General features: G+C 44.0%; 2 protein-coding genes, 1 long non-coding RNA gene and 2 pseudogenes across 5 annotated transcripts; 1 reads left to right on the top strand and 4 right to left on the bottom strand.

Annotated features, from left to right (window-relative positions):
- Window positions 1-82,612: 82,612 nt before the first annotated feature.
- On the bottom strand, window positions 82,613-121,295 carry TEX26 (testis expressed 26; the record flags this gene model as incomplete). Its single annotated transcript, XM_079774550.1, has 7 exons — window positions 82,613-82,715; window positions 83,581-83,742; window positions 85,780-85,956; window positions 91,886-92,039; window positions 93,299-93,464; window positions 117,163-117,244; window positions 121,235-121,295. The coding sequence occupies 7 exons, from the start codon at window positions 121,293-121,295 to the stop codon at window positions 82,636-82,638; spliced, it is 882 nt and encodes a 293-aa protein (XP_079630676.1). The 3' UTR covers window positions 82,613-82,635.
- On the bottom strand, window positions 109,475-117,022 carry LOC307101999 (neugrin-like; annotated as a pseudogene). Its single transcript has 3 exons — window positions 116,953-117,022; window positions 111,128-111,229; window positions 109,475-110,181 (listed from the first exon to the last, which is right to left on the bottom strand). The product of its transcript is annotated as a neugrin-like (transcript).
- A 9,960-nt stretch (window positions 121,296-131,255) lies between the features above and the next one.
- On the top strand, window positions 131,256-136,323 carry LOC307101132 (nuclear prelamin A recognition factor-like; annotated as a pseudogene). Its single transcript has 2 exons — window positions 131,256-132,601; window positions 136,319-136,323. The product of its transcript is annotated as a nuclear prelamin A recognition factor-like (transcript).
- A 688-nt stretch (window positions 136,324-137,011) lies between these two features.
- On the bottom strand, window positions 137,012-153,736 carry MEDAG (mesenteric estrogen dependent adipogenesis). Its single transcript, XM_079774404.1, has 5 exons — window positions 153,282-153,736; window positions 145,148-145,257; window positions 141,808-141,920; window positions 140,389-140,674; window positions 137,012-138,383 (listed from the first exon to the last, which is right to left on the bottom strand). The coding sequence occupies exons 1-5, from the start codon at window positions 153,557-153,559 to the stop codon at window positions 138,259-138,261; spliced, it is 912 nt and encodes a 303-aa protein (XP_079630530.1). The 5' UTR covers window positions 153,560-153,736; the 3' UTR covers window positions 137,012-138,258.
- Window positions 153,737-155,544: 1,808 nt separating this feature from the next.
- On the bottom strand, window positions 155,545-210,218 carry LOC307102258. The gene is made up of 3 exons (XR_013813725.1): window positions 210,127-210,218; window positions 208,579-208,751; window positions 155,545-155,624 (listed from the first exon to the last, which is right to left on the bottom strand). It is a non-coding gene; the product is annotated as an uncharacterized lncRNA (long non-coding RNA).
- Window positions 210,219-288,358: the final 78,140 nt, after the last annotated feature.

Genomic DNA, 288,358 nt, shown 5'->3' with positions numbered 1-288,358 from the left:
TCTTACTTTACAACTCAACAAATACTGATAGAGCTCCCAGTACATGCAAAGCACTCTCTGTGATGGGTGCCCTCCCTCACTCTGCCTCCTCAGCAACAGTGGAGGATGTCACATGTTGAGCAGCATGAGCAGTTGTCAGCAGAGTGTGCAATGCCTGTTGCAGTGCAGAAATCATAAAGATGGGAGACATCTGAGAATCTGACACACAAAAAGAACGTGGCAAATCTGAGAGGTGTGAAAGTGGTCCCTATTACTAGAGCAGTGGACCTCTAGTTGGAGCTTCAAATGTAGGCTTTGATGGAATCTTAGTAGTTCAGCTAGAAATTTAAAAAAGAGAGAGAGAGAAAATGCTAATTAATATGAAGTTCAGATACCAGGTCAAGTAAGACATTATAACAACACTAGAGGCCTGGTGCACAAAATTCGTGCACGGGGGGGGTGTGTGTGTCCCTCAGCCCAACCTGCACCCTCTCCAATCTGGGACCCCTCGGGGTATGTCCGACTGCCTGTTTAGGCCCAGGCCTAAACAGGCAGTCAGACATCCCTTTCACAATCCAGGACTGCTGGCTCCCAACTGCTCACCTGCCTGCCTGATTGCCCCTAACCACTTCTGCCTGCCAGCCTGATCACCTCCTAATCACTCCTCTGCCAGCCTGATTGACACCTAACTGTTCCCCTGCCAGCCCAATAGTCCCCAACTGCCCTCCCCTGACAGTCCAGTCACCCCCAAATGCCCTCCCCTGCATATTCCCTCTTTATTAGATAGGGTTTTTTCTTTAACATATTGGACAGTGTACCTGCCGTGGTCTTGACAAACCAGTAAAAATGTAAACCCAAACTAAAAGTGTCATAAAATAAACTCGTTAAACAGGAATTTCATGAGACCTTGGAAAGGTGATATCATGTGGTTGTTTCTTCCTTTTTTCCTTCTCTTTCTTTTTCTTGATGTTTCATCTTTTGTCCTTTCTTTCTTTTCTCCTTTTATTCCTTTTCTGTCTCTAAGCACTCTGCTGGGGGCAAGGGAAATTCCAAGGCTATAGGTGTGTGTGGGGGAATCGCTCCATGGGGGCGCAGGCTCTTTGGAGGCTGACACCCGAGGCTGCCTCAGTGAAGGGATAGCTCTTGGGGGCACAGCTGCCTCCCAGGCCTACACCCCCCGGCTGTGGATGGGAGCTGATCGCTGGGGCGGGGGGAGGGAGGGGATAGGCAGTTGTGGGGGCCTCCCAGGCCCACAGCCCAGGCCAAGGAGGCTAGGAGCAGATCGTGCACAGCGGTGAGGGGGTAGGGGGGTGGGAGGGATAGGGGGGAGGATGGCGCAGCCGCTGCCCAGGCCACGGCTAGGGTCGCCGCTGGGAGCGGATCATGAGGGGGTGTGCGCCACCTCCCAGGCCTACAGCCCAGATCGGGGCTGGGAGCGGATCTCACAGGGGGCAGGAGGGGAGGGGAGCGGCTGCCGCCTTCCAAGCCTATGGCCCAGGTTACAGCTGGGAGCTGATTGCGCCAGGGTTGCGAAGGTGCCTCCCAGGCCACTGCCCGGGTTGCGGCTGGGAGCTGATCGCGCCGGGAGTGCGAAGGCGCCTCCCAGGCCTATGGCCCAGGTCACGGCTGGGAGCTGATTGCGCCGGGGGTGCGAAGGCGCTTCCCAGGCCTACTGCCTTTTATTTCTTTATTTAAAGAAATAAAAGGAGAAAAGAAAGAAAGGAGGCTGGGAACTGATCGCTCCGGGAGTGTGCGCTGCCTCCCAGGCCAACAACCGGGGCCTCATGCTGCCTGCTCTCAGTGGCAGCCCTCCCTGGGCCTGAGAGGACTGGGCGCCGCCATCTTGTGTCTATGGGTGCCGTCATTTTGTCGCAGAGTGATGGTTAATTTGCATATTACTCTTTCATTAGATACGATATAGAGCATTTTTTCAACACACATTTCAAGAGGGAGAAAGAAACCACCTGCTCTGAAGATAGATATGTTTAAAGAAAAAAACAACATACTTGTGTGTAGGTGTCCTAGCAGGATTCCGAGTGTGTGTGTGTTCTCATCCCTTTATGCTTGTCCAAGGCCAACACCAGCACGTGTAATTCCTGGATATCCTGTCTGAGACTGTGCTGAAGTTTCTACTGCTTATTTTAGATATTTCGGAGAAAACTGAATTGCTGCCTGCATAGCTGCTGAGATTTCACAGAGAAAGCAGCTTTGCCTTCATTATAGATCACAGTTAAATTGGAAGCTCTGCTGACTGTCATTCTAGGAAGGGTAAGACTCTCATCTCACCTTTGAAAATCAAGAGCCGGACTTTCAAATAGGTGTGTCAGGACTGTGGAACCAGGGCTTTTGGGCAGGACCTGACTGAGGGCCACAACCAGTCTTGGGTACAGGGGCCTGAAGAGGGCCTCAGAGAAGGTGGGCTGTTTGGGACAGCTGAGTCTGGGGCTGGTCATTCAGTGGCACACAGTATCCACACTCTACAAAAAACTCGGCTTCTTTCTGCTGCATGGAAGAAGCCAGGCACAAAAGGCCACAGATTGTAGGATTCCAGTCACAGGAAATGGGCAGAAAAGGCAAGACTGTAGAGACACAAAGTAGATTAGTGGTTGCCTGGGACTGGAGGCTGGAGTGGGGATTAACTGTAGATAGTGACGAGGGATCTTATTGGGGTGACAGAAATCTTCTCACAATGGATTGTAGTTATAATATCAACTCAGGAAACTTATCAACAATAATTAACTGTACCCTTCAAATGGGTGAATTTTATGATATGTCAAGTGTACCTCAAAAAAAAAAAAGAACCCTGTTCCTGTCACCTTTGAAAACACATCATGTACATGGTGATTTTACATGAGCTACTGAAGTCCAGTTATTATTATTTTTTATATCTAGTTTTCTTAATTCACATTTCCTTCCCACTGCAGGATTGGTGTTTTATTTTCTACTCTTCGTATTTGACACTTTGTTGGTCTTAACCTTTTAGACAAACACGATTTTCTCTGTCCAATTTTTCTTCCCTTTTAATTTTTCTTTTCACTTAGCAAATAAGTTTGGTTGTCTTCCCAATAATATTTTTTACCTTTCTTTTCCTGCATAAGTGCTTTCTATTAAATATCTCCTTTATCTAGTTTAAGCCTGATGTGTTTAGAAAGAGATAAGAAATTCTGTCAAGATAAGAGATATCTATGCTTTTCAATGGAGGGTCCCCATCAATCCTGAAAGACCCCTGCTCTCCCTCCTGCTCCATGGGATGGCATGTACATTTTGCATTGGTACTGGGCTGTCTTAATATAAAGGACAATGTCTTGCTGTTTTATTCTCCCTGGACACACTAATTGAACTTCTCAGAGCCAGTATAAATCCCAGGGAAACAACTCTTATTTCCATAGTCACCTTAGTGGTCCTAGGACACTGGGTCATGGTCACATGAGCTGGCTCTCACTCCTACCAGAGGAAGGGAGACATGTATCCTATCTTCCGACTCAAAGGGTGGACATTCCCCAAACAAGCATGCCAGGAAATTCAAGTTGATTAATTCACTAGTTTCTAGAGAGTGCCATTCTGGGTATCTGATGTTATGTTTATTGCTATTTGTTTTCAGGTAGGTTAATAAAATTAGCTTATGACCAATGGTGACTCATTAATGAATATATACTGTTATTATCTGACTAGAAGCCTGGTGCATGAAATTCATACATGGGGGGGAGGGGTCCCCTCAGCCCAGCCTGCACCCTCTCCAATCCAGGACCCCTCCGGGGTTGGACATCCCTCTCACAATCCTGGGCTGCTGGCTCCTAATCACTCACCTGCCTGCCTGCCTGGTTGCCCCTAACTGCCCCCCCCCCACCAGCCTGGTCACCCCTTACTGCCCCCCTGGCAGCCTGGTTGCCCCCAACTGCCCCCCCACCAGCCTGGTCATCCCTAACTCCCCCCCTGCCAGTCTGGTCGTCCAGAACTGCCCCCCCCCACTGGCCTAGTTGTCCCTCATTGTCCCCCCCTGCCAGCCTAATCGCCCCCAACTGCCCTCCCTGTCAGCCTGGTCGCCTCCAACTGCACCCCCCCACTAGCCTGGTCACCCCTAATTACCCCCCTGCTGGCCTGGTCGCCTCTTACTGCCCCCCCTGCCAGCCTGGTCGCCCCACACAGCCTGCTGTTCAGTCATTTGGTCAGCCCTCACTAACTCCCCTGCCGGCCTGGTCATAGGCAGCCATCTTGTGAGGGTGTGACAGTCAATTTGCATATTACCTCTTTATTATATAGGATTGCTTGGGTGATGCCTTTGAGAGAGAGGGCAGGCTGACAAATTCCAATTTACTTTTACTTAAACATTTTTGTTGCTGTTGTTCCCTGAGTAACCCAGTCTCCATGCATTTTCCAGTGGACATAGTTTATAATTGGAGAGGTCACAGCATGGATTAAGGCTAATGTTTGGCAACTTCTCAACTTTGGGCAATTTCTTCCAAGTTCTAAGGAGAAAAACCCAAACATCTCAAAAAGTTCTAAGAAATGCCCCTCCCACATCCTGCTCATTGCAACTGGAGCCTTTTCTCAGACTATCCCCAGAGTCAGGAATTCCCTCCTTTCTCTCCTTTGCTCATCTAATGCTTCCCATTCTCAGAGGCCTCTTCAGTCTTCCAAGGGAGCCTGTCTGTTTGGACCAGACCATTGGATGGCCCCCTCTTTGTGCTCCAGGAAAGTCTAGCATGTGACTGATACCCTTGGTATGTGTGTTCTTATTTCTCATCCAGCAGTGTACAGCCCAGAGGCAAGGGTGCTTCCCACAGTGCCCCATAAGGCCATTCAACTGAGTTAAAAAAAAATGTTTTTAAATATATTTTATTGATTTTTTACAGAGAGGAAGAGAGAGGGATAGAGAGTTAGAAACATCGATCAGCTGCCTCTTGCACACCCCCTACTGGGGATGTGCCCGCAACCAAGGTACATGCCCTCGACTGGAATCGAGCCTGGGATCCTTGAGTCCGCAGGCCGACGCTCTATCCACTGAGCCAAACCGGTTTCGGCTGAGTTAAAAATTTTTATCACAATTTTAATTTCCAAGAACTATTTTATTCTCTAAATTTTCCTCTGTAATGGCATCTTCTTATTTAATAAGTATATGTTGTCCCTCCAAAAATAATAATAGCATTTTATTGTTATTTCCTGCTCAGGAGGGGAAAGTACTGCTGTCAGCAATATCAGAGATTAGGGCAGCAGGGTGGAAGTGGGGAGCAAGCTCTCAGCTTTTAAGATTCATTTTGGGGAGTTTCCTAAGTCACTTACCGTATGTTTATCTTCTTTTCAATGTCCCAATTTTGCTGCTGCTTTTTCCTCTCATTCGCCCCATCTTTGTGGGTTTGTGCCTTCCCAGAAAAAATTCCTTTCCTGTTGTTTAGGCAAGTTTGATTTAGGAGGGAGTAAAAGTGGATGTGTGTGTTCAACCTATTCTGTTTCCTGGAAGTGTGGGAAGCTTATTTGGAGTCATGTAAGGGGTTGCTTTCTCATATTTGGGAATAATCCACATTTTTAGAGGCAGCCTTGTGAGACAGGGACTCCCTTTTCCTGCAGGGTCAAGCCAGTCTGGAATTTCTGCTTCTCAGGATGTGGAGTAGAGGGTTTGCCTTATACTGGTCGTCATAGGTAAACAAGGTGTCACGCAATCTCTCAGACCTTTGATTACATTATACTGATTTCAGGCTTTGCGTATGTTCAAGTCCAATGTGCTTTTGTTTATTTTCCATACAGCCTACTGTATGGAAAATGAACTTTTGTGGAGGAATGGCCTTGGTGAAGAAGTGACACTTCAGAGGAGAGTTTGCTTCTGGTTTTGTCACTAAAAGGTCACAGGTGATGAGAGGTCAGTGTCTCGTCCTTGTCAGGGAATAGCCTTCTATGCCTCCTTGAAACAATAGGAAGTGGAGAAGAAATGCAGTTCCTAACAGAGTCAATGTGTTCCAGCCTTCCTCAAGATAAGAAGAGAAGACCATAAAATCCAAATAGGATGAGGACACCACAAAAGGAGATGACTATGTATTACCCAAAGGGTCCTCATTTTCTGAAAGGATTCTCCTCAGCATTTTGCCAAACAGTAATCAATCCTTTTCAGTTGAATGATGTGTCTAGCAGAGACATGGAGGGAAAGATGACTAATAAAGAACTCAGAGTTATACTTTGAGCTGTTGCTAATTAAACAGCATATCAAGAAAATAAAGCATGTGGCCCTGGCTGGTGTGGCTCAGTTGGTTGCTGATTCCATTCCCGGTCAGGGCGTATGCCTGGGTTGCAAGCTGGATCCCCAGTTGGGTCACATAAGGGAGGCAGCCATCCAATGATTCTCTCTCAAATCCATGTTTCTATCTCTCTCCCACTCCATTCCTCCCTCTCTAAAAATCGATAAAAAGATCTAAAAAATAAAATAAAGCATGTGTGAAATAATATTTGGTCAATGGGCAAATAGGATGTCATTTATCAAAATTCCTCTCCAACAGCACATTCAACTTTCCAACAGCACAGCCATCATGTGCAGTGGATGTGCACTTGTCTCACAGTAATGATTTGAGCACGTTCCCTCAGCCATCTCCTCAACAATGGAGACATCAATGTCTTATAGTTATTTTTTCAGCATTTTATAATGTTTAACTGTTATCAAAAGATAAAATCCCTTAAGTTCATGATTTGAAGAAAGATCCAGCATCTATACACCCAATATCTAGAGGAAATCAGAAATAAAAGCTCTATCCTATCCCCCAAGAGTTCCCAATTTAGTGAGAGAGACATATTGTGGGCAGAACATTCTGTCTCAGGTCTATAATCCCAGTCATTGAAGGATGCATGGACTTTCTTTCAAAGGGGAAAGAAAGGCTTTCCCAAGAAGATGCCTAGTGAAGGCCCCGGAGGGTGCTGTATTAGGCAGGGAAGCCACCTACACAGACCACAGGGCCCGAACAAAGGGGATGCTTGTTAGAAGCCCACCTGCTTCAGAACATGGGGAGCCTGAGGATGTGAAAGTGCCAGGAAGAGATGAATCTGGAAAAAGAAGCAGGGCCTCAATCCTGAAGTGTTTTGTGGGTCAAGCCAAAGAATTTAGATTTTATCTGAAAACTAAAGGGAGTCACTGAAGGGTTTTGAGCAGGGCAAGACATCAATATCTCTGGTCTGAGTCACCATCACCACTTGAGCAATCATTCAGTACAGAAGTCAGAGTGTCACCCACAACTTAGAACCCTGCAGTGGCTCCACCCACTACAAGGCCCCATGTAACCTGGCTCTTTGACCCCATGCCTTCCACAATCACCCTGCACCTCTTCTTCTGTGGCCATGTTGGCCTGCTCCCTATTCCATGAATGCACCAGATACATCCACCTTAGGGCACTTCTGTCTGTAAGAAATGCTTTTATCCCATGTGGCTTACTCCCTCACCTTAGAGCAATTGCCAACCTCTCAATGAGGCCTATCATGGCAACCCTATTTTATTTTATTTTATTTTTTATCTTAATATCCAATCTTTTTCCCACTTAAAAATTTTTTTTGAAATTTTAAATTATAGTTGACATACAACATTATATTATTTTCAGGTATATAGCATAGGAATTAGAAATTTATATAACTTATGAAGATGGTCACCCTATTTAAAACCATACACACACACACACACACACACACACACACACACACACACACTTGATACTCTTAATTCTCCATGCCCTGCTTTGTTTTTCCTCTTTTCCACGGCATTGATCACCTTCTAATATCTATATATATAAAAGGCTAATATGCTGTCTGTCTGACTGGTCGTTATGACGCACACTGACCACCAGGGGGCAGACGCTCAATGCAGGAGCTGCTGTGGCACATACTGGCCATTTATAGAGAAATGGCACCATGGACCTGGCACACACAAAGCAACACTCGGTTTCCCCCAAGTAGGACACAGGCCCACCACCACCCTGGAGCAATAGCCCACCAAATCACAGCCAATGCTGCTGAGACCCCATGGTGCAAAATGCAGATCACAGCCCAGCCCAGCCCAGAAACAGTGGCTGTGGGCTCTGGATAATGACGTCATGTAGCAATGCCCGGCTTCCTCTCCCTAGCCACTAGCCTCCTTGAGGCCCACAGCCCAGCCCAGGAACACGATTTGCTTTATAGCCAGGTGCAAACATTTTACACTTTAACCAAATGTCTGTGAAGCATTTTCTTGTGCCTCATCTCATTTGATCCTCACAGAAGTCCTGGAGTAGGTATATAGGAAACTTGGTGGAATCCTATTTTCTTTTCATAAGCTGGAAAACGGAGATTCAGAAAGCCTAGAAACTTGACCCGACTGAAAAGAAGTAAGAAATGGTGGACCTTGAAAATGACTTCAGGTTTTCTCACTGTGCAGAATATAGTCAAACACTGCTGCAGTTAAATATTTTACCCTTTGTTCTCCCTGCATGATCTACAATAATAATCTGCTTCATGTTGATATTTACTGCTGTGTTGCTGACAATTACCTGAAAGAGAAGTTGGGGTGCTTCACTGGGCTGAAAAAAGTTTAGGTAAATCAGAAAGCAGGTCTAATTAAGCAAGTTTATTCTCTCTCTCTCTCTCTCTCTCTATATATATATATATATATATATATACACACACACATATATATATATATAAGACTAAGCTGACTTGTGCATGCGTGATACATATAAAGCTCTTGCTGGCGCCAATAACATGTGTGTGTTTCAATCTGTCATTGTCAATCATGAATTTGATTGACACTTCTATTATAGAGAAAGGGCGAATAGCGATATTAAAATATTTCTCCTAATTAATTTCCTTTCAATGTGCACAAATCTGTGCACCGGGCCACTAGTATTATATAACTTGTTATGTTTCTTTCCTTTCTCCTCCCATTAATCTCTAATTTTACAAGGGTAGATGTCTTTGTTTTGTTCACTTATGTATCCCAGGCATCCAGGACAAAGACCAGCACATAGTAGATGCTCAATAAATGTCTGTTGAATGAGTGGGAAATTATATTTAACTTTTTACAAAAACTACCCAATGAAAATATGGAGACTGATGTGCAGAGATTTGATGTTGGGGTGGGAGGGCAGTTAGGAGTTTGTGCCATGATGATGGTACAAATTGAGTGCGGGAAGTGGCCATGTGGAGAGAACAGGGGGTGCATGTTAGCATGATTAAGGAGATCGGATGGTCAGGACATGGTGACCAATGATTTGGGTGTGGGAACTATGTGGCTGGGATGACTGACCTGACCTAAGTAACTAGGAAGAGAGGTGTCCTTCACAGAGTCAGGAGGGAAAGAAAAGATGCTAATTTGTGGTGTTGGCAAAGACATAATGAATTTAGATTCAGACATGCTACCCTTTAGTTTTCTGTGGGACAAGTGAGTGGATGTATACTTTATATATTATGGAGAACTTATTGATTTTATGATTTATTTCTTTCACTTCTATATGCAGCCCCTATGCAAACACATACACTTTACTTCAAATTTTTACCAAAATCAAAATAACTGATTATAACAATTTATTGTGTATCCTATAGTCATTGGCCTTTTTTTTTTTAAATTGAGGCTTTAAGAAAACCTCTGTATAAGAAACAAACAAATATCTTCCTCATTTCTCCATTGATATCCAGAGATGAGGTCTCTATTTCATTTCATCCTCAGATGCCTCCTAACTTTCCCTAAAATGATGTCTATAACTAGTTTACCTCAGACAGGAGCACACTCACTGTGACCCAATCCTTAGAGAAACCATTTTTTTTTTAATGGCTTGCAATACTCTGGCTTCTCTCCTATTCCTGCACACAGCCAATTCTTCTCATGACGAACTGCACCCACTGACAGAAAATCGACAACTTTCTCTTTCCTTTGTTCAGAGCTCCCAGATGGCCACCAGCTGGTCTGGGCTATTTCTTTCATTTTCATCCCTTTATCTGTCTTCTGGTTTTCTTTTTTACCTCCTTATTACTCTTCTCCTCCTTCTAACAGCCACCTTACTCTATTCCTCTATGGAAGCACCTATTTTCTAAGATAATTTTTAAAAAGATGTTTTATTGATTTTTTTAGAAAGGGAGAAAGGGAGAGGGAAAAACATTGTGTGAAAGAGAAACTTAGGCCTCCTGAGTGTCCCCTACTGGAGATCAAGCCTGCAATCTGGGCATGTGCCCAGAACAGGAACTGAACTGGCAACCTTTTTGTGCTTGGGACGGTGCCCAAACAACTAAGCAACACCGGCCAGTGCTCTAAGAGAATTTGAAGATTTTTTTTGAGCATTACCTCTCTCTATGTATATTTATATATTGCAAGAAAAACCAGCTGTAGGGATTGGAAGAGGAAAAGCTCTCTGAGAGGATGACTCTTCCTGTATGAATGGGGTCATAACAGATGGGGTCTCCTGACAAGGCCATTGGAAGACAAATGAGCCCATCATGCCCAGAAGCCACACCCAGTCTTTGAGCTACACTCAATATTCTCCAAGGGCAGGGTGAGAAGATGTTTATCCCCTTCCTGGCTTCCTGATGAGCCAGCCTATCCCCCCATGACCAGAGAGTGTTATACCGTTGTCCCAGTTGTTTTTATATTTTTATTTTTTAAATATGTTTTTTATTTATTTTAGAGGAGAGAGGGAAGGAGGGAGGGAGGGAGGGAGGGAGGGAGAGAGAGAGAGAGAGAGAGAGAGAGAGAGAGAGAGACATTGATTTGTTGCAACCCACAAACTGGGTATGTGCCCTGATTGGGAATCGAACCAGCGATCCTTTGGTGTACAAGACAACACTCAGCCAACTGAGCCATACCAGCCAGGGCCCAGTTGTTTTTATACAACAATAAAAGGACTTTGATTTTTAAGACTGTAGCTAGAAGATTGCCTAAAATGACAAATTGAAGCTAAGGTGGCTGTGTACGTCTGTGTACAGGTGTGCCTGGGGGATGTTTCTGTGAGGTCATGGTGGAGACCTTGGCAGGTGACGAATTCCTATGTGAGAGTGTCTGTGGATCGTATGGCCTGTGGGAAAGGCAGTCTTCATGCTAAGTAGGTAGTGTTGAAGACTGCCAACAATGAAGGCCTTTCAGCACCTCCAGGATGTGGCTGGCACCTGTGCCCAGGTTGACAAATGGGGGAAGTGAAGCTGCAGAGCTCCTTCATGGCCCCGGATCCCAGAGATGCCTGGTTAGCACAGGGACTCAGCAGGTCCCCCCTTCATAGGTTGAGTGACATTGCAGGCTGAACCCAGAGATCCCAGGCAAAACTAAAACCTGCCAGAAGGAAGGTGAACGGTTTGTTTACCTAGAGGTCCCTGGGCTTATCTTTAGTGGAGTTAAATGTCATTCTAAGTGGAACTTCGAGTTGCAGCAACAAAGAGTTAACAGGCTATTTCTTTTGTCAGAAAAAACCCCCATATTCTTTCACTGACTTCCAAGCCAGAAGCCAGGGATGTTCATTCCTGACTTACCTCTTCCTATTTACTTCAGAGAAAACATCTCCAGTCTCCAAGAAGCACCACAGGTGGCCACTCCTTCCTTCATCTTGTTGTCTATGATAGAATGGAGGGTTTTGTCTGGTCCCTGGCAGATGCTGGGACCCCACCTGAGTCCATCCCAGGACTACCTCTTGTGTTGCCTTACAGTCAGACGAGCCTGGTGACTTAATCTTCTGTCTTTATGCACACACCTGAACTCGCACCTCCAACCCACTCTGGGAAGAGAGGTGATGCAGGCATTATTGTCTTCCGGTTCTGAATGAGGACACTGAGGCAGAGGTAAGTGTCTGACTACAGTCAAGCCACCGGAAACACTTGGACCTGGACCTGAGATTCAGGTTGGCATGTCACTTTACCTCAATCTCTTTGACCAGTAATAGTGCATTGAGCACCTACTAAATGCCAGGTGCTATCCTCTCTAGTACGTCCAGTGCACTAAGACATGAGGCAGATCTAAGACACCTCACAATGAGGTGATGACTGGGAAAAGCCCGGGGTGAGGGGCATATAGTGAGCCTTACAGAAGGAGGGCTGCGTGCAGTGGTCAGGGAAACTCTATGGAAGAGAGGGGATTTGATTCAAGTGCTGAAGGTGGGAGAGGAATTTGGAAAGCCAGGATGGAGGGAAGGACACATTCCAAGCGTGAAGTTTATAATTTCATACCCAAAGTACAGAAGAAGGTGAACTCTGAAGATGGTCCACTTTTAGAGCCTGTGAAGAGATGGGTCCAGCAGGATGGACAGTGGTAAAGGCATGGGAAGAAGGGGCAAAAGGGTGAGGTGACAGGAGGAGAGAATTCCTTGGTGACAATGGGGATTTCATGTCACCAGCAGAAATATCATAGGAGACATAGGGTGTACTATTTCCTTGGTAGCTTACTTTTCAGGCCACATGGCAAAGACTGGCTGGTCATCACCAGACCTGTGTCCCTCTCTGTGCATTTTGTAATGCAGGTGGCTATGAGACTGACTTCTGGAAAGAGGGGAAAAGTGACTCACGGCACTTCCAGGTGTGACCCCATACAGTCCTCCTCCATGACCCCTCACTTGGCAGAAACAACAGCAGTCTTTTTCCATTTAAAGGGGAGTGGATAAGTCTCCAGGCTTCTCTGTTTCTCCCTAAACAGATGGGTTTGCATATTCAGCCAGGGAGTGGCCACAACCTTGAATGAGATATGAGTGTGGTGAAACTGCACTGTCCAAGCCCAGACGGAGGTTGTAGGGGAAGCTCCCCGGCATCCGCAACTGTGCTCTTGGAGGACCTGGGTCACTCAGGGACATTTCTCACAGTGACCTTCACTTGGAACAGCATTTGACATGGAGGAAAACCCTGGCATAGTCTCCTGTGAGATCAATGCTGCTGGTCTGTTTCGGGGACCTACGTGACTGAAGATGGTCTCCTTCAATAAGAGTCAGGCTGTGCCTTAGCTGCTTTGTGTGCACCATCTCACCAAAGCTGTGCATAATCCTTTGGGTGGGCAATTTTATTACTTCCATTTTACAGATGGAGAAACTGAGACTGAAAGAGGTTGAATGACATGCCCAAGGTAACAGAAGTCATAAGTGGTCTAAGCGCTGAACATGCTAAAGTTCCTGTGGTCTCTGAGCTCAGGTGGCTGAGCTCTGGAACGAGCTGTGATCTTAGCTGAGTTCAAGGGATGTGGCCTTCACTGGAGGTGATGTCATTTTCTTGTTCAGTCTGATTCAAAAGGAATCTCAGTTGTTCTATTTTTTTAACCTTAGTATGACATAAATGCAAACTTCTGTGTCATGTGTCTTATTAAGATATTTTTCAGTGTATAATCTATTAAGGAAAATTACATCAGTATATTGAGTTCTGTCACCTTCTCATGCAGTTTCATTTAGAAACCTGTGTTATTTCAAAACTTCATGGTGCATTGTTCCCCTCTCTCCATGTCTCTCCTCCTAGTGAATATGTCACTGTCCTACTCCATACTCCCTCCTACTGCCCTGCCATCAGGATTGTCTCTTTGGTCCCCACTGACATTTTTCTTACCACTAGTTCCATTTCTAATAAATTGAATGGGATTTTCTGTCACATATTTTCCTCCCGCTCCCCACACGTTTAGTGACTCATCCACTAGTTCCTCCTGGAGCTTGTCCCTTTGCCCTCGGCTTCTGCTGGCTCCCTGCCCCTCTCAGCTCCTTCCTTGTGCCTCTAAGGTTGGGGTTTCACCCTCTGCTGTCTTCCTTTGCTCTCAAATGCTCCTTGAGGATTACAGAGCTGAGTTGTCTTCCCCAAGCCAACATCATTACATCCACGCCTCTACCCTGAACCCCAAATGGGGACTTGCAGCTTCGCGCAGGACCTCTGCACTTGGAAAACTATTCTAAAGTCAACTCTAAACATCAATGACACTGAACTTATTAGCTCATTGGATAAGATGCAGCTTTCCTTCTGAGTGGCATCATTAGCATCCAGGGCCTGCTAAAGTCCTTGCCTGGAGCAAACTAAAATGGGAGTGGTTGAGCAGTCCTGGCATGAAAAGGGAGTCCACAAAACCAGCTTCTGGTCCTTCCTCTCCCTCCACCTAGTGTTTACTTGGCATCAGGTCTGTTTGTGGGGAAGGAAACACCAGCTTTATTCCATACCATCTTCCTGGGGCCTCCTCCAGCCATCCCCTCATCCATGGGGCCTGGAATAGTGGCCTGGCTTTGCATGCTGCCTCCCAGCTTCGAATTTCTCCAGTTAACTTCTTAACCCATGGCTCTCACTCTGCAACTTACCTGCCAAAGCAGTAACAATGGTTCCCTGTTACCAACTAGATTAGAGTAAAACCCTTTAGCTTGATTTTCAAGGTTCTCCATCAACATGACCCCTCATTCATTCAACATTTCCACCCCATGCCCGAAAAGAGGAGACCTTCCCTCTGGAACACCCAGGTGCCCCACTTCTTCTTCTGGTCCCTTTTCTATCTCTTGCTCACATGGTTCCCTTCATCAGATTCCCTTCCCCTACCCAGACTTCATATTCCCTTCAGAATCTGGCCAATCCATTCCAGAATTCCTCTAGTATTTATTGTCAAGATCATGCACCGTTTAACTACCATTAGTAAGGTTTGCTGAATTCTTACAGTGTACAAGGATTGAGTCAACCTCTCCTAAAAATGATTCCAAGAGATAAATATGCACCCAATTTTGTTGATGAAAAAAACAACAGTCAGAAGGTAAATTTGCCCAAAATTGCATCTGGGATTTGAACCCAGGAACTCTGAGTCCAAAGCCCACAGGCCTCATAGCTGTACTGTGCTAAATACCCCTGTGTTTGTTTTATTTTTGTCACCAAAAGGATTTAATAGTGAAGACCATTTATTATACTATTTTGTTTCTTTTCCAGTGGATCTAGTTTAGAGCTGAGCACAAGATATTTGATAAGCACTCACTTGTTTTGGCTTCTGGCTTCCAGACTGAATGATACTGAGACCCCAACTGAGTTAAGCAGTTGATGAAACCATTGATCACATCAGTTGCCTGATAAATAACAGATAATAACAGCACCCCCCGCCCTTTATCCATAAGAGATACACTCCAAGACCCCCAGTGGATGCCTGAAACCGCAGATAGTACCAAACCCTATATATATCTTACCTAATAATAGACAAACATGTAAATTGACCGTACCTCCATTACGCCCACAGCCAATCAGAGTGAGTATGCAAATTAGAAGGCCAAAGATGGAGGCTGCCCAGCTGCTCCAGGCATGAAGTGGCCAGGTAGGGCAGGACGCCTGCTATGAGAGGGAGGGCGGCGGGGGGGGCGGGCAGGCGAAGGGATCTATAGGAGTGGAGTGCTACAGCAAAGACAAGACTGCAGACTCCGGAGTCTGCAGCAAAGACGAAAATGGCAGACTCCGGCAGAGCGAAGGCCTGGGTCCCGGGTGCCGGAGGAAAACCCGTGCTAGAAGCCAAGGGAAGGAAGGCCTATTGCACGAATCTCTTCATGCAACAGTCCTCTCATACATATATAAAATGTTTTTTCCTATATGTACATATGATAAAGTTTAATTTATAAATTAGGCACATTAAGAGATTAATGATAATAACTAACAACAAAATAGAATAATTATATCAATCAACTGTTATAAAAGTTATGTGAATGTGACCTCTCAAAGAATCTCATTATACTGTACTCACTTTTTCATTTAAGGGAAGCACTTTCTGGCTTCTGAATTGTCAGCATCATTGCGCCTGCACTTTGGGGTTATTATTAAGTAAAATAAAGGTTACGTGAACACAAGCGCTGCAATCTGATAACTAAGATGGCTACTATGTGACCAAAGGGCAGTGAGTGTCTATAGTGTGGACATGCAGGACAGTTCGAGATTTCATCATGTTACTCAGAATGGCATGCAATTTAAAATTATGGATTGTTTATTTCTGGAATTTTCCACTTAATATTTTCAGACTACCATTGACTGCAGATAACTGAAACTATAGAAAGAGACACATCAGATAAGGGGGAACTACTGTAATTAGTACCAGGCCAAAGTGACATCCTGAATAAACTGTTTAACCTCAGTGATCTTTTTCCATTCCCTTCAAAAAAGAAAAAAAGAAAAAAAAGAAAACCAAGGTAAAAACCTGAGAGCTCATTACTAGTCTGACATCATTTTGCTTCCAACTCATTCAAATAATCTCAGGGGCTTTGTTGACATCTATATATATAAAACCCTAATATGCAATAGACTGAATAGCAGAACAACCAAACAACTGGTCACTATGATGTGCACTGCCCACCAGGGGGCACACGTGGAACATGGTGGGCGTCGATAGCAGGCAACAGAGCAAGGAACATGGCGGGCATCGGCCAAGGTGGGATGGTGGAGCAGGTGAGCGGGGGCGCCACACCAAGGTGGGGCACCAGTTGCTGTCATTGGGAAAAGCCTCTGGTGGTTACTGAAAATTCTTTGCTCCCACACGTCACAGTCCCGCCTGGTGCTAGCACCTGCTGCCAGTGCCGGCCCTGCTCGCACCCACTGCCAGTGCCCAGCACCGACCCTGATTGCCCCTCAGGGTTTCTCCACCTCCCCCTGCTCCTGAGGGGTGATAAGGGCCAGCAGCCACCTCTCGCACCTGCTACCAGCTACGGCCCCACTTGCACCTGCAGCCAGTACTGGAGCTGCCACTTGCACCCGCTGCTGGTGCCCGGCCCCAGTCCTGATCGCTCAGTGCCATCAGTGGGTGAAACCAGTGGCTGCCAGCCCCGATCACCCCTGAGGGCTTCTCCACCCACTGATGGTGCTGGCTCTGCTTGCGCCTGCTGCTGGTGCCAGCCTCAATAGCTCTGTGCTGTCAGTGGGTGCAAGTGGGGCCAGTGCTGTCAGCATGTGGGAGTGGCAGTGGCAGGAGCGGGTTGCCGGCAGACAGGGGACCGGGGGCGTGGTGGGAGGGGCTGGGCAGGGGCATGGAGGATAGGCCGAGACCCGCCCCTGTCCCCACTGCAGCCTTGCAGCCCACAGTTTCTTTCAAGGTGCACGAATTTGTGCACTGGGCCCCTAGTTATCTGATAATGATTGTACTCCATCTTTCCCAATGGAGAGAGGCACCAACCTGTCAAACAACATCCTTCTATCCACAGAAACTGTAGGTCTGAGGTCACCACCTGACTGCCACGGCCAGCACGTGTTCCCAGGCCAACAGCACACATAGGGCCTCTCAGTGCATTTCTAAAGGGTAATATTTACAGAGCTGGATAGCTGGGCACAGTGGTGCTTAATGGGATGCTTAATAAAGGCAGCTTTCATTAAGACAGGACACGCAAGGTGCCCTTGCTTTTGAGGGAAGGATGAACCAGCACAAGACAAATGCTCCCCTCTGCTTGGGAAGCAGGCGGGTCAAGTGCCTTGTCATACATTAACAGTATTTTTAAGTTCCCAAGCAGATTAAGAGGAGCAGCCTAGATAAATGAAGGAAGAGGGGTGGTGCAATTTGTCTTGGTAGCACAAATGCTGAGACACAGCAGCTGCATTTAAACAGGGCAATTTGCTAAAGAGTGGTTGGCCACTTTCCAGATGGCCAGTGCGACACAGGGCTTGGATGAGTCCTTTATTCAATCATGTTCTGTCTAGACGGAAACATAAAAGGCCAGGTTATAGCCCTGCAGCAGCAGCAGCAATAGCAGCAGCTTTGATACCCTGGCATAAAACAAGCTCAGTATCACCAGCAAGGCAGCCTGGCCACAGATCAGCTGGAGAGGCCCCAGCATGGCATGCATGAGGCTTTGGGGAAAGCCAGTTTCTCAGCTGAACAATGGCCAGCTGGGAACAGGGTCTCACTGCATCCACCAACCAGGTGCATGAAAGCAGGTGATCTTAATAGGAAGAGGCACCAATGTAAGATTAGAAAGCAGAAATATTGGTTGTGTTCTATGTACTTTCTTCATGTGCACCTCTAAATCATTTTACCTGTGTTTGGTCTTGATTTTTCTAGTTAGGTTGTAAAATTCCCAAAATAGATGAAAGAATATTCTTAGCTTTTCCCCATTATCCCACTCTGCCTTCTTTTTTCCCCTGACTTTAGTACTTAATGCAATCTGGTTCAAGTACCTCTTTAGAGTGATATTGAAAAGATACTGGCTGAGGCAGCCAGGGGTAGACCAGATGACCACTGGGTTCTTGGGCCTCTGAGTCTGTGACATATGTTCACTGAATGATTTAAACCAGGTCAGGTGAAAATGGAGACATTCAATGGGCATCTTGCCCAACTTTAATAAAATAGGCAGTCACAGGACTTCAGTGGGCTGGAGTGGGGACCCACAGGACAGCAGCTCTACTGACCTATTTCTCTCTGGTAAGTTATACCCCTCACCTATTTAATTTTTATTATTGCATTGAAAATTTCCATCAAGGAGAGTTCACTGTGTCCTTTAACAGCCATTCAAGTGTCACGGCTGGAACATTCTGACCACTTAGTAAACAAGCCTGACCCTCCCACCCACCCCAACCTCCAGAACCACACTTGACTGCAGCCTCTGCTTATTTCTGATTTGGGAGGAAAAGTTTAACCTGCTGAATCACCAGCAGCACTTCCTGTGACGTTCTGGGGAAAACTACAGTTGGCTTAGGAAGAATTTTGAAGCACTTCACTGACTGTGGTTTCTGAGGTACACAGGACGGAAAAATTTGAGTCCTGCTCTGTGTCATACACCAAAGCTTTTGCACCAACATTGTTCTCTCTTGGAGGTTTCCTGTCATAACACCGTGTTTATCCTATAGTCAGCCTGAAATAAATAAATTAAATAAACCGGGCTGTCCTAGATGGGAATATAGCATTACCCCTGCCAACTTCACCCAGATATCACTTCTTTTGTGACCATCTAACCTTGTTTCCTCATCTGAACCACAAATTATAGAAAATAATGAGGGACTATTACTTTTCAATTCTCTGCAAGAATGGTACATAATTAGCATCGTTCTAGAATCTAGGTGCACAGATCAGAAGCAAATCCATAACTCAGGAGATGCCTTCAGGCATGGTCAGTCTAGACTTCATCAATGAAGGTTTTTATGGCAAGAGCCCAGGCAATGAAAAGTGAATTATTCTAGTATCTAGAATATTCTACTAATTGATATGCTAAAAGGTCAGAGCAATAAAGTGACTGAACTCTGAGATAGCTACAATCTGTTCAAGTCCTTGAAATGAGTAATTAGCTCAGAAAGGGTATAAAAGTAGATTATTAACTTTCTTAAGAAACATGTTTCTTAGTACAGTAAACATAACATTGACAAATATCAAATGATCTTTAAGTGAATAATCCTGGGCCAAATTCAACTAAAGAAGTCCAAAGATAATGACTCATCAAGACAGCCTTTGTAGTGTGACAATGATGCACCAAGCCCCCCTCACCGGTGTCAGCATATCACAAATGTAGCTTCCCTTATGCTGAGTGTGACAGGGCACCTGACTACAAGGATATGTGACCATCAGGAAGAATGCAAATTGTGAAGCCCTTGAAAGCTGCCAAGGATGACTAGGTGACATCAGGTGATAAGACAGGCAGAGCCAGTGCTTCTGCCTTATAAATAAACTTGTTTCCCTCTCAGGTGCAACTCATGGCTTTTCTAGATAATAGCATGAGCTCTTTAATGCCTTTTTCCAACTTAAATATAATTTGATTTTTAAAATGAGCATCAAATGAGGGCTCACATACTGCTTGAAAATGTTGTGACTTTTTACAATTCACATACAGCTCCACAAAGAGTCACCCATGATTGATTTATTAACTGTCGCTCATTAAGAACCACAGCTACTAGAAAGATTAAAACAACAGATCACGCAAACTATTCCTGAAATAAAACGCAGGTCTGATTTGCTTACACAGTATCTTGGCTCTTTGCATCTGGTCCACTAGGGGGCAGTGGATGATCATTTTTCCAGGAGGCGGCTTTAATGCTGGTTGATGTGTATAGGTGTGTGTGTGTGTGTGTGTGTGTGTGTGTGTGTGTGTGTGTGTGTATATATATATATATATATATATATATATATATATATATATATATATTGTATATATCAGAAGGGTGGTTTTTGCACAAAGTGAGCAGAGACACCTCAACAGCGACAGGTAGGTGCAGGGAGCAGCCAGTTACTGGTACCAGCACAGTCCGTCAGAGGATGAAGTGAAATGAATCATTTGCATTTTTTTGCCAATGAACTTGCATGATAATGAACAAGGCAGTGTCACCCACATAGGCCCCGGCTTCACCTCCCTGGCTCCTGCTGGACTGCTGCCATAGTCACCAGGCTGAAGGCACCCAGGACTGCAACGAGATAGAGAGGGAAAGCCAGGGGCCTGATTTTCCAGCTGTCCCGGGCTGGTGACCTCAAGGGCAAGACTGACCGCAGGCAGGGCAGAGGGAGGAGGTTCCCTCTTCCATCCCATCCTTTTGCCAGTGTCCATTGATGGAATGGACTAGAAGCTGCATAACACAAACCCAGGGACACCAATCCTGTTTTCATTGTCATCGTCAGTGTGACTGGCACCCCCTAGAGTTGAGTAGTGCCCAGATCAGAGCCCACTGTCCCCAGGGTGCTGTGCTGTAGATCTCTATAACAGTGCCCATCCACTCTCTCCACTGCTCCTCTTTTTTAAAAATCTGCATTAAAAGGCTGTAATGAAAGTATAGAGAAAGGCAACCCCTGAACAAAATTAGGACTTGGGACCAATGGCATTTCAAGATCAGCAGTGTCCTTGATTCAAGAACCTGGTGCCTTTCTATGCTCTGTTCAAACCTGTTCTTCAAAAAGATTCTAGTCTCTCAAACCATTCAACTTCAGTTGTGTTTACCTCACTCTTTGGCTTCTCCCACGGGAATGCACATTTAAGCCTTATTTCTAATTGTGAAATGAAACACAGATTCCTCCCTCTTGGCTCTGATCAACGGGAGGCACTACCACTATGCCATTCACCCTGTGCTCCGACTCCAATGCTTTTTGAGTGATTCCATCGTTCCCAGCCCCCATTTCCTCAGGGATTTACCCAGAATAACCCTTTTGTTTTACTTGAAAGTCAATAAAGCATAGTGGTTCAATTCAGACTCAGATCAAACTGCCTGGGTTCACATCCAGCTCTGTCACCTCTTCGCAGCTTGTAAAGTTGGAGAAATTGTGTGACAGCTCGATGCCTCGGTTTACCCACCCTCATAAATGGCAATAATAACATCACCTCCTAATGATGTTGGAGGATTACTAACAAATGGAGAGCGCTGAGCACAGCCCCAGGCTCATGAGTGTAACTCCATATGTGTTGTCTCTTAGTATTTTATTGGACATAATGCTGTATTTCCTCTTCTGTTTCCCTCTTATTTCCTCTCAGCTTTGACACACAGATTTCCCTCCCTCGCCAAAACCTTGCTTCTATCTAAAAAGATGTCAGATGGTCTTCTTGTCCTTGAATCTGTGCCCATTTCTCTCCTTCTGTCCTCTACACCTACCTGATCATCTCCACGGAAATTCAGGCACTTGTCAGAATCCTCATAACTAAAGCAAAGAATGTAAAAAGAGGAGGAAGAGGAGGAGGAGGAGGAGGAGGAGGAGGAGGAGGAGGAGGAGGAGGAGGAGGAGAGGAGGAGGAGGAGCAGCAGCAGGAGGAGGGAGAAACTGTAGGCATCAAGAAAAATAAGCCCTGGGGTTGGAGGGGCGGGCTGGAGGGGTGTGTGGAATCCGACAATGCCCTTTATGTTCTATTTGTAGAACAGTTTTAGAAATGGGCACTTGTTTACTTTGCCCAGATCAGAAGTGATTTCAAATTCTCTTCATCTAAATGTCTATTTCCACTGTGCAGGTTCATAATGAAAATGAGAAACTTATTTATAAAGCCAGTGTGGTAGCGGAAAGAGAACTGTAAGAAGATCCACTGATCAACCCTTTGTGAAGTAGACTCTGAACCACGTGGCTAGCCTGGAAGGAGTGACAGGGACATCCCTGAGCTGGCCAAGGGTCTCTCCCATCATATAGGAGTTAGAGGAAGTGGGGAGGGGTTGTTGGCTTCCCAATTCGAGTGTATGACATGGAGAGGGAGGATACCCTTTTCAGAGCGAGGCCCCATTTTTTATGGGGAAATGCTTTGGGTAGATGGCTGGCTCCAAGGTCTGATGTGCTGGCTGGTTCTAGCAGCAGAGGGAAGGAAATGGCTGCCGATGGAAGAAGACTGGCACACGTGTGCATGGGCAGGAAAGGAGGAGGAGCAGCGAGAAGGGACCAAGAGGCTGGGAAGAATAGGACAGAATGGCATGTGGGCAATAATTGATAAGACCCTGAAGTTTAATCTTCCCCAGTGGCCCCTCAAATCTTCAGCGATGTCTACAAAAATCACAAAATGCTTGGTATAGCTGGATTTCTTGTAAAAACCAGTGGTGAAAGGGCTGAGGGAATGCAAGAGGTGGAGGCCCAGCCCATATACGGGAAATACCAACATTACTATTCTAAGGTGTGTTTGACATCAAGGGACTACATTAAATTGGGAAAATAATTCATCAATTTGTGTTAGATTTATTTATTGCTCTTTTATTTCCAAAGATAGAAGAGATGTACTAGAGACATTCTTTCTTGTGTCACTATCAGAAATCTGTAGGTCTTAGATGCCTTATTTATTATCTTATACACACTATGAAGCCACAAATAGATAGTATTTACTACTTTCTTCTGGCTTCTAGGAAGCTCAAAGAGAAATATGTTGTTCATTTCTACAAATTGTTTAGGGTAGTATCCTATATAATAAAAGGGTAATATGTAAATAGACTGAATGGCAGAACAACCGAACAACCAATCAAAGTGTAATATGCTAATGATATGCTGAGGCAACTCAACTGCTCACTATGATGTGCACTGACCACCAGGGGGCAGACAGTTGACTGGTCAACCAGTCGCTATGACGTACACCAGGGACAGATGCTCCGACTGGTAGGCTAGCTTGCTGCTGGGGTCTGGACAATCAGGATTGAGTGAGATGGGCTGGACACACCCTGGAGCTCTCCCACAGTCCCTCCCCAGCCTGATCATGCACTGGGTGGGGTCCCTCAGCCTAGCCTGTGCCCTTTCACAATCCGGGACCCCTCGGGGGATGTCAGAGAAGCTGGTTTCAGCCCAATCCCACAGGCCACTCCCTTTGGGAGGGCGCCAGACCTGGGGCTCATGGCTGGTGAGCGCTGCTGTGGCAGCTCGAGCCTCTCCCGATCTGATTGGGCACCAGCCCATGGGGCCAGAATGAGCGGGAGTGGCAGGTAGGAGCTGCAGGCAGTGTTGGACTGCAGATTTTGGCCTGATCCCTGCAGGCCACCCAGAGGGACCCCACCTGTGCATGAATTCGTGCACTGGGCCTCTAGTGGAATATATTTTTATTGACTTTATCTTCCCATATTTTGGGCCTTCAGTCTCATTCGTGTGTGTGTGTGTGTGTGTGTGTGTGTGTGTGTGTGTGTGTGACCTTTTATTCTAGTCTATGTTCATTGCTGTCAGTGTCCTCAAATCGTCTTTTAGATAATGTAGTTATTAATAAATAAAAACACAAGTAAGTAAGTACCTTCTTACCTATCCTGGAAGTTCTTACACTTTAATCTTTTATTGCACAGAAATAGTCTTCAATAAGACATACCAAACTCTGCAAAATCTATTTAGAGAAAGAAGTTCAAGTACTGGCAATGGTTGTCACAAATGAAATCTTATCATGAAATATGGATGGAAATTGTAGACAAAGTAGAACTTACCAATTGCTATTTGATTTTGCCTTTTCTGTTAAAGAGAATTATTTTTTTACATGGAAGGATAGAATAAATATTAACAAGGTCTAAAAAAAAGAAATATTCTTCAAGTTTTGCTGTCAAACCTGTTTGTGCACTTTTTCTTGACTTCTGCTTTTAAAGTTCCATTTTGCAGAAGACTTTTATCACCTCCATTATTATTAAGATTTCCTCTTATATTTTCTTCTAGTGTCTACTTTAAACCATTTAGATCTTTATCTGGAATTTATTTTTAAGTATGTTGTAATATGAGGACTTACTTTTTCCCTAAATAAGTAGGGGAATAAAGGTCTGAGGCTTTTTGCTAAGTTATTAAAAAGTCCTATTTGGACTAAAGAAGTTTCTCTATACATCATATTTCTATAAAAGATTTAAAGAGTAGAAATTAGCTCCTTGTACACTGTCATTCTCCCCAACACTTACCTTCTTATAATTCTAAGTGAATTAATATCAATGAAAAATACTAGTATTCTACTAGTTTCTCTTTTCCTTGACCTACCTTCCAATTTCACACTGAGACCATTTCACACTTCTTCCTCTAAATATAGCTAACACCTCTTCCCAGTTCCCATTCTCAGATGAAGATCTTGCTTCCTAAGTCACCAAAAAAACAAAACCCCTCAAAACAGACCCTCTACTAGATCCCACACATATTTATACTCACCTGCACCCAGGCCCATCACTTGGTCTGCTTATTAGATAATAGAGTCTAGTGGCTGCACTTGACACTGAGTGCCAGGGCTCAGTCCTTGATACCTCCAGGTGTGCCAACGGCAGTGCATCCATCAGCCTTATGACTAATTCCATCTCTTCACGCTGATGTCTCTGACTTCCCCCAACACACACACACTGAATACCTTGAATTTCCAGTGCCCTTGCCTACTCCTTCTTCTATTTTAGCACTTAGCACCTTCTAAAATCCTATGTAATCACATATTACATTGATTGTTGATTGTCTAGAAGCCAGGCTCTCCTAAGACAGGGGTTCTTGCCTATTTATTAACTAATGTATCCCCAGTGCCCAGAACAGTTCTGGGCCCATAGTAAGTGACATTGATCTTTGTTATTAATGCCTTCCCACACTTCTAGGCCTTGATCCCTGCAGAGCCTCTGGCATGGCCTGGAACATTTGTGGCTCACTGTGACTCTCCTCTAAGTCCCTTCTTCAGTACCTAGTGTGCTCACCCTGTCCTCCACCCTCATGCTTTCTTGTCTCTCCTGTGCTGTGTTTGTTCTCCTTAGCTCCTCCTGGCTTTGGATATTACTTGTCTCCTTCCACTAGAATGGAAGTTCCCTGGGAAAATCATTTACATGTTTCTTTCACTGCATGTCTCCAACACACTAAACCATGCCCAGTACATATTTGTGAAAAGGACTTACTTAGAAAGTCATTTTATTATGTTCTCTGTGATCAACTTAGAAGACAGTGCTACATCATTGTGACCAACCTCATCCAATATCCTGGAAGCCACGGGGACGCCTCTCAGTCCCAGTGCTCCCACTCCACACTCCTCATTGCTGTGGTCCCTTGATTCATGAGCCTCAATTGTCACCCAACCAAACTCAGGGCGGCCACCTTGCCCACTCTCAGTTCTGCCTTCTGGTGGAATTAATGCTGGTATCTAGCACAGTGCCTATAACAGTCTAGATGTTCCACAAACCCATTCATTCCTTTGTTCCTCATATATTTATTGAATATACCATGTACCTAGGCACTGTTGCTCTAGGCTGATGTGATATAATTATGCTTCCACTCTAATGGGGAGGTGGATAATAAATAAATAACCCAATAAATATATCATATGTTTATGGAGATAAATAAAGCAGATAAAGGCAATACAGAATTCTGGGTCTGGGGATGGGGTAATGTGGAGAGCATATTTTCTTTTCTTTTTTTTTTATTGAGGTATTATATGTGTACATATCTTACCATTAACCCCCACCCCACACCCATACATGGAGAGCATATTTTCATGTGGAGTGGTCAGAAAGGCCTCCCTGAGTAGGTGACACTGTGGTGAGCTACGTGGATTTCAGAAGGAAGAGACACTCCTGGAAGAGATAATGGTGAATGCAAAGGTGCACTTGGGGTCTTCAGAGAAGAGCAATGAGTCTAGTATCCTGGAGCTGAGTGAGTGAGAGGGCCTAGTAGGGAGAGAGTGGCGTGGAGGAAGCATAAAAGCAAGAGGATTCCCCAGAACTGGAACTGAAAGGCAACGTTCCGAGGCTGGGGAAAAGTGGGAAGAGGAGAAGAACCAGAGGAAGGAGGAAGAGAGGGATGAGGGTACCAGAAGTGAGTTTGCAGGGCAGCTTCCCAGAAGGGCTGCTAGGGGGCACTGGTTCCCCAGGAGACATGACAGAAGTGGCTGGGTGGAGCAGCAGGCAGATGGTGCCACTGGGCCTGAAGGGGCCTTGACACCGGCTTCCCACCAGTGGCCCCCAAACTGTGGCACGATGTCCTTGCGGGCACCTCTGAGGTGACTGACCTTATAGAGGGTGCTAGGAGCTCAAAATAGAACTGGACTTAAATTTTGGAAAATAAAGGAAGTTATATTTCTTGCAGTTCCAAAGTTATGGGCTGAGAGTCACACTTTCTGCTTATTCTATGTACATTAAAATAAGAGAAACATGCTGTGGTTCCATCTCTGTCTTGTCTTTGCCCCTGGATATTGGCATATTTTTCTTATAACAAAAATAAGAAAAGTTGTCTTACATGGGAGCTCTGCTCTGCTGTTGCTTACCCTGAAAGTGTCCTGAGAGCATGAAATCACTGACTTCTCCACAAGACATGGAGTCCAATGGAATTTCTGCCAAAAAACCCCCACAAAAATCCCAGAAACACATCCATCCCAAGTATCAGAGCACAGGAATTATTCATATCCCCTGCAGCTCTGGCAGGAGACCATATTCTTGGGATTCAGGGCATCTGAGATATTTTGTGGTGCTACAGTAACATTGGGTAATAGACATGAGCAAGAACAATAGAATTGTTCAATGAAAGTATCTTTCATTTCTTTTTAAGATGCAAAGAGGCCCAAGTTAAGACTGGTAATTTCCTTCCTCCTTCAGAAATTGCTGTAGCTAATCTGTGTGTTTTAATCTCAGTAAAGGAAGTACCGGTTCTCATCTCATTCGAGAGCTGGGGGTCACTAAGAGGAGTTTTGTCTAACGAGCTGTGGCTGGGGACTCAAGAGAGCATTTTGTCACATCCACTAACCTGGAGCATTCATACAGTGCCAGGATGGGGCCACAGATTCAAGGAAGGCTCAGCATTTGCCCCTGGAAAATACAGAGTAGCCAGGAAATTGGAAGTACCCAGCTGTATTTGGATTGCCTCCAGATTTTGTTTCTTTGAACTTTTCTAAATTGCAAAGCATTATGATAAGTGAGTCAATTGCTTAAAGTTTTAATATCCTAAATCCTAGTGATCTTACCATCTCCATTTTTTTTCTCTCTCAGGGATGCAGCAGAATCAAGCATAGAACAAATCTTATTTTCCCCTTCAAAATGGAGAGAATCAATGAGCCCCATTTGGGAGAGATGATGGGGAGACTGAGACCAATGACAACTGCCCATAAGGGGCCAATTAGTGCTTTCTCTTAGGTGGCAAAAGAAAGAGACCCAGGCAGCTAGTGGATCACATTGAATGTATCTCTAGTTATTGATGGTTAGATTCACCTCCTCTAGACACCAGCCTTCCAGAAGAGGCTCACCAATTCTCCCACTCATATCCAAGCTAAGGAAAGAATGCAGGCCACTTTCACTTGGTGCATGCTTGACCTGAACTAAACTGACAGTAGGCATTGGAAGGAAGCTGGGATCCCTTATGTGAGAAGGCTTGTCTGGGGCATCATAGGATTGCCATTATGGGATAAACAATGTCTTGAGAGAGCCAGACAATGTCCCAATGTTAATTTGGATGAAAAACAGACAATAATGGTGATGCTGATCACTTTTGTACATCAATGAATCTGGAAGAGAGTGCAGATCATGTGACAAGCATTAGTGTCCAAAAAGGTCTTGACCCACTGGGACAGGGACCAGATACCATTGAGATTTGTTTAAGATTGTGAACACAGTATAATCAATACTGACTGGAGTTTGTGGGCCAAGTTGTAAAGAGGAGAGACTGAGGCAGTGAGCCAACCAATTGGAACATGTAAGAAATTGTGGGGTCCCTCGCTGGGCAGTGATTAAAGACACAAGAGGAGACAAGGATTGGTCAGTGATTGGATGTACTAGTATAAGGTAAGGAAGAGAGGAAGCAAATACAGAGAATGTGGTTTTCAATTTAAAGGATGAAATGGAGGTTGTAATCAAGACAGAAAACACAAGAAACACTTCTGAATTTGGGGATAGTGCAGTTGTATTTTGATACTTCAAGCTTAAAAATGCTTGTAGAATATCTGCATGGAGATGAATCTAGTATTTAGAGGGGATCAAGAAGTAGATTTTAGATCATGGCTAAATTCTTAGAAAGGAAAGACAATACCTAAGGAGAGAATATGGTAAAGGAGAAGGCCAAGGGTAGAATGTGAGAGGGGAGAAGAGAAAGAGGGAGAAAGAGGAGCCATTAGAGTAGGAGAACCAGAGATACTATTGCAAAAGTCAAGAAAAGACAAATGATAAACGTCATAGATTTTGATACAATGAAGACTCAAAAGAGGGAAAGGACTTGATAGTGAAGTTGTGAAGCCTGGCAAGTGATGGTGTCAGGGCACATGGCAGAGGGCCAGGGACAGGCTGCAGAGTCCCTCTGCATATCCAGGGCAAGGGGTCATGTTCCGCCTTAGGCCTTGGCTCCAGCTGTGCTTCTGTCTGGGCTGCTCTCTCCCAGGTTTACCTGTGGCTTCCTTGGCTCACTCCCATGTTTCCTTCAGGTCTTCATTTTTAAAAATTGTATTTTTAAATTATAGTTTATATTCAATATTATTTTGTACTAGAGGCCCAGCACACAATTGAAATTGTGTGAGAAGGCGCCCCACCTCCTGCTGTGTGAGGAAGCACCCCGAGAGGGGCCGGGATCTGCACTTGACTTGTGCAGCACTGTCTGCAGGAGTTAGGCTGGACAGCGCTACGAGGGGCCAGGACCTGCGCCTGACTCACGCAGCACTGGCCGCTGTGGGAGTCAGGCCAGTTCCGCGCTGCTGGAGGCTGGACTGGCACCACGGGGGGCCAGGACCTGCGCCTGACTCAGAGCGTCCCCCAGCCCCTCTGCCTGTGTCTGCTCTGGGGCTGCCCGAGCCACCACTGCTGGCTTGGCCAGGCCCCCCTGCCTCTGTCTCGTCTCGCTCTGGGCCTCTCCTGTGCGCGCAACCTCCTCCTGTCTGGTCGTGACCCTTTATGGAGTCCCGGCCTAATTTGCATATTACATCTTTATAATATAGACTAGAGGCCCGGTGCACGAAATTCGTGCACGGCGGGGGTGGGGGGGGTCCCTCAGGCCAGCCTGCACCCTCTCCAATCCAGGACTGCTGGCTCCCAACTGCTCGCCTGCCTGCCTTCCTGATTGCCCCTAACTGCTTCTGCCTGCCAGCCTGATCACCCCCTAACCACTCCCCTGCCAGCCTGATTGATGCCTAACTGCTCCCCTGCCAGCGTGTTTGCCCCTAACTGCCCTCCCCTTCAGGCCTGGTCACCCCTAACTGCCCTCCCCTGCAGGCCTGGCCCCCCTCAACTGCTTTCTCCTGCAGGCCTGGTTCCCACCCAACTGCCCTTCCCTGCAGGCCCGGTCACCCCCAACTTCCCTCCTCTGCCAGCCTGGTCATCCCTAACTGCCCTCCCCTGCGGGCTTGATTGCCCCCAACTGCCCTCCCTTGCAGGCCTGGTCCCTCCCCTGCTGGCCTGATCAACCCACAACTGCCCTCCTTTGCAGCCCTGGTGCCTCCCAAATTCCCTCCCCTGCTGGCCATCTTGTGCCGGCCATCTTGTGTCCACATGGGGGCAAGATCTTTGACCACATGGGGGCAGCCATCTTGTGTGTTGGAGTGATGGTCAATCTGCATATTACTCTTTTATTATATAGGATAGAGGCCTGGTGCACGGGTGGGGGCCAGATGGTTTGCCCTGAAGGGTATCCCGGATCAGGGTGGAGGTTCCCTTGGGGCGTGGGGCAGCCTGGGCGAGGGGCCTGTGGTGGTTTGCAGGCCGGCCACACCCCCTGGTGACCCAAGCGGAGGCCCTGGTATCTGGGATTTATGTATCTTCTACAATTGAAACTTTGTAGCCTGGAGCAGAGCCAAGCCTCCTGCTTGCTCTGTGGTGGCAGCCATTTCTGTTGGAATTTATGTATATCTATAATTGAAACTTTGTAGCCTTGAGTGGAGGCTTAGGCCTGGCAAGGGCAGGCAGAAAGCTTGACGTCCTCTGTTGCCAGGGAAACCCAAGCCTCCCTCCTGCTCTCTGTAGCTGTAGCCATCTTGGTTGGGTTTATTTGTATATCTGCTCCTGATTGGCTGGTGGGCGTGGCTTGTGGGTGTAGCGGAGTTAGGGTCAATTTGCATATTACTCTTTTATTAGGTAGGATTAGTTTCAGGTGTACAGTATAGTGGTTAGACAATCATAGACAAAGTGTTCATCCTGATATTTCAAGTACCCACCTGGCACTATTCATAGTTATTACATTATTGTTGTCTGTATTTTTATGCTGTACTTTACATCCCTGTGACTGTTTTGTGACTACCAATCTGTAGTTCTTAATCCCTTCAACTTTTTCACCCAGCTCCCAACCCCACTCCCCTCTGGCAACCCTCAGTTTGTTCTCTATATTTATGAGTCTGTTTCTATTTTCTTCACTTATTTTGCTCTTTAGATTACACATATAAGTGAAATCACATGGTATTTGTCTTTCTCTGACTTATTTATTTCACTTTATACCCTAGATCTATCCATGTTGTCTCAAAAAGTAAGATGTCATTAATTTTATGGTGAAGTCATATTTCATTATATATATGTACCACAACTTTTTTATCCACTAGTCTATTGATGAACACATGGAATACCACCTCCATATCTTGGCTATTGTAAATAATGGTGCAATGAAAATAAGGCTGCATATATTCTTTTGAATTAGTGTTTGGCTTCCGTGTAGTTTGAATGTCACCTTCTCAGTGAGACCTACCCTAACATCCTTACTTAGTACTATAACCAATAGCCCTTCCCCCCATTCCCACCAACACAGACATACGTCCTTGTCATTAATTTCTCTTTTTGCCATAGCACTTATACCTTTTAACATATTATATAATTTGTACTAGTATGTTTATAATATTTATTATTTATTGGCAATCTCTCCTACTATGACAAATACGCCTTAAGGTTAGAAAATCTTATTTATTTTGTACATTGAATGATTCCCTGTACTCGGAACAATGCTTGGCTTATAGTGTGGTCCTTCTGGTATTTGTTGAGTGAATGAACATAGCTGACTATAGCACAGGACAGAGGGTACTAATGCCTAGAATAGAGAAATAAATAAAGCATTGTGGGAGCCCAGAAGAAAGAAAAATAACTGTGATTCTGAAGAATGGTAAAGGCACTGTGATATCTGAGTTGGTCTTGGGGACTGACAGGATTTTTGCATCAGAAGTGACTGCTGAGTGGGCATGGAGGTCCAGTGATGGGCTCCTGGGGGGAAACCTATTTCACACATTCAGGGAAAAGAAGGCCACCCATCCACTGGAACACAATGTCTGAGAAGAAGGCTGTAGGGGGACAGAGTGCAGGTTGTTGAGGGCCATCCAAAGTCCCATGCTCTGGTGTTTGCACATGTCTACTGGATTTCAAGGTGGAGACATGAGTAGGTAGTTGTATCTAGAATTTGAGAGAAATATCTGTCCTGGAGACATACTAGTAAATTTGGGAGTCATCAGCATATTGGTGGTATTTAAAGCCAAGAAACTGAAGCAGATTGCTAAAGAGAATGAATATAGATAGAGGACAGAGGATGGAAACTAGGGGTGCTCCAAGGGTAAAAGGTCAGGATGAATGGGGAGGGAGGATACCAGGAAAGGAGATTGAACAGGAGTACCAGTAAAACAGATGGAAAATCAAGTATGGTGTCCAGAAAGTCAAGTGGATCGGGTGGATTTTCCAGAGCAGGATGCAAGGGTGGTTTCTTTCCCGGGTTCTTGTTCAGATGGATTCAAAGAATGGAGTCATGGACAAAAGGTGGTAGATGAAAAGGGTGGAAATTTATTGGAAGCAAGTATAAACTCCCATGTAGGGAGGGGGTCCCAAGGGGGTGACCCACTAAACCCCTTTTTCTAAGGCTTACAAAGGCTACAGTTCTTTGACTCTTGATATTCCCTTCTGATTGGTCACTGTCTCAACTTCAAAGCTCAAACCCCACATGGTGCCTCCCTCTTTTTCTCCCCCTTCAGTGGTAGAATTCTCTATCTCCTGTGAAAATCTGTTTTCCTCTTTCTCCCATTTGTCAGCATTTCTCTATCCCCTGTGAAAGTCTGTTTCCTCTTTCTCCCCATACCCTATGGCTTTTTCCTATCTTCTGTGAATGGATGTCTTCCTATCTCCTTATCCTGTGGCACCCTTTTTTTCCCCCCTCTGTGAACGTATGCCTTTTGGCAGCTACAAGCCTTTACTTTTGCAGCCCTCCCCATGGACCCTCTTTATTTCTAAAACCCCCTAAACCTGCCTATTTTGTCCCTAAAATTCCTTTTAAAAGGTTGATGAACAGAAAAGGAAGAGTTGTCCCTGAGAAGGTGAAAAAGCACAGGATCTGGTACCTAAGTGGATATCTGTATACATGGAGCATGGAAAGTTCATCTGGGGTAGCAAGTGACCTTTGAGCTGGAGGACAAGTAGGTGTGGTAGGTCCAAGGCCAGAAAGGACATGCCAGTCTAGAGAGCCAGATGAGCAGAAGTTGGGGAAGGGAGGAATGGGAGATAAAACTGAATTCTTTGGAGAAACTGACATGCTTTGAAATGAAGGACATCTTTGCATGAAAGAGAAAAAGAGGTCCAGGAAAGAAAGACAGATTTGCTAGTGAGGGTCATCCGTGCCCTGCTGAGGACTGTATCTTCTATCTTAATTCTGTGTGGATTTTATTTTATTTATTTTTCAATATTTTTATTTATTTATTATTTTCAGAGAAGAAAAGAGAGGGAAAGAGAGAGAAACATCAATGTTGAGAGAGAATCAATGCTCGGCTGCCTCCTGCACGCCCCCTACTGGAGACCAAGCCCACAACTTGAGCATGTGCCCTGACCAGGAATACAAATGTGACCTCCTAGGTCAAAGCTCAACCACTGAACCACATAGGCGGGCTGGATTTTATTTTAATATTTTACTTTTATTTGGTCTTAGAAAAAGAAATGAAACTTTACTGTACATACATTAAATCTGTCATAATAACAAAGAACTAGGATAGAAGAGGGGATCTCAGAAGGGCCCCCTGCTTTACCTCTTAGCTTACTTGGGCATCTCCACAGCTCTTCTGCCTTTGCCTGTCAGAGTCTCCTCTACAAACATTCCTTCATACAGAAGGCCTCAGTTCCAATGAGCAAACATTTGGTCAGCTTGTTGTATATGCCAGGCCTTGCAGGAAAGGATGAGTAAGAAATGGATATTAAAGGGAGTAAAGTCTATGATGGCAACAGCCAAGAGTTTCAGGGTGTCCTCAGGTGGCAGAGTGTGGAGGACGGGTGTTAGACTAAAAGGAACTTGAGGCCTTGCCTCTTCCTTATTCCCTCATCAAAGCATGATAAATGTAACTGCAGTATCCCTACAGTTGGGTTGGTCCTCCTTCCACCTTTGTTATAGATGTAGCCACAACCTGGAGGTGTTATGCATGTGCCTGTGCTACACTGAAGTGGAAAATTATATCCACTCCTATAAGGTCCCAGACACCCCGCAGGTGATAGGGTAACTAGGGATGTCTCATGGATGACATTCCTTATTGACCCAAATTTATGAGCAACTGCTGATTGGAACTAGATGCATTAAACAGAAATCTTTCCCAGCACTGTAGTGAGGGATGGAGTTTCACCTGGATTGAGAAGCGAAGAAAGTTAAAGTGTGCCTGGCATGGAGAGGACAGTAAGGTGACAAGAGTAAATCACAAAGATGAAGGACTGTTGGCCTGACCATTCAAAATAGTCTGGGAAGTAGGACAGAACATAAAGTATGCAGGACAGGCTTTCCTGTCCGACCCTTTGTCTGCAGGGGTGGAACCTCTCCCTGGGTCCCTTTGCAGCCAGTACACTTATGTCTCATGTGATAAAGGTTGGTTGGCTCATCTACCTCCCCCACTAGGGTACAAACATTATGAGAAAGTATGTTTTCTAAATCTATATTTTAGATTTCATTTTGTGTATATATATACAAAATATATATAACAGAACAAAAAAGTCTCTAATTTAGGAAGTAAAGCCAGTCTCCATTTGGTCTCTTACTAATATATTGTTTTAACAGGCTCTCAAAATTTAAGTTTTCTTCCAAAAAAATCCTCGGGGGTAGGTTGAGATCATAGCCCTTTGTAAAAAATTTATTTTCTGTGTTATTAGTTTATTTTATGTTCAAAGAGGGATATCTCTTGCCCTAGGTTAGCGGACAAGCTAGCAGTAGATCAGGCTGGGATAAAAAAAATATTGATTTTTATGCATTTATTTATTTTTTTAGTAAAAACATAGCTATTAAATGTCTTTTAGGATCCAAGAGCTCTTCTAGGCAGATATATTCATCACTCATCAAAAATATTTCTCTTGCCTTCCTGTTTTATTTTTATGTCTAAAAATTTAAAGGCTGAGGCATACCTCAGAGTATATCTACAGTCACGTGAAAGTTGTATAGGAAATTGTATCTTAAAGGTAATGGCAGAGTGAGCTCTAAACATGGCAATTAGTTTACAATGTTCTCCCACAAAGGCACACAGACCCCATGAAGAGTGTTCCCTGGAGCATTCAGTCCCTTTAATAAGCCATCATTGTGCTTGCTAGAACCTCACCCTCCCAGGATATTAGGGTAAATACCATGTTGATGCTAATATTGCTCTAAGTGATTAGGTCTGGGTGTGAGGGTGTGGTGAGGTGAAATGGAGATAAAATGCAAAGTTTATGCTTAGTTAGAAACTAATAAGAAACCAAGCCAGCAATTCCTAATTAAGTTGTAGGGTGACATGGGAACATCCCATCCCATTCTTCCCCCCATGTACACACATGCCCAGTCTGTGGAGGTTCTAATAGGCTATATATAAACACTGTTTCAAATTAGTTTTCTGTTAGGTGTGTCTGGAAGATAAACAACAAAAAGTGAATGATTGAAAGGGAACAACAGTCTTCATGTCAGAAAAGTACTCCTAGTCTCTTGGGACAGTCCTCCAGCAGAGTATGCAAATTAACCCAACCAAGATAGCTGCAGCCACGGAAAGAGTGGGAGGGAGGCTTGGATTTCCCCGGCAATGGAGGAAGCCAAGCTTTTCGCACACCCTGGCTGGCCCAGGCCTCCGCTTAAGGCTACAAAGTTTCAATTATAGAAGATAAATAAATCCCAACAGAAATGGCTGCCGCCACAGAGTGAGCAGAAGGCTTGGCTCTGCTTCAGGCTACAAAGTTTCAATTGTAGGAGATAAATAAATCCCAGATACCAGGGCCTCCACTTGGGTCACCTGGGGGCGTGACTGGACTGCAAACCACCACAAGCCCCTCGCCCAGGCTGCCCCATGCCCCAAGGGAACCCCCACCCTGATCTGGGACACCCTTCTCTGGCCCCCACCTGTGCACCAGGCCTCAATCCTATCTAATAAAAGAGTAATATGCAGATTGACCATCACTCCAACACACAAGGTAGCTGCCCCCATGTGGTCAAAGATCCTGCCCCCATGTGGACACAAGATGGCCATCAAGGGAGGGCAGTTGGTGGCGATCAAGCCTGCAGGGTAGGGCAGTTAGGGATGACCAGGCCGGCAGAGGAGGGAAGTTGGGGGCAAACAGGCTGGCAGGGGAGCAGTTAGACATCAATCAGGCTGGCAGGGGAGTGGTTAGGGGGTGATCAGGCTGGCAGGCAGTAGCGGTTAGGGGCAATCAGGAAGGCAGGCAGGCGAGCAGTTGGGAGCCAGCAGTCCTGGATTGTGAGAGGGCTGTCTGACTGCCCTTTTAGGCCCAATCCCAGTGGGACATCCACTGGGGGGTGGATGTCCCCAGTGGGACGGGCAGTTGGACATCCCTCGGGGGGTCCAAGATTGGAGAGGGTGCAGGCTGGGCTGAGGGACAACCCCCCCTCCCCTGTGCACAAATTTCATGCACCGGGCCTCTAGTTTTTAATATATTTCTTTCTACTTCCTTTTCACCTGCCACACAGCTTGTCATATGTCTTGTCTCATATTCTGATTTGTCATTAGAGTGTCTCTATAAGTGACTGTTCAATCTCTGAACTTCTATGTGTGTAAAAGGCATGATAATTAATGAGCATAGTTTTTAAAATCAAATCATGTTGAATTTATAAATCCAAATTTCTTGCCTTTTTAATAGTTAATATTAATTACATAAATATACATATATATTAATAAATACATTTTAATTATTAAAATTTACATTAATGTGTCTAATAGCCTGGGTGACTGAAGTATGTTTAACTGGTTTTGTTAAAGTGGTTGAAGACTAGGGAACCAGGGGCTGCTATAGGAGACCAGTAGGAGAGAAGCAAACCCTTAGGTCCGAGCTGAGGAGAAGCCCCACAGAGGACATGAAAAGACACTTCTCCAAAGAAGACATACAGACATATGAAAGGATGCTCAACATCACTAATCATCAGGGAAATGCAAATCAGAGCCACAACAGATATTAACTCACACCTGTTAGAATGTTTATTACCAAAAAAATTAACAAACAATAACTGTTGGTCAGGATGTGGAGAAACGAGAACCCTTGTGCACTGTTGGTAGGAATTCAGATTGGTGCAACCACTATGGAAAACAGTATGAAGGTTCCTCCAAATTCTAAAAATAGAACTACCATGTGACCCAGCAATTTCACTTCTGGGTATTTATCCAAAGAAAATAAAACCACTAATTTGAACAGATATATGGATCCTATGTTCATTGCAGCATTATTTACAACTAGAGGCCTGGTTGCGGGGGCGGGGGGGGGGGTTGTCCCTTGGCCTGGCCTGAACCCTCTCACAATCCAGAACCCCTTGGGGGATGTCAGAGAGCTGGATTTGTGTACCGGGACGGTTTCAGCCCGATCCCCACAGACCAGGCTGAGGGACTCCACTGGTACATGAATCCGTGCACTGGGCCTCTAGTATGCATATAAGATCTTTGGTTAATCTCTTCCCATCCTCCCCCCTTCCCACTTCCCTCTGAGAGTCATCAGTCTATTCCATGTTTCCATGCCTATGGCTTCTGCTCCTGCGCTGAGTGTCTGCCCCCTGGTAGTCAGTGTGCTGTCATAGCTACCAGCCGGTCAGCTGATCAGCTGGTTGCTTAGGCTTTTATATATATATATATATATATATATATATATATATATATATATATATATATATATATATTTATATAGTCAAGATATGGAACAACCTAAGTGTTCATCAATAGATGGATGGAGAAAGAAGATGTGGTACATGTGAATATTACTCAGCCATAAAAAAGAATGAAATCTTGCCATTTGCAATAACATGGATGGATCTTAGAGGGTATTAAGCTAAATAAAATAAGGCAGGTAGAGAAAGATAAATACCATATGATTTTACTTATATGTGGAATCTAAAACAAAACAAACAAAACAAAAACAAAAGACTCATAGAAACAGAGACTAAAGGGTGGCTACCAAAAGGGAGGGGCTGGGGTATGGGTGAAAAAGGGGAGGAGAATATAGTCAATAATATTGTGATAAGTTTACTCGGTGACAGATTACTACTAGAATTAGTGGGTCATTACATTGTAAGGTATAAAAATGTTGAGCCGCTATATTGTACACTTGAAATTAATATCAATATGATTGTATAACAACTAATGTAAATAAAAATAAATTTTAAAAGGAAAGCCCCAATAAGCAGGGCTGTGGGAATCCCCTTCAAGCTCCACCCCTTCATCTGGCCACACCCACTGAGCCTAGTGCTGAACAGCCTAACTCTGCAGCTTGGACCCCTTAGATCACAGTTCAACCTGCCCCTACCCTCCCACCCCAGTGGTGCATTTGCTTTTGCTTCAGCTTTGATTTGAAAATTTCCAAATTTTCTTCCCACCAGGCCACAAACCTTTGCCCTGTCCATCACTGAAGTTAACAAGCAGTGCCAGTTTGCCATGTGTTCATTTTCATTCTGTTGCCCTTGATCAAAACCTTCAAGGTCTTCCTTCCTAGCCTGAGATCCATATTTCCAATGCTCTTCAATGGTGGGCATAATAATATTTACATTGTGGATTTTATTTTTTTAATCAGTCCAAAGCACTTTGGATTGAATATTGGTGGATAATAATATAGGAATATTACTTTGAACCTAAAATAAAGTATGCTAAAAGGTCACAAGACTAATTTTTTTTTTCTCATCTGGCCCATCCTTTACTCTGGAAGTACCTCAGAAGAGGACCTATGTCTGTGTTTGAAGCAGTGACAACATCACTGCAATAGGTCAAACAAAACAACAGCTTTACAGAGTAGCTCTTATTGATATATGAACTCTAGCATTTCTTCAAAGGGCTTCATGACTTTATTCTTATACTACAAATGTGTGTGTGTATGGGTGTGTGTGTAAACTTGCATATGGAAATCAATTTCACAACACAAAGTCTTCACTTCCAGGTTGCAGGCACTCACCTGGTCCCTATGACCAGTTTGTTGTACTGTGGCATGCCAATGACATCCATCACTTACCTGAGCTTCTGACTGATGGACCTGTCCTAAAGGGTTGAAAGATGGAAATGAATAAAAATGTGCCCTCTTTTTGTTGTGAATCCTCTCACCCGAGGATATTTTTCCATTTATTTTTAGAGAGAGTGGAAGGGAAGGGGAGAGGCACAGAGAGCGGAACATCAATATGAGAAAGACATCTATTGGTTACCTCCCGCACATGCCCAACCAGGGCCAGGGATGAAGTTTGCAACCCAGGTGTGTGCCCTTGATCAGAATCGAACCCGGGACCCAGCCAACATTCTATCCACTGAGCTAAACCTGCATGGGCCAAAAATGAGCCTTTTTAAGGATAAGACAATTGCAGTTGTTTCAAGCCATTCTTGTTTATTTAACCATGCTTATTTAATATTCCAGAGTTTTCTTTAGTTGACTTTTTTCCTTCAAGATTAAAGAACCAGCTTTATTCCCTCTCTCTAGGGAGGGCTTATTTTATAGCCTGGGGGATTTAGGATGGCTGCAACTTGTAGTGTAGATGGTAAGTTTCCTGAGATGAATTCTGTGTCTCCAGCACCCAGCAGAGAGCCAGGGCTATGTCAGGGGCTCAAGTATTTGTTGAATGAGATTAAAACAGACTGACTTTGAAGACAGAATTTATTCTGGACTGGGTCAGGCATTATTATTACCATGCTAAGTGTACTTCCAGAATGCTCTTTTGCCTTCTGAATTTCTGACCAGATTCAATTAGTTGTCTTGAGAGAAACCCAGTTTGGGTTGTATAATAATGAAGAGCTAAGAGCATAGCTACCAAAACTGCAATAACCATTAACAGGGGGAAAAATGGAAAATTATTTTCCATTTGTCATTCATTAAGACATATGATAAATTACATGGTGAGATCACATGTAATTCATCATCTGATTTTAGAAGCAGAATGAAAAATTATCTTGTTCTACATATAGAGATAATGTTTTATTTGCATTCCATAGACTAGCAAAGTCTAACATGAATATATTCAAGGACACAATTTCTGTAATCATGACACTTGAGGAGCAGTTTAAAATAGCAAATAAAATCCGGCATCCTTATTAAATAAAAATCACATACAAAAACCCTCTTTTTTCTTTTCAACTTCAGCTGCAGTGATCAAAAATAAATCCCTCCGACTTCTCTGATGGTGATTAAGGTATCAACAGGCATAGAGAGAATGCCCAGCATGGGACCCCCATATGACAATCCATGCAGCACAGCAGGCAGCTGGAAGGAAATGTCTTTTTGCTGGGCCAAAGTATCAGCTTGCTCTGAATAATCTAGCTGCAGATATGTGCAGAAGCCATTCTGGAGAATAGAGGGAAATTCATTAGATAGCTATTGTCTTTCTGGTTTCAAAAATTCTCTTTCCCATTGTGCACTGATAAGACCTTTCTTGTTCATGACATAATTATTAAATGAATCTGTTCATTAATATGAACTTGGCTGCCAAAAACCTGGGCCTAATAACTGGGTGTGCCAGTTCATATGGGGCTAGGCATCAACTACCCAGTAAATGGGCTTCTTCTCTTTCTAGTCTCTTTCCCTAAAAATAAAGATGATGATGGTGATGGTGGTAGTGATGATGATAATGGTGGTGACAGAGAATACATATGTTCCAAGGAATGTTAACCTTCATCTCAATTCTCACACTAATTCTATGAGATAGGCACTACTCTCCTCATTTTACAAATTGGGAAAGTCAAGCTTAGACAAGTTAAATAATTTGCCTAATATCAAACAACTAATGAGTGGCTGGCCAGAGATTTGAGTCCCATTGGTCTGACAGAACAGTCCCTACCCACCAGGATATATGCCTCATGTAGAATCTCAGCAGGATACCATAGGAAAAAGACTGTGGTCAGAGGGAAGGGGTAGGGGTGCTGTAGGGCCTGGGACCATCTCTGTTTTCTTCCAATTCATCCCAAAGCCCCAATTCACTAGCATGTTCCCTACTTTTCTCTGGAATCTTGACTGTTCCTTTTTAAGTCAGATGACACTAAAAACACTGGTATTTGATTTGGTTGGGGAACTGGCCCAGGGACTGAATAGAGGTGTCTGCTGCTCAACTTGTCATCTTAGAACATAGTCCATCCTGGAACCAGAGAAGGTCACTGGCAGACACAATAGCAGAGAATGTTAAAAGTGGGCGTGTTGGCTCTTCACTATTATACAACCCAAATTGGGTAATATTAATGATGACAATAATATTTGTTGAGAATTTAGTCTGTGACTATCCCTGTTCTAAACACTTACATATGTTAACTGATTTCTTGCTCACTGGTGTTTCATTATTTCTTTTGGGTAGATGTACCCTTCATCCTCTGGCTTTAAGATACACTTGTTGAAACTCGCCTTAGCTACTGAAACCCCTAGTTAAACTATTCCAAGTACCCTTGACATTACAAGAATTTGAAAACTGTGAACATGCATGTTCCCTTGATTCAACCTCAAGTTGGCAAAGATTCCAAGGGCAAGGCATACTCCAGAAAGAACCAAACATTTTATATGTTTTCCTTACTAATTTCAAATTTGATTCACAAAACAACCCAACTTACCCACTGAATTCTGCCCACAGCTTTATAGTCTATTTTTATGAAAAGTTGTTCTATTTGTTCAATACTCTAGAGATGAAAAAAATAAATTTGCCTATATACTTCACAGGATTCAACTATTCACAAGGTTGTTGTGGGAGGGGATACAAAAGGAAGGAAATCTTCATGTTTCCAATTTATGAATTTCCTATTAAAAATGCATAGTACTCAAAGATCTTTGGAATGTATGCTCCAAAACATTAGTAGGATAATTAATTGGAATTTAGCACTCTAGTACCAAAATTATTTCCCAGTGGAGACTGGGGTAACTAGAACTTCTATTTTTTGAAAGGAAGCCCTAATTAGCAGGAGGAGTTGCGTGTGTCTCCATGCTTGTGTTCGGGGAGGTCTGTTGCATCCCAGGCAGTTCTAGCCAAAAGACTGGACTGTGTTTAGGGGCCCCACTTTGAGATAAACAACAAAGCAAGTTCTGAGGAAAATGGTTGTGATGGTGAGTGTAGGGAGCGGTTATAGGGTTAAGCCTCAGACTGACTTGTTGGCAAAGCCACAAACAAGTCCCAGCTTAGAGGGCACAGCCCTCTGAGCATAATTAAGCTTGACCTTATGACACCCCCTAGACCCTATCTGGGTAGCTAATGGGCTATGAGAGGTGCAGCAAGTGCTGCCAAAACAAGTGAAACTCACAAGAACATTGTAACTATGGTAACCACTACCTTGTTTACCTCTGGCTGTAAAATAAAGGCTCAGCTTGCTGGCTGGATCCCTCTCTGTGGCCTCAGCCAGGCACAGGAGATCCACCTAGACCCAGCTTATTCTCTTTCTCTGTCTTTTCTAAATCCTTAGCGCCCCTCCTCAGGCTCAGCGAACCCTTGGCTGTGCTGGCCCAGCACAGGTGAGAATGCTTACTTGGGTGTAGCCCAAGACAAAAAGATGAGCAAGTCATGAACATTATTTTTAAGTATTAGAAGGATTATTTTGTGGGGGAGAGAGTGGAGTTCTTCTGTGTAGCAGGCAGACTGACTATAAGATGGACGCAGTGATCCCTGCCTCTTGGTATTCATAGCCTTGAGTAGGTTGCTTGTGATCAACATTAAGAGTATGTCACATCTATGATTATGTTATATGAGATCGTAGCTTCTGTTTTGCTAGCAGGCTATCTCCTTGGTTGGCTCTGATGAAGTCAGCTGCCATGTTGTGATCTTCCCTATAGAGAGGCCCACATGGCAGGGAATTGAGGGAAGCCTCTGGCCAACAGCCAGCAAGGAGCTGAGGCTTTAGTCCAACAACCTGCAAGGAATTGAATCCTGACAACAACCACATGCACTCAGAAGTGGGTCTTTCTCCAGTCAAACTTTCAAATGAGAACCCAGCCATACTTACCACTTTGATACAAACTCATGAAGCAGAGAGTCTAGCTAAGCTATCTCTGGATTCCTAACTTAAAAAAAACCAACAACTGTGAGATAATAAATGTATAATGTTTTAAGCTATGAAGTTTGTGGTAATTTGTTATGATGCAATAGGTCCCAAATACAGTGGCTCAAAAGAATAAAGTTCGGCTAATGAGTAGAATGTCAAGAAAGAATAATTTTAACTCATAAAGGGAAAAAATTCTGTAAGGTCAGAACTCTCCAACCTTGAAATAGGCTGCCTTATAAGATAATGAGTTTTTGTTAGCTGAATGTATTCAAGCATGCTGGCTCACAGCTTAGCAGAGAAGAAAATTTGAGCATTGAAGAAGTTATATACTGCCCTAACCAGTTTGGCTCAATGGATAGAGCGTTGGCCTGCGGACTGAAGGGTCCCAGGTTCGATTCTGGTCAAGGACATGTACCTTGGTTGTGGACACATCCCCAGTAGGAGGTGTGCGGGAGGCAGCTGATCAATGTTTCTCTCCCATCAATGTTTCTAACTCTCTATCCTTCTCCCTTCCCCTCTATAAAAAACCAATAAAATATATTTTTTTAAAAAGAAGTTATATACCAAGTGACCACTAAGGTCCTTTCATACTCCAAGATTCTATAGTTTCAGTAATGTATGTAGAAGGCATCTTCAAAAAAGACTGCCAGTTTATATGTCTATTTGGGGGAGTGACATGTTGGCTTTTCTCTTATAAGTTCCAGTGGTGTTGCCTTTGTGCAGTAATGACAGAAAAATGGAGAGAGTAAGATGATGCCGGTGTCCAAGACACCAGGACATTTCCTCTTGGCAAGTCAATATCCAGTGCCAGCATAGGGATCCTGAGGAAAAACCGTGGCTGTGGAACTAAGTGCAATCCCAGGTTCCTCAAGGTCATGTTCAAATGGAGACACCTCACATTCTTGGGTATGGCTAACAGTACAGACTTCATCATGGCAAATAGACAACACCATAATATGTAACAAATATTTTTGTAATGAATGTCTGAATGAACCTAAACCCACAGAGGAAAGGCCTCAAGAAGAGTCTAGGACCAGAGATGGAACAGAAAACAGACAATCTCAATATGAGAGCAATACTGCCTGAGTTCAGGCTACCCACCCAGACCAGCCCTGTCAGCATGAAGCAGAGCCTGGGAGAGCTGTGAGCACACCTGAGCACCTTGGAGGCCAGGCAAGGTGGCATCAAGCAAAGGACATATACTATTGTGAGTCATGGTGGACACAGACCCTTGGGCAGGGCCATCAGATGGGCTCTTGCTGGTCTTGCTGCACTGTGGTTCTGCCCGGAGAGGCTCAGCTTCCTTCCTCCATTCCAGAGCTGAGAGGGTGCACTGCCTTCTCAGTATAATTACATAGGGCACTGGGAGACATTGGAATACTTCTTTCATTTATTGAATCACTTGCTGAGGCAAAACAGATTGAGCACCAATGGTATGCCATGCCCTGTGCAGATGCTGAGGCTTCAGAAATGAAAGACACATTACTTGCCTTCATGGCATTCACTGTCTAGTGGGCTCACAGATAGCAACCAGCCACATAGAGCAAAGTGATAAATTCTGTGTTATGGGGAATTGCAGACCAACTCTCAGGGGAAAAGGAGGAGCATCTAATTATTTTTAGGAATGTTGGGACAGACTCCTTTGAGTCCATGATGGCTGTATTGCCTTAAAGTCATTCGTTCACTCAGCAGCATTTACTGGGCACTTGTATGTGCCCGGCAGGGTGCTAAATTCCGGGAATATACAGAAAATCAAGCTCAAGAGAGAGAGACGACTCCAGCAAAAACAAACAAAAATACAAAAAACAAAACAGGAGGAGAGTGTTCTAGGATAATAGGCCTCACCTCAGTTTCCCAAGGAAACCACAGGGCTTCGTGTGCTAAGGGACTGAGCCCCATTCCTCTCAGTGTCACCCATATCTGAAATACCCTATACATTGTGCTTTTCCTGCATGTCAGCACCTTCTCCCCTTTTGGGCATTGGATTTTAACTAGGGAAAAATTTCTTAGAAAGAGCAAGGGAAATACTTCCTGGTTATTAGCAGGTACTAGCATGTGAAACCATATGATAATGGAAAGGGCATGGGTGTTAGATGTCCCTCTTAACTGTTCTTCTTAACTGGATACATGCTGCCTCAGAATAAAGGCCACATTTACCTGTCTCCTTTGCAGCTAGGCACCTGATTAATTTCTGACTAAAAAGTTGAAAATGCCAATGGGCAGTTTCCAGGAGTTGTCCTTATGAGGAAGAAGTGAAACTTTTCTTGCTACTTCTCCCTTCCTGCTGCCTGGAATGAGGACATGTTGGCTGGAGTCTGAGCAGCTAAGTTGAGCCACAAGGACAAGTCCATATGTTAAAGGTGGGAGACCCACTAAGTAGAAGCTAACTTTGGTTCTTACGATTTCATGAAGCCCTTGACCCCCTGAATGTTTACATGAGGGATAAAAAACTTCTGTCTCAATTCAGCCTTGGTGGTTTAGAGTTTTCTGTCACTTTGCAGGTGAAATCAATTCTACCTGCTATATTGAGCATTAGTACCAGGCCAGAGTTTGAATCCAAATCTGTTCCTTAGTAGCCGAGGGGCTTGAAGTAAGTTATTCAGAGTCTTTAGCCCTCTGTCTTTGCAGCTATGAAATAGGACTCAGAATGCTTTCTGAAAAGGACTGTTCTGATATTCTGGAGACCGAAGAAATAAAATATATGAAGTTCCTAAGACAGTGTGGACACAGTCAAAAATCAGTAACTGTCTGATAAATAAGTGAAGAAAGAAATGGTTTCGTGCTTCCTCAGTGATGTACTAGATACAATTTATTTACTGCAAACTACCCCAAATAATCTCTCCTTCACTTGTTTCCTTGGGTGTGTTACAGGCATCATGCTGGCTCTTGCCTCTGTGCTTCTGCAAATGCTATTCCCTCTGGAAGGCCTCGCCTCTCTGTCCTTCCTTTATGGAGTGATTTTCTGGGTTCCTCAAATCTCAGCCCAAGGTTCATCTCCTCCAGGAGAGCTTCCTGACCCCTTGCTCTGGTGTACATCTCCCATAGCATCCAGGCTTCATTCTATGGTGTCACTGACCTCCCAAGGGAAGAGACCATGTCTTGACCAACTTTGTATGCCACTAAGAGCTAAAACAAAGTCTTAGTACCTATTAAATAAATATTGTCCCAGTAAAATATGTATTGAATAAATATGAGAGGATGAGAGAATGTATATGCAACTAGACATGCAGACATTCTAAAAATAAAGGTAATTAGCTTTAGTTAAGGAGGTCTAGGATACTGTAAAACATCTAATAATGTATCCATTTAAAACATGCTTCCTTCTTCCCAACATAAGTTCTTTGTTTAGTATGATACAGATGGAAGGGAGACTTTTTAATATTTTTTTTTATTATTGTCTATTATTTTATTAAAGTTTTACATATGTCTTCTTTTCCCCCAATTGACCCCCTCCCCAGCCATGCCCATCCTGGGCAAGCCCCCACCGCCCCAGTGTCTATGCCCATTGGCTATGCTAATATGCATGCATACAAGTCCTTTGGTTGCTCTCTAACTGCTCCCCCCCCCCCCCCCCCCAATTTGTCTCTGGATCAATTCTTGTTCATAAAATTATGGTGATCATTATATTCCATATATGAGTGAGATCATGTGATATTTATCTTTCTCCAACTGGCTTATTTTGCTTAGCATGATGCTCTCCAGTTCCATCCATGCTGTTGCAAATGGTAAAAGTTCCTTCTTTTTTATAGCAATGTAGTATTCCATTGTGTAGACGTACCACAGTTTTTTAATCCATTCATCTGCTGCTGGGCACTTAGGCTGTTTCCAAATCTTAGCTATTGTAAATTGTGCTGGTATGAACATAGGGGTGCATATATCCTTTCTGAGTGGTGTTTCTGGTTTCTTGGGATATAGTCCTAGAAGTGGGATTACTGGATTAAATGGGAGCTCCATTTTTAACTTTCTGAGGAAACTCCATACTGTCTTCCACAGTGGCTGCACCAGTCTGCATTCCCACCAGCAGTGCAGGAGGGTTCCTTTTTCTCCACATCCTCACCAGCACTTGTTTGTTGATGATAGCCATTCTGACAGGTGCAAGATGGTATCTCATTGATGTTTTGATTTGCATCTCTTGGATGATTAGTGACTTTGAGCATGTTTTCATATGTCTCTGGGCCTTCTGTATGTCCTCTTTAGAAAAGTGTCTATTTAGATCCTTTGCCCATTTTTTGATTGGATCGTTTATCTTCCTTTTGTTAAGTTGTATGAGTTCTCTGTAAATTTTGGAGATTAAACCCTTATCGGAAATATCATTGGCAAATATGTTCTCCCATGCAGTGGGATTTCTTTTTTTATTGATGGTTTCTTTTGCTGTGGAGAAGCTTTTTATTTTGATTAGTCCCATTTGTTTATTTTCTCCTTAGTCTCCATTACCATAGGAGCTGTGTCTGTAAAGATATTGCTATGACATATGTCTGCTATTTTGCTGCCTATGTAGTCTTGTAGGATTTTTATGGTTTCCCATCTTATATTTAAGTCCTTTAGCCATTTTGAGTTTGTTTTTGTGTATGGCATAAGTTGGTGAACTAGATTCATTTATTTTTGCATGTATCTAACCAAATTTCCCAGTACCATTTATTAAAGAGACTGTCTTGACTTCATTGTATGCTCTTGCCTCCTTTGTCAAATATTAATTGAGCATAATGGCTTGGGTCAATGTCTGTGTTCCCTATTCTTTTCCATTGGTCTATATGTCTGTTTTTGTGCCAGTACCAGGCAGTTTTGAGAACCATGAATTGGTAATATAGCTTGATATCTGGTATTGTGATTCCTCCAACTTTGTTCTTCTTTCTCAGGATTGCTGTGGCTGTTCAGGGTCTTTTTTTATTCCAGATGAATTTTTGGAGAGTTTGTTCTAGATCTTTGAAATATGCCGTTGGTATTTTAATGGGGATTGCATTGAATCTCTAGATTGCTTTGAGTAGTATGAACATTTTAATGATGTTGATTCTACCAATCCATGAACATGGTATGTCCTTCCTCTATCTCTTTTTTCAATGTCCTATAGTTTTCAGAGTATAGATCTTTTACATCCTGAGTTAAGTTTATACCTAGGTATCTTAATTTTTTTGGTGCAATGGTAATTGGGATTGGTTTTTTTGTTTTGTTTTGATTCTCTTTCTGTGAGTTCATTACTGGTGTATAAAAAGGCCATAGATTTCTGGGTGTTAATTTTGTATCCTGCTACATTGCCAAATGTATTTATTAGGTATAGTAGTTTTTTGATGGAATATTTGGGGTTTTCTATGTACAATATCATGTTATCTGTGAATAAGGACAGTTTTACTTCTTTTCTAATTTGGATGCCTTTTATTTCTTCTTCTTGTCTGATCACTATGACTAGCACTTCCAGTACTATATCGAACAGGAGTGGTGAAAGTTGGCATCCCTGTCTTGTTCCTGTTCTTAGGGGAAACGAGTTTAGTTTTTGCCCATTGAGTATGATATTGCTGCAGGTTTGTCATATAAGGCTTTTATTATGTTGAGGTATGATCCCTCTATTCCCACTTTGTTGAGTGTTTTTATCAAGAAATGGTATTGGGCCCTAGCTGGTTTGGCTCAGTGGATAGAACATCCACCTACGGACTGAAAGGTCTCAGGTTCGATTCTGGTCAAGCATGTACCTTGGTTGCAGGCCCATCCCCAGGAGAAGGAGTGCAGGAGGCAGCTGATCGATGCTTCTCTCTCATTGATTTTTCTAACTCTCTATCCCTTTCCTCTCCCTTCCTCTCTGTAAAAAAGCAATAAAAAAAAAAGAGTATTGGATTTTGTCAAATGCTTTTTCTGCATTGATTGATAAGATTATGTGATTTTTGTCTCTCAATTTGTTTATGTGATGTATCACATTTATTGATTTACAGATATTGTACTATCCTTGCATCCCCGGAATAAATCCCACTTGGTCATGGTGTATGATCTTTCTAATGTAATGCTGAATCTGATTTGCTAGAATTTTGTTGAGGATTTTAGCATCTATGTTCATCAAGGATATTGGCCTGTAGATCTCTTTTTTTGTGGTGCCTTTATCTGGTTTTGGGATTAGGGTAATTCTGGCTTCATAGAAAGAGCTTGGAAGTGTGCCTTCCTATTGAATTTTTTGGAATAGTCTGAGGAGGAAAGTTTTAGTTATTCTTTGAATGCTTGGTAGTAAAGCTATCTGGACCAGGGCTTTTGTTTGCCGGAAGATTTTTTATTGCTACTTCAATTTCTTTGGTAGTTATTGGCCTATTTAGGTTTTTTATTCTTCTGGATTGAGTTTTGGGAGCTTATATTTTTCTAGGAATATGTCCATTTCATCTAGGTTGTCCATTTTTTTTGGAATAGAGTTGTTCATAGTATATTTTCATAATCATTTGTATTTCTGTGGGATCGGTTGTTACTTCACCTCTTTCATTTCTGATTCTGTTTATTTGGGTCCTCTCTCTTTGCTTCTTGGTAAGCCTAGCTAGAGGCTCATAAATCCTGTTTATTCTTTCAAACAACCAGCTCTTGGTTTTGTTGATCTTTTTTTGTTTTGTTTTGTTTTGTTTTGTTTTGTTTTGTTTTGGTCTCTATGTCGTTTATCTCCACTCTGATCTTTATTATTTCCTTCCTTCTGCTTTACTGGGTTTTTCTTGTTGCTCTCTTGCTAACTCTTTGAGTGGTAGGGTTAGGTAATTTATTACTATTGTTTCTGTTTTTTTGAGATAGGCCTGCAGAGCTATGAACTTCCCTCTCAAGACTGCTTTCACTGTGTCCCATAGATTTTGGATTGTTGTGTTTTCATTGTCATTTGTTGCCATGATGCTTTTTATTTCTTCTTTGATGTCTTTGGTAACCCAATCATTGTTTAATAGCATGCTATTTAGCCTCCAGGTGTTTGATTTTTTATTGTTTTTATTGTAGTTGATTTCTAATTTTATGCCATTGTGATCAGAGAGATGCTTAATATGATTTCTATCTTCTTGAATTTGAAGAAACTTTGCCTGTGTCCCAATATGTTATCTATCTTTGAAAATGTCCCATGTGCACTTGAGAAGAATGTATATTCTTTTGCTTTGGGGTGAAGTGTTCTGAAGGTGTCAATTAATTCCATCTGATCTAGTGAGTAATTTAGGATTGATGTTTCTTTGCTGATTTTTAAAAAAATATATTTTATTGATTTTTTACATAGAGGAAGAGAGAGGGATAGAGAGTTAGAAACATCGATGAGAGAGAAACATCGATCAGCTGCCTCTTGCACACCCCCTACTGGGGATGTGCCCGCAACCAAGGTACATGTCCTTGACCGGAATCGAACCTGGGACCCTTAAGTCCTCAGGCCGACGCTCTATCCACTGAGCCAAACCAGTTTTGGCTGATTTTTTGTTTAGAGGATTTGTACAGTGGAGTTAGTGGGATATTAAAGTCTCCAATTATGACTGTATTGCTGTCAATCTCTTCGTTGATATCCTCCAGAAGTTTTTTTATGTATTTGGGTGCTCCTGTATTGGGTGCTTATATGTTTACTAGAGTTATATCTTCTTGTTGAATTGCTCCCTTTAGTATTATGAAGTGGCCTTCCTTATCTCTTGTTATGGCCTTCACTTTGTGGTCTAATTAGTCAGATATAAGTATTTCCACCCCTGCTTTTTTTCATTTCCATTCACCTGAAAAACCATTTTCTTTTTTTTAAAATAAATCTTTATTGTTCAGATTATTACAATTGTTCCTCTTTATTCCTCCCATAGCTCCTCTCCACCCGGTTCCCACCCCCCCTCTGCCCTTACCCCCCCTCCCACTGTCCTCATCCATAGGTGTACAATTTTTGTCCAGTCTCTTCCTGCACCTCCCACACCCCTTCCCCCCCGAGAATTGTCAGTCCACTCCCTTTCTATGGCCCTGATTCTATTATATTCACCAGTTTATTCTGTTCATCAGATTTTTTATTCACTTGATTTTTAGATTCACTTGCTGATAGATATGTATTTGTTGTTCATAATTTTTATCTTTACCTTTTTCTTCTTCTTCCTCTTCTTAAAGAATACCTTTCAGCATTTCATATAATACTGGTTTGGCGGTGATGAACTCCTTTAGCTTTTTCTTATCTGTGAAGCTCTTTATCTGACCTTCAATTCTGAATGATAGCTTTGCTGGGTAGAGTAATCTTGGTTATAGTTTCTTGCTATTCATCACTTTGAATATTTCTTGCCACTCCCGTCTGGCCTGCATGGTTTCTGTTGAGGAATCAGCTGACAATCGTGTGGGTGCTCCCTTGTAGGTAACTAACTGTTTTTCTCTTGCTGCTTTTAATATCCTCTCTTTGTCTTTTGCTCTTGGGATTTCATTTATGATGTGACTTGGTGTGGTCATCTTTGGATTCCTTTTGTTTGGGGTTCTGTGCGCTTCCTGGACTTGTAAGTCTATTTCTTTCACCAGGTGGGGGAAGTTTTCTGTCATTATTTCTTCAAACAGGTTTTCTATTCCTTGCTCAGTTTTCTCTCCTTCTGGCATGCTTATTATACAGATGTTGTTTTGTTTCATGTTGTCCCAATGTTCCCTCCTGTTTTTAAGGTTTTTTTTCTAGATGCTTGGGTATTTTTTCCTACCTTGTTTTCTAGCTCCCTGATGTGGTCCTCCACTTTTTCTAGTCTACTCTTGATGCTTTCTATTGAGTTCTTTGTTGTAGCGATGTCATTTTTCATTTCTTCTTGGTTCTTCTTCATTTCCTCTTGGTTCTTACACATATTGTTGAATTTGTCTTCCATCCTTTTCAGCGACCTTATGACCGTTGCTCTGAATTCTTTCTCTGTCATATTGCTTGCCTCCATTTCATTTACTTCCTTTTCTGGTGATTTCTCCTTTTCTTTCATATGCAGGCTGTTTCTTTGTCTCCCCACGACCACTCCTCTCTGGTTATGTAGCTCTCTCTCTCCTGCATTGACTTAAAGGCACAAAATACAACACAACAAGACAAAATGCACAGGGCACCAAACACAAATGTATTCACGATACTAATACTCCCAAATAAAGTTGACCACCAGAGAAAAGAGAATTAGGGAATAGAAGAGAGTGCAAAGATGATATTGAGAAAAGGAAAAAATGTAAGAGAGAAAAGAAAGAGAAGAAAAAAAGAGGGGGAAAATATATGTATATGGGGAGAAAACTCCAATAAAACTACAACTAATGAAAAAAAATGCAAACAACAAATACCCAGAGATGAATGCAAACTACAAACAACTAATCCAAAAAATGTAAACAACACACTTCCAAACAACAAACACCCAGATGAATCTGAGGAGGCAGAGCTTATTTCCAGAAGGTAAGGTCAAGGAATTGAATGAATGGGGAAATAGCCACAATTCAGTATAGAGGAGGTAGAAAGAGAATGAGTGTATAAGAATAAAAGTAAAAAACAAAATACAAAAAAACAAATATATATATATATATATATATATATATATATATATATATATATATCTCCTATATAATAAAAAGGTAATATTCAAATAGACTGAACGGCAGAACCACCAAACCACCAATCAAAGTGTAAGATGCTAATGATATGCTAAGACTGCTCAACCACTTGCTGCACTGACCATGAGGGGGCAGAAAGTCAACTGGTCGACCAGTCACTATGACGAGCACTGACCACCAGGGGGCAGATGCTCTAACTTGTAGGTTAGCTTGCTATGGGGTCAGGCCTATCGGGACTGAGCAAGATGGGCTGGACATGCCCTGGAGCCCTCCCTCCCCAGCCCGATTGTGCACCAGTGGGGTCCCTCAGCCTGGCCTGCACCCTCTCACAATCCAGGACCCCTTGGGGGATTTTGGAGAGCTGGTTTCAGCCCGATCCCGCAGGCCACTCCCCTTGGGAGGATGCCAGATGCAGGGTTAATGGCTGGCGAGCACTGCTGCGGGAGTGCAAGCTGCTCCTGATCAGGACTGATTGGGTGCAAGCGTGCGGCAGGCACAGTGGGGCCGGAATAAGCAGGAGCGGCAGGTAGTAACTGCAGGCAGTGTTGGACTGCAGGTTTTGGCTGATCCTTGCAGGCCACCCAGAGGGACCCCATCTATGCACAAATTTGTGCACTGGGCCTCTAATAAAAGAGAAACATGCAAATTGACCATCACTCCACTATGCTACCAGCCAATCAGGAGTGGGTATGCAAATTAACCCAACAAAGATGGCGACGCCCATAGTGGCCAGGCAATGCTGGGGCTGTTCGGGGCCAGATCAGAGACACAAAACCGCAGAGGGGCCTGGCATCCAGCAGCCCCAAGGCCTGCCATTGTGGAGCTAGAACTGCTGGGTGCTGGATTGGAGACACAAACCCGCAGGACCAGCACCCAGCAGCCCCAAGGCCCACCACTGCAGTGCTGGGGTTGCTGGGGGCCGGATCAGAGACACAAACCCACAGGCCTGGCACCCAGCAGCCCCAAGGCCCGCCACCATGATGCTGTGGCTGCTGGGGACTGGATCGGAGACACAAACACGCAGGGAGGCTGGCACCAAGCAGCCCCAAGCCCTGCCATGGCAGCCCTGGGGGTGCTGGGGGCCGGATTAGAGACACAAACCCACAGTTCCGGCTCCCAGCAGCCCAAGCCCTGCCACCGTGGCATTGGGGCTGCTGGGGGCCGGATTGGAGACACAAACCCACAGGCCTGGCACCCAGCAGCCCCAAGGCCCACCACCACAGCGCTGGGGCTGCTGGGGGCCGAATCAGAGACACAAACCCACAGTCCCGGCACCCAGCAGCCCCAAGCCTCAAGACTGAGGCGCTGGGGCTGCTGGTGGCAGGGGGGCAGCAGAGACACAAACCTGCAAGAAACCTGTGGAAAGGGAGATAAACTATCATAACTTTATCTCCCTTTTCACAAGATGAGAAAACTCACCCTGGTTTATTTAGTGATGTGGCCCACACCTTTCCACAAGCACAGGGTATGTTATGACCACTCCCAGGAAGGTCTGGTCAGAATACCGTCTCCAGGGAATAACACTACTGTGGCAAATCATCTAAGAGAGGAAACAAGCTTTTGTTGGGTTTATTCTGAAGGTCAGAGAACATGCCACCCCAACATATGCTGTGTTGTTATATTGATGATCTTGAGCTGCAGATGCTTGAAAAACTGCAAATGCATGCAGAGGCTTTCACTGAAGTCTCCTGATCTGCCTAAAATTGGACCCCCCAAAAAAAGAGCTTAAATGTCATAGGTCCCCTTGACGGGAGGAGTATCATCAGGCAGAGAAGACTGACTCCTGTCACAGAACAGGAGAGTAGAAGTTGACATCACACCCAAACTTTGTTACAAACTATTTCCCCCCACCCCCATTCATCTTTCCTAAAAATCATTTGCTCTCCTCTAAGAGGCCTACATCTCCCGTCCCCTTTCCATAGGAAGAAGGTATTTAAATCAGCATTCTAAGCCACCTTGGGGAGTTACTCCTTTTTCCCTGGGATCTCCCACATGTACACGAGATACACATGTTAATGAACTTTTGTTTTTTTCTTGGTGATCTGTCTTTCATTACAAGGGCCTCCACTAAGAACTCAGAAAGGTAGAGGAAAACTATTTTTCCTCCTCCATAATTCTATCTCAGGAAATCAAGTCCCAGCTGAACACTGAGATTGGCTCAAGTACCGAGCAGTCCTGGCTGACAGGAGGGAAGCTTCTAGAGAGAAATCAATGATATTGGCATTAAAGTGGGATGGAGGGCACATGCATGGTTGCTGGTGGGAGTTTAAAGTGGTTCAACATTTTTGGAGGATGATTTGGCAAATTCAATAGAAATGTTCATGGTACATCCAAGAGTCTTCTTTTAGGAATCACATCTGCTGAGATAAAGCACAAGCGCATAAGCCCTGGTCAGAACCCAGGATGCTACTGTGGGCTCCCCTTCCATGATAGGAAAACCTGGGAACAACCTGCATTTTTAGGACAAGGTGGCATCTATACTAATAAAATGGTAATATGCTAATTAGATTGAACATCTTCCAGACGACCTTCTGGAAGTCCTTCCGGACAAAGCCATGTTGGCGGTGCCAAGACAGAGGAGGTTACAGGCGATCAGGCAGGCAGGTGAGAGCAGTTAGGGGGATCAGGTCAACAGGGGAGAGCAGTTAGGGTGAATAGGCTGTCAGGGGAGAGCAGTTAGGGGGAGGGATCAGGCCAGCAGGGGAGAGCAGTTAGGGGGATCAGGCCAGCAGGCAGGTGAGCAGTTGGCCAGAGGTCCTGAGGGGTCCCAGATTGGAGAGAGTGGAAGCTGAGCTGAGGGGACCCCCTTCCCGTGCACGAATTTCATGCACCGGGCCTCTAGTGTGTGTGTGTATGTGTATATATATATTTAATTTTCTCCCTTCTTTAATCTATCTATGTATTCATTTACTATTGGAGAAGGAGAATAGAGAATAGATAGGCCTGAGTTGGTGTTGGAATTAGTTAAGCTATTAGTAGAAGAAGAGAACAAGTGAGGAGAGGAAAAACAGAAGAAAAAAAAAAAAAAACAAAACAAGAACAAAAAACTAACCAACAATCAAACAAACCACAAGATAGAAAGAGAGAAAAAGGCAATGAAAGCAAAAAAAAAAAAAAAAAAAAGAAAGAATTGGATAGTGAAGAAAGAGAAGAGAGAAGTGTGTATGGGCTTGGAACAGGGGAAAGGAAATTAGATATATGAGTAAGATCAATTTTTAACAGGGAGTAAAAAGAAAGGATAGAGAAAAACTAAAGCAGGAACAGAGTAAGAGATACAGGACAAAAAAGGGGAAAAGTGAGGTAGAAAGTGTTGACATAAAGGAAAAATTGAGATAGAGTAAAATAATGCTAAAGGGAAATAAAAATAGAATGTAGAACACTAATCCCAAAATAAAATAAAATAAAACTTAAAAAGGGGGTAAAATAATCTATAATAATAAAAGTATAATATGCTAATTAAACCAGACATCCTTCCAGTCGACCTTCTGGACAAAGCCAGGGCTGTGAGGGAAGCCCAGGTCCCAAGTGCCTGACGGCGGCCGGAGGAAAGGAAGGCCTACTCTTGCATGAATTTTGTGTATTGGGCCTCTAGTAGTAGTAACAATAATAGTTGAAAATAAAAATATAATAATAAGGTAAAATCAAGTGAGAGGAAAAAACATTTTGTTTCTTAAGTAAAAGATAAAAAATAAAAATGTGAAGTTGTGAAGGTCATTCACTTCCTCTACTGTTCTGCTTGACACATTTGTTTCCTTTCAGGCAGTCAGCACAGTATTGAAGTTCCCTGTGATCCACTGCTCCTCTGTATCATAAGCCACAACCCTGTTTTCAAGCAAGTGGTATCTCTCTGCTCTCTTTGGTTCTCAGCATGCCTTTAGTTGTATTTACACACAAGAGTCAATTTCTGATACAACCCCTGGGTGGCAGTGTTTCTGTCTTAATATCTGGGGCTGAAAGGCCTCTCTTCCCAGTATTCATTCACATTTTGGTTTTCATGCCACACTTAATACTGGATTGGAGGGAGGGACTGCCCCAGAGCTGGTTTTCTGTTCGTCTCTCTCCACTCTGATTCCCAGTTTCCACAAAAACAACTTTCCCCTGCAGTCTCGGTGAGTGTTTTTAATTGGAAGATCCTATGTACTGGACTTAGCAAGCAAAAGCAAGGATTTAAAAAGAGGGAAAAAGCCAGAGGAGGCAGGCAGACTCGCGTCTTTTTCCCCTGGCACTGCGCACGACTTTTTCCCTAGTTCTGTGCCTGCTCTGTGAGAGTCTTTTCCCCCTGGTTTTGCACAGCTGATACAGAATTTCAGGCTGCCTTTCTAGGCCCAGTCCAGCTGTGGGTTGATACCTAGGGTCCCCTTCTGCCTGCCGCCCTTTGGACCCCCTTCCACATTCATGGACTACACTGATCCCCAAAGACTGCTGTTTTTGTGGGCTCAGTCCACCTCTGAGACTCCAGTTCCCGCTGTGCACTGTGCGCATTTCTCCCTCCAGCCTGGATCCCGAATCTCACCTTTCTCTAGGCCCATGGTCGGCAAACTGCGGCTCGCAAGCCACATGCGGCTCTTTGGCCCCTTGAGTGTGGCTCTTCCACAAAATACCACGGCCTGGGCGAGTCTATTTTGAAGAAGTGGCGTTAGAAGAAGTTTAAGTTTAAAAAATTTGGCTCTCAAAAGAAATTTCAATCGTTGTACTGTTGATATTTGGCTCTGTTGACTAATGAGTTTGCCGACCACTGCTCTAGGAGATCGATCTCTGACCTTTCCGTCCATGGATTGCCTCATCAGTTGTGTTTAATTTGCCATTTCTGGGTGGGCGTTGTTGGATTCAGCTGTTCTTTCTATCCGCTCTGTGAGAAGGCGCAGGGCCCATCCATGTTTTTGTGCCTCTTTGTCTTCCCCTGAACAGACCTCCCAGGCGCCCACTGTTAGGGAGGCTGGAGTCTCGGTGTTCGTGGGTTCGCAGCAGAGGTAGCTGGTCCCTGGGCATTGTAGCTGTTAGGTCTCTGAGGTCTCCCTGATTGAAGGTAAGACTGGGGTTCTGATCACAGCCAGTCTCCTGATCACCCCAGGTCTTCCCTTCAAGATGGCATGGTCTCCGCAGCAGAGCTGGCCACTCTGGGAGAGATTTCAGCAACAGTAGAGGCTGCCCAGTCAGGGGGACCCGGTCTGCCAGTCCCCAAAAGTCCTTTGGAATATAGCTATCTCTCACTCACAAATACAGACACGCCCTGCACGTCCACATACTCTCCTTTCGTTCTCTCATTCACACACTATCTAGCAGTCTGCTGTCCCATCGGCAGCCATCTTGGGTCTAGGGAGACTTTTTAAAAATAGGTGCTATTTAATTATCACGTCCTCTACAGTAGATGAAACATTAATCATGCCTAAGCTTCCCCTGTAGCCATGGACACCCAGGGTTTTGTAACTTAGAAGGGGCTGTTGGGAGCCATCTCAAACTACAGTCTGATGATGGTGAGTTTTTGTTCCAACTCCAGAGATATAATCATAGACCTTTACCTTGAATATTTCTTTTTCTGTAATTGAAGATGTAATCTTGAAACTTTTATAAGTAGAGCCTAAACAGCCTCTCCTTTTATAATATGTATTTTATTTTATGAATACAATCATGTTCATTGCTATGGTCTGGATGTGTGTGTCCCTCCAAACTTCATATGTTGATATTCTAATCCCCAAAGATGATGGTACGAGGAAGTGGGGCCTTGGGAGGTGCTTAGTCATGAGGGTGGAGTCTTTAAGAATGGAATTTTTGCTGTTATAGAAGATGCCCCAGAGAGCTTCCTTGCCCCCTTCTACCATGTGAGGAAAAAGCGAGAAGTTTCAACTAAAAAAGTGCCCTCACACACCCACGCCGGCACCCTGTCCTCAGACTTCCAGCCTCTAGAACTGTGAGGAATAAATGCTTATTTTGTGCAAGGCCCAGTTTGTGGTATTCTGTAACAGCTTGGACAGAGTAGAAATTCATGGAGATTTCACATTCTGGGCCAATAACTGGGCTTGCCAAGACAACAGAGAGAATGTTTAAAATATTTAATTTACACAGCTTGGGGAAGGGGGTAGCACCCAAACCCTTTGAAAAAAACCCATATATTATTTCAATCAGTGATCTAACAAGAGCCTTTTCAAAAAAGTTTCTAAATACCTTGTTGATCTAGAGTGCTAAGAATGGACTGTTAAGTAAATCAGATGGTCTTAGTAGAAATCACAGTTTGGAGCTGAGAGTGATCTCCTAGATAAATCATCAAGCCTACCATATTGGTTCCTATGGTTAAAGTTGTAACTGTAGTTTCAATGATCCAACATTTATAAACCCACTTACTTTATTCTTACTTTATTCTGTGACTTTATTCTCTGCATCATTATGCATTTGAAAATTTCAGATCCAGGAGCTGTCTTCCCTTCTTCTTATGAAAATAATCATTAGCTATGGACATAGTTGCATTTTGTTTTATCTAGGAGCAAGAGCCCAAAGACTTGAGAGTCTAATTAGACTTATCTAAATGCTGTAAACTTCTAACATGTTATCCCTTTTGTTCATTTCTCAGATGCATTCACAATTTGTTCCTAATTTCATTAAGTAGTGACAATTAAAGAGAATATATTTTCCTTGCTATTTTATAGCAATTAAAAGGATTGTACTTTTCACTGAAGAATCAACCATCAAAAAGTAATCAAATAAATATTTGATAAATATTAGAAAGATAAATATTTAGAAAGTTCACCCGGTAAATTCTTACCTGAAAGAGGGCATTTAAATTATAAAGCTCAGCCCTAGCTGGTTTGGCTCAGTGGACAGAGCAGCAGCCTGCAGACTGAAGGGTCCCAGGTTCAATTCCAGTCAAGGGCACAAGTTTGCAGGCTTGATTACCACTAAGAAATGTGCAGGAGAGAGCCAATCAATGATTCTCTTTCATCATTCATGTTTCTCTCTCTCTCTCTCTCTCTCTCTCTCTCTCTCTCTTTCTTTGAAATCAATAAAAACTTTTTTTCTTTATTGATTAAGGTATTACATATGTGTCTTTATCACCCCATTGTCCCCCCAAGCTCCCACTCATGCCCTCACCCCCATGGTGTCTGTGTCCATTGGTTAGGCTTATATGCATGCATACAAGTTCTTTGGTTGATCTCTCCCCCTCTCTTCCACCCTCCCCTACCTTCCCTCTGAGGTTTGATGGTCTGATCGATGCTTCTCTGTCTCTGGATCTGCTTTTGTTCATCAGTTTATGTTGTTCATTATATTCCATAACTGAGTGAGATCATGTGATATTTACCTTTCTCTGACTGACTTATTTCGCTTAGCATAATGCTCTCCAGTTCCATCCATGCTGTTGCATATGGTAAGAATTCCTTCTTTTTACCACAGCATAGTATTCCATTGTATAGAAGTACTACAGTTTTTTAATCCACTCATCTGCTGATGGGCACTTAGGCTGTTTCCAGATCTTAGCTATGGTGAATTGTGCTGATATGAACATAGGGGTGCATATATCCTTTCTGATTGGTGTTTCTAGTTTCTTGAGATATATTCCTAGAAGTGGAATCACTGGGTCAATGGGAGTTCCATTTTTAGTTTTTTCAGGAAACTCCATACTGTTCTCCACAGTGGCTGCACCAGTCTGCATTCCCACCAGCAGTGTATGAGGGTTCCTTTGTCTCCGCATCCTTGCCAGCACTTGTCGTTTGTTGATTTGTTGATGATAGCCCTTCTGACAGGTGTGAGATGGTACCTCATTGTTGTTTTGATTTGCATCTCTTGGATGATTAGTGACTTTGAGCATGTTTTCATATGTCTCTTGGCCTTCCGTCTGTCTTCTTTCACAAAGTATCTATTTAAGTCCTTTGCCCATTTTTTCATTGGATTGTTTATCTTCCTTTTGTTAAGATGTATGAGTTCTCCATAAATTTTGGAGATTAGGCCCTTAGCAGATATAACATTGGCAAATATGTTCTCCCATGCAGTGGGCTTTCTTGTTGTTTTGTTGATGGTTTCTTTTGCTGTGCAGAAGCTTTTTATTTTGATGTAGTCCCATTTATTTATTTTTTCCTTAGTTTCCATTGCCCTAGGGGCTGTATCTATAAAGATATTGTTACGACATATGTCTGAAATTTTTGTACCTATGGATTCTTCTAAGATTTTTATGGTTTCCCATATTACATTTAAGCCCTTTATCTATTTTGACTGGTGGTCATTGCACATCATAGCTACCGGCCCGTCGGCTAGTCATTTAGGCTTTCATATATATATATATATATATATATATATATATATATATATATATAGAGAGAGAGAGAGAGAGAGAGAGAGAGAGAGAGAGAGACAGAGAGAGAGACAGAGAGAGAGAGAGAGACAGAGAGAGACAGAGAGAGAGGGAGAGATAGATATAGATAGATAGATATATGGATATAGATATAGATATAGATATAGATAGATAGATAGATAGATAGATATAGGTATATATAGATATAGATAGATAGATATAGATTATGCCATTATGATCTGAGAAGATGCTTGATATGATTTCTATCTTCTTGAATTTGAAGAGACTTTGCCTATGTCCCAATATGTGGTCTATCTTTGAGAATGTCCCATGTGCACTTGAGAAGAATGTATATTCTGTAGCTTTGGGGTGAAATGTTCTGAAGATATTGATTAAGGCCATCTGATAGTGAGTCATTTAGGATTGCTGTTTCTTTGCTTATTTTTTGTCTAGAGGATTTATCCATTGCTGTCAATGGGGTATTAAAATCCCCTACTATGATTGTATTGCTGTCTATCTCTCCCTTGATATCTTCCAGAAGTTTTTATGTATTTGGGTGCTCTTGCATTGGGTGCATATATGTTTACCAGAATTATATCCTCTTGTATTGCTCCATTTAGTATTATGAAGTGGCCTTCCCTATCTCTTGTTATGGCCTTCACTTTGAGGTCTATTTTGTCAGATATAAGTATTGCTACCCCAGCTTTTTCTTTTTTTCATTTCCATTTGTCTGAAAAATATTTTTCCATCCCTTCACTTTTAGTCTGTGTGAGTCCCTTGTTCTGAGATGACTCTCTTGTAGAGAGTATATATATGGGTCATGTTTTCTTATACGTTCAGCCACTCTATGTCTTTTGATTGGAATATTTAGTCCATTTATGTTTAAGGTTATTATTGATAGGTACTTGTTTGTTGCCATTTCTATTCTTCATGTCTGTGTTCCTTCTTCCCTTTGTATTTCTTCTTTTTACAAGTCTCTTTAGCATTTCTTGCATTGCTGGCTTGGTAGTGATAAACTCCCTTAGCCTTCTTTTGTCTCTGAAGCTCCTGATCACCCTTTCAATTTTGAATGATAGGCTTGCTGGATAGAATATTCTTGGATTCAGTCCCTTACTTTGCATCACTTTGTTTACTTCATTCCCTTCCCTTCTGGCCTGATGTGTTTCTGTTAAGAAATCATTTAATAATCTAATGGGAGATCCCTTGTAGGTAATTCTCTGTCTCTCTCTTGCACCCTATAAGATTCTCTCTTTGTCATTAATGTTTGAGATTGTAATTATGACACATCTGGGTGTGGTTCTTTTTGGGTTCATCTTGTTTGGGACTCTCTGTGCTTGTGTGATGTTTTCTTCTCTATATCAGGGAAGTTTTCTGTCATTTCTTCAAATAGGTTTTCTAATTCTTGTTCCTCTTCTTGTTCTTCTGGCACCCATATTATATGTATGTTACTTTATTTCATGTTGTCCCAAAGCTCCCTTAGGCTCTTTTCCTGCTTTCTAATTTTTTTCTTCAATTACTGTTCAGATTGGGTGTGTTTTTCTGCCCTATTTTCTAACTCACTAATTCAGTTTTCCACATCTTCTAGTCTTCTGTTGAAACCTTCCATTTTTTTTTATTGTAGCTATATCATTTTTTATTTCTCTTGATTCTTACATAAGTTGTTGACTTTCATCCATCTGGTTTATGAACTGTATGACCCTTACTCTGAATTATTTTTCTGACATATTGCATGCCTCCATTTCATATATTTTCTTCTCTGAAAATGCCTCCTTTTCTTTCCTTGGGTTTTTTTTTTTAATTCTGCATTTTTTGCTGTCTCTTTATGGCCCTGGGTACCCTGCTTGGGGTTTGAGAGGTTGAAGACCCTTTCAGGGCAATGGCCCGGAAATCATTAGCCCAGAAGTTGGGTCTGCCTTGAGTCTCACCCCTTTGTTATCTCTGCTATGAGTTGTATCCCCTTCTCTCACTGATTTGGCCCCTCAGTTGTCTGCTTCAGATGCTTGGGGTGGTAGCACATGTACAGTTCCTCTGGTGTGCAACTCCCTGTGAGGACCCAGAGCCCTCTGGCATGCAATTTGCTGTGCAGCCCCAGCACCTGTAGCAGGATGGCACCCCCGGCTGCACATACTGGCTTGCTCCAAGTCACCCTGGCAGCTCTCTTCTGTGGCCCAGATTGAGGTGTGTGCTGGGTTGCTCCGGGTAGCCCCTGCAGGACTATCCTAGGAGCTAGGGAGAAGTGGATGTGTGTTGCTCTGGGTCACACAGTCAGAGCTCCCTGTGGCCTGAGTGGGGCGCATGGTGGGTTAGTCTAGGTTGCCCCAGCAACATGTCCCTGGGCTCAGGGTGGAATGGGCATGGGTTGCACTGGGTTGCACAGTCCTTGCTTTCTTGTTGCCCAAAGTGAGATGTGTGCTGTGTTGCTCCAGTTTGCCCCTCTTCAATGTGGAGCCAGGGCAGGTTGCCCTGGGTCGCTGAGTTCACGCTTTCCTGTTGCCTGGAGTGAGGTGTGCATTGGGTTGCTCCAGATTGTCCCAGCACATTGCAGGTTGCTCTGGGTCACAGTCAGAGCTCCCCTGTGGCCCTGAGTGAGGCATGTGCTGGGTTGCTCTCGGTCACCCCTCCCAGGCCTGGGTGAAGCAGGCATGGGTTGCTCCAGGTCACCCCAGCAGGGTTGTCAAGGGGGCCGGAGTGGAGTGGGCACTAGTTGCTCTGGGGCACACAGGTTTCTCTGGGTCACATAGTCCGCACTCTCCTGTGGCCCAGAGTTGGGCGTGCTCTGGGTTGCTCTGGGTCACCCCAGCAGCAGGTCCTGGGGCTTGGGGTGGAGTGGACACCGGGTGACTCCAGGTGAGGCTAGCAGCATGGTTCTGGGATCCAGGGCGGGGGTGGGGCGCAGGGTTCGCCCTGGCTTCATCTCACTGTGAGGTCTTGGAGCTGGATCCTAGGACGCTGGGTCCCAGCGGGCTGGTGAGGAGGCCTGGTGCTGGAGCTCACTCTGGCAGCATGTGCTCCCTGCAGACGTCTGGGAGCCTGCCGGGAGGTACTGCACCACTCACTGCCCAGGCACGGTGGTGGTTCCACACGGGTTATGGCTGGTAAGCATCATTCTCTAGGTGTCCTCTGCTCTTCCTTATTGAAAATTGTCTCCTCAGCTGTGTCTAATTTGTTAATTCAGGGTGAATGTTCTCTGATTTAGTTGCTTTTCTGGCCTGGCCCTAGGAGGAGATGCATGCACTGCTGCCTATTTAGCTTCCATTTTCTATTCCCTAGCCAATTTCTTTTCAAAAGGCAGTCATATAAATTCATTTTGGAAAAGCATAGTTACAAAATAGAGCCATTATTTTGCTTTTCATTGAAAATACAGATCAGGCTTTCACACGATTGCATGTTTTTAAGAAAAATTTGGAACACAAAGCAGAGAAAACATATGTCCCTTCTTGGAACTCCTGTGTTTGGCAGGACTCGAAAATTTTCAACTGCCATTGACAGAAAGTCACATTGTATTACTAAAAGCTTGAATGACTTATTTTCCTACAAACAAAAACAGAAAGAGAAGTCTGACTGTTTTATTTCCAAACTGTCATAGCTATAGTGACAACCATAAATAATTCAGTCCATAATAGTAGAGTCAATTTCTAAAGATATTATCTACTGCTCAGCAATGCATTTGGTTTTATTCTAATGCAATTCCATAGAAACCTACCTGGATAATTCTCCAATATCCTATATGAGAGGGAATTCATGGAGATATGATTCTGTTAGTCCTTACATGGTAGTCTCTCCAAAGCATGTGGGTTTATGATTAGAGTAGGTTTCCCACAAGGGTTCATTTGCCCACTGGTTGCAATAAGCTCTCCTTTTGTTATAACTCAACATCTTTTTGCTTCTCTCTGTAAGAGTCTCTTCAGTCAGGATGGTGTAGGGGTAATTTCATGTCTACGACAAAGGAATTGACTAATTAATCAAATAAACTATCCCTTTGAAAATCTGTTCCATAAGTGGCTATCTCTATAGCTTCAGAAAATAGATATGATCCTGTGGTCTTAAGATCCTAAAAAAGGAAAAGGAGACTGCTATAGGGAGTTCTCCAGTAAATCTAGATTATGAAAATACTTGTGTAAGAAAAGATCATGGCATAACTAAGAAAAGAGAACGAAAAGAGGCCTTGGTGACTCTACCAGGAACTTTCAAACTAAGCGGAGGCATTAAGAAAGATTGTCTCCTTAGTCATGTTAGGAGAGAAAGATAAAAAATGTGGCCTCAACTTTAAAACAATGAATACAACCTTAGACATCACTGCCACCAGCATTCAACTTTTATTGTGCTTATGAGCCAGTCTCTGAGTACTTTATCTGCATGTTTCTAATAATCTTTCCAATAATTCTGTAAGGGAGATACTATTATGGTGCCCATTTTACAGATTAGGAAACTGAGGCATAGGGAGGCCAGTTAACTTGATCAGCTTCCCACAACTAAGTGCTAGAACCAGAATCCAAACACAAATTATCTGTGCTGCTCACCAGGTCACTCTACTTTCTGTCTGGGATCCCTGACCAGTGCCAGCTCCCAAGGTAACAAAGCAGAGACTGGAGGGGTGTGGGCTTCGACACTTCTAATGTCCATTATCACTCTTGTCTCTTCCCCTCTGAAAAGCATAAAAATCAGAGTAAAGTGTTTCAACCCAAGTTGCTTGTCCCCTTAAAAGTTAACCTTAAATTCCCTGTACTTGAAGGATTCTTACTTTGTTGATATTTTTTTTAATGGTTAAAAATAATGGTGATGCTTAATGAGTCAAATCCTCTCCCTTCCCTTAGAAAATATTAAAGATTTCTCACCATAGGGATCATTTACAGCTTATGTAAGCTTTTAAAAAGATCCATATTTGTTGCAAGGAGTAGCCCAAACATTTCCCTGCTTGCTTCTCTAAATTAATGTACAATGAAAACATTTATGCTTTTCCAGCTTCTTGGGTAAATTCTATGGCCTCCTGGTGGTTTTAAAAAGAGAAAAATGCTTTTTAAGCCTTACCAAATAAATATGGCAAAGCTGACCTTGCCTGTGTCACAGGTCAATGCAGTGGTTGAATACTGTGTTGAGAAGGATTCTGAGACAATATTCACTCTTGTGAGATGGACTTGTTGTCTGCCATAGCCTTGGAAGGAGAAGTGAGAACGTAGGCAGTATGTTGTGCCACAAGCAAGACAATGGGGAAAGGGACCAAAAAGCACTGAGCTGGAAAAGATCTTAGAACCCACATAGTCATCTCGTTTCCGTTACAGTGGGAAACTGAGGCCCAGAGAATACAAGTAACTTGCTTCAGGTCATATAACTAGTGAGTTTTGAGACTGGAAGCCTGGTTCTTTCTACATTAGAAATGGAACTAATTCTTCCTGTTCCTGAAACCAGTTGATTGAAACTTCATGGAGTTGGAAGAATAGGGGTGCCACCAGTTGTCATCAAGGACCTCCTGTGGTTTCCTCACACCTTCTCTCCTAACTGCCTGCTATCAGAGCCCTGCCTGACCACGAGATGCCAGGGCCCTACACCCATGTCCTATATCCCCTTTCTAGTCTATCTCCTGAGGGCACCTCCTTGCTTACCAACTATAACTTTTCCAGCTATTAGCCTGCAAAGGTACTGCAGCCTTTTTATATCATGACTCAATGAACAGAAAACAAGTTTCATTACACTTTACTCATGCTTATTCTGAAATATTAACTAATGTCTGTCCCCTCCCTATCTCCCTATTAGGAGTATGTGTCTTTTGGATACACCTCTTCCTCTCTTACCAAGCTTCTGTTTCCTAAAAATTAATCATGAATCTATCACCTGCATCGATTTTTGCCATTTCTATGCTCGTTACTTAATATTTTTCTTAAATAAACTTGCTTATTTTACATATTACCTTCTGTAGTCTATTCTAAACAATAGTAATCATGAAATCATGTATTTAATGTGCTTGTTAGATTTTTAGTGCACATTAAAATAAATATACTATTATTACCATTTTAAAAATCTCATCACGTGACACCTAAAACATTTCCTTTGAGAAAAATCTGTGCTAGCTGCTAGTAATAGTCTTGGGTTCTGTGAATGCTGAGGAGAGGAGGGGCTGGGCGGGGGAAAGACTACACTACTAAGAAGGGCTCCTGGTGGCTAACTAGGCTCAAATAAAAAAAGCAGAACCTAGCAGCCATTTCTTCACAGGGGCCTCTCATGCAAAATGCACTTCACAGAGAAGCCTCTGCACAAAACTGCTTGCCTCTGCATCCAGTGGCACTGAACTGCATGCCTGCACTGTGATTCTGCCATTTGAGCCAGCCCTTATAAAGGAGTTTCTGGAGTCCTATTTCAACCAATAGGACTGAGACTTTCAGCATCCAATCAGAGCTGAGCAGCTCCAACCAATCAGAGTGGCTCCATTTTGACTAATCAGGACAGTGCTTTTTGGATCAAACCACATGTGTTTGCATGAGGACAGACCAATCAGGAACAAGGGATGAGGACTTTTGTCTGTATAAGCCCCCGCCCCCCCCTCCCCCCCCCCCCCCCCCCCCCCGCCCACCTCTCAGATAGCAAACTTTCCCTCTCAGCCAAAAAATAGAAGACTGAGACTCCCTGGCTGAGCTGAAACACTGAAGATATCTCATCAGAGTGAGCAGCACCACTTGGCCCTCAGGGCAGCATCACTGCCCGTTTTCACAGCCCTGCTGCAGCACTACTGAGCTGTTCCATGGCTGTGCTCTTTTCGCAGCTATGCTGAATCACAGTTGAGCTGTTTGCACTAAATTAGGTTTCCTTCTACTCCACTCCTCAAATTGGGAATGCCTGTTAGTGTTGAATTGGCACCAATGACCATCAGTTGACAGTTCTAAACACTACTTTTTATCCATTTTAGCAGAATCAATACCCGCAACCCTGCAACTAGTCTGAGGAGGATGGTTTTCTCCTGAGTCAGACTGTGTGTTCTGGAAGCAGTGACCCTTCAGAATGGGGGTGTGCATAGTGGCCGAGCATTGCAAAGCTATTTCTTCATTCTCTTTCTTTGATCTGCATTTATTAAGAACATGTTTTATACCAGACATTGGGCTAGATGCTGGGACTATAAAAACAAAGCAGAGGACAGACACATGAGCCAATACTTTTAATACTGAAAAGTGCCACGTTGAAAGGTGTTCATTAGAGCCCGGTAACAACACAGAGAAGAAGCACTTAACTCTGGCTGGAGAGGATGGGAAGCAGTGGCATTTCCCAAGGGAGAAGCCATTGGAAGAATATTAGTTTTCTAGGCAGATAAGATGGGCAGTGCCTTCCAGGAAAAGGCAGAGCATGGAAAACAGTGGGGAGGCAGAAATGAGCTGGATGTTGGGAATCATTGTGGAGCTGCAAGCAGGTAAGCAGAAGGGGAATTTTGGTGCCAGCCTAGGAGGCATAAGGTCAGATCTTGAAGAAATGTGTGTGTCATACTTAGGAGGTTGGATTTTATCCTTAAGAAAATGAAGAGACTCCTCCACAAGACAGTATAAAAACAGGAAACTGTAGAGTAACACTACTCATGAAAGGATTTTGTAGAGAGTGTCTTGTTATCAGAAATATTGGTGTCACTGAAAACCACCTGCACAGGGAGTGATGGTCAAGCTTAGTAATTCAGAGGAGACTGTGCACACAGATTTATTTAAAAGGATCAGAACAGGGGGTAGGTTTGGGGAAACATAAAACCAGAGGATTTGAGAACCAGGGAGCCTAAAGCAAGAAGCAAACTCTGGTTCTCACCCTCACATGCAGTTTGGGAGGTGGAGATGGGGGGATCTCTCTGTTCCTAAAGATCCAGGGCAGCCTTCAGTGGCTGCAGGGTCTACCCTCATGGTTGTCTTGCTGGCTTCTGGACCCCAGCATGCCAAAAGCCCCTCCAGCCCCACTTCCACCAGCCTTAACCAATAGCCCAGTCTCAGAGCCCCAAGCCCTTTTTATTCTTTCTACTCCCCACTTTCCTGGAAATGGAACCACCATTTGACAAGATTCCCAAACTCAGAAACTTAGTTATTATTTTCCTCCTCCTCACCCCCCCAACTCCTTTATCTGCTCAGTCACCAACTCATCAATCTTCCTGTTATCTTCTGGTTTGTGACCCCAACCTCATGGTTTCTGGGTCTCCCTAATCTTCTTGACCCAAGACTTCCTTTTCTAAAGCCCTCTTTCTCATGCCACCCTCTGCTGAAGCCCAGGGACTCTCCATTGCCCCACTGTCGGTGCATACCTGCCACTCTCTGATTGTCTGACCTTGGGCTTATCATTTAACTTAAATTTCCTCTCTATAAAGTGAGGTTGTTAGGTGATCACTTAGGGCAGTGGTCGGCAAACTCATTAGTCAACAGAGCCAAATATCAACAGTACAACGATTGAAATTTATTTTGAGAGCCAATTTTTTTAAACTTAAACTTCTTCTAACGCCACTTCTTCAAAATAGACTCGCCCAGGCCGTGGTATTTTGTGGAAGAGCCACACTCAAGGGGCCAAAGAGCCACATGTGGCTCGCGAGCCGCAGTTTGCCGACCACGGACCTAGGGGCTTTGTATGGTTCCCCTGATGCACTTTAGTCTCCTCACCTCACATCTGTTAGGATGTCTATCATCAAAAAGAGAAGAGATAAATGTTGGTGAGCATGTGGAGAAAAGGGAACCCTGTTGGTAGGAATGCAGATTGGTATAGCCACTATGGAAGACAGTATGGAGGTTCCTCGAGAAATTAAAAAATCCAGCAATCCCATTTCTTGGTATATATGCAAGGGAACCAAAATTATTATCTTAAAGAGATCGCTGCATCACCCCTTTCCCATTAATAGCAGCATTCACAATAGTCAAGTAACCTGTATCTGCTGATGGATGAATGGATAAAGAAAATGTGGTATATGTAAAATAGAATATTATTCAGCCTTAGAAAGGAAGGAAATCCTGCCATTTGTAACAACATGAATGAACCTGGAGGGCATTACACTCAGGGAAATAAGTCAGACAGAGAAATAGTATATGGTGTCACATATATGTGGAATATAAAAATAAAAATAAATCAAACTCAGAAACAGAAAGTAGAGTGGTGGTTGCCAGGGGTGGGTGTGGAATAAGGAGGCGTGATAAAAGGGTACAAACTTTCCATTGTAAGGTGAATAAGGTCGGAGGATCTAAGGAATAACATGTGACTGTAGTTGATGACATTGTGCTATATAATTGAAATTTGTAAGAGAGTAGAACTTAAATGGTCTCACACACACAAAAAAAGAAAAACAAAAAAGACTTTCCTGACAGGTCCAACCCCAACTCACACAAACCCTCTTGATCCAGATCTCCTTCCCAACTAGGAACACACAGTCTGATCTCACCCGAGACCTTCTGCGCACAGTGCTCACACCCCAGGTAGTGCAGCAGGTGTGTAAATTGAGGGAGAAGCCTCAGTCACAAGTCCAGGCATGTGCCAGGTGTGGCATGTCACCTGGGTCTCTCTACCAGCTTGCCCTTTTCTGTGTCTGGTCGGGACTGGGACCAGCAAGGGCAGACAGGTTACATTATAGTGTCATCAAACATCGCCTCCTTCCTCACTAATGTTTTCGTGATTCTTCAGACTATCCTAGCTCTCTCACCAGGAACATTTCATAATTCATAGTTTGTGTCCCCACCCCCAATTTATATGTGGAAGCCCTAATCCCCAATGCGATGTTATTGGGAGATGGGACCTTTGGGAGGTGATTGAGTCATGAGGGTGGAACCTTTGTGAATGGGATTAGTGTCCTTATAAGAAGAGACAAGAGAGAAATTATCTCTCTTTCCATAACGTGAGGATACAAGGAAAAGTTGTCGCTGTTAATCAGGAAGGGAGCCCTCAGCAAGAACCCCTCATGCTGGCACCCTGATGCTTGGGCTTCCAGCCTCCAGAACTGTGAGAAATAATGTTTGTTGTTTAAGCCTTCAGTCCATAGCATTTTGTGATGGCAGCCAGAGCTGAGACAGGCTCCTTTCACAGTGAATTTAGGTTTGTATGGACATATTTGAATGGAATCACCATGGGCCCTTCCTGTGCTCCCCCCCCCCACCACCCCTCTTCCCCAGCCATTTTAGTGGAACCTGCCTGTCCTTACCCCAGTTCCAGTGTTTGTATTTGCTCAGACCACCTTCTCCTTCCCTTAACAACTTCCTGTTTCTTCCTCTTGTTTTCCCAGCAAACAACCATCAGCTCCCAATATCTTATCAAGCCCTCTTTGGGTGAAGACCCATTGAGCCCACTTTTCCTGTTTATCAACCAGCCGGATCCTCATCTCTGACCTGAGCACCACCCTTCTTTGCTGTGGCCACCAGCAGCTATGAGTGGAGTTTCTTGTCACCTGCTCTAGTCCACATAGCTCCTTTCCTTGCCTCCCCACTCCGGCCCCCAGCCTGCTTAGACATAAACACAAAAGGAATATCGTAGAAGTCTTGTGCAAATAGGGGTTTTAAAAAGCTGAACAGTGCATACCAAAACTAATCCAAACCATCACTGCAAGGGTACATTAGTGTGGCAGCCAGATCTCAGCCAACACTAGCATCCTCTGCTCCCTTAGAGTCTATCTGCAGAACTTGCTCACCAGGCTGGTTTCAGATCATGAGCTGCATGCCCTGGTTGCCCATGGCAACCCAACTGTGCTGGAGTGTTAGCATTTGCAAATGTGTGTGGGCTTAAAATTATATTATTGATTCTGTCTAGAAGATGATAGCCTGATTTGTTTATAGCTCTGAATAAATTACTCATTATCCTTTACAACCATTGGAGTATGAGTCTCTCTTTCTCCTCTCCCCCGCTCCCCACCCCAATTTTAGAGAGACAGCAAACTATCAGCAGATGGAAATGAAATGTTTCTCCTAACAACCGTACTAGAGAAATGCATATTCAGGGCACCAGCCTGGGAAGTGGTCTGGGCATAACTGAACAGGTAACAAATGAGATGGATCAGAGAATGATGGAACTTACAGTGGGGAGTCCCTTCTAAAGGGACCATCAAGTGTACTTTGAATAACAGTGAGAAGCAGACAGGAACCCTGGACTTGATCAGTTCAAGTTGAGGCTAAGCTTTCTCTTCTGTTTTCTTTGATGGGTAGTGTACACTCAAGCAGATTGAAGTATTGCCCCAATTATCACCCCTCCCTGAATCCATGCTCCTTGCCCTATAACTCCGTAGATCCTCCCATACAAGGCATGATGTGCTAACCTTGATGATGTGCTGCCCTTGACTTTGGGCTTGATATTGTGCTTTGACTAACTAGCCCAAGTGGCAGTGTGCCAGTTCTGAGCCTAGGCTTTAAGAGGCTTCACGTGTTCCACTGGCTCTCCGGTACTTTTATCATTACTGTGAGAAAAACTTCCCTTGGGTAGCTGCTGCCCTTCAGCTGGGACCCAGAATGTGGAGCAGAGTCACTCTCATCAAATCCAGTTGACCAAGAGCAACACCCAGCCTAGATGAGCCCCTTCAGCCAAGCTGCAGAGGCATGGATAAGAGGTGCTCATTGCCCCATGCCCACCAGGGTTTTATAGGTGCGTGGCATGCTGCAGTAACTGACTATTATCCCCCATCTTTCCAACATCACAGCCATCATTGTTGATGATGGAAAACAAAATACAGCATATCCCTCAGCTCTCACCAGGACTAGGGCAATAGTGTCCCAATTAGTCTTCCTGTTTTAATTTCTGCCCCCTACAATACATTCTATGTCAAGTGATTTTTTAAAAACAGAAGTTAGATAATGTCAATCCTCTACTCAAAATGCAGCCATGCTTCTCATCTTATTCAAAGTAAAACCATGGATTCAGAAGTTCCTGTGACCTGTCCTTCTACCTGCCCATCCTCACTTCCTACTCTGTTGCTCTCGCTTCTCTGGGAACATGGCGACTTTGTTCTGGAGCATACAGGCCTTTTGTCCTTGTCTACTCTATGTGGAAGGCTCTTCCTCCTGGTACCCACAAGATTCTCCCCTGCTCCCTCACTTCAGTCACGAATTAGCTCGATACTATCTTCCATCTCCTTGTACACCCTGCCTAAAAGAGTGACGCCTCACACTTCACTATCCTTAGTCCCTGCATTTCCCTTCATACTTCTTAATTCAATATTGGATTAGTATCTATAATTAGTATTTAAAGCCTAAGCGACCATTACGACTGAAAGACCAGATGACCGGAATGACCAGTCAACCAGTTGCTATGACACACACCGACCACCAGGGGGAAATGCCCAATGCAAGAGCTTCCCCCTGATGATCAGTGCGCTCCCACAGCCAACCTCCCCGGCCTCTCCCACCAGCAGGCCTACCTCCTAGGGCCCCTCCCCCTGGCCGGCCAGTCCCTGCCACTGCTCCATGAGGCTCCTCCATCCCACCACTGCTCCAAGAAACTTCCCCCATTGTGACTGCTCTGCAAGGCTCCCCCCACCCCGCCACTGCTGGGCAAGGCTCACCCCACCCCTCAACTGCTCTGTGAAATTTCTCCCACCCAGCAACTGCTCTACAAGTCTCCCCCAACCCCTTGACTGCTCCGCGAAGCTTGCTGCTGCCCCACAAAGCTTGCCACTGGATGCTCCGCGAAACTCCCTCCACCCCGCCACTGCTCTGTGAAACTTGCTGCCGCCCAGTGACTGCTCTGCGAAGCTCCCCCTGCCCTGCCACTGCTCCGCAGAACTTGCTGCCACCCCGTGAAGCAGCCTACCACTGCTGCCACCACTCAACAGTCCCAGTCCCACCTGCCACCACCCCCCCATTGGTGAGCGGCTAGGGGGGCTAGGGGGAGGAGGGGGACTGAGAGGTGCTCCATGCACTTCATGGTGACCAGTCGTTTGTTCGGTCATGATGGCACCTGGCTCTTTATATATTAGGATTAAATACATATTTGTAATGCATGTACATTTTTCTTTGTATTCTTATAGCTGTCATTATAGCATACATTTATTTATTAGTTATCAGTTTTCTACCTTTAGAACAGAAATTTCTCTTCTTTCCTGCTGAATTCCCATAGCCTAGAAATGAGGCTAGTGCCGGTGAACAAAGTCCTTCAACCAGTGAATAAACTGTGGTACATCCATGCTCAGCAATAAAAAGGAACAAATTACTATAGATTACACAACAACAAAAATCATCTAAAATTCATTTTGCTAAATGAGAGAAGCCAGACACATAAGGTTACATATTGTATGATTCCCTTTTTAGGACATTCTAGAAAAATCAAAACAAAAGGATGAAAACTAGGGGTGTTACTTTTCTGTATCATGATTATGCTGTTGGATATAGTACTTCAGGCATTTGTCAAAAGTTATAGCTCTGTACACTGAAAGAGTGAGTTTTATTGTATATAAATTAAACAAAAGCATTTCTGGATTTTCCTAAAATTCTACTTAACTTACAGTCTGATGGGGCAACTGTTGACTAGAGAGCGCTTCAGCAGCCCCTTTTAGATATGCCAGACACTCTCCAGTTCACCATAGGCCTCACCACACCCTATGGTCTCCCACCTGGCCCACTTCCCTCATTTAGGTTTTCTGCCAGGCCCCTTAGGCATTTGAATTTGAGACTCTTGCTTTTGAAAATAGCATAATTATAGTGCCATTACCCCTAGTAAAGATCAGGAGACTACACTGTTCCAGCAACATTGTCTGACCCTTCAGGCTGGGTTAGGCAAGCCACTCAGAAATTCCCTAGCACCCTACGCATGGCTCTATTATATTGCTCTTCAGAGTTGGTTGACATTATTTTCCTGTATTAGAATGCTATTGATTCCAAGTGGCTGAAGCTCAATCCAGTTTTAATCAAATGGAGAAATGAGTTGTTTCATGTGGCAGGGGTGGAGCTGGCCTCAGGGACACACTCCAGTCTCATCAGGATCCTCTCTTTCCTGGGTCCTCTCTCATGCCTCCATTCTCTTGCATTGGTCGTCCCCAGGAAGCTGGAAGAAAGACTATAGGCACCTCTGGATGTGTCTTCTTATCGCCTCATGGCCACAAAGGAAAGAGAGCTCTACCACATCTCCACTGGGGAAATTCTGGGATTGAACCCTGACTGTGGCCAGAGAAGAGATGTGGACAGGGCATAGAGAGGTTTCAGCTGACATGAGCACCATGTGCTTGGAGTTAGCAGGACAGACTGCTGCTGGTTTCCATCCCCAAAGTAAGGCATACTGCTCTGGGATGATAGAAGATCACACTTGCTACCTTGTCTTTATTTTCCATTAGTATCTCCAATCTTTAAGAATAGATCCCATGTCTTTGATTTCTCTATCTAATACAGCACAGTGTCTGATACAACAAGACCTTTAAAAAGTATTTTTAAATGAATGTTGAATCAAGAATAAAGTTTAATTTGTCATAATCCTACACCTTGGATTTTCTAGAACAATCCCAATTTCATAAAATATGATTATTTTTATTAAATAATTTATGAAATTTTAAATTCATAAATAATTTTATGTTTTTAAGGTGTTTTATAAAATCACATTTAGAAATTGTATTCATTACTTGGCACACACTCTATTGGTTTTGGTTCAGAAAGTCTGGCTCTTTTGTTGGTTGTATTTTTTTTACCTACAAATCCCTTTTAACACCTTCTCTAGACAGCTCTGTGCTGTTGGAGGCTGACCCTTGGGGCTGCATCTCCCGTGATACTTTCTGGTGGGCATCCATTGGGCTTGGTTAATGGGAGCCATTGCAGGTCATATTATATCAGAGGGAAGGAGAAAGTGAGAGTGGAGTATTTCTCCCCCCTCTCTCCCTATTTCATGTCTCTCTGGCTGTGCCTACTTCCTTCGTTACTACAGCTCTCAGGGGACAGCAGCTCCTCCACACTGAACTTAGTCACAGTGTCCATTCAGGCTTACAGACAGTGCCAGCTTTCTTCCACTGCTGCTTCTGCAAACCTCACCCTCAGACGTAGACCCTGTATTTAAGCCCCATCATGTGAAACAAGTGGGGTGGGTAAGCGCTGTTTCCCTCTTAGACCTGGATTGAACTACCAGCTTAACCCTAGCAGGTACAATTGCCGATTAGGTCATTTCTCTAGGTCAGTGGGTCTTTCTCTGCTGCACCCTGACATTACCTGGGGAACTTTAGGACAGACTGCGGCTGGTCTCCATCCCCAGAATTTCTCATGTCATCAGGATTTAAAGATCTCTCCAAGCCCTTCTCATGTGTAGCCAAGGCTGAGGAGCATTGCTCTGATTTATGCACCTCCTGTACAGAGAGGTTTTCAGCATACAGTCACAGTCAACATAATGGACTAATTAGGGTGAGGGCGTGTCTGTCAATGCTGAAAGTATGTTACATGGTAAAGTAGGTTTTCCAAATGCATATGTTAAAAAATTGACAAATTAGTTAGCTTACCTGCTTTTACTTATGTAGACACATTTGTGTAATTAAAATTAAGTATGGATGAAAAGTTTAATTTCACAAAGTTTTCTATGTGTATTACTGTAATTTTAAATTTATACTGAATAGATCTAGTAAATGTGTGCATTCTCCAATCACCATGAGTAAACTAAAGTACACAACTAAAGCTGGGACATGTCATCAGCTGGCATTCATTAAAACTGCTGCGGAAAGTCACACTATGCAACAACAGAACCAATTACCACAGGTGCTGTGGTGTGACCACGTGCTAATCATTTGCTGAACAGTGTTTACAAGTGGTGACTCTTGGATTTAAATATGTAGACTATAGTTGTAGATATGTAATAGTTACTTATGTCGGTGATATGACTACAGTGTTTTTTCCAACATATGGCCCATTTGCTAAAATTTGTTAAAAATAAGTGAATAACAAAAAAATAACCTGTTAATTTAATTATAAGCAAATGCTGGTTAAAAGCATTTTAAAATTAACAGGGTCTTAATTTTCACATATGACATACAGACCAGTAATTTTGTCTGTTAAATCTGAAGTCCAAAGCCTATTAAATCAAGGTCTGAAAAATCGAGGGTTTACTGTATAATGAACAGTCAACCACACAGTTGACTCTTAAGCAATGTGGGTTTGGACTTTGTACGTCAACTTATATGTGGATTTTTTCAATTGATCCTCACAGTTCAACCTATTCAAGGGTCAGCTGGTGGTTGAGAATCCACATATGCAGTGAAGTGCCTTAAGTTCTATGCAAATTTTCACCTGTGTGGGCAGTTGGTGACCCTAAACCCCCACATTGTTCAAGGGTCAATTATATATGATCCATTGTGGTGTATTTATTTATTACAAATTATTGTCGTCTTCAGTTAAAAGTAATGTTATTTTTCTACTCATTCATGAAAGCATTTTTAAACAAAATACAACAAGTTTAAAGACTTATTCTCCCACTAGGGGCCCAGTGCACGAATTCGTGCACCTTGAAAGGAACTGTGGGCCGCGAGGCTGCGGTGGGCCCAGGGGCAGGTCTCGGCCCATCCTCTGTGCCCCCGCCTGGCCCCTCCCCCCACCCCCCACCCCCACCTCGCCCAGTCCCCTGTCTAGCAGCAGCCCCATCCCACCAGTGCTGCTCCCACGTGCTGAGGCACTGGCCTCGCTCGCACCCACTGACGGCACAGAGCGATTGGGGCTGGCACCAGCAGTGGGTGCAAGTAGTGGCTGCTGGCCTCAATCGCCCCTCAGGAGCAGGGGGATGTGGAGAAGCCCTGAGGGGTGATTTGGGCCAGCAGCTGCCGCTTGCATCCACTGATGGCATCGAGCAGTCAGGGCCGGCGCCGGGCACCGGTAGAGGGCGCAAGTGGGGCCGGTGCTAGCAGCAGGTACGAGAACTGGGTGGGACTGCAGCACACAGGAGCAAAGAATTTTCAGTAACCGCCAGAGGCTCACCCTGACGACAGCGACTGGCACCCCGCCTTGGTCTGGCGCCCCTGCTCACCTGCTCCACCATCCCCTGCCATGTTCTGCTCTCTGCTGCTGACGCCTGCCATGTTCCGTGCACGCCCGCTGGTGGTCAGCACACATCATAGCGACCGGTTGTTCAGTTGTTCGGTTGTTTAGCCATGCGGTCTATTTGCATATTAGGGTTATATATATATAGATTGAAAGACTTGAAAGACATAGACTCTGATATTAGTTATAATATAAAACCCAGACATAAGTTATTTCTAGGAATACACAGAGACAGTTTCAAAGCAAGATTGGAAATTAAGGCAAAGCAAACATATACTAAGCAAATACAAAGGGAAAAATATAAAGTCAGCATTAATATCAACTAAAATGTAACTCAAGGCCAAAAGCATTAACAAGGTGAAAGAGGAAAAATGTAATGAGAAAAAGTTAATCAATGAACAAGTTGTATATAAGTCATAAACATTAATAGATAAACAATATAGCAAAATCCCAGAAATATAAGCAGATATTGATGAAAAGATTTTTACTGTGGAATATTTTTCAAAACATTCTTTCAAACTTGAAAGTTCAAGTATATCATTAAAGAACAGATATAAGGGGTTTGAAAAATACAACAAACTACACATTTTTTCTTTTCTTATATTTATATAATATACAAATTAACTATGTACTTGGCATAAGAGAAAACTTTGCTAAATTTCCCAAAGCAGGTTTTTTGTACTTTCAAATACAAAATCAATATTAAAAATATTTTTTAATCCTGTAATTATTAGAAAATTAAGAAACCTCTTCCACATAATTCCTGTTTCAAAGAGGAAGTCTAAATTAAAATCACAAATTAAGTACCCAATAGAGAATAGGAAAACACTTTATTTTATTTTGTTAAGCTTCAACCAGGGATATTTTTAGAGAGCACGGGAGGGAAGAGGAGAGACAGAGAACATCCATGTGAGAGACACACTCACATCGACTAGTTGCCTCGCACAGGGGCCCTGCGGAGGATCAAGCCTGCAACCTAGGGCCCTTGACTGGAATGGAACCTCAACCCTTCAGTCTGAGGGCGGGTGCTCTATTGACTGCCAAACTGGCTAAGTCTGAAAACACTTTACATTAAAACCTACCAGATACAGTTAAGAGCTTTGTTGGGGTATGGGGTAGGGATTTATAGCCTTGAAAGAAAACAAAATTACACAAAGTCATGAATATCATATTTGGAACGATTTGGACATTGTTTCTCCTTGATTTTTTATAAAATGGCCCCATGGGCCCTTTCATTGATTTTCAGATTTTCTTCACTTGGACTGTTTTCCTTTTTCATTCCATCCCTTTGTCAGTGTCATAGTAAGAGCGAATAAAGCGATCAAGAATTTTTCTGTCTGAAATTATGAAGAAAAATAGGATGAAAATTTCCATTTAACTATTTAAGTGCTAAATAGAGAAATTCTAGGAGAGAGGCAAATATCTTATAATAGTACTCTATTTTCAAATTTGATGAAACCAAAGTAATCAAAGAATATTATGTGTAATGGCTAAACAGGCACAGTTGTGTGATTACTGATTAAATAGAGCAAATAATATTCAAGGGATTAGCAAGTTTTTATGGAAAGAGCATGGGTTTGGGAATGAAACTGATGTTGGTTTCAGTTCTGCACTGGCAAGTATTAGCAAGTCATTTGACCTCCTTTTTTATTTTCTTATCTTTGAATACAGGTAATAGTAGTTACCTTGCACAGGTGTGGGAATGGTTAGGAATGCTGTGTGTGAGGCACCTAGACAGTGCCTGGTCCATAAAGATATTCAATAAATACTATAGCTTTACCCTTTTATCACTGGGTTCATAGTAGTACATAGTGATGATAAATAACAGAGACCATTATTCCAAAAGTTCCTTTGAAGCCAGGGCTGTTTTTCTTTCCACCAATGTTGGTAGGCTTTACTTTTTTTGACTATGGGAAGGCCCTTCAATTCCCCTGTCTGGAAAACAAAGAATCTTGCCTGGCCTGAATATCTGTGGTTCCCTAATCCTAATTACATATTTTTAAATAGTACAGAGTGGAGCTGTAAAACTTTGCTCAGGCCTAGCAATTGTCACCTGTGCAGCCCAAACCGAAAGAACCAAAAGAAAGGAATAATGCAAGTGATCCATGTTATCACGGTCAATGTTTCAAAGCCAGTGAGGTCTATAGATCAGATGTGTGTTTGTGTGTGCACATGTTCCAGTTTTCTCTCCAATTAGGCTTGCATTTAGTTGTTTTTGTGATCTCACATTTAATTTTGAACCACCACTACCCTATCCAGACCTTTGGACCCCAACATTTTTTTAAATTGAAATCTCACACTTTATGAAAATTTATACTTTATGAAAAGTGTAATGTACTAATATTCCAGTGCAATTCAATGGCTTGACACCTGCATATGTGTAACCCACACCCATATCATAGGGTAGATCATGTCCACTGCCCCCCAAAAAACCATCATGCTCCTTCCCAGTCAATACCTCCAACCCCAAGATAGTTAAGGTTCTAGAATCTCCTTCCTCATAGATAGGTTTGCCTGTTGTAGACGTTAGAATAAATTAAATCATATAAAATATATTATTTGGTGTCTGGCTTCTTTTGCTCAGCACACTGCTTTTGAGGTTCATACCTTCTGTTGAATATATCAATAATACATTCTTTATCAGCTAGTAGTACTTCATTATGCGAGTATATCACAGTTTGTTGATGGAGATTCAGTGTGTATCCAGTTTGGGACTATTAAGAATACAATGGTTCTAAACATGTTTGTACAAGTCTTTTTGTGGGCCTTGATTTTGTTTTTTGTGTTTTTTTTTTTGGGGGGGGGTAAGTATGTAGAAGTGGAATTTCTGGGTCATAGAGTAGGTATATGTTGAACTTTATGAGAAACTTCCAGATCTGTTTCCAGAGTAAATGCACTATTGTACAACTACTAGCAATGTATTGCTCCATGGTGCCAATATTGGCTACTGTCAGTCCTAATTTTCAGCCTAAAATGTCTCTATTTTTTAATCTTATATCAAAGAGTTGATTTTAAGAGAAACAAAAAATAATATCTTTGATACCAAAGATAAGCATATAAGATGAATCAAGTTTGGCATAAATTAATAAAAAGGATGAGATTGTGTCAAATTTAATGTCAATTTAAAACTGTTCAAAAAGGCTGCCAGTTGTAATCCAAATGCTATCCATATTTATTATGCATAGATGCCGATTTAGACCCCAAGATTCTGATTATGCTGTTCCATCTTCTTAGGAATGGCCCTGCTTCTCCTTGTCACCCAATTCATCCTTGTCACACAAAGGAGGCCTCCTCTGAGCAGCCTTCCCTAACCACTGTCAGCCCAATGGGTTGAGAGTACCCCTCACAGACTTCTACTGGACCTACAGAGTATTTGATTGACAAGCCATGATAACTATGCATTGTCTCCCCCTAAGAAGGAGGGTTTATTTTTTATGTATCTTTGTAACAAGTGAGCGTTATAGGTATTCAATTAATGATGCTGATTGAATGAGTAAATAAATGCATTTTTAACAATACTGAATACACCTTAGGAAGAAAAACCCTTTGAATAGCCATATTCATAGAAGTTTTAATTGGAGGAACAGATGGGGGTTGGGGGGAGAATCTTAGCTGGAAAATTCTGAAAAGCAGATTTCAGATAATTTTGTCTTTCAAGGGGGAGTAAGTTATATATTGTCTTTACCAATATGTAACAGAGGCCCAAAGGGTAAGCTGCTCACGATGTTTGAATCACTTGAAGATTAAACCCATTTTGAAAGCAGAATGGCCACTACAGACATCTAGTTCAATTTCCTCAAGTTGTAAAGACAGAAACTCAATACCAAAGAGCTACACACGGAATTAGCAGGAACAAAAAGTTCACCATCAGCTGCCCCTCCTTCCTTCTTCTCAGGCTTTATTTTGTGTCTTCCTGGAGTTTTCTCAGTCCCCCGTCACCCCGCCACCTCCCCAGCCCCTGACTTAGGCCATTATGCTGATCCTTCCCCCTCTCCTCTCTCCTTCAAACTACACCTGAATGGGCTCCTGTGCTAAGAGGTATAATCCCATAAAATAACTTAAGCTGTGGTGATAAATCAGCCTAAAAATACCTGCCCAGTTTGCATTCTCTTGCATACCTGGTCAGCTCTCACACAAATGAGCTCTGCTGAGATATTTGCCAGCTGAAAAGTATTAGTGTCATCCCAGACAGTGGACATGACAAGAGGTTTTTGCTTCAGAATTCAAAGGGAGCCTCCTACTTGCTTGTCAGCCTCTGGCACAGCTGGCATTGATGTGTAGGCCACTCCAGAGCAAAGCTAAGAAAGAAAAACTAGAACCCACTGGAAGCAAATCTTACATGACTCAAGTCAGTGCAAAATGGCAAGGCTGCAGGGCCTGAGCATTGGGGTGCCTGCCCTCTGTGCTGTCCCAAGGGAACCAGGGGAGCAGGCCAGCTAAGAAGAAACCAGTACCTAGACTGGCCCCAAAGCTACCTTGTCATGTCTCAACTGTCCAGGGAGAAAAGCTCAAGTGGGGACAGTGTTTCTGTGAAGGATCAGTTTACCCAAGGACGTGGAGCAGAGGCTGATCCAAGTGGAGCAGAGGCTGCCAGAGCACTCTAAGGAGTTTTTATTCACACTCAGGACACACGGCTGAGGCTCTGATTGCAAATGATACACAGACAAGAGCAGAGGGGACCTGCAGCCGGCATGGTTTCCATGTGGGCAGAGAAGGGACAGCTCCATCTGTGTCCCAAGTTCTGGGCAGATGGGAGCATCTGCTTCTGGAAGACAGAGATACTCTATCTACAGGGTCAAACAGATGGTGGCTTCTATAGGTTAGCGGGACCCTGATAAAATGCAGATGATGGTCTTATACATCTGAACCAAAACTGGCGAAAGGCTCAAAGAGCAGGCTTGGCCCACTGCACACATCTGCTCTGCCTCCTGGGAAGATGTGAGCAGTGGACTCTTTCTTTCAAGGAGCCCCTCGATGTCTTTCTGAGTGTCAGACTGGCCCAGAGGCCTCTGTTAACAGGAATGAAGTTCCCGATGGGAAATACAGACTTTTGCTTCTGCCTTAGAGCGAGGCAGGACATCTGCTGCTGGTACCTTTTTGAGACCCAACACTCAAACTCTTTTAGGGGCCTTTTGGGCATCAGCCCTTAGACTGTGAGGTGGGGGAGGTTCCCCTTGCCCCCAACACACACACACACACACACACACACACACACACACACACACACACACCAAAAAAACAACAACAACCATATAACCAAGCACACACACACAAGCACATTCACACACATCCCCTTTTTAGTCTTGCCTCCAGCAGGGTTTCAGTCTGGTGTGGGGCAGCAGATCCACGGATAAAAGAGTTTCATCAAGGATTTCAGAAGAAGCTCTTCTGATCATGGCTGCTGACAGAAATTGGGGACCCAAGAGAAGGTGGAAGGTTACTGAGCAGCTGGTAGAGGTTCTTCTGAGTTCAAGCCTGACCACAGGGCATGGAACAAGGCAGTGACCACCACATAGCCTAGAACACAGGTAGGGTGAACGAGATGGTCCATTGGGTGCAAGGAGAAATACTAGAACCTCTATTATATTTGCTCTTATTTTCTCCTTCCACATTTTTTTTTCTGATTTATAATATACATAATACATTAGTTTAGTGGTATATGTATACACTTTAAATAAATATACATGTCTGCATTGGTCATGTGCTTAAAGATGAGGAGTCATAGGGCATTAACACTAGCATTGGGTGCTGAGAGGCAGCTGTCAGATGAGTGTCATTTCCTCCCCTCCAATTCCTATTCTCTTGAGTTCACACTTTCCATGTTCGGACTGGCCAGTTGCCCTGAGATGTTTCCAAGTAGATTCCTGTCACTAGGCCCCAACCTGGGACAAGTCCCTGTTACGTGGAGTGGGTCAACAAGGTACTGGGAATGGCACTTGCTCTCTTTGAGGATATGACATGTGAAAATACTCATGTACTCTAAAATGCCTGTCACAGAAAAGTACTACCAAACAGGAAATAAAGATTACACAGAATAAAAGAAATCTATGAGACAGTACACACAACCACTGGAGAAAACCATTAACTATAAGCAAAAGTCACCCTGGAACAACTCAGCCACAGGCAAGTAAGGTCAGAAATGAATGAAAAGCTCTGTTTTCTTTTTAATAAGTGGGAATATAGTTACTGGGGCATCTTTTAAGGAAAATTTATTTTCAATGGGTTGAGGTTTGCACAAAAACTATGGATTTTTTGAGGCAATATTTTTTCCTTGTGACCATTTAACTACAGTGTCTGGAAGTTGGAATAATTTCTATTTGGTGTAAAACAATGATATGTGACCTGTAAATTCATGAACAAGTAACTCAAGACCTCATCTTACCTTTGCAGGAGACACTTTTCAGGTACTCAGTTATTTGAGAGGGAGTAAATGAGTTTAAGATCATTAAGAAATCCAGGTAGGCTTTCCCGTAGTCACTCTGGTAGATGGTCTGCTTCTTTGTGCGGTCCTGATTCTTCATGTGGCTGCATAGTACGGAAGGGACTAGGGAGACACCAGGGAAGGAAAGACAGAGGTTGTCACGAAGCAAGGCACTCCTCCCTTATTGGCTGAGCACACCCCGACAGCCCTGAGTCCAACCTGATGTCTACTTAATGGTACTGGAATGGGAGGCATTGTGTGAGTGACTCGGGCAGGCAGAGTGGCTGGGACTTAGCACTGTTGCTGTGGGAGTGGGAGGAGCTGGAGATGATGACCAGAAGGTTGAGTTTGACCACTAATTTCAGAAAAGAAGTTTTCCCTGGAATCAACTTTTCTGCAGGTCAGCATGTTAGGATGATAGCATTCACCTCCTGCTTTGTTTCCCTTTCATGCCATCTCCTGGGCAGACTGGTACTCACCCATAGAGAGGCCTCCGCCAGGTGCCATGGGAGGAGCAGTTTGGAACAAGGATGGCATCTACAGTCAGCACTCATTGCACATTCAGACTAATGAAGGTGTGAGGTGCAGGCCACTTACATTTGATTCTGAACATTGCTTATTGAATGTAAGTTCTAGTAGTCATGGAGTTACCAAAAATAAATAAATAAATGAAAGCAATTAAGATGATGTGAGAATCTGTCCACAATTTGTCCAATTTTTGTAAACCAGGAGAACACCTTAAGTACTGCTTCAGTTCCAAGTTGCCTCCTTGAAATGAACCATTGGCCAGATGGAGGGACTGGGTAGGTGAGGGGACTGGACACCACATCTGAGAAGTATTTTTAGGGTCTGAAAATGCTTTTAGTGCAAGAGACTTAGAAGCCATGTACTAAGGTTTTCATAGAACAATAGATTTATACTCTGTGGGAAGAAGAAAAATTTGCTAGAAGTTGAGCGAGGAAGATTCTAACTGTTCAGAACTTTCAAACAGTTAAAATATCTAAGAATGAAGGAACTCCTTGGGAATGAGTACTCCTCTGAAGAGTCTGAGCAGGGATGATATCACCCCTTGGCAAGTATGGTTTAGCAATGACTCACATAGGAAGTGAGAATCTAGAACAAGTCACTTCCCGGCTACCTTCTAACCCTAGATGCTGAGCGTCTGTTCTGTGATTTCTGTGTAAAGTACTCCTTGGTCCCAACTTTATGCCAGGAATCAATCACTATCTCAAAATGACACCCAATTCTCAACCAACAGCGTGGAGGTGGCTGGGTCACGGAACTTTTTCTATTAAAAGCAATAGAAATCTCAGTCACATACACACACACCTCTTAAATATGAAGATGCTTGAAGGGTGTGCCTTGTGGATAAACTTTCAGTGAATAATTGACCAAATAATTTGATTCCCACCTAATCTCCTTTCCTATAAATTTATAGAAATTGAATCCTTCCTTTCATATTATAATGGAGGAGGGTGTCCCCCAATCCCAACACCTGTCCCTCCCAGGCTGAGGATGCACTCATCTCTTGGAATAAGCAGTCATTTCTCTTTGAGACTTACTCATTTCCTGAATTTGAGGCGAGGTACTATGGAGGCATAGTTCTAATTCCATGCAGGGATTACTGGCATTCTCTGAGACTCTTATTAAGATTAAGAGGAATCTTTAAGCAAGAGGATAACATCTTTGAAGTTGCTTAATTTTTGTTTGTTTTTCTTTTTTGTTAGCAGAAGCAAAATTTAGTGATAGATGGACTCCCCCTAGCAGGGAGGGGACCCAAAGTGGGTTGCCCTAAAGTTGCTTGAAAACTACAGGTGAACCCTAGTTGGTTTGGCTCAGTGGATAGAGCATCGGCTCACAGACTGAAGGGTCATGGGTTTGATTATGGTCAAGGGTATGTACCTCGGTTGTAGGCTCGATCCCAGGCCGCAGAGTGCATGAGGGAGGCAATCAATCAATGTGTCTCTCTCACATCAATGTTTCTCTCTCTGTGTCTCTCCCCCTCCCTTCCACTCTCTCTCTAAAAATTAATGGAAAAATGTCCTTGGGTGAGTATTAACAACAACAACAACAAAAGTGAAAGCAGATGAGAAGAAAGTAAAAAAATTTTAAAAGCTACATGTGAAAAATAAAATAAATAAAAGCTACAGGTGCACTTACCTAGACCCTGAGAAGCAACTGGTAGGCTTGAGTAGCATCCATATTTGAAAGTAAAATCCTGAAACTCAGGAATTTTAGCTGGAACTTGGTAATTGCGTCGAAATTCAGTGTCTGTGGGATGGGAAAGTAACTTTTTCCATTCCAGAAACATCTGAGAACTTTGCTTAATCTTCTGAGCTGGGGTGGGGTTGGAAACGAAAGGCAATGATTACTCCTAGTTAGTTATTTCTAAATAGCGTCATATTTTCATTCCATTTAGCCTCTGGCAGTAGCTTCCACTTTATCACACTAAACCTCACTCTTTTTATATTTAGTGGTATGGACAATTTCAACCAAGAAATTATGTTCTGCTTTATCAGGCACAGGAAGTATATGCTCAAGTGATTAGAAGCAGTTTCTAATGAATACATGTTTTGTTGTTTAGGAGTGCTCTTTGTTCTCAAAAGGCATTCCTCACTCCAGCAGGCCTGCCTTGTCCTTGGGGCAGGGCTAGGGAGCAGGGAGAGGTGTTTTAGATAGGGCTAGGATTGCCATATAAAACATAGGATGCCAGTTAAATTTGAATTTCAAATAATGTATAATTTTTAGTGTAACATTAGATAAGTACTCAGTATTTATCTACTTTATATCATTCAAATTTAACTGGACATCTTGTATTTTCATTTGCTGCACCTGGCAGCCCTAGATGGAGCATTGCATATCGTCCCCATTACCTGGAAAGAACCACTCAAAGCTTATCCCTTACTGATGGAGGCTTAGGTAACATCATTGTTGTTAGTGGACAATACCACTATTATTTCTTTGAAATAACTCTGCTAACAAATATTTTATAATCATTATCTATAATCATTAAATATTTATTAAGCACTAATTGAATGCTAGGTTCCATAAGAACTCGACCAGATTCTAGAGGAGATGGTCATAACCATCTCACTTAGATGAGTTCACCTTTAATTCTTGCTACAAAATGTTAGTTCAGAAGTACACACCCCCAACTTTATTCAGGAAAAAGATGTTAAAACCATGGATGTCATAAGCATTGTCCAAAGAGTGCCAATTACTATTGAAACTAAAGTCAATTCTTGTTCCCAATTAGTTTTTCTTTCTTATGTCTCCTCCCCACCCCCACATTTGACACCCCCCCGCCACTCCCATCCCCCAGGCCAAGCCCCCACTGCCCCAGTGTCTGTGTCCATTGGTTATGCTAATATGCATGCATACAAGTCCTTTGGTTGATCTCTAACCCCTCCCCCCGTCTTCTCTCTGAGGTTTTTCAATAGGTCTTTTCAAAATACATTCACATGTTCATTGTACATCATACAATATGTGATGTCATCTACTGGCAACCAGGAGCATTTTGTTATTGATTTTTTAAAAATTATCTCTGTATAGATCAGCATGCTTTTAATTTATATGACTCAGGAAGAGAGGATGTGGGTACTCAATGACCCTCATAATGAACCTATAAGTTGCCTTAGGAGAATACAAGGTTATAGAGAGGAGGAAACTTTAGAGCTCAAAATCAGAGATCCTTAAAATATTTTAGAAAATCATCTGGCACTGTTCCTAGTAAACACCATCTATAACTTGGATTTTATAAATTACTAAGAGCTTCATAGGAGAAAAACAAATTCCTGTTGAAATACTTGATGTTCCTACTCAAAAGCAACTGTGTTTAGTTCCTATATGTGTTCTGTGCCAAGGTTAGAGATAATTAAGCCAATGTTCTACCTTAAAATAACCTCAAATAAGTATGATTAGAAAGATAGATACAGTACAAACATGTGTGGAATGTGATGTCTTGCAAGCATAACACTTAGAACAATAATTATCACATGGAGATCATGCATCAGAAATAATTGGGATGATTTTTCCAAATTGTATCTGCTGAACCTCATCCCAGACATCGAGAATCTCTAGCAGTGGGAACCAGGCACTTATAGTATATTGTGAAGAATCTTCTCATATGATTAAGAATCACTGATTCAGAGCATTGAATAGGTGCTACAGAAGCCCAGAGAGAGTGTAATGAGCTCTATTATGGAAAGGGAAGGAAGATGAGAATTAAAAGGCAGACATAATAAAAAGAGTACTTTGACAAAGGACCAACACTGAAGCAAAAAGTGCACAGTGTGTTCATAAAATGTAGTCTGTCGGCCGGGAGTGGAAGGTATGCAGGGCAGGGAAAAGTAGCTGAGGGGGAAGCAGGAGAGATAAGTTAGGAACCAGGTTCTGGAGGGCTTAGTCTATGTGGACCAGGATGGACCAACACAGAAGTAGAGCAATTGAAGATGAAGACCCAGAAAATACAATAATTGGGGCCGAGACTTACCCAGAGTTTCTTTGAAGAAAAAGATTAAGTTATGTTCTTTATTGATCCTTACTACTTTTCACAGTAATAGACCTCATTGGATATTTACTAAGTTAATGAGTGAACAAAAGAAAAATTAGAACATAATTGCTATCGATTAGCAATTAATCTGAAGCACACACTAGTGACTGCCTATGTAATAAATGCATAAAATAATTCTCAGTTATTAATTCTCAAAGAATGCTTTCATTGCCTTTATAAATGATTTTCTTCAGCATTAAGGAGAGAAGATCCTGATACAAAGGGGCCCAACCAACACCTGAATTCCCTATAGTGGTACTGAAGTATGGACAGACAAGACAACCTGGCCCAAAGCTAACCACCCCTCCAAGGCCAGGATCATCCCTCTCCTCAGGAGCTCAGGTCCCACTGGTTTCTTTTCCATTTGATAATGGTGACAAATACTACATCACTTAGAGCCCAAAGAGAGAAACTGGCTCCTTTAAGATTAGGTGTGGCATCTGTTGAAAGGCCCAATCCAAAAGTGAACCTACAGCAAGGACCACTTAAAACCACTAGGACCCTTAGCACATAATCTATAGCCAAGTGGGAACCAATTCTGTTGCTTTTATTTGCTATTCTAAGTCATCTAACCAGAGTTCTCCAAGCCTGAATTTTTTGAGGAAAAAAGTACTTTTTAGTGCTTCTCACTCGTTCACCATAATTCAATTATGAGTACATTCAGGTAATACGTGATCCCTGAGCTTCCAAAACTTAAATTATTGCATTAGAGAAACAGATACAAAAAAAAGAGATAATTACAATACTATGTGATAAATGCTGCAGAAGAGGAACTATAAAAACATATGGGAGGGCCATTGATCCAAACTTGGGGGATGAGAGAAGACTCCTGGGAGAAAAATCAGCTTGCATTTAGACCTAAATAATGAATGGACATGAGCTAAAAGAAGAAAGGGAGAGGCAGTTCACAGAGAAGCAGCAGTGTGTGTGAGGTGTGAGGCTACAGGGGGCTTGATGAGTCTGGAGGATGGAAAGCAGGCTCATAGTGTGGGGACTGGTGAGGGGAAATGCTGGAGCAGTGGGCAAGGAACAGATTGCACAGGACCCTGATGACAATGGGGAGCCATTGAAGGATGTTAAACTAGAAAGTGATATAATTTATACTCACTTTGGCTATAGGATGGACAATGAACTAGAGGAGACAAAACCAGAAAAGTGTGTTGGATTAGAGGTCATTCAAGGGAGAAATATTGGTAGCCTGAACTAAGGCAGTGGCTATGGGGAAAGAGAGAAGCAAATGGAATTAAGAGATTTAGGAGTGTGTCTTGACAGGTCTTTAGCATTTATTTACACAAGAACACATGGTAATTTGCGCATACTGAAAGGACAACTTTGATGGGAAGCTCAATGACTTTTTTTAAAAAGAATTCTGGCATTTCAGATGTTTTTCCATGACCCTTTATCTGCAATATGGAGATATTTTGATTTTATCTCCTTCTTAACCAGAGATTTATTTAGTGCAAACTTGAACCAAAGAAGTTCTGGTTTCTGGTATACCAATAACAGGAGAAGGGTGGAGGGAGATTCTGGACCAGAGAAAAAGGAGAGATTCAGGAAGAGTATGCACAGCAAGCAGGAAGCTCTCAGCCCCTCTCCCAGTACTGCTCTTAGAATACCAATAACCAATGTTTACCTTTCTGGAAAAACTGACTGATCTACAAATATTGGCATGTGGGGGTTTCCCAACAAAAAAGAGAGCTCACCACCTAAGTCAAGCACCAACCAACAAGCCTCATCTCTGTATGTAGTTTCCAATCATATTTGAGTACCTCCCTTGTAGATTTTGTGAACCCTGTAGCTTAATATTTTAAGTAAATACACTTTAAGGAAAAAAAAGTCCACAAAAGTGAGACTTAAGTTTTATTAGCTTCATAGTAAATCTACCTTCACTCCCTTGTAAATGTGAACAAAAAAGCCCCTAGATTTTCACTAGACCATTAAGACACAGAGAAAAATAGAGATTAAGCAAAGAATAGATAAAAGCACTAAAAAGTATATCATAACTATACTAAAATTTATGAGAATTGCTGCATCACAAAATAAGAACAGCATATTATTTTTAGAAAATAATCAGAGAGGAGAAGAAAGAGAGCTTGGAAATTTAAAACATAAAGAATTGGATTAAAAAGTAAAAAACATTTTAATTAAACATGATAAAAATACAAAGAGAAAGATACTAGGAGAGGAAATGTAAGAAAATTGAAGAATCAAACCAATTCATAGGAGTCCCAGAAGAGAACAGAGAAAAGAAATGGGAGAAAAATAGGGGAAAAGTATATGGGAACAATTTCTAAAATCAAAGGTCATAAGTCTCTAGATTAAAAAGTCTCTGATTGTCCAACATAATAAATGAGATTCTCACTAATGCATGAGAACATTAAATTTTATGATATCCGGAATAAAGAGAAGATCATAAAAACTTCCAGGAAAATATATGAAAGAATCAGGAATCAAAATGACATGTCTGTTACATAACAGTCCTGGGTGCTAGAAGTCATTTGAGGGGCTTGAGGGAAAGTGATTATCATCTTAGAATTCTATACTCAGACAAAGTATCAACATATATAATGAAAGAAAAAAAGACATTTTCATATTGTTCCTCCTACACCCCCTGTAATAGTAAGCTACTAGAAGATGTGTTTTAACAAAATGAGGGAGGGGGAATATGTGGACTCAGGAAATGAGATTCAGGGCAGGAAGAGACCAAAGAAATGCCAGAATAATGAAAAAGTACCAGGACACAGTTGGGCGGCAAATTTACAGAGCAATTCTTCTAGATTAGAGGACATGGAAGGTATCAGCTCTCCAGTAAAATATCAAACTGATACAATTTCTGGAACTATATTTGGGGAAAATCTTGGTAAGTGTGTGACAAAGTATTTGAAAAAAATTAGTGACAGGCGCATAGAAAACTAAACAAATGGAAAAAAAAGGTTATTAATTCTTGTAGAAAAAAAGTAAAAAGAAACATAATCATAAAATAACACCTGGCTCAGTAGTAAATATTTACATATTATAATATATCATATCATAATCATAATATAACACCTAACATTTTAATTAACCAAAATTTTATAATATAATTATTTTGAGAGGATGGATGGAGGAAGAGTGAGGAAGAGTTATAGGAGAGACAAATCCTCAACTGCCATACAGAAAAGTAAATAATAATGTTTAAAATTGATGGACCAAAAAATAGCAGTATGAGCACAGTATTTTAAAATACAGAGGATGACATAAGAAAAAACAGTTGAAATGACTGAAAATGATTATCAATGTGTAGTAGGACTGGGCATGGAGGGGTGGGTAAAGAAACTGCTGCTATTCATTATGAGCTTGTAGGGAACTATCTTTAAGTATATTCATGAACTGGTTTAATAAAAGTTCTAATTTTAAAGAATAGCAAATAAGCAGTTCAGAATTGGAAATAGGATGTTTAACTTAACACCTTCATCTTCACCTAGCTCACTTGTCTTTGGCCTTCATCCCAAGAAGCCTTTCCTGGACTCTCTCCCCAGGTCCAGCTAGATGTCCCATTGTTCACACCTACAGCATCCTGCACTTCTCACCACATGCTGCATTTTATACTTGACTGTTTCTGTTGCTAAATTGCAGTTTTCCCATGTCTATCCTGTGAGTTACTTGACTAAAGAGTCAACTGGGACTCCAGTCCCTAGTGCATTAGCAGTAAAGAAGAGAAATGGGTACACTTACCTTCAGCTCTGTCCACAAAGTCTCTCCTAGTATGGGAAATAAACTGATTAGATACAGCCTTCCTGACCTTGTCCATGGAAGCAGCGATTTTCCAAGGGAAGTAACTCTTCACTGATGTTGAGTGAAGTGGAGGTAGTGTCCAGTGAAAGAAGTCCTATCAATAAAAACACAATTTTGTCCACAAAGTCTCTACTAGTATGGGAAGTAAACTGATTTGATACAGCCTTCCTGACCTCATCCATCGAAGCAGCAACTTTCCAAGGGAGGTAGCTCTTCACTGGTGTTGAGTGACATGGAGGTAGTGTCCAGCGAAAGAAGTTCTATGAATAAAAACACAATTTTCAAGAAAATCCACATGGTTTCACCAAGTGGTTCGAGTGTGCAGGCATGAGTGTACATATTCTTTTAAGTCTTCCCAGGTTCAGCTAGATGTCCCATTGTGTGCACCATACAGGTGCTGTGCCTGTCCACAGGAAGCACCAGTTTACAAAGCTATCCATTTACACGGGTACTTTATCACTTCCTTAACTTTTACGCTAATGAAAAATATATCATTGCAAAATCCAAAGACCTGTGTCTCCAACTAGAAATATTCAGACAAGAGCAAAGGAAGAGAAGACCCATGAATTTTAGCTCTGGCCACAGGTAAGACAGCTGCTGTTTTGCCTTGGGAGCCCCAAGTCTTCTCTCCTATTTGTCTCCAAAGAGATTTATGATTATAAAACTTAGAACTTCCCCTACCTCTTTCTATCTTCCCTCTCTTCCCTCTTGCTTCCTATTTCCCTGAGAAAATTGAAGCCAACAAAGAGAATAACACAGCATACCATGTCACCTGCCAGCTACTACATCTGTGTTGACAGAGTTGCTGGGTCACCCAAGCAGGACCTGACCCCACCTGGTACCCTAAAGCCTGCATTTAGTCTACTCCAGCACATTACCCAACAATTCTCACCTCTCTCTTGCAACTTCCATTCCTCCCTCTCTTCTGGGAGGTTGTACCCAAGCCTGCCTTTATTTCTCCTATATTAAAAAGAAAACTCTCTTCATCCTATTTCTCCTCTAGTTACTAAAATATTTCTCAGTTTGCCTTTACACTGAAATCCCTCAAAATATAAGGGATACTCACTGTCCCCCTGTCAAATTTGTCTTTCAAGTCTCTTTTAATTTTCAAGTTGCCTCTCCATCCCCTTCTTTCCCTTATAATTTCTCTATGTAAATTTCATTTTAATTTTTTCATTTTAAAATGAGGGGATAGGGAAGAAGTAGTTAGAAATAAATGTAAAAAGGTGGATAAAATAGTCTAAGAAGGACCATAACTGTAGATGATGAAGGATCTTTGTGATATATTCAAATTCTCAGTATTGGATTATTGATACAGTATTAAATTAAATAGATATGTAGGTATTATCTTACTTGACTGGAGTGAGAATTGTGACTCCCAATCTCTCTTGGAGTCCTAGCTTTGATAAAATCTTCTGTAGAATGTAACTTCCAAATGTACTCATCATTGTATTGTGTCCGATTGTGAAGAGGATCGCTAAGTGAATATGTATATCCTAATCTTCGGATACTTTTTTGACTACAAGAAAAGATAGTGTAAATTAGAGTAAGGGATTAAATACAAAGTCTCACAATAGCACATGTCAAATGATTTTAGTTGTTACATATTTTTTTAAAGATTGGCTGGCTTAAGACTCAGTGCCAAAAGTAAAAAGTAATTATTGGACGTCAGAGAAATGGTGGTGTGAGAAAGCCCCTTGCCCTCTCCTCCTGAAATTTCAACAAGTTAACCAACTATAATTCAAAGCAATCCCTTCTCAACACAGACACACTACTGAGAGACCCATGCATTGAGACATCTAAAGGTGGGCAACTGGAAATAAATGGGGAGACGAGAAGGGAGGAAGGCACAGACAGCCCACAGATGCAACCCTGCAGCCCAATGGCTCAGCTGGCCAGGACAGGGGAGAAATCTGGCAGTAGCAGGAGCTTCCTTTGGCCAGGAGGAACAGAGAGCTGCAGAGGGACAGCCCAGCAGGGCAAGCATAGAAGGAGCAAACAATGACTGAATCAGCAGATGCCTGACAGAGAATGGGGTTCTGCTGTGCACCTCTCCACTATCAGGACAGAGGTGATCTTTCAGACAAAGAAATGGAACCACAGAGCCCTGCCACTGCTTGGACTCCCAAAACTTGACTCCGGTTGCCCTTGTAGTTGCGTACAGGAGCATGTTATCTGTAAACCAAGAGCTATTATAGTAGAATGGCTATTTCCCCCTGTGACTGATCCCCAGGAGGAGAACTTGGGGTAGGATCCCATGGAGGTCAGGGGTCGCCATTAGAGTGAGGGAAAAACAAACCCCATCCCCAAGCAGTACAGCTGTACTGTCTTATAGAAGCCACAGAGGTTCAGGACTGGGAGATCAGAGAGGTAAAAAAAAAAATATTGCAATTCAGTGCCATTTACTAGAAATAGTTAGTAGAAAGAACTCTTCAGAGATAAATGCATAGGCAAAGGAGGACAGCAAATACCATGGATAACCTCAGTAACTATGATGACCAGAAAGAAAATGAACGATCTCCAGAAAGCAAGCTGAAACACATGGAAATATGATATAAATGACAGAGATTTCAAGATTGCAGTTCTGAAAATACTTAACATTATGCAAGAAAATACAGACAGGCAATTCAATGCACTCAGAAAACAAATCAATGAACAAAATGAGAACTTTACCAAAAATATTAAAACTTTAAAAAAGAACCAATCAGAAATCCTGGAAATGAAGCATGAAATTAAGGATATTAAGAGTAAACCATTGAGCATAGAAAACAGAGCTAACCAGATGGAGGAAAGAATTAGTGATATTGAAGATAGTAATCTAGAAATGAGAACTATCTGACTCCATCCAAAAAAATCAATACTAGAATTATAGCCATTGCAGAGGAGGAGGAGAGAGAGCATGGAACAGAGAGTCTATTCAAACAAATAGTGAATGAGAACTTCCCAAACCTATGGAAAAAATTAGGTACTTGAATTTAAGAAGCAAACAGAACAGAGCCTTTTTGGGTTACTTCAACCCAAAAGGCCCTCTTCAAGACACTTCGTATTAAAGCTGTCAAAAATTAATGACAGAAAAAATTATCAAATCAGCTAAGGAAAAGAAGGAAAACTCATCAGAATTTCATCTGACATCTCAGCAGAAACTGCACAAGCCAGAAGAGAGTGGAACCAAATATTCAAACATCTGAAAGAGAGAAATTATTTGCCATGAATAACATATCCAGTAAAATTATCCTTTAAATATGAAGGAGAAATAAAAATGTTCCCAGACATATAGCAGCTGAGGGATTTAATAACCAGAAAACCTCCACTGCAAAAATACTCAAGGAAGTTATCCTCCTGAAATAAAGAACATAAGGTCACAACACTACAAGTAAGAGCACCAAGAAACTTACAGCATACGCAGGGATAATTTGTGACAACAAAAACATAAAAGGGGAGGAGGTAAAGATCTGAACTGGCAAAGGAAGATAAAGATCAGATGCACTCATAGGTAAAAAATCTATGGTATAGATGCAACTTTATTTCTTATAAACCTAATGACAACCATACAAAAAAATCCCCAAACCATGACACATAGCTTTTTAAAAAAAAGAGGAAATAAGTATGAAATACCACCAAACAAAAACAACAGACTGAAACACAAAGGAAAAGAATCAATGGAGGCACAGAGCTAACAGAAAACAAGAGAAAAAATAGCTATAGAAAATCCTCATACATCAATAATTACTCTAAATGTAAATGGTCTGAATTCACTAATAAAGAGACATAGAGTAGCAGAGTGGACCAAAAACCAAAACCCAACCATATTCTGCCTATAAGAGACACATCTAAGCTGCAAAGACAAAGGTAGATTTAAAGTAAAAGGGTGGAAAATGACTCTCCAAGCAAATAGCATCCACAGAAAAGCAGGGGTAGCCATACTTATATCTAACAAAATAGATTTCAGGATAACAAAGATAACGAGAGACAAAGATGGACATTTTATAATGATAAAGGGAATACTACATCAAGAAAACATAACACTAGTTAATATATATGCACCCAACCAAGGAGCACTGAAATATATAAAACAGCTACTCACAGAATTAAAGGGAGAAACAGATCAAAACACAACCATAGTTGGGGACCTTAATACTCCATTGACAGCTCTAGACAGATCAACCAAACAGAAAATCAATAAAGAAATATCAGCCTTAAATGAGACACTAGACCAAATGAACATAATTGACGTTTATAGAACCTTTCCTCCAAGAACATCAGATTATACATTCTTCTTCATTGCACATGGAACATTCTCAAGGATAGATCGTAAGTTGGGTCATAAAACTAGGATCAAAAAATGTAAGAAGATTGAAATTATACCAAGCATATTCTCTGACCACAATGCCTTGAAATTAGAAATCAACTGCATAAAGGAGGTACAAATACATGAAGATTAAACAAAATACTACTAAAAAATGACTGGGTCCAGTAAGAAATAAATGAGATAAAAAGATGTAGAGACAAATGACAATGACAATACAACATATCAAAGCATCTGTGATGCAGCAAAAGCAGTAATAAGAGGGAAGTTTATATCATTACAGGCCTATCTCAAGAAACAAGAGAACCCCCAAGTAAACAAACAAACACATAAACAAACAAACACACAAACAAACATCACATCTTAAAGAACTAGAGAAAAAACAACAAAAGAAACCCAAAGACAGCAGAAGAATGGAAATAATAAAAATTAGAGGAGTACTGAATGAAACAGAGAACAAGAAGACTATAAAAATTAATTAAGCAAAGAGCTGGTTCTTTGAAAAGATTAATAAAATTGACAAACCCCTGGCTAGACTCACTAAGGAAAAAAAGGGAAAAGACCCATATAAACAAAAACAGAAATGAGAGAGGATAAATGACCACAGATATCACAGATAAACAAAGGATCATAACCTAAGAGAAATGGATAAGTTCCTAGAATTATATAACCTTCCTAGTCTAAATCATGAAGAATTGGAAACTCTAAATAGACCACGCAGTAGTGAGGAAATTGAAACAACCATCAGAAACTTCTCAAAAAACCAAAGTCCTGGACCAGGTGGCTTCCCCAGTGAATTCTACCAAACATTCAAAACATTTAAAATCTATCCCTCTCAAATTCATCCAAAAAATTGAAGAAGAGGCAATACTTCTTAACAGATTCTATGAGGTCAACATAACCCTGAAATCAAAACCTGGCAAAGATAACACAAAGAAAGAAACTACAGACCAGTATCTCTGATAAATACAGTTGCAAAATTCCTAAACAAAATACTAGCAAATTGAGTACAAAAGAACATAAAAAATAATAATAATAACACATTGCAATCAAATGGGATTCATTCCAGGGGAACGAGGATGATTCAACACGCACAAATTAATCAATGTAATACACCACATTAACAAAAGTATAAAAATAATATGATCTTAACAATAGATACAGAAAAAGCATTTGATATGATACAACATCCATTTATGATTTAAAAAACTCAATAAAATATGAATTGAAGGAAAGTATCTCAACATAATAAAGGCCATTTATAATAAATCCTCAGCTAATGACAGAAAAATGAAAGGTTTTTCTCTAAGAACAGGAACAAGACAAGATGACCACTCTCACCACTCTTATTCAACACAGTAATGGAAATCCTACCCAGAGCAATAAGGTAAGGGAAAGAAATAAAATGCACACAAATAAAAGAGGAAGAAGCAAAAATATCACTTTTTGCAGGTGACATGATTCTGTATATAGAAAGCCCTAAAGATTCCACCAAAAACTATTGGAAACAATAAATAAATACAGTCCAGTTGCAAGATACAAAAATCAATATGCAAAAATCCATTGCCTTCTTGTATACTAACAATAAAACTTCAGAAAAAGAAATGAAAAAATATCCTTTTGCAATTGCAACCAAAAGAATAAAATGCCTAGAAATAAACCTAACAAAGAACATGAAAGACCTATACCCTGAAAATTACAAAGCATTTTAAAAATGGATTTAAAAAAACACATAGAAACCATGCCATCTTGAAGGGGAGAGCTGCTGTGACTAGGAGCCCAGCCTCAACAACACCCAGACTGGCCTTAGACACCACCTGGGACCCTACAGCCACTCTGGCTAAAGACCTGCTACCTCAGTTGCAGACCCATGGACACCGAGACACCAGCCTCCCTGGCTGCAGGCTTCTCTGAGTACTAGAGGGTGCGATCCTCCTGCTGGCGCACCACTGCTGCCACAAGCCCTGCACATCCCAGTGCCCGAGCATTCTGATGACTCTCAGGGTGCGCAACCCACCTGCCAACCTGCTGCTGCCACCACATGCCCCACATGTCCCAGTGCATGGGCACTCTGGTGAATCTCAGGGTACACAACCCTCCTGCCGCTGCAGACACAGGTGCTGTATGTCCTGATGACTGGGCTCTCCACTGACACTCAGGGTGTGCAACCCTCCTGCCAACTGGATGCTTTGGCCAGGGGCCCCCCATGTCCCACCTCCTGGACTCTCTGGTGACTCTCGAGGTGCGCAATGCTCCCGCTGACCCACTTCTATGGTTACAGGCCCCGTGCATCCCGACGCCTGGGCCCTCCAGTGACTGTTGTGGTGTGTGACCCTTCTGCCTAGGCCTCCACTTCAGCCACAGGCCCCACATGACTCGGCACCTGGACCCTTCAGTGAGAGCAAAAATAGGGAGACAAAGAAACAACCCGCAAAGAAAAAGGGGGAATCACTAGAGAATGAAACAGAGGCATGCAATATATCAGAAAAAAATCAAAGTAATGGTCATACTGTTCATAAACTGGATGGATGAGAAAATCAACAACTTACGTAAGAATCAAGAGGAAATGAAAAATGATACAGCTACAATAAAAAACACAATAAAAGGTTTCAACAGTAGACTAGAAAAAGCAGAAGACTGAATTAGTGAATTAGAAGACAGAATAAAGAAACATACCCAATCTGAACAACTATTGGAGAAAAAAAATAGAAAGCAGGAGGAGAACCTAAGGAAGCTTTGGGACAACATGAAAAAACAAAGTAACATACATATAATAGGGGTGCCAGAAGGACAAGAAGAGGAGCAAGGGTTAGGAAACCTATTTGAAGAAATAATGACAGAAAACTTCCCTGATATGAGGAATAAAAAAGTCACACAAGCACAGACAGTCCCAAACAAGATGAACCCCCCAAAAACCCACACCAAGATATGTTGTAATTACAATGGCAAATGTTAATGACAGAGAGAATCTTAAAGGCTATGAGAGAGAGACAGAGAGATACCTACAAAGGATCTCCCATTAGATTATCAACTTATTTCTCAACAGACACACATCAGGCCAGAAGGGAATGGAATGAAATATACAAAGTGAAATAAAGCAAGGGACTGAATCCAAGAATATTCTATCCAGCAAGCTTATCATTCAAAATTGAAGGGGAAATCAGGAGCTTCGCAGACAAAAGAAGTCTAAGGGAGTTTATCACTACCAAGCCAGCAATGCAAGAAATGCTAAAGGGACTATTGTAAAAAGAAGAAACAGGAAGGGAAGAAAGAACATGGGCATAAAGAATAAAAATGGCTACAAACAAGTACCTATCAATAATAACCTTAAATGTAAATGGACTAAATGCTCCAATCAAAAGACATAGAGTGGCTGAATGAATACAAAAATGTGACCCATATATATGCTGTCTACAAGAGACCCACCTCAGAACACAGACTGAAAGTGAAGGGATGGAAAAGTGTTTTTCAGGCAATTTAAAATGAAATATAAAAAGCTAAGGTAGCAATGCTTATATCTGATAAAATAGACCTCAAAGTGAAGGCCATAACAAGAGACAAGGAAGGCCACTTCATAATACTAAAGGGATCAACAATACAAGAGGATATAACTCTGGTAAACATTTATGCACCCAATGCAGGAACACCCAAATACATAAAAAAAAAAAAACTTCTGGAAGATATCAAGGGAGAGATCAACAGCAATACAATCATAGTAGGGGACTTTAATATCCCATTGACAGCAATGGATAAATCCTCTGGACAAAAAATCAGCAAAATAACATCAATCCTAAATTACTCCCTCAGATCAGATGGACTTAATCGACATCTTCAGAACATTTCACCCCAAAGCTACAGAATATACATTCCTCTCATGTGCCATGCAGCATTTTCAAAGATAGACCATATATTGGGACACAGGCAAAGTCTCTTCAAATTCAAGAAGATAGAAATCATATCAAGCATGTTCTCAGATCACAATGGCATAATATTAAAAATAAATGACAATAAAAACAATAAAAAAATTCAAACACTTGGAGGCTAACTAGCATGTTATTAAACAACTAGTGGCCTGGTACATGAATTTGTGCATTGGTGGGGTCCAGCCATCCAGCCCCAATGGGGGCCCATTGGGCCAGGTGGCCAGGGGGAGGGGCTACAGGCAATTGGCTGGCCAGCTCCACCCCCAATCAGGGTTGAGGGACCAATCAGGGGCAGGGCCAACTGGAGGGGGAGGCAATCAGAGCCTGGGTCAGGCTGGTTGGCTGCCACAGTGCATGTCATAGCTACCGTACATTCCAGTCATTCTGGTCGTTCCACCATTCCAGTCACTGGACTTTTATATATTTAGGTGATTGGGTTACCAAAGAGATCTAAGAAGAAATAAAAAACATCCTGGAACTAAATGAAAATGAAATCACAATAATCCACAATGTAATGGACTCAGTGAATGCAGTCCTGAGAGAGAAGTTCATAGCATTACAGACCTACCTCAAACAATAAGAAAAACTGGTAATAAATTATCTAATTCTACAACTTAAAAGAATTAGAAAGAGAGCAACAAGAAAAGCCCAGAGTGAGCAGAAGGAAGGAAATAATAAAGATTAGAGTGGAAATACATGACATAGAGACCAAAACAAACAAACAAACAAACAAACAATAAAACAATACAAAAGATCAATAAAACCAAGAGCTGGTTCTTTGAAAAGAAAAACAAGATTGATGAACCTCTAGGCAGGCTCACCGAGTGTCAAAGAGAGAGGACTCAAGTAAACAAAATCAGAAATGAAAGAGGTGAAATAACAACAGACCCCACAGAAATACAAATGATTGTAAAAAAAATACTATGAACAACTCTATTCAAACAGACTAGTCAACCTAGAAGAAATGAACATAATTCTAGAAAAATACTACCTCCCAAAATTCAATCAGGAAGAATAAAAAAATCTGAATAGACTGATAACTATGGAGGAAATTGAAGCACTAATAAAAATCTTCCAGCAAGTAAAAGCACTGGGCCAGAAGGCTTCACAGGGGACTTTTACCAAATATTCAAAGAAGAACTAAAACCTATCCTCCTCAGACTATTCCAAACATTTCAAGAGGAAGGAACACTTTCACACTCTTTCTATGAAGCTAGTATTACCCTAATCCCAAAACCAGATAAAGACACTGCAAAAAAAATAAACAAACAAACAAACAAACACAAAACAAAACAAAACAGAATTACAGGCCAATATCCCTGATGAACACAGATGCTAAAATCCTCAACAAAATCATAGCAAATCAGATCCAGCATTACAATAGAAAGATCATACCCCATGACCAAGTGGGATTTATTCCAGGGATGCCAGGATGGTACAATGTCCGCAAACAATAAACGTGATGCATCACAAACAAATTGAAAGATAAAAATCACATAATCATATTAATTGATTCAGAAAAAAACATTTGACAAAATCCAACACCCTTTCTTGATAAAAACTCTGAGAAAAGTGAGAATAGAGGGATGATACCTCATCCTAATAAAAGCCTTATATGACAAACCTACAGCCAACATCATACTCAATGAGCAAAATCTAAAACCATTTCCCCTAAGAACAGGAACAAGATAGGTATAAACTTAACTAAGAAGGTAAAAGACCTGTACTCAGAAAACTACAGGACATTGAAAAAAAGAGATAGAGGAAGACACAAACAAACTATAGGCCCAGTGCACAAAATTCATGCATGGGGTGGGGGTGTATCCTTCAGCCCAGCCTGCACCCTCTCCAATCTAGGACCCCTCAAGGGATGTCCGACTGCCTGTTTATGCCAGATCACACAGGGATCAGGCGTAAACGGGCAGTCGGACATCCCTCTCACAATCCAGGACTGCTGGCTCCCAACTGCTCGCCTGCCTGCCTGCCTGATTGTCCCTAACTGCGTCTGCCTGCCAGCCTGATCACCCCCTAGCCACTCCCCTGCCAGCCTGATCGATGCCTAACTGCTCCCCTGCCAGCCCAATTGCCCCTAACTGCCCTCCCCTGCCAGCCTGGTCGCCCCTAACTGCCCTCCCCTGCAGGCCTGGTCACTCCTAACTGTCCTCCCCTGCAGGCCTGGTCACTCCCAACTGCCCTTCCCTGCAGGCCTAGTCACCCCTGACTGTCCTCCCCTGCTGACCTGGTCACCCCCAACTGCCCTCCCCTGCAGGCCTGGTTGCCCCCAACTGCCCTCCCCTGCAGGCCTGGGTCCCCCCCCAACTGCCCTCCCCTGCAGGCCTGGGTCCCCCCCCAACTGCCCTCCTCTGCCAGCCTGGTCACCACTAACTGCCCTCCCCTGCTGGCCGGATCACCCCCAACTGTTCTCCCTTGAAGGCCTGGGCCCCCTCCAACTGTCCTCCCTTGCAGGCCTGGTCCTCCCCAACTGTCCTCCCCTGCAGGCCTGGGTCCCCTCCCAACTGTCCTCCCTTACAGGCCTGGTCCCCCCCCAATTGCCCTCCCCTGCAGGCCTGGTCCCCCCCAACAACCCTCCACTGCAAGCCTGGTCCCCCCCAACTGCCCTCCCCTACAGGCCTAATCGCCCCCAACTGCCCTCCCTTCCAGGTCTGGGTCCCCCACAACTGCCCTCCCCTGCTGGCCTGCTCGCTCACAACTGCCCTCCCCTGCTGGCCATTTTGTGGTGGCCATCTTGTGTCCACATGGGGGCAGCCATCTTTGACCACATGGGGGTGGCCATCTTGTATTTTGGAGTGACAGTCAATTTGCATATTACTCTTTTATTAGATAGGATGGAAGAATATACCATGTTCATGGCTTGGTAGAATCAACATTATTAAAATGTCCATACTACCCAGAGCAATCTATAGATTTAATGCAATCCCCATTAAAATACCAATGGCATACTTCAAAGACCTAGAACAAATTCTCCAAAGATCCAGCAAACAAAAGCCCGTGGCCAAACAGCTTCACAGGAGAGTTATACCAAACATTCAAGGAAGAACTAAAACCTATCCTCCTCAGACTATTCCAAAAAATTCAAGAGGAAAGAACACTTCAAGCTCATTCTATGAAGCCAGCATTACCCTAATCCCAAAACCAGATAAAGACAACACAAAGAAAGAGAATTACAGGCCAATATCCCTCATGAACATAGATGCCAAAATCCTCAAGAAAATTCTAGCAAATCAGATCCAGCAGTACATCAGAAAGATCATACACCATGACCAAGCAGAATTTATTCCAGGGATGCAAGGATGGTACAATATCCGCAAATCAATAAACGTGATACACCACATAAACAAATTGAAGGAGAAAAATCATATAGTCATATCAATTGACACAGAAAAAGCATTTGACAAAATCTAACACCCATTTTTGATAAAAACTCTCAGCAAGGTGGGAACAGAAGGATCATACCTCAACATAATAAAAGCCATATATGACAAACTCACAGCCAACATCATACTCAATGGGTAAAAACTAAAACCATTTTCCCTAAGAAGAGGAACAAGACAGGGATGCCCACTCTCACCACTCCTGTTCAACACAGTACTGGAAGTACTAGCCATTGCTATCAGACAAGAAGAAGAAATAAAAGGCATCCAAATCGGAAAAGAGGAAGTAAAACTGTCCTTATTCACAGATGACATGATACTGTACATAGAAAACCCTAAAGACTCCATCAAAAAATTATTAGACTTAATAAATGAATTCGGTAAGGTAGAAGAATACAAAATTAATGCCAAGAAATCCATGGCATTTCTTTACACCAATAGTGAATTGACAGAAAGAGAGACTAAAAAAGCAATCTCATTTATCATCGCACCAAAAAAATTAAGATACCTAGGAATAAACTTAACTAAGGAGGTAAAAGACCTATGTGCAAAAAACTACAGGACACTAAAAAAAGAGATACAGGAAGACATAAACAGATGAAAAATATACCGTGTTCATGGATTGGTAGAATCAACATCATCAAAATGTCCATACTACCCAAAGCAATCTATATGTTCAATGCAATCCCCTTTAAAATACCAATGGCATATTTCACAGACCTAGAATGAACTCTCCAAAAATTCATCTGTAATAAAAAAAGATCCCGAATAGCTGCAGCAATCCTGAGAAAGAAGAACAAAGTAGGTGGGATCTCAATACCAGATATCAAGTTGTATTACAAAGCCACTGTTCTCAAAACAGCCTGATACTGGCACAAGAACAGACATATAGATCAATGGAATAGAATAGAGAACCCAGAAATCGACCCAAACCACTATGCCCAATTAATATTTGACAAAGGAGGCATGAACATACAATGGAGTCAAGACAGTCTCTTCAATAAATGGTGTTGGGAAAATTGGACAGATACATGCAAAAAATGAAACTAGACCACCAACTTACACCATACACAAAAATAAACTCAAAATGGATAAAAGACTTAAAACATAAGACGGGAAACCATAAAAATACTAGAGGAATCCATAGGCAGCAAAATCTCAGACATATGCCGAAGGAACTTCTTCACTGATACTGCTCCTAAGGCAATGGTAAATAAAGAGAAAATAAACAAATGGGACTACATGAAAATAAAAAGCTTCTGCATAGCAAAAGAAACCATCAACAAAACAACAAGAAAGCCCACTGCATGGGAGAACATATTTTCCAATGTTATCACCGATAAGGGTTTAATCTCCAACATTTACAGGGAACTCATACAACTCAACAAAAGGAAGATAGACAATCCAATCAAAAAATGGGAAACGGACCTAAATAGAAGCTTTTTGAAAGAAGACAGAAGGAAGGCCAAGAGACATATGAAAACATGCTCAAAGTCACTAACTATCTGAGAGATGCAAATCAAAATGACAATGCGGTACCATCTTACACCTGTCAGAATGGCTATCATCAACAAATCAACTAACTACACGTGCTGGCGAGGATGCGGAGAAAAAAGAACCCTCATACACTGCTGGTGGGAATGCAGATTGGTGCAGCCACTGTGGAGAACAGTATGGAGTTTCCTCAAAAAACTAAAAATGGAACTCCCATTTGACACCGTGATCCCACTTCTAGGAATATATCCCAAGAAGCTAGAAACATCAATCAGAAAGGATATATGCACCCTTATGTTCATAGCAGCACAATTTACCATAGCTAAGATCTGGAAACAGCCTAAGTGCCCATCAGCAGATAAGTGGATTAAAAAACTGTGGTACATCTATACAATGGAATACTATGCTGTGCTAAAAAAGAAGGAATTCCTACCATTTGTAACAACATGGATGGAACTGGAGAGCATTATGCTAAGTGAAATAAGTCAGTCAGAGAAAGATAAATATCACATGATCTCACTCATCTATGGGAAGTAATGAACAACATAAACTGATGAACAAAAACAGATCTGGAGATAGGGAAGCATCAATCAGACTGTCAAACCTCAGAGGGAAGGTAGGGGAGGGTGGGGATAAGGGGGAGAGATCAACCAAAGGACTTGTATACAGTCATATAAGCCTAACCAGTAGTCACAGACAACAGGGGTGTAGGGGCATGAGTGGGGGGGGGGGGTTGGGAAGGTAATGGGGGTTGAGAACAAATATGTAATACCTTAATCAATAAAGTAATTTAAAAAAATTAAAAAAATTAAATGAGAAAAAAATCTCACGGAACTGGAAAAAAATTAACAATAAATAAACTCAAAATGGATAAAAGACTTAAGCGTAAAATGCATTAAAAAACTGTCATACATCTATACAACGGAATAATATGCTGCTGCTGCAAAAAAAATAAACTCTTACCATTCACAACTGCATGGATGGACAAAGAGAGCATTATGCTAAGCGTAATAAGACAGTCAGAGAAATATAAATATCACATGATCTCACTTATTTGTGAAATATAATGAGCAACATAAACTGATGAACAAAAATAGATCCAGAGACAGAGAAGCATCAAACAGACTGTCAAACTTCATAGGGAAGGCAGGGGAGGGGAGAGGTGTGGGTTATAGATCAACCAAAGGACCTGTATGCATGCATATAAACATAACCAATGAACACAGACACTAGGAGGGTGAGGGCATGTGCTGGGGTTTGTGTGTGTGACCAGGAAGAGGTCAATGGGAGAAAAAGGAGACATATGTAATACTACATTTAATACTTTAAACTAAAGAATAAATAAAAAGGAAGATGCAAGTTGTAACCTTGGCTCTGCTACTACTTGATTCTATGCCTTTGAAAAATTCCCATAACCTCTGTCTGTATCCTCATCTGCAAGATTAGAATAAACTATATGATCTCAAAAAAAAAAAAGAAAAAGAAACTAACAACAAAACAAATAGACAGCCAGCCAGCTGGAAGATGATATTTGCAAACAGTATCTCCAACAAAGTTTTAATTTCCAAAATATATAAAGAACTCATAAAACTCAACACCAAACAACCCAATCAAAAAGTGGGCAGAGAACCTGAAAATACACCTCTCTAAAGAAGACATACAAACAGCCAATAGATATATGAAAAGATGTTCAACCTCATTGGCAACTAGGGAAATGCAAATAAAAACTACAATGAGATACCACCTAACACCTGTTAGAATGGCTATTATCGACAAGATAAGCAATAACAAGTGTTGGAGAGGATGTGGAAAAAAGGGGAACCCTCATCCACTGCTGGTGGGAATGTAGACTGGTACAACCACTAAGGAAAGCAGTCTGGTGATTCCTCAAAAAATTGAGAATAGAGGTACCATACGACCCAGCAATCCCTTTCCTGGGTATATAACCGAAAACCTTGAAATCATGTATTGACAAAGATATATGCACCCCTATGTTCATTGCAGCATTATTCACAGTGACCAAGACATGGAAACAACCCAAGTGTCCTGCAATAGAGGACTGGATAAAGAAGATGGTGGTACATATACACAATGGAATACTACTCAGTTACAAAAAAGGATGAAATAACACCATTTGCAACAACATGGATGGACCTTGAGAACATTATGCTAAGTGAAATAAGCCAGTCAGAAAAAGCTAAGAGCCATATGATTTCACTCATATGTGGGATATAAAACTGAAACTCATGAACACAAACAGCAGTGTGGTGGTTGCCAGAGGGAAGGGGGTGGGATAGAGGAGATCCTAATATAAGGTGACAGGAGAAGATTTGACTTTGGGTGGTGAGCCCATGGTACAGTATACAGGTCTTATAACATAGAAACCCACACCTGAAACCTATATGTTCATGTTGACCAATGTCACCCCAATAGACTTCATTTTTAAAAAGACGGCAAAGTAAAAAAAAAATAAAAATAATAAAAAAATGAAAATAAAAATAAACTAAGGACCAGAAATCATTTAATTTCCAGATTCCCTGAAGAGAACCAATCCTTCATCTTAGGATGAACCTATGAGAGGACTAAAATGAGATTTAAAAAGAATAACAATTGAAAATTCATTAATTTTAATTCATTTTTTACAGAGCTGAGTACCCTCCTGTAAAAACTGTACTTCTGTGTCACCAAATAGTCAGTGAAGAAAAGTTTCTCTCTATAGATGTATTCCAGTTAGGAAAAGGAAGAAATATAAGATTTAGGATATCACTGGTTTGCAAGTCCCTGGTTAAATAATGCACTCAGGTGGTGACCAGCAATATTCATTCATAGCTCAAAAAGAAGAACCACGAGGTATGATGTGCTGGATGGACATATACAATACTACCCATTACATATTTTTGACAAAATATTCAACCTGAGTCTGATGAAGGTTTGGAATGTCAGATGACAGAAAATACATGAAACAAGGAATATTTTAAAACTCGATGTGAATGAAATCAGAAAAATGCAGAAAAATAATCCATTTCTTCAACAGATAAATTTTCAGGGGGAAAAATAGGGGAAATCTGTAGATTAAATGATAAACAGATATAATAACCAAATGGAAAATGTAGATCATATTTGGATTCAATTTCAAGCCAACTATTTTTTATTAAATTCTGACACAATTGGGGAAACTTGATTGCTGATTGGCTATACTAATATTTGATATTAAAAAATTTTAGGTGAGATAATAGTATTGTTACATATTTTTAAAATTATGAGATACATAAGAATTATTTAGAAGTCAAATGATATATGCTGTCTAGAGTTTGCTTCAACATTACCCAGGGGAAAGGCTGGGTGGAGGGTGCACATAAAAAGTATCCATGTGTTCTTGATTATTGAAGATGGGCGATAGCTGATTTGTTGTATATATCTGAAATATTTCACATTGACTATTTTTCAAAAACAAGGCTAGGTTAGATTCATATTATGTCCGTAAGAAACCAAACATCTAGAAAGTGGGATACAGGTGGATGGTGGACTATTTTGTCATCCAGATGTGTGGCCTAAATCAAATGGAAGTGATCACAGATACACAGAGATTCTCCAAAGGGAACAGAGCACAAGTAGCGTTAAAGGGACTGATGCTCAGATCTCCATTTCTAAGTGTACTCTCCTAACAGACACCTACCTGCCTGAGAGCAAGCCTGCATAGCTATGGGTCCTTTCTTCCCCACAGCCTTTTCTCCCTACCCCACTCCACCATAGGGCCTTACAAAGGTGCATTACACCTCACCTGGGTAAGATAAGCCTCCAATCATAGAGGTGCCCAGTGGAGGGAAACTTTGTCCTAGATTTCAAGGCAGCCCCCTTATCATCCAAATCTACACACTTGCCTAGGTTCTATGCTTATTTTATTTTATGTTTTTGCTACATTTTGCTTTATTTTGCACATAATGAATACAACCAACTGACTAAGCAGCTCCAGAACTGTTAGTGTTCATTAATCAAGAAGTAAAGGATGTCAGAAGGAAAACGTTTCAGTTCCTCCCAAACACATATTGCAAGTACAACAAACTCCTAACACATGTGACACGGGCTGGTTTCGACACATAGAAAGCCTAAGCCTGTCCTTTCAGGGCACTGGGGGAGAGAACCAATGGCAGAAGCCATGCACAAAAGGTGAGTACTGAATAGCCACATGGTCAGACCAGGAGCCATGCTCCAGGAGCTAGACTGCACCTCGCCAGTTATTCATGCTGCCTCCATACACATCTGCCCTGTGAAGTTCACTGTCTCTTGTCAGATTGAAATCCAAGCAGCTATTTCCATTTTCAGGCTCATCATTTCCAAGGTGGATAATCCATACACAGAAATCCAGACAGCTCAAATATACTGGCTCAGCTATGTTTTACATGACATCTCCAGTTCAAATTCTGTACAGGAAGTTCCCATTGTCATCAAAGAACGCTCGCCCCCTCTGCACTGCCTTGCTGCTAAAGTTCTGGTCACCCAGTTCTTTTGCCTTCAACTCTTCCAGCTTCTTTGCACTTGGCAATTCATCACTGTCAGTGCCTCTGGTGCCCTCGCAATCACTGGTGGAGTACTTCTGCAGCTCTCTCTGATGACCTTGGGCTGCAGCAACAGGCACAAAGCTTTCCTTCTCCGGGCTCTGGACTCCGTTATTCCTTCCCTTCTGTCTCCTTGGTGTGTTTGTATTCTGAGTATTCAGTTCTATCACCTTCAAAGCTGTGCTATGAACTTGACCTTGGGATGAGGCTTCATCTCCTGACACAGGGTGGCCTGCAGAAAGCAGCTTCCAGGTATCCCTAGGGCCTGGAAGCTGGTGGAGGGAGTGGGCAAGCCCAGCTTTATTAAGAACGTTTTGATCCTGCTTCAGTTTCTGCTCCTATGTGGGTACAAACTTGCTTTTCTAAAGCCCTTCTGATCACATCAGTACTAACATCAAAGACTTCAGCCATTCTGGGAACTGACCAGGACCCTGGAAATTCTTCAGGTAAATACCAGATCTGCTCCATGGCTTCCTGCGTCAGAGTCCTGGGCGGGGCCCCTTGTGGCTCCATTTGCCTCTGAATGTTCTGAAAAGGGATGGCTTTTTTCTGTCATTTCAGGGCACTGGGGAGAGAACCAATGGCAGAAGCCATGCATGGAAGCAACATGGGTGGTTGAAGCATCTTGGGCTAAAGCAAGGAGACTCAGCCCTCGTCTCTTTTTCACTGCCCTGGAAATCTAACACCTACACCTACAACAGCCACCCCCAAGCAAGGTGAACTCTTTAAACGGGCAATAAAATACGTTACTAGTGAAGAGACCCGTGTTTCCAAATGAAAAGAATTTTAGGGGGAAATAGGCAGGTTTAGGAAATTTTAAAAATTAAGGGTTCCATGGAAAAACACACAGGGCTACAGAATTACAAAAGGGTACTTTTCCGGAAGACAAGGGAGCCCGGAGCCAGCAGAAGTTACATTTCCATAAGACAAGGGAGCTGGGAGTAGCAAAGGACACACATTTACAAAATAAAGGGAAGGCAGCCCCTCATTCAAAGAGGGAGGAAGAAGAGCCCAGAGGGAATGGAAGAACAATAAGGGAGAGGAAGGAGGGAACCTTACCTGAGACTTGAATTCAGGAGTTGCTATAGTGACCAAATCAAAGGGAATATTGACCAATCAGAGGGGGTGTCAGGACACAGGGACTTGCAGCCTTTATAAACCTTGGAAGGAGGGACTTAGTGGGACTCTTTCCCCCTCCCCATGTGGGAGCCTGTGCTTGTTCTTCAATAAATTTCCACCTTTGCTATGCCATCTTCCCTCGGTGGTTTCATTCTTCGACTCCAATGGGCAAGGAGCCCGGGAAGCCATCCTGCCCAGGAAAACACCGGGTGTTCCAGTCTGAAAATCCCGCATCACAAAGGAGCTGAACACCGGCCCCTGTGCCTCTGGTAAGGGAAGAAGCAAGGGCCACTGCGAATGCGGTGGCGGGATGCCCACCGCCGAGGGCCATGGCCTGCAGTACCTGGCGCAAGATCCTGCTTCAGGCTGAGGGCCCAGGCAGGAACAGGTACCTCTCCACCTCCTGCAGCTCCCACTCCTCTGGTTCCCAGCCAGAATTGGGGTCTGGCCGAGGCTGGTAGATCCCAGGCCTGCCAGCCCCTGGGTCATGAACCCTCAGACAATTGGCCCAGCAGGAGACTCGGAGCACTCCCCATGTTGACCGATCTGTCTTCAGCTCCTATGCTTATTTTTGAGAGAGTGATGGGTGAGGCTATCACCAGGTATTAAAGCCTGTGCAGGATGTTCTGAATTTAGGTACATGTAGTGGCATCATTCAGAATAATGTCTAGTTTTTCATCTAAAAATTATAAAATGTTCATTCCTCTTCAGGGAGAAGCCTCTGGGAAGAGAGCAGAGAATGTAGAATGCTTAAAATTTCTCCTTTCCCCACATATTTAAAGCATTTTTTTTTTTTTTTTTTTTAGCTTTAAAAAATCTCTAGGATATGTCCTCACTGGAAAGAAAAGATTCCTGAGTAGATGAAGCAGGAGATGATGGTGATGCTGATTCTTTTAAATGTAACTGGACTTGCCCTAGCCGGTTTGGCTCGGAGGATAGAGCGTCAGCCTACGGACTGAAGGGTCCGAGGTTCAATTCCAGACAAGGGCACATGCCCAGGTTACGGGCTCAATCCCCAGTAGGGGGCAGGAGGCAGCCAATCATTGATTTTTCTACTAATATCTCTCTCTCCCTCTTCCTTCCTCTCTGATATCAATAAAAATATATTTAATAAGATAAAATAAAATAAAATAATTAAATGTAACTGGACTCTTTCCCAAAGCTACTAAGTTTTTAAAGATTCATTGGATAAAACTGGCACATAAAAATCTTGTAATATTTTTCTTCAGATTTTGTGTTCATCATTCAATAGGGTATTTAAATTATATTTTTAAACTCAATCATATTATGAAATATTTACCCCAATGCAGCTAATCTTCATTTTATTTTATGTTGTAAAATATTAACAATATATGCTAACTTGCCAAACCAATAAATTTTTACCTCATACAACTTTATCATTTTAAAATGCATAATAAATTTTTGAGTTGGTGTCTAAAGAATTCAGTGAAATTATTTCTGATTTCTATATATTATTATTATTTAATTATTCCCAAATGTTAAGCACCAAAGTTCTAGACACTTGAGAACATATTTAATAAGGAACATGTTTTTTTTTATTATACTTCTCACTTCATAGACAACTTACATATTTCATTGCATTATTTTTATTACTTGGATATAATCAATATATATAAAAGCCTAATATGCAAATTGTTTGACCAGGAGTTCAACTGGGAGTTCTACCACTTGCTATGACATGCGCTGACCACCAGGGGGCAGGGTGGAACATGGTGGGCATTGGCAATGCGGTGCTGGCAGTGGGTGGCAGTGGAGGCACTGCCAGCCCCGATGGGCCCTGAGGAGAGTGGGATCATGGCGGGATGGTGGAGCAGGTGAGCAGGCATTGCCAGGCCAAGGCAGGTGTGAGTGGGGGCCCGATCGCTCCACCAATTGCCCCACAGATGGAGACCAGTGGTGTTGGCAGGGGGCGGGGTCACTGCCCGGCTCCCAGGCACTGAGTGGTCGGGATGGTGGAACAGGTGAAGGGGCGGTGCCAGGTCATGCGGGGTGCCAGGTGGGGCTCGGGGATGTGAGGCTGGGTTTGTGATCTTGGGGGCGTGATCTAGGCCAATCCCTGCAGGCCACCCTGAGGGACCCCACCTGTGCACAAATTCGTGCACCAGGCCTCTAATTAACAATATTACACCTGTATCTTTTTACACTTCCTTGTCTACTTTCAATAATAATCCTAAAATATGCATTCTATAATTTATCAGTAGTTTTCAAAATATTCCTCAAATAATATATATACATTTATTTGAACAGAAAATAGAGTCAGATTTTCTTTTGACTATAAGTAAACTAATTTTTCTTTTTGGTTTGACAACAAGGACTGATTTTACCAACAAAGTAAACATGCTGAAAATTGTATGAATTAATCTTCAGCTCCAAGATTTTGATTAAAATATATTTTAAATATGTGATGATAAAAGCTCTTTATTTAAAAAAAGATTGTATTGGAAAACATTTATTGAAATTAATGTTCCAATTTTCTAAGTTCTTTTTTTTTCTTTAACCTTTTGCACTCGGATGTTGAGTGTGACTTGACACGGTTAGCATAGAGATTAAAATTATTCTTTGAATGTATCAATAATTTGAAATATAAAAAAAAACAAATAAATAAGTTTGTATGAAAAGAAACTCCAGTTCTTTATTCTACTGCCGCGCTTTGTAAAATCTGGGGTATTTAAAAAATTAAATCCCGAGTAGAATAAAGGAATCGAGAAAAAAGCTAGCGAGTGCAAAGGGTTAATCCTTACCCAAGGATATTTTTTGCATTGATTTTTTTTTTTTAAGAGTGAGTGAAGGGTAGGAGGAGGGGAGAAGAGAAAGAGAGAAAAACATCGATGTGAGAGAGACACATCAATTGGTTGTTTCCCACATGCACCCTGACCAGGGCCAGGGATAAAGCCTGCAACCAATGTATGAACCCTTGATCAGGAATCAAACCCATTACCCTTTAGTCTGAGGGCTGACACTCTAACCAGCGAGCATTGGCCAGGGCTCTACGTCTTTTTGAGTATATAATAGTAAACAGGTTTCCTCCAAGTAAAAGAGTAACGTGTAATTTATAGTCATTTGTTAAGACATGCCTTCTCAGTACACTTCTCAGAAAATGAGAAAGGGATTAACTCAATAACTAGATGACAAACCACCTAATTATTTGCTTTCAATAAAATTGAATGAGTACCACTCATGGTATTAGTCAATCAATCATTAAAAATATAACTGAGAGTTTAGAGTGTAAATGACACTAAAGATGCCTTCTATTTGTGTCTACTTATGTGAACAAGTTTTCTCAACACTAGCATCTACAAATTTAAAAAAATTTTTCAAAGAAGCAGTAAAAAATTAATGCTGAATGCAATCTCACTCCAAAAGTAGTAGCACTCAAAACTATATATATAAACTTATTGAAAACAAAATAGCCCCCTTTATTTCATTAAGATGTACTTACTTTTATATTTAAAAATTTTTTTAATTTATTTTTGTATTTAGTAATTATTAACATTTGTAATGTATGTATTACTTTCAGCAAGTGTGTACTAAAAATAATTGTGATGACTCAAAAGTTAGGGTAACACAACATGTTTAAAAATTAATTTCAATTAATATACTAAAACTAGAGGTCTTGTGCATGAAATCCATGCATGGGGGCGTTCCTCTCAGCCCAGCCTGCACGCTCTACAATCTGGGACTGCTGGCTACTAACTACTCACCTGCCTACCTGACTGGTCGCCCGTAACTGCCCCCCCCCCCCGCCAGCTGGCCTGGTTTCCCCTTACTGGCCCCCCTGTGGCCTGGTCACCTTCAACTGCCCCCTCTCTGCTAGCCTGGTCACCCCTAACTTCCCCCATCAGCCTGGTCACCCTTTACTGCCCCTCCCCCTGCTGGCCTGGTCACCCCCAACTGCCCCCCCTCACTGGCCTGGTCACCCCTTACTGCCCCCCCCCCGGCAGCCTGATCGCCCCCAACTTTCCCCCCTGCTGGCCTGGTCACCCCACACAGCCTGCTGCTGTTTGGTCGTTACTGTTACTGTGATGGTGTCCTGGACAATTTGCATATTAGTCTATTATTATTATAGATAGTTGCCAGGAAGTATAATGAAGTGATCAATAAATTGATTTTAAAGCAAAATATATTACAGCAGGATAAAATTCTATGGAGGAAGTAGAGTGGGAATAAAAGTTCAAGAAGGAAAATTAATGAAATCAATTATCTATGAAAGAAGAGCTTGTTTGCACATTGTTTAAAAGGATCATATAAAAAAAGGATCATATAGTGCATATCAATCTGCTAAAGTGTTTAGATTACCCCCTGGTTATATTCAAAGAAATGAGTTAACAGTTTTATTTTTTAATGTCTATATTTAGGATGGGCTTGACATTTTATTGTTTGTAACTATTTAAGTTTATGATGAAAACTTTTCTTTTAACTTAAACATTTCCGTTTGAGTGAGGCCCACTGACCTAGACTGCATTAGTACCCATTTGTTTTTGGCTTTCATCCCAAGTGTTTTTTCTTTAGCCAACTGTTACTATCTGGGAAGCTGGCAGAATCATTACTGTCAGAGGATAAATCTCCCAGTGAAGGGACATAATGGAAGGGTCATAATAGGACTCAGTGGGAATGCCAATAACTCAGAAGTCAAGTCTTGGAGCCCTGAGGAACTCTTCACTCTAGTCACTGTGCGAGTGCTTTCATTCTGTCATTCTGTTCTCAGAACCACCACCAACCATAACACTGAGCCACAGATGGCTTGTTACTTGCCTCGGGTAGCGGAGATAATACAAGTTAGAGCAGGGAGCTGAGGTTAGAATCCATTTCTGCCTGACTCCACAGCCATGGTTTTGCCAATACTCCATCTGACTTCTCGATAATTTGAACTTTTAAGGTGAAAAGATCCTCTTTATTGAAAACAATTCACAGAGTAAACACAGGCAAGTCAAGGGTTCCCTTGTTAATTTCCCACCTGCCACTGATGCCATGAAAGATGCCAGAGCTTTTCTAGTACCACTCTCACTCATCCACCAGTGAGCTCAGAAAGGCAGCAGTGAAGGTGGAAATTATCCCACTCATGATTCAGGTGAAATTGAAGAAGCTGCCAGCCGACATTGCTTTAGGAAGCAAAAAGTGGAAGAGTACAGGTAAGAGTAAGGGGACTATGGCACTAGTGTTGATAGAAATGCTAACAGTTATTCATCCATTCATTCAGTTGTCATTGCCTGCCCACTACGACTCAGGTAATAGATTCAATTCATTCTCAGTGTTTAGGCAGCACAATTCTATTAGAACACTTATGGCTCTATTTAAGCTATGACACACAGTAACTTGATGAAGAACCTATGGGTCAATTTTCTTAGTTTTTCTGCAAGAGTTTTTTTGGACACTGTTTGAAGGAGGACTCTCGCTCTCTGGTGCTTGGAGAACTGTGCATGCAGTAGGTCCTACCTGAGTGCACTTTTCATAAGCTCTCTCTGGTTAGTCTTGCTATTTGTTTTGAATTCTGAATAATCCTATATAATAAAAGGCTAACATGCAAATAGACAGAACGGCAGAACAACCGGAACAACCCGTCACTATGACATGCGCTGACCACCAGGAGACATGCGTGGAACATGGTGAGTGTTGGCCCTGGTGGGGTGGTGGAGTAGGTGAGCGGGGAGGCACCAGAACAAGGTGGGGCGCTGGTCTCTGTCATCAGGGTGAGCCTCTGGTAGTTACTGAAAATTCTTTGCTCCCGTGTGCCGCGGTCCTGGCCGGCACTCGCACCTGCTGCCAGCGCTGGCCCTGCTTGCACCCACTGCCAGCACCGGAGCTGCTGCTTGCACCTACTGCCAGTGCCCGGTGCTGACCCTGATCACCCGGCACTGCCAGTGGGTGTGAGAGGCGGCTGCCGGCCCCTATCGCTCCTCAGGGCTTCTCTACCTCCTCTTGCTCCTGAGGGGAGATTGGGGCTGGCAGCCGCCTATCACACCCGCTGCCGGCGATGGCCCCACTTATACCTGCAGCTGGCACCGGAGCCACTGCTCACACCTGCTGCCAGTGCCCGGCGCCAGTCCCAATCGCTTGGTGCTATCAGTGGGTGCAAGCAGTGGCTGCCGGCCCCGATCACCCTGGAGGGCTTCTCCACCTCCCCATCCTCCTGAGGGGCGATCGGGGCAGCAGCTGCTGCTTGCACCTGCTGCTGGCGCCAGCCCCAATCGCTCCGCGCCTTCAGCGGATGTGGATGCAATTGGGGCCAGCGCCGGAGCAGAAGCGGTGGAAGGGGCCGGCGGGGGCATGGATGATGGGCCAAGATCCACCCCTGTGCCTACTGCAGCCTCGCGGCCCACAGTTCCTTTCAAGGTACACAAATTCATGCACTGGACCCCTAGTAGAATATAAATGAACAAATTAAAGTGTGACTCAAGTAGGGATGTACCGAATTAAATCAGGCATTGCTCCTATCTTAGGTGTAAATGCAGTCTTCATCGTGGTAGTATAGGAGTCCCAGTGGGTATTACCTGCCAAAGGTAAAATAAAACACTTTTAAATGGGTCAGACCAATTTTATAATTAAAGTAATTTTGCAAGACAAAACATTTTGGATGGTAATTTTTAGTCTAAAGGAATAAAAGCCAATTTGCGGCCTCTACTAAGAGACAAAGCTCAATTTAATTATCTGAATTTTCTCCCTAAATAAAAATAAGTCTATTGTTTTTCTTGAGAATTCATACATGCTTTTTTAAAAACCTTTAAGCAATATGTGAAAATATAAAGCAGAAAGTTTATTTGAAATTCTATCATCTTAAAATGCTCACTATTTCTGATTTACTGACCAACTTTTCATACATCACATTAGACAAAGCTATAAACACATGAAATGATTATGCACAAAGGGGCTCAGAGTTTCTATTTCAGGTTTCAGTGTGGAACCTTCTCCTTATTCCTTCTTCTCCCTGCTTGTCATCACCTGCCTCCCTGTCCCTCTTCCTAGGTAGCCCATGGCTGTTTCTTTACAGACTTTTATACCTGCTGATATAAGCATATACTGGTTTACATATACATGTATAAATTCATTGACGTATGAGGTTTTAGTTTTCACCAATGTTTACAAAAATGGGCTTCCGAAATCTATATAATTAACTTAATGTCACCCCAATAAATTCAATAAAAAAGTTTAAAAAGTGGGCTCATATTCCCACAAAGTGTCCTTTTCTCTGTCATATAACAGTGTAATATGGGAAACTCTTCAAACTCAGCCGGTGTAACTCTAATTCATTTTTTGTAATGACTGTGCAAGATTCTGTGATACAGATGTTTAAAACTCTGAGAGTGGGTGAGATCAACAAAGAAGAAAGCATAATTAGAGGAGATGAAGCCTGCGGCATGGCAACATGGAGAGGAGGAGCAGCCAGGAAAGGACACTGAGAAGAGGTCAGCGAGGTAAGAGGAAAACCAGGAGCATGTAATGTCCTGAACCCCAAAGGAAGAAAGTATTCACAGGAGGAAGGGGTCACGTATGCAAATGCTGTTGGCTGGGTCCAGGAAGATGAGGACTGAGAATTCACCATTCAGCAGACACTAGCAACAACAGAATTTATCCGCCCTACCTGCCCATTGTCAACAAAGCACCACCAAATTTCTTGGGAAAGTATATTTTAAACTAGAGGCCCAGTGCACAGATTCGTGCACTGGTGGGGGGCGTGGCCTGCAGGGATCAGCCCACTGTGGGAGCGCCACTCAGCTCATCACAGTCAGCTAAGCAGCTGTGGACTCGCCCTCTAAGTGGCTGCTCCCGCTGTGGACACACACTGACCACCAGGAGGCAGCTCCTGCATTGAGCGTATGCCCCCTGGTGGTCAGTGCACATCATAGCAACTGGTCAACCAGTCGTTCTGGTCGTTACGGCATTTGGTTGCTGGGCTTTTATATATATAGATTTAATTCAGTCCTCTAATTCTTCATATTTGGCCAGTTACCTGTTGCTTTTTACATTTCAGGAGAAACTGGGTTGAAATGTGGCCTTTAACTCTTTGCACTCGCTTTTTTCTCGATTCCTTTATTCTAATGCTAACCGTGTCGAGTCACACTCGACATCCGAGTGCAAAAGGTTAATGTTTGAATAAACTACTGTCTGGGATCTATCACCTCGCCTTTAGAATACTATAGCCACTTCATAGTGTGTGTTTGCTCCCACTCATTCAGCCTAAATACAATGGCTGACAAGGCTCTTTCTCAAATACCTCTTAAATTTTCAAATATCCTTAAAATCTGTATGCCACTGCCAAGCTTACAGAGCCCTGACCAAACATTTCATTTTTGACACCTGTGTACTTCTTATTGTTCACCACCCCATCTCTCCCAACCAGGGCTTGTGTTTAATTGAACAGGCCCATGGATCCAGCCGGGCAGTGGGACCCATAACATCCAAATGGATCTCATGTGACTATTTACCTGCTGCCTTCATACAGGTTGAGTTTCATCTCCACCTAGAGGCTTCCCCAACCAACTAAAGCCTTAGCCCTACATGTCACACTCGATATGTCTGCTCACACAGACTCCTGGTATCCATGCTCAGATCCCACTCTATGAGAAATGACCTTATTCTTTGATATTCCTGCTTTCGTGAGAATCGTTTTATGCTTTAAAGCATTTTATCCCAACAGCAGAATGAAATATCCTAAGTTAAGAGAATTTTAAGCATGGACAAATAAGTGGGAAGAAATTGTGAGAAGGTGCTGCTCTTCAAAGAAGTCATCATTTGAGTGGAAGCTCCAAAAAAATGCTGACAGCCACCAGAGGCTGGAAGAGGCAAGGACGGCTTCTCCCCTAGAGACACCAGAGGAAGAACAGTTCTCCAACACCTTAATTTTGGGCTTTGGGGCCTCCAGAATGTGAGAGAATACATTTCTTTTGTTGATAAGTCATCAGTTTGTGGTAATTTATGGCTGTCTTTGGAAGTAACACAATCCTTAAGAGATCAATCTATAGTAATAGCTCAATAGTAGTTAGCCCATAGCAGGCATCCTCAACCTCACGCTACCTGGGGACAAAGCTGGCAGTGACACATCAGGCCCACCTTTTGAAGGGGGCCACTTCTGTAAGGGAAAATGGAGTAGCACAAGTGGCTATGAGAGATCCCAGTCTGGATGTGAAGAGGAAACTCACCCACGGGAAGGGAACTTTGGAGCAGAACGAATGAGGCCTGGTGATCAAATCAAGGTGTCAAAAAGCTGGCCTCTGTCCTGAGCAGTTGGGACCCTCTTAACAAGCTCACAAAGTCTAGGAGGACAGGAGAATAATTTTGTGCATGCTGAGTTTGAGACCCTACATGACCTCCAAATAAATGGATCTGGTAGATAGCTGAATATTTTAGTTTGAAAAGGAACATCCCAGTTAGAGTCAAGACTAGAAAGCCTGTGGACTTGAAGCCCTGTGGTAGGGATGGCCACTCACAGAGGAAGGAAACTGAGAAGGGTATATCTGGAGGATGCCAACATTTCCCAACAAGAAGGGAAGAGAAGACAGTGAAAGAAACCTAGACAGGGTGCCTGCTCTTTGCCCTGCCACCATATAGAAACTGGGTATCTCACATATTTTTGTTCTTAATTATTTTCATTTTCTATCCTCAATTTAAAAAGATTGAATGGAATAGAAAACAGATTTCATTCATTCTCATGGAACTACTATTCTAGGGAATTTGCAGTTGAACAATGCCAATTGCTCTGTAGCCACCTTGGAACTACAATTACCCAGTTAGAAAGCTGCAAGGGGGTGTTATTGCCATAGGGCCAGAATGGAACTGACTACACAGTAATTCGTGCCACCAGCATCACAGCTAGAGTGGCTCTCCCTCCACTGATGCAAAAAGCTGAGTTAGTAAATTTGCCGTATTTGCATGCAAAATTAGTTTTAAAAGCACTACATCTGTTAAATGCAAAATCACTCTGAAAGAACAATTAGCAAAGGTTACAAGCAACAGCTGAAGGCCATAGTTCTCAGCCTCTGCTACAACCACCTGTGTGTGGAAGGGGGGGGGGGAGGGGAAAGAGGGGAGGGGAACTCCTGCCTCTGTGGATCCCCTGGGGGGGCTGTGTCCTGCATTCTGCACCTCCCCACTCTCTATACTGTTTCCTAGGGAATGGGGACTCCTGCTGGTTCTGCTGTCTTCAGAGCTTCCCAACCTCTCTTCCTGCGTTGCCTTTGGGTTCCCCCCCCCCCCCCCCCCCGGAAAAGCACTAGTTCCTCCTTTTCCCTGCCCCATCCCCCAGCCAAGCATTTCATGGGGCTATGCTGAGCATTTTAGGAAGGGATTGGTAGAAAGAATGCTGATGGGTTGGATAGTGGCAATGTCATGAACACCCTCTCATTTTCCCTCCCAGCCTCTCCTTAAATTGAGCCCCACCCATGCGGGAGAGACAGACACCCTTAAAGACCAAAGCAGTCTTAGTGTATCCCATCTCCAGGAAAGATCCTCCCTACCCCGCAGGCTGGCAGGGTCCACAGTCTTACCAGGCCGAATCTTGCGGCCACATTGAGAGGGGTAGGGGACCTCCGGCCCAGGCTGTGCCATTCCTGCCTCAACAGGGAGTCGTCAGGGCCCTCGTTCCAAGCTTGCTGCCGGCGCTTGGATGCTTTGTGACGCGTCGCCATGGAGACGCGGGTCCGTTCTGTGATGCTCATGCCTAGGAAAGCAGTGCAGAGGCTGGGGAACCGGGGGGTGGAAAGCAAGAAGATGTGCTTCCAATAATATGGATATCTTGATTTAATGAATTCACATAGCTTTCTTAAACACTGTCTTGTGTATTTGAGGAGAGGAACAAAAGGGGAGTAGATAGAAGAGAGGGGCATTGTCAGGTTTTCAATGGCAACGTTTCATTTATTCATAACTTCCAGTTTAAGCAAAAGAGGGCAAAATTGTCACAGATGTTTGCAATAAGTAGGAACCGAGCCAGGAGACAAAGTCACAGGGAATCTCGTGTAGGTAGAACCAGAACCAGAGTTCCTGAGACAATGTCATGCTCCCAGGCAGATCATCCCGCCCAGGAATTAGGAGAGGACAGGAGAGTGAAAAGTGTCCTTGGGAACAGGAGCCAGCAGGCGAGTTTGTGATCTCTCTCCGTAGGGTAGATCCATCGTGTTTCGTAATTCTTCTACCGATGAATGCAGCGGAAACTGCCTCACCCCATATGTGTTAGAGTTTTCCCAGAGTGTGGAAGGTTTTTGTCTTTATATTCTTGGCAACTAGCTGATGATTTGACACATCATAGGTGCTTAGGAATATTGAAAGCCTCCGGGTTAGGACACAGATACTTCCCCCTTGGATGTAAAGAGGAGACATTAGGTGAGACTGCTGGCAGCATGTTTAGAAAGTAATTTACACCCGCGGCTGCCAACCTTTCGGACCTCACAGACCACCAGTGGTCTACGGATTTACACCTTTCCTTATCCTTAAAGCGTTGTTCTAATATAGGACCTTAGGGGAACAAAGCGAGTTGCCAAAGGACACAGACTAGGCATCAAAGTAAGGATTCCAAGTAGATCTGCAGGGAATTTCTTTAAAATGTTCTAAACCAGAGTGTTCTGAGAGTTGAGTCTCATCCATATAATGGAATAGAACATATTTTAGGCTCTCAAATTTTGTAGCAATGAATGGTGGAACACATTAGAAGGCATAGACTTCTGTCGATGTTATTAAAAGGAATGAATCTAAGTTAGGACTTAGTAGTGGCATCTAAATTAAGAAAGTAACAAGGTCTGGAATTGGAGAGCTAATTACCATTGCTTAATTTAAGAGAAATGTATTTCTTAAAATAGAGCAGTGAGTATATAGAATTTAAAAAGTGAATTCTTATTAATATCTTACTTGTCTTATTTGTCTCCTACTGGGTAACCTGTAAAGTGGTGGGGTTCACACTGAATGGAGAACTTGTATTTCCTCTCTGGGGGCCCTTGGGGTAAAGCAGAGATTTCTCTGAGCCCCAGTTTCTCTGTCTGTAAAATGAGTTTATTAGCACCTATCTCACCAGGCTGTAAAATGAATAATACTTCTCACAATATATATATATATATATGAAATAGAGAAATATGCAAATTAGGTCAGGACGCCATAGCAGTCATGACCAGCTCAGGAGGAGGGGCCGGGCGTGGCCCTGAGCCTGAGAGAACAACACACAGGGGCACCTGCTCTGAGCCTCCACGGCGTGGCTGGGGGCAGGCCCCCAGTGGACACACACACACACACACACACACACACAGCGCCTGCTCCGAGCCTCCGCGGCACAGTCTGACATGCCCTCATCCTTCTCCCTATCTCATATCCTGGAATTATTGTTCCTTATTTTGACAGTCACTTGAGTAAAACAAGTAGCACCATCATATCCCAGTTAAAAAATCATCAATTACAGTGAAACTACACTTTCACTTCATCTCAGCCACTATTTCCAAGGCTGTACTCTGACCCTTATCACCACCTGCAACTGCTAACATCAGAAATCAACCAGAAAGAAACTCACTACAGACTGATTCATTTGCCTGTCAGCATAATTATTATTGCTCATCTCACATTCAGTTCATTTAAGTATATCTCTAGTGACACATGATCTTGCTCATCTAGGGGAAATGATGAACAACATAGACTAATGAACAAGAACAGAACCAGAAACAAGGAGGCATCGATCGGACTATCGGGCCTCAGAGGGAGGATAGGGGAGGGTGGGGGGAGGGGGGAGAGATCAACCAAAGGACTTGTGTGCATGCATATGAGCCTAACCAATGGTTAAGTTCAACAGGGGGTTGGGGCATCCGTGGGGAGGGGTGTGGGATGGGAATGGGGGGATGAGGACAAATATGTGACACCTTAATCAATAAAGAAATTAAAAAAAAAAAGAAATCATAAATGGCCCTGGCCAGTGTTGCTCAGTGGTTAGAGCATCCACCTGCCCACTGAAGGAGTTCAGGTTCAAGGGCACAAACCTGGGCAGGGACAGGGGCAGAGGCAGGGACAGGGGCAGGGACAGGGGCAGAAGCAGGGACAGGGGCAGGGACAGGGGCAGAAGCAGGGACAGGGGCAGGGACAGGGGCAGAGGCAGGGACAGGGACAGGGGCAGAGGCAGGGACAGGGGCAGAGGCAGGGACAGGGACAGGGGCAGGGACAGGGGCAGGGGCAGGGGCAGAGGCAGGGGCAGGGACAGAGGCAGGGACAGGGGCAGAGGCAGGGACAGGGGCAGAGGCAGGGACAGGGGCAGAGGCAGGGACAGGGGCAGAGGCAGGGACAGGGACAGGGGCAGGGACAGGGGCAGGGGCAGGGGCAGAGGCAGGGGCAGGGGCAGAGGCAGGGACAGGGGCAGAGGCAGGGACAGGGGCAGAGGCAGGGACAGGGACAGGGGCAGGGGCAGGTTTGATCCTCAGCCCTGTTCAGGGCATAAGCAGGAGACAACCAATTTATGTGTCTCTCTCACATTGATATCTGCCCCTGCCTCTGCCCCTGTCCCTGCCCCTGTCCCTGCCTCTCTCTCACATTGATCTCTCTCTCTCTCTCTCTCTCTCTCTCTCTCTCTCTCTCTCTCTCTCTCTCAAAATCAATGGAAAAATATTCTCTAGGGAGGATTAACAAACAAAAAAATAAATCATAGCATGTTGTCCCTGACGTCCTATTATATGATTTCTTCTTTTTTTTTTTTCTGGCCTATCAATGATCTCCTCCTCCTCCCCATTCATAGTATTCTTTGCATAGGCTGGGCTCTGGGTTCACCGGCATCAGTGGAGAAATAGAGCCCCACTAGGTATTTCAAACAGATAGAATTTAATATTGGGAACTGGTTACCAAAGAGTTGGAAAGGAAAGGCTAGAAGAGAAAAAAAAGTGAAGTTAGAGATTAATAGCTACAGGAAGCCATTCTCACTCTCATGGATGAAGGAGCCAGAACATGCCCTGCTGAGGCTGCTGAGAACTTGCTGCTGCCATTGGAACGGTGCTGCCAAGGAAGACAGCAGCCTGCGGACTGCACTGACCTGCCCTGCCCCTGCCTCTGCCCCTGCCCCTGCCCCTGCCCCTGCCCCTGCCCCTGCCCCTGCCCCTGTCCCTGCCCCTGCCCCTGTCCCTGCCCCTGCCCCTGCCCCTGTCCCTGCCCCTGCCCCTGTCCCTGCCCCTGCCCCTGCCCCTGTCCCTGCCCCTGTCCCTGCCCCTGTCCCTGCCCCTGCCCCTGCCCCTGTCCCTGCCCCTGTCCCTGCCCCTGCCCCTGCCCCTGTCCCTGCCCCTGTCCCTGCCCCTGTCCCTGCCCCTGCCCCTGTCCCTGTCCCTGTCCCTGCCCCTGCCCCTGCCCCTGTCCCTGTCCCTGTCCCTGCCCCTGTCCCTGCCCCTGCCCCTGTCCCTGCCCCTGTCCCTGTCCCTGCCCCTGCCCCTGTCCCTGTCCCTGCCCCTGCCCCTGTCCCTGTCCCTGCCCCTGCCCCTGCCCCTGCCCCTGCCTCTGCCCCTGTCCCTGCCCCTGCCCCTGCCCCTGTCCCTGCCTCTGCCCCTGTCCCTGCCCCTGCCCCTGCCCCTGTCCCTGTCCCTGCCCCTGTCCCTGCCCCTGCCCCTGCCCCTGTCCCTGCCTCTGCCCCTGTCCCTGCCCCTGTCCCTGCCTCTGCCCCTGTCCCTGTCCCTGTCCCTGCCCCTGCCCCTGCCCCTGTCCCTGCCTCTGCCCCTGTCCCTGCCCCTGTCCCTGCCTCTGCCCCTGTCCCTGCCCCTGTCCCTGTCCCTGCCCCTGTCTCTGCCTCTGCCCCTGTCCCTACCCCTGCCCCTGTCCCTGCCTCTGCCCCTGTCCCTGCCCCTGTCCCTGCCCCTGTCCCTGTCCCTGCCCCTGTCTCTGCCTCTGCCCCTGTCCCTGCCCCTGTCCCTGCCCCTGCCCCTGTCCCTGCCCCTGTCCCTGTCCCTGCCCCTGTCTCTGCCTCTGCCCCTGTCCCTGCCCCTGCCCCTGTCCCTGCCTCTGCCCCTGTCCCTGCCCCTGTCCCTGCCCCTGTCCCTGTCCCTGCCCCTGTCTCTGCCTCTGCCCCTGTCCCTGCCCCTGTCCCTGCCTCTGCCCCTGTCCCTGCCCCTGTCCCTGCCCCTGCCCCTGTCCCTGCCCCTGCCCCTGCTGAGCCCAGTGAGGAGCCGAGAGCGGAGCTTCTCCGCTGCGTCCATGCTCCGCAGTGAGGAGCTAGCTGCCAGGGGCACCTAGGAAACGCAGTTTCCCCTGAACTACAGGAAAGCACAGGAGGGCATAGATGGAGCTCTGAGCCAACAGACAAAGCCTACCCTTTGCCTATTCGGCATTTATTCTCACCCTTTACTCTATATTAAACTTCCAGGAACAATAGCAGGGTCACACAAATACCCCTTAAATAATTGAAGATGCTGTCATTTTCCCAAAAGAGAGGCACAATGCCTCATCAGCCATTATTTCAATCTCTAGGTGATCTGCTCCCATTTGAATTTTCTTAGAATAAAGGTAATCATCAGTAATATTTCTTATCTATAATAATAAAAGCATAATATGCTAATTAGACTGGACAGCTGAACGACCTTCCAGACATCATTCCAGATGTCCTTCTGGACGAAGCTGCGGCAGCGGGGGGTGAGGCAGAGGCAGTTAGGGGTGATCAGGAAGGCAGGCAGAATGGTTAGGGGTGATCAGGCAGGCAGGCAGGCAGAGTGGTTAGGGGCGATCAGGCAGGCAGGCAAATGATTAGCTGTGATGAGCCAAGCAGGCAGAGTGGTTAGGGGCAATCAGACAGGCAGGCAGGCGAGCCGTTAGGAGCCAGTGATCCCGGATTGCGAGAGGGTGTAAGCTGGGCTGAGGGACTGCCCCCTCCCCTGCACGAATTTTGTGCAGTGGGCCTCTAGTAATTTATAAGTTGTAAAGCCACACAAACCTAAGGTCTTATTCCTCTGTCTTACTGCTATTGTGATCTTCATTCTTTTTATCATTTATTTCTGCTTTAAAATGGATTTTGGGGACAGGTATATTTTATTGTAAGCACTACAGCACAGGGCAGGAGGCCTCCTGCCTTTGAATTTGGATTGCTTGAAGCAACCCCTTTCAATGATAAAGTAGGTTGTATTTTTGTTTTTTTCCTTTTTTTTCTTTCTGTCCATAAACACCGACTATGCACTAGAATGAGCTGCATATGACATTAAGGGCAACACCCTGGGTATTATGGGAGCTTGGGGAGGTTGTTCTAGAAGAGGAAATGTCTTAGCTGAGTTCTCCCAGATGCTTGGGAGGCAGCCAGGGGAAGAGGGAGAGGTCACTGTTACCAAAAAGGGGACCTGGCCCTAGTGGGTCTGCCCAGGGATGTCTTGTAGTGTGCAGGTTCTTGAATTCATATAGGAAAGATTTCACAACATGAGTCGAGGTGACTATGAGGGCATGTTTATTAAAGCTGGGGACAGTGAAACAAGGGAGGGCTTAGCATAGAAGAAGCAGCAGGAGAGCCTAGGCTGGGCTGCTTTAGCTCACCATGAGGTCAGAGAAAAGGGGGACTTGGAGGCAGGTTGAGGGTGTAAGCCTGGGACAAGCTGCTGCTGCCCGTTGCTCCCCTGGTTGCAAGTCTCATGGGGACCCTTAGAGTTTAGGAGATGCGTGCCTGTGGGGGGAAAGGGAGAGCACATGCTGGGTCCTGCTAGGTTCTTTGTCTTGAGGGTTTTATCTCTCTCTTACAGGTGGGAACCTTAGGAGAGGGCTCAGGGGAGAGTTTTAGCCGAATTTTTATCAGTTTTCCAGGTGTGGTCTTTCAAGGTTATGGTCTTTACTGATTGGTCAGTGCCAGGGTAGGGGGTGGGGGTCACTCATTAGTTTGCAGCTAGTCCTGGGATTGCCCACCTGGTTTTGCTGCTTTTCTGAGCCTGGAAATATAACTGAGGCCTAAATGTTTCCTCTAAGGAAGTGACCTTCTGTATCTGGCTGTAAATTGATCAACCAGCCTGTTCAGCTATCTGACTCCATCTCCCTATTCCACTTACTGGCGTGGCTTACTGGCCTGTCTCAGTGCTACAAGGTTGTGCAGGGCCCCGGAAGGCATGGAACAGCTCAAGTACGCCAGAGCCCCTGAGTGGCTTGGCATTGCCAGATTGTAAAGAGTGAGGAGAAAGCTGAAAGACAGCTGGAGCAGAAGGCCCTACAGGCCCTGCTGAGAGGCTTGGACTTCCCTGAATGTGAGGAGAAGTTACTGGAGTGGGTTGAGCAAAAGAGTGAAGGAGTCAGGTCAGAACTTTAAATAAATCCTGGCCTCTTTTTTCACAAGCAAGAGAAGAGGTCACAGACAATCTACAGTGATGTCCACATACTCTGGATATGAATGTTCCGAGTGAAGTTTCTCTGGCTTGGTCATTATGTTTGCGCAAAAGACTTTCTATTACTATGCAGTACACAATGCTTTTACTCGACTGTCTTCATATAAAAATAGTATATTACCTTTTCTCCTTTGTTTTAGCTGATTAACTCATAAAACATTTTCTGAGTTTTTGTAATTAACTCTGTATTATTCAGGGATTTCTAGAGAAATAGAACTGAGAAAGAGAGAGAGAGAGAGATTTTAAGAAATTGGCTCACATAGCTGAGGAGTCTGCAAGTCCAATGTCCGCAGAGTGGGTCTCAGGCTATAGGCTCAGGGCAGAGCTGATGTTGAAGCTCAAGTCCAAAGGCTATCTGTCCGAATTCACTCTTGCTCAATGGAGGTCGTTCTTTTGTTTATTCAGACCTTCAGCTGATGGGAGAGGCCTACTTACATTATGGAGAGCAATCTACTTCACTCAAAGTCCACAGATTTAAATGTTAATCTCATCCAAAAGCACCCTCATAGAAACATCCAGAATAATGTTTGACCACTATGGTCTAGCCAATTGGACCCATAATATTAACCATCTCGGACTCAGATATTCCTGAGTCATCTAATTCTTACATGCCACTAGCACAGGTTATGGTGAAGGAGTCCAAGAATGACTGCTAACCTTTTATTTAAAAATTCAGAAAATTCTATAATACTCTCTATTTTATTGGGACAATCCAATGTAGTGGGGAAAAGTCTAAACTATGCTTTTAACTAGCCATTCACTAAACTTACATTTTATCCAAATAAAGCCATAACAACAAGTATAGACTATTGATTATATAAAATTCTTGTCAATCTTGTATAAATGTCACCTCTCCTGAACCATCCTGTTATTTTAGATTCTTGTATTTTTCTCATTTCTGATACCACCAGCAGCGCCAGGGGCAACCAGTGGTGACTGACTGCTCTCCCTGTGCTTCCTTCAGGTTACTCGAGCCCCGCCTGCCCCGCTCCAGATGAAGTCCGATCACTGCACACCGAAGGAATGTAGTAAAAAAACAAAAACCGATGACCACAATGAGCTAAGAAGTAAGCTGGCCAGGTAAGCCACTGGGTAATTACCAATGCATTACTCTGTAAAATCTTTGGCCAATAGACATATAAAAAACTAGAGGCACAGTGCATGAAATTCGTGCATGGGGGAGGGGAGGTGTCCCTCAGCCCAGCCTGCACCCTCTCCAATCTGGGACCCCTCGAGGGATGTCTGACTGCTCATTTAGACCTGATCACACCCCGGTTAGGTCCCATAAATGGGCAGTCAAACATCCCTCTCACAATCCAGGACTGCTGACTTCCAACCACTCGCCTGCCTGCCTGCCTGATTGGTCCTAACTGCTTCTGCCTGCCAGCCTGATCACCCTCTAACCACTCCCCTGCCAGCCTGATCAACGCCTAACTGCTCTCCTGCTGGCCCAGTCACCCCTAACTGCCCTCCCCTGCCAGCCTGGTCAGCCCTGACTGCCCTCCCTTGCCAGCCTGGCCCCCCTCCCCAACTGCCCTCCCCTGCAGGCCTGGTCCCCCTCAACTGTCCTCCCCTGCAGGCCTGGTCGCCCCTAACTGCTCTCCTCTGCTAGCCCAGTCACCCCTAACTGCCCTCCCCTGCTGACCTGATTGCCCCCAACTGCCCTCCCTTGCAGGCCTGGTCCCTCCCAACTGCTCTCCCCTGCTGGCCATCTTGTGGCAGCCATCTTGTGTTCACATGAGGGCAGCCATCTTTGACCACATGGGGACAGCCATCTTGTGTGTCAGAGTGATGGTCAATTTGCATATTACCTCTTTATTATATAGGATGTTCAACATCATTAATCATCAGAAAGATTCAAATTAAAAACACAATGAGCTATCACCTCACACCTGCCAGCATGGCTATCATCAATAAATCAACAAACAATAAGTGCTGGCGAGGAGGAGAAAAGGGAACCCCAATACACTGCTGGTTGGAATGTAGACTGGATCAACAACTATGGAAAACAATATGGAGGATCCTTAAAAAATTAAAAATGAACTACTTTTTGACCCAATGATCCCAGTTCTGGGAATATATCCCAAGAAACACTAATTCAAAAGAATATATGCACCCTTATATTCATAACAGCATTATTTACAATAGCTAAGATCTGGAAACAACCTAAATACCCATCGATAGATAAGTGGATAAAAAAGCTATGATACATTTACACAATGGAATACTATTTATTTATATATATAAAAGGCTAATGTGCAAAGTGTCCCCTTGGGAGTTTGACCGGGAGACCGGGAGTTCGATTGCTCGCTATGACATGTGCTGACCACCAGGGGGTGGTACGGAACAAAGGAAGGCGAAGACCCTGGCTGGCAGCCAGAAGGCCCCAATCGGCCCTGATCACTGGCCAGACCTAGGGACCCTACCTGTGCATGAATTTCATGCACCAGGCCTCTAGTATGTATAACCTATATAATAAAGAGATAATATGCTAATTAGACTGAACAGCAGAACGACCATCTGGATGACCTTCCAGACAAAGCTGGGGCTGCAAGGGACTGTGAGGGCTGGCCAGGGCTGCAAGGGCTGCAAGGGCCAAGCCCCTTGCACGAATATCATGCATCCGGCTTCTAGTCCTAATATGTAAAAACCCAGGTTCCATAACGACCGAACAGATGACCAGTCCATCCCCCAGCCCTCAGGCTCCATTGATCAGGGAATGGCTAACGGGGGAACCAGGGTCCTTCAGGCTCCAATGAATCCGTGGCAGTAGCGACTGGTGAGCGGGTGGAAGGCAGACTGTTTGGTCCCTCCCCCTGCCCACAGGCTCCCATTGATCAAGGGATGGTTAACAGGGAATGAGTGGCGCGGGGACTGGCAATAGCTGGAAGGCAGGCCTCTTGGTCCCTCCTCCCGGCCCTCAGACTCCAATCAATTGGTGGCAGAGGTGGGGCGGAACAGGGGACTGGCTTCCTTAGTAGCCCTGTAGGTTCAATCTCCAGAGGACAGGCCAGGCACCAATGGACCAGCGCCTCCAGCACGATCCCGACAGCGCTGCCAGCCTCCTGGAGCTCGGCCTCAGGCACTGCGGCCGCTTCCCCTCCCTAGACACTCCACAAGGAAGAAAGGATACTGCCAGCAGCGCCAGGGGCAGCCAGTGGTGACTGACTGCTCTCCCTGTGCTTCCTCCAGGTCACTCGAGCCCCGGCCTGCCCTGCTCCAGATGAAGTCCGATCACTGCACACCGAAGGAATGTAGTAAAAAAACAAAAACCGATGACCAAGAGAATGCTGCAGTCAACATCCCGAGTCCGGCTCAGGAGAACGGAGAGAAGGGAAAATTCCATACGTTGGCCGATGCCAAGATGTTTCTGAGTGACTGCCTGGTGTGTGACAGTTGTGTGACCTCAGAGGAAGGAGTCCAAGTTTCTCAGCAGAACACCAAGAACTTCTTCGTGTTCTGAACCTTAATAAGAGATGTGATACCTCACAGCACAAGGTGCTGACAGTGTCCCTGTGTCCTCAGTCTCTGCCTTATTTTGCTGCTAAATTCAGCCTCAGTGTCACTGATGCATCCAAAAAGGCTCTGCAGCTTTCTCAAAAGCCTTGGGTCGCACTGTCTTTGACATGAAGATAGCTGAGGACTTCAGGATCCTGGAGAGTCAGAAGGAATCTGTGCGTCGGTACTGCCAGCACCGTGAGGAAGAGCCCCGGCTGCCCATGCTGACCTCCGCCTGCCCCGGCTGGGTCCAATATGCAGAGCATGTGCTGGGTCACCCCATCACCCCCACGTCTGAACGGCTAAGTCTCCCCAGCAGATCATGGGCTCTCTGGTGAAGGATGACTTCACCAGACGGCAGAACCTGTCTCCAGACAAGATTTTCCACGTCATTGTGGCCCCATGTTATGACAAGAAACTGGAGGCCCTTTGAGAAGATGTTCCCACAGCTTTACATAGTTCCCAGGGTGCTGACTGCATGTTAACCTCGGGTGAAATTATCCAGATAATGGAGCAAAGTGACCTTGCCTTGAATGATGCCGCCGTGGACACTCTGTTTGGAGACATGAAGGAGGAGGAGGTGAGGCTCCATGAGGGGCCAGCTCCGTCGGGTCCCTGGAACACATCCTCAGGCCCAGGGTCAAGGAGCTGTTCAGTGAGGACGTGGGGTGCTCACCTACCGCACTCCGAGGAACAAAGACTGCCAGGAGGTCACCCTTGAAAGGGACGGAGAGGTTCTGCTACGCTGTGAGGCTGCTTCCGGCTTTCAGGACATCCAGAAGTGGTCCTGAAGCTGTAGAGGGGCAAGTTCCCTGCCACTTCGTGGAGGTCCTGGCCTGTGCCAGGGATGCCTAAGCGGCGGGGGCCGGGCCCAGGCGGACGACGGGCGTGCAGACAGGGCACTGCTGCGGCAGATGGAAGGCACCTACGCTGCCATCCCAGTGTGGCCCCGGAGACCAGCGCCCATGTGCAGGAGCTGGACCAGGAGTGGCTGGGACGACTCCCCCTGGGCCCAGGCTGCCCTGCACACCACCTAGCAGGGCCCAGGGCAGCCTGCCAGGACATCAAGTGGTAAAGGTCCAGCAGACGCCCGGCCTGCAGGCCGCCTGAGGAGGGGTGTCAGATGCGTGAAGGAAAGGCTTAGCATCTCTGTCATCACTTTGGTTTTCAGAATTCCCTGCTCCCCATCTGTCAGCTCCCTCCCTCTGCGGGGCGCTGTCATCATCACATGGGTGCAACTGGAATATTGTATCTCAAGAGGATTGCCCCAATGTATGTATCCTTTTATCTGACGATGAAAAAATCCCAAAGAACAAGAATGGAGACAGACTACTGTTCTTTAGGCTTTAAAAAACCCCAGAAGTGTCCTGCGAAGAGCTGAGACTTGGTTCTGTCCACGCACCTCAGAGAGATTGGATGAGGAAATGGCCCAGTTTGGCCCTGACTTTACCCACTTATGTTACTCTTGAAGGTGTCTTTGCCACAATGTGAATGAACTGCCACCTTTTGGAATAGGGGTTCATACGAAAGTCTGCATTCCCAACTTTTCTTGAAACAGATCTATGTTCTGCAGCTGTGGCCACCGTCCTGAGACCAGGTCCTGTCGCTGGGAATCAGGGGGCACTGGAGTGGAGGCCCACCCCCCCCCCCGTGCCCTTTTACATTCAGGGATTGAGCTGAACTCACTTTGGGGGAGGCCTGGCAAGGGTGACAGGTGTCACAGATGGAAGGATGGAGAATGGAGAGGCGGACACCCTGCTCGGTCCCTCCCTGGGTGGGGTCAGGCAGATGAAGGCCAGCCAGCCCACCCCACATTGGATGAGATAGCGTCCTCTGTGTCCACCTCTCACCCCGTGGGCCCAGCCACTCCCCTCAGCTCCGGGCAGCCCTCTGCATTCCACGACAACATGCTCTGCCCTCACATGCTGCTTGCCCTAAGTGAGAATTAAGAGAGCAGTTGGCCCACAGACAACTACACAGAAAGATAGGGCTCACGGCTGGTGAGTGCAGTGGTAGTGGCGGGAGCCTCTCCTGTTTCCATGGCAGCACTAAGGAGCAGTGAGCTGAGTGGTAAGGAGCAGTGAGCAGGTGGGTGGTAATGAGCAAGGGGTTCCGGACTGCAAGTGGGATTTCCAACTGTTGGCTTAGGCGGACATCCCCTGAGGGGTCCTGGACTGCAAGAGGGTTCAGGCCGGGCTGAGGGACACCCCCTCCCCTCCACCCAGTGCATGAATTTCATGCACCGGGCCTCTAGTATATAATAAAAGCCTAATATGCAAATTGTTCCCTTGACCGGGAGTTCGATCACTCACTATGATGTGAGCTGACCACCAGGGGTTGGTGCAGAACATGGTGAGCATCAGCGATGCGCTGTGACCTCTTGCAAGCTCCCTGGGGTTGGGGGTCACAGGGATGGAGGTGTGGTGAGAATGTGGGGTGTCTGCTCTCAGGTGCTGGGCACCTGTGAGGAGCCTGCCCCGCACCTGTGTGGCCTCTTCTGGGTGAGCCGGCTGCAGCTGCTGGGACCGCAAGGTCCAGTTGGGCTCCCTGTGGGTTCGTGCAGGAGCCGGTCTGCGAGGCCAGCCAGGAGAGAGCGTGCTGCCCACCTGGTTTCCATACAGTGCCACTGGGCTGCCCAGAGGCCCACGCTGTGCCCCAGCCTGTGCTGTCTGGCCACGCTTACCACATCTCCTTGTGGGGCGTCATGACTCAGGCGAAGGGGAGAACACGGGGCCCAGGTGCTGTCCAGGTCCCAGAGGTCAGCTGGGATCTGCCCTTCCATGCCAAATGCTCACGCTTTGATCACTGGCCAGGCCGAGGGACCCCACCCGTGCACGAATTTTTGCACCAGGTCTCTAGTCTATATATATAAAAGCCTAAGCAACAATTAGACAGGTAGCTATGATGCACACTGACCACTAGGGGGCAGATGTTCAGCACACAGGCATGGAAACATGGAACAGACTGATGAATCTGAGTCTGTGTGTCCTTAGTCTCATGGTCACCTCTAACTGCCCTCTCTTGCCAGCCTGGTCCCCCCCAACTGCCCTCCCCTGCAGGCCTGGTCCAGGTGTGGTCTTTCAAGTTTGTGGTTTTTACTGATTGGTCAGTGCCAATGGGAAGAGATTAACCAAAGATCTTATATGCATACCAGAGGCCTTGTGCATGGGGTCCCTCAGCCTGGCCTGTGGGGATTGGGTCAAAACTGACAGTCCGACATCCCCCGAGGGGTCCCGGATTGGGAGACCATGCACCGGGCCTCTAGTATAACCATAAAAAGGGAAATATTACCTTTTGCCACAGCATGGATAAACACAGAGATTGTTATGCTAAGTGAAGTATGTCAGTCAGAGAAAGACAAATACCACATGGTCTCACTTACATGTGAATCTAATGAAACGAAATAAACTGACAAAATAGAAACAGAGGCATGGGTACATGGAACAGACTGACAGACTGACAGAAGGGGAGTGGGGAGAGGGGAAATGAACGAAGAAAGTGAACGGATTAGCAAAAAATATATATGTACATAGCATATGGACACAGACAATGGTATTATGGTGATAGCCAGAGGGAAAGGGAGGTGGGTAAAGGGGTGGAAATGGGGACTGAAGGAGACTTTGCTTGGGGCAATGGGCACACGATGCAGTGTGCAGATGTTTGATTGAGTTGTGCACCTGAAACCTGTATGGTTTTGCGAACTAGTGTCACCCCAGTCAATTCAATTTTTTAAAAAAAGTTTATACAAGTGGTGAATATCAAGTGTGAACACTCATTTTAAATCAACATTTATCCATCTAAATGAATGCACTCTTCTGCAAAAGTAATAATTTATTCTAATGACATTGCCATTAGTTATAGCATTTTAAAAATCTTTATAGACTCCCTTTAGAAATAGATGTGCATTCTTTTGAATTTCTTTTTTTATATATTTTTATTGATTTTAGAAAGGAAGGGAGTGGGAGAGAAAAGTAGAAACATCAATGATGAGAGAGAATTATTGATCGGCTGCCTCCTGCACGCCCCCTATTGGGGATCTAGCCCACAACCCAGGCATGTGCCCTTGACAGGACTCGAACTGGGGTCCTTCAGGCCAAGGCTCTAAACACTGAGCCAAACCAGCTAGGGCTTGAATTTCTTAAGGAGGAATATAACTTTGCTCTTTGAAGATAGAGTATTTGAAACAGTAAAAAGACAGTTGAGCTGATTATTAAAGTAGACAATCACATTGGGCAATATTATCCTTCAGCCAAAAATCAAACTTTCACCCTAAGGTAATGAGAAGAACACTCCCTCATTCTGTAGATAATGTTCAGATTTGCATTCTTGTTGGAATAAATTAATAGCCTCCAAGGTGAATCTTTCACTGAGAGATTAGCTAAATCAGACATTTTGATAAATCAACCCTTGTAGATTTGTTTTAAAACTAAATTTTACAGTTATACATCATCAATTTTATCTCCAAAACTGGATCATAAGTATCGTAGATGCTTGCCATTTTGAACTTCTCTCATAGCACTCATTTTATTATTCTTAATAGCTTGTACACCTGTCTTCTCTTACAAGACTGGAAGCTCCTTGAAAGCTCAGGCCATGCTTTAGGTACCTTTATATGCCAGCATCTACCTCAGTGAACTGCACGTAGTAGGTGCTCAATCATATGTGTTGAATGAATAAATGAATTAATTAATTAATTAAATAGATGAATTGCTTAGGTCACTGTTGTCCTGTATATTTCCATTGATCTTAAACTGTTAAAATAGCTGAATTTGGCCATTTTACACCCAGATTGAGGCCACTTTTACCCAGGAAGATCCGATTTTAAAGATTGCCCAATATCACTTCTCTGTGACATTTGCTAATAGAATACATTAGCACAATATATGTTTCCTTACAGGCAGTCAATAAAATTTTGCTGAGTGAATACTGAATGACTGAATGCATTTGGTTCACAGTTGACAAATTTTTGTTTTTTATAAATGAAAACGTCCAGACCTTTAGTTCGTTCCTGGAGTGATTACTGATGGGCTTTCTTAACTCAGCTACTCTCAAAAAATCTTCTTTGTCAATTTTTGTGAGGAGTTTTTATTTTCTTTGGAAAGCATTTAATATTTGATATTTACCCAAGGTTTGTTTGTCCTAGCATAAAACTCATTTTATTGTTAATACTCATTTGGCACTGAGTTGAATAACAACTGTTTATCCTCTTCTATTACTACAATCATATCAAATTTTTTTTCTTTTCTCAAAATACTGCATAGCCCAGCTCTTCAAAAGGCTCTGGAGTGTGGCTGTGAAAACCACAATTCTCCTTGTCATTTAATAAGATACCAGGAAAATATACAAAGCACAATGAAAAGACCTCTCTCTCTCTCTCTCTCTCTCTCTCTCTCTCTCTCTCTCTTTCTCTCTACACACACACACACACACACACACACACACACACACACACACACGGTCACAAATTTAATCAATTATATGTTGAATTATAAGAAAGTTTTAATTGCACAAAGATAGTACATAACATCTCAAATATAAAAAAAGACAATTGGTAATGCTATTGAAATACAAGGACTTTTTTTTTCAAGGATAGAAAAATTATACTCGGGATTCATTAAGTCTTTCTCATTATAAGCATATGGAGTTATTTACTCAATTAGCTTTTATATAGAGATAGGTTTTTTTTTTCTTTTTTGAAGAATTCCATTGTAGCTATAAGTGAGAAATGGATTGATGTAACAATGTATTGTGGTAATGTTGTAGCTTTCTTTTATTTTGCTTTTAATGTTAGGATTGCTAAAGGCTTATTTAAAATACCCTACTGGTGTAAGGGGGATAAATGGTGATGGAAGGAAACTTGACTTGGAGAGTGGTAAACACACAATACAATATACAGATGATGTATATTAGAATTGTATACCTGAAACCTATATCATTTTATTAACCAATGTCACCCTCATAATTCAATAAAAAAGTAAAAAAAAACAAAAAATACCCAACTGACATAATGTGCTTTCATATCATTTGTGTAGAAAGAGGACACTCATGGAATCATGATCCTTCCCCTGTCATTGTTTTGTTGCACATCACCTGGCCTCTTTCTACACCGGTTGCTTTGTTAAGAGGGAGGCCAAGGGAGTTCAAATTTTAGGCAGCAGGTGGCAGGGCTGCCATCCTGCCAACCTGGCTAATCGCCAGCAAACTTTACCTAGAATGGTTCTCCTAAAGGCAGGATGAGAAACACACTTGCCTTCCAGTGAAAGGTGCCCAGCCAAGTTTGCCAAAGAATAGAACAACCAATGCTGTGCTGGCTAGGTTCGGGTTCAGACAAGGGTGTCCCAAGCAGAGGGCCAAACCGTGATTTATGAAGCATCATGGTCAATGCCCAGTCAGACTGGTCCTACAGAGACTGCCAAAGAAACCCTCTGGGTGCCAAGGTCCTACACAAAGCACTCAGGGTGGCAGGACCCCGCCGGTCCCTCTGCCTCTTTGGACAAGTGTTCAGGAGGGGATACCCAGCCAAGAGGGCAGTGCCCTCCCATCCTGAAGTCAGCTACACGGAGCCTGCCAGGGCAAGGCAGCACCCAGGGAAATGTGAGAGGAGCACTTGCTTGGAGGAGCAGAGGGGTGGACCGGAGGGTGGAAGGCCTGCCTCCCACATCTTCCCTCCTCCCCTCAACCTTCAGTTGGCCTGGAGTGTAGGAGGAACTAGACCATGTTCAGTCCAATCAGAGAAATTGGTTAGGTGTCTCTTCAGATTCCAGAACACTTGGAAACGGTAATTCTGCCAAAAGAGGCTCCGTCAAAGATGATCTGGGTGACAGACTGCAGTTAAAAACGTCATCTACTGAACCTGAAAGAAGTAAAGCAGACATTATTGCCATCGCTGGAAAACAGAAGCAACACACAGTGCCTTCAGGACTCTCACAACACACAAGGAACCATTTCAACACTGAAGAGAGGATACTGGCTTCCTCAGAAATCTCAAAAGCGCAATAGAAATGGGTTACATTTTGTTTAGCAGTAGGACCTGGGTTGTCATTTGCTTTACCATGGGCCCGAGTAGCTTTGCAGTGAGTTGCAAGAGCCTTTTCTCACTTGATGTCAAAAGGCCCAAAGTTGGGACAGCCTAGGACAAAGGTTAGGCCACTGGTGCATCTTGGCTCTGCCCTCTGCCATGATCATGACCTTGCTGCTCAGCCCTGAAGAACCCTTCCCCCTGGCTCTGGAGTGGAAGTGGCTCCAGGGATGGCTCAAAGTGAATTTTAAGGAAGCACCACCCAACGTCACATACCCCTGTTGTCCCCAGGATGGCAGTGGACACCCTGCACAACCTACATGACAGAGGGTGAGCAACAGTGAAACAGGAAAACCCTACCCGGCTGCTATGGTAGTGGGTAAGGCTGGAGGGGTGTCACAAGAAGAACCAGGCATCTGGGACTGCCGCAACCAGGCAAGCTCATCTTTCCCCCAAAAAGATCAGGGTAGCACTCCCCAACACACACACACACACACACACACGCACACACGCACACACGCACACACCACACACCTGCAAAGGAGCAGAGTACAGAGGCATCTTTGCAAGGAACACCGAGACAGAAAAAGCTAAAGCAACGTGGAGGGAGAAAAAGAGGGAAAAATGAGGAAAAGAGGGGAGTGGGAGAGAGATGGGCAGAAGGAGAAGAGAGAGGGAGAGGGGGTTAGGGAAGGAGAGAGAGGAGGAGAGAAGGAGGAGGGAGAGACAGATACTGGGGGAGGGAGGGAAGACAGGGAATGAGGGGAGGAGGAAGCAGAAGGAGAGACAGAGAAACAGACAGATGGGCTACTTCCAAGATAAGAAACAGCTAGAGTAAGCATTTTTGCTAAAACATTGGAAGAAAGCAACTGTATTAAATACAATTAATGAAGACCTATATTTCACATTCAAACTTTTTGAAAACTATAGGTTCAGAAACTGGTGGAGTTAGTTTTTTTTTGTTTTGTTTTGTTTTGGGTTGTTTGTTGGAATTAGCAGCAAAAGTCCTGATTCAAGGAAGTTGCTTTACAGCCCAACTAGCATAGGACAAAGAGAACAGACTCAGAGGTGTGACTGGTGTCATCTGCTCAGCCACACCAGTCTGACGAGTCTCCTCAACTCCTAGGAAAGAGGCACCGGATATCAAAATCCAGAATGTACCACATATAATATGTCATTTGTTCACTGTGATCTCACAAACTCTGGAGAATCCTTCAAATTTTTTTAATCCTCACCCAAGGATATGTTTATTGATTTTAGAGAGGGAGGAGGGGAAGAGAGAGAAACATCGATATGAGAGAGAAACATCAACCAGTTGCCTCATGTATGTGGAACCTATAACCTCGGTATGTGCCTTGACTGGAATTGAACCCGAAACCTTTTGTTATATGGATGGACAATGCTCCAGTCAAATGAGCCAGGGCCAATTATTTTAATTGAAGTAAAATTGATAGCTACTGACCATGCAGACTCCTCCTCCAGCTGACACCTTTGTTCATGTCTGTTGCCAGAATATGCACACCAGGAAAGCATCATTCTTTCATATTTAAATAAATGTTAACAATATTCAATGAGCATTAATATGTATTTAAATTAATAATATATTTTAAAATTATTTTCTGGCTGTGCTGCACAATATAACTACTATGTCAGAAAACTTTAAGGAGCCTAATACTATATTTCTTTTTGGTAGTAAACATGTCTCACTTCTTACTTTCTGAATAATGTGATATATTATATTTTTCCTTTATCTAGATGCCTTATCTTTTCCAGGTATTGACTCTCCACTCCCATTATACTATTCTACCCTTTTATTTAACTATGAGAATTTTAAACATACCTCTAGAAGTTACACTGAATTTTCGGTCAGAGAAACTGCTCCTTCGAATTAATGGTTCACTCATTTTTTCCAGAAATAATTTAATTGTCTCCTTCTTTTCTGGTCTTGTACTTGACAAATTCAGAACTTTTCCATTCACCTTTACAGTGGAATTGCTGAGCCCAAACCAATAGAAGAAATCAAATAATGCATCAGCTTTGAATTCATAGGCAAAGCTCAAATTTTCTCCATTAACCACCTCATTTCCTGGAGGGAAATAATTCTTTACTGCTTCTTGAAAATCAAACTGAAAGAGAGAGAAACATTTGATGAATTTCATGTATCCTATCTAATAATAGAGTAACATGTAAATTACCATCACTCCACTACGCCCACGATTGGGTGGTGGGGGGCTTGGGGGCGGGACTCGGGGTGGCCTATCCGGCCATTGAGAGGCACGGATCCGCTGCCACTGAGGGGGGCTACCCTGCTGTTGAGAGGCACAGACCTACATCCACAGACCTACATCTGCTGAGGGGGCCTGCCACGGACACCCAGCTGCGCCTCTCAACGGCAGGGTAGCCAGGTGTCCGTGGCAGCCCCCCTCAGCGGCCATTGAGAGGCGCAGGGGGCAGGAGTCTCGCCCCCTGCGCCTCTCAACAGCAGGGTAGCCCCCCTCAGCGGCCGCGGACCATCAAAAGTGGGGGAGCTGGGTGCCTTTCTGCTCTGGCACCAGGCCTTTCAGAAGCCTCCACCGAGCCGGAGGCTTCTGAAAGGCTTGGTGCACCAGCACACAGGCACCCAGCTCCACCGCGAAAAGCGAAAGCGTGTAGGGGACCCTACACGTGCATGATTCAATCATGCACTGGGCCTCTAGTATAATGATAATATTATATCCTAGAATTCTATGTTACTAACAACTGCCCAAATGTCCAAAATGTCACACCTTTTATTTTTCTTTCATTCTGGCAGATACTTTTAAACAGTTACCTTAACTTTTAAAAAATTATTTCAGAGAGGAAGGGAGAGGGAGATAGAAACATCACTGATAAGAGAGAACCATTGATTGGCTGCCTCCTGCATGCCCCCTACTGGGGATCAAGCCCGCAACCTGGGCATGTGCCCTGACTGGGAATCAAACATTGACCTCCTGGTTCAACCATTGCCTTAACTTTTTCAAAACAAACATATGTATTTGAATCATATTACATCTACAGACCTTGAAGTGCTTGGTCAAACTGGCATTCATTATTACCCCATTTCCAATAAGTTGCTACAAACTCTGCTCATTTGATTGGTAGTGATTATGAAGCAATAGAAAACATTTATGTCTGAACTCAGCTAAGTCATAGCTGAGCTCTAGGGACTCAGCCCTATATGAAGTGCTCAAATCCCTCTCTATGTGGTGGCCGTCCTGGATTCAGACAGGCTAACACTCACCTGGAGCCGGTAGCTTTCTCCAATCACTGAGGAAATGACCATGTCCATCCCTTGCTCTATCTGTCTTCTTATCTTAGGGTGCCTTGTGTTCACAAGGAAGGCATATGTTCTTTCTAGAAATTTGGAAGCAGAATTCAAAAAAAGAAGTGTGCATGTGTGACATAACATACTTCTTAGTGTTGGACAAAGCAGTGATTCCCAACTTACTTGCAGATTTTATTCATTTTTAGCCCCACTCACTGTAAAACCTCACCAAATTTCTAGAAACATTCAGAGAAGGAAGCAGGCCCCCCTGTGCTGCACTGTGTCACTTCTGTCTGGGAAATCATCATTATCAGAGATGAGAACTGAGCCTCCATGGAAGCATGCAGCACAGCGAGCTGAAGTGAGAAACATGGGATGGCTAGTGTTCCTGTCACTGCCTTGCTGGATATTTAAACAGCGACCTGACTGTCGCCAACACGCTGTCATTTGCAAAACAAAACATCAGCCAAGTCCAGGGAAGAAGGCTGCCCCATATCTCCCCTTCCCCCTAAACCCTTCCTCCCCAGGGACTTTCATTCTGCCAAAGGGCTGGTCTAGGGTGTTATGAATCAAGGCAATTTGAGATGGACTCTCTTCTGTGCCCTAACAATCCCCAGTGGGAAGAAGTCCCTCCCATTGCTTAAATTACACCATGTCTGTGTCCTGGTACAGTTGAGTGCTGGAGGCTAATTCCAGCAGGTCATAAATGCAAGAAGTTCATCAAAAGGTTGGTGGACCTTGAGCCTTCAGCAAGGGCTGAATACATATTATTGCCTACTGGAATAGCCAAAAGAATTCCCCCAAACCTGAAGATCTGCATATATTATTGCCTGTTACCAGACAGCTGAGGGCATTTCAATCTACATGTTATTGCCTCCTGCTGGCCAAACATCTGAACAACCAAAGGCAGTTCCCCCAAAACTGACAATGCCTACTATATACTAAACCTTACCTTTGATATGTATATCTACCTTGCTATAGGGCAAAATGTGGGAATAAAAAGAGCCCTAGGTCCGGAGATAGACAGCTAAGCTTCCTCTGGCTCCCCCATGGATTACAAATTTATATTATATTTCTAGTCTCTTTATTAATTTACATGCAGTGCCTTCTCCAGATTCCTGAACCCTTCCAGATGCTGGAGAAAAACCCCCGGCAGTTGAGGTTTTGTTATTGTTTTTGTCTTGCTTTTGTTGTTATCTTTTGTTTTTGTAATCTCTTAAATCCAATTCTATCCAATTCTATATAATCTAAGCAAAAGGAAGATTGTCTACTCATTAAGAAATTTGAAATACTATTAACCAACAACCCCTTAACTTTTCAGCCCCCAGAATTACTGAAGTGCTTTTTCTAGGGAGACACATAACATAGATTGCCGGCCTCTGTTTAAACACCACGGGCCAGCCATTAGGTAATTTTGAGAACTCAACATTTTTCCTTGGCTTTCAGCACTAAAACTGTGGTTCACCAATAGCACATGTTACATCCTTGAGGAACACATTTTGAACTAATCTTTGCTCTGACCTTATTCATCTTAATTTTTCTACTCCTGTCTTTCTCCTAAATTATTTTTGGGCATTTTAGATATATGCTGTTTGAGATCAGACATAACAAAACAAGTAAAACAAGCAAGCTATTTTATACCTTAAATTAACTTTTACACAAAGCAAACCAGGACCTTTGTGCGTTCTCAGGGCCGGCATACTTCACTGCTTCCCGCACACCCCTATATTGATTGCATAGGTTGTACACTGCACAATCTGAAGGCGACTATTCACAATCACAAACTTATTTGTGTATTTATTATGAAAAATTATGGGAAGAATTAGTAAATTGTCTTGAGCTAATAAGGGCTTTTTCTAATTTGAGCAAAAGTACAGTTTAAGATATTGCAGCTGGGTTGGACATCCTGTTATCTTAATCACGATTTTCACAATTTAAACTTCACCGTCTTATTTAAGCTTTTGTAGCATAGACTCTCTCTTCATATCATGGCTTTCCTTACAGTGAACCAGCACTGGGTTTCTATACCTCCTTCCACAATAGTTATACAACTGTGTACCTTTTGTAGGCCACCCACAAGTACCTCCCTGTCCCACACCCTGCACTTTCATTAAAATGTTAAAATAGGTAGATCTCTTATTCTTACGATTCCTTCTGAGAGATAGACCAGGAGGTGTACTTAATACATCTGTGATTTATATCCCTAGAGAACTTTCTGGATTCATGGCCATCATCAAGCCAAATAACATCAGGGCTCAGATGCTCTACAAGTGTTGCTAGTTACTGTGTTCTGGCCCTTCCTGCCAGAACATCCTGCCTTTGAATTAGGAAGTGAGCAGAAAACCTGAATGGCTCTGGATTGAAATGAGCAGAGAATAGCTCCAGGAATCTGGATGAGACTGAATGTTTAAAGAAGTTTCTTTGGAACTTGTAGATCCTTTCTTGTTACCTTGGAATGACATTAAGAATGTTGTTTTGCAATAAATTTCAAAAATTCTATTTCTATCATTATTTCCATGATTTCCCCTCACTGGCAGGAGGAAGAAAGGAAAATTGAGATATTTTTCATATTGGAATTTGTGTTAATATGGCTGTTAACAGCCAGTATGATTTCTTGGAAGAAACCATAAAGAGACATTTCTAAAACTGAAATTCAAATATCATAGCATGAGACATAAAAGCATCTACAGGTATTTATTTTCTTTATCTTAGTTTTGTCATCTATAAAATGGGGGTAGTACAAGTACCTCAAGTAGGATGACCATGCATCCTAATTTGCCTGAGTTAGTCCCAGCCGAATTATTAACCCTTTGCACTCACTTGCTTTTTTCTCAAGCTGCTACCGATGCTAACCGTGTCGAGTCACACTCGACATCCGAGTGCATTAATAGTACCTCCTTTCATGTCCAAAAATGTTCCCATTCAAATGAAAAGCCCTGTGGGGCTGTTGTGCCAACTGATGCTAGAGCAGGCCTGGAACACCTAAGTGTCTCATATGTGGTAGACAGTATTACACACCCTCATCTTCATCATTTCAGTCATTTTTGCAACCCCTGCAGCCTCAGAATGTAAAAACACTTCCTGCCTTGACAGAAAGTATGAAAGAAAACTCAGACAGATGGCTACTGCCCCAGGCTTATGCAGAGGTTTGATCTGCAGGCTCGTGCTGTGCTTCAGATGGCCTGAAACACCGGGCTTCTGGCTCCAACCTTGTCACAAGCCGACAACACCCTGCTTTCTCCCTAACCAATTTATGACATCAGCATGCCACAGTCCACAGCCCCAAGGCAGAACCAAACCAAAGTTAGATACCAACCTTTTGAGATGTCTTTTCTGGTCTGTACATTAATAAAGAACAGCATCGGTTTGCTCAGTATAGTCTCCCTGTAGTCCTTATAATCGCAGTAGTTGGTCAGTTCCACATACCTATGAAAAAAGCAGAGATAACTGCAAATGTCATATACCTGCCCATCTAAGTTGGGAAAGGGATGTCTGGACAGGTGCCTGCCACATCCCTAGTCCCTTTGAGAGAGGTTCCCTAAAATGTGTCATTGCAGAGGCAGCCACGTTTTGTAACATATAGATAAAGCTCCCTCTCTCTCCTGGTCGGTCAGCTGAGATAAACTTGCAACCCAGTTTGTCAGGGTGGCCTGACACCAACGCTTGGCTCTCAGATCATGACCAGAAACATCTACATTCAGGGCTATAAGAGTTCATTTGAAGCTCTCAGAGCTCTATGTCTGTCTGGATTGAAAACAAATTACACTCAATGAGTGGAATTAGCTGGTCTTCCCCAGGGCAGACATCTCGTATGACTAGTGGGTCTACAATTTTCCCTTCCTTCTCTATCATCCAGTATGTCAGCTTTCTCTCCCACTCTACATATTTTCCAAGCTGTCTTTCTAGGTCTCTACCCACATTGTTGATAAAAAGGCAGATCCAAGTGTAAATTAACTTCCTTCAAGAAGATGGCTAATTTTCTAATCAAACCCAAGCTCAGGTGCCATGTGGACCTAGGCCGTCTGAATGGCATCCAGTCCAGCAGGCTGGAGGATGCACTGCCACAGACCCTCTTCATCACGGAGCTGGTTCCACTGATGGCCCAGCTGTAGGGACACGTGCACCGGTGGACAGCCAGCCTGGCAACAGTGTGAGCTGCTTTTGCAATACGGCAGTAGCATGTCTGCTTTTGACACCTAGTCAAAGGCAGAGACAACTCCAGAGTTTATTTCCAGCTTGTCCTTCAGTGTCTGACCTGAAAATCACAGCCCTGGAGAGCTCCAGGCAGGGAGCTCCCTTCACCCATATCACACAACCCACTTAGAGGACCCTAGCCTAGGCATGGGTCAAGAGCATGTGGGAGAATATCTACCCCTGAGTCAGAAAAAACACAGCTTCCGTTGTCTGTCTCCCAGCTTGGTTTCTTAGAAATATATCACTATCTTTTTTTCTGGGCTTGTCAGACCTGATTTTGAGAGCATTTAAACCTGACCCCTGAGGGAGCCTCTATAAGGAAGGAAAGGGGTGCAGGGGTGTTTGTGAGGAGGGCAGGAGTAGGGAAGACGAGGGTGGGAATGGAGAAGGGGTGGGGGACCTGGGGAGTAATAAGGGGATGGAATGGGTATGATAATGCAGTATTCATTGTTGCTTTTACCCTGGCCCCAAAATGCTTTTTTCTAGGCTGAAATTTTTTACACCTGCCTCCAATCCAAAGATTGAAAGGCAGAACAATGTGATTCGAAATGAAAAGATCCAATTCATGCCCTAACTGACTGACTGCATGAACTCAGTCCCACAGCCACAACCCACTGTGACCTTAAGTGAGTTACTTAACTGGCCTGACCCTGTGCTTTCATCTGTAAAGGGATACAACAGTATTACCTTCTGTTTGTCAATTCAATGCAGTGCAAGTAGTGTTGAGATATGTACTATACTTGGGTCCATAGTAGATGCTCAACAAAATGATTAGTATCTGTAATCCTGGCCAACTCTGCTGGCCACAGGGTGAATGAAGTTCTGTAAGCTTCTGACACCCAACTAGGGCTGGATTCCTTTGAGTTACCAGAAAAGAAGGACAATCTGAGCATCTGGGGGGAAAATGAGCAAGAGTTTCTCCTTCATTGCTCCAATTTCTGTCCTCAGCTTTTCTGTTTGGAAAGCTAAAGAGAACAGCTTAATGAAGGCAATATTTGAAAGGTGGGATGAGAAAAGAACACTACTTTTGCTTCTAGTGAATCAGGCCTGGCTGAAAGATTGCCCACCTTCTAAGACACCTCCCTTTTTCTGAAGTCCCTTCAGGTTTCACATCATCTGTAGCATGATCTGAAAAGCTGCTCCAAAGTTCCCTTGGCTCTGACGATTTACTGCTCAAAGATGAATGAAAATTCAAACCTTTAGCTTCCATTTGAGTGTGTGTGTGTTCATTAAAAAAATATGGAGCCCTAGCTGGTTTGGCTCAGTGGATAGAGCACTGCCCTGCGGACTAAAGAGTCCCGGGTTTGATTCTGGTCAAGGGCACATGCCTGGGTTGCGGGCTTGATCCTCAGTAGGGGGCGTGCAGGAGGCAGCTATCAATGATTCTCTCTCATCATTGATGTTTCTATCTCTCTCCCTTCCTCTCTGATATATATATACTAGAGGCCCGTTGCACGATATTCATGCAAGAATAGGCCTTCCTTCCCCTGGCTTTGCTCCCGGCCGCACAGGAGCCTGCAAGTCCTCGCTCACAGCTGGAGCACTGCTCCTGTAGCTCCCTCCACCACTCCCCCTCCCCCTCATAGCAGGCGTCCTGCCCCTCCCGGCTGCTTGTGTCTGCATATGCAAATTAACCCGCCATCTTTGTTGGGTTAATTTGCATACTCATTCCTGATTGGCTGTGGGCGTAGCGGAGGTATGATAAATTTACATGTTTGTCTATTATTAGGTAAGATATATGTATATGTATATGCATATGTATATATATATGGAGAGAGGAGCAGAGAAAAAGAGAAACACATGTCAGAACAGTTCTTGTGTAGAAGGCCCAGAAATTGCTTAAGAGTTCATAATCCTTTAATGTTACACTAGCAAAAGCTTGCAGGAACCTTCTGCCCTAAAGAGTATGCAGGATGGCCTTCCTGTGGTTCTAGTGTTAACATGATAGCTTTCTACAGATCCTAACCAAAATTCTCTTTCACTTCCTCCCAGTCTTCTTCTGTCCCTACTGTAGTAAAATTAAGCAAAAAATTTTAGATTTATCACTATGTTGTCTCTGCCACAAATCGAGGATACACATGGTCATTCATTCATTCATCAACTATTGATGCACCGTGCAGCGAAACACTGTGATAGTGCACAGAATGATTCATTCATTCATTCATTCATTCATTCATTCATTCATTCATATATGCAATAAACATTTGCACCAATGATGTGCCGGGCACTGGGGACACATGAGAAATAGTCCTGCTTTCAAGGAGCATATAGTCCACTGAGGAGACAGATAAGAAGATGCACCATTTCAATATGAAACAATAACTAAGACCTTGTTGCTTAAAGTGTGGCCCTTGAACCAGCAGCACTGGCATCATGTGGGAGCATGTGAAACTGCAGATCCCAGGCCCCTCCCAGGTTTATTCAATCAGAACGTACATCCACACAGTCTCCAAGAGACCAGCATGCTTACTTAAAGTCTGGGAAACACTGGTCTAAGACATGGTCCCTCCCACTCAGAGGTTTACAGACTAGTTAATCGTTCAAACACACAAATACTGGAGGAATGCTCATTTCTCTACATTCAGTGTCCACTCTCTCCACAGGGTTATGTCCCAATTACTTAAATAAGAGCAAAGTGGGAGAGTCCTGGGGTCAGAACCATTTACTGAGCTGAGACATGCACTAGAAAAGTGATCCTTCTGTTGGGCCCAGCATTCCGTGGATGGGTGAGCAAAGCAGGAGAAAGATGGGGATCCCAGGAGGAGTCATGGCTTAGCCAGGCCTTGGGGACAATGGGGTGGCTTCCTCCATGCCTCTAGGTAGGCATGTGGCAAGCATCAGGTGAGCTGAAAGCAAGAAGTAAACCAGAGTGTGTCTGAAAGCCCAGAAAAAGGCTCCTGAGGAAGGAAGGCAGGAGAGAAGGCAGCAAAGGCTTGAGGCTTTTCAATCATCTGATTTGGAATTGATTTCTGTCTCTGTGACTATTAACTTTGACAAGATCCATATCCTCACCTATAAAATCTAGCTGACAAAAGGATATTCGTGCTCTAGCTTATTTGGCTCAGTGGATAGAGCGTAGGCCTGAGGACTGATGGGTCCCAGGTTCGATTTTGGCCAAGGGCACATGCCTGGGTTGCAGGCTTGATCCCCAGTAGGAGGTATGCAGGAGGCAGCCGATCAATGATTCTCTCTCATCATTGATGTTTCTATCTCTCTATCCCTCTCCCTCTCTAAAATCAATAAAAATATATTTTTTTAAAAAGGAAATCCTTGAAGTGGCTAAAAGATTAAATAATGTGTGTGAAGCACTTGGCGTTGGGGGCTGCTTAATAATAATATAAAAGCTAATGTTTGTCAAGTAATCAATATGTGCTGATAGTTATTTTAAGTACTTTATGAATTTTCACTCTGAACAGCAACCCTGTAAGAGTGAGGAATTATCATTCTTATTTTACAGCTGAGGAAACTGAGTCATGGAGATGAAGTAGCTTTCCCAAGTCACTGAGGCAGTGAGTACAGAACCCGGATGCCAACCAAGGCCATCTGGTGCTGGCTCTCCTGCCCATCACACGTACTTGAGACTGTACTCATAAAAACCACAGCTCAGCCCACAGTGAAAATTACTTCGTCAGGATCACTCGGTGCCCTGTGAAGGGGCTGCCGAACTGGGCAAACACCAAAGCCAAGACTCAGACATGGGAACCAAAGCTGAAGACGGGCCAAGAGGATGGGCGCCCGCTGAGTTCAGCCGCAACAAGAGTAACCATGCTGCCCTCTGTGTGTGGAGCTGTCACTGCTGCCACACGTCCTGGCCTCCGTCAAGCTCACTTCTGAGAGGGGGGCCTGGGCAGGCAGAGGGAGCCCAAGCACTTCCACGGTGGGGCGGGGGTGAGGCTTCCCCAGTACAAATCTGACTACGTTCCAGCTCTGCCTTGGGGTCCTCACTTGAACTCCGTGAGTCTCCTCTTCCAACCCCTCACTCTCTGCCTCTGGTGGCTGCCCTCCAGGTGAGTGTGACTGTCACCATCTAACAGCTGGTTGAACACAGGCAGGAGCAGGTCACCTCTCTGCTTTTACTGGCTTCTTTACAACCGCTGGACTTACTTTTGCTTTTAGGTTGATTATACAAGATGAGTTCTGGCTGATGTAATTTCAGTTATTTTTTTGTAGATTCAGGAAACTTACGAGAAAGCTGCTATCTACAGTAATGCAGGAAGATTTCAGGTCGGGGCGGTGTGCCGAACACACGGGTTCATAGTTAGACAAGGCTGCATAGGAGCCTTGACTGCATGCTTCCCAGGATCCTATTTAGGTGCAGAACTTGACCCTCCCAATCCTAATTTCTCAACTGCACAAAGGGGACACAACAGTGCCAACTTCATAAACTTTTGTGAAATAACAGCTGTGAAACATTGTGCCCCATTCCTGGTACTCAAGCAAACATTAGTGACCCCTGTTATTATTGTCGGGCTTATTTTTATTACCCAAGCAGCCTCTCTCATGCTAGGGAAACACTGAAAAGCAGGGATTATAGCTCCTCTTTGCCCAGCGTTTGCCATTACACTTTACTCGGAGGCTGCATTACAGGAAAAAAGGTGTGTGTATGATAGTTAATGATGATTTATACCTTGTATCTTGAGCAGGTTTTGTTTGTAGTACCAACAGAAATCCAGAGCTTGACGGAAAAATATAATAGTAAAGATCTTGCCATAAATCCCACAAAGTAGGACAAATATTTTTAAAGCAGGTCCTCAGAAGCTTTAAAGCCCTGGGAGCCATCAAGAAACCTTCCCACCACCCTAGGTTGCCTTGGGCTTATTTAGCAGGTATGTATGTAGAAAAGTGTTAAAGTATCAGAAAACAAACCACAGTGAGTTGAGCGAGTGAACCATAGGAATGTCAGGGTCAGGAGCTCTGAACCTTTCGGTTTCCTCAGGAAAGGACCTAGTGAAAGCCACAGTACACACTTCTGAGGTCCCGGAAAAAAAATCCTGCTTACACTGTGGACTTATCCCAAACCAACCACATTTGTGCAATGGAAAAAAATAATTAGCAGAGCAAGGATTCCTAACCTGAATTCAACTATCTCATAAGCTACCCAAATGGTCAGCAACATTGGATGTGTCTCTATGTTTCTGGGGAGAAGGTCTACATGTGATTGATTCCCCAAAGTCTACAGTCCAAAGTGATTAAGAATGATTGCTTTGCTTTCTCGTGTCTCCTCCTCCCCCCTCCCCCACCCCTACACACCTTCTCGGCTGCTCTTGGGTGGGGGTCATCATACCTATGGCGGGAATATGGTGACTGCAAAGATGAAAAAGTCACTGGTGAAAGAGCACCATCAACAAGTCATGAAAAGTGGAAAGTATGTGTGGGGGTACAGCCAACTCTGAAGATGACAGACAAGGCAAAGAGAAACTGGTCATCCTCTCCAACTGCCCAACCTTGGCGAAGTCCCAAATAGAGTGCTACTCCTTGTTAGCCAAAACTGATGTTCACCACTACCCTGGGAATAATATTGACCTGGGCACAGCTGCTAGAAACACTAAAGTGCACACACTGGCTGGTACCCAGGTGATGTGTGACCTTTAGCAGTCTGCCAGAACTGACTGGTAAAAAGCAAATCGTGCAAATGTGACTTCAGGAAAACTGGCCAAAACTTACTGAAGCAAGAAGTGAGGAAGAAAGGAAGGGAAGGAAGAAAGGAGGGGAAGGAGGGAGGGAGGGAATAAATCACTGCTTTGGAGTAATATTTTGAGAGAGGAAGTTGTATGCTAGCCCCAGGGCCAAAGACAACTGGGTAAATTTGGCCAAGCTGAGGAGCAGCAACTTTGGAAGTCTGAATTCTGACTACGCATCCACCTCGTGATCCATGAGGGCAAACCTCTCACTGCGGCCTACAACTCAGTCTTCCCTCTCTTTCTGGAAGGCTCTCTCCATTCACACTAGTTTCCTTCCCAGTCATCCTTCAGGACTACACACCCAGTTACAAAAGCCTACTTTCCCTGCCATAGGATGTTCCTGAGAGGAAGACAGATGGTTCCTTCCAGTACCTGAATTATTTGCAGGTCCTCCTTGCTCTTTCCCACCGTCCAAAACCCTCACACAATTGCTTAGATGACAAAAATCTTGTATTTCTGACTGTTTGCACCCTGGTCTTTGTTGCCTGGTCATTATTTATTCTGGACTAAACTGCCAGGGTTCCACTGCTGTTTTATATTCTTTTATGTAGGAGATGTTTGAAGCAAGAGTTTAATAACCAGACTACAAAATCATTTAAAAATTTGCAGCACTGTTTGCTAAGACTGGGAGAGCTGCCTCTGTCAAAAGCCTAACCTATATCTTCAACTGATTCTGGGCATTTTTATTTTTCATATCGTTCTCAAATGCAATGCTTAACTTCTTTTTAAATCTCTGCAAATCTGATTTCTAATTCAGTTCCTCCCAGGCCCCTGCTTATGGGTTGGAATTTTCTATTCACTAAGAAAGGGAGAAATTCTTGCTGAGGAGTGGTTTTTCAGGCATTCAAAGCCCTCCTCTCTGTGTGGAAAAGCAAGGTTTTCCCAGCAGCTTGAAGAAGGCATTTTAAATGTCCTTTCTTGCTTGCCTCTCCTTGGCTGCATCTCACCCACGGGGTGGCACAGCGCTGCTGTCTTTCTCAGTAGCAAAGGCTTTGTAATAGCTGGCGGGCTTACTCATCTATGAGCCAAGCTCTAGACTGCTCTTGCATGATTACAGGCAGTCAATTCTCAGAAAAATATGACACATGCACACTTGCACACAGCACTTACGTTTGCCCACAGAGCATCCTGGGTTAGACTTCATGGGACTTTGTTCTCTTCTCAGCTGTGGTTTGTTTATTAATTCACTTGAAACACTAAAAGATGGGACACTTTTAACTTTTATACGACTCTCCACTGGGTTTCCTCACCGGATAAAGCTCGTAGTGCACAAAATTGAGCATTCTCTCCCCGCTCCCACCATTCTAAAGTCAGGATGTGAGTCTCTCCTCTGAAACATCCCCGAAGGGTGTGCCCAGTTTGAGCTCATCTGACCCTGTTCAGGAGCCAGAAAGGGAAAATCACTGGCCAGCTGGGTGCTCCCCCGGGCGGCTCCTAGCGCAGCTGCAAGTGTCTGGGCGCGGGGCAAAGGCCGGGCGGGAGAGCTCGAGGCCCCGGTGACGGCACCAAGAGCGGAGGACAGCGGGACTCCCGGGGACCCCGAGGCGGGAGGTGGAGGGGGGGAGGCGCACCCACCTCTTGATGTAGCGGCCGAGGCGGCAGAGCTGCCCGTCCATGCGCACGAGACCGTCGGCGAAGACGTTGAAGCCCCCGCTGGTAGCAGCCGGCTCCCCGGACCCGGGCACGGCGAGCTGGTCCCCGCGCAGCTGCAGGGCGCCGGGCAGCAGGCGCAGCAGCTGGGCCACGGGCAGCAGCGCCAGCTCGCAGTCGCACGTCCACAGGCTGCGCAGCTCCCCCGACGAGATGGACGTCAGGCTGGGCCTGGCCGGGGGTGCACACGTCGCCGCCGCCATCCCGCCGCCCGGAGGTCCCAGTCCGCCCGCTCCGGTGCCGCCCGCCCGTCAGGAGCGCTGCAGCCCGGAGCGGAGAGGAGAAGGCGCCGGCGCCGCGCGGCCTTTTTATCCGCCCGGCGCCGCCCGCCCCGCCCGGCCCCCGGCCCCCGGCCCCAGGGCGCTCCACTCCGCTCGGCGCGCTCCCGCCCCGCCGCCGGCCCGCAGCCAACGCTTACTCACCCGCCTCCCGGGCGCCGGCCCCGGGCCCGCAGCTCCTCACCGGGGGCGGGGAGGACACCGGCGGCGGGGTGGGGACCGGGGCCCTGGAGCCGGGTCCGCCGCTGGTGGGCGGGGAGGGCCAGCACCCACCCCGGCCCCAGACACCGCACCCGAGCGAGCAAGTGGAGGAGGCGCACCCTTCGCTTGCTCCCCGACCTGTTTCCTCACACTGATCGTTACCCTGCACCCCCCTCCTGGTACAGAGTCCACGGATCGTCACGTCACTTTTTCATGAAGCCTCTGTGAACCCCCTGTGCGTTTCGTCCCACAGCTTCTCTGCGCGGACCACAGGCCGCAGGGTGCCGGCCCAGTAGTGGGGATGGAGGGGACCAGCAGGGCTCCCTCCTGACAGCCTCCGCAAGTCCCCAAAAAGTTCATTTTTTTTTCAGTCAGTCTATAGAAAGGTGAGTGCTCATTCTGCAGACACACCGAAGGGCTTGATCTCCTGGGGCATGAAAGGACTATTTAGTTTCATTACAACTGCTAGTATTTCCGAAACATCTACTAGGAGCCAGATGACCAACTAAATTCTGAGAAGACTGGAAAATAAACACAAGTCCTAACTTTGTCCAACTTACAATCCAATGGGGGGGACAAGCATTCCAGCCACCACAACGCACTGAATGAAAAGCATTGCTGGGGAGGTCTCTGGTTTTATGGGAGGAGAATCCCACCCAGTTCTGAGGAGCTGAGCAGCAGATTCCCCGAGTCCTATAATTTAGAACCCTAAGCTAGATCCTAAAAGTTGAGTACAACTTAGAGACTAGCTTTCATTAGTCTTTGTGTATGCCCATCATGGACCCATTTAGAGACTTAATCAAGTCCAATGAAGAGTCCTAACATATCTCACTTAAATCCCAGAATATCAATGAGCTCCATTCACCAGTCCTTCCAACCTGGGTCCCTCAGCCTCAGGCTCAATCCCCAACATCGGGCTTCTCTGAACAAATCTAAATCACCCAGCATGCATTTATCACAATTGATCAATCTTTTACAGAGAAGAAGGGGGAATCTGCCTGTGAAACCAGCACCCAAGAGGATTCATTGGTGAAGTGAAGCCTGACCACTGCACAGAGGATGGGTGTGAGGAGGGCTGAGGCTGCTTTTCCAGGGAGAGGTGTGGTACCATGCCTGAGACCCAGCACACCCTACACAGGTGGTTGTTCTTCGCCCAAACATTGACATGCTCACTGCTACGCATCAGCACCATCTTAAACTCTGAAAGTACCAACAACAAGAACAAAGCAAAGAACCTGGTCAAGATGAGTGATATAAGAGATGTACAAACTAAGTGCTTTGAATGTAAGGTCAAGACAGTGGTGGCTACTACCTGGGAGGCCCCAGAAAGGTGTCTCAGAGGATGTGATAAATGGGCTGGGCTCTGAACAGGGAAGGAGCTCCCAGGTGAAGGAGCACCATCAACAAGAACCTGGGAGAGAAGATTCTAGACCATTCTATGTAAAGAGAGAAGGTGTGCTCCATTTGAGGAAGAGTGGGGAATTTTATATGGCTAAAGCATACCAGGCCTATTTGGGGTGAGAGATGACATGAGACCAGAAAGGGAAGTTGGAGCCAGACTTATGAGAGGCCTTCTGAGCTGTCTAAGAATTTGGATTCTAAAGCAATGGGAAGGTTTTGAATGTTTTGAAGGAAGGAAGTGGGGAGTTTTTTAATGTTTTGAATAATTATACTTGAGTTTAGATAGATACCTTTGGTTATGGCCACATACATGATGTTTTGAAGCAGGAAGGCTGGAGGTATGATCCACATAAGATATAATGAGGGTTTGAACTGGTTCATACAGCACCTGTGGGGATGGAAATGACAGGATGAATTTGGGATATGTTTTAACTAGAGTCAGCAGGATTTGCCAAGCAAATATATAGAAGAGAGAAGAGTGAAACAAAGGAGTGGAAAGAGATACTTGGTCTTTCACTTGGGGACCTAGACAGATGGTAATGGAACATCCAAGTGGAAAAGTCCATGAGGCAGCTAGTTAGCTGGGTCTGCAGTGTTGGAGGGAAGACAGGATCAATGATTGAGATTTGAAAGTCATTAGCTCCTATGAGGGTGAAGCCAGAGAAGTGATAGGGTAGGAATTTGAACCCCAGCCTCTAGTTTACTTGCATAAATGTTTATTGAGCACCTGCTATGTTCCAGGGCCAGTGGTTTACAAGATGGCCCTGTGCTTCTGCAATGAGGAAGAATGAAGGGATCAGCACAGCTCATCTTCTGGCACCATGTCCAGACTTATTGCTGAAGCCTAGTCATATTTTTCATACAGCAAGTGTCTGATCCACTGATGGAATACACTCTCAACAATGGCTACAAAGTTGCCTTCTGAATAAGGTCATTGAGGGCAGATCTACTGTGGAGCCCAACCCAGCCCCACACAGACTGAGCTCAATTCTGTTGATTGCTCTTAAACCTGCACTGTCAATGGGTGATTTGGCTTTGTTGAGGAATGAAATGTAACATCAGTTTTATGTCAGAGTTAGGTATATTAGTTTAACACAATCATAGCAGTCCCTCCCATCAAAATCTGTTCCTGTTATTGTAAAATACAACATTAATTATCTGAATATAGAATTAAGTGAGATTTTTCTTTGCTTCTCCATAGTTCTCTGATTTTACAATTTTCTGCATTTTCCAAATGAGTGTGGTGTGTGTGTGTGTGTGTGTGTGTGTGTGTGTGTGTGTGTGTGTTTTACAGTAAAATGATGTTGAGCAGAATAAAAACAGTTTGAAAATGCTTTCCTAATGGGTGATGCAGAAGTTTCACTTGATGCATTTTCAGAAACCCCTGCATTTCTTTATGGATAACTTGTGCTCTACCAAAATGCCAGAGAATGATATGAAAAGTGAATAGGAAAACATAGTATTGGTTATATTTGACCATTGCTAATCAGTTGAGAGCTATAGCAATCTTTTTCTGTTTACTATATTTTCATTATCAAAGTAAGAGCTAGGTAAACAAAATCACTGCTAGTGAAGATATTTTAGTCTTTTTTTATATGGTTACATAGTTGTGATGATATTGTAGAATTTTTATCCTGCTTTTCTCACTTAACACTGTATGAATACCATGTTTCAAAAGTTGTCATATTTTAAGCCACCATATTATCTTCTATCAATCAAGTGGGTATACTAGACATTTATTTACATGTGGGTATACCAGACATTTATTTGATTGATTTTCTATTTTATAAACAATGCTGCAGTAAATATCTTCACACTTTCATTTGTTTCTGCATCCAAACTCTCAGATGTGACATTATTAAGACAAGTGATATGACAATGTGTAAGATTCTTGAAATGTGTACCATTGTCTTCCAAAAGAATTGTAGCCGTCTTGTCATCAGCAGTGAATTCTCATAGTTTTAAACTTCTGGTATTATGGGTATGGTATCTCATTGCTATTTACTAGCAGTTTAGCTGTGATGTTACCATTCAGACTTAGAGACCATTTACCACAGAGCAGTAGCCCATCGGTGAGTCTGTGGCTATGTTTGCAGTTAAAGAAGACATAGTGATGACCTTGCCATCCCCAGGGGCCCCCTCTGAGGTGACTGTACTTTGGTGACATCACGAGCTACAGGCTCAGCTTTGAAGGTCCACAGACTCAGAGACCCTGATTCAAATGAATCAAACCCACAGCAGACTGAAAAACAACTTTCCTCCTTCTTAGATGTCCTCGGTGTACAAATAGCTACAGGTTTCTTCCTCTTAAACAACAAAAAATATTTTTTAAACATTTTTACATCCCACTTCTCTTTTTTACACTTTCCCATCTCTTTTCTTCTCTGGATAGCCATACTCCCTGAAAGAATCATCTAGATTCTCCCCTGCTACCATTCACTCTTCAAGACTTTACAACCCAGTGGCCAAATCTAATGTATGCTTTCTGTCCTAATCTCGCTAGAGGACACTTGTCCCTGCAATTCTCTGCCCGCTTAGCCTGTGAAGATGTTACATAGTGGAAAGTGCAAAGGTTTTACTTTAAAACCTGACTCTGACCATATCATCTTGAGCAAATTTCTTAAATCTCTTCTCGTCTCTAAGGTTGATGCAGGATAGAGTGAGGCAGAAGAGCAATGTGGTGAAGAGCTCAGACTTTGGTGCCTTATCACCTGGGTTTGATTCACGTCCAGCCTGAGACCTTGAGCACATCATGCCTGTGGGCTTCAGTTCCATTGTGCATAAATATGGAATTTAATGAGCTACTGCGAAGGACTCGCCCTGCCTATTCACAGTCGGTGCTACTTAAGTGTCTGCTTTATGCCTACACCAGGAGATTCTGTAGTGGTAAATGCTAACAGTATCTGGCATAGTTTTTTGTCTTCTCCTGGTCTTCCACCCTTTCTGAGTCCCAGAGTTCTATTGTTGGCCACCTTCCCTTTCCACAGGTGACTTTGTCCAAATCCTGGGCTCTAACGATACTGGATAAGCTGATGATTCCTGAATCTCTTCCTCCTTTCTGATTCCTAAACCTCCCTGCTGAGCTCTCCCCAGGAATGTCCACTGGCACCTTTCTCCACCTCCATAGGTGCTCCATCTCTGTGTTCTGAATCCATGCTCATTCCAGAACATCGACATTATCTCCTGCATTCTCACTTCCTCCCTCCTCCACCCCACATCCTCCACCCCAGCCAGCTGGCATCCCCCCTGCAGATAGTCCTACAAATCTCAGAAATCTCTCTGTTTCTTCTCACCTCCACTGCTGATGTTTGCTCATCCTTCCATCACTTTTCCCTTGGATTATCTCAGTAGCCATCAGACCAGCCTCACCCCCGCCCCCTTAATCCTCCTTCTCATGGCTTATGGCTGAATTGTGTATACCTCCAAATTCATATGTTGAAATCTTAACCTCCAGTACCACAGAATGTGGAGATAGGGCCTTAAAGGCATGATTACGTTAAAATGAGGCTGGTAGGGTGGGGCCCTAATGCAATCTGAGTGGTATAGCTAAAAGTAGAGAAAGAGACACCAGGCACATTTGCATGGAAGGGTGACCATGTGGAGACACGGTGAGAAGGCAGCCATTGATAAACCAGAGAGAGGACTCAGGAGAAACCTAAACTGACACCACCTTGATCTTGGACTTCCAGCCTCCAGGCTGTGAGAAAATAAATGTCTGTTATTTAAGGCCTCCAGTCTGTGGTACTTTCTATGGCCGGCAGAGCAGACTGAGGGAGGGCTTTGCTCTAGGCTGCTTGTGGACTATGGCTTTCAGCTCCCTGAAGGTGCAGGCTGACTCTCCTTCAATGCTGTTCTTGCTACACGGCTCCCTCTTCACTGTTCAAGATCCTCACTCACCTTTCAAAATGAAATTTAAACATCACCTCCTCGGGGTTGAGTGACAAATGGCATCTGCTGTGTATGCCCTTATTATAGTCGTTGTTATTGATTTACGTGTTTGTCTCTCCCACTGTATCTTATGTTGTTTTATTCCTAGCACAATGTGGTCTCACAGACGGTATCCAATTTATTTTTATTGAGTGCATGAATAAATGAATGAAAGGCAGCCTCGGTCATGGTTATATATGACATTTTTAGAATGGTACCTTACATAATGTGTACTATTGTTTGTTAAGTAAATGAATAAAAACATACTGAACGTGCTGAATATCATTTTTTCTGCACTCATATCTTTTGAAGTCCTATGAAAGCTAAGAACATATGGCAAAATAAAACCCAGCTCCTTGAAGAGACTCTCCCATGCAATCAGCTCAAATTGCACTGATTCCTGACAACCGTAGTCATGGCTGAACTAGAATGGAAAACTTGACTCTCTTCCCTGTGTGCTTAACTCACTGGGTTCTGGCTATGTTATTCTCTGAGTTCACTGCTTCCTGTCTGCCCAAGCAAACACTCCCTCTTGGGACAGAATTCACATAGAAGCACACCCCGGCCAGTCCTCTTCTGTTCTTCAACACTTTGGTTATTCTCTTTGATTGCTGGTGGGGCAAGGAGGGCTGTGGGCACAGAGGGGAATGGGGTTAGGGCTTTGCAGCAGCCAGGAGCATCTGACACATGGCGAGAGTCTAGAGAAAGCACAAACGGTGGGAGAGGAGCGAGTCTGTTGACGAGAACCAAGTGTGGGCACAGAGTTGCAACTCAGTTCTACAAACGCTGACTGGGTGCTTGCATGGCTAGGTGCTTGGGGCACAAGGATGCTGAAGTCCTCAAATCAAGCCAGCTGCAAGTGTTGAAGGAAGAGATGGAGGAAAACAGAGAGAAGGAAGGAGGCGGGCAAGAGTGCAGCCAGGATGGAGGGTCTTGAAGCCCAAGAACAGAAGTGCTGATTAGGTACAGGAGGCAACCAAGGACATTACTAGAACTTATAATGGGGTTGGTATAATGGTAGCTGCAGATAAGATTTCTACCTTGTACCCCAGGTTGTACTAGAAGGCTTCTTAGAACCCCTCCACCTCTAAACACTTAATACTCTAAAATTGGCAGATTGTGAGGCCAACACATGGGCTCAGCAAACCCCATAACACCCTCTAAAGTCACTGCTGCCCCTGGAAGAAACAAAAGTGCCAACCAGCATTGGGATTTCATATCCTCCTGGTATAGCATCAGCCACAACAGTAACCATAGTGATAATGGCTGATATTTAGTGAGGACTTCTCTGTGCCAGATACCGTTCTGCTTTCAATGGATCATGTCACTTAATCTTCCAAACTGAGGATGACTCATATTCCCATGCTATTGAAGGAGAAATAGAGGCACACAGAGCTCCAGTAACTTGCCCAAAGTTACACAGATGGTACAATGGAATAGCACTTGTCATTTTCATTTTCAGCAGCTAAACTGACCTCCTGGATGGAAAGGTCCACCCCTCCCATTGGCCTGGACTCCACAAAAGGGTGAGCAAATTATAGCCCACAGGCCAAGTCCAATCTGCTGCCCATTTCTGTACCTGTACACCGGTGATTAAGAATATTTTAAACAGTTGGAAAAATCAAAAGAAAAGTAATCTATATATATAAAAGCCTAAACAACGGTTTGACTATTAGACTGTTCAACCAGTAGCTATGACGCGCACTGACCACCAGGGGGCAGATGCTCAATGCACAGGCATGGAAACATGGAACATACTGATGAATATCAGAGGGAAGGGAGGAGGGGGGAGGGCAGGAAGAGATTAACCAAAGATCTTATATACATACTAGAGGCCTGGTGCACAGATTCGTGCACTGTGGGGGTCCCTTGGCCTGGCTTGCGGGGACCAGGCCAAAACCGGCAGTCCAACATCCCCCGAGGGATCCCGGATTGCGAAAGGGCACAGGCCAGGCCAAGGGACCCATGCACCAGGCCTCCAGTATTTTATATGTAAAAATTATATGGCTCTGGACTGCTGGCTCAGTTGGTTGAAGTGTCAGCCTGTGCACCAAAATGTTGCAAGTTTGATCCCCAGTCAGGGGCATTGGGAGGCAACCAATTGATGTTTGTCTTTCACATTGATGTTTCTCTCTCCTTCTCTCTCTTCCTCTCTCGCTCTCTCCTTCCCCTCTCTCTAAAATCAATAACATATCCTTGGGTGAGGATTAAATATGTATAAATTATATGAAATTCAAAATTCAGTGTTTGTATATAAAATTTATTGAAAAACAGCCACACTAATTTGTTGACATATGGGTATGACAGCAAGGTCAGGAGTTGCAACAGAAACTGTTGAGCCCTCAGCCTAAAATATTTATTGTCTGGCCCTGTACAGAGAAAATTTGCCAGTTCCTGCTCCCGTGTCCAGACTGGGATCTAGTAGAGTCAGTTGTTCATCTCCTATGTCATTCCCTCTTCTCTAGGCAACACAACTCCTTAACCCCTCAAGGGCCCCATTGAAGAGACTTCAAACTACAAGAGAATAAAAGCACCCCCAAACCCCACATCCTCAGTCCCCAAAGTCCCTTTCTCAAATAAAGAGTAAATTAACTTAAGGGCCATTTTCACACTCTTTGGCAAGTTGGTGGTGACTCGGTTTGTGCATTCCCTTCCCCCAGTCATTTATTCATTCCACAAACATTGGTTAATCCCTGAGCCCTGGTGCTTTCTAGTGTGGGTGAGGGAGGGAGAACTGGACCCTCTGTCTCCACATAGTCAATAGGAACCTCTGGTTTTAGACCCTGACCAGAGTGGTCAGGCATAGACTTTGAAGCAGACAGACCAGGGTTAAGATCCTGGTTCTCCCTTTTCTGAGCTCTGACCATACACAAGACCCTGACCCACGGTGTCCTGCAAGAGATGCGGTGCTCTTACCTGCCTCCCATTCCTGTTAGGAATGGTCAATAAAATATCATTGCAAGGTCCTTTGCACGGGACAGGGCACGGAACCAACCCCAGAAAACTGCCTCAGCCGTCAGCACCCTCAGCATCACTACTGTTGCTGAAGAATCTACCCAGGCCACCTCGAGCAGAGAAAGCTGATGCAGGTTTAGAAAAAGTCTTCTCTTTTTAAAAAATATAATACCAGGAAGCACTGTACTATCTATCACTAAGCACCTTGGTATTTGTAACAATCTCAAGAGCCAAAATGATTTGAGTCAGGAGAAAAATGAGAATTTTCCTCTCACCAACATCCTCTGGGATTGTGAGAAAACACAGAGGAGAAAAAAGACGGCTCTTGGCAACAGGGGCTGACAGCACTGGGGAGAGGCAGGACCCTGGTCCAACGTCAGGTCTTAGGAATGCTGGGCCCAGCCCAGTCATCCTTTTAAAAGAAGAGAGAGAGAGAGAGAGAGAGAGAGAGAGAGAGAGAGAGAGAGACAGAATGTTCAGAAATAAAGGAAATTTTTAAAAGAAAAACACATTTTGTGTCAGTATGAGGCATTATAGTCAAGGGCTTAGCAGAGGCGGGGTTTGGGAAGCTGAGCTGTTTTTTAAATCTTATTTTAGCTTATAAATTACCAAAGCAGCAGAACTAAGGGGAAAATTAATATTTCCTCACGATGTGTGAGAGCTCAGAAAATTTGAAAAACTTGCAGTTCTTTACTACTGAGTGATATGTATTCAGTGCAAAAACAACAAAATACATTATTTTTTTTTACTTTTATATTTTACTAGAGGCCCGATGCATGGATTAGTGCACTGGTGGGGTCCCTTGGCCTGGACTGCAAGGATCAGGCCAAAACCGGCTCTCTGACATCCCCAAGGGGTCCTAGATTGCGAGAGGGAGCAGGCCAGGCCGAGGGACCCCACCAGTGCATGATAGGGGCTGGGGAGGGACCGTGGGAGGGCTCCAGGGTGTGTCTGCCGATGTTGCTCAGTCCCAATTGGCCAGACCCCAGCAGCAAGCTAAGCTACTGGTCAGAGCGTCTGCCCCCTGGTGGTCAGTGCATGTCATAGTGACTGGTTGAACAGTCGAACGAACGGTCAGACACTTAGCATATTAGGCTTTTATTATATAAGACTAGAGTCCCAGTGCACAAAAATTGGTGCAAGAGTAGGCTTTCCTTCCCCTGGCTGCTGGCACTGGCTTCCCTCCTGCACCTGGGACCCGGGCTTCCCTCCTCCAGGCTGCCGCAGGCACTTGGGACCCGGTCTGGCTTCCCTCCGGCCCCGGCTTTGTCAGGAAGGATGTCCAGAATGATGTCCGGAAGACATCTGGTCTAATTAGCATATTACACTTTTATTATTATAGATTGATTTGAGAGAGAGACAGAGTAACATCGATGTGAGAGAGAAACATCCATCAGTTGCCTCCCTGTATGCATCCTGACCAGGGATCAAACCCACAACCTAGGTATGTGCCATGACTGGGAATTGAACCTGCAACCATTTGGTATATGAGATGATGCTCCAACCAACTGAGCCACCTGTCCAGGGCTGATTTGATTTTTAAATTATTAACTAGAGTTAACAGGCTGAACACTGAAGGCTGGTCATTGTTTGCCTTTCTCTCTTGTGTAAAGTGAACTTGGAAATCATGTTTTTACCCAGTGTGGACAGTTAGGAGTGAAGACTAGGTACGTTAGAACCACAGGACCTGGATGTGAATCCTGGCTGTGCCATTACTAGCTGTGGGACTTTACTTTTCTGCCTCAGTTTTCTCATTTGTGAAATAGAGGTTTGTTTGCTTTTTATAATACCCACTTCACAAGGCTGTAGTGAAGATTAAATGAATTATATGTAAAGCACCAGAATAGTGACTGGCACTGTTTTGTGTGTGTACACTCCTTAATACATATGCATTTTCTTAAATAAAATTACATCAAACTGTTCATGGTATTTGGTAGCCTTTCTTTTAATGTGTAAATTATCATTTATATGATACCATATTGTCAGTATTTTAAGTTGTTCCTCATTTTTCACTATTATTGAAAAAATACTGCCATTTATGTTTATGCACTTGGACCTCTGGCAACTTGTCCAATTATTTGCTTAGAATTCATACCTAGAAACTGGAACCTATGTAAGGCTCTTTTTTTAAGGATTTGGATACATAATGCCAAATTGCTCTCCTAAAAGTTGTACTAATTTAAATTCCAGACAACACAGCATAAAAGTGCTTATTTCTGTAAATCCTTGCCATCTTGAATATGTTCATTCTATTCTATTTTTTCCCACCAGGTGAGTTTTATTGTTTTAATCTTTATTTATTTTTGTTACCAAAAGGGTTAAAAGTTTTGCTTATGTTTTTGGCCATTTTTATTTTTCTACTGTGAATTTGCTGTTTATATCCATGTTAACATATGGATTATTGTTTTCCTTATTGGTTTGCCAGAGCTCTTTATATGTTAAAGTTGTTAACTTTTATTTAAAGTTTATTATTTGCCTGTTAGTTTAGTTAAATACCAAAGCATATCAGACTATGTTTTTTCACCATTCAGAAGTTTTGCATGTATGTGTGAATGTGTGTATATTAAATACTCAAACCTAGCAATATTTTTATTATGACCTTTGTCCTGAGATTCATAGTTATAAAGATTTTTTCTACTGTTACCCCTCAAATTATAATAATTTTCTTTTTAATTTTCTACCAAAATATTTAAAACTTTGTTTACATTTTAAAATTGAATTTATGTCACACTCATTTTACAACTTGAATTTAAAAATATATGGTTTCTTCTTTAGGCTCAGTGATTCTAGAAATTTATAATTATCCAAGTTGGTCAATTTCTTTGAACATTAATGTTCTCCTCAAAAAAATTTTCCTGATTCTTAATGACCAATTAACTCACTAAGTTTTCCTAAGCCAAGTACAGGGAAGCATTTGACATTGTTTGGGATAAAGGCATGGTTTAATTAAGTCAATGACACTTTTATACCTTTAGAATGTTTCAGAATTTACTTTACATACTGTCCCAAAAAAATCAAAAACAAGTTCTATTACTTTTAAAATGAGTAATTAATTATCATGTTTTTCTGCTGAAACACTTGCATCTCCTAAGTTGCTTCTGATTCTCCATAAATCTCCTGCCAAGTTTATCAGTGTTATGCAAACTCCCACTTCCATTGCACAATATTGGCAAACTTTCACCTTGTTATTTTCTCTATTCAGAATAGTGCATATAAAGAATAGATCATAAGTGATCGGCCAGGCCACCCCATTTCCTTCAGTGTTCTGGGCTCTGCCCACGCTGGCATCCATAGCCAGTCTGTGCTGCCACTTGGCCGCCTTCCCCAGAGTGGACAGAAGGGGCAATGATGAGAGCCAACAGCCATCCACCATTCTGCTTCTGCTTTTGTCCTTAACAGAAATAAATCGTGCCATGAACAGCTGACACTGGCATGGACTCAGCTTCAAAGATGAGAGACATTACCCTAGGAGGGACAGCACCACGTTTATGAGTGAACAGTTAAGAAACTGTTTTTAAAGTTTCTGAGAGAATACCCAGAACCTGCTGAAAAATCCACAGTCATCCATCTCTATTGTTAGATTGCTCAGGGTTCTGCAAGACATTATCAGAAACATGAGACATTTTGAATGCTATTCAAGGATGTGAACTGAGGCCTCCCTCCTTCTTTCAGATGAATATTAGTAAAATTAGCAATAAGCAATATAAGAGAGCAGTGTCCCCCTCATTTCACAGCCAAGACTGAACTTTGAGTAAGAAATTTTAATTCTCTGGAAAGTACTGTGTTCTTAATTTGCTCTTTCCTTTCTGTGCTATTGGACACTTTCTGAAAACACATATTTTTTCCTGTTAAGAAAAGCAAGAAATAAGTGACAACATATTTTTAATGAGTCCAAGTTGCCCCAGTTTATATAAAAAGTACAAGATGTTGATGTAGTCCAATTTGTTTATTTTCTCCTTAGTCTCCATTGCCCTAGGAGCGGTATCGTTAAATATATTGCTACGACAAATGTCTGCTATTTTGCTGCCTATGGCTTCTTCTAAGATTTTTATGGCTTCCCATCTTATGTTTAAGTCCTTTATTCATTTTGAGTTTATTTTTGTGTATGGTGTAAGTTGTGGTCTAGTTTCATTTTTTTTGTGTGTGAGTATCTGTCCAGTTTTCCCAACACCATTTATTGAAGAGACTGTCTTGACTCCATTGTATGGTCTTGCCTCCTTTGTCAAATATTAATTGAGCATAATGGCTTGTGTAAATTTCTGGGTTTTCTGTTCTGTTTCACTGGTTTATATGTCTGTTCTTGTGCCAGTACCAGGCAGTTTTGAGAACAATGGCTTTGTAGTATAGCTTGATATCTGGTATTGTGATCCCTCCAACATTGTTCTTCTTTCTCAAGATTGCTGCAGCTCTTCGGGGTCTTTTTTATTGCAGATGGATTTTTGTAGAATTTGTTCTAGGTCTTTGAAGTATGCCATTGGTATTTTAATGGGGATTGCATTGAATTTATAGATTGCTTTGGGTAGTATTGACATTTTAATGATGTTGATTCTACCAATCCATGAACATGGTATATTCTTCCGTTTGTTCATGTCTTCCTCTATCTCTTTTTTTAGTGTTCTGAAATTTTCTGAGTACAGGTCCTTTATCTCCTTGGTTAAGTTTATTCCTAGGTATCTTAATTTTTTTGTTGCAATGGTAAATGAGATTGCTTTTTTAATTTCTCTTTCTGTGGGTTCATTATTGGTGTATAGAAAAGCCATAGACTTCTGGGTGTTAATTTTGTATCCTGCTACATTGCCGAATTCATTTATTTAGTCTAGTAGTTTTTGATGGAGTCTTTGGGGTTTTCTATGTACAATATCATGTCATCTGCAAATAAGGACAGTTTTACTTCTTCTTTTCCTATTTGGACGCCTTTTATTTCTTCTTCTTGTCTGATCACAATGGCTAGTACTTCCAGGAGAAAATAAACAAATGGGACTACATCAAAATACAAAGCTTCTGCACAGCAAAAGAAACCATCAGCAAAACAACAAGAAAGCCCACTGCATGGGAGAACATATTTTCCAATGTTATCTCCGATAAAGATTTAATCTCCAACATTTACAGGGAACTCATACAACTTAACAAAAGGAAGATAAACAATCCAATCAAAAAATGGGCAAAGGACCTAAAGAGACACTTTTCAAAAGAGGACATACAGAAAGCCAAGAGACATATGAAAACATGCTCAAAGTCACTAATCATCAGAGAGATGCAAATCAAAACAACAATGAGGTACCATCTCACACCTGTCAGAATGGCTATCATCAATAAATCAACAAACGACAAATGCTGGAGAGGATTCAGAGAAAAAGGAACCCTCCTTCACTGCTGGTGGGAATGCAGACTGGTGCAGCCACTGTGGAGAACAGTATGGCATTTCCTCAAAAAATTAAAAATGGAATTCCCATTTGACCCAGTAATACCACTTCTAGGAATATATCCCAAGAAAACAGAAACACCAATCAGAAAGGATATATGCACCCCTATGTTCATAGCAGCACAATTTAACATAGCTAAGATTTGGAAACAGCCTAAGTGCCCATCAGCATGAGTGGATTAGAAAACTGTGGTACATCTACACAATGGAATACTACGCTGCTATAAAAAAGAAGGAATTCTTACCATTTGCAACAGCATGGGTGGAACTGGAGAGCATTATGCTAAGTGAAATAAGCCAGTCAGTGAAAGAAAAATACCACATGATCTCACTCAGATCACAATGGCATGAAACTAGAAATCAACTACAATAAAACACTCAAAAACATTCAAACACATGCAGGCTAAATAGCATTCAATTAAACAATGAGTGGGTTACCAAAGAGATCAAAGAAGAAATAAAAAAACATCCTGGAAACAAATGAAAATGAACATACAACAAACCAAAATCTTTAGGACATAGTGAAAGCAGTCCTGAGAGGGAAGTTCATAGCACTACAGGCCTAAAAAAAAACAACAAGAAAAACTTTTCATAAGTTATCTAACCCTACAACTTAAAGAATTATAAAGAGAACAACAAGAAAAGCCCAGAGTAAGTAGAAGGAAGGAAATAATAAAGATAAGAGCAGAAATAAATGACATAGAGACTGAAAAAACAACAAAAAGATCAATAAAACCAAGAGCTGGTTCTTTGAAAAGATAAAAAATATTGATGGCCCTCTAGCTAGACTCATCAAGAAACAAAGAGAGGACCCAAATAAACAAAATCAGAAATGAAAGAAGTGAATAACAAATGACCTCACAGAAATACAAAGGATCATAAAAAAATACTATGAACAACTTTATTCCAACAAACTCAACAACATTGATGAAATGGACATATTCCTGAAAAATACAATCTTCCAAAACTGAATCAGAAAAAATCAGAAACCCTGAATAAGCCAATAACAACTGATGAAATAGAGCAGTAATCAAAAATCTCCTGGAAAAAAGCCCTGGTATGGACGGCTTCACATAGGAGTTTTACCAAACATTCAAAAGAGAACTAACACCTAACTTTCTCAAACTATTCCAAAAAATTCATTCAAGAGAAAAGAACACTTCCAAGATCTTTCTATGAGGACTGCACTACCCTAATTCCAAAACCAGATAAAAACACCACAAAGAAAGAATTACAGGCCAATTTCCGTGATGAACATAGATGCTAAAATCCTCAACAAAATATTAGCAAATCAGATCCAGCAATACATTAAATAGATCATACACCATGATCAAGTGGGATTTATTCTGGGGATACAAGGCTGGTACAATATTTGCAAATAAATAAATGTGATACATCACATAAACATATTGCAAGAAAATAATCACATGATGATATCAATTGATGCAGAAAAAGTATTCAACAAAATCCAACACCCATTTTTGATAAAAACTCTCAGCAAAGTTGCAATAGGGGGATCATACCTCAACATAATAAAAGCCATTTATGAGAAACATACAGCTAATGTTATACTCAATGGGCTAAAGCTAAAAACATTTTCCCTCAGAATATAAACAAGACAGGGTTGCCCATTTTCACCACTCTTGTTCAATATTGTACTGGAAGTCCTAGCCATAACCATCAGACAAGAAGAAAAATAAAAGACATTCAAATTGGAAAGGAGAAAGTAAAACTATCATTATTCACAAATGACAAGATATTGTACATAAAACACCCTAAAGACTCCATCAAAAAATTACTAGATTTAATAAATGAATTCAGCAATGTAGCAGTATACAAAATGAACACCCAGAAATCTATGGCATTTTTATACACCAATAGTGAACTCTCAGAAAGAGAAACTAAAAAAATAAAAAATAAATCCCATTTACCATTGCAATAGCAACAACAACAAAAAATAAGATACTTAGGAATAAACTTAACCCAGGAAGTAAAAGATCTGAACTTGGAAAACTACAGGACATTGAAAAAAGAGCTAGAGGAAAATATAAACAAGTGGAAGAATATACCATGTTCATGGATTGGTAGAATCAACATATTAAAATGTCCATTCTACCCAAAGTAATCTATAGATTTAATGCACTTCCTATTAAATTACCAATGGCATATTTCACAGATCTAGAACAAATACTCCAAAAATTTACATGGAACCAAAAAAGACCTGAATAGCTGCAGCAATCTTGAGAAAGAAGAAAAAAGTTGGAGGATTCATAATACCAGATATCAAGTTATACTATAAAGCCACTGTAATCAAAACAGTTTGCTACTGGCACAAGAACAGGCATATGGATCAGTGGAGCAGAACAGAGAACCCAGAAATTAACCCAAGCCATTACGCTCAATTAACATTTGACAAAGGAGGCAAGAGCATACAGTAGAGTAAGGACAGTCTCTTCAATAAATGATTTTGGGAATCATGCAAAAAAATGAAACTAGACCACTAACTCACACCATACACAAGAAGAAACTCAAAATAGATAAAAGACTTAAATGTGAGACATGAAACCATAAAAATCTTCGAAGAACCCATAGGCAGCAAAATCTGACACCTCTCATCCTATATAATAAAAGCCTAATATGCAAATTGTCCACTTGACTGGGAATTTGATGGGGGGCGAGGAGGGCTAGCCAGCCAACTGCCTGTGGCCCCTCCCCATGACCAGCCCCACCTCCAACCCTCCTCCCCCCTCCCCCGTATTGAGGGCGGGGCCATCTGACCAAGTGTCTGTGGCCCCTCCCCCCAGCCGGCCCTGCCTTTGATCAGCCCCCACACCCAAATTGGGGGGGGGGGGCATCTGATCAACTGCCTGCAGTCCCTCCCTTCAGCCTGCCCGCCCCCAATATCCCCCCATCAGAGGAGGGGCCAGCCAGCCAACCTCCCATGTCCGCTCCCTCTGGCTGGCCCAGCCTGATCACCCTGATTGGTGCTGGCCGGCCAGACCCCACCCATGCATGAATTTGTGCACCAGGCCTCTAATAGTAATATATTTACCGATACATTTCGCAAAGGAAACCAATGAGAAAATAAACAAATGGGACTACATCAAAATAGAAAGCTTCAGCACAGCAAAAGAAACCATCAACAAAATGAAAAGAGAGCCCACTGCATGGGAGAACATATTTGCCAATGATACATCTAATAAGGGGTTAATTTCCAAAATATACAGGGAACTAATACCACTTAAAAAAGGAAGACCAACAACCCAATTTAAAAAAATAGGCAAAGAACCTAAATGAAATAAAGAAGGCCAAGAAAAAGTGCTCATTCACTAATCATCAGAGATGCAAATTAAAATGACAATGAGATATCACCTCACCTCTGTCAGAATGGCTATCATCAATAAATCAAATGACAAATGCTGGTGAGGATATGGAGAAATGGGAACCTTAGTACACTGCTGGTGGGAATGCAGACTGGTGCAACCACTGTGGAAAACAGTATGGGGTTTCCTCAAAAAATTAAATATGAAATTGTCATTTGACCCAGTGATCCCACTTCTAAGAATATCCTAAGAAACCCAAAACACCAATCAGAGAAAAATGTATGCACCCCTATGTTCACAGCAGCATAATTTATATAACTAAGATCAGGAAATGGCCCAAGTGCCCATCAGTAGATGAGTGCATAAAAAAGCTGTGGTACATTTACACCAGGTAAATGTACAGCTGTAAAAAAGAAATAACTCTTGCCATTTTCAAGAGCATGGATAGACCTGGAGAGTATTTTTCTAAGCTAAACAAGCCAGTTAGAGAAAGACAAGTGTCACATAATCTCACTCATATGTGGAATCTAATAAACAAAACAAACTATTGAACAAAATACATCTAGAGACATGGAAGCATGGAACAGTCTGTTGAACCACAGAGGGAAGGTAGGGGAGGGTGGTGGGAGGGGAAGAGATCAACCAAAGAACTTGTATGCATGTATGCATAACCCATGGACACAGACACTAGGGTGAAGGCCTGGGGTGGAGGGTGAGAGTGGCTAGATGAGCTCAATGAGAGGAAAAAAGGCACAGATGTAATACTTTCAACAATAAAGATTAAAACAAAAAAAAATAACACAAAACTTAGCACTCTTTACACCTATGGATAAGGACAACGGCGGGGCGGGGGAGGTAAGGGCATGGGGGGGTGGGAACCGGGTGGTGGGGAGATATGGGGGGGAAAAAGGAGAAACAATTGTAATAATCTGAACAATAAAGATTTATTAAAAAAACAAACACAAAAAAAACTTAGCACTCTTTTTACCATCCCACCTCTATTCTGTATTTATTTGTTTAACAAATATTCATTACTGCTGGTTGATAAATAATGTAAAAAACCCTGAGAAGAGAACTTTAAAACATGTCCATACCTTCTGTCCTCACATAACTTTTCTACTTAACTATGTTTAATCTAGGGCAATGCCTTCATGGTCTCTATCTTCTTTTGTTTTTTGTATTTTGTATTTCTTTTGTTTCAATTAAATTTATTGGGGTGACATGGGTTACTAGGATTATCTAGATCTCAAGTGTACAATTCTATGATACATCTTCTGTATATTGTATTGTGTGCCTACCACCCAAGATCAAATTTTCTTCCGTCACCAAATATTTGACCCCCTCTGCCCTTCCTCTGGTAACTATCATTCTGCTGCTTGTGTCTATGAGGGGTTTTTTTTTCATTCGTTGTTTCAGTTTTATATCCCACATCTGAGTGAAAACATAGGCTTTTAACTTTTTCTGTCTGACTTGTTTTGTTTAGCATAATATTCGCAAGATCCATTTATGTTGTTGAAATATATTTCTGAATATCCCTGTTGTAAAAATGAAGCTGGATACTGTGATTTGTAAACTATTAAGTTGTATACTAATGTATCATCAATAAACTCTATCAGTTAGAATACAAGTAACAGAGAGCTTTACTAAAAATGGCTTAAACCATTAGGGATTTTGTTAGGTCAAGTAACCAACAGTGCTAGAGGTAATGCTCACTTGAGGCAAAGCTTGATTCAGTAGCTCAACAATGTCACCAAGAATCCAATTTCTTTCTTGTTCTTCACTTTGCCCTTTTCAGTGTCACATTCTAAAGCTTACTCCCCTTAAGGTTTCCTCTGGCTTCCAGCAGCTACTTCCTCATTCTAGTCCGGAAGAGAAGAGGCAGCATCCCTGCCCAACCTTTCCAAGGAAAATCTGAAGATTCATTCCGATTGGGCCTCCTTGCGTCACATACCCACTCTGCAAGCAATGTCTGTGTCCAGAGGAATAAAAAGCACGGACAGGCTTAGCCTAGATCACATGCTCCACCCTTGAAGATGGGAGTGAAATCAGCCTCCCTGGAACCTCAACCCCTAGTAGAAAGTGGTTGGCTGTTGCATAGAGGATGAGGATGGAGGGTAATGGATGATGAATATGAAACCAACAAACTGTCCCCCGATTAGCTGAATCTGAAGCAAGAGTCAACCAATAACATGATCCCAGATGAACTTCTAAAAAGTCTCAATTTTTGGAAAAATTAGAGACATCAACAGACATTCTATGATATTGATAAAGGTTATAGATATATAAACAGGGTTCTGACGAGTAAGATAATTAACAAAGTCATTGATATAATCCATTATGTTACTCTAAATAATGGGCATATAGTTTAAGTGAATTTTGACATTTATAAAATTATTAGAAAAAAAATAAGGGTCTGCCCATGTGGTGATAGATACTTTCAAGGATTTAAAAAAATTTTTTCCCATTGAAATCAGGTATGATGGTTTCTCATTTCTTTAAAGAGCTAAAATGCCTTTCTCCTCTGAATAATTTATCTGGAGAAAGCTGGGCCACCCCTCAGCCAGCTTAATAGAGGGAGACACCAAAGGAAAAGAGTCCAAATCCTTAAAAGTTTGGAAAGAAAAAAACTATTCACTGAAGGTATCTCAAAGGCCCTAAAGAAAGCCTTACACAGAACAGCACATAGAAGTTTGTAACAATCCTGTACTCAACCAGCCCCCATTGCATGGGCTTGAGACAAATGGGCTTCCTCACCTTGTATGCCTCATGCCTCTGAAGTGTATCCACAGCCAGGAGATGTCCCCAAAGGAATTATAAAGAACACCATCCACAGGTAGGAGCTTACAGCCACTATATTCACCGCATATTTGAAATATTTGAGAGACCTTAAGAAAGTAGAGGAGCTTAATGAACAGAGCCAGCAATGGCATAATAATTTATTGAGCTTGGAACATGTCAACTCTCTGCAAATGGACTGAGATGCTGTCTCTCAGGACAAAAATTAGGATTTCATGGAAGGTCCAAAAGAGGACCCAAGTTTCAAAATGGAAATAAAACAGCCTGTCACTGCTGGAGAGAACAGGCCATTGGGATTTTGGTGCCAACTATCAAGGTTACTGTGCTCCTGACACCAAGTCAGGGTGCAAACGTTGGTCAGTGGTTTTCACACTTTGCTCCGCAGACCCTTGGCTGATCCTTGCAGCCTCCTGCCAAGCCTTGTGAGACAGTGGTAAAATAGATATATGGAGTCTGCACTCCTGCTTCAACCGAAGTGCTTCACTTTATTTTACTTCTCAAATTTCTGAATAAGATTTCATTTGAAGACTTAATTTTTCAAGATGGTAGCCAAAGGGTGTGTCTTTACTTCCCCTCTGAAGGGCAAAGTGAATTAAGGGAGTCACCCTGACCAGCTCCAGTGGGTATCAGCTGTCCTGTCTGCTGCCATTGGCAATAGGACAGGAGAGATAACTTAAGCTAGATGATCATGGAGAAGGGACCAGCTACCTCCTCCTTCATCCTCCCCAGGCTAAGCACCCAGTGGAGAGGGGTGCTAAGGGGGCCTTGCTCACTGCAGAGGGGAGGGAGGGGCTTCATCTCCTCCAAGAGGCTTTTATTCTGAAGAGCACCTCATTGCCTTCCTCTCTCCTCCCAATACTCCCTGTTTCCTTTTAAGTTCTCTCTTTCCCTTTAGCTTTTCTTAAATTGCAGTAAAATATATATAACAAAATTTCCATTTTAACCGTTTAAAATATTTGAATTTTGTTCATCGTGGTAAAATACATAAAAAAATTACTATCTTAATCATTTTAATGTGTACAGTTCAGTGGCATTAAGTACATTCACAGTGATGTGCAACAATCACCACCATCCATGAACACTAACTCCCCATTCCTCCTTCCACCCCAACCCCTGGAAACCACCATTCTACTTTCTGTCTCTATAAATTTGACCACTCTAGATATGCTATATAAGTGGAATCATATAGTATTTGACTTTTTGCATCTGGCTTAGTTCACTTAGCATATGTTTTCAAGGCTCATCCTTGTTGTAGGATGTGTCAGATTTCCTTCCTTTTTAAGGCTGAATAGTATTCCATTGTATGTGTGCATCACATTTCGTTTATTCATTCATCATCAATGGACATTTGGGTGGTTTCTACCTTTTGTCTGTTGTGAATAATAAACATTGGTATGCAAATATAGGGGTGGACAAAAGTGGGTTTACAGTTCTAAGTACATGAAACACAGAGTTTATTCTTGTATTATTATTTATTAACTAGAGGCCCGGTGCACAAAATTCATGCATGGGGGGGTCCCTCAGCCCAGCCTGCACTCTCTCCAATTTGGGACCCCTCGGGGGATGTCTGACTGCCGGTTTAGGCCCGATCCCACAGTCAGACATCCCTCTCACAATCCAGGACCACTGGCTCCTAACCGCTTGCCTGCCTGCTTGATCGCCCCTAACCACTCTGCCTGCCTGCCTGATCACCCCTAACCACCTTCGCCTGCCGGCCTGATCGCCCCTAACCACCTTCGCCTGATGGCCTGATCGCCCCCAACTGCTCTCCCCTGCTGGCCTGATCGCCCCTAACCGCCTCTGCCTTGGCCCCGCCACCATGGCTTTGTCCGGAAGGACGTCTGGAAGGTCTCTGGAAGGTCTCCTGGTCTAATTAACATATTACTCTTTTATTTGTATAGATGTTATCATTTAATAAAAATTGTCTGTAAATTATGCTTACACTGGAAGTGAACCACTTATGAATTTTATTTTAATCATCACTATTGGTGTATCCTTGTAGGTGTAAAATTTGGCTTCCACACTGTCAGCATTTCTTGGGGGCCAGACTTCAGAGACTTCATAGATAGTTCTGAGGTCTTTGGCCTTGCCCTGAAGTTACTGGCTGCCCAAGTTATCATTTGAGGTGGTGAATTTTTCTACATTGTCTTGGTCTTTTTCTGGATCATTTTTATTCAGTTCCTCATTTGGCCTGTGATAATGGCCACATCTTGTTGGCTTTATAGCTTTCGTGGGTTTTCTTGAAGGGGTAGGAATTTTTGGAAAGGCTCCTTTCCTTGACCTCCCTTAAAGACATCTTTTCACCCCCATGGATGTCTTTAGTACCTGGAAGGACAACAGAGTGAGTGCAGAAGGACATTGGTTTGTGGGGAAATGGCTGGGATGAAAGTGAATAAAGTCTTCATGAGAAAAAGTATGGGTAGAGGATGAAATCTGCCAGGCAAGACCAGGGAGTCTTGGGGATATGCCACTAAAGAAGAGGAGGAGAAGTTTGGGTGTGGTCCTTTCATCCTGGACACTAGTCCTGGCTTAACAGGGCTTCTTCCTCTTTTTCCTTCTTTTGGTGAATGGGGTTGGTTGTTACATAACTGTGCTAGGAGTTTGTGGTTTCCTGGTCATCTTCACCATGTCAAAATTTCTCAGGGTCCTACTCCAGGCCTACTGAACATATGCTTTTCTCTAGAACAATGAGGGGCCACACCCCCTAGGCTTTAATTAATCAGGAAGCCTCTCCTCCAGCTAATGGTAGCTCTGGGAGAGAAATTTAGACATCATAAAGCACCATCCTGACACTTCCATGGGGAGGGGTGAGGTCAAGATGCTTTGGTAAGAGAAAGGGGGCATGTCTTTAGCACTCCTAAGCCTTCTCAAACTTATTGACCCCATGTTCAATTCCAATGGGTCACATGGTAGGGAGATGATGCTTCTCCAAACATTTCCCTAGGCCACCCATTTCAGTGGTTCATTGTTCTTTCTCATCCTTCACCATTAGCTAGTTTTCATAAGATTTACCTAAAATCTTTTCAAGGTAATGTGACTGTCTCTGTGGAGATGTGAATCATCCTGCTTCCCTAGTACAGGATGCTCTTATGCACCTTGAAAACCATTCAATTCTTGGCTACTACCAGAGAAATTTTCCATCTCAACCCCTTTTTCCACTGTCCATGTGGCTCTCCCCAGCATTCTGTTTTCAAGGTTGAAATCATTGCCTGTAGGCTGTCTTTAATGAACAGAGTTGCTTAACTGGTTATCTTAGCTTTGTTTAAAATCTTGGGGGTGATCATAGTAAGTATAGTATCTAGATTTGGGGTTTAACAATATAAGGTGAATGAGGCAGGAATTTAAATTCCCAAAGTTGGGCTTCCTATTTGTATACTGAAAACTGCACCTCCCCCCGCCCCACCTCCTCAGGGAACTCGGGTAGTCAGACCCTTGGTCTGAGGATTGCAAACTCAGATTCATAGAGGACAGGAGACCCAGGCCCTGTCAAAGTATGGATCAGAGGGAGGGCTAAAGGATCCTATGGAATCCATCTCAGCCCCTGCCACCAGGCTTTGGAATTGCTGGGCTTGGTACCCGATGTGACGTACACTGACTTCCTGCAGAGGACTCAGGGCAGTGAGGCCTTGATCTGAGGAGTCCAGCCTTGGGTCAACAGAGGGAGGATCCCAGGACCTGCCAGGGCTCAAGGTGAGGAACATGAGGGAGGATGGAAGGACCCTGGACCCTAGAAAAGAATCATCCCACCCAGGGCAGGATGACAACAACAGGCGATTTCTTCATCCGGGTCTCAGAGACTCGGTGGCTTTGGTATAGGGAGTGGGACCTCAGATACGCAGAGGACAGGCCCAAGTCCTGCCAGAGCCAAGGTGAGGACCCCGAAGAAATACTGAAGGGACTCTGGACACCACAACAGAGGAGACCCCACCAAGGCCCTCCCCCAGTGTAAGCCCTGGGAGTCCCCAGGGCAGGATGACGACAACAGGCAATTTCTGCATCCGGGCCTCAGAGACTCAGGGGGCTTTGGTATAGGGAGCGGGACCTCAGATACGCAGAGAACCAACCCAAGTCCTGCCAGAGTCAACATTAGGATGTAGCGACCTGGATCGCATAACAGAGGGGACCCCACAGAAGCCCACCCTTGCTGTCAGCCCTGGGAGTCCCCAGGGCAGGATGACCACATGCAGTGTTTCCTGACTTCCACAAATGGGTCTGAGAGATCCTGGGAACACGGTATCAGGAAAAGGGCCTCTGGTCCACAGAGGGGAGGGCTCAGGTCTTGCTGGAGTCAACCACCGAAGCAGCGGGCCACCCAGGCTGGAGGCTAACGATCTTGCCACGCCTGCCTCGCCCCACCCCCCCACCTGGCATTCAGTTGAGCCTTCGGTCATTTTGAACGTTACAGACCTTGGCTCTTTATATATATATATACTAGAGGACCTTTGCATGAAGATTCGTGCAAGAATAGGCCTTCCTTCACCTGGCTTTGCTCCCGGCTTGCAAGTCCTCACTCCTGGGCCACTCACGAGCCTGCAAGTCCTTGCTCCCAGCCACCTGGGAGCCTGCAAGTCTTCTCTCCCTGCCAGAGCGTCGCTCCTGTAGCTCCCTCCACCCTCCGCCCTGCCCCTCATAGCTGGCATCTCGCCCCGCCTGGCCACTCTGCACCTACGTATGCAAATTAACCCTCCATCTTTGTTGGGTTAATTTGCATACTCACTCCTGATTGGCTGTGGGTGTTGCAGAGGTATGGTCAATTTGCATATCTCTCTTTTATTAGTGTAGGCTAGAGGCTCAGTGCACGAAATTCATGCATGGGGGCCCTCAGCCCAGCCTGCACCCTCTCCAATCCGGGACCCTTTGGGGGATGTCCAACTACAGGTTTAGAACCAGCAATCAGACATCCCTCTCACAATCCAGGACTGCTGGTTCCTAACTGCTCACCTGCGTGCCTGCCAGATCACCCCTAACTAATCCCCTGCCGGCCTGGTCACCCCCAATTCCCCCCCCCCCCCCGCTGGCTTGCTCATCCCTAACTGCCCCCCCCACCACTGGACTGGTTACCCCTTACTGCCTCCCCTGCCAGCCTGGTCACCTCCAACTGCCCCCCTGCTGGCCTGGTTGCCCCCAACTGCCTCCCCCCGCCCCTCGCTGGCCTGGTTGCCCCCAACTGCCCTCACCACCACTGGCTTGGTCACCCCTCACTGGCCCCCTCTGCTGGCCTGGTCGCCCCACACAGCCTGCTGTTCAGTTTTTACTGTGAGGTTGTCCTGACCAATTTGCATATTACCCTTTTATTAGTATAGATATATAGATTACTGTATTGTTTATACTAGTATGTAATATTTCCATATGAACAACTGTTTTAAACCTTCTTTTGCCCACCTCTACATTTATTTGAATCCCTGCTTTTAATTACTTTGTGTATACACCCAGAAGTCCAATTGCTGGATCTTGTGGTAATTCTGTTTAATTTTTTGAGAAACTGCCATACTGCTTTTCACAGTGGCTGCACCATTTTATATTCCCACCAGCAGTGAATAAGAGTACAAGTTTCTCCACATTCTCACCAACACTTGCTATTCTCTCATTTGTCGAGAGATTTCTGTTTTTCTTACAACAGCCACCTAAATGGGTGTGAAGTAGCATTTCATTATACTTTTGATTTGCATTTCACTAATGACTAGTGATGTTGAGCACCTTTTCCTGTACAAGTTGGCCATTTTTATATCTTCTCTGAAGAAGTATCTATTCAAGTTCTTTGCCCAATTTTTACTGGGTTGTTTGTTTTTTAATTGTTTTCTAATTATAAGAATTCTTTGTGTAATCTGGATATTAGACCCTTATCAGATATGTGATTTGCAATCTCACTTCTTGGGTTGCCTTTTCACTCTGATGGTGTCCTTTGATGCCCATGAAACCCTCTCTTCAAAGCATCCAGCTCCTTCTCTCAGGTTCCCCTGTACTGCCCCTGTGGAAGGATAATAAGAAGCAGGGGAAATTCCTTGACAAGTGGAATAAGGGAAACTGAGACAAAATAATTAAACAAGTCCAAATAATTTGAGCAATTTACAGCCTGCAAATTAACCACAAGATTTTGTCTTCCCTAACCAAGAATACTTAAGAAAAAATGGTTTACATATTTCATACTGTCATAGGGGCGGACTGGCCTCAGTCAGGTCCTAGTCCCTCCTAGACGATATTCTTTGAAAATAAAACTAACCATGTGGGGTGGGGGGGGGGGGTGTAATGGTAAGATATGTACACATATAATACCTCAATAAAAAATTTAAAAAAATAAAAATAAAAATAAAAAAAATAAAAGGATGCCAGCATTTCCAAAAAAAACAAAAAACTAACCAGATAATAACCCTAACTCCCCTAAGTGCACATTTTGATGAATCAACATATTGAAGGACACACCTGGAATACTAATGAATATTCTGCTAAGACCCTCCCCAAGACCTCTCTTAGGATCCTCCCCCAAAAAATGATAAAAAGCCTCAAGACATAGGATCTATGGGTGCACTCTTACTAGAGTACACCCATGCCTTGTATCTCTTTCTCCTAAACTTTAAGGGTTCCCATGAGACTTGCAACTTGCAAGTTGCAACCAGAGGAACAGCAGGCAGTGGCAGCTCGTCCCGGGTTAACCCCCTGACACTGTCTCCAAGGCCCCCTTTTTCTCTGACTTCTCAGTGAGCCAAAGCAGCCCAGCTTAGGCTCTCCTGTTGCTTCTTCTAACTTAAGCCCTTCCTTGTTTCATGTCCCCAGCTTTAACAAACATACTCTACTCACAATGCACTCTCACTAGAGCACACTCATACCTTGTATCTCTGCTCTCTCCTAAATTCTAAGGGACCCCATGAGGCTCATAACCAGGGAAGCAGTGGTCAGCAGCAGCTTGTTCTGAGTTTACCCTTTGATCCTGTCTCTAAGGCCCCCTTTTCTCTGACCAGTGAGCTAACAGCAGCCCCATCTTGGCTCTCCTCTGTTGTCTGTTGCTTCTTCTATCCTAAGCCCTTCCTTCCTATCACTGTCCACAGCTATAATAAACATACTCTCAAAATCACCTGGGCTCATGTTATGAAATCTTTCCTGCACAAAGTCAAGAGCCCATATGCTACCTAGTGGCTGGTTTGAGGCAGAACTGCACTAGGCCCAGTCCCTGTCCAGTAATACCTTCCCAGGGTTCCTGGTGTTGATTTGTTGGCCCTGTAGCCTGCTTCCTGCTATGGTAGGCTCCATCTTGGCACAGGGTGGGAGAATGGTGGGTGCTTCAGCCCCACTCAGAAATGCCCTAAGCCATCTCCTTCACATATGAAGCTGAAGACAACATCCTACCTAAAATGAGGATTTGCTAATAGGTTTTTAAAAATCTAGAAATGGGGTGGTAATCTTATTTCAGAGACAGTTTTTGTTGTTTTATTTTTTAAAGAAAAAGCAGCACTGCCTGGGTGGCTCAGTTGTTTGGAGCATCATCCAGTACACCAAAAAGGTTGTGGGCTCGATTCCCAGTCAGGCACATACCTAGGTTGCAGGTTACTGAAGGCAATCGGTTGATGTTTCTCTCCCACATCCATGTTTCTCTCTCTCTCTCTCTCTCTCTCTCTCTCTCTCTCTCTCTCTCTCTCTCTCTTTCTCTCTCTCCCTCTCTCACACACACACAAAAAAAATCAATATAAAAATATCCTCTGGTGAGGATTAGAAAAAAAGAAAAAGAAACCTATATTTTTTAAAATTTAGGAAAAGTAGCAACTCCTCTATCCCAGCTTGAAGGCAAGGGCTCTGTTGAAGAGTGATTGGCAGCAGCTAAACCAGGAAAAAGGCAAATCTCCGCCTGAGCCTGTAAGGGGAGACGGCAAGCTCAGTGCCTGGGAGCTCAGATCAGGAAACACACCTGGGGGCCCACGTCAGACCACCCCGCTCGGAAGCCGGTGGATCCAAGGTGGTCTTTGTCCTCCGTAGGGGGAGTGCCTGGTACAGAGGAGAGAGTGGGCAGAGTAAGGAGACAGGCCACTGTGTCAGCTTAACTGCTGTGATTTGGAGCTGCAACTCCCCCTTCTCTGAGCTTCGGCTTTTTACATAGAAAATCAAATCAGTAATTGTTATAAAATCTTACTTTATTGTTACATGATTTACACAGTGCTTCATATACATTATCCAATTTAAGAAAATACTACAGAGCAAAGGACTTAAAAAAAATGTTTAACATATGTAATAAATTCTTTCCTTTCTTTGAAACCTGCCCTGGGTGGTTTCACTATTGTTTGGTTAAGAGAATTACACAAATTTGAAGCCTGTTTTTTTTATCTTGTATAGACTTAGAGGCAATTAAACAATTATTCATGTCAGAATCTGAGGTAAGAAGGCTGCTTCAAGGGTCCACTTGACAAAGTGAAAAGCAGTTGAGTAGAAACAGAGAGCACTATATACTAGGAATTTCCTTCTGGAATATCCACACCATATGGCTCAAAGCAAGAATTTCAGACTCATCTGTGAGAAGAAAGAGACAGAGAGAAAAACATTAATGTTTTTGCTCTGATTTTTCTCAGCCATCTTATGAAGGGCCTTTAGAAGCCACATATTGCTTTAAAGAGAAACCAACCCAGACCCTCTGAGGAAGATGGTTTTTCTATGTGGGTAGAGATCATTCAGTCACGAATCAGTATCTTTTCTAAGAGGAAGGTTCCAGCAACCAAAATTGGCCATAAAAAGGACATTAAACCTTAGCATTCTCCTCCTTTCCAGTGCTAATAACAGAGACAACCCAAGGATACAGGGAAGGTACCCAGCCCAGCAGTCAGGCCCAGGACTGCAGCTTCCCCAGCAGAAGAACATGAAGTTAATAGCAAACACATCTACACGTAAACTAACACCACTCCCACCCTCACCACTGCCACTTTCACCCTTGCCTGTTCAATAAACCCAAATCCCAATGGCCCCTTAGCCTTTGACCTTTCTTGCAGGGCTCTTGTCCTTCAGTGCCCATGTGGAAACCCTTCCCAGGCTGTCCTGTGGAGATGAGTGGCCTATCACCCACTCACATGTGTGGCTTTATAGAGCCTGGACCTTCCTGGATTAGCTCGACAAACAGTCCCGCCAACAAAAGGAATTTCAAAATAACTCTAATCTTTTACTCCTGTTCCCCAAACCCTAGGAGTTCTCTGGACATAGCCCACAGCACACTGTACGGAAGTGTCCTCCCTGTCTATGTCCAGCCCACCCCACAGTGTCTCACTCCACTCTGAATTTGTGCAAATACCCAGCCCCTCTCTCTCTGCGCCTCTCAATGACTCTGGCCCCCTTCAGTCTTTAATGTGTTCTGACCAAGTTTCTTCCTCTTTGCAGGTCAGGATAGTGACTGGGCTTAGCCGTGACAGTGTTTGGAAGCTGGGAACACTGTTCCCACACAAGTGAAACCAACCCTTGAGTTCCTTCAGTTCCTTGGCTTCCTCCAAGCCACAACCAGGGAGTAGTGACAACCTCAAAGCCTGAGCTGCCACCCAAACGTCAGGGTGGAATAGCAGCACAGAGTAAAGCCTATTTTGAAATACCTGGAGAACATTAAAGAAAGTTTTCCTTGTGACATCCCCACCCCCACTGCAGCTCCTCCCTAGGCTGCCATTGAAATTCACTTTCTCCAGAGCAAAAGTGGTGACAGCTTCTGTCAATGAGGAGTGCATTGGGAGCTCACTCCACAGTATGCTGTCCTCAGAAGGTCCTCCAGTCGCCACACTTGGTGACACGCTGCCTGATGCCTCTGAGAAGCACCATCGTGCTCACGTCTGAACTCTTCCTCACTGCATCCTCACGGAGGTAAGGGAACAGCACTGAAGAGGGGTGGGGCAAAGTTGGGACTTTTTTATTTAACTAAATTTAACCTTGGGTTCCAAGCACAGATATTACTATTTGAAAGTACATCTCAAATGAGCACTTGGTGTGCCTGGTAAACCTTGGTGTCATACAAGGCTTTTAGCATTAGTCATCTCCCTGCTGGGAAAGAGAAGTCCAGAAAAAGGATGTTGCAGAACAAGACTGTGTGGTTCACCAAACCACAGGGGAGAGGGTGGGGAAGTAGCAGTGCTCTGGTTAAAGGTCACAAAGCATTATTTCTACTTTAATATCCAGAGTCCAAGTGAGGTTAAGATCAAAGTGAAAATTAACTGAGGACACCTGTGCCATTTGGGCTTTCTGAGAGAGCTTGCTGAAGGAGAATGCAGACCACCTTAGCTTTCCATGAGCCATGATGAAGAAGGAATGGCGTGAATGGGGATAAACATAACAGATGGCAAGAAAAGCTGGTGGAATTCCCTTCCTTGGGGATTCCTGGAACAAGAATCATTAGGTGCAGGTACACCTGGAAGTGAGCAAACTTCTTCCCTCAGGACTGTGATCCTGTACTGTGTGTGACCCCTGGTTTTCCAGGCCTACAGAGTCAGAGCGAATCACTCTAGGAACACAGGATGCAATGACTATGTGCAAACAAACCCGTGGCTCTGCGTTCCCACCTGAAAGGACCATGTGTGCTCTCACCTCTTCTCTCCTGGCAAAGTCTCCAGGAGGTCATGTGCTTTCCTTGGTGAAAAATAATGATTTCTTGTGTGGATCCAGCCTGGATCTTAATGGCCTTAATTTTATACTACTTCTGTTGCTAGTGGTCACAGTCATGTTGTCTGATCCTGACCACTCTTCCAGCTGTTAGTGTTAGCCATCCTTCCCAGTGCTCAGAGAGGAGAAAGACACTCTTCTCACCAGTGCTTCTAATAAAAGAGGGACCATACATTCTCAGGTTGTTGTTGAGTTTCCCCTAGTGGCACTAAACACGAATTTCCCCACAGTTGAAGGGAATAGGAGGGCATCTTCTGCAGGACAACCAGTGCACTTCTCCTAACAACAATCACCCATGTTCCCAAATGGATGCCAGGAACACACCAGAGCTATACTGAGTACTTGCATCCACTGGACACTATGCTCAATGCTTCACATATATTATCTCATTTAATCTTTACTTCCACCCCATGAAATAAATACTATTCTTGTTCCTGTTCTACAGATGGGGACACAGATGTGCAGACACCAATGGGGTGGCTGGTCAGCTCTTCATGTTTCCAGTGACTTTTCACTGTGTTGCAGTGGCCAACCTCCGTTCATCATTCTGTCCTGCCAAGTGTCCACTGGATCAAAGCAATCGTTCTCCAGTGGATAGCACTGGTGTGCCTGATGGGTAGGTAGACAATCGGCCTCACTACATGACATGAGCTGATAGCTCTGGGTTTTCTTTTAGTTATAATGCAATTCAAAAATGTAAATAAATGCTCAAGAAATAGGAAATGCAGCCTGACCAATAACAAAGGCCAAGATAGTGATATTTCATATGTCCATGCTCTGTTCTGTGAAGACTCTTTCCTCATAACAATCCTGGGCAGTAGGGACTATTATTATCCCTCTTTTATAGCCACAGAGAAGTTAAGTAACTTGCACAAGATTCCACAGCTCTTACATGGAGATGCCAGCATTCAAATCTAGCAACAGTGTGGGCTGTTCCTTGAAAATGTCAAATATAGAAATGATTTCAATATTCTTGTATGTTTATTTCTTATCACAGTTTAGAAAACAATATGCCCAAAAGACCAGAATTAAAATAAGGCGTGAGAAGTAGCTAAAACGAGGGGCTCACGTCCAAGGACTACTTTGGAGCCCAGGCTCTGTGTTTGGTCTCCTCGCTCAGTTTAGCAGTGAACATGATACTGCACATAAAAGTGTAATGAAATAGAAGCAGGCAAGTGCCCAAATAGGACACAAATACAGCCCTGTAGGAGCTTAGGTGACAAGAACTTCCTGACCTGCTTCTTCTTTGCAGAAGAGACACAATTGAGTTAGGTGTTGAACAATCATTAGGATCTCTATGGATGGCAATGGGGGGAATGAACAGGAACATTGTAAGCAGAAAAAGGACTTTGTGGTGGAAGGGTCCTGGGGTCCTGAAATAGTGAGTCACTGAAATCGAATGGACCAGGGAGGAACTAATGGATTAGTCCAGGGAGAAAATACACTTAAATTTATGAGAGCAATCAGTAGGTAAAATTTAGCAACATTTCCAGCACACATGGGGCCTTCAAAAGAACTCGGTGATGGCCCACGGTACAGAAGAGTTCTATCCTGTCTGCTGGGCTGTCCTGGTTTACACCCACTCGTGTGGCATCCCATCCAGTTAGCACCCTCTTCTACTCTGAAGAGGGTCCTCACACGAACAATAACTTATATGACTACCCTGTATCTGGCAGATTGACAAAGCCAACAGGTAGAACCTGACACTTAGGCACTGAAGAAGTAGTATTTTGATTATTTATTTATTTACTTACTTACTTACTTATGAAATTCGTGCACTGGGGGGGGGGGGGGGGGGGAGGGAGTGTCCCTCAGCCTAGCCTGCACCCTCTCCAATCTGGGACCCCTTGGGGGATGTCCTAAACTGGCAGTTGGGCCTATACCGGCAGTCGGACATCCCTCTCACAATCCAGGACTGCTGGCTTCTAACCACTCACCTGACTGCCTGCCTGATTGCCCCTAACTGCTCCCCTGCCAGCCTGATTGACACCTAACTGCTCCCCTGTCAGCCTGATCGCCACCAACTGCCCTCCCCTGCCAGCCCAATTGCCCCCAACTGCCCTCCCCTGCAGGCCTGGTTGTCTCCAACTGCCCTCCCCTGCTGGCCTGATCTCCCACAACTGCCCTCCCCTGCTGGCCATCTTGTGGTGGCCATCTTGTGATGGCCATCTTGTGGAGGCCATCTTGTGGTGGCCATCTTGTGGCAGCCATCTTGTGACAATGTGGGGGCAGCCATCTTATGACGATGTCGGGGCGGCCATCTTGTAATGATGTGAAGGCATTGTGCAAGGGCACGAGGGCCACCTAGGCTTTTATTAGTATAGATTATTTTTTAATCCTCACCAAGGATATGTTCATTTATTTGAGAGAGAGAGAGAGAGAGAGAGAGAGAGATCGGTTGCCTCTCATACTGGGGACCTAACCTGTAACCTAGGTATGTGCCCTGACTTGGAATAGAACCTGCAACCTTTTGGGTGTATGGGATGACCCTCTGACCAACTGAGCCACCTGACTGGGGCAAGAACTCATGTTTTTAAAATCCTATATCACAGTGCTAGCTGAACATGGTAAAAAAGACGCAGGTGTCTGAATGCAACCATAGTTAGTTTTGAAAGCCAAAGTTATTTCTTCTTCCCTCACCATATTTGGTCTGAGCCAAATTCATATAAAATCATCTCAGCTAGTATCTATCACAAAAATACAAAGAAAACCCAGGACTTTGATAAAATGGCATTTCCTATCTTTTGGCAGCCAGTGATGGCAAAGGAAAAGCCACAGGTTTAAATCACACACTGACACAAGCTGATAATGCTAATTTTTATCCAAGAAAGCTTTTGAGTTGAAAACAACTGAATTGAAAGAAGTAATTAAAACCACACCGAGTGTCAGGGTGTTTTAAAATCAAACACAAAGCACTTTGAAACAATGAAACTCACTAGCTCTGTGGCAGACAAGTTGACCAGTTTGTGCAGAGGAGCCAGCCTGTTTGTATGTGGGCTAAAACCCTTTCAGGAAAGTGCAGTGTCCACAGAGCAGAGCATGAGGAGGAGGAGGCAATTCTACCCATCCTTTCAGCCTAGACATGGAATCTGTCTACAGGCCTGCCTCAGAGAAGACAGGAAGGCTCTTCCAGTGAGGTTTATTTAGTAGACACCTATTGTTCTGTTGCTAGGTTTTATTATTATACTAGAGGCCCGGTGCACGAATTTGTGCACGGGTGGGGTCCCGAGGTGGGGGGAGTTCTGATATGTGATCGGCCCTCTGAGAAGGAGGTGGGATGCCCTTGCCAGCCCGGGATCTGGATCCGTCCTGCTGACATTTGCGCTGGTTGTCGGGAGCCACCTGGCAGCTGCTTTTATATTGTTTCTTCCTTGCAGAACATCTAGGGAGGGGAAACAGTTGCAATACCCGAGGCCAACATCCAGGAGGCCTCGGCACTGTCAGGATCGTGCCAGCGGTGCTGGTCCATCAGTGCCTGGCCCGTTCTCTAGAGATTGGACCTGCAGGACTAATGAGGGAGTGAGTGGCTGCCGGAGGGCTGGTGGGCTGCCAGGATGGGTCTCAGCTGAGTGGTGCTCCTGCTGTGGAAGCGCACTGACCACCAGGGGGCAGCTCTTGCACTGAGCGTCTGCCCCCTGGTGGTCAGTGTGCATCATAGTGACTGGTCATTCCAGTCGTTTGGTCACTTAGGCTTATATATATAGATAAAGTTGAAAGTCCTGCTTCTGATGCATCTGAAACTTTAAGACTTACCAGACACATTCCCCTATAAACTGGGCTGTGTGTAGCAGTGTGCTGTGATTTGCTGGACATCCAGCTTGTGTTTTCTGCCATTCCCTGATGCACATGGCAGGCTCTAAGCATTGCAGACAGGAAACCTGCTTTTTCTCTAGCTCTTTTCTGAGTCTTCTGAGGTTTGTTTATTGGAAAATAGATGAATAATGATAAAAATCGATTAATAAGGTAATTCCAAAATGATGGTGGAGTAAGTGGATGCTACACTGACATGCTCCCAGAACCAAACTGGAGTTACAACTAAAATACAGAAAAACAATCCTGAATAATCAACAGAAGACTAGTTGGAGAGAAAGCTGATGACCAAGGATGAAAGTGGATACCACAAAGAAACTGGTAGGAAGTAAGGAGGTGTGATAGGGCTAGCAGGCTCCCACAGACAGACGCTAAAGTTCTAGAGGGATATCTCAGCTGTGAGGGGTTCCCAATGAGAACTCCGGAATCTAAACCCCAAGCTGGACTCCCTGTACCAGAGCACAAGAACTGAGAAAGGTGCTCACATAACAGGGTTGCTGTCTGCCAGGGAGAGATGGCTGGAAATGCAGGCACCTTCTTCAAGGAAATGCATGAAATTTCATGTGTAGCCACTCATGAAAGGCTCTGGCAGCGGGAGGACAGAGTGGACTGAAGCTGTGTGACCCCAGAAGGCAGATACCCCAGTTTCCTGTGCTGAGCCATTCCCTCATGCTGCAGAGGACATATTTCTCCAGCAGACCTTTGCTATCCAGGCAGTTTTTGCCCTGGGGGAAGGCAGTTACCCCATCCTATCAGAAAAAGCCATTGCCCCAGCCTATGGAGTTTCTGAGGCCCATTAGGAGACAGGATAACAATCCGCCTTTATGTAGAAGCAATTAATTTGCCCCACCACGTTGGAAAACCACTTGCCCCTCCCTGTGGTCAATAGCCTGAGGCTAATCAAGACTGAATACAATCAGACTTCAGGCAGAGGCTTTGAGTCTCCCTGATCTAATTTGGGGCCCAGGGATAGGAAAAGCAGACCTTGATGCACATCTTGGTCCTTCCAAAGGCACACCACCCCACCCCAGCAGAGGGAGCCACAAGCTGTGGATTGCTGATAGCTCCAAACAGGGTATGCAAGGCCAATCAGAAACAGCTTCTGACACTGTCCTTCACTAGAGATTGGGAGGTGTACCAGATCTACCTACTAGTAATACATAGACACAAACCCAACAGGCAGCCAAAATAGGGAGACAAAAAAACAAGTCTCAAATGGAAAAACAAGAGAATTCTCCAGAAGAAGAGCTAAATAAAATGGAGATAAGAAATTTATCAGACATAGAGTTCAGAATAATGATGTTGAAGATGCTCAACAGCATGAGAAAATAGAAAGTAACTATGAAGAATGACACAGCACTAATAAAAAACACAGTGGAAGGAATACACAGCAGATTAGGGGAAGCCAAATATCGGATGTGTAAATTAAAAGATAGGGTAACACTCAACTAGAGAACAAAAAAGAAAAGACAATTAAAATAGGAGGACAGGAAGAGACAAAATGGTGGCTGAATAAGCAGATGTGTCCTGTGCCTTCTAACAGAGCAGATAGAAGAAACAACTAAATAGAATAACATCCACCTGGAATTGGCAAATTAAACACAGCTGGTGAGACAATCTGTGGCCAGAAAGGACAGAGGATTCCTGGAGAACAGTAGGATCAGGGATCTGGGCTGGAGAGAGAGACAGCCGTCTACCAAGATGAGAGGGTCAGAAGGAACCTGTTCTGCACCAAGTCCGGGTCCCTTGGGGACATGCATAACACTTGATTGTGGAAGGGGGTCCACAGGGTTGCTGGCAGCTGGGGAATCTAGATTTAAGTCCACAGCCCCGAGAGTCTGTGCCCAGAAAAGCAGCCTGAAGAACTGCCCTAGCCAGTACCAGGGAGTGGGGGGAGAAACACGCAGTGGCATGTCTGCTTTGCCTTTATATTTTCCTTGCGTTTACTCACTAAACCCAGTTCATAGGATCTTTCAATTACAAACACTCACTGAAGCTGCGATGCAGGTTGAGGTACAGTTTTGTGGAGGCTGGGGAGAGGCTGTGGAGAGGAGCAGGACAGGGAGAGGTGACCAGGAATCTGGGACTGGGACATTCTAGAACCTCCAACCCAAATCAGCCATTTTTCTCCTGAAGAGCCAGCACCTCCAAGCACCCATGGGTAAGGTGACGAGATTTTAACATTGGTAAAGCAGGACACCATTGACCGGGGGGCGGGGGGGGGGGAGTCTTTTTTTTTTTTTAAATATATTTTATTGATTTTTTTACAGAGAGGAAGAGAGAGGGATAGAGAGTTAGAAACATCGATGAGAGAGAAACATCGATCAGCTGCCTCCTGCACACCCCATACTGGGGATGTGCCCGCAACCAAGGTACATGCCCTTGACTGGAATCGAACCTGGGACCCTTGAGTCCACAGGCCGACGCTCTATCCACTGAGCCAAACCGGTTTCGGCCCGGGGGAGGGGGGGGGGGTTCTTAATTAAAAATTTGGTCTATATTGTAATCGCTTTTGGTTTTTTTACTAAAAGGAAATTCACTTCTTAGATCATCGTTGAATTTGCATCCTCTTTTCTTACTCATTATGTTAAAAATCTAAAAAAATAATTTAAAATTATATTATAAATTATTATATACATATTGCTTAAAAACACAGTAAGTAGGTACATAATTACATGAACATATTTTATTGTTAGTTTATAAATTAAATTAATTTGATTGTTATAAAGTAACTATATTTTAAAAATTATTTTAATCCTATATTTCTTTCTAAATAATAACAATACTAACTTGTATTATTTTTCCTCTGAATTTGCCGTAACGTAAGTCGTAAGTGTCACTTTCAAGGCCGGCGCTAGTCTTTGCCGCCACTATAAAATATAAATAATACGAGTACTGTCTGCTAAATTCAAGAAAATTTATGTATTTATGAAATAAATAAATAAATTACTTACCTAAATTATCTGAATAGCTGATTTATAATGATATCACTTGTTTAACTAGCTTACTCGCACACAGTACAATGTGTATAGTCTGAGAGACAGTTACAAAATGTTTTCGTCATTGCCAATCCCCAAAAATGCCATTGTTCATTAAGTCCAAACAATGGTGGTCGAATTCTAACAACTGATCAACAATGCGAACTTTGATAAGCAGTTCTCAATAATCAGTTCTCAAAAATTATTTGTTATTATTAAAGTTTAACATTATAAAATTAACAAAAATAATATAAAACTCATATCCTGGCTAAATAGCCACATGGCCTCCGAACACCGTATATTCCCTTCCCGTTCTCCCGCTGTTCCCTAGCTTGTCGTGCATTCTTTCCAAAAATTGGGACTTTTTTAAAACGCCGTGGGACGCAGGACAAATTGTTAAAAATCGGGACTGTCCCGCCAAAAGCAGGACATCTGGTCACCTTACCCATGGGCAACTAGTGCAGCCACACCCACCCTTGAGCTGTGCAGAGGAAATAAAGAATCTGAATAGCCCCAGGGAGCCATCAGGGACTGGGTTGAGAGGCCGTTTGGTCCCAGAAACTAATACATCAACACCCCAACCTAAAGCTCATGTCAGAAATAGGCACTTGTGTAAATATGACTGAAAGCAAACAAAGTGGGCAGATTGGTCCCGCCTGCCTGAAATCAAGACTGTGGATACGGACATAGAAGAGCGGTGAATCGCTGGGAACTTCAACATGGTGCTGACTACTTAACAGGAAACTGAGAAGTGGCAGACAGACAGTTGAGAGGGGTCTTAAACCAACCCCATTGTGACATTAAAACTCAGCTGAAGCAAACGACATTTCACTTTTTTAAAATCTTTTACTTAAGAAAGAAAAAACATATTTATTTTATTTTATTTTTTTAACCTTTTATTTTTTTGGATTATTTTTCTTCATTCTATTTTTATTTTTTATCATTATTTTAATTTATCTTATTTTTCTTTTTTACCACCCTTTTCTTCCTCACTTCTCCCTTTTTCATCCTGTTTCTCTTCTCCTGTTCTTGCTTTAGTTTTTCTCTCGCCTTTCTTTTTACCACTTGACCATTCCCCCATTCATTCAATTCCTTTACCTTACTTTCTGGAAATAAGCTCTGCCACTACAGATTCTGTACCCCCTTTTTTTCCTGGGTGTTTGTTGTTTGCATTTTTTGGTTTATCTGTTTGTTTTGTGGATTTTTCTCCCCATATATATATATTTTTTCCCTCTTCTTTCTTCTTTTTCTCTCCTTTTTTCCTTTTCTCAATATAATTTTTGCTCTCTTTTTCTCTCTCCTAATTCTCTTTTCTCTGGTGGTCACTTTTATTGGAGTTATTGGTGTTGTGAGTACATTTGTGATTTGTTCTCTTTGTGTTGTGTCCTGTCAAGTTGTATTTTGTGATTTTTGGTCAATGTGGTAAAGAGTGAGCAACATAACCAGACTCCCTGAGAGGAGACACCATGCACAAACGAGACAATAACACTCAAGACCCAACTGCACAAAGAGAACCCAAATATCCCAAGTAAGGGGCATCTCTAGAATACCCAGCCCAGAAGACCTGAAAGATTGAAACACTGGGTCCCACAAAACATCTACTATAAAAGACAAACTCAAAAATCTGGGTGACATAGAAGTTTGATCTAATACATAGAAACAACCACAAAGGAACATGAGGAAACAAAGAAACAGCCCCCATACAAAAGAGAGAAATCACAATAAAAGGAACTAAACGAAATGGAGGCAAGCAATTTGTCAGAGAAAGAATTCAGAACAATGGTCATAAGGATGCTGAACAGGATAGAAGACAAATTTAACAACATGTTAAGAATCAAGAGAAGATGAAGAAGAACCAGAAGGAAATGAAAAATTGGCATAGCTGCAATAAAGAAAACAATGGAAAGTATCAACAGTAGACTAGAAGAAGCTGAGGACCATATCAGCGAGCTAGAGGACAATGTAGAAAAAAACACCCAAGCAGAGCAGCAACTGGGGAAAAAAAAACTTAAAAATCAGGAAGAGAGCCTAAGGGGGCTTTGGGACAACATGAAATGAAACAACATGTGCATAATAGGGGTACCAGAAGGAGAGGAAACTAAGCAAGGAATAGAAAACCTGTTTGAAGAAATAATTTCAGAAAACTTCCCTGATATTGGGGGGAAAAATTCACACAAGTCCAAGAAGCACACAGAGTCCCAAACAAGATGAACCCAAAAAGACTAATACCAAGACACATCATAATTAAATGGGAAAACACCAACAACAAAGTAAAAATCTTAAAGGCTACCAGAGAAAGACAAAAAGTTACCCATTAATCTATCAACTGATTTATCAACAGAAACACATCAGGCCAGAATAGAATGGAATGAAATATACAAAGTGATGCAAAGCAAGGGACTGAATCCAAGAATACTCTATTCAGCAAGGCTATCATTCAAAATTGAAAGGGAAATCAGGGGCTACACAGACCAAATAAAAAGAGTTAAGTGAGTTTATTACCACAAAACCAGCAATGCAAGAAATGCTAAAGGGACTGCTATAAAAAGAAGGTATAGGAAGGAAAGAAGGAACAAAAGCATAAAAAAATAAAAATGTCAACAAGCAAGTACCTATCAATAATAACCTTAAATGTAAATGGATTAAATGCTCCAATAAAAAGACATAAGGTAGCTGAATGGATAAGAAAACATGACCCATATATATGCTGTCTACAAGAGACTCACCTGAGAACAAAGGACTCACACAGTCTGATAGTGAAGGGATGGGAAAAAAAATTGTTCAGGCGAATGGAAATGAAAAAAAACCTGGGGTAGCAATTCTTATATCTGAAAAAATAGACCTCAAAATGGAAGCCATCACAAGGGATAAGGAAGAACACTTCACAATACTAAAGGGAGCAATTCAACAAGAGGATATAATTCCACTAAACATATACACTGAGTGGCCAGATTATTATGATCTCTGAACGCATAATAATCTGGCCACTCAGTGTGTGTGTGTGTATATATATATATATATATATATATATATATATATATATATATGAACCCAAAAAGACTAATACCAAGAGGCCTGGTGCATGAATTCGTGCATGGGTGGGGTCCAGCCAGCCTGGCCAGGGGGAGGGGACATAGGCGGTTGGCTGGCCTGCCTGCTGGTCAAACTCCTGGTTGAGGGGACAATTTGCATATTAGCCTTTTATTATATAGGATATACACTGAGTGGCCAGATTATTATGCATCCAGAGATCATAATAATCTGGCCACTCAGTGTAAACACCCAATACAGGAGCACCCAAATACATTTTAAAAATCTGGAAGATATCAAGGGAGAGATCAACAGCAATACAATATAATAGGGGACTTAATACCCCATTGATACTACTGGATAAATCCTCTAAACAAAAAATCAGCAAAGAAACATCAATCTTAATGACTCACTAGATCAGATGGAATTAATTGACATCTTCAGAACATTCCACCCCAAAACTACAGAATATACATTCTTCTCAAGCACACATGGGTCATTTTCAAATATAGACCACATACTGGGACACAGGCAAAGTCTCTTCAAATTCAAACAGATTGAAATCATATCAAGCATCTTCTCAGATCACAATGGCATAAAATTAGAAATCAATTACAATGAAAAAAATAAAGCACTTGGAGGCTAAATAGCAAGCTATTAAACAATGATTGGGTTACCAAAAAGGTCAAAGAATAAATAAAAAGCATCCTGGTAACAAATGACAATGAAAACACAAGAATCCAAAATCTCTGGGACACAGTGAAAGCAGTCCTGAGAGGGAAGTTCATAGCTCTACAGACCTACCTCAAAAAACAAGAAAAACTGGAAATAAATTATCTAACCCTACAACTTAAAGAATTAGAAAGAGAGCAACAAGAAAAACCCAGAGTAAGCAGAACGAAGGAAATAATAAAGTCAGAGTGGAAATAAATGACATAGAGAACAAAAAAACAATACAAGAGATCAATAAAACCAAGAGCTGGTTCTTTGAAAGGATAAACAAGATTGATGAACCTCTAGCCAGGCTCACCAAGAAACAAAGAGAGAGGACTCAATTAAGCAAAATGAGAAATGAAAGAGGTGAAGTAACAACAGACCCCACAGAAATACAAAGGATTGTAAAAAAATACTATGAACAACTCTACTCCAAAAAACTGGACAGCCTAGATGAAATGGACATATTCTGAGAATGATACAAGCTTCCAAAACTCAATCAAGAAGAATAAAAAACCTGAATGGGCTGATAACTACCGATGAAATTGAAGCAGTAATAAAAAATCTTCCAACAAACAAAAGCCCTGCTCTGGACAGCTTTACAGGGGAGTTCTACTAAACATTAAAAGAACAACGAAAACCTATCTCCTCAGATTATTCAAAAAAAATTTAAGAGCTTAAAGGCAAACTTTCAAGCTCTTTCTATGAAGCCAGCATTAGCCTAATTCCAAAACCAGATAAAGACAACACAAAGAAAGACAACTACAGGCCAATATCCCTGATGAACATAAATGCTAAAATCCTCAACAAAATTCTAGCAAATCAGATCCAGCATTACATTAGAAAGATCATACACCATGACCAAGTGGGATTTATTCTGGGGATGCAAGGATGGTACAATATCCACAAATCAATAAATATGATACATCACATAAACAAATTGAGAGACAAAAATCACATAATCATATCAATCAATGCATAAAAGCATTTGACAAAATCTAACACCCTTTCTTGATAAAAACTCTCAGTAAAGTGGGAATAGAGTGATCAAACCTCAACATAATAAAAGCTATTTATGACAAACCTACAGCCAACATCATACTCAATGGGCAAAAACTAAAACCATTTCCCCTAAGAACAGGAGCAAGACAGAAATGTCTATTTTCACCACTCCTGTTAAACATAGTATTGGAAGTCCTAGCCATAGCGATCCAAAAAGAAGAAGAAATAAAAGGCATCTAAATTGGAAAAGAAGTAAAACTGTCATTATTCGCAGATGACATGATATTGTGCATAGAAAACCCTAAAGACTCCATCAAAAAACTACTAGACTTAATAAATGAATTCAGCAATGTGGCAGGATACAAAATTAACACACAGAAATCTGACTTTTTTATACACCAATAATGAACTCACAGAAAAGAAACAAAACAACAACAACAAAACAATCCCATTTACCATTGCAGCAACAACAAAAAATTAAGATACCTAGGAATAAACTTAACTAAGGAGGTAAAAGACCAGTACTCAGAAAACTATAGGACATTGAAAAAAGATATAGAGGGAGACATAAACAAATGGAAAAATATACTGTGTTCATGGATTGGTAGAATCAACACATTAAAATCTCCATACTACCCAAAGAAATTTATAGATTCAATACAATCCCCATGAAAATACCAATGGCATATTTCACAGACCTAGAACAAACTCTCCAAAAATTCATCTGGAATAAAAAAAGGCCCCGAATAGCCACAGCAATCCTGAGAAATAAGAACAAGTTGGAGGGATCACAATCCCAGATAGCAAGCTGTATTACAAAGCCATTGGTCTCAAAACAGCCTGGTACTGGCACAAGAACAGACATACAGATCAATGGAACAGAACAGAGAACCCAGAAATTGACCCAAGCCATTATGCTCAACTAATATTTGACAAAAGAGGCAAGAGCATACAATGGAGTCAAGACAGTCTCTTCAATAAATGGAGTTGGGAAAATTGGTCAGATACATGCACAAAAAATGAAACTAGATCACCAACTTACACCATACACAAAAATAAACTCAAAATGGATAAAGGACTTAAACATAAGATAGGAAATCATAAAAATCTTAGAAGAAGCCATAGGCAGCAAAATAGCAGACATATGTTGTAGTAACATCTTTACCAATACAATTCCTAGGGCAATGGAAACTAAGGAGAAAATTAACAAATTAGACTATCTATATAAATAAAAATGTAAATGTTCGTTTGTTCAAAATCTTAAATCTCCGAAAGTTCTTCACCGATTGCTTTGAAATTTTGACACAACTTTGCATTCGAATACATGCGTGTTTATATATACCTTATACCTACTATTATATAGATGTCACACCTGTGACAGGTAAAAACATGCTTTTTTTTAAAAACAGCGCCATCTGTTGGACGTAAAAACAACACACACTATACTAAATATTTTACGATTCCATTTCAATGTTTCCAATTTATGATCCATTTACGATTTCTAAATTCCAATTTTACGATTCCATTTCAATGTTGATAATGATTGAAGATTTGTGCTTAGAAATCGCGAACAAAGTTCTCAATCAATTGGGCATGCCATCACCGAATCGATCTGCTGCCGCTTTGTTCGATGTAGAATTGCGTCGTGAACAAAATTACAACACGGGTAATCTTTTGTTGTATGTGCAATCAAATATTCCTAAGCTAATGCTTGAGCAAAAAGGCATTTATGATCAAATAATGCAAACTGCCAACAACGGGGTTGGAGAAATCTTCTTGGATGCGCCAGGAGGAACTGGTAAAACGTTCCTAATTAGATTGATTCTGGCAGCAATTCGATCCCCAACTGACATAGCCTTAGCTCTTACGTCGTCCAGAATAGCTGAGACATTGCTACCAGGTGGAAGAACTGCTCATTCCGCTTTGAAATTGCTATTGAACATGCAATTCATTGAAACTCCCACGTCCAACATTTCCAAAGCATCCGGCATGGCAAAAGTATTGCCGAAATGCAAACTTATTGTTTGGGATGAATGCACAATGGTGCACAAAAAATCGCTCGAGGCTCTTGATCAATTATTGCAAGATTTGCATGGAAACAACAGACCATTTGTGAATGCATTAATATTGCTTGCAGGAGATTTCAGGCAAACATTACCTGTAATTCCTCGATCGACACCAGCGGACGAAATAAATGTTTGCCTGAAGCACTCTACTTTGTGGCGACACGTAAAGACGTTAAAATTAACTACAAATAAGTGTGTCCAGCTGCATGGAAGAATATATTTGCCAATGCTATCTTTGATAAGGGTTTAATCTCCAAAATTTACAGGGAACTCATACAACTTACCAAAAGGAAGATAAACAATCCAATCAAACAATGGGCAAAGAACCTAAACAGACACTTTTCAAAAAAGGACATACAGCCGAAACCGGTTTGGCTCAGTGGATAGAGCGTCGGTCTGCGGACTGGGGGGTCCCGGGTTCGGTTCCGGTCAAGGGCATGTACATTGGTTGCGGGCACATCCCCAGTGGGGGGTGTGCAAGAGGCAGCTGGTCGATGTTTCTCTCTCATCGATGTTTCTAGCTCTCTGTCCCTCTCCCTTTCTCTCTGTAAAAAATCAATAAAATATATTTTTAAAAAAAGGACATACAGAAGGCCAAGAGACATAAAAACATGCTCAAAGTCACTAATTTTATCTGAGAGATGCAAATCAAAACAACAATGAGGTACCATCTCACACCTACCAGAATGGCTATCATCAACAAATCAACAAACGACAAGTGCTGGTGAGGATGTGGAGAAAAAGGAACTCTCATGCACTGCTGGTGGGAATGCAGACTGGTGCAGCCACTGTGGAAAACAGTATGGAATTTCCTCAAAAAGTTAAAAATGGAACTCCCATTTGACCCAGTAACCTCACTTCTAGGAATGTATCTCAAGAAATCAGAAACACCAATCAGAAAATATATATGCACCCCTATGTTCATAGCAGCACAATTTACAATAGCTAAGATTTGGAAACAGCCTAAGTGCCCATAAACAAATGAGTGGATTAAAAACCAGTGGTACATTTACGCAATGGAATATGCTGCTGTAAAAAAGAAGGAACTCTTACAATTTTCAACAGCATGGTGGACCTGGAGAGCATTATGCAAAGCAAAATAAGCCAGTTGGAGAAAGATAAATATCACATGATCCTAATCATATGTGGGATATAATGAACACCATAAACTGATGAACAAAAATAGATCCACACACAAAGAAACACCACCAAACAGACCGTTCAACCTCAGAGGGAAGGCAGGGGAAGGTTTGGCGGGGGGTGGTAAGAAATCAACCAAAGGTCTTATATGCATGCATATTAGCATAACCAATGGACATGGTCACTGGGGCAGTGGGAGCTTGTCCTGAGTGGTGGGAGTGGCCAGGGAGAGGTCAATTAGGAAAAAAAGGAGACATATGTAATATTTAAAACAATAAAAACAAACAAAAAATTAGGAGGACAACTTAAGGGAGCCGTGGGACAACATAAAATGTAACAATATTCACATAATTGGAGAGCCAGAAGGGGAAGAAAGTGATCAAGGGGTAGAGAATGTGTTTGAAGAAATAATGGCAGAAAACTTCCCTAACCTGATGGAGGAAAATGTCACACAAGTTCAGGAGGGACAGAGCGTCCCAGACAAGACAAACCAAAACAGCCCCACACTGGGACACATCATAATTAAAATGCCAAAAATTAAAGACAAAGATAGAATCTTAAAGGCAGCAAGAGAAAAGCAATTTGCTACCTATAAAGGAGCTCCCATAAGGCTGACAGCTGATTTTTAATCAGAAACTCTACTGGCCAGAAGGGAATGGCATGATAATTAAGGTAATGAAAAGCAAGTATCTGAAACTAACATTACTATATCCTGCAAGGTTATCATTCAAAATAGATGATGAAATAAAGAGCTTCCCAGACAAAAAAAAAGCTAAAGGAGTTTATCACCACCAAACCAGCAATGCAAGAAATGCTAAAGGGACTGCTGTAATGAGAAGAGGAAATAGAGAAACATAGGCATAAATAATTAAAATGGCAATAAATAAGTACTTAGCAATAATAAACTTAAATGTAAATGGATTAAATGCTCTAATCAAAAGACATAGGGTAGCTGAATAGATATAAAAACATGACCCAAATTTACGCTGTCTACAAAAAATTCACCTTAAAACAAAAGACTCACACAGGATGAGAGTGAGAGATGGAAAAAAATTTTCCATGTAAATGGAAATGAAGAAAAAGCTGAGGTAGTAATACTCATATTTGACAAAATAGACGTCAAAATGAAGGCCATCGCAAGAGATAATAAAAGTCACTATGTAATACTAAAGGGATTGATCCAACAAGAGGATATAACCCTGGTAAACATATATGCACCCAATATAGGAGCACCTAAATATATAAAAAACTTCTGGGTGATATCAAGAGAGAGTTCAACAGCAATACAGTCATAGTAGGCAACTTTAACACCCCATTGACTTCAGTGGGTAGACCTTCCAGACAAAAAATTAACAAGGAAACAGTGACTCTAAAGGACACACTGAATCAGATGGATTTAATCGACAGTTATAAAACATGCTTCTCAAGTGCACATGGATCATTCACAAAGATAGACCACATGTTAGGTCACAAAACAAGTCTCTACAAGTTCAAGAAGACTGAAATCATATCAATCATCTTCTCAGATTACAGTGGAATGAAAGTGGAAGTCAATTATAGTAAAAACCTCCAAAAACATTATAACACATGGAGACTAAATAGCATATTATTAAATAATAAATGGGTTACCAATGAGATCAAGAAAGAAATAAAAAAATTCCTGGAAACAAATGAAAATGAACACACAACAACCCCAAATCTCTGAGACACAGTGGAGCAGTCCTGAGAGGCAAGTTTATAGCATTACAGGTCTACCTCAAAAAAATAAGAAAAATTAATAATAAACTATTTAACTCTAAAACTTAAAGAATTAGAAAGAGAACAAGAGAAACTCAGAGTAAGTAGAAGGAAGGAAATAATAAAGATTAGAGCAAAAATAAATGACATAGAGACTAAAAAAAAATACAAAAAAATTAATGAAACCAAGAGCTGGTTCTTTGAAAAGATAAGCAAGATTAATGAACTGTTAGCCAAAACTCATCAAGAAACAAAGAGAGAGGACCCAAGTAATTAAAATCGAGAACAAAGCAATACAGTAACAATTGACATCACAAAAAAACAAAGGATTGTAAGAAAATACTATGAGTAACTATATGCCAACAAACTGGACAATGTGGATGAAATAGACAAATTCCTAGAAAAATACAATCTCCCAAAACTGAATTAGGAACAACCAGAAAACCTGAATAGGCCAATACTAGTAGCAACTGATGAAATAAAAGCAGTAATCAAAAAATTCCCAGAAAACAAAAGCCCTATTTCAGATGGCTTCACAGGGGAGTTTTATCAAACATTCAAAGAACTAACACCTAACCCCCTCAAACTATTCCAAAAAATCCAAAGGAAGGAATACTTCCAACTTCTTTTTATGAGGCCAACATTATCCTAATTACAAAACCAGATAAAGACACTACAAAGAAAGAGAATTACCAGCCAATATCCCTGATAAACATAGATGCTAAAATCCTCAACAAAATATTAGAAAACTAGAGGCCCAGTGCATGAAATTCATGCACGGGGGGGAGGGGGGTGTCCCTCAGCCCAGCCTGCACCCTCTCCAATATGTGACCCCTTGAGGGATGTCCGACCGCCCAGTGGGATCGAGCCTAAATGGGTGGTCGGACATCCCTATCACAACCCAGGACTGTTGGCTCCCAACTGCCCTCCCCTGCAGGCCATCTGTGGTGGCCATCTTTGTGGTGGCCATCTTGTGGTGGCCATCTTGTGTCCACATGGGGCAGCCATCTTTGACCACATGGGGCAGCCATCTTTGACCACATGGGGGCAGCCATCTTGTGTCTTGGTGTGATGGTCAATTTGCATATTACTCTTTTATTAGATAGGATATTAGATAGGATTGGATTCAGCAATATATTAAATAGATCATACACCATGACCAAATGGGATTTATTTCAGGGAAGAAAGACTGGTACAATATTCACAAATCAATAAATGTGATACATGACATAAACAAATTGCAAGTATAATAATCACATGATCATATCAATAGATGCAGAAAAAGCATTCAACAAAATCCAACACCTATTTTTGATAAAAACTCTCAGCAAAGTGGGAATAGAAGGATCATATCTCAATATTATAAAGGTCATATATGACAAACCTACAGCCAATATTATACTCAATGGGCAAAAACTAAAATCATTTTCCCTAAAAACAGGAACAAGACAGGGATGTCCACTTTCACTTCTCTTATTCAACATAGTAGAGGAAGTGCTAGCCACAGCAATCAGAGAAGAAGAAAAATAAAAGGCATCCAAATTGGAAAGGAGGAAGTAAGAGTGTCATTATTCTCAGATGACATAATATTGTGCATAAAGCAACCTAAAGTCTTCACCAAAAAACTACTAGATTTAATAAATGAATTCAGCAATGTAGCAGGATACATAATTAACACCCAGAAATCTATGGCATTTTTATACACCAATAATGAATTCTCAGAAAGAGAAACTAAACAAATAATCCCCTTTACCATTGCAACAAAAAAATTAAGATACTTAGGAATAAACTTAACCAAGGATGTAAAAGACCAGTACTCAGAAAACTACAGGACATTGAAAAAGGAGTTAGAGGAACATATAAACAAGTGGAAGAATATACTGTTCATGGATTGGTAGAATTAACATCATTAAAATGTCCATTCTACCCAAAGTAATCTATAGATTCAATGCACTTCCTATTAAATCACCAGCGGCATATTTCCCAGATTTAGAATAAATACTCCAAAAATTTATATGGAACCAAAAAAGACCCCAAATAGCCCCAGCAATCTTGAGAAAGAAAAACAAAATTGTAGGAATACCAGGTATCAACTTATAGTAAAAAGCCACTATAATCAAAACAACCTGGCACTGGCACAAAAACAGGCATATAGATCAAATGGAACAGAACAGATACCTCAGAAATCAATCCAAGCCATTATGCTCAATTAATATTTGACAAAAGCCATACAATGGAGTTGAGACAGTCTCTTCAATAAATGGTATTGGGAAAACTGAACAGATACATGCAAAAAATGAAACTAGACCACCAACTTACACCATACACAAGAATAAATTCAAAATGGATAACAGACTTAAGAGTAAGTCGTGAAACAGTCCTAGAAGAAACCATCGGCAGCACAATCTCAGACATCTCTCATAGCAATATGTTTGAGGATGCATCTCTGAAGGCAAAGGAAATAGAGAGTGGTGTGCTTTTCCTTTCTTTGAAACAGTTGCTGTGGTGCTACTAACAGAGTAAATGAGCACCATCAGATGCTTCTATGCTGGAAAATAAACAGATTGGACTACACCAAAATAAAAAGCTGCACAGCAGAAGCCATCAACAAAATTAAAAGGGAGTCAACTGTATGGGAGAACATATTTGCCAATGATACATCTGATTAAGTGTTAATATCCAAAATATATAAGGAACTCATACACCTTAACAAAAGGAAGATCAACAATCCAATTAAAAAATGGGCAAAGGACCTAATTAGATACTTATCCAAAGGGGACATACAGATGGCCAAGAGACATATGAAAACAGTGGGTGAGAAGAGATCAACCAAAGAATTTGTATGCATATATGCATAACCCATGGATACTGACAATAGGGAGGTGGAGGCCTAGGGTGGGGGTAGGGGGTGCTATAAGAGGTCAATGGAAAAAAAGGGGGGACATATGTAATACTTTCAACAATTAAAATTTTTTAAATAAAAAAAAAGATTAATAAATCTCTCCCATCCACACCAAAAGCTTGATATTTCAAAGACTGTGAAACAAAAACAATGAGACTAAAGCAACTTGAACTAATCTGCATTATGACTTGGGAGATGCACTATGAAGGTGGATCTCCCTTAATTGTGGAATTTCAGATTCCAAACATCCTCTCTAATAAAGAGGTAATATGCAAATTGACCATCACTCCAACACACAAGATGGCCACCCCCATGTGGTCAAAGATGGCCACCCCCATGTTGACACAAGATGGCCACCACAAGATGGCTGGTAGGGGAGGGCAGTTGGGGGTGATCAGGCCTTCAGGGGAGGGCAGTTGGGGGGGACCAGGCCTGCAGGGGAGGACAGTTAGGGGCGACCAGGCCAGCAGAGGAGGGCAGTTAGGGGTGACCAGTTAGGGGCAATCGGGCCGGCAGGGGAGCAGTTAGGTGCCTATCAGGCTGGCAGGGGAGTGATTAGGGGGTGATCAGGCTGGCAGGCAGAAGTGGTTAGGGGCAATCAGGCAGGCAGGCAGGTGAGCTGTTGGGAGCCAGCAGTCCTGGATTGTGAGAAGGATGTCTGACTGCCCGATTGGAGAGGGTGCAGGCTGGACTGAGGGACACACACCCTCCCCTGTGCACAAATTTCGTGCACTGGACCTCTAGTTTCATAAATAAAATTTGACGTGTTGCATGAAATTGGAAAGTATGCACTGTGTGAATTAAATGCACAGGGACAATTTGTTTTTAAAAATCCCTGCTGGCAAAGCCAGGCTTCTCATTGCCACTTTTAACCTTGTGAAGTAGAACCAATCCCAAAGGTGAGGTTGGAGAGACTTCCTGGTGCATCTGAATATGAAAGCTTAAAATCTGCGCTCCAGCATAGGAGCATCTGATGGTGCTCATTTACTCTGTTAGTAGTATCACAACAACTATGTTTCAAAGAAAGGAAAAGCACACCACTCTCTATGTACCTGTGTTATCTAAAGAAACACTTGAAAGTCAATATTAGTCATCAATGCAATGCATCATGACAGAAATAGAATCATATATAAATATCATTGCAAATATATTTTTAATTAAATAAATAAATGTAATTGCATTCTCATAAATGCACAGCTTTTATCCTACTAAATATTCTAAAGCATATACACCAAATGTTATCTTAAATAAAATCCAAGTTATTTTCAGATGCTGAGGGTTCGAGAAGACCCCAATTGAGGGGAGTAAAAAGCCCTTCAAACATGTTTGCTGTATTCCTAGATAATTCCTGCATGCTTAAAATGTGCTATGTTGATACAATGACATAAAATACCCTAACAGAAATTTCTAAGGGGAAGCAAGAAGCGATTTGCTTTCATTATTCTGATAGTCTAGGAATCCTGAAGTCATTGAGTATATTCCAAACACCTTGAATCAGAGTCGAACAGATAGAGCAGCTGGGTTCAGGATTAAATTACAAACCATCAGAACAAACAGGTGACACTACTGAACTCAGATGGTGTGCCAGGCGCTTTCAGAGCTGGGGATCAAGTTGTGTGGTGACCTCCAAAGGATATGCTCACTTCCTAATCCAGGGATGGGGAATGTCCGGTTTGTGGGCCATATAAGGCCTGCAAAATCATTTGGTCTGGCCTTGCCAAGGCATAAGGAGTGAGTTAATTAAATGTTTGACCAAATATAGCAGGCTAATTTTTAAGTGGATAATTTTATATGGCCCATGAATGATGTTATAAATATCCAAATGGCCGTTGGCAGTAAAAAAGTCACCCACCCCTGTTAAAGTCCCTAAAACCCTGGAATGTGACCTGATTTAAGGCGGGGGGAGGTAAAGGTATTTGCAGATGTAATTAAGTTAAGGCTCTTTATATGAGATCATCCTGGATTAGCCAGGCAGTCCCTAAATCCAATGGCAAATCCTATCTAATAAAGAGGGAATATGCTAATTGACTGCCACACCCTCAAAGATGACGGCGCCCACAGCCACAAGATGGTGGCGCCCAGTCCCCTCAGCCCTGCCGGGGTGGCAGGCATGCGGCATGGCCGGGCCCACCTCCAGGTGGGTCCAGCCGCTCCTCAAGCCTGCCTCTGGAGTCCCCAGTCCCCTCAGGCCCCCAGCTGCCCAGGGCTGGCCCGAGGGAAGACCAAATGACTGAACAAGCAGGCTGCATGGGGTGACCAGGCCGGCTGGGGGGAGGGAGGGCTGTGAGGGGCGACCAGGCTGGTAGGGGGGCAGTTTGGGGCGACCAGGCTGGCAGAGGGGGGTAGTTGGGGGCGACCAGGCTGGCAGTGGGGGACAGTTAGGGGCGATGACAGGTGCAGCAGGGCCGGGGTGAGCGGGAGCAGAGCAGCATCTGGCCCCAGCTCGGGCTCCTTCCAGTCGCCTGCCACTTAGCACACTGCTACATCCCTCATACCTCATAAGCCTGCAGTTACAGTCTCTGGAGAATGGTTGAAGGGCAGACACTCGGAGTAACCAGGATGAGCTGATATCACCGCCAGGCTCCTGGAACTCTGCCTCAGGCATCGAGATCAAATCTCATCCTTTACTAATTTCCCCGAGCTATAGAGGAAGGCAGCAATGTAACAGTGGCCACAAGGTGGCGACTGACAATTGGGGTAAAAGTCAAAGAGAGATGGATCTGTCAAAGACAGAAGGGTGGGGGCGTGGGCAACAGAGCACCTCTGCCCCCCAAGATCTCCAACTTTGTATTATTCACCTCTGAGCATCTTTTTTCTGGCTCCAAGCAGTGGAAAGCATCCAGCTCGGCCCAAGGTGTCCACCAGGGACCTCCCAGCAGGCAAGGCACAACCCTGGCCACAGAAGGGACATTTGGAAATATTTTTTCAGAAAGCTGCAGGGAGGAGGACAGACTCCCCATGCAACTTCCTGGCGGCTCACAGGGACGTGGAAACTCCCCGGGCACTTGGGTGCAGCCTCCCAATTTCCTTTCAATGTGCACAACTCCATGCACCGGGCCACTAGTGTCATTACAAAGAGACACTCAGAGGAGAGACATGTGAAAAGCCACGGCCAGCACGGCCTCGGGTTCAAAGGCTTGGAGAAAGAGCTGACGCACAAATTAAAACACAAGACAAGAAACATTAATTTGGAATTATGGGGGGAAGCCAGGGAAATCTTAACTGTAGTAGTCAAGTTCCACTGAGTCTCCATTCCCAGCTGCTTTTATTTACTAGAATACACAATTGCCTTTTAGGAATGCAAACAGACATATCAAAGGTGATTGTTTAGTAAACAGTAAGATTATCAGGTTGGGGGAGTTTGCTTTGGGCCATTGAGTCAGCAGTAGGTAATAAAATGCAAATTCACCCTGTGAATATCAAAGGAGCCCAGGTCAGCCTTCTGCTGGACTTCTTGCATTTATATTAATTACTGTTGATCTTGGTTTCCAGCAGAGACACACTGAGAGAAGGAAATAAAGATGGATGCAGAGACTAGAGTGATGCAGCAGCAGCCAAGGACTATCACCAGAAGACAGAAGGTACAAGGAAAGATTCTAGAGCCTTCATAGGGAGCGTGGCCCTATCGACACCTTAATTTCAGATGTCTGGCTCCAGAACTGTGAGAGAACAAAATTCTGTTATTTCATGATAATTTCTCACAGCAGCTCTAGGAAACTAATACGGACACCATCCCATCATCCAGGAACCAAGGACAGTGTGCAAGGCAGGGAGCGTTACACAGAAGGCACTTTTTAATTAACTTCTCCATAACAAAGGAAACAATAGGCAGAAAAACAGAAAAATTTAATTGTAGGTGTGGTCTTAAAAATTCAAATTAGATGATGACTCCCAGAGATCTTTGGGTCATCCAACCCCAAGTGTTCAGTCCTGGGCTGTCAGCTTGGCAAGTATCCCCATACTCTGCCCTCCTGAGCAGAACCGGACTCGTCTTTACAAGAGGCCCTGAAGGGCAAGCTCAAGCACAAATACTTTCTTTTTCATGCTTATTTGTGGCCAACATCTTTGGAACATGGGGTTTGAAACCGACATGCATGTTATGGCCACCTCTGCTCTGGCTGGAGCTACATGTGTTGTGGGAATTCAGCCACAGCTGGGTGTGTCAGCACACTGGTGCCAAAGCAGTGCTCAGAGAGTTCCTGTCAGAAAAATTCCTCCTTAGCCAGGATTCTTTATTTTATTTTATTTTATTGATTTTTTTAGAGAGAAAGGAAAGGAGAGGTAGAGGGAGATGGAGAGGGAGAGGGAGAGGGAGACAGAAACATCAATGTAAGAGCGAAACATCCATTGGCTGTCTCCTGCATGCCCCCTACCAGCGATCCAGCCTGCAACCTAGGCATGTGCCCTGACCCAGAATTGAACCATCTACCTTTCAGTGCGCAGGATGATGCCCAATCAACAGCCACACCAGCAAGGGCAGCCAAGATTCTTACCCAGAGGCCCAGGCATCAGGTTCTAAGGCCTATGAACTCTGAGCTATCTGTGAAATGCTGGATGTGTGCACCCACTTTCCCGAGAGAGGATCAGGGCTTTTATCACCTTTTGGAAAGGCTCTAACCTGCCCCCCAAAGTTAAGAAACTGTGTCTTAAGAACCCAGAGGAAGACTCAGTGATGACCCAGTAGCAAAGTCTCAAATTGTTGGAGAAAAGGGGCATTCTAGGAACAAAGAAACAGCTTCTACGTGAGGGATAAGACTGGGTCTGAGGCCATGAGAGGAGACTGCAATACTGAAAGGCTGGTGCATGGAGGCTCAAGTAGCCTTGTTTGGGGCCCATCAGGACTCACACAGCAGGGAAGCCATTCAGTGCCTTGTGAATGTTCCACACACTGAGCCTGCATAGCCCCCCTCCCCCCATGGAAAATGGTTGTACCTGCAGAGCAGAGCACACACAAGGTACCCTGGAGATCCCCAGGAACCTGGGGCAGAGTTGCAGGAGGCTGCATATCCTTGGGAGGAAGGGGGAAGTGGAGTCAGCAGAGTTCAGGTTCTGATGCTTTATAAACTGTTTCTACCCATGGACACAGGAACATTCAAATGGCACACCTGTGTGACAAAGATGATACAAATGCATGTATGTAAATCGAGCTCATTACATTGCTGACCAAGCATCCCATGGATTCCTGCTCAGATTCTTGTGACCCACACAATAACAGTGGTGCTGGTTTCTTCACATGCCTGTGTCACACCGTGAAGAGCTGCTCTGTGCATGTGGAGAGCACTGGGGTGATAACGCTCGTGGCTCTGCTGACCTTGATGAGCTTCTTCTCAGACTCCTGGTAGACCGCCCATGGCAGGCCAGAAAGGCCGCCAGCCCTTGGGGAGGATGCTTCCCACCTCAACAAAATCACATCCTTTCCCAAAACACTTGCAAAAAACACCCATCCAAAATGCATAGTTGTTTTGTTTTGTTTTTATGGTCTCACCAGAGGCAGGTAAAGACTAGAATGTATATTTTTATAAGAATGTTTGTGCGATAAAAATAGGAAAGGAGCATAGGAAGTTCTCGTTTTGTGATTTGCTTAAAAAACAAAGAAGCTAAGCCTCAGCACTAGTCTCTATTGAAAAAGAAAAAAAAAATCAGGAAGGGGGAACTTGTCAGAAAGTGGAGTGAATGCTGACTTCTTCCCTGGGTCCGCAACCCCTTCACCATGGAGACTCCTGAAGGTGCCAGCAGTGGCTACATTCACTGCAGAAGCCTTTTAAATGGAAACAGCGTCGGGCACAGAAAGACTTGGTCTGCTGCCCTTGAGGAAGGAGCCTCTGACCGAGGCCCAGGGTTGGGAGCTGGGTGGGGCTGCGGAAAAGATCCTCCTTCCTCCAGGCCCTCAAGACTAAGGGTGCTTGCTGAAAGAGTCCATGCAACTTCTCTCTCTCTCTCTCTCTCTATCTATCTATCTATCTATCTCTCTCTCTCTCGTCCTCTAAAATGGCTCAGAAGCCTGGTGGAGCTGGAATAGGTTTGGAGGACTCCAACATGAAGGTGGCCCTACCATTCCATTCCATAACAGAGACTGCTTTTGGCCTACCGGTAGATGTATTTGATTTGGCACACATCATAATTCCTGGCTTCTTTTAAAACTCACTTGGTATGACAACCCCAGGCTCTCTGTCCCAGTTGGCAACAATCCCTGTGGCACAGGGTCAGCTGCCTCCTTGGACGGGGCCCACACACTCCAGCTGGCCTCAGCCCCTCCAACTTAGCTACCTTCCTGGCCTTTGTAGGCATATGCATTGACCTCAGATGACATTGGTAACGTCAGCCTTTCAAACATGCACCTTTTCCCTTAGCCAAAGTCAGAGTGACGCCAAACTTTGTTAGACAGCAAGCGGAACTGCTTTTACAGGGAAAGGTCTGAGTGCCAGACACCTATTTTATTCTCTGTAAAACATGACCCAATTAAGTTATCTACTTGCTTACCTGGTGGAGAAATCACAAGTATTCACCAAGTGCTGAAATGCAAACTTAGCTCTCAGACTTGTTGACTTCGCTACATCGAGTCATGTGTTGACTTCTACCTAATGAAAACTCCAGAGCAGGCTGGAGACCAACAGGCGGAGAGCTCAGTTCACTATTTACTCTGGAGCTAATCGCAAGCATGTTTACAGGAAAAAGCCCTCACCTGCTTCCAGCAGCCCAGCCACTCAACCATGTGAGAGCCGTCTTCAAATGTTGCTGATTTATGTTGAGCAACTGTGAGGGCCCCGGGAAGTATGTGTTGAAGCTTGATGATTCCCAGCTTAGAAGGTGGCAGTGGGCAGAGTGTTCCAGTTCAAATTCCCATGAAGACAGAATTTAAATCCCCATCTCTGCTGCTCGGATTAGCAGAGACCTTCCTGCCCTAAAGTCAGGGGAGCACAACCTGGGCTGCTTCAGATGGACCCTGAACCCCAACACCTTTCAGAACGTGGCTGGGAAAGTGATCAGAACAGTGCTTAAAGTCCTGGTCACATATGCTTTTTCCCAAGACATGCTTGTGACTGAGGAAGGATCAGATCTATCACAGAAGATTGGAGGAGCCAGAAACATGTGCCCCTCCCCACACACCTGATTTGTAGATTTCAACCAGCAGATCTGGTTTATTTGGAATAACTTGCCCTCTAATAGAGGTGTTTGTATTTGTTGTTGTTTTTTAATGAAAACATTCCTGAAAAGAGTGACCTATTAAATCATTAATTCATTAGCTTCTGGTTTAGCTTTAATTTTAACAGAGAACAGAGCACAGCCTCCCTTCTTGCAGATTCCCTCTCAGCCCCCCACCCCCACACAGAAAGTGCTAGAAGGCTCCAGATCTCAGGGAGCTGGCCCTCTGCTGCAGAGGCTGGAAGGTGAGACTGTAGGTTATTTTTGCGAATCACTCATGTCGGGGGGATACCTTCCAAGCCCTGTTCCAGCACTAACCCAACAACAGGTGAAAAGGATGCATCTTTCATATTTCCCTGATTGCATTTGAAAGGCGCACACAAATGATTTAAAAAATTTCCCCTGGCTTATGTTGCCCATGTTTCTGAAATACCTGTTCCCACAGTGTCTCAGATAATAAAGCCACACTGTGTTGGGGCGGAAAGGAGATTCAGAGGTCTAATTCACTCCTTCTGGTAAAGGAGCTGAGGTCCAAGGACCTCCCTTATTCAGCCGAGCTCGAGGATCCTTAAGAACCTAAACATGTGAGAGACTGAGTCATCCAAACTGAGGTCAACTCCAAAAGGAGTTCCATTGACTCATCTTCCCGTCTTCTTTCTCCAGCTCTCACTTAGAGAAAGTGTGTATTTCTTCCACTTAGAAGAAGACTGCTCACTGGTACCATATCATTACCTCCTTTATTCTTCTTTATATTCCAGCTGCCTTCCTCTGTGTTTCTGTCACCTGTCCTCTGTAGCCAGCTTCAAACTAGCCACTTGCTTTTGTGCCATGAAACGCGCTTTTTGCAGCTCACCTCCGGTCCTGGGCCAGCTTTCCCTCCCCTCTGCCTCCATCCCTCAGCTGACAAAACTGGGTTCTGGCTCTGCCGCCATGCACTGCTGTGCCTCGGCGGCGCCACTGGGTGGCAATGTTTCAGAGCATTCCCGAGATCTGGTTGTCTTTTATGGCACAAACAGGGCTGTGCGAGCAGACAAGCCTTGCTGCAGTGCTCGGAAATGGAGTGTTAGTGATTATGGTGACGTGGGACAGAGGTCTGCATACTGTCTGTGTACTTTCAGAGCAAGCTCCAGTCCCAAAGCTGACATCTGCCATCACTCTGACAAAGGAGCTTCAAATCCTAAGGCAGTTTGGGAGGTGTCCTTGAAAAGAATGACTGTAACCCTCTGCCCTCCTTGTTTTAATTTCTCAGCTGATCCATTGGGTTCTGGTTCGTCCATAAAAACAACCACCAAAGGGAAAAGAGGCGATCCCCACGGGCATTCTGTGTTTGTTGGACTGGACTGTAATGGCCTAATCCTGCTAATGGCTGTGGTCACTGCAGGATATTAGCTATTAGAGGGGTCTGTTTAAAGGGGGATCGGGTAGGGGGAAGGTAGGGCCATCTGCTGATTACAATATGCCTGAGGAATGAAAAGAACATTTAAAGAGACACCAGCTGTCTACTTGGACACAAATAGTTCATTTGTCATTTAAAAGGTATATTCAGGGCTTGAATTTTAGTATCTGAATTATTTGCATGTCTTGGACTGGAGACAGCCCCGGGAACTATCCCTCGTGCTTTGTGAAAAGAACCTCTCTGGAGACTAGAAAGAATGCAGCCTGAAACACTTAAACATTTACATCATGGATTGGATTCTGTGGAAGTCAGACCAAATGTTTTTATTACGAACAAGTCAGCTAGAAACCAAACTGTGAGGTTCCCATCTGATTTCCAAGCCTCATGCCCCAGAGCCAGCCTCCACACAGGAAATGGTTCTCTTTGTCCCTCCCAGGGTCCCAGCCCCCTCCCCAGGTCCTTTAGTTACACCAGGCCTTCCCTCCCAGGCCTAACAGGGAACCGAAGAAAAGGGAACCTCCCTGAGTATCAGGAAGCATCAGGGAAGCTAGAGGCAGGTCAGCCTGGCCTCCCAGACCAGAGAGAGGTGAGCAGATTGCTGGCTTCCCTGCCGAGCAGACCCTGATGCAATAAGGCCACAACTGTCGTCGCCTCTGGGGATTTTGTTCCCCAACTCAGTGAGAAGGAAGATGGTCAGGATGCATTTGGTGTTGTCACACCAAATCAAACATTTGGTCCCTGGACCAAGACCATCTAAAGGCTTAGGGACAGAGGACTCCTGAATACTGAGAGGTGAATATGACCATGTAAGGAGACACAGGCTGTCCTATTGTCCCGGGCCCTTGCCATTATGGCGAAGTCATTGCTGCCTCAAAGGAGAAGGAAGGAGGTAGACATTCTTGGAAGGAGAATTGAATTAACAAGGTTAGGGGAAGCAGGAACATCTATATATATATATATATATATATATATATATATATATATATATATATATATATATATATATAAAAGCCTAAGCGACTGTTATGACCAAATGACCGGACTACTGGATGACCGGCTGGTAGCTATGACATGCACTGACCACCAGGGGGCAAATGCTCAATGCAGGAGCTGCCCCCTGGTGGTCAGTGCGCTCCCACAGCCAACCTCCCACATCCCTCCCCCTGATCAGCCCCGATCGCAGGCCAGGCCGAGGGACCCCACCTGTGCACAAATTTGTGCACCGGGCCTCTAGTTGTATAATAAAAGGATGCCCCACAGGGTTGAAGCTGAAGGGTTTGAGAAACACAGAGGAGACAGGCTGGGAGAAGCAGGGTCAGGGCAGGTCTGGAATCCCTGCAGTGGGGTTTGCACTGCAAGGAATAGAGCCACTCGACTTATCTGAACTGAAGGTAGTTGAATCTAAGATGGGAGGGGGGGCGGGGGGGCGGTGAGGAAGAGCACATGGCCCTGCCTCCGAGGAAAAAAGGGGCAGCTACACCACCAAGCACCATAAAGGCACAAGCGTGGTATGGGGGCAAGTGTTTGAAAATATAGTATATTAATAGAAAATCTGAGGTGTAGTAAGGCCAACATATCAGTAGACAACTGCCATTTAAAAGATCATTTGTTACTCACAGTCCCAAGAGAAGGGGGCATGCTATGCCACACAGGGCCACACAAGGAAGCCCCAGGGTCAGCCAGGAGGCAGAGGGAGAGGGCCTTTATTGTGGTGTATGCCAGAGGGAATGGGGAGACAAGGTGAGCAGGCAGAGGGCCAACTAGTCCAATCATTTCAGTGGGTTCTTGGGTAGGACTGTCGGGCCCTGGGTGAGCAGGGTGGGGCGGAGGTGGCCTGGAATGTGGGAGCCAATAGAGGAGGTGGTGGGTTATGTTTGAAGAGCAGGTTGCAGGGTAACTTGTTTGCTAGTCTCATTCTCAGTTAACCCTGGGAGGGGCAGTCTCTCCAAGTTCCTCAAAACCCCAGATGTCAAAGCTTCTGAATGTACAAAATAAAAGACGGGGCTCAGCAAGATTCAGGACACACTGTGACTCTAGCAATAATGCCATCTTGCTGTCCCTCTGGCTGCCACCCCAGTGCTCCAGATCGGGGATTCATCCTCAGCCCCTCGCTCCTTCTCCTCTCTTGCCCTATCTGGAGTTGAGACTCCCAGGAGAGGCTCAGACAGGTCCAGAGGCCTTCATCCCTCCACCTAGCACCACCCTGTCCCCACCGGGCAGGTCTTCATGCCAAGCTACCCATGCTGACTGCCCATGAATCAAGTGCCTACTTCTGGGCTAATGAATTTACTAGCAGGTCTCAGGGCTTGGCAAGCTCTGCTTAGAGCTCACGGTTGGGGAGACTTAGGGGTGGGACAGATGCTCTAGCTCACTGTTGGGGAGACTTAGGAGGTGGGACAGATGCTCTGAGGATTCCCAGGAGAAAGTACCAGAGGCAGCACTTCACTCGACTTTCCCTATATAAGACTCTGGAAGGCCATAGGCAAATCTGAGCTACAAGCGCCGAGGCAAACAGGATTTTGAACAGGGCAGCGACCAGTGAAAGCAGCATTTTTATAAGGAAGGTAATCTGATGAAAACGTACAGAAATGGATTGGAAAAGGGGGAGCCTGGAAACCTATAATAGGTCCTCGTGGATCCAGACACTTGGAATGGGTGGTGGCCATGGAACAGAAAGGAAGGGGCAGTTCCCCGAGTCAGGTTGGAGGAAGCACTGAGAGAACTTAATAACTGGCCCGGCAAGAAAGGAGCGGTAGGCGGTCCACCCCAGGACAACAATGGGGCTTTGGACCTGGAGGGTGGAACGAAAAATGCCTCACTGACAAACAACAGAAGAGGAGCTATGAGGGGGGCTCGGTTAGATATACAAACTTGTGTCAGGTGCGGGACACCAACAGCCCCTCCCACCTCCACTGCTGAGTAGGAAACAGTGTGGCCCTAGCAATGGAACATCTTGCTGAGTAGACAATTTAGTGATGGATTTGTTTTCACTCCTAAATCCAGTAACTCCATGAACACAACTACTGCTTTCCTAGATTTTACCAAGTTTTCTCAGAGTCTTCACAGTACAGGGTCCGGGTCCACAGTAAATAAGTACCAACCACACTTCTCTGATCTCCTCCACCCACCCCTGTCCAAGGATGATTTTTAAATAGTTTTTTAAAGCGTGACTCTTACACAAATACATGCTGAGCACCTGCTAAAGAGCTACTTTACTCTCTAATGAGAAAACAAGCAGGATGGCAAAACTGGCTCAAAGAGCACTTATGGGACAGACATTTATATGCTTTCAGGACAGGAACGGTAAAATAAGCTTGCTAAGCTTGATACAAAACTAGTGGCCATCCTACAGGGCAATGCAACTGTAACCTTTTTATCAATTGAATGAATACAAATGCTTGCATCTGAACTGGACAAAAAAAAACAACACAGCACCTGCAACTTAGCAGTGGTCTGCAAGTTAGCATTGAACTTGAGCCCTAATCCGTGGTACATAGTAGGTCAAATCAAGTATTGTTCCTCTAGAAATGAGATCGGTCTCACATTGACCTTTTCCACAATAATCCAATTTGACACTGAAATGTTATGCAGTCTCTTTCTTGCCTTGTTTTCAAGTTTGGTACAACTTTTACCACCCATCTTCCATCCTATAAGACATGAGATCTTGGCCCAAGCATCATTTCCTCAGTCAGGCTTTCCTGGACATCCCAGATAAGGTTAGAGCCCCCTGTTCATTTGCTTCCGCAATGTGAAGTATTTCACCTTCACAGCAGCTAGGTTAAAGAAAAAAATCACTCTGATACTTGTTAGAACCATGAGGAACACTTCATTCAGAACTGTTACTAAAGATGCCAAGACTACTGCCATAGGGGAGATCAGGCTCAAGTCCCAGTGCAAGGACTGTGGGATTTATAACCCACGAATGAGTCGGGGGCTGGTGGGGGCAGAGGCAGGGGATAGACAATTGATTACTAAGAGGAAACATCAGGGCAGAAGGATTCTTGCTAAACCACTTTGACAGGATTCTTGCTGAAGGCAGGCCAGGGTGATGGGTTGGGTGAAGGGGGTTGGGGGCAGGGATTTGATCAGATATTGAGGGTGGGGGGATTCTTACTAAACTGATGACTGACTTAGCAGGATTCCTGCTACGACTGAGCAATACAGGCCCAGCCAGGGCAGGACTGGGCCACGGTCGAGGCCTAGTTGAGAAGAGGACTCAAAGAGTCTGACTAAAGTTGGGTTGAGGAGAGTTTTTGTCAATGACCACCACTCTAAATTGTTTGGATCTGTGGGGCCATGTCATTAGCATCTGTCTCCTCTTCTCGTTTTTAAGCTCCTATGGACAAGGCCATGGTCAACATCTTCTTGCTATTACATCCCAGCACCTGCACTATACTTGAGGTAGGAAAGGTGCTTAATAAATATTGACTGGCTGACTGGATGGACACCCAGAACACTGAGCCCTGGAACGCTGTGGAAGGCAGTTGTCCGCACACTGCAGCGAATTCACTGCCTGGCTGTTGTTATTTCCTCCTTTGTTTCTATTTGCTTAATTGCACCTTTTCTCATTTGATTGCCTGGCGGGGAATTCAGCTCTGGGGGCACCCGGAGCAAAGTCAAACCATGTCTCCCAGCTAGCTGGTGCTGACTCAGCCAGCGCTGCCCGCGGAGGCCGAAACACACAGATCAAAATCCAGGGACGGCTAACCTCTTTCTCTCCGAGGCAGACGCTTTCTGGTTTGTACAGGCTGCCCTCCACCTGACGGTTCTCCCCATTTCCCAGGGGCTGAGGACGCCCCGCCAGCCTTAAGCCAAGAGAAGACCTGTGAGGACACGATGACCACCTCACTGTTCCATTCGTTTCTTTGTGGAGTGGGGGAGGGGAGGAGGGGAGGTTTGCTGAGCTCCCAGGATTGGAAAAGGACCCTCTTTTTAGTAAAGAACCCCTTAATAAAGAACAAAACACCGAAAGTATGTTAGGGCATTGGGTCTCACTCCCCTTTCTCCTCATCTCCTCATCAATATTGTCAATATTACTTCTCAATCCCTTCATTTGCATTTCTGTTTCTTCATGTTTATTTCTAACCAGCCTCAGCCCATCCCTCCTGTCATTCAGTCCCTGGTGTCGCATCTCTAAGAGGCCTGGCAGCACCCGAATGTCCACGTGCAGCCCAGCCCTCTCCCCGAGCACCAGGCTGCAGCGTGTGGCAGGCGGCGCCTGGGTGACCCAGTGATCCCAACTGCCTGGTGCTCCTGCCTCCCCCGGAGCATGGACTGGATCTAGTGACTTCCTTGTAATATGGTCAGAGTGACGGGATATTGTTTGTGAGGTCAGGTGTCTGTCCTGCTGGCCCTCTCATGCTCCGTCACTTCTCACTCAAAAGGAGGCGACTGCCGCACTATGAGCTGCACTGTGGAGAGAGGCTTTGGCCCGCAGTCAGTGAGGAGCAGAGGCCTCCGTCCAACAGCCTTGAAGGACTGAATTCTGCTGACACCCCCGGGAGTGAGCTTCAGATAACCCGCAGCTCCTTGAAGACCGCCCAGGAGAAACCACGAAACAGACGGCCCAGCTGAGCCACGCCCAGATACTGACCCACAGAAACCGAGACGCTAAATGTTTATTGTTTTAAGCCGTTAAGTTTAGGGGCAATTTGTTATACAGCCATCGGTAACTAATACTATATCTAACTGCCTACTCTACTTGGGTGTTGAAAGGATCTTAAACCAAGTCTCAATTTCCTATCCTAAGAGGAGAGAGAACAGAATATACCAGAGATAAAGAAACACAGATATGGGTAGATCCACTGTGCTGCCGAGTGCCAAGTGCCGAGGGGATGTGAGGGCTCGGGCGATGGACCTTCTATAAGATGGATCTCACAGAAGGGAGTGGCATGCATGTGAGAGTCAGAAAACAATTGTCCCACAGATGCAGAATGGGCCCCATACAGGGGACAACTCTTCCTGTTGATTATCTGCTAAGTTTCATGGGCTGGTTGAAGGGGTTAACGTTGAGGCTGCCTACACTGACACCACCCAGTGAATGTGCAGACACCACCCTGACAAAAGCCCATGGAAACTCAGGACCAGGTGCACATCATTTGAACATTTTCTAAAAACCCACCCAAATCCCAGTCACTTTATTCAAACACTTTTTAAGAATAGAATCTGACTTAACATTAACTATGCTAAGGAATGCTTTTTAGCTTCCTGCTTATGTGAACAATTTTAAAATTTTATTCCAAGTTTCTATCAATAAAAATGGCAAGATTTAAGCTCATCCCCAACACACCTCCATGCTAGTAGAGATATGGGGAGAATCCTAAATGTGAAATTTAGAGATAAACTCCCTCTTGTGTTTTTGTAACACCTTCTACTGAGATTGTGTGTTTTATAAAGTTTGTTCTTCACATGTGGTAGCTCATTTGAGCCTCATATCATCTGAAGAAGAAATGGAAAACATGACTTTGTTGCCATTGTAATTAGAAACTGAGGCTCAGAGAGGTCAGACATATGCCTAAGGTCACACAGCTTCTCCATTCTGGAACTTGCACTGGAAGCAGGTTTCCTGACTTCTCAATAAGTAGAGGCCCAGTTTGACTTTGACCTGAATTCAACCTGGGGTCATCCAACAAGCTGGGAAAACAGGACCATCTCTGAGATCACGTATATTGTGGCATCAAAGAACCCACCTGGGAGGAGAGGAAGCCAGACAGGCTCACGTGGCTCTATGGTCAGAGGGAAAGGAGGACACCAGCTATGTCTCCCAAGTCAGCATCTCAAGGGACAGATTGCTTAGCCAAACACTCTGGCAGAAGCAGGCATACAAAGAGTGGGGCCCTGTGCCTTTGCAGGGTGTGACACAAAAGGGTAGTGAGAAATGGTCCTTGTGAGAGCAGAGCATGGTGTACAAGTCCTCGGTGTGGCCGCAGAGGTAGGTGGAGGTAGAGAAGGCCTTAGGCACTGGCAGACAGTGCCGCAGTGCCTGGAGGCCCGGGTAGTTCCAGGAGCAGGACCTGGAGAGAAGGAACATGATTGTGAGCCCTGCACGCTCACCACCTTGTGTCTAAGATCTTTGCAAGAGTAGGTAGGGTACATAGGAAACAACCGAAGATGCTGGGTCTGGGCCAGGCTAGTGCCCAGTGAGAGGGAGGTGGCCCCCACAGGAAGGGAGAGGGAGAGAACCAGAGGTCCCAGGGCTCTGCCCAACCTCCTCAAAGACTCTGAACATCCCTGCTGTCCAAGTGGAGGTTTGAGGCAATCCTATCCTAAAATCCCAGTGGGGGAGGGGGATGACCAATTACCCTGATCATGAAATTAAGGCCTGGAGGCTTTCAGGACTTGCCCAGATCACCAAATGTTCAAGCCAGAGCTCTTCTTACTACATTATGATTTTCTGTGTTACCCCAGATCACTTGACTCAGAATTCCCCAGCCAACTCTGGGTGACAGCCTGACTGTCACGTGGTAACTCCAGCTCTCCCACCCCATAAGCTAAGTGCAGCATCCTGAGTTTAAATGCTCATTTTCTAAAGGTTTGCTCTTGTTATACATTTAACCACAGGGCTCTGCCAATCCCTCCCCAGCTTACGGAGCCTGACAGCATGCTCCCAGGGGCATCAGTGAACATGGGCTTCTGGGGGAAGGCCACCCAGGGCAGCGTCGATGAGCTCTGGCCGTGCCTTCCTGGCCAGTGAAGGCACTGATAAGGGGCAGCAGCAGGTTAGTCATTCGTTTCCAGCAGCTTACCCAACAGCTGAGAGCTAGATCTATGAGGGCTCAGGTCCTGGGACTATTGGCCCCTTTTAAGCCCCCAAATGGAGACTGGAGACAAGTTTCAATCACCCTATAAAGTGCAAACATTCACAGCAGCCTAACCTTCAACACATGCTTATCAAGTGGAAGCATGTGGCAGCCCTAAGTTGCAGAACTGGCCTTCACTGGAGAGTGATATTAACACTATCTGTCTACCTATCTATCATCTAAGTAACTATGTATCTATCATCTATTTACCTATTATCTATCTATTTACCTATCATCTGTCATCTATCTATCTTCTTCATATGTATTAGATTTATTTTAAGGAATTAGCATACATAGTTATGGGAGTTGTCAAGTCAGAAACTCAAAGGGCAGGCTAGAAACTCAGGTGGCAGTTGATACTGCAGTTTTCAGGCAGAATTTCTTCTTCTCTAGAAAACCTCAGTTTTTGCTCATTCAACTGATTGGATGTGGCCCACCCATATTATGAAGGGTAATCTCTTTTACGTAATACCAACTGATAATAGATATAAGCAACTTCTACAAAATACCTTCAAAGAAAAACCTAGGTTAGTCTTTGATTAACTAACTGGGTACCATAGCCTGGCCAAACTGACACCCAAAACTAACTAACGATCACAGAAGAATTAAAGTAATGTGAGATAAGTGTAACATTAGCACAGTCCTTGGCAAAGGCAGTGCCCAATAGATTGAAGCAATCATTTTAATGTATTAAAAAATATTTGGACACTGCTATGACTGGTGGCAGTACATCTAATTCCTTGATGATTATGAGCGATTAATAGTACACCCCAATCTACCTAGTGTGAGTATCCAGGTGCCGGGCCCCTGGTCCTCCCTGAGCCAGCCCTTGACCTTGTATGCCTCCGAAGGCCTGTCTCTGCACTGGCCAGAGGAAAGGTATCTCTTGATCATAAATGTCTCTGCCACAGAAAACTCTCATTACAGAACTCTGTAGATGCTGCCAGAATTCTAATTGTCATTCAGACACTTTGGTGAGCCCAAGCCCACATGTCTCCCTATATGTTAGAACCAGCAGTAGTGCTTTTATTTTTAACCAAGATCTTATTAGCATTCTCATGGGACATAACTCTTCAATACCTAAAAGGGCAGCAGAACCTCATTTCTTCCCGTCTCATGAAATCTCTTTTCTCCTTATGTGTCCAATGCTACAAATCCATTTGGCTTATAAAGGAGGGGTAAGGACAAGAGAAGAAGAGGCATGTAAAACCAGAAATACAATTAATGTTATGATACTCGTAGATTGCTTTTAATAGGACTATGAGGTAGACCAGTACCTTATCACCAAAAATCATATAATCTGGAACAATGGACCAATAATGGTTGCTACAAGTCCTTTTCATGGAATTTCTTTCCTTTCTGACATTTTGATCTAGAACCCAAAGATATTCTTTAGGAATTGATGATGGCTGCTCTTAGTCTAGATGGTTCTTATATGGTTAAGATCAGAGCAAACATAAACAAGTATAAGTTAGAATGATAATGACAACAAGATTTAGAGATGTGGTGAGAAGTGATCAGATTGTTCCAAGAACTTAATAATAAATAATCTATATATATATATATATATATATATATATATATATATATATATATATATATATAAAGAGCCAGGGTCCATAATGTCCAAAATGACCGAGCGGATGACTGAACACTGAAAGTCAGTCCTGCAGTCAGTGCTGGGTCGCTGCAGCAACCCAGCACTGACTACCGAGGGGGCTGCTGATCAGCCCCGCTTCTCTGATCAGGCCCAGAGATAGGCCAGAAGACATGACTGGCATAGAAACCAACCAATCAGAACCAAATCTGGCTGAACTGTGAGGAGCCAATGGCTGCCTAGGAGGCAGAGCTTTTGACACTGAATGGCATAGAAACCAACCAATCAGAACCTAATCTGGGTGAACTGCGAAGGCAGAACCTAAGATGGGGGCTGAGGAGGGGTTTTAAGGGCAACAGCTGTTTGGTGTAAGGTGTAAGAAAGCAGTTCAATTTTTTCATGACCAGTTTGGTATTATAGTGCATATGGCTGGCTATCAGTCCAGATATAGGGATTATGTATTTTTGTCTGCCAAGAGCATCTCCGCCTGCTGAAAAAAGCTCCCCCCCCCCATTTAAACAATCCTATCTTATATAATCTATACATACTAATAAAAGGGTAATATGCTAATTAGATGGTTGACCAGCCATCTTCCGGATGTCTGACTTCCTTCTGGACAAAGCCATGGTGGTGGGGGCCAAGGCAGAGGCAGTTAAGGGCAATCAGGCCAGCAGGGGAGGGCAGTTGGGGGCAAGATCAGGCCAGCAGGGCAGGGAAATTGGGGGCAAGATCAGGCCGGCAGGGGAGGGTAGCTGGGTGTGACCAGGCCGGCAGGAGATGGGGGCAAGATCAGGCCTGGAGTGGAGGGCAGTTGGGGGCAAGATCAGGCCTGGAGTGGAGGGCAGTTGGGGGCGAGATCAGGCCGGCAGGGGAGGGCAGTTGGGGGCAAGATCAGGCCCCCAGAATTTGGACATCCCCCAAGGGGTCCCTGATAGGAGAGGGTGCAAGCTGGGCTGAGGGAACCGCCCCCCTCCCCTTGTGAACAAATTTCATGCACCAGGCCACTAGTAATAATAATAATAACCTGATTAAACAATGGGCAAAGAGTTTGAATAGATATTTCTCCAAAGAAGATATATAAATGGCCAACAAGCACATTTATACAAAAGGATGCTCAACATCACTAATAATCAAGAAAATGCACATCAAAACAATAATGAGACCCATTAGAATGACTATTTAAAAAAAAAATATTACCAAGGGAGGATGTGAAGAGATTGGAATCCTTGTGCACTGTTGGTGGGAATGTAGAATGGTGTAGCTGTTGTGGAAAACAGTCCAGAGGTTTCTCAAAAAATTAAAAATAGAATTGCTATATGATTCAGTAATTCCACTTCCAGGTTTTATCCAAAAGAATTGAAATCAGGGTCTCAAAGAAATATTAGCACCCCATGTTCATTGCAGCATTATTCACAATAATCAAGACATGGAAACAACATAACTGTCCACTGACAAATTAATGAATAAAGAAAACACAATATATACATACAATGGAGCATATTCAATCCCTGAAAAGAAGAAAATCCTGCCATATGTAACAACATGGTGCAGGGGACTGATGCGGCGGGGGCCAGACATTGCGGGGATCTCCCTTTTCCGTGTCCCGCGCAGAGAGATGAACGAACCGGTTCTAAATGGAGGCAGCCAGGGATTGAGAAAATAATAGAAATAAAGAAAACAAGACGCAGAAATAGATTCATGAAGCTGGGAGCCTGGGTGGATCTTTCTGTGCCTGGCTGAGGCCACAGAAACGATCCAGACTGCAAAGCTGAGGCTTTATTTATAGTCAGGGATAAACAAGGCAATTGACAATGTTCTTGTAAGTTTCACTTGTTTTGGCAGCACTTGCTGCCCCTCCCACAGCCCACTAGCTACCCTGGAAAGATCTAGGGATCAGTTACAGGATCAAGCTTAATTATGCTTAGAGGACTGTGCCCTTCCAAGCTTGGGACTTGTTTGTGACTTTGCCAGCAGGTCAGTCCAAGGCTTAACCCTATAACCGCTTCCTACACATGGATGGACCTAAAAGACATTTTGTTAAGTGAAATAAGCCAGTCATAGAAAAAAAAATACTACATGACTACCCTTTAGATAATATCAAATTCATAGAACTAGAGTAGAATGGTGGTTTCCAGGGGTTGGGGGTTGAGGGGAGTTACTGCTCAGTGAGTATAAAGATGATTAAGCACTAGAGACATAACATTGTGCCTATAGTAACAGTACTGTATTGTGCACTTAAAAATTTGTTTAGAGGGTAGATCTCATGTTATATTCTTACTGCAAGTTTTTTTTAAAGTGATGGATTTGAAGGTAGAGCTGACAGGACTTGCTGATGGATTGGATGTGGGGTGTGAGAGAGGGAACTTGAGGATGACTCCAAGGGTTCAGGCCTACCTCCTTACTGAGCATATACTATGTGCCAGGCATAGTAGCTTTACCTCCATTATCTCATTTAAACCTTGCAACAACCCTCTGAGATCTGATATTGTTAGTCCTAGAGGTGCTAAGTCATGGAGCTGGTCCATGAGGGAATGAAGACACACACATGAGTGTGCTGGCTTCAAGTCCCAGCTTTTCCTGCTGCTCACTGCTCACTGCTCACATCCCTTCTGCTGCCCTTAGCCAGACACCATGCTGAAGGGGAGCCAGTCACCGCTCCACAGTACCATACCTGTGTGGATACTTAACTCCTGTGGGCCTCAGTTCCTCATCTATAGAATGGGTCTATTCAAACTTTATGAGATTATTGTAGGGTTAGTTAAAATGCTGAATCTGAAGCACTGGGCTGAGACTGTCTGTTTTCAAGCTATTCCGGGGCTTTTCCACACTGCATTATATAAACAATGTTTTTACATTTATGTTTCACACATATACACAGGTTCTCAAAGAACTCAAAGCAGATCATAAAATAAGGTTAAAAGGACAAAAGGGTGGAACAGAGCCACAGAAATTAGAGATAGGACTAAGAAAGAAGCAGAGAAGGCAGGCCCTGAACAAGAGAGCAGGCAGGTGACACAAGAGGGGGATTCAGACAGCCAGGAAGATAAGAAGGACGACAAAGCAAATAGCCTGACCGCATGGAGCACCAATATCCATCAGTGAGACCCGCTTACCATTTCCAGCCTTAACAAGGCCTTTCCATTGCATGTGGCTTTTGTCATATCTTAGAAGTCCTACTAGAATGGCAATACCTGGCCTCTTTGCATTTTTCAACTCTCCTCTCCCTCTAGTTAGGAAAAAAAGGGCCATAGTGCAGGCAGACAGGGCTGTGGCAGTTGTTGTTTTGTTGTTTACCTTGCAAAGATATTTAAATTATTACATCTGCACCAACATCCAGTCTCCTACTGCTGTGGTCTGAATGTTTGTGCCCTCCCCACAAAATTCATATGTTGACAACCTAACCCCTAAAAGCGATGGTACTTGAAGTGGGACCTTTCGGAGATGCTTAGGTCATGAGGGTGGAGCCCTCATTCATGGAAGTAGTGCCCTTATAAAAGAGGCCCTACAAAGCTCACTAGCTGGTGCGCCCATGTGAGGACACAGCAAAAAGCCTACAATCCAGAAGAGGGCCTCCGCCCATGAGCTGGGCCCTGACCTTGGACTCCAGCCTCCAGAACTGGGAGGAGTAAGTTTCCATTGTCTCTAGCTACCCAGTCTGTGACACTTTGTTACAGCAGCAGAGCAGACTGAGACACCTACCTGGCTCTTCTCTGGCTGCCCTCACTCTGAACATGGCAAAGACTATGTGGACTTATCTACTGACAAGTTTGAGACTGAGACTCAAGGGAAAGGGTGTGGAATTCACCGGGAAGATAGCCACCTATCCCAGGCACACTTTCATCTCAGGAAGATCACCCCACAGACTGTTACTAAGGTTACATTCTTCCTTTCCAAGGACCCCCTTCTCACCACAGGAGATTTAATTTTTAAAACAAAACATCATGAATTTGTGAGAACATTGTAATAATCAGAAATGCTAAAAGGAGGAGTTCTGACTACATTTTGATTCTTTCTTTCAGAATAATTTAATCTTATGTCCAAGAGCCTAATATCCTATTTAAATAGAAACTGGTCTCTTTTGTGGAAACAGCCATTCATGTATTGCCAGGCGTCTCCCCCACCTAAAGATTGCTGGCCACTCTAACACACACTAGTTAGTTTTGAAAATGCCCTGACCCAAGGAGGGTCTGAGACTTCACCTCACCTGAGCCGAGGCGGTTCATGGGTGCTGAGGAAGACCCAACACTCCTGGGTCGGAGATGGAAAACGTTGTTGTCCACAGCAGTCTCACTTCACAAAGCATCAGCACATCGGCACTGGTTCCCCTGCCTCAAGCCCACAGAACAACATGATGGGCCCAGACAGGTGCTGTGCACCCAATGGGCTCCATGGTGGTGGCCCTCTCTGAGTGAGCAGCAACAAGGTGGCAAGCAGGTGACGGCATTCCCCTCCGCCTGGGGAGTCAGCAGGGACACAGTAGCCACACTGAGGGCACCTTGACCTGCTTAGGTGTCTCTGCGACTAGCCTAGAAACTAATCAGTGTCAGGAGATAGGCTCACCCTGCAGCCCGCACATGGCAGGAAGGACACCCCTGCAGCTGCTTCTCGTCTTCATCTATCCAAGTGGCCTCCTCTCCAGTCATCCCTCTGCATGGCAGCTTTTATCATCATGCCCATGTCACCTTGCAGACGACTGAAATTCTTGCCTGAGAACCTATCTCCCAGGCAACCCATCTCTCTCATGAAAACAACACTTCTCAGAAGAGCAAATTAGAATTAAATATAAAGCCATCATTCTCGTGTGTTTGGCCTATGTTGACTTCACTTACAGAGTCACTGAGGCCAAAAAAGGTATTTGTTGCGGGGGGCGGGGGTGAGGGAGGGGGACATATACACTCCACTGTTATATGTATCCCTTAGAGCCGATAACCAACAAATGTGTGTGTTGGTAAGTGTGTTGGGATATCACTCAACAGCACAGCTCACAAATGATTCTTATAGTGTCACTAAACATTTCTCCACTCAGCATGGCTGGACTTAGGTCACTTTGCAGTGCAGTTACACGGGGTGGCAGATCATTTATCATGCCTTTCATTTTCTGTATTCTGATGGGGGGCATTGCTGGTTTGTGAAGTCCTAGAGCTAGTTAACTGCCCATCATGAACATGCCAAGCAGCTAACCCACCTCCTCTCCACCTCCACTTCCTCAACTCACACCCACTCTGACACCGGAACTCATAGCATTCCCTCCTATCTGGACTCCCAGGCCCTAAACTCACCCAATCGTGACCTCTGACCCAGGCTGTGCTCCGTTTAGCTCCCTGGCTCCTCGGCCTCCAGGATAAGATGCCCACATTGCTGCCTGGCAGGTCGGGCCCTTCAGCTGCGCCCATCTGGCCTTTTCATTTTTGTCTTACCTTTTGCCCCTCACACCTCACATTCTGGCCATACTGGACCGTGGCAGTTTTCAAAACCTTGTGGCACCTATCCTGCTAAGAAATGTTGTCTTATCTTATGTTAAGACATGTCTCTTCAGGGGAGAACTGCCCATGCTTAGAAAACTGCTTTGGAACAGAAGTTAAGGCTCTAAGACGCGGTTAGAAGGAAATAAACAAGAGAGCTCTGAATCACACTACTAAAAAATGAACAGGATTTTCTTTTCCTCTTTTTTTTTTAATTGTGAGATATATTGTTCATACAGAAGAGTGAGTAGGCCATATTTGTTTTGTCTAAAAAATTATTATAAAGCAAGTGCCCATGTAACAATCACCAAAGTCTAGGCACAGAACATGGCTGGGATCTCAGAAGCTCTTCCCTCATAGGCCTGTGGACGAAAGGGGCCACATGCTAACCTGACAACCTCAAGGAAGACCTGCATGGTGGTCTTGCAAATTCAGAGACCTAAAGTAACCAGAAAGGATGGTCTGAAATTAAACCTTAACTAAAAGCAGTTATGGTGGGCAGTTACGTCCTAGGCCGATATCTTTACTGACAAGGTCAAACTTTACCTTAACTGAGACAATCTGTCTTTTTGCATCTATGATAACATACCCTTGAAATGTCTGGGTAACTTGTAACTTCCCTTTTTCCAGACCCCTTGGGGTACAACCTAATGTGCCTGGGTGCCAGAACAAATACCACAAATTCCTTCATTGTTATTGTTATCATGTTAATTGTTGACTGTTGACTATCTTTCACCCACCTAAGTATGTGTCTATCATTTTACTTTTTATCCAACCCCAGGGGTTTTCCCCACTTTGCTTTCTCCCACCTCTCTAATCTATCACCAATGGATTTCATGTAACCTACCTATGTCCCCTCCTTTGATTGCAATGTATAAAGATAAATGAAAACCCACCACTTTCTGGAGCATTATCCCAATACGTTGAGATACTGATTTCCAGCAATTGTCCACAATTTGGCTCAAAAAAACTCACAAAAATTCTTTACAGGTTTGAATGTTTTTACGTTAACATGCCCATCCTGGTCACAACCTCATGTGACTAGGAGTTTGGGATGGGGAAAAATTGTAGATGAGGACATGGGAGTAGAGAGACAGCGTGTCATGGTGGGAGGATAGAACAGAAGAATTTTTAAACACAAAAAGCCTAACATTTGTGTTTCAATGATCTGATGTGTGGGGTTGCAATGTAAAAAAAAAAAAAAAAAAAAAAAAAAAAAGCCTTTTTGCCTTTTTTCTCAATTTCCAGTAGAAATTCTTTTTATCTGATTGGGGGTGGAGGGGGAGTGCTGTAGGGAAATTGAGGGGATGGATCTATCCCATGCTTGACTGGCTGACCCTGGGGCAGAGATCAAGGAATATCTCTACAAGGTACAAAGAGGAAAATAAAAATTGAAAAGAAACTGGGAAACCAGAGTCAAAGGAGATCTGGACTCCCAGGCCCTAAACTCATGATTGGGTGTGTCTAGGGCCTGGGAGTCCAGATAGGAGGGAATGCTGTGATGGGCATGTGGCATCCCTTGGGCCTTTCCCACACCCAAATCATGATCTCAACTTCCAAATGGGTCCAATTGTTTCAAGGACAGTGAACCCAGAAAGGAAAAGAGCTTAAAGGAAAATGCACTTCTTTCCTTCCTCCCTCCTTCCCCCCCCCCTCCCTCTCTCCCTCCTGCCTTCCCTTCCTTCCTTCACCCATTGGTTCAGCAGGTGTGTGCTGTGGCAGGTGCTGTGCTGGGCTGTGGATGTCATGGGCACCTTGCCTTTGGTTGGAGAGAGGGTGGGTCTATTCTCTAGCACTTTACCTGTCCCCATACCCCTTTCCCTGCGCCTTTGTGAGGAGGGGTATTGACTATATTGCAGGAGGAAACTCCTGAAGGCCTGTTTGGGTCCTTTGAATTGTTTCTGGTTCCTTTGGGAGTGGCTTTGTGCTAATTCTACTAGGTAACATTGTCACTGCTTTTTGTCTTGTGCAAGTGTATGGGGAGAGAGAGAAACCAGTGTATAATTGGACAATCAGAGCTGAGTTCCCCTCCTTCCATGTCTGTTTATAAGGCTGAGTATTCTGTTGTTTGATGTATGATGCACAAATGTTGGCTGCTGGGGAACATTCATGTGGACCTAAGTGCCAAGAATATTGGGAGCCCTTAGATCCATTTGGGTCCATTTGGGGGTTAAATACAACTGCCATACCTCAAGCGCCCATAAAAGATAAGAAACCCCTATAAAGAAATACAAAGAGCAACCCCTGCTTCCAGTTCTGCTGATGGCATCTCTCTCTGCTTATTCTGGGATATAGGTTGTTATGGAGATGGAGGAGAACTGTACTAGCATGAATCTGGGAGAAATAGTACAATGTGGAGAAATGCATTGGCTGTATACACTTTTATGAACATTTACTCCTTTGAATTGGGTTTGAGGTGTCACACTGGCTACCACTGGCAATAGCAATCATCTAAAAGTTTCACAAGTTTCTGAAAATGAGGTTAGTTTCCTCCTTCCTCACAATATCGCAGGAACTCTGGAGAGGACTTGGCTGGAAGGGAAGGGTGAGGAAGAAGCTCAGTGCTAATCACAGCTCTGTGGTTGGAGGATGAGTGGATACAGCTGGGGAGAGGCATGTACTCCTCGACTTGAGCCCAGACTGAGAAGGAAGAATGCGATGAACATTAAGTCATGTCTTGGCAGTGAGAAGCGAGGGACATCTGCTCAAGGATGGCAGTACTTCTCTAAGAGCTAAAAGGCAGACACTGGAGATTCCGCCGACAGAAACCTCAAGGACTCCAACATGGGTTTGCAAGGTTGACAGTGTGTCCTACTGCTGTTGATGGAGTCCAGCGGGGCCCTCACTCCAGCAGTCTCCCGGTGTGGGCATCTACAGCCTCATCCCCAAGGTTACTTAGCAGAACCTGCATCAGCAGAGGCACCTCCGGAGTCAACCTACGTGCTGGAAGCTCAGGAAGGTCCCAGAACACTTGGACCTCTGTGAAATGCTCACTTTCTGAGACAGGGTGCCACCCACCCCGGGACACAAGGGTTTGCTTACACCTTCCCAAGGGACCCTAGAGAAACGAAGAGCACAACCTCCAAGAGAAGCTGATTTTGTGTTCTAGTGCTAGAACCATGGTCATGGCAAAGTATAAACTGCTAGATCTTGCTAGCATTAGGAAGGAAATAGGAAGACAGAAAAAGACACAGATACTTTGTACTTTTTATTTTTTCCTTGAGTAGCTCTAAAAGTCTTTTGCTGCATTAACGTCAGCTTCTTTGTTGAATTAAGATTTGTGCTGTGTAAGGGGAGTCCGGGTTAGGTGCTGTGGGAGGCACAAAGGCGCATCAGATACGAGGGTTCCCTCAAGAAGTCCCAAATCCAATGGGACGGATAAAATGGGTCCATGACTGCTACAATACCTGGTAGCATGTGATAAATAGAGATAAAAAGGTTTACAGATAGGGTTGCCAGGCAGAATACAAGATCCCCAGTTAGACTTGCATTTCAGATAAACAATGCATAATGCTTGGGACACTCTTATACTGAAAAATTATACATTGTTTAGTGTGGTTTATCTGAAATTAAAATTTAACTGTGTGTCCTGGGTTTTCATGGGCTAACCCTATCTACCTTATGCATGGAAGGCGGTGGTATAAAGCAAGGATGGGGAACATCCAGCCTGCGGGCCATATAAGGCCCGCAATATCATTAGGTCTGGCCCTGCCAAGGCATTAGAGGTGAGTTAATTAAATGTTTGATTAAATATAGCAGGCTAATTTTTAAGCTGATAATTTTGTATGGCCCAGGAATGATGTTATAAATATCCAAATGGCCCTTGGCAGAAAAAAGATTTCCCCATCTAAGTTTTCAGAAATGGTTGAGACGTGGGCAGGTGGAGAGCCTTGGCTGCCGCTGCAGAGAGGTCCCTCTGCACCCTCAGAGAGAAAATCTGCAGGTTTACAAAGGGACAGGAAACTTTATTTCTCCTGCCTGTCACTGTGGTCTGCAAGGAGCTGGGAGAAGCAGGTCTGTGCAGCAGTCCCCATAGGCTGAGTCACCCCAGCCATCATCAGTGGCTCATGTCCTCACTCTAGGACCCAGGCAGATGGCGGGAGCAGGAGGGAGAGACCACTATCTAGGGCATTGCCAGTTACCATGGCAAAGGGAAAACTGCTGCAAAGCAAGGCATAGGCTTCTAAAATGTATAGTTAGACAAGACACAGTCAGTTCCACACAAATGCCCGAGTTCCACAAGACAAGAAAACGCCATCCTCCCATACTGCTGTGAGCAGAGGAAAACACAAATCTTTGTGAACAGCCCTAAAAACGTCCTTAGTCAACATGTTCCATTTTTAGTTGTCCCAACAACCTGGCTTCAAATCCTAGAGCCAGGAGTCCCCTAGTGTCAGGAGCCCACTGGTGCTGTGCCCCAGTATTTCTGGAGCAGGGGGCTGTCTAGTTCAGGGCCCATCATGACATGCTAAACAGGTAATTTCACCCCTTCTGTGCCTCTTTCTGGCAAACATGGTCCCCCTCCCTCCTGCTGGGAGCCCTGGGGTGCAGCCAGGGAGAGGGCAGCATCGTGCTCTGGGACCCAGGGTCCAGGCAGGGTGGTTCTCCTAAGTGGCCAGGGGAAGCCTGAGGGTCTGTGTTCTTGTTTGGAGCCTTCTGCCCTGGAGGACAGTGGCAACTCACTGTTCAGCTCTGCAGGGGACCACCATGATGACTGTCCCCTCCAGCCAGAGCAGCAAGGAGCAGGCCTAAGACTGACCTAAAGAGTGTCTGTTTGGCACCCCAAAGCAGCCTGCATTTTAAAATCAACATGGAGAGAAAATGAAAAACACCCGCCAGGGCCACCCAGACCCAGAAAGAGTTTACGAAGCAGTTTCTGGAAGAGGCATGACTAATGTTATTGCTGAAGTGCCCTGGCTGCCTGCCAGCAGCGCTGTCACCACCTCTGTGGTGCCATAGTGAGATGTGGGCCTGAGACAAAGGAGCCTCTGTAGGGCCCGCCATGGGGATAGGAATGCTATGGGGGAGCCAGGGAAGCAGGGCCTGGAGGCTCCCAAACCCCCATCCCTATGCATGAAAGGGGAAACCTGGAGGTGTCCTTGGGCTTCCAAAGGTTACTCACACCTAAGGAGAGAAGAAGCAGAATCTGAACCTCAGGGAACAAAAGGCCCCGCCTGTCTGTGCTCTGAGCCCGGTGCCCTGGCATCCTGAACAGCAGCCCTTTCCTGAGCGCTCACTCTGCAATGGACCCTGAATGACCCCTCACATTCACATCCTATTAGTTAATTTTACCCTCACAGCAACCCCCATAACAGGGATTTCTTATCCCCAAGTTAGCGTGAATAAAACTGAGGCTTAGAGAGAGTAGTGACCTGTCCAGGGTCACACAACTGAGGCTGAGACCCAATTTCAAGTTGGTCCCTCCCAAAGCCTGTGCCCCCAACCTTCAGCTGCATTTAGTAGGGCTGCAATAAACACCACTTCACTTATCCAGAGCAGTGCCAGTGGTCTTGGATCCTGGTGCAAAATTGAATGGAACACTAAAAAAATGCAGTAATCATGATAAATAATAGTTTAATGCAATATTTTTAAAATAAAAATGAATGCAAAATATACATGATGAACAAAATATTAAAAGTATACATAAGAGCAGGATCCAGCCTGCATTGGTGCAACCTGAGAGTGAGTCCTCCCTCATGGCACCCTTGACCGGCCCTGCCCCAGAGAATGGCTCCCTCCAAACCCTCAATGTACATCCTCCAAAACATCTTCATTCCAATAGACAGGGACCCCCTGACCCCATCCCCATGCCAGGTAGATTACAAGACCTGCTGCAGGTTCTCAAACCTTCTCCACCTCAGCATGGCTGGCACTGCACAAACCATAAAGGTCTTTGGCCTCCCAGTTTCCCCACTCAGTCAGAATGTCTGCATCCGGCAGGAGCAGCAGGGGCTGGCAGACAGACTCTCCTTGACAAGGAGAGACTACCACCTCTGCAGGCACTCCCCGGACAGCGGGACTCCAGCACGGAGCCCACGCCATCTTGAAGGGGAGAACGGCCTTTTTTAGGAACTCATCAACACCACCAACAAGACAGGCCTTGGAACTGCCCCGCAACCCAGCAGCCACTCCAGCCAAAATCCTGCTACCCCAGCTGCAGACCCATGGACCCTGGGACCTCCACCTCCAAAGGTGTACCGCTCGGCAGCAGTAAGTGCAACCTCTCCCTCCCCAGTGCCAGAACTCCAGATTCGTGCGTATCCAGCCCCACAGGCAGCCAGGGCACTCCACTCCCTAGGCAGCGCTTGGGAGCCGCTGAGAGCCCCCAAGGGTGTGATTCTGCACAGACAAGGGCGCGCGGCCCAGCAGTAGAAATTCTGAATTCCCTCTTCCTGGATAACTGCCCACATTCATCCCAGTGGCTCAGCCGCAGTACCAGGACCCCTCAGAGTGCATCAGAACTCTGCGCCCAGCAAGCGCACCTCCACAAATGCGAAGTTCCAACAGGCAGGCACCCTGAGCCCATCTACCCACAGGCCGCTCTTGAGAGCCACTGTGAGCTCTCCCTGGGTGCAATCTTGAACAAGCGGGGGCGCACTTCCCCCCTCCCCTCGCCACTCCCAGCAGTAGAAATTTTGAATTCACTCATCCTGGATACCAGCCCACAGGCGCCTCAATTGCGCGGCTACACTGCCAGGGCCCTTCAGAGTCCTTCAGTGTGCCTCGCTGGCAAACGTACCGCAGGTGCTCCTGTGAGCTGCCGCTGGGAGTAAGCGCCTATCCACCACAGGTGCAGCAGCAAAAGCTGGGTCTGCCCACCCCACGACTGCAGAACTCTGGGCACCACAGTCACGCCTTTCCAGAGAGCAGGCCCCCTGAGCCCCATCACCCCAACAGACAGTTCCTGGGTGCCACTGTGAGTCCCTGCTGGGCACGCGTGATTTCAATTAAGGGTGCAAGACAGCAAAAATTGGGACACTCCCCTCCATGGCGGCTGACTTCAAGACACCGCAGTTGTGCCTCTCAAGCTCGCAGGCCTACATCAAGAGAACCCAAATTGCTCAAGTAGGGAGCTACACTAGATTAACAAGCCCAGGAGAACTGAGAGATTACATCAGTAGCACCATCCCCAAAAGAACCTGGGTAGCAAAGCAATTGGATCTACAATTAAAACATTACAGGAAAACTTGGGGAAGACAAAAAAGCAATCCCCAAAGGAAAGAAAAAGAGGGACCACCAGAAAGGGAGTTAAATGAATTCGAGGCTAACAGCTTATCAGAGATAGAATTCAGAGTAATGGTTATAATGATGTTTAAACGGCTGGATGACAAATACACACAACTCAATGACAAATACACACAACTCAATGAGAACTATAAGGAGCTGATTGAGAATGTCACCAACTTGAAAAGAAACCAAGAGGAGATGAAGAACGACATAGCTGCAATAAAGAACACAATGGGAGGCTTAAACAGTAGACTAGAAGAGGCTGAGGACCGCATCAGCGAATTAGAAGACAATGTAGGAAAAAACACACAAACACAGCAGCAACTGGAAAGAAGACTTAAAAAGCAACAGGAGAGCCTAAGGGAGCTTTGGGACAACCCAAAAAGAAACAACATTCGCTTAATAGGGATACCAGAAGGAGAGGAAGAGAAGCAAGGAATAGAAAAACTGTTTGAAGAAATAATGACAGAAAACTTCCCTGATATTGGCAAGAAAAAAAACTATGCAAGTTCAAGAAGTACATAGAGGCCGAAACAAGTTGAACCTCAAAAGACTGACACCAAGACACATCATAATTAAATTGGCGAACACCAATGACAAAATAAGAACCTTAAAGGCTACCAGAGAGAGACAGAAAGTTACTTACAAGGGATCTCGTATTAGAATATCAACTGATTTCTCAACAAAAACACACCAGGCCAGAAAGGAATGGAATGAAATATACAAAGTGATGCAAAGCAAGGGACTGAATCCAAGCAGGGCTATCATTCAAAATTGAAGGTGGAATCAGAAGCTTCACAGACAAAAAAGGGCTAAGAGAGTTTATCACTACCAAGCCAGCAATGCAAGAAATGCTAAAGGGGCTGCTGTAAAAAGAAGAAAGAGAAAGGCAAGAAGAAACACAAACACTAAAGAAAAATATGACAACAAACATGTACTTGTCAATAATAACATTAAACGTAAATGGATTAAATGCACCAATCAAAAGACATAGGGTAGCTGAATGGATAAGAAAACATGACCCATATATTTGCTGTCTACAAGAGACCCACCTCAGAGCAAAGGATTCACACAGACTGAGAGCGAAGGGATGGAAAAACATTTTTCAGGCAAATGGAAATGAGAAAAAAGCTGGGGTTGCGATACTTATATCTGATAAAATAGACCTCAAAGTAAAGGCCATAATAAGAGATAAGGAAGGCCACTGCATAATACTAAAGGGAGCAATTCAACAAGAAGATATAACTCTGGTAAACATATATGCACCCAATGCAGAAGCACCCAAATACATAAAAAATCTCCTGGAAGATATCAAGGGAGAGATCGACAACAATACAATCATAGTAGGAGACTTTAATACACCACTGACATCACTGGATAAATCCTCTGGACAAAAAATAAGCAAAGAAACAGCAATTCTAAATGACACACTAGATCAGATGGGCCTAATTGACATCTTCAGAGCATTTCACCCCAAAGCCACGGAATATACGTTCTTCTCAAGTGCACATGGGACATTTTCAAAAATAGACCACATATTGGGTCACAAGCAAAGTCTCCCCAAATTCAAAAAGATTGAAATCATATCAAGTATTTTCTCAGACCACAATGGCATAATATTAGAAATAAACTACAATAAAAACATTCCAAAAAATTCAAACACTTGGAAGCTGAATAAGATGCTACTAAACAATGATTGGGTTATCAATGAGATCAAAGAAAAAATTAAAAACATCCTGGAGACTAATGACAATAAAAACACAACATTGCAAATCCTATGGGACACAATGAAAGCAGTCCTGAGAGGGAAGTTTATAGCTCTACAGGCCTACCTTAAAAAACAAGAAAAAATGGTAATAAATCATCTAACTCATAAACTCAAAGAATTAGAAAGAGACCAACAAGAAAAGCCCACAGTGAGCAGAAGGAAGGAAATAATAAAGATCAGAGCAGAAATGAACGACATAGAGACCAAAAAAACAATACAAAAGATTAATGAAACCAAGAGCTGGTTCTTGGAAAGGATAAACAAGATTGATGAACCTCTAGCCAGGCTCACCAAGATGCAAAGAGAGAGGACCCAAATAAACAAAATCAGAAAAGAAAGAGGTGAAATAACAACAGACCCCACTGAAATACAAAGCATTGTTAAAAAATACTATGAACAACTCTATTCTAACAAACTAGACAACCTGGAGGAAATGGACACATTCCTAGAAAAATACAACCTTCCAAAACTTACTCAGGAAGATTCTAAAAATCTCAATAGGCTGATAAATATGGAAGAAATTGAAGCAGTCATCAAAAAGCTTCCAGCAAACAAAAGCCCGGGGCCAGACGGCTTCACAGGGGAGTTGTACCAAAAATTCAAGGAAGAACTAAAACCTATCCTCCTCAGACTATTCCAGAAAATTCAAGAGGAAGGAACACTTCCAAGCTCATTCTATGAAGCTAACATCACCGTAATACCAAAACCAGATAAAGATAACACAATAAAAGAGAATTACAGGACAATATCCCTCATGAAAATAGATGCCAAAATCCTCAACAAAATTCTAGCAAATCGAATCCAGCAGTACATCAGAAAGATCATACACCATGACCAAGTAGGATTTATCCCGGGGATGCAAGGATGGTACAATATTCGCAAATCAATAAACGTGATACATCACATAAACAAATTGAGAGATAAAAATCATGTAGTCATATCAATTGATGCAGAAAAATCATTTGACAAAATCCAACACCCTTTCTTGATAAAAAACTCTCAGCAAGGTGGGAATAGAAAGATCATACCTCAACATAATAAAAGCCATATTTGACAAACCTACAGCCAACATCATACTCAATGGGCAAAAACTAAAACCATTTCCCCTAAGAACAGGAACAGTACAGGGATGCCCACTCTCACCACTCCTATTCAACATAGTGCTGGAAGTACTAGCCATTGTGATCAGACAAGAAAAAGAAATAAAAGGCATCCAAATTGGAAAAGAAGAAGTAAAACTGTCCTTATTGGCAGATGACATGATACTGTACATAGAAAAACCCTAAAGACTCCATCAAAAATTATTAGACTTAATAAATGAATTTGGCATTGTAGCAGGATACAAAATTAATGCCAAGAAATCTATGGCATTTCTATACACCAATAATGAACTTACAGAGAGACTAAAAAAGCAATCCCATTTACCATCACACCAAAAAAATTAAGATACCTAGGAAAAAACTTAACTAAGGAGGTAAAAGACCTATACGTGGAAAACTACACAACACTGAAAAAAGAGATAGAGGAGGACATAAACAGATGGAAGAACATACCATGTTCATGGATTGGTAGAATCAACATCATCAAAATGTCCATACTACCCAAAGCAATCTATATATTCAATGCACTTCCCATTAAAATACCAACGGCATATTTCACAGACCTAGAATGAACTTTCAAAAAATTCATCTGGAATAAAAAAAGACCCTGAATAGCTACAGCAATCCTGAGAAAGAAGAACAAAGTAGAAGGGATCTCAATACCAGAGATCAAGCTTTATTACAAAGCCACTGTTCTTAAAACAGCCTGGTACTGGCACAAGAACAGACATATAGATCAATGGAATAGAATAGAGAACCCAGAAATTGACCCAAACCACTATGCCCAATTAATATTTGACAAAGGAGACATGAACATACAATGGAGTTAAGACAGTCTCTTCAACAAATGGTGTTGGAAACATTGGACAGATACATGCAAAAAACTGAAACTATATCACCAACTTTCACCATACACAAAAATAAACTCAAAATGGATAAAGGACTTAAACATAAGACGGAAAACCATAAAAATACTAGAGGAATCCACAGGCAGCAAAATCTCAGACATATGCCGAAGGAACTTCTTCACTGATACTACTCCTAGGGCAATGGAAACTAAAGAGAAAATAAACAAGTGGGACTACATCAAAATAAGAAGCTTTTGCACAGCAAAGGAAACCATCAATAAAACAATAAGAAAGCCCACTGCATGGGAGAACATATTTGCCAATGATATCAACAATAAGGGTTTAATCTCCAACATTTACAGAGAACTCATACAACTTAACAAAAAGAAGATAAACAACCCAATCAAAAAATGGGTAACTGATCTAAATAGACACTTTTTGAAAGAAGACAGAAGGAAGGCCAAGAGACATATGAAAACCTGCTCAAAGTCACTAATCATCAGAGAGATGCAAATCAAAACTACAATGCAGTACCATCTCACACCTGTCAGAATGGCTATCATCAACAAATCAACAAACGGCAAGTGTTGGCGAGGATGCGGAGAAAAAGGAACTCTTTTGCACTGCTGGTGGGAATGCAGACTGGTGCAGCCACTGTGGAGAACAGTATGGAGTTTCCTCAAAAAACTAAAAATGAAACTCGCATTTGACCCAGTGATCCCACTTCTAGGAATATATCCCAAGAAACTAGAAACACCAATAAGAAAGGATATATGCACCCCTATGTTCATAGCAGCACAATTTACCATAGCTAAGATTTGTAAACAGCCTAAATACTCATCAGCAGATGAGTGGATTAAAAAACTGGTACATCTACACAATGAAATACTACTCTGCGGTATAAAAGAAGGAGTTCATACCATTTGCAACAACATGGATGGAGATAGAGAGCATTATGCTAAGTGAAATAACCCAGGCAGAGAAAGATAAATATCACATGATCTTACTCATTTGTGGAATATAATGAACGGCATAGACTGATGAACAAGAACAGATCCAGAGACTGAGAAACGTCAATCAGAACCTCAACCTCAGGGAAGGAGGGGGTCGGTGGAAGTAAGGGGGAGAGATCAACCAAGGGATTTGTGTGCATGCCTATGAGCCTAATCAATGGACACAGACAACAGGGGGATGGGGCATGAGTGGGGGGTGGGGGGTAATGGGGGAATAAGGACACATATGTAAAAAAAAAATAATAAAAATAATAATAAATAATAAAAAAGAAATTGTGAGGTAACCAGAACCCCAAGAACTCCTGAGAATGTCTTTGTTGCCATGCTAGCAGTCATCAGCTGTACGGTAATATTACCTGGGGCAAATGGGGAAGTATTTTGGACTTCTGTTCCTGACCCTTCATGGGTAAGAGCCCTTACGTGGGCTGATCCCCTGCCTAATGTAGTCATCAATAATACCAAACACCTTGGTCATCCAGGAGGACCATGGGTGGGGCAAGAAAGTATAATTACATAGGGGTCGCCACCCATCTTCCCTCTTGTATGACACAAAATCAAACCACTGCTCCTTTGTGTGTACAATTAAAGAGAGGTTTCTGGCTTGCGTGGACAACAAGGAAGGGACTATCACTACTTGCTTTTGGGAGAGGTGCAGAAAATGTAACTAAGACCTTGTCTATACAAAAAGAAATTGACAGCCAGTTTGAAATGGAATTGCCATGGCCTAGAGCAAAGAATATCCTTACATGATATTATTCTACAATGTCATTATAATTTTTCCCAGATTTGTGTTACCCCCATTACCTATAATAGTACCGTGCACCCTTGGGAATCAATAAAAAATCATATTTTTGGTGCTTGGAAACAAAGGTAACACATCTCTTGATATTTTAGAATTACAACAGCATAATGTATAATTATCCCAAACAAACTTACAAACTAATTCTTTGAATGTCTGGCAGCAATTTAAAAAGGACATGAAAGGATTTAATCCCTTCCACTGTTTAGAGGGCCCCCTGGGAAGGCACCTGAGCATTCTATATTGGCCCCTCTTGCCCTTTTGGCCAAGAGGGATCCTCTTCTCACAATCCAATTGCCCACAGATGTTGCCTGAGCTTTCTGTTCATGCCGAGGTTGAAGCCTCGTGGTAGCTGGTACCATGGATCTTTCTCTCACCCAGTGGGGTGAGCTGGGCCCTCCCTGGAGAAGAAACCTGGGTTCTCCAAGATATGTGATCAGTGCTGGAGCCCCATCAGCAGGCGAGGGGATCCCAAGGCAGGTGCTGGGTGTAGAGGCCACAGGGGCATAGGCTACCAAGGAGACATAACTGAATCTCACATCACCCTGCTTGGCCGTGGAGGATGGCTGGTTAGCCAGAGACGGGTAAGATTCCTCAGGGAAGGAACAACCTAAGACAGGTACAGTCGCAGAGGGGTCATCAGGAGAGAACTTGGGGGTCAACAGAGGTGGGGCACAGACACTCACCCCCCCCAACTTTGCAGGGGCCTGAGCTCTCACCCCTTCTGAGGGAGGTCTCCTGTCCCCATGGCTGCTTTGCTTCCCATGCCCAGCTCAAATCGGGACCCAGGTAACAGACAGAGACTTGGCCGACAGCAGCTGCCCTCTCACTGCAACAAGACTTGTTTGAGTTGTCTTGTACCCATGGTGTGGGGAAGTGGGTTTTTTATATCTAAATCTACCCTAGCACCAGGAATGCTCAGGGCCTACTCAAGAAGGCAAATAATCCTTTCCACTAATATTTACAGGGTAAAATAAGATTGTTGTTAGAGTATTAAATTTGACAGTAAAATAGTAGTCAAGTTTTCAGACTAATTTAAATTGGCTAATTGAAATAAGCGAATATTCTAGAAAAATTAATGGTACTGAACAAAAAGCTGTTCCTAAAGTGTTAATTAAAATTTTTTTGGTAGTTCATCTCATGGGAAAATTGTGTAACATGTAATGAACCTAAAGCAGTCATATTTTAGTGCAAAAAATTAAAATTTAAAAGCTATCAAGACTACATTATAAAATTTCCAAAAGCCTCCTAATATTTAAATCAAAAAAGGGGGGATAGTAGAAGAATATCATGTAAGGAAAAATATCCTGTAAGTAAATTACATCTAGAAAATTTTTACTTTAGAAAATTAACTTTCATTTGTAATGCTAACAACAAGACACCCATGAAAAACACACATGGTGTCAAAACAAGCCAAAGGAAAATCATTTGGGCAAAAAATGAAAAAGGATCACAAGTCAAATTTATAGAAAAGATTCCTTTATTAACTTTTGGTCGAGAATATGTTTGTATATTTTCAGAAAATAACTCCAAGACCATGTGGATTCCTGCAACAGAGAGGAATTGACAGGACTGCTCCAGCTATGAAGACAGAAGAGAAACAGTCCAGAGATGGAAGACGCTGACGAGGCCTTGCCATACTAGCAGTCAGCAGCTGTGCATCGCTGCAGATTGCCCAGGACCAAACCAGAGAGGGTCAGACCTGCATTACCACCATTTGTCCACCATCCAGAACTGAAATATCATTGCTGACATGTACACATAAAGAACTGTTTGACATTGAAATTGGGACTCAAAAGAACTGTTGGCCCAGAAAGAAACTCACTACAGACTGATTAATTTGCCTCTCAGCATAACCATTATTGCTTGTCTCATTTTCGGTTCTTGTAAGTGTATTCCTAGTATCACATGATCTCACTCATCTAGGGGAAATAATGAACAACATAAACTGATGAACAAAAACAGACCCAGAGACAGGGAAGCATCGATCAGACTGTCAAACCTCAGAGAGAAGGTAGGGGAGGGTGGGAGTAAGGGGAAGAGATCAACCAAAGGACTTGTATGCATGCATATAAGCCTAACCAGTGGTCACAGACAACAGGGGGGTGAAGGCATGCATGGGGAGGAGTTTGGGGTGGGAATGGGGGAATGAGGACAAATATGTGATACCTTAATCAATAAAAAAATTATAAATAAATAAATAAATAAATAAATAAATAAATAAATAATAATGTGTGCTGTTAAAAAACAACAACAACAAAAAAAAAAAACGAATGTCTGCATCCACCCCTGGCACCAGATCTGCTCACAGCTGGCTCTCATGAACAGATTCAACCACTGAAGGTGTCAGGCAACCTGAGTCCCAGTGGGGGTGGCCCAGGTACCTGTGTTTGTAAAGGCTCAGGAGGCCTCCGGGGCAAACAACCTACAGCAGCTCCAAGCCTTATTTCATTTGAAGGCTTTAACTCCTCAGAATGCCCAACAAGGAGTAAAGTGACACTTGATTGTCTTTGCATCTCCAGCACCCAGCACTGTTCTGACTCCAAAAAATATCAGCTAAGTTGGTAAATGAAGACCTGAATGGACCAAGGATAGAAGTGGACCTTCCCTTGAAAGGAATTAACATCCCCTTAACCAGTGTGGAACACCATCTATATATATATATAAAAGCCTAAGTGACCGTTACAACTGGTCAACTGAACGACCGGTCACTATGACAATGCACTGACCACCAGTGGGCAGATGCTCAATGCAGGAGCTGCCCCCTGGTGGTCAGTGTGCTCCCACAGCCAACCTTCGGTGGCCGGCCAACCTTCCATGGTTCCTCCCCACAGCTGGCCGCCCCCCCCCCCCCCCCCGCCCCATCGGGACTGGGCGAGATGGCCCCAATCACCAGCCAGGCAGAGGGATGCCATCTGTGCACAAACTTGTGCACCAGGCCTCTAGTAATAAATAATAGTTTAATGCAATATTTTTTAAAATCAAAATTTTAAAAGCAGCTAACCGTGGGCCCAGGAGGGCTGTCACTTCAAAGCCACAGGTCCAGCTTGGTCCTGAGGTGTACAGATTTGGGGAACACAAATGATGATCCCTTAGAGGCAAGTTTGGAGGAAAGCAGGAGGCCTGCCCATAGGATGTGCCAGGGTGGATCTGAGTCTATAGGACAAGGGTCATGTGCTCTGTGTTGTCTTCTCTTCCACATATCCCTTAACCTTCATAGTGTCTTGCTTACAACTGCAGCCTGTTCTCTGCTCTGTGGAGGGGCATGAGTAGGAAGAACTTCCCCACTCCAGTCAGAGTAAGAGGACAGCTGTGCTGTGGAACAGCGGTCCCACAAGGGGGCTGAGCAGCGGTCTGGCAGTGTGATGGTAGGATGAGGAAGTGGAGTAGAGGACTGAGGCCTCTCCCTGAGTGCATGGAGGAAACCTGGCAGCTCTCAGAAGGGAGAATGGGAGAGCAGAGGTGCTGGTGTCCAGCCAGTAAGCCATGGGAACTGGTGACACCATAACTGAGGTGAAATGGGAATACACAGGAGTTAAAGGGCCTGTGGATCCTCCAACTGGGTCATCAAAAATTGACCACATTAATTCTACTTGGCTGCCTGATACTTTGCAATTTTTTTCCCCTTGGTTTCCTGCAGTCAGAACAATTCTGATTTTTCCCAAGCCTCTCAAACCCAGAATGTCCACCCTTTCAGGCCCTCACTCCCTTGTCCTTTTTTGGCAAGCTTTAATGACTATGGAATTCCCAGGCACTTGTATTAAAATGTAAATTCTTGGGGATCTCAGACTCTGGTCTAGCAGGTTGGCAGTGGCCTTGGGCTGTGAGTTTCAGCAGGCACCCAACACAGGTGGCTTCGAAGGCTGGAGGCTGCAGACTAGACTCAGTGAAACCAGTGGTTCTCAAACATCAGTGTGTATCAGTCTCCTGGGGGGGGAAGGGGAGAGGGAGGGGGCCTTGTTAAAGCACAGATTTCTGCCTCTTTTTCCCCAGACATTTTCCAGTAAGTCTAGGCTCAGCCCAAGAATTTGCATTTCCAGCCAGTATGCAGATGGTGATGATACCACTGGTCCAGAGACCACACTTTGAGAACCTTTGCTTTAAGAGATACGTGCCCCACCCCCTTAATCCACTTACCAGGAGAGAATGATCCTATTACTTTTATTTCTCTGGACCTCTCCTGCAAGATGGGTTACTCCCACAGATGCCTCACAGTTGTCAGTGACCTGGGCTATTGCAGATCTGTCTTTGCTTGGTTGACTGGGGTCAGTCACAGCTCTGTCAGGTCATCAAACCAAAGTGTTAAGTCACTTCATCCTGCAGCAGGTGTGACCATGCAATTTATTTGTAGGAAGGGACTTAAAGGGAGAACCTGGTTCAAATGGGGATCCAGAAGACCATTCTTGAAGTGTTGACTTCTTAGCAGGTGCACTATTCTTATTTAGATAGTATTTTACTGGGAGAGGTTTGGTGGTGAGGGATAAAGTTGATAGAGAATATGGGGCACTAAACCCCAAGCCACCTCTTAGACTAAGGAGTCAGAGAGACATAAAAGTGAGGAAGAGTTTATATGCCCTCAGAAATGGGGAGAGAAAGGGGAAACTTGAGAAATAGATGTGATGACTGTCAGAGAGGTGTCTCATGTCACCATCTCCCATATTTTCTCTTTTATTTATGCCACAAACACTAAATAAGAACTATGCTGTCCATACCTGAGTGTTGTCCTAGTCTTTAAAAAACAAGGATGAGTCACACATCCTACATCCTAGGGGAGCCCAGGGTCTAGTTAGATGATGGGAGTGGAAATAAATGGTCACCAAGCAAGAACAATTGGAGATGCAAGGACAGTGCCCCCAGCAGAGCACCAGGAACAGTGGCCCTGATCTCAGACAGCTGGAGAAGTCTTTATAGAAAAGACTAAGGGAGATCTGGGCTATGGAGACAAACAGGCAGGTGAACATGGAGTGTAAGTCATTAGCATGTGCAGGGCCCAGATCTCACTTTGACTTCTTGTGACCACAGGGCCTGGCCTTATTGGACAGAGCAGCCTCTGGCCCCTGGAGGTCATTTACTGGCTGCTGTTTGCACTGTGCTGGAGGACAGCCTTTGGCAGGAACTTTGCAAGTAGAATTGTTTTCAAGCTAGGGGACTAACAGGTTGTTCCTGAGACAAGTGACAATGACCAAATCAAACAGAGCTAGTTCTATCACCACCCCCACTGAGGTGCTGATTGGCTGGGCCTCAGATTTTCAGAAGGCCTAAACACTGAGGAACAAGTCCATGTCTGGAGGAATATTGTTAAGGATCACAGACCAATGCTGACCTCTGAGATGGAATACGAAAGCATTATGCAGAATCTCCCAGAACCCAGGAGACAGCTGGCTGAAAGGAAACAAATACTACAAAGACAGATAAATAGGCGATGGAAAGATAGATAGATAGATAGATAGATAGATAGATAGATAGATAGATAAATAGATAGATAGATAATATATTAGAAGAGATAATAGAATAGTTGGTGATGATGATAGATAGACAGACAGATAATAAATTAAAATAGGGAGACAGAAAAAAGATGGCGGCGGAGGTGAATGGCTGATCTGTTGCCTCGCATGGCAGTTCCGAAAAAAAAACTAAAAGATGGACTGGCAAGCGCGGCGACTCCTGCTCGCGTCTCCCCAGACCGGGCGGCGGCTCCTCTCAGCCAGCACCGCAGCCGGGGCCATGGGCTCGTGGGCGCCGCGGCAACTGCTGTGGCGGCAGCCGCGGACTCGGCGCAGCGGCTCTCGGTGAAGGAAGAGACCATCTTTCTGCGAGACGGGCCCACCCGCGTCACCGACCCGACCGAGCTCCCCACTGAGATCCTCGGGGCCCCGGAGACCGCCAACACCGACTTGGAGGATTCTTAGGACTTCCTGTCTTACACTCGGGTCCTCTGGCCATTTTGGGAGAGGAGAACCGGGAGGGCAGCAGAGTCGAGCAAGGGAACTTCGCGCACAACAATTTCAAGGTTAAACAAAGGAACTTCGCGCGCACAGAGCGTCTGCCACCCAGAACCACAGGAGAGCAGGCTGAATGGTGGATTTACAGCTAAGAGAGAAGAGGAAAGAGCGAACTCTGGAGGAGCTGAGGTGCGGAGGCGCGTGGGTCGGGGGAAGGGAATTGTGGCTTTTGTTCCAAACCTAGGGGAGATTAGCGCCCCAGACGCCTGCGGGGAGAGGCACGACTCTCGGCCTTCGGATCGGAGAGTGGGAGTGACTTCCTTGCGGAGGCGCGCCCAGCAATCAGTGTTTGCTGCATTGGAGTGCGGAGCGAGGGGGCTTGGAAGCGTGGAGAGCAGAAGGAGCGGACTTGCAACCAGTGCGGTTCGCCACGCCATGGCCTGGTGGCGCCCTGAGGCCCCGCCCCGCCCTGAGACTCGCCCCGCCCTGGGACCCGCCCAGCTAGTTTTGCAGCTCCGCCCCGCACGTCTTGCAGGCACACCTGGGCTCCAAGCAACGGCTTTTGCATGTGGGTGGCCTGCCCTGTGGCAGCTTGACCAGATAAACTGCGGTTCTAGTCGGACTGCTCTAGGGACGCTCAGACAGGAGGAGGAAACTGCAGTTTTTGCCGCAAATCCTGCTGAGTGGTCTCAGGTAGTAGATGACCTACACACCATTGGAGACCCAGAAACGAGGGCATCTAGTGGTCGGTATGAGATGACACCAGATTTCAACCACTCACATAAAGGACACATTCTAGAGGCAGACTCAGTGAGCGCCAAAGCCTTGCTGCACCAAGCCCCGGCCCATAAATCTGTCTCCTACACAGCAACTCTTCCTTTATAGTCACAGAGGATCCGCACAGCCAATCGGCCTGGAGGACAATTCCTCCCAGCGACACCAACAACAATCAAGACTTAACTATACAAAGGAAGACCAAGATGGAGGCATAGGGCGGAAGCCTGATTGTTGCCTACCACAACAATTTTGAGTCTACGACGGGAGAGCAGAGCAGACACCATCCAGAACCACCGGAGGGCTGACTGAGCAGATGCTCTAATACTAGAATAAAAGAGAGGGGTACTCGGGACGATGCTGATGCCGGTGACCCAAAGATCACACTTTAAGAACTACGGCTCAGGCGACACAGTGGCGGCCTGGAACGTGCTCGGCGCAGTCCCTCCGGCGGTCTCCAGCTGAGGGGAAGGCCCCACTCGCTGCCGAGCACGGACAGACGAGCCACTGGGAGACATGGGGTGGGAGACTCCGCGCTTGCTGACCTCCGAGTCCTTCAAGAATCTCAACGCCCTGGAAGCGGCCAGGTGCGCACGCTCGGTGACTGGCCACCGCTGCAGACCCAAGGGGCGACGCAGCCACCCTGGACCAGCCCGCCTCCGCGCACCGGGCACACCGGAGCTTCGCCGAGCCCGCCGCCCAACGAGTTCTGCGGCGGCTGCCATAGAGCTCTGAGAAAATGGCCGAAGGAATTACTGAGAATGAATGGACCAACAGGAAATGGGATCAAGAAGACGAAACCCCGCTGGGTCCCGGATCCGGGTGAAGCTGCGCACCTCTGGGTCCGGGTGAGGCTGGGAACTGGGTCAGGGTGAGTCTGGGCCCAGGGTCCGGGTGAGGCCGTGGGCCCCTGGAGCCGGGTGAGCCTGGCCCTGGGTCCGGGTGAGGCCGTGGGCCCCTGGATCCGGGTGAGCCTGGCCCCGGGTCCGGGTGAGGCCCTGGGCCCCTGGATCCGGGTGAGCCTGGCCCCGGGTCCAGGTGAGGCCGTGGGCCCCTGGATCCGGGAGAGCCTGGCCCTGGGTCCGGGTGAGGCCGTGGGCCCCTGGATCCGGGTGAGCCTGGCCCCGGGTCCGGGTGAGGCCCTGGGCCCCTGGATCCGGGTGAGCCTGGCCCTGGGTCCGGGTGAGGCCGTGGGCCCCTGGATCCGGGTGAGCCTGGCCCCGGGTCCGGGTGAGGCCCTGGGCCCCTGGATCCGGGTGAGCCTGGCCCCGGGTCCGGGTGAGGCCGTGGGCCCCTGGATCCGGGAGAGCCTGGCCCCGGGTCCGGGTGAGGCCCTGGGCCCCTGGATCCGGGTGAGCCTGGCCCCGGGTCCGGGTGAGGCTGTGGGCCCCTAGATCCGGGTGAGCCTGGCCCCGGGTCCGGGTGAGACCCTGGGCCCCTGGATCCGGGTGAGCCTGGCCCCGGGTCCGGGTGAGGCCGTGGGCCCCAGGATCCGGGTGAGCCTGGCCCCGGGTCCGGGTGAGGCCGCGGGCCCCTGGATCCGGGTGAGCCTGGCCCCGGGATCGGGTGGGGCCGTGGGCCCCTGGATCCGGGTGAGCCTGGCCCCGGGTCCGGGTGAGGCCCTGGGCCCCTGGAACCGGGTGAGCCTGGCCCCGGGTCCGGGTGAGGCCGTGGGCCCCTGGATCCGTGTGAGCCTGGCCCCGGGTCCGGGTGAGGCCCTGGGCCCCTGGATCCGGGTGAGCCTGGCCCCGGGTCCGGGTGAGGCCCTGGGCCCCAGGATCCGGGTGAGCCTGGCCCCGGGTCCGGGTGAGGCCGTGGGCCCCCGGATACGGGTGAGCCTGACCCCGGGTCCGGGTGAGGCTGTGGGCCCGTGGATCCGGGTGAGCCTGGCCCCGGGTCGTGGACCCCTGGATCCGGGTGAGCCTGGCCCCGGGTCCGGGTGAGGCCGCGGGCCCCTGGATCCGGGTGAGCCTGGCCCCGGGTCCGGGTGTGGCCGCGGGCCCCTGGATCCGGGAGAGCCTGGCCCCGGATCCGGGTGAGGCAGTGGGCCCCTGGATCCGGGTGAGCCTGGCCCCGGGTCCGGCCGAGACCAAACCAGAGGGAGTCAAACCTGCAATACCACCATTTGTCCACCATCCAGACCTGAGGGGTCAGTGCCAACATATACTCATAAGGAACTGGTGGACATTGATATTGGGTCTCAAAAGAACTGTTGGTCCAGAAAGAAACTCACTACTGACTGATTCATTTGCCTGTCAGCATAACTATTATTGCTCGTCGCACATTCAATTCTTATAAGTACATCTCTAGTGACACATGATTTTGCTCATCTAGGGGAAATGATGAACAACATGGACTGATGAACAAGAACAGAACCAGAAACAAGGAGACATTGATCGGACTATCGGGCCTCAGAGGGAGGATAGAGGAGGGTGGGGGGAAGGGGGAGAGATCAACCAAAGGTCTTGTGTGCATGCATAAGAGCCTAACCAATGGTTAAGTCCAACAGGGGGTTGGGGCATCCATGGGGAGGGATGTGGGATGGGAATGGGGGGATGAGGACAAATATGTGACACCTTAATCAATAAAGAAATTAAAAAAATAAATAAATTAATTAATTAAAATAGATAGATAGATGATTGAGAGACAGAAAGAGAGCCAAGTGGCGGTATGTGGTCCAAGATTTCCAGAGTCTCTTAAAGTGACCCAATTTCTTAGGCAAAAGTCTCAGCACAGACTGCCATCATTTTATTTTTCTGATTTGTCTTATCATTAGGTTTTACAAAGGTATAAAAACAAAGTGTTTATTTTGTCATTTAATAATTGCTCTTACTGAAAACATTTAAAGACATCAAATCAGGAAATCCCAGGTGCCCAGGTGGTCAGAAATCCAGACTGGACTCACCCAGGGACAGGTGTAACTTTGCTGTGGTAAATGCAGTGGCGCCTCTAGTCAAGGAAAGCAAAAAATCAGTATGTAATTTGAGTAGGAATATATTTGGAGCACAATAGTGGAAATAAGTCATTTCTCTGCTCCTCCCAGCCCTATCTCATCCCTACCTCAGATCATTTATTGAAACTAAACCCTCTTTACTAATGCCTCAAAATAATGACCTAAACTTCACCAAGCTGCCTTTGCTGGGAAGAATGACTTGGACTCTCGGAGAGGACTTAGATGAAGCCCCAGGGACTCTATGAGATGAAGTCACATGCTGGGGACTCCAGGAACAGCATTAGAGCACCTGGCTCCCAATATATGTGTTGTCATTTGGATAGCAATTTGCTTAGCAAAACTGGCCTTCCTGTGTGTGACAGTCACCCCTTTATTCAAGGACAGCTACCTCATCAAACAAACCATCAGTCTCTTGCCCTAGCGGCTAGGGCCTAGCCAGTTTTGCTCAGTGGATAGAGCATCGGCCTTCAGACCAACGGGTCCCGGGTTCAATTCCAATCAAGGGCACATACTTTGGTTGCAAGCTCCTCTCTAACCCAGGCGCTGGTTGGATTACATGCAGGAGGCAACCAATCAATGTTGTTTCATATTAGTATTTCTCTCTATCTTTTTATCTGTCTTCCACTCTCTAAACATCAATGCAAAAATATCCTGAGGTGAGGATTAAAAAATAAAATAAACCATTGGTCTCTTAAGTGAATTCATCAATTGCCTTCTTTGATGAGTGATAAACCACCCAAACCTATGGCTCTCTCTGCTTCCCTCTACATCCCCTCCTCATCCTTATATTTGCATTAATTTTTCTCCTTCTGATTTCTCCTTCATGTCTCACTCCCTTTCTCTCTTTTCCTGAGATTCATTCCTCTTTGAAAAAACATGCAACGTCAGATCAGGTCCCCGAGACACTGTTTGTAACACCCTGTTCGCCAAAGTGACACTAATGGTCCTCGGAACTTCTCTGGCCCTAATTACTGAGCAGTGCAAATCCCTGTGGGCTGACTCTCCCGCCATTAGTTTGCAGGATAATTACCACAAGCCAGAGCGGCTGACGTGTGTGCTATGGAAAGGCTGGCCCTGGGTCAGGCTAAAATGCCTTCTGCTGACTCTGGTGTGCGCACAGAGAGAAAATGTCTCTAGGTGAAATACGGGGCAGGAAGGGTAGACAGACTTTTCACACTTTAAAAACCAAAGTCACTCCCCGCCGGTGTGGCTCAGTGGTTGAGCGTCTACCTATGAACCAGGAGGTCACGGTTCGATTCCTGGTCAGGGCACACATCTGGGTTGCAGGCTTGATCTCCAGTGTGGGGTGTGCAGGAGGCAGCCAATCAATGATTCTCTCTCATCATTGATGTTTCTATCTCTCCCTCTCCCTCCTTCTCTGAAATCAATCAATATTAAAGTCACTTTAAATAGATAAAGATAATTTGCTTCTGCAAAAGTAACACATTCCTATGGACCAAATCGTCAAGTCTTGGGTGGTTTCAGATCAATGTGACTAGAATGAGGTCTTGACCTTTTGGCTCTAGAATTCTGTCACACAAGGAGAAAACATCAGAGGACACCAGTGCCCAATGGGCGAGACCTGGCCCTGTCCAGCTCATTCCACCAAAGATCTAAACTTTAAATATAAAATATACCAAACAAAATGAGTAACAATGCCTGCTTGGCTGATGTCTTTATCACTCTGAAAATGTGGTGAGGAAGGGAAGGAATCCAGTCCTCATTGTCGTTCTGATTATTTGAACTATAATATTGCAAAACCCAGTTACAGGCACTGGATTGTCAGCTTACCTTTCTCTGAGTTATAATTATTGCTGAACTGATCTCTATCCTGTTGTACATCATTTCCTGGACCGGGAAGAGCAATTCCATTCTCAAACATGTTAAGCGCCAAGCCTGTTTTGTCTTCTTTTCCGTTTCACTCACTGGTGACTGACATGGTGCTTAACGTGTTAAAAGTTAGCATTTAGCCTGGCTGGTGTGGCTCAGTAGTTGAGTGTCAGCCCATGAACCAGGGTTGCGGGCTTGATCCTCAATAGGGGACACACAGGAGGCAGTTGATCAATGATTCTCTCTCATCATTGATGTTTCTGTCTCTCTACTATTCCCTTCCTCTCCCTGAAATCTATTTTTAAAAAACATATTAAAAGTTAGCATTTAGTGCATGGTAAAGAACATTCGTGGCTGTGTCCCCAGCACCCAGTACAGTGCCTGGCCTGGCACAAAGGGAGCATTTGATACATATCTAGTAAGTGCTGATTGAATGACATAGAATGGGGTGCATTACAGGGTCATTTGTTTTCAGACCATGCTTTTCTGACTCCATGTTAGATAATCATTCCACCAGCAAATTCATTGACTCAACAAATATTCATGGTAATCCAGCTTGGTGCCAGGCAGGGCCTCTGGAGCCACAATGGTAAGCCAGGCGAGCAGCCAGCCTCATTAAAGATACTATGAGAGAAACATGGTCTCTAGCCTCCAGCTGCTAAAAGGGTGAGGTAACAGAAGAGATCAGCAGCAATTAGAAAACAATTAAGTGTTAAAATATATGGCTGCCTCCCTAAGGGATTGTCAGAGGGAGAAGAAGCTAAGGTAGTCATTGACATTTTCACAGGAAAGGTGGGACTTCAGCTGGGCCTTGAAGGATGCTTTGGATTTGGAAAAGCAGAGCAGGGTTGCTAAAATGTTCCTATCTGGAGGTAGCCACCCAGAGCCACCCAAGGAAAACTAGTCTAAATGGCTAGTTGTGCATTGGACCAGAATGGGTCCCAAGTAAGGCACTTGACAATGCTCTAAGTACTCAGAAGAGTTTGAAGCAGACTTGGAAATAATCTTCAATTGCTAGCATAAAGGTTAACTGACTCTCTAAGATGCTAACATATGCCCCTGTGGTATGGCCTTCAGGTCACTCTTGAGAGAGAAGCTGAGGCATCTTCCCTGGGCTGCCCTGGGCTGACTGCATCAGAATTTCCTGAGAAACTTTCTCCTGGCCACTACCAACTCACCGATCTGGGATGGGACCCAGGAATCTGTTTTTAAAGCTCCTCTGCAATACTATGAATCAGTGTGGTTCAGGAGCTGCTCTCCTAGATTTACATCAAAGACACTCCCTTTCTGAGATTAAGTTGGAAGGGTAGGCATGTACTAACCAAGGAAGTAAGTATAACTTATGTCTGCAAATCCCAGTAGCAGGCAACCTGGAGAATTCACAGGGCAAAAAGTCTGTCTAACACATTCCACTTCCTTAACCTCCTAAATGAGTCAAAATAGTAGAAATTTGGCCAAAATGAATTAAGTTGTGCCTTTATGGCATAGGCTTGATGAATGAGAATGTGAGATTACCTTTTTATTTAAAACTAGAGGCCCAGTGCATGGATTCATGCACAGGTGGGGTCCCTCGGCCTGGCCTGCACCCTCTCACAATCTGGGACCCCTCAGGGGATGTCAGACTGCCAGTTTGGGCCCAATCCCCACAGGCCAGGCTGAGGGACCCCACCGGTGCATGAATCTGTGCACTGGGCCTCTAGATATTTGGTTAATCTCTTTCCGTCCTTTCCCCTCGCCGCTTCCCTCTGAGAGTCATCAGTCTGTTTCATGTTTCCATGCCTGTGCATTGAGCATCTGCCCCCCGGTGGTCAGTGTGCATCATAGCTACTGGTTGAACGGTTGCTTAGGCTTTTATATATAGAGATATTAGGAAGATGATGCTGTTAGCAAAATGAAGCTAAACTAAATTAATGTACTAACATTTCTTATTTAGCTATGTCAGTTTGAGTCTCTAATTCCAGAAAAATGTCCATTGGTATAATGTTCAAGCATAAAAATCGGGTCACACACACTGCATGGAGATTAATACCACTGTCATCAGCATTACAGGGGCTGCGAGAATGGTTTGAGCATATGTGTCGTGCTCCATTTCACAGTCCCTCCAGTTTTTAATGGGCAATGCTTATGAATGTTTCAAGGTGTTTTGCTCCTCTTTGAGCAAACCCCTCGTTAGGTTTTCTTTTATGTAGCTAATTTATACTCAGCACTGGGGATTCGTGTGCATTTTCTGTTCTTTGTTGGGTATTCAATTCCTATTGTTGCCAATAGGGGTTATGTGCTCAGATTGAAAGCTTAAAATATACCTGCAAATTCTTTCTGGGCCAACACACACATTTGCACACACACCTTCCTCCTCTTCCCACTGTGTTCTTGAGCCTTGCTCATTGAATCTTAGCACCAATGTTCAATTCATCTGTGACATTTCTAAAATCTGACTGAGGTTCCCCTGAGGTCAAATCTCAATGTATCCATCATCCTCTGCTTGGAGCAGGTCATCATGTGATGACACCTAATTCTCTTCTGAAATTTGTGTCTATATTGTTTTTACAAATAACAAGCCCGATAATTATTGTGGAGTTACAGTGACACCGAACAGAGGACAGTGTGCAGTGCACACACCAAGGTGCTTCAGTCGTAAATCTTCCACATCATTATTGCCATGATGTCATTGCAATTTCAGCACCCACCTCAGTGACACTCAGGATTCAAGACTTGCTTCCACAAACACCAGGTTAATTGTATCTATGGTTGTGTTACATTAGTCATAATCCTACAGGAAAAGAAACATCAAACTCATCATTAAACTGACCAGCTATTCATTCTACACCATCTTCCTCGAGTATGTGCCTTAGGTGGTTCAGAGCATTCTCTTCTGTTACAATTTTTCTTTGTAGCATCAAATATATACTTTTTCAGAGCTGCTTATTTTAGACTAGTGACCCGGTGCACAACATGCACATTAAAAGGGGATTAATTAGAGGAAATAATTTAATATTGCTATTTGCCTTTTCTCTATAATAGAAGTGTCAGAGATGAAAAAAATTAGTAAAATGTATATGAAAATCTTCCTCCTGTCAGAGTCTGGGGCTCACCACGGGATCCAGAGTCAAGTCCCGGCCCACCCACATGCACCTCAAAATCACATGATACCCAGACCCAGCCAGCCCTCCCCACATTGGGCTAGATCCAGACCCGGCCAGTCCCACCCTTGTCAAGCCCTGATGGGCAGGAGGCATAGCCTCAGGTCCCCTAGCCCAGCACCAGGACGGGAAGCGCACCTTGAGGTCCCCTGTCAAGCCCCGCCAGGGGGGTGGGGATACACGGCCTGAGGTCCCCTGTCAAGCCCCATGGGGGCTGGGGAGGGCGTAGCCTCAGGTCCCTGCTGATGGCTTGTTAAGGCTCCTTATGGGAACTTTGGGTTTCAGCTTTGGGTGCAGCCATCTTTGTGATGGAGTGATGGTCAATTTGCATATTCCCTCTTTATTAGATAGGATGATTCTGATGAGTTGGCCCAGACATCAAAGACCCTTTCTGGAGGTGATTTAGTGGTTTGCTTTATTCACTCAATGAGTGTGTTACTGGGGAGGCACATTATCCAGTGGCTGAAGACACAATGGTAAAAACAGACACAGTTCCTGGTCTTGTGATGGCCCGGGCTAGCAGGAGAGACACAGGGGCCCTGGCCAGGTGGCTCAGTCAGTTGGAGCATCATCCCTTACACCAAAAGGTTGTGGGTTTGATTCCCATCAGGGCACATACCTAGGTTGCAGGTTTAATTCCTGTTTGGGGCATGTGTGGGAGGCAACCAATCAATGTTTCTCTCTCTTTCTCTCTCTCTCCCTCCCTCTTTCACTTCCTTTCTCTCTAAAATCAATTTAAAAAAAAAAAAAAAACCACACACATATCCTCTGGAGGATTAAAAAGAGAGGGGAGGGGATTGAGTGATGGTACATATCCTACATAATAAAACCCTAATATGCTAAGTGTCTGGTCACCCATTCAACCAACCAAAGTGTAATATACTAGTGATATGCTAAGGCTGCTCATGACATGCACTGACCACCAGGGGGAAGTCGACAGGTTGACCAGTCACTATGATGTGCACTGACCACCAGGAGGCAGATGCTCCGACTGGTAGATTAGCTTGCTGCTGGGGTCTGGCTGATAACTTATGTCTGCAAATAAGTTATGTCTGCAAATAAGGACTGAGCAAGACAGGCCGGACACGCTCTGGAGTCCTCCCACAGTTCCTCCCTGACTGGCCAACCTCCTGCATCCCTCCCCTGCCCCGATCGTGCACTGGTGGGGTCCCTTGGCCTGGCCTGTGCCCTCTCGCAATCTGGAACCCCCTCAGGGAATGTCTGAGAGCTGGTTTCAGCTCAATCTCGCAGGCCAGCCCGAGTGACCCCACTGGTGCATGAATTCGTGCACCAGGCCTCTAGTAAATGTATAGTTATAGTGGAGCAGCTCTCTGGGAGCAGGTGACAAGACACATGGCCTAGGCTAAGGGTCTGGGAAGGTGTGGCTGAGAAAGGACACACAGAGCTGAGACATGAGTGATGAGCAAGGTAAGGAAGGATGCAGGAGCAGCCTGTGCAAAAAAACTCGTGGGGTAGGGACATGGCCCTGTGATGTGCTGTGCACAAGGGATAGGTGAGATTTGAGCAGGAAGAGTCAGGAGAGGTGCTGATGTGGGACCTGAGGTGATAGAACCTTAGGAGTCCCATTTAAGAACCTGGTATTTATCTTAAAGGCAACTAGAGCCCCTCAAAAGTTTTAAAAAGAGGTGACACAATCCAATTTACACATAAAAAAATGTTCAGGTGGCCATGTGGATGACAGATTGGGGAGGTACAAAAGCAAACAAGGATAGGGAGGCTTGTTAGGAAGCCAGTTTAGCCATGAATAGTTAGTATTGAGTAGAGGAAAGTGGGTGGAGGGCAGCAGGAAATATGGGGGATAGATGCAAGAGTTATACATAAGGTAAAACAGACAGGCATTGGGAATAAACAGATTTGGAGGAATGAGAGAGAAGGGAGTGTCAGTGAGGACTTGCTCTCTTCTGACTTGCTTAACTTGATGGATGCAGGGGCATTCACCACAGTGGGCCAGATCTGTGGGAGGAGTGGCGTGATACTTCTGAACAGTGATGTGGACCAGCCATTTGGAGACGCACAGATGAAAGGTGTGGGTGGAGATGCAAACTTTTAATTTATTATTGACTAGATGGTTACTAATATCATGGGTACAAATGAATGAATGAGCCAAGTGGGAGGATACAATGACCCTGGGTTTCTGGAAAATGATTCTGAAATGTGGAGTTGATATAAGTCATGTGACGTCAAATCAACCTTCCCGATTTCATATCCACAGTGATTTGTTGTTCTCTGAGACTGATTTATGGCTTTGACAACTAAATCAAAGGGTCATTGTTATTGCTACAGAGGAAAAACCTTACACAGAAGGCTTTGTTAAGGCACACCACCAATAACACAGGATTCCAGTGTTTAAAAATCACTTACCACGAAGTTGCAGTCAGATCTGCTCACTTGTGCCTCAGCCATTGGGAAGCAACTAATCAACATGTCTCTCCCCTTTCCTAAAAAAAAAAAAAAAAAAAAAAAAAAAAATCAGTGGAAAAATATCCTCAGGCAAGGATTAACAAAAATATGTGCTCTTTGTCTTTAAACTTTGTACTTTGTAATTTTAATTATTATAGGTCTTGGTGTTGACCTCTATGGGTTCATCCTGTTTGGAACTTTCTGTGCTTCCTGGTTTTATGCATCTTTTTCCTTCATCAGGTTAGGAAAATTTTCAGCCATTATTTTTTCAAATAGATCCTCAATCCCTTGTTCTCTCTCTTTTCCTTCTGGTACTCCTATGATGTAGATGTCATTATGTTTCATGTTGTCCCAAAGGTGCTTAAACCATCCTCATTTTTTTAAAATTCCTTTTTCTTTTTGATGCTCTGATTAGGTGTTTTCTACTACCTTCTCTTCTAAGTCACTGATTTAATCCTCTGCTTCATCTACCCTACCATTTATTCCTTCTATTGTAATCTTAATTTCCGATATTGTACTCATCATTCCTAACTGGTTCCATTTTTATAGTTTCTACTAGAGGCCCTGTGCATGAAATTCACGCATGGGGGGCGGGGGGAATGGGTGTCCCTCAGCCCAGCCTGCACCCTCTAAAATCTGGGACCCCTTGAGGGATATCCGACTGCCCGTTTAGGCCCAATTCCAGTGGGATCGGGCCTAAATGGGCAGTTGGACATCCCTCTCACAATCCAGGACTGCTGGCTCCCAAGCACTTGCCTGCCTGCCTGCCTGCCTGATTGTCCCTAACCGCTTCTGCCTGCCAGCCTGATCACCCCCTAACCACTCCCCTGCCAGCCTGATCCATGCCTAACTGCTCCCCTGCCAGCCCGATTGCCCCTAACTGCCCTCCCCTGCCAGCCCGGTCACCCCTAACTGCCCTCCCTTGCCAGCCTGGTCCCCTCCAACTGCCCTCCCCTGCTGGCCCGGTCACCTCTAACTTCCCTCTCTTGCCAGCCTGGTTGCCCCTAACTGCCCTCCCCTGCCAGCCCGATTGTCCCTAATTGCCCTCCCCTGCTGGCCTGGTCACCCTTAACTGCCCTCCCCTGTTGGCCTGGTTGCCCCCAACTGCCCTCCCCTGCAGGCCTGGGTCCCCACAACTGTCCTCCCCTGCAGGCCTGATCACCCACAACTGCCCTCCCCTGCCAGCCATCTTGTGGTGGCCATCTTGTGTCCACATGGGGGCGGCAATCTTGTGTGTTAGAGTGATGGTCAATTTGCATATTACCTCTTTATTATATAGGATGTCCTTTTGCATGCTTACTATATCTTTGTTTAAGTTCTCACTGAGTTCATCTATTCTTTCTCTAACTTCCTTGAGCATCCTTATATCCATTGTTTTGAACTCTATAGTTAGTAGACTGCTTTACTCCATTTTGTTGAGTTTGTGTGTTTTTTTCCTGGATATTTCTTCTGTTCTTTCATTTGGGCATGTTTCTTTGACTCCCCATTTTGGCTGCCTCCCTGGGTTTGTTTGTGCATATTAGGTAGCTCTGCTATGTCTCCCAGTTTGGGTATGGTATAATTATGTAGTAGGTGTCCTGCAGGACCCCATGGCACAATCTCCTTGATTACCTGAACTGGGTGCTCCAGGAATGTCCCTTGTGTGTGTTATGTGAGCCATCCTGTTGTAATTGAGTCTTAATTGCTATTGACCTATTCATGTGTGGGGTCCACCCTCAGGATGGCTGACTGTGAGAATTGACATTGACCATTGCGTATGAGCTACTGTGTTGGTGCTGACCACATGAAGCAAAATTCACCTCAGCAGGGTCTGGTGCCTGCTGAGATCTCCTTTTGGATGTGCCACTTGTGGAGCTAGTTGGATCCTGTTCTGATTATGTGCTGACCGCATGAAGCTTGCCACTGGATGTGTTGGTTCTGGTGCCTTTGGGGAGGAACTCTGATGCAGGTCAATGTCAGACACTGCCTGTGACTGGCCCTGGGCATGCTTCTTGGAGCTCCAAGTGATCCACAGTTTGTGGTTGGCTCTGCTGGGCCTGGGTGTGCATGGGAAGGGCCAAGATGTGCATCAAGGCTGGCATGGATCAACACCAAGCTTGGGACAGGTCAGAAAAAGACCCAAGGCACCCTGAGCTCCACTTCTGCCTGCTAGATGTCTGTTAGGCTCAGTCACTGAAAGAGCCTCTGGCAGTACATGAGTTATGTGAGGTATGTTGTCAGTGAGTCACCAGATAGGGGCAAGTGGTGTTCACTAGACTGATACAGATTCAACCTCAGGGCCAATTCTGGGTCTGAGGCCACTCAGCAAAAGTCCCAGGGTACACCAAGGCTAGCTGCTGCCCACTGGATGTTCACAGACCTTTGTGGTGGGATAAGGTATCAGAGACTCATCACTGGGAGGCCAGCAGAGTTTATCAGGCCAAAAAGACCAAGATTTGGCTGTGTGAGGGCTCTGTACCAGTCAGGCATATGAGGGAAAATTTTCCCCATCCTAGAGCCACACAAGTCAGTCTATCCCAGATTCTTTCCAGACCTCCAGGAGAGCCCAAGCTCAGCATGGCAGGGCAGAGCCACTGGGTATCAGGAGAGTGAGGCTAGTGGATCTCCCATGAGGGAAGGCACTGGTGAGACTCACAGGAAGGTGGGAGGAATGTCCCCCACCCCAGAGCTACACAACTCAGTCACTGACAACCCTTCAGTCTGCCCAGACCTCTACAACCCTTGTCCAGGCAGCTGACTCCTTTACAGGTTGTGAGCTCCTCAGGGTGGAGCGACAGGGAGTCCATAGGGTGGGGCTATTGCACATGGAGCTAAGTGCTTGATACAAGAAAGATGGGTCTGCAATGTGTATGAGGGACTCAGCAGCTGTCCTTCAGCTCTCTCTCTGGGGCCACAAAACCCAGTCTGTCATCACATGATTCTCATCTGCTCTGCCCTCCCTCTGCTGGAGCCCAAGGTGAGTGTCTGTGAAGGAGATTTTTTTGTGTTGGCCCTTTAAGAAGGTGCCTATGTTTATAGCAGAATCGTGTCCCTCCTGGGTGTTCTGAATCCACTGACTTTCACAGCCATATGTTATGTGGATGCCTCTTCTTCTTAGCTCTGTTGTCTGAGCTAGGGAGCCTGGCTTGGGGGTAGAGTCCCCTCACTCCTCAGAGGAGACCTTTGCAGCTGAGATATCCCTCCTGATTTTTAGCCATCACCCATGGGAGCAGAGCTCATTCTTTTTGTGTCTCCACTCTTCCTACCAGTCTCAATGTGGCTTCTTCTATAAATCCCCTGTTATAAGACTTCTGTTCAGCTAGTCTTCAGTTGATTGTTTTATATCTTAGCTGTAATTCCAGTTTGGTTCTTGGAGGAGGTGAGTGCAGTTTCCACCTACTCTGCTGCTATCTTGGATCCTGATTCTAACATTTGTATGGAGACGCAAAAGACCCAGAATAGCCAACACAATATTAAAGGAGAAAAACAAAATTAGAGGACTGACACTACCTGGCTTCAATAACCAAGATAGTGTGGCCCTGGTGAAAGAATAGACAAATGAAACAGAACAGAAAGCCCAGAAATAGACACACACAAATATAGTCAATTGATGTTTGACAAAAGAGCAAAGGCAATTCAATGAAGAAAGAATCGTTTTTTCAACAAATGATACTGAAATATCAGGACATCTACAAGCAAAAGAATGAATCTAGGCACAGACAGACCTTATACCTTTCACAAAGCTAACTCAAAATGGATTATAGGTCTAAATGTAAAATACAAAATTATAAAACTCATAGAATATAACAAGAGAGAAAAGTTAAATGACCTTGGGTTTGGTAATAAGTTTTTATATACAACACTAAAATTATGACCCATGAAATAAAGAAAAAAATCAATAAGCTGGGCTTTATTAAATTAAAAACTTCTCGCCCAGCCAGTTTGGCTCAGTGGTTGAGCATCGACCTATGAACTAGGTGTTCATGAATCCAGGTCACGGCATGTGCTGGGTTGTTTGCTCAACCTCCAGTAGGGGGCGTGCAGAAGGCAGCCGATCAATGACTCTCCCTCATCACTGATGTTTCTCTCTCTCCCTCACCCTTTCTCTCTGAAATCAATAAAAATATATTTAAAAAATAAAAATTAAAACTTCTCAGCAAAAAACATTGTGCATAAGCTACAGACTGGGAGGAAATATTTGCAAAATACATATCTGATAAAGGACTTGTATCTAAAATGTATCAAGAACTCTTAAAACTCAGCAATAAGAAAACAAACAACCCAATTTAAAAATGGGCAAAAGATCTGAACAGATACCTCATCAAAGAAGATAAACAGATGGCAAACAAGGATATTGAAGGATGCTCAACATCATGTCATCAGAGAATTGCAAATTGAAACAACAATGAGATTCTACTACACACCTATTAGAATGGCCAAAATCCACAAAACTGACAATATCAAAAGTTGAGAAGGACATGGGACAGTAAGAACTATCATTCATTATTGGTGAGAATGCAAAATGGTTCAACCACTTTGGAAAACAGTTTGGCCATTTCTTAAAAATTAAACATACTCTTATCATATGATCCAGCAATCATGTTCCTTGGTATTTACCCAAATGAGTTGAAAACTAATGTCCACACAAAAACATGCACACATTATAGCAGTTTTATTTATAATTGCCCAAAGCTGGAACCTTTAGTAGGTAAATGGGTAAAGAAACTGTATGCATCCAGACAATGGAATATTATTCAGCAATAAAAAAGGAGCTATCAAGCCACAGAGAGACATGGAGGAACTTTAAGTGATATTGCTAAGTGAAAGTAGCCCATCTGAAAAGGCTACCTACTATATAGTTCCAATTATATGACATCCTGGAAAGGACAAAACCATCCTATCTAATAAAGCAGTAATATGCAAATTAACCATCACTCCACTACACCCACCAGCCACGCCCACCAGCCAATCAAGAGTGATATGCAAATTAACCCAGCCAAGATGGCAGTTAACTTGCATATCCAGGCGCAGAGTGAAGACTGAAGACAGTGGAGAAGGAAGCCAAGCACTGCAGAAGGGAGCAAAGCTGCAGAGAAGTAAGCAAGTGAGGCGGTGGAGAAAAGAGGGAAGCAGGCAGGGTGGGGGAGAAGGGAGTGAGCGAGGCAGCAAAGAAGGGAGGGAGCGAGGCAGCGGAGAAGGGAGGGAGTGAGGCAGCGGAGAAGGGAGGGAGCAAGGCAGTGGAGACAGGAGGGAGAGAGGCAGAGGAGACGGGTGGGAGCGAGGCAGCAGAGATGGGTGGGAGCGAGGCAGCGGAGACAGGTGGGAGGGAGGGAGCGGAGATGGGTGGGAGCGAGGCAGTGGAGATGGGAGGGAGAGAGGCAGCAGAGATGGGTGGGAACGAGGCAGTGGAGACGGGAGGGAGCGAGGCAGAGTAGACGGGAGGGAGCGAGGCAGTGGAGACGGGAGGGAGTGAGGCAGTGGAGACGGGTGGGAGCGAGGCAGCAGAGATGGGTGGGAGCGAGGCAGCGGAGATGGGTGGGAGCTTCGCTCAGGCTGCAGGAAGCCCTATTCTTGCAGGAGTATTCCTGCAATGGGCGGCTAGTCTCTATATAAAAGCCAAGTGCCCAGAATGACCAGTCACTATGACCAGCCCGATCAGGGCCCCAATCCCCTCCCCCAACAACCTCCTGCAGCCCCTCCCCCCCCACTGGCCCAGCCCCGATCAGCCCCCATCAGGGCAGGCTGGCCAGACCCCACCCGTGCACAAATTTGTGCACCGGGCCTCTAGTGAGACAATAAAAAGGTAAGTGGTTGCCAGAGGTTTTGGGGAGAAGGGGTGGATAGATGGTGGAGCATAGGGGATTCTGAAACTATTCTCCATGATTCTATAATGATAGATACATGACATTATACATTTGTCAAAACCATAGAATTATACAAAATAGTGAACCTTAATGTAAACTATGAACTAAATAAGAATGTATCAATATTGCTTCATCGATTATAACAAATATATCACACAAATGTAAGATGTGAATAACAGGAGAAACTGTGGAAGCAGTGAGGAATTGTGGGAACTCTCCATACTATCTGATGGATTTTTCTATAAACTAAAATTGCTTTAAAAATAGTTTATTTTTGCCTGGCCAGCAAGGCTTAATGGTTGAGCATTGACCTATGAACCAGGAGGTCACGGCATATGCCCGGGTTGTGGGGGCATGCAGGAGGCAGCTGATTAATGATTGTCTCTCATCACTGATGTTTCTCTCTCTCTCTCTCTCTCTCTCTCTCTCTCTCTTCTTCCTCTCTGAAATCAATAAAAATATATATTTTAAAAATAGTCATGTTTGAAAAAGGTATTGATCTAGGCAGTAATCGTCAATGGCTACTAGCATACAAAAAGGGGAACAACCACATTATGTGCCACTTGTTGGAAGAACACAGTACCACCCAGAGTAATCTTACGGAAAACAAATCAAAACCAAAAGAAAACTAGAACCTCATCAAACCTTGAGCTCTAACTTCTAGTTAATAGAAAATACCATTATATTGAAGAAAATATGGGAACAAAGCAACGGTCCAACAACAGTGAAGAGAGGCAATCAGCAAACTGCAGACTACAGTGAATCCTAGAGAAAGAAAAAAAACAACAACAATTTCTTCAATTAATAATTTGTAAAGAAAAGCAGAATAGAGGTAGAAAGGAGACCCGTGGATTGAAAGAGCCCTAGGAAACCTGTCAGGCAATCGTGATTTATGGATCTTACTTAGATACTGAGTCAAACAAACACTGTGGGGAACAAAACCCAAAACATGTAATCATACACACTGATGAGACATTGGAAAAACTGAATACTCATTGGACATTTATGATATTAAAAAATTGTGAGTATTTTTAGATATGATAAAGATAGTGTAGTTTTATGCTTAAAATTAGAGTCCTTTTTTAGAGATAAATACTTAAAAATGAATATGGATTAAATAATTTGCAGATTAGAGTTTGCTTTTGAGAATCCAGAGAGCCAGAAAGGGGTCAGGGAATCAATAAAACAAGATCAACCATGAGCTAATATTTGTTAACAGGGTGATGGGCGTTGGGAATCCTTATACCATTTCAGGGGCAGAAAACTATGCCCTGTGGACCAAATCTAGCCACCAATTATTTTTGCACTGCTTATGAAGTGAAAATGGTCTTTACATTTTAAATGGTAGAAAAAAATAAATAAGATTTCATAACGTGAAATTATATGAAACTCAAGTTTAGTGTCCACAAATAGGGTTCTATGAGAGCACAATGACACTCATTTAGGCGGATGGCAGCTTCGTGCCACAGCAGCAGAGCAGAGGAGTTGAGGCGAAGAACAACCGTGCTCTCCATGAACCTGTTCTCAAAGAATTCCCCATTTGCCCCATGCTTCCGTTCTCCCGGTCTCTCCTGCTCTCCAGCTCAGAAGGTGCTTAATACATTGTGACTTCATATTTTCCACTGGATTAATCTTTATATTATGCCCAGGGTTGAAATTGCAACACAAGCACTTATATGGCTTGGTGGCCCCAGCTGGGTTCTCATAAATTCTCCACCCGAGCCATTCTTTGATGATCTGTAACTAGGCTGATACTCAAGCAAATGAAACCATATATTAAAGCTCTGTACATTTTACATGACCCATGGCAGCTGAAGGCATGAGGGTTGGTGGACTTGCACAAAAGCCTGCACATTGAGACCCATTACTTGTGATGTTGATTCTCCAGCACAGGTGTGCAGCTCTGGGCCAGCCACTGGGGATTTCTGCTGACTCAGGAAAACTGGACGAGTGCCTCACTAACACAGCGCCTAGGAATCCTCATGATGAACCCAGGTCTTCAGGATGGCTCTTTGGGACATGAATTGGGTAAGGGGAAATTTGAGTGCCTCTAGGAAAGAGTTCAGGGAGGCGCCCTCCACCCCTGCCCAGGGGCCAGTTCTGGCCCTGCTGTGGTCACCTGTCAGAAGCATTGTGGCTTGCATGACGACTAATGGTTTGGGCTGCTGTGTGAGTCTCCTAAGGGCTGAACTTGGCTGCTGCCATCTGGTGCCAGAGAGAACGTGGGGGCAGGTATCAGTGGTGCCTGGTGGCACTTCCGTCACCCTGTGACAGGGCCTGCTCAGTGAGCCCCAGTCCCAAGACAGGAGGTTTAATACCCACTCCTCAGTGTGCCCAGGGAACCACTTGATCATTTTCCTCAATAGGTTTCTCTCCACTGATGCTGGCTTCCTGCCCGCACTCTGGGAGAAGGGTGCTGGGCGTGCGCCTGCAATTCCCTGATCCCCAAAGCACAGGGTGTGAAGGTTCCTGGACACAACTTGCTGCTTGGGGAAATGAGCGTGGAGAGCTCCAGCAGTGATGACCAGGCCCAGTAATTCAACAAGCCAGGATCCTGCTTTTGGTGTACCCAGAAGTCATGTCCCAAGTCCAGTGCTGACCTCCCTTAGCCAGAAAGTGGAGGAGTTAGAAACACGAAGCCCCTACCTGGGCTTTGCTCAGCCTTGGGCAGATAGCAAATCTTAGGGAAAGACTGGAAAGAGGCTGTAAAACTTCGACAGTGTTTGGATGAAAGTGGCGGTGAGCCCTTTTAAACGAAAAAGGCCAGGAAGCAGTAAGAAGCTGAAATAAGAATAGTCAAAATTCTCACTATGGCCCAGGCCCTGTGTGATTCAGCCTCTTTCTTTCTACCTCATTTGATGCCACTTTCCTTCCCTCTCTACCTCATCTCACAATGGTCTTTATTCAGCTCCTCAAACATGTACAGTCCTACAGCCCCAGGGCCTTTGCACATGCTGCCTCTCTGCCTGGAATGCTTCATGCCCTCTTTCTCCATCTTCCACCCTCTCCCAATCCCAACATCCACACCTTTCTCTTCCCTTCGGTCCAGGGGGAGAACTCCTCCTTGCCCCTCCCCTTACACTCTGCCTCAGTTGTTCCTTCTCAGACTTGTTTTGACTCCTTCATAGTCCCTGACACAACTCTCAGGTGTTTGGATTATTGTTTTACTCATTTTTGTTTCTACCTCCCACAACTAGATTAAAATGTCCCTCAGAACAGGTACCGTTCAAACTTTTCATGGCATACCCAGCACCAAATACAGTACCTAGACTCAGTGCTCACTAAATGTTTACTGAATAAATAAATGACTGATTTGGCAGTCCCTGTGTTAAATTTTACTTCTTATTCTCAGACCTCTACAGATTGGCTGAGAGATAGTCTCAGGGTTTGGTGGTTCAATTTTTGCCATTTTTAAGGCCTTTCATTCCTCCTTCTCCTCCTCCTTTCCGCTCAGCCTTTTGATCATTTTGATGTCATTAAGAGTCCTTATAGAGCAACACCTGGCCTCCCAGTTCACCGAGGATGGGCAAGAGAGCATGAGAAGACAGCTAGGCACCTCACTCTCTGGGCCAGCAGTGACACACACAGTTTACACTCAGTTCTAGCCAGACGGTCACATGGCCCCACAGAGATACAGGGACTGGGCAGGGGCATGAGAGATGGAATTGCTGGTGGGCAGCCTCTTCCAGCAAAGCTCTGGCAAAGGGAGCACGAGTGTCCCTGCCACAGCAGAAAGTGTCCCCATTACTTACTGACACCTCCCACACTTCTCACACCTTCTTGGAAGAACCAAGTGCACTATAAATTCCAGGGCACCGTCCACATAGCTACAGTGTCCCCCGGAAGTGACTAATGTGCAGCCCTGTTGTAGGACTTTCAGGTACCATTTCTTCGCTGCCTCTCTCTTCCTGGCCTTTCTCTACAAGGGCCTGACTACCCAAACCCCTTATTCAGTATCCTGCCAGGCCTATCAACCCAAGAGAGATCCATTAAATGAATGTTCCTTCTCTCTCTCTCTCTCTCTCTCCCTCTCTCCCTTTCAAATTCCCCCTTTTCAACTTGGCTCATAATTGGGTGCTAGGAAGAGAGCAGATCCACGGGTTTGCTCTCACTGAGTCATAAAAGGCTGACAACCCAACCCACTAGGAGACACTAGTGCTAAAAGCAGGAGGTGGTGGCAGACACAGATCTGTGCAGACAGCATTGCAGGCTGTGTGACAAACCGAAAGCAAGGACTTCAGGCCTCCAGCGGTGAGGGAGGGTCATCAGTTTTGGTGAAGAGGTTTTCCTGGTTCCCCTCAAATCACATCCGGCAATTGCCATCTGTTCTAAAATGTAGCTGTATTACTGGGCAGGTCTGGTGAGGCCAGCAGGTCAGGAGGTAACCGCCACTGTAAAGACTCACATTCCCCAAGAGGCAGGGCGTGCAGGGCTACATGAGGGAGCCCCAGGGTTTTTCAGGAGGCAGGAGACAGGCAGGGACTGTGGGTATGAGCCTTTATTGTGTTTTTCTCACAGGAAGGAATGGACAAGGCAGGGTCCGCGGATAGTGGGGGTTAGTTTGGATCATTGCAGCAGGCTCTGGGGTGCAGGGGCTATCCCTCGTTGTCCAGTACCTGGTCCTGGGTGACTGGGGCAGGGGGAGCAGCCCAAGTGTGAGGGCCTGATGGATAAAGGAGGAGGTAGGGTGCAGGCTCTATATTTTAAGTGCACTCAAAGGCAAGTTGCTGGCTATCTCTTGGAACTGGCTAACCCTAGGAGGGGCAGTTCTTCCAGGGTCAGCAAGGCCTTACCAGTCAGAGCATCAGAAAATACAGAAAATAAAGATATGATTAATGCAGTTTTTCTAACTAACCAAGCTAGTCAATGCCGTTGAATAGATGACAGGCTCATCTAGTGTACAGCCACATTTAGATACACTGATTTGCCTTATAATCATTTGGACTGACCCCTCCCTCTCAGATCCCCCCCGCCACACACACACACACACACACACCACCACCACCACCACCACCACCACCACCACCACCACCACTACCACATCCAACCCTTCAGCACAGCCCTTTGGCTCCAGCTCCACAGCATGCAGACCCACTCCATTTCTGCTTCCCCAAGCCAAGCCTGGCAGTGCACTGCCGGAACTATGCAAACGAACACCCTGTTACTGACTTCCTCCTCCACCTCGTCCCTCCTCATCTGCTCTTTCTCCAGAGTAGCCAGACGATATTGTGCTCTTATTCTGTTTTGTCTCCCTTGCAGTTGAAAGAGTTCCTTGTTTCTTTTGCAATTTAAACTTTTATAAACTTTTATTACAACAATTTTCAAGCCTACACAAAACAAGAGAGAATATAATATCCCAGCTTTAATGCTTAACTCCTGGCCAGTCCTATTTTAACTATACCCAATATCTCCTCTCTCCCCAGACTATTTCACACAAATCCTTGAGGACAGAGGATCTTTATAAACAAATCAGATTAAGCACATTCTACTTTAAAATCCTCCCAGTTTCCAAAGGCATCTCTCTATATAAAAGGCTAATATGCAAAGTGTCCCCTCAGGAGTTCAATCGCTCGCTATGACGTGTGCTGACCACCAGGGGGCAGCGCAGAATGAAGGAAGGCCCTAGCCGGCAGCCGGAAGGCCCAGATCGCTGGCCAGGCCTAGGGACCCTACCCGTGCATGAATTTCGTGCACTGAGCCTCTAGTTTACAATAAAGCCCAATCCTCCCAATGGCATTCAGAGCCCTGCTTACAGCATCTCCTCATTCTGTTCAGCCCTCTGTCCCTTGGACTCACTGGAAGCACCACTACCTCAGGGCCTTTGTGCTTGCCATCCCAATACTTAGACTGCTTACTTCCCGACATTTATGTGGCTGGCTTGCCTTGGCATTATCTCAACCCCGACCCTCACCCCCAAAGGCCTTCCCGATGAGTCCATCTCTGGAAATCCCCCCACACCCCATCCCAAATCTCTAATCAGCCACTCCACTGCAACACTTTGATTTTTAAAATTTGCTTGTTCTAAAATCAAAGTCCCAGAAAAGTAGAGACTATTTTGTTCCATATTATAGCACCACAGTGAGACGAGGGCTTGGCATCTAATCAGCACTTACTATTTGTTGAGTAAAAGCAAACAAAATTTTTTTAAAAAAATGAGAAGTACTCACTTTAAGGTAGTTTTTAAAAATAAATTTTCTTCTGATGCATTTATAATTAAATTAATTGATTTACTTAAAATACCATTTGTTAGGAAAAATATATCTATACAAATTTATTTTGGGGGAAACAAAACTTCTTATAATGCAAAGACATCAGCATCTGTGAAAGATCCTGAGTGACCTGAGTTTTGATTCTGCAAAAGGAAAGAAAGTCAGTGTCTATTTTTAGTCCTTAGAAATAGCTCATCCTTTCAGCAAAGGTAGGAATGAGGAATTTGGGGCTTAAGAGTTTATTTAGATAAGACTACTTGCTCTGGCTCTTAAAGCTATAACAGGCCAGGAAAAGAGAAACAAAAGAAAGAAAAATATGCCACTAAGAAGATAAGATTAGTGAATTCTGAAATGAGAAGTAAAAGAAAAAAATTAGGTTTATCAAAGAAAGGCCTTCATTGAAGGCTTTTGAGTATTTGGGGATTCCATTTGATGGAAATCAAATTGTAAAGTGAACTTACATTGTGCTTTTCATTATTTCATAAATGTTTTTTAAAAATGCCCGCATCATTTTTAAAATGGGTAAAAATGCATGGAGAATTTTCTTCCATCCCTTCACTTTCATTCTGTGTGAGTCCTTTGTTCTGAGGTGGGTCTCTTATAGACAGCATATATATGGGTCATGTTTTCTTTTCCATTCAGCTACCCTTTGTCTTTTGATTAGAGAATTTAAGCCATTTACATTTAAAGTTATTATTGATAGCTACTTATCTATTGCCATTCTTATTTTTTATGTCTGTGTTCTTCTTTTTCTATTTCTTCTTGCAATAGTCCCTTTAGCATTTCTTGCAGTGCTGATTTGGTGCTAATAAACTCTTTTAGCTTTTTTTTTTTTTTTTTTTTTTTTTTTTTTGTCTGTGAAGCTCTTTATTTCACCTTTGATAATGAATGATAGCCTTGTTGGAAAGTTTACAATAGCTAAGATTTGGAAACAGCCCAAGTGCCCATCAGCAGTTGAGTGGATAAAAAATCTGAGGTAAATACACAGCTGTAAAAAAGAAAGAACTCTTACCATTTGCAACAGCATGGATAAGCAAGGAAAGTATTATGCTAAGCGAAATAATCCAGTCAGAGAAAGATAAGTACCACATGAACAAAATAAACTGATGAACAAAACAAATCCAGAGACATAGAAACATGGAACAGACTGATGAATTTTGGAGGGAAGAAAGGGGTGGGAGGTGGGGGTAATTAACTGGGGAACTTATATGCATATATGCATAACCCATGGACACAGAAAATAGAGTGGTGAAGGCCTGAAAAGGGGAGGGGGAATAAGGGTAGGGGGTATCTGTAATACTTTCAACAATAATAATAAATTTTAAAAATATAAATAAATGATGTGGGGTGGAGGGGGCCAATGGGAAGAAAGTGGAATATCTATAATATTTTCAATAATAAAAATAAAATTTTAAAAATATATAAATAAATAAATTTTGAGGGGAAAAATGCATTCTGGAAACTCCTTCCCGGCAGCCCTGCACCCCCACAGTACTGTCTACACAGCCCTATCTTCTCCTACCACCTCTCAGCTGACCTATTCTGTCTTTAAAAAAATGACATTCTCTCTTCTTCCTGCCTGCATGGATATATTTTAACACTGATGTTCAGTATTCATGAATGTGAGTGCATATTTATTGCTTTACACAAAAAACTTGTATTAGAAAATTTTTATACTGCTTAAATGTGTATTAATCAGATTCTTCTATAGAACAGTAACCCCCACAGGCTTGTGGCCTGCTCATCCTCCTTATGCTTCCTCCAGGTTTCCAGGCAGCACAGTGGATGACAGTGTGCCCTCAACCTCTCCCACACGTATGTCCCTGTCTCAGAGTAACATAACAGCATTATTGATTTAGGCACAGGGAGGAATGTGCAGGACTGAGGCCATTTTCAGCATGTACCCTTTGAAGACAGAGAGCACGAGGCCACAGGAGAGCAGACAGGAATCTACTGAAAAGACTTGCCAGCTTCCTTAAGTCTATGGCTGAATGCAGGCCTCCCACCTCAGGCTTTATGTGACTAAGCAAGACTGACCTGGACTGGTCTACAGAGTTTAAGGCCAAGTTTCTTTAAAGAAGCCACTTTGTCCTGGCTGGCATGGCTCAGTGGTTGAGCGTCAACCTATCAACCAGGAGGTCAAGGTTCGATTCCCGGTCAGGGCACAGGTCTGAGTTGCGAGCTCCATCCCCATTGTGGGGATTGCAGGAGGCAGCCAATCAATAATTCTTTCTCATCATTGATGTTTCTATCTCTCTTTCCTTCTCCCTTCCTCTCTGAAATCAATAAAAATGTATATTTAAAAAATAACAAACAAATAAGCCACTTTGAGGTATGTGGTTGGCACAGGTCCAAAGACTTCGTATATACACAATGTCATTTTGAACATTCTTCTGTGTGTTCTTTTAACAATTGGTTCATTTCAACTTCACATGTCTCTCTGAGGTAGAGTTCCTATCATTTTATACTCATTGTGGACACTTAATCATAAAGACAGCTGAAATCTAGTGAGATCTTACAACCAGTAAGAGGGGAAGAGATTACAAATGGCAGCAGAAGCTACACTGACACTCTCCCAGGACCAAACTGGAAATACAACTGAAATACAGAAAAACCATCCTAAAAAGTCAACTAAGACTAGCTGGATAAACCCTGATAACCAAGGATGGAAGTGGAGTCTGTATAGACTGGTAGGAAGTGCAGAGGTGTAAAAGGGGTGGCTGGACTCCCACAGACAGTAGTTGGAGGTCCGGAGGGATATCTCAGCTGTGAGGGGTTCCCACTAAGAACTCTGTGGCCTAAACCCCAAGCTGGGCTCCCCATACCTGAGCACAAGAACTGAGAAAGGTGCCCACATAACACCTGGCTGTGAAAAGCAGCAGGGTTGCTATCTGCCCGCAAGAGAATGGCTGGAAATGCAGATACCAACTTAAAGGGCTAAAGCACAAAATTTCATGTACAGTCACTCACCTTGGGCTCCAGCAGAGGAGAGTCAGAGTGGAATGGAGCTGTGTGAGGAGAGTCTAGGTTGGGGACTCTGGGGTTGGAGATCAGAGGGCAGTCACCCCAGTTTCCTGTGCTGAGTCTTTCCCTTACACTGCAGAGGACATCTTTCTCCAATGGACCTTTGCTATCCAGGTGGTTTTGGCATTGGGAAAAACAGTTGTCACACCCTGTTGGAAGACTTCTTGCCCCATCCTGTGGTTGACAGCCTGAGGCCTATCAAGGCTGATAACAAGCGGTCTGCAGACAAGGCAGATCTTTGGAGACTGGGTCTTTGCCTGATTTAATTTGGTGCCCTAGACTAGAAAAAGCAGACCCTGGTGTACATCTTGGTCCTTTCTGAAAGTATCTAGCTCCAGCAGAGGGAGCCGCGAGCTGTGGATTGCTAATAGTCCCAAATAGGGTACTAGGGCATTGTCCTGACATTGTCCTGCACTAGAGATTGGGAGTTGTAGCAGATCTAACTAATACATAGACACAATCACAAACAAACAGCCAAAATGGGAAGACAAAAAACAACCCCAAAATGAAAAAACAAGAGAATTCTCCAGAAAAAGAGCTAAAAGAAATGGAGATGAGAAATTCTCTGATATGGAGTTCAGAATAATGATGGCATAAATGTTCAACAGCATGAGAAAAGATATAGTACCTATGAAAAAAGACCAGTCAGAAATAAAGAATGACATCGTGCTAATGAAGAACGCAATGGAAGGAATACACAGCACATTAGGGGAAGCCAAAGATCAGATCAGTGAATTAGAAGACAGGGTAGAAAAAAATCACTCAATCAGAGAAATATAAAGAAAAAAACAACTAAAAAACAAGAGGACATCTTAAGTTGTGGGACAACATGAAATGTAACAATATTTGCATAATTGGAGTGACAGAAAGAGAAGAAAGTGAGCAAAGGATAGACAATGTATTTGAAGAAATAATGGCAGAAACTTCCCTAGCCTGGTACAGGAAAAAGTCACACAAGTCCAGGAGACACAGAGAGTCCCAAACCAGAAGAACCCAAACAGGCCCACACCCAGACACATCATAATGAAAATACCAAAAATTAAAGACAAAGAGAGAATCTTAAAGGCAGCAAGAGAAAAGCAATTTGTTATCTACAAAGGAGCTCCCATAAGGCTGTCAGCTGATTTTTTTCATCAGAAATTCTACAGGAGATGGCATGAAGTATTCAAGGTAATGAAAGCAAGGATCTGAAACCAAGATAATTATATACAACAAGGCTATCATTCAAAGTAGATGGTGAAATAAAGAGCTTTCCAGACCAAAAATAAATAAATAAATAAGGCTAAAGGAGATTATAACAACCAAACCAGCAATGCAAGAAATGCTAAAGGGACTGCTGTAATGAGAAGAAATATATATAGAGAGAAACATAAGCATTCAGAATTAAAATGGCAATAAGTAAGTACCTATCAATAATAACCTTAAATGTAAATGGATTAAATGCTCCAATCAAAAGACATAGGGAGGCTGAATGGATACAAAAACATGACCCAATTATATGCTGTCTGCAAGAGATCCACTTGAGAACAAAAGACTCACACAGAATGAGAGCGAAGAGATAGGAAAAAAATTTTCCATACAAATGGAAACCCAAAAAAAGATGGAGTAGCTATACTCATATCAGACAAAATTGACTCCAAAATGAAGGCCATCACAAGAGACAACAAAGGTCACTACATAATACCAAAAGGATCAATCCAACAAAAGGATATAACCCTGGTAAGCATATATGCACCCAATATAGGAGAACCTCAATATAGTAAAAAAAACTTCTAGAGGACTTTAAGGGAGAGATCAACAACAATACAGTCATCGTAGGGGACTTGAACACCCTGCTGACGTTACTAGATAGATATTCAAGATAAAAATTAAAGAAAAAACAGTGACTCTAAAGGACACACTGGATCAGATGGATTTAATTGACACTTATAGAACATTTTACCCTAAAGCTGCAGAATATACATTCTTCTCAAGTGCACATGAGTCATTCACAAAGATAGACTACATGTTGGGACACAAAACAAGTTTCTACAAGTTCAGGAAGATTAAAATCATATGAAGGTCTTCTCAGATCAGAGTGGTATGAAATTAGAAATCTACTACAGTAAAAACACACACACACACACACAAAATATTCAAACACATAGAGACTAAATAGAATGTTATTACACACTGAATGGGTTACCAATGAGATCAAGAAAGAAATAGAAAAACTTCCTAGAAACAAATGAAAATGAACACATAACAACCCAAAATCTCTGGGACACAGCAAAAGCAGTCCTGAGAGAAAAGTTCACAGTACTACAGGCCTACCTCAAAAACAAGAAAAAAATAAATAAACTATTTAACCCTAAAATTTAAAGAATTAGAAAGAGAGCAACAAGAAAAACCCCGAATAAGTAGAAGGATGGAAATAATAAAGATTAGAGCATAAATAAATGACATAGAGACTAAAATAAATAAATAAATAAAAATACAAAAGATCAATGAAACCAAGAACTGGTTCTTTGAAAATATAAAGAAGATTGATGAACCTTTAACCAGACTCATCAAGAAACAAAGAGAGAGGACCAAAATATAAAATCAGAAACAAGCCCTAACCAGTTTGGTTCAGTGGATAGAGCGTCGGCCTGCGGACTCGAGGGTTCCAGGTTCAATTCCTGTCAAGGGCATGTACCTCGGTTGCGGGCACATCCCCAGTAAGGGGTGTGCAGGAGGCAGCTGATCGATGTTTCTCTCTCATCAGTGTTTCTAACTCTCTATCCCTCTCCCTTCCTTTCTGAAAAAAACACACAAAAAAAACAATAAAATATATTAAAAAAATAAAATAAAATCAGAAACAAAAGCAGTGAAATAACAACTGACACCACAGAAATACAAATTATTGTGAGAAAATACTATGAACAACTATATGCCAACATGATGGACAATGTGGATGAAATGGACACATTCCTAGAAAAACACAATCTCCCAACACTGAATCAAGAAGAATCAGAAAACCCGAATAAGTCAATAGCAACTGATGAAATAAAGGCAGTAATCAAAAAACTCCCAGGAAACAAAATCACTGGTCCAGACAGCTTCACAGGGGAATTTTACCAAACATTCAAAGAAAAACTAACACCTAACTTCCTCAAACTATTCCAAAAAATCCAAGAAGAAGGAATACTTATAATCCCTTTTTATGAGGCCAGCATTATCCTAAGTCCAAAACCAGATAAAGACACTACAAAAAAAGAGAATCACAGACCAATATCCCTGATGAACATAGATGCTAAAATTCTCAACAAAATATTAACAATTCAGATCCAGCAATGTATTAAAAAGATCATACACCACAACCACATGGGATTTATTCCAGGGATGCAAGGCTTGTACAATATTTACAAATCAATAAATGTGATATATCACATAAACAGATTGCAAGACAAAAACCACATGATCATATGAATAGAGGCAGAAAAAGCATTCAACAAAATCCAACACTGTTTTTTTGATAAAAACTCTCAACAAAGAGGGAATAGAGGGATCATATCTCAACATTATAAAGGCTATATATGACAAACCTATAGCCAAATTCATGCTCAATGGGCAAAAAAATAAAAATAAAACCATTTCCCCTAAGAACAGGATCAAGACAGGGATGTCTGCTTTCACCACTCTTAATTAACCTAGTACTGGAAGTGCTAGCCACAGCAATCAGACAAGAAGAAAACATAAAAGCCATGCCAGCCCTCGCTGGTTTGGCTCAGTGGATGGAGCGTCGGTCTGCGGACTGAGGGGTCCCAGGTTCGATTCCGGCCAGGGGCACATGCCCGGGTTGCGGGCTCTATCCTCCCCAGTGGGGGACATGCAGGAAGCGGCCAATCAGTGATTCTCTCTCATCATTGATGTTTCCGTTTCTCTCCCCCTCTCCCTTCCTCTCTGAAATCAATAAAAAATAAATTTAATAAAAAAGCCATGCCAATTGGAAAGGAGGTAGTAAAACTCTCATTATTCACAGATGACATGATATTGCACATAGAAACCCCTAAAGACCCCACCAAAAAAACTACTAGATTTAATAAATGAATTTGGCAATGCAGCAGGACACAAAATTGACACCTAGAAATTAATGACATTTATATACAATAATGAATTCTCAGGAAGAGAAACTAAACAAATAATCCCATTTACCATTGCAACAAAAAAATTAAGATACCTCGGAATAAACTTAACCAAGGTGGTAAAAGACTTGTACTCAGAAAACTACAGGATGTTGTAAAAATAGATGGAGGGAGATATAAATAAGTGGAAGAATATACTGTGTTCATGGATTGGTAGAATAAACATCATTAAGATATCCATACTGCCCAAAGTAATCTACAGATTCAATGCAATCCTTATGAAAATACCAATGGCATATTTCACAGATCTAAAACAAATACTCCAAAAAAAAATTATAGAACCAAAAAAGACCTGGAATAGCCCCAGCAATCTTGACAGAGAAGACCAAAGTTGGAGTAATTATAATACCAGATACCAAGTTATATTACAAAGTCACTATACTCAGAATAGCATGGTACCGGCACAAGAATAGGCATATAGATCAATGGAACAGAGCAGAGACACCAGAAATTGACCCAAGCCATTATGCTCAATTAATATTTGACAAAGGAGGTAAGAACATATAATAGAGTCAAGACAGTCTCTTCAATAAATGGTGTTGGGAAAAATAGACAGATACATGCAAAAAAATGAAAATAGACCACCAACTTACACCATACACAAGAATAAACTCAAAATGGATAAAAGACTTAAGTGTAAGTCATGAAACCATAAAAATCCTAGAAGAAACCATAGGCAGCACAATCTTAGACACCTCTTGTAGCAATATGTTTATGGATACATCTCCTAGGGCAGTGGTCGGCAAACTCATTAGTCAACAGAGCCAAATATCAACAGTACAACGATTGAAATTTCTTTTGAGAGCCAAATTTTTTAAACTTAAACTTCTTCTAATGCCACTTCTTCAAAATAGACTCGCCTAGGCCGTGGTATTTTGTGGAAGAGCCACACTCAAGGAGCCAAAGAGCTGCATGTGGCTCGCGAGCCACAGTTTGCCGACCATGGTCCTAGGGCAAAGGAAACTAAGAAGAAAATAAATAAATGGAACTACATCAAAATAAAAAGCTTCTGCATAGCAAAAGAAGCTGTCAACAAAATGAAAAAGGAGCCCTCTGTATGGGAGAACATACATCTGATAAAGGTTTAATATCCAAAATATATAATGAATTCATAAAACTTAACAAAAGGAAGATAAACAATCCAATTTAAAAAATGGTCAAAGGACCTAGATAGACACTTCTCCAAAGAGGACATACAGATGGCCAAGAGACATATGAAAAAATGCTCAAAGTCACTGATCAAATTAAAACAACGAGGTATCATCTCACACCTGTCAGAATGTTTACCATCAACAAATCAACATATAGCAAGTGCTGGTGAGAATGTGGAGAAAAGAGAACCCTAGTACACTGCTTGTGGGAATGCAGACTGGTGCAGCCATTATGGAAAACAGTACAGAGTTTCCTCAAAAAAATTAAATATGGAACTGCCATTTGATCCAGTGATCCCACTTCTAGGAATATATCCTAAGAAACCCAAGACATCAGTCAGAAAGAATATATGCACCCCTATGTTCATAGCAGCACAATTTACAATAGCTAATATCTGGAAAGAGCTCAAGTGCCCATGAATAGATGAGTGGATAAAAAGGCTGTGGTACATTTACACCATGGAATACTATATATAGCAATAAAAAAGAAGGATCTCTTACACTTTAAGACAGCATGGAGGGACCTGGAGAGTATTATGCTAAGTGAAATAAGCCAGTCAGAGAAAGACAGGTATCATATGATCTCACTTATATGTGGAATCTAATGAACAAAATAAACTGATGAACAAAATAGATCCAGAGACATAGAAGCATAGAATAGGCTGCGGAATCTCAGAGGGATGGTAGGGGAGGGTGAATTGGTGGGAAGAGATCAACCAAAGACCTTGTATGCATGTATGCATAACCCATAGACACAGACAATAGAGTGGTGAAGGCCTGGGGCAGGGGGTAGAGAGGGTTAGAAAAGGTATATTGGGGAGAAATGGGGACATATGTAATACTTTCAACAATAAAGATTTAATTTTTTAAAAAGTGGGGGATCCAGGAATGTACCTAAAACCATTTGACACCAATGTCCAAGTTCTTGACCGCTAGCAAGTATGCAGCCAGCACAGACAGAGATAAAAAGCACAGACCCACACTGCCTGGGCTCAAATCCCAGCTCTGCTGCTATCTGGCTGTGTGACTTTAGCAGGTTGCTAAATCTCTCTGAGCATCAGTTGCTTTGAGTATAAAATGGAAATAATGATAGAACCAATTGCATGGGCTTCCACAGCAGCAATTAAACACATTTAACATGACCAGAGTGGGCAATCATCTAAAGGATAGAGTACACAGTCATTGCCATGGAAGACTGTCACAGAGCCCACGGGGTCTCCTAGGTATGCAGATTGATCCTGGGATGGGTTTCAAGGCTTCTGCATCCCACAGAGCCTCGCCCCTCCCCAGACAGGCTGAGGGTTGGGGGCACAGGTGTGTTGTCCAGATCCTCCAGACATTTCTGGTGACCTGGCTTCATACTAATTTTTCTTAATGGTCCCAGCTGACCATACTTGTCAAGATGCGCATTACAATGTGGGAGTTGAGAAATACGGTCACTGGCGATATTTTTTATACTATCTACTGGATCTGTGGAAGGTGCCATGGTGTGGACCAAGGTTGATCCAAATTGAATAAGTAGGTGCCCATGTATGGAGCCAACTGTACACCAAGGGGAAGTAGATTGAAGTCCTAAGCAATATCCACAATTCTAAATTCTGAACTGCTTGAGGCGAGTCAGATACAGGATGCTATTAAGATTGTGGCATCAACATTACACAGATGGGGAGGAAGGGCCTCAGGAGAAATGTCTGTCTTTCCTTAGTTCCAAAAATAGTACCTCTGAAGCAATTGATCTCCTTTTATGTCAAACACCCATCCGGTTCTACGTGTTTGTTAACTCCTAGTGCCAAACCTATGGTCCATTGGAAGGAAGCATATAAAACTGCACAGTGTATGTTGTTTTTCCTCTCCTCATTCTTGGTGCCACTTTATGTAGCTACCCTTATCTTTCCTTTTTCTCTTGCTCCTATTTTAGTGTATATTAAAGTTATATTTGTATCTTTGTTGTAAATTGCCTTAAGTCCTTTGTGAAACAGAGCAAAATACAAAAGTAAAAAAAAAATTAAATAAATCAGCTCATTCTCTCTGTGGCATAGTATTAGGTCAAAAGGCTCATGAAGACTTGTTATCTGTAATCCCTTGAAGGAAAGAGAATTTTAAAATTCTCTGCCAAACTGCATTTTCCAGTACTACTTATGTTGCCCTTGATTTGGGTTAACCTTTATTTGAACACCTCCAAGTAGTGTCTTGTACACTTTTCTCTTTTGCATGTAATACATGAAGCCTCGTCTTTCTAATTTCAGAAAGTGTATTCTAACTTCTCAGAGGACTTAGGCGAAAGATTTATTTTTTGAAATTTTCAATAGGTTTATAAATTTGAGTAATTTTTCATCAGAAGAGCTAGATACTGCAAACCAGAAATACTATTTCACTAGTCTGGATGGTGGCTTTGAAACATATGAAGATACAAAGAAAGTCACAGCAGGTTGACTCAAAAACTCACCTTTCCCAAAGGAATGTACTTTTTGCTATTACAAGCATTGAGACCCTTGCGATTACAAGCATTGAGACACTCTGTGAAGGACTCATTTCTTGAATCTCACAGACTGGCCCTAAAACCTGAACACCGTAGGTGCTCAATCCTATTCGTTAAATGAGTAAATGAGTTAACACAACCAAACCCAGATGCTGGGGAAGAATGAATGAAACCCCTGAGTTAGACCTTGGCAGTTCCATTCCTCGTCCTCCAAGTGGGAACCACCAACTTTCAAAGAAGCAATGGTTTGCTAAACCAGTGTTACTGTGGTTTTCTCAAGAAGAAGGGGACTGAGCAGGAAAAGGCTGGTCTCCAGGAAAGGGCAGCTTTGGAGCAGAAAGACTTGATGTACCGGGAAACTTCTCTGGGGAAGACAAGGGAACCCTTCCCTTCCCTCTCCCACCCCCACCCTCAAGTTTGGTTTACTTTTAGCAACTTGCGTATTGATGCCAGCAATGAAACCTCGAGTCTGGATGCCACAGCCCCTTTTCCTGTGCTTTGACCTCAGAGGGTTTGTATTTCCAAGGATTTTATGTCATTGACCAGGCCTCAAAGCTTAAAGGACCAAAGAGGGTAATGCATCTGTGGGTTTGGGCTGTATAAACAACTAGTTTCTCTAATTCAGGTCAAAAGCTGTACTTGCCAGGGACACATATTTTCATTGAAAATATTCATTTATATTATAAATTTCGCCAGTTAGAATATTTTTCAGCTCAAGGGATGAGTCTCACTGTCCCTGGCTCCTGTTCCTCTTGCTTTCTGTGTGACTCCTTTTGAGCACCCCAGCATCTGGGCCAGTTTTACCAGAAGCAGGCAGTGTTGGTGAGGGCCTCTCAGCACTGGGAAGCCCTGACCTTCCCACCCAGCCCCCTCTCTGCCAAGTAATCACAGCCTGGGGGAAGTGCTTTCCCTATTATGTTTGCAAAGCACTAAGTTTTCAAAGTCAGTAATTCTCCTCATAAGGAAAGGGCCTGACAGAGTTTTCTATCATCACTGAGATAGCATAACCCTAAAAAATAAAAAATAGGTAAGGAGCCTCAGTGATAGTGGGATTGGGGGGGACAGCAAAATAGGTTCTACTTTTTCACCATCAGCTGTCTCCTTCAGGCAGTTGCTAATTTTACTTTTCAGAACACTAATAAATGTCGCATAGACGCAGAACCGTTCCTCTTTGGCCCAGGTGTTTCTCAAGGGAAGGCATCCTTTGTCCATTGGGTTCAACTAACCCCTCGAAGTGCCCACAGTGGGCAGCGAGGAGGGGAGGCCCAGGGTCTCAGTCCCCCCCTCAAGAGTAGGCACTAGAGCTGGGGTGCCCTGAGCGCCAGGGAGAAAGGGCCCTGTTTTCTCAGTGCACAAATTACTCCTTGGAATCCAAGCTTCCAGGGAGAGCCTTAACCCTTCAGGTCACCGGGGTCCATCCTGCTCTGAGCATGTTCCCATCCATCTCTGGGCTCTGGGGCAGGAGAACACTATTTCTGGGGGTCGTTGATCCCTGCGGAATTAAAGAAACAGCCCTCACCTAGAGCCTTAATGGGTCTTTCACAGCTGGATGGTAAGCTCAGTAAGGACTCCTAACCGTTAGGTGACCAGATTTTAACATTGGTAAAGCGGGACACCATTGACCGGAGGGGGGGGGGGGCGGCGGGGGGGTGTTCTTTTTTTAAAAAAATATATTTTATTGATTTTTTACAGAGAGGAAGAGAGAGGGATAGAGAGTTAGAAACATCGATGAGAGAGAAACATCGATCAGCTGCCTCTTGCACACCCCCTACTGGGGATGTGCCCTTAACCAAGGTACATGCCCTTGACCGGAATCGACCCTGGGACCCTTGAGTTCTCAGGCCAACGCTCTATCCACTGAGCCAAACAGGTTTCGGCCCGGGGCGGGGGGCGGGGGGGGGGGGGTTCTTGATTAAAAATGTGGTCTATATCGTAATCGCTTTTGGTTTTTTTAATAAAAGGAAATTCACTTCTTAGATCATCATTGAATTTGCATCCTCTTTTCTTACTCATTATGTTAAAAATCTAAAAAAAATAATTTGTAATTATATTATAAATTATTATATACATATTGCTTAAAAACACAGTAAGTAGGTACATAATTACATGAACATATTTTATTGTTAGTTTATAAATTAAATTAATTTGATTGTTATAAAGTAACTGTATTTTAAAAATTATTTTAATCCTATATTTCTTTCTAAATAATAACAATACTAACTTGTATTATTTTTCCTCTGAATTTGCCATAACGTAAGTCATAAGTGTCACTTTCAAGGCCGGCACTAGACTTTTTGCCGCCACTATAAAATATAGATAATACGAGTACTGTCTGCTAAATTCAAGAAAATTTATGTTTTTATGAAATAAATAAATAAATTACTTACCTAAATTATCTGAATAGCTGATTTGTAATGACATCACTTGTTTAACTAGCTTACTAGCACGCAGTACGATGTGTATCGTCTGAGAGACAGTTACAAAATATTTTCGTCGTTGCCAATCCCAAAAAATGCCATTGTTCATTAAGTCCAAACAATGGTGGTCGAATTCTAACAACTGATCAACAATGCGAACTTTAATAAGCAGTTTTTTGATAATCAGTTCTCAACAATTATTTGTTATTATTAAAGTTTAACATTATAAAATTAACAAAAATAATATAAAACTCATATCCTGGCTAAATAGCCACATGGCCGCCGAAAACCGTATATTCCCTTCCCGTTCTCCTGCCGTTCCCTAGCTTGTCGTGCATTCTTTCCAAAAATCGGGACTTTTTTAAAACGCTGCGGGACACGGGACAAATTGTTAAAAATCGGGACTGTCCCGCTAAAAGCGGGACGTCTGGTCACCTTATCCTAACTTCATGTGGATGCATTTTCTAAAGGACACCCTGAGACTTGGTGGCTAAGAGAAGTGTTACTGGGCCACAAGGGAAGCCAATGGAAACTGTGTTTGCCAGTAAAGCAGCAGCTTTCAAAAAAGGGCCCACAGACCTTCCATATAAAAACCACCAGGAAAGCCTATTAAAAATACAGATCCTCCCCCCTCACTGCCACCACCAGCACCAGCACCTACAAAATCAGAATTTCCCCAAGGGTTGGGGGATGACAGGCAAGAGTCCCACAGATTCCTGCACCTGCTTCTGGGCCCCTGGAACGTGCAGCCCTCGGGGCTCCCATAATGGCCCGGAAGGAGGGAGCCCGGCCTGGAGCTTACAGGAGACCACTGAGGCATGCCCTCCTGGTGCCGTGGTCAGCAGGCTGTGCCAGCCACCTTCCCCTCTGGATGCTGAAGTCCTCTTGGGTGCACTGGTGTTATTTTCATTCAGTGCTCCAGGGCAGGCTCCAAGGGAACCAGAATTCCTAAAAAGCCTTGGAGAGCATGGATTTCAGCTACCCTGAAGATGGCCTTGGTCCCCCTGCTGCCTGTTTGGCATTTTGGTCCGATCCTGTCTTAAATCCCTAGAGAGACACTGCATGAGGTGTTTTTGGTGAGAGAAATTTATAGAGAGGCATGGGGATCAGGGCTGCCTAGTAAATAGAATTCTCAACCTCTGACCCCATGGTACCCTTTGGGGCTCATTGCCTTTCAAAAAAAAAGATGCTGAGACATGCTTCTTGTGTTAGCCTTTCCTCTATGCCATGCCCTTATTTTATTTATTTATTTATTTATTTATTTATTTATTTATTTATTTATTTATTTATTTATTTCAGAGAGGAAGGGAGAAGGAGAGACAGAAACATCAATGATGAGAGAGAATCATTGATTGGCTGCCTCTTGCATGCCCCCCCTCACTGGGGATCAAACTGTGACCTCCTGGTTCATAGGTCAACACTCAACCATTGAGCCACACCTGCCAGACATCTATGCCATGTCTTTGAAGGTAAAGAGCCAGGAGCCAAACCCTGGCCCTGCCTCTTATAACTGAGTGACCTTGAATACATTACTCACCTTCTTTGAGCCACTGGTCTTATCTGTAAAATCCTATATAATAAAGAGGTAATATGAAAATTGACCATCACTCCAACACACAAGATGGCCACCCCCATGTAGTCAAAGATGGCCGCCCCCATGTGGACACAAGATGGCTGCCACAAGATGGCGGGGGAGGGAAGTTGTGGGCAATCAGGCCAGCAGGGGAGGGCAGTTGGGAGGGACCAGGACTTCAAAGGAGGGCAGTTGGGGGCAACCAGGCCTGCAGGGGAGGGCAGTTGGTGTTGACCAGGCCTGCAGGGGAGGGCAGTTGGGGGTGACCAGGCCTGCAGGGGAAGGCAGTTAGGGGAACCAGGCCAGCAGGGGAGAGCAGTTAGGGGCAACCAGGCTGGCAGGGGAGGGCAGTTAGGGGTGATCAGGCCAGCAGGGGAGGGTAGTTGGGGGTGACCAGGCCAGCAGGGGAGGGCAGTTGGGGATGACCAGGCCAGAAGGGGAGGGCAGTTGGGAGGGACAAATCCTGCAGGGGAGGGCAGTTAGGGGCAATCGGGCTGGTAGGGGAGCAGTTAGGCATCAATCAGGCTGGCAGGGGAGTGGTTAGGGGGTGATCAGGCTGACAGGCAGAAGCAGTTAGGGGTAATCAGGCAAGCAGGCAGGTGAGCGGTTGGGAGCCAGCAGTCCAGATTGGAGAGGGTGCAGGCTGGGCTGAGGGACACACACACACCCCCATGCACAAATTTTGAGCACTGGGCCTCTAGTAATAATAATAATCCTATATAATAAAAGGCTAATATGCAAATTGACCAAATGGTGGAACGACTGGTCACTATGACGTGCACTAACCACAAGGGGGCAGATGCTCAATACAGGAGCTGCTGCCTGGTGGTCAGTGCACTGCCTGACAGGGGAGCACCGCTCAGCCAGAAGCCAGGCTCATGGCTGGCAAGAGCAGCGGTGGTGGCAGGAGCCTCTCCCACTTCCACAGCAGAGCTAAGGATGTCTGACTGCCAGCTCCTGAACCTGTTGGACATCCCCTGAGGGTTCCTGGACTGCAAGAGGGCACAGGCCAGGCTGAGGGACCTCCGCCCTCCCCCAGTGCACAAATTTTGGGCCTCTATTGATCTATAATAATAAAGTGTAATATGCTAATTAGACCGGACAGCCAGACGACCTTCTGGATGTCATTCCAGACATCCTTCCAGATGACCTTCGGGACAAAGCCACGGTGGTGGGGGCAGAGGCAGAGGCAGTTAGGGGCAATCAGGCAGGCATGCAAGTGGTTAGGGGTGATCAGGCAGGCAGGCAGAGTGGTTAGGGGTGATCAGACAGGCAGGCAAGTGGTTAGGGGCAATCAAGCAGGCAGGCAAGCAGTTAGAGGTGATCAGGCAGGAAGGCAGAGTGGTTAGAGGTGATCAAGCAGGCAAGTGGTTAGGGGTGATCAGGCAGGCAGGTGAGCAGTTAGGGGTGATCAGGCAGGCAGAGGGGTTAGGGGTGATCAGGCAGGCAGAAGCGGTTAGGCTCAATCAGGCAGGCAGGCAAGTGGTTAGGGACAATCAGGCAGGCAATAAGTTGGGGTGATCAGGCAGGCAGGTGAGCAGTTAGAGGTGATCAGGCAGGCAGGCAGAGGGAGTTAGGAGCCAGCAGTCCCAGATTGTGAGAGGGATGTCCGACTACTGGTTTAGGCGCAATCCTGATCGGGCCTAAACCAGCAGTTGGACATCCCCCGAGGGGTCCTGCATTGCAAGAGGGTGCAGGCTGGGCTGAGGGATTCCTCCATCCCCCCGTGCATGAATTTCGTGCACCGGGCCTCTATTAATAATAATAATAATACAGTAGTCCCTTCTTATCTGAGGGGGATGAATGCCTGAAACCACAGATGATACAGAACTCTATGTATACTATGTTGTTTCCTATACATCCACACCTATGAGAAAGTTTGATTTACAAACTAAGGACAGTGAGAGACTAATAGTAACTAATAATAAAATATAACAATATCTACACTAATAAAAGAGAAACATGCAAATTAACCATCACTCTGCTATGCCAAACCATGCCCACCAGCCAATCAGGGGCAAGTATGCAAATTAATCCAACCAAGATGGCAGCCGGCCACAGAGCTGGAGCAAGCAGGAGGCTTGGGTTGCCCCAGCAATGGAGGAAGCCAAGCTTCCTGCCCACCCTGGCCAGCCCTGGCCTCTGCTCAAGGCTACAAAGTTTCAATTATAGAAGATAAATAAATCCCAACAAAAATGGTGGTGGCCACAGACCTGGAGCAAGCAGGAGGCTTGGGTTGCCCCAGCAATGGAGGAAGCCAAGCTTCCTGCCCACCCTGGCTGGCCCTGGCCTCCGCTCAAGGCTACAAAGTTTCAATTACAGAAGATAAATCAATTCTAGATACTTGCTTCCAGCCAGCCCTGGCCTCCACTCAAGGAGGCGCTAAAAAAAAAAGAAAAAGAAAAAGAAAAAAAGGAGGGGCTGGGACCTTGGGTCGCCAGGGGTAATCAGGCCAGGATGGGAAGGCAGGGGTCGTTGGGGGTAAGCAGACCAGCAGGGGGCCAGTTAGGGGTGAGCAGGCCGTCAGTGGGGGTCAGTTGGAGGTGATCAGGACAGCGGGGGGAGGGGAAGTTTGGAGTGAGCAGGCCAGCAGGGGGGCAGATGGGGGTGAGCAGGCCAGCAGGAGTGTCAGTTGGTGGTGATCAGGCTGGTGGGGGGGCATTTGCAGGCGAGCAGGCCGGGGGCAGGGGGCAGTTGGGGGTGAGCAGGCTGGCAGGCAGAGTGGTTAGGGCCAATCAGGTAGGCAGGCAGGTAGGTGAGCGGCTGGAGCCAGCAGTCCCGGATTGTGAGAGGGATGTCCGACTGCCGGTTTAGGCCCGATCCCTGTAAACCAGCAGTAGGACATCCTTCGAGGGGTCCCAGATTGGAGAGGGTGCAGGCCGGGCTGAGGAACACCCCCACCCCCATGCATGAATTTCATGCACCAGGCCACTAGTACTAAAATAAAAGCTATGTGAATGTGGTCTCCCTCTCTCAAAGTGTGGGCTTTGTGATGTAGCATTAGGCTATATAGGGGTGACTTGAGCACAAGCACTGAGATACAGCAATGGTAGATCTGATAACCAAAGACTGCTGCAAAGTGACTAACAAGCAGGGAGCATATACTAGTACATTGGGATTTGATGGACAAAGAAATGATTCACATCTGGGCGGGATGGAGCAAAATGGTAAGAGATTTCATCACTGTTCCTGAGAATGACATGAAATTTTAAATTTATGAATTGTTTATTTCTGAAATTTTCCATTTAATATTTCAGACAGCATTAACCAGGAGTAACTGAGACCATGGCAAGCAAAACTGTGGATAACAGGAGACTTCTGTCATGATAATGCATGTCCACTCCTTCTCCACCCCGCCTGTCCTTCTACCATGCAGCCGCACGGGAACATGCACCTGGACACTCAGGAAAATGGTACCCAGGAACCATTCTGATTGCCTAAATTTGACAATTGAACTGTCATGTCATGATCCCGAGTTTTAGTGAAGGTAATTATTGCTACTTTGTTAAAGCAACAGGTCCAGATATATGCTCCACCCCAAGGAATAACGATGCCAAGGCCACTTGCTTCTCAAAGTTTCTTCTGAGCCTGGCAGTGCTGGGATGACTCTGAGCATGATGAATATTTAATCACATGTCTTATTTAACTGTCAGGGATCCAGACTAACCACAAACCATGGAGCATTACACTGGTACCTAAGTGTCCCAGCTTCAAGCAATGGTATTAATGCCACTATCGGGAGACTGTTGGCTACCAGAATTCTGTGGTATGTTAATTGTCTTGGAAGCAAATTCTTGAACTGGGATAAAGAGAAAGTAATTTCAGCTTTCCTTGGGCAGAATTTCCCAGTGAGAGGAGTTGGCACATTTCTTGTGTGCCATTTAAGCTCTGGGCGCAGGGCTAGGAAGTTTACATATATTGCATTTTTTATCCTTACAACAGGCAGAGAAGGACCATTATTGTCACCAAGAAACAGAGGCTCACAGAGGTTAAATGATCTGCTTAGAGTCTTACATTTACTCAGTGTTAGACCTAGGGGATGAAGCCTGGCTGGAGTCTATGATACGGAGAAAGGGAATCAATTACACTCTTAGCTGTGTTAGTCAGAAAACATGCTCTCGGAGACCGGGCACTTGAGACTAGAGAGAACGCTCGTATTCACAGGGAATGCCACCAGGTCTCACTGTGAGGTTAATGCCAAAACACTTCCCAATGCCCCATTAATGCCCATTGAGCAAACACATTGTCTTATCTCAAAATACATGTTCATCAAGACTCAAGGGAATGGGAAGACATTGGAGTAAGTTGCTGCAGCTAATTCTAGTGAGCAGAACCCCAGAAGCCAAATATAAGAGATGGCGGCCACTTCATCTTTATCTTTAACCGCCACTCATTCCCAGGCATTTCCTCTGCTTCTCACACAGACCTCAAGGGGCCCCCAGCCATAGCAATTGCTCACAGCCACATTGACATCTGGGCAGTTCCTTCTCATACAGCTCAGATGCCCAGGTGGTTAGTACATCCTGCTGGTTCCCACCTAGTTTACACTCCTTTTGTGTGGCATCTTAACTATACATTTATACCTTTGTCCCTCTCTGTGAATTGTGAGCTCTTCAAAGGATGAATTACTTTGTCCAT

This window comes from Cnephaeus nilssonii, assembly GCF_951640355.1.
Source record: "Cnephaeus nilssonii genome assembly, chromosome: 6".
Taxonomy (NCBI): Eukaryota; Metazoa; Chordata; class Mammalia; order Chiroptera; family Vespertilionidae; genus Cnephaeus; species Cnephaeus nilssonii.
This window is presented reverse-complemented; position numbering and strand designations above follow the sequence as displayed.

What these genes read in the sequence shown, in the direction of transcription:
- MEDAG (XM_079774404.1), bottom strand. Translation starts at nt 153,559, where the DNA reads ATGGCGGCGGCGACGTGTGCACCCCCGGCCAGGCCCAGCCTGACGTCC. An exon ending in GAGAAAGCTACCGGCTCCAG is followed by an intron (nt 140,675 to 141,807) that starts GTGAGTGTTAGC and finishes TCTCTCTTTCAG; the next exon opens with TTTGATTTTCAAGAAGCAGT. An exon ending in ATTCAGTGTAACTTCTAGAG is followed by an intron (nt 138,384 to 140,388) that starts GTATGTTTAAAA and finishes TACTTCTTTCAG; the next exon opens with GTTCAGTAGATGACGTTTTT.